The sequence below is a fragment of the Sciurus carolinensis genome, chromosome 1, assembly GCF_902686445.1.
Source record: "Sciurus carolinensis chromosome 1, mSciCar1.2, whole genome shotgun sequence".
Lineage (NCBI taxonomy): Eukaryota > Metazoa > Chordata > Mammalia > Rodentia > Sciuridae > Sciurus > Sciurus carolinensis.
The window spans coordinates 80,996,534-81,279,270 of record NC_062213.1 but is presented as its reverse complement, the minus strand read 5'-3'; the positions used below and the strand labels follow the sequence as shown (position 1 = coordinate 81,279,270).

Below are 282,737 nucleotides of genomic sequence, written 5' to 3'. Positions count from 1 at the left end.
GCGGGGGTTCGTGAAGCTGAGAAACCAGATCCGGAGACTCTGCAGGAAGGACCACAGAGGCTTAGATCCCTTGGCCTTCCTAAGGTTCCTCCCGGGAGTCATCAGTTTAAGGCTTCTACAGGTGAAATCTCCAAGATTGATCAGTAGCTCAAGGATGCAGATGGCTGGGATTTTTTAACCCATGAAATTCTTATCCAAAAGTTTTGCTGGTGCTAACAATTTTTTAAAATTGAGATTAAGCCTATTCGTTCTGAGCAAAGTGAGCATTTCGGATGGAACAGTGCTATGAAAACTATGTGGTTTTACTCATTTCATGTTATTTGCTTTATGTTAAAAATATTGAGAAATGTTGAAATTGCTTGTCAATCAATTTTTGATTACATTGTCAGATACAAAGTGGTAAATACATGAAATATAAAGGAATGTCCAAAGGTGCCGAGGTTCCACCATGCATCACAAAACATCAAATTTATTCCTTTCTTATTTATTTATATATTTATATATGATACTGGAGATTGAACCCATGGCACTTTGCTACTGAGTTATATCCCGGGTTCTATTTGTTTGTTTGTTTGTTTGTTTTTTAATTTTGACACGGGGACTAAGTTGCCGAGGCTGTCTGGGAAAGTACAATCCTCCTGCCTCAGTCTCCAGAGTTGCTGGGACTACAGTCGGACTGTGCCCTACTCAACCTTAAATTTCTTCAACTTCAAATTCTCTACAAAGACATCTTGTCTGTCACAAACTGAAAAATAAGCCTAACTCATTCAAATAGTTTATCTGCTTGGCATTCTCAGCATACTCAGGAAATTGGGTAAGCAAAGCAAGCTTTACAGGAGCCTTATAAAATCATGCCTTTTAATGAAACTACTTGGACATTGGAATAGAAGTAAAGATTTCCTCTTCCCATCATTTACTATTAAAGTAGCATAAGATTCTGGTATTTCCTAAGGGAACACAATGGCATATTTAAATGGCTTCCACTTAGGAAACGAGGAGGAGCTATAGATTTTTAAAAAATGAAATAAGTCTGAGGGTCCTCATTAGGTGGAATAAACTTTTCTCACAGCTCTATCCATGTGAAATAAGAAAACATTAGACGTTCACAGAATTGACAAAAACTCCAAACATTAGTTTTTTTTTTTTTTTGTTTGTTTCTTTGTTTTTTATTAGAAATATAAGCTGAGGACTGCTCTGAAAAAATGCTGCGTGAAATGCTGCTTAGAGAAGTGGTATGGAAAGGACAGTGAGAAATTGACTCCAAGTCAACTATCAGGGGAAAACAACCTGGCAGCTGGATTGTCTTCCAGACATTGAAAGCTAGAGAAAGTGAACTAGTGAACTTTTCAGAAATTGGCTGTTTGAGCTCTACTTTTTGCTCAGGTGTTAGCTATGGGAAACTGAACAAGATATGTAGCCTCAATTTTCTCTCTGGCAAAGTGAAGAGACTGAACTTCAGTGGTTCTCTGACTGTGTAGCATGTAACAGAAGGGACTATGGCAGGAATGGTGTGCAAAGAATGCAAATTCCAGAACTAAGTATACTGGCACGTGTCTAGTCCCAGCTACACCAGTAGCTGAGGCAGAAGGATACCCTTGAGCACAGAAGGTTCAAGGCCAACCACGACCTCCATGAAAAAACAAGTCACAAATTCCGCACTCCTAGGGATCCTGTTCTACAGGAGGTGCCCATGAATCAGTAATCCAGTAGTCTTGTCTTGTCTGTTCGTCCTTCCTTCCTTTCTTACTTTTTTCCTTCCTTCCTTCCTTCCTTTCTTTTTTGTACTAGGGATTGAACCCAGAAGTACTTTACCACTTAGTACATCCCCAGTCCTATTTATTTATTTATTTATTTATTTATTTATTTACTTATTTATTTATTTTAAGGCAGGGTCTCACTAAATTGATTAGGGCCTTGCTAAATTGTTGAGTCTGGCCTTGAACTTACTATCCTCATACCTCAGCCTCCTTAGCTGCTGGGATTACAAGCATGTGCCATCATGCCTGGCAAGACCCTGTCTTAAAAAGGAGTGGGGATGTAGCTCAGTGGTAGAGCATCCCTGAGTTCAATCCCCAGTAATTAAAAAAACTATTTGAAGGCAAATTATAAGCCAGGCACAGAGGAAAACTACAGAACTACAATATGGATAAAATAGACAAAATCCTTGCCTTTGTGAAGTATTGGCTTCAGAGATGTAGCTGTCCAAAACAATGATTTTTCTCATAAATAAATAGGTTGCCTATAGTTAAATTACTCTTTGCTTCTGATCTATGTTTTGTTCTTTGTCCTTATTGTCCCTGGTTCAGGCTACTTGCCTCAGCTCTTGCTTCCTAGTTCAGGGGAAACAAAGTGTTCATGTAGATATGGTCTCAGTAACTCTTGCTAGTTTATTATTTATTGTATAAACAAGGGATTGACTATATGGAAAATGGTACTTAATAACTAACATTTTAAATAATTCAATTTTTTATAAGTATACATGTTAAAATTTTTTTTAAGCCTTGAAACTCAAGATACTTCTTTTTAAAAATTTATTTATAAATTACATAATAAATTTAACAAATGACATGTCCCTACATATTTAGCTCTGGGTTCAGTATAAGTTTGCACCAAGAAGATTGGAATCATCCATAAATATGAGACCCATTCTGGTACCTCCCTCTGGAAAATGGTGAAGAAAATTGAAATTGGTCAGCACACCAAGTACATGTTCTCCTGCTGTGGCAAAACCAAGATGAAGAGATGAGTTGTGAGAGCCCCTGCATGAAAACTATAGCTGGTGGTGCCTGGACCTATGACAAACTTCTACATCAAGATCGGGTCTACCATCAGAAGACTGAAGGAATTCAAAGACCAATAAGAACTGTCGTTAAAACACCTCTAGCGTATATTAAATGGGTGAGTTTATGTAACAGCAAAATAATAATAATAATAATAATAATAATAATAATAATAATAATGCAATATGACCAACCTATGAAACATTTCAAGTTACAAACACAAATTTAATGTAGTTGATTGTTAGATTGGATCTGGAATGTCCCCCAAAGTCTCACATGCTGAAGTCTTGGTCCCCAGCTGGTGGCACTATTGGGAGGTGGTGGAAACTTTAGGAGGTGGGGCCTAGTTGGAGGAAGTAGGTCCCTGGTGGTGTGCCCTGGAAAGGTTTATCTTGTTTGCTTCTCTGCTCTTTCCTCCATCCCTCTCTTAACTTTTACTTCTCTCCCTCCTGGCCAACAGGAAGTGAGCCACTTTGTTCTGCCATGATGTTCTGCCTTAGCACAGGACCATAGTGATTGGGCCATGTGATCATAGACTGAAATCTCTGAAATCATGAGCCAAAACAGATCTTTCCTCTTTTAAAATTGTTTATCTCAGGCATTTTGTCAGGGCAACAGAAACTTTATGAACACATTAATTCTTTTCAAAATTTCAGAAAGCATACAGAATTTTAAAGGCACAATCATTTTAAAAAATTCATTGCTACATCTTCCCCAATTTAAAAAAAAAGTCTAGATTTTCATTTATATTTTACAGTGCTGAGGAAAAAATCAGGACTTCTTGTATGAGCATTTTACTACTGAGTTATAGTCCCCAGTCCCACCCCAAATTATTGATGATATTAACTTAATTTTTTAAACATCATTATATATGTTTATACATATTTTACACATTCTTGGATAACAAGGTTAGCTTTTTGAAAAGAAATAACTAGAAGTATTATTTCAGGTCAGTTTATATTACTAATTTGGGGCTATTGGTTAGAAATACTGTACCATGATTTGATTATGAATGTGGAAAACAGAACAATAATACAAAAACCTGGAAGACCTTCCAAGATTATTAAGCCATATTGTGGAGTTTATGGAACCAGGTCCCATCTTATGGTAATAAAAAACATGTTGTATCTCTCCTAGAACTTACTGTTACATTTGTTCTTCTTTTGTTGTGGTCATTAACTACCATCTCATAATGTGACTTTTATTTATTTTGGTACTGGGGATAGAATCCAGGGGCTCTTAACTAATGAACCACATCCTGCCATTTTTATTTTTTATTTTGAGGCAGGGACTTCCTAAATTGCTAAAGCTGGCCTTGAACTTGTGATCCTTCCTAAGCTGCTGGGATTACAGGCATGCATCACCACACCCAGTTTACACAACTTTTAAAATAATTTCTTTCACAGCTTTTTTACTGTCTGTATTCATAGAGTTCTGCACGTGCCCCCACACACAATGCAATTGTTACTTATTATTTTATGCTCTCATTTGCCCTAAACTTCATACTATAAACCAATAGAGTCAATTGAGCAATCTATGGCATTTCTGATAAAGAGATTTTGAAATCACATTTATTTGCCTTTATTGTATCACATAATTTCCTCTTTTTCAGTAACATTAAGAATTCATACTAATCTTCACAAAATTGTTTATTCCTTTTGTTGTTCAAACACAATTTGACTATCTAGAATCCTACAAGGGATCTCCTTTCTCTTTGGCAGTTCATAACATCAGTGAGGTAGGCTTCTCTCTGCACAGCATCAAAGATGTCCAGGCACATCGGCACAGAACTGGCCACTCTCCAAGAGATTTTAGTGGAGAAGAATATCAGATTTTTCAACAAGAAAAAACATGGAAGAATATCAAAGATCTAAGTTTTAAAAGTAACAAAGCCATATTGTTGTGTCCTGTTTAACTTCAACTTTATTAAGTCCTTTCTTAAAATTTTTTTCAAACATATTTCGAATTTTCTCTTTTTAAAATTTTCTATCAGATCCTCAGCTTTCATTATGTGTGTATATATACATATACATACATATGGTATATTACATTTATCTATTTAGAATAAAAAAGGAAAGGGGAGAATTAGAGTAAGATCATATGGAACCTAAATGAACATATTTATGAACTCATTTATTTACTATGTTGTTATAGCATGCAATTTTTACAGGTAACTTGAAACTTTGTGTTTAGTATGCTTGCTGAGTAATAATTATTCTGTATTTTTAAATCATCTCAGCAAAAGAGAAAACATCTATAGTACAGCATAAAAATGAAGAAAGTATGTTTAGGTCCAGGGAGATTAGTAGATTTTTTTCTCTCCATGCAATACTCCTTGTCCATATTTCCCTTTTCATCAAAGGAAGAAGAGATTTTATAGTATATTAATTCTACATGTGTCTCTTTAGGTGATTCCATGCTGATAATCTCTGCCAAAGGAGGCAACTCAGTGGACTTCACAGAAAAGTTGTTCTGGATATTGCTATGGTATGGAAAAGTATCCCCACCCTACCCCTCACCTCTGCCAAAATGTCCATATATAAAAGCTTGATCCCCAAAGTGGCAATATTAGGAGGTGTTGTGGGCTTTAAAGGGTGGGACCTAGTGTGAAGTCCTTAGGTCACTGCGGGTGTAACCTTGGAAGGGATTGTAGGACCCCACCATCCTCTGTCTCTACATTTATCTCTGTCTCTGCTTCCTGGCTCTAGATGTACTTGCTCCAACACGTGCTTCTGCCATGATGTGCCATTTTTGTCAGAGGCCCAAACTAGGGAACTATCTGATCTTGGACTTGATCTCCAGAACCATGAACTGAAATAAACCTCTATTGATCTCACAGGGAGCCCATCTCAGGTATGTCATTGTCGTAACATAAAGTTGACTAATGCCGTCACACACACACAAAGATGGTAGCACCATAAAAAGTGACTGCTCTGAATGCTTGGGAGGATTTAAAGATGCTATTAAATTATGTCAGAATTATAAAAAGCTCAATTTATAAACGTTTGGGCACTTCCTCTCTTACATGTTCAGACTCAGATGCCTTTACATCACTTCTGGTTCTGAATTGGCTAAGAGGCATACTTCAATGAAGTGGGAGGAAAAAGATAATATTTATAATTCTACAGCAAGTACATCACAGTGCATTCTGTTCATAGTTTTGAGCTGAGATATTCATATACAAAGTCTAAAAAGACACAAATAGCTTTAGTCTTAAATAAATGTTTGAATCATCACAAACTTTAAAGAGCTTTTGCTACACTGAGTACAACATAAACCTTGAAGTGATGGGAAATAATTTTTTAAAAAGTAAAAGATTGGAATTCTATTAAAAATATGACAAATTTCTATATGTAAAATGCTATTCATGACAAAATTAAATTATAAGATACCACCCTAATCAGGAAGGAAAGACAAGATACCATATGTTGAAAGTCCAAAAGGTGACACAATGACAATAAAAATTCAAAAGATAACAGAAAAGAAAATCAGGGGCCCATTTCAATAATTTATATGTTCAAGCGACAGAGATATTGAATAAGTACATTATTAAAGTAATAAATAATATCTATGCTTTTAACATGTGTGATTACCTTAAAATATATCATTGGCAATGCTCTTGAATGTTTTAACAATTACCGGACTGTGCTTAAAATAATAAGAATTGAACACAATATATGGCACCAGGCACTTACTAATGTTATATTGTTCAGCTGCTGTCAATCCAAGTTAGAATAAAAACACAGGAAGCAGAAGAATGTACAAGTTCAGAAAACAGGCCCTGAAATGAGTTTATTGGATTCAAACCCCACTGCCACTTACCAGCTGTGTGATCATAAGGGAGTCTTCAACTCTCTCCATGTCTCCATTTCCTCTATAGTAATCTACCATCTTTGGGTGACTTCCACATCTAGGTTAGAGTTCATTCTAAGCTCTTTTAAAATAAACCCGAAGGCAGAAGTTTCAGGGAAGCCAGAGACCAGCTGCTATTTGACTCTTATGCATTGTAGCTTGCAAAAATAACTCCTCAGGGTTGGCAGACCTCTGCTAGTGGTGGGAATACACATTTTCATTTTTTGAATAGATCTGGATCTTCTACTTTGAAATAGGTGACCAAGAAGGGTTGTTACCTGCAGAAATGTTTGCTTTCAAAGGGGAAGATGTTTTTATCACCTCCATAGCATCTCATACATCTCAGAAAAGTACAGTAGTTTAAAGTTGACATAAGTAATTCTCAAACCCATTTTGTTTTTTGTTTTTGTTTTAAAACCACCAGAGGTGGAGGTCAAAAGTTCTCTTAGCTACATTGGACCTGTGAACGTCCTTTTTAGACACATTCAAAGCTTGCCTTCTGGAAGTCTTCTTTCTGTATGGGCCATAGCCCCACTACCCTTTCAGTCGGTGACAAGTAAAATTAGTCCCACCAAATCTAGTTTGAAGTCAGTCTGGACAACGTAGAGTAACTAACTCAATCTTCAAATTTAAAAAATGGAAAATAGAAGGAGTGGGGATGTAGTTCAATTGCTAGTACCAGAAAAAAGAATTTCTCTTTGTAACCTCCAATGGCATTTAAACAGATTAGCAGGTAACTCCTTTATATATGCTATTGCCCAAACCGTATCTTAAGCTTCTCTCACCTGCAGACAGGGCACTTACTTAACTTTCATTCCTTCTTACTGTGTTGAACAGACCTCAGTAAATATTTGGGACAGGCTGAGTAAAAGACATCAACATCAATCATTCTTTCTAATATACAGCTGTCCCTCTTATCTATGGTTTTGCTTTTGCTGGTTTCCATTATTTACAGTCAAATGCAGTCTGAAAATATTAAAAGGAATAATTCCAGAAATAAACAATTTATGTTTTGGGCTTTTTTTTTTTTTTTTTTTGTACTCAGAATTGAACCCAGGGTGCGCTTAACCCTTGAGACACATCCCCAGCCCTTTTGTTTTTTATTTTGAGACAGGGTTTCACTAAGTTGTATAAGACCTCCCTAGGTCACTTAGTTTGTCCTCAAATTTGAAATCCTCCTGTCTTTGTCTCCTGAGCCACTGGGATTACAGGCATGCAGCTCCAAACCCTTCTAACAATTTGCAGTTTAAATTAAGTGCCATTCTGAACAGCATGATGAAACCTCAAGTCATCCTGCTCTGTCTTGCATAGGATTTAAGTTGTCCATTGGCCCAACATATCCACTCCATATGTGCAAGTGGTCTTAGTAGCCATCTCAATAATCAGACTGACAGTTGCAACATCTCAGTGCTTGTTTTCAAATAATCCTTTTATTTAACTTTATAAGATCTCAAAGTGCAAGAACAGTGATCCTGACAATTTGTGTATGGTAAAGAGAAGTCATAAAGTGCTTCCTAACATGAAAAGGTGAAAACTCTTAACTTAAAAAGTAAAGGGAAAAAATCATATACTAAGTTTGCTAAGATCTATAGTGAGAAGGAATCTTCTATCAATGAAATTGTGAAGAAGAAAGAAGAAATTCATGCTAGTTTTGCTGTCCTACTTCAAACTGCAAAAGTTACAGTCACTGTGTGTGAAAAATGCATAGTTAGGATGGAAATGCATTAAATTTGTAGGAGGAAGACATGAATATGTGTCCTAATTGAAGCATTGAGTCTTGCTTCATCTCATTGTTCAGGCATTGTGGCATCTCACATCACAGGAAGAAGGGTGAGTATAGTACAATAGGTATTTTTAGAGAGAGAGCACATTCACATAAATTTTGTTATGGTATATTGTTATAATTGTTCTATTGTATTATCATTATTATTCTTATTGTGCCTAATTTATAAGTTAAACTTTATCAAAGGTATGCATATATAGGAAAAAGTACAGTATATGTAGGATTCAGTTATGGTTTCAGGCTTCCACTGGGAGTTTTGGAATGTATCTCCACAGATAAGTTGGGATGTGTCTGCTATGAAATGTTTTCTCTTCCTGTGTGTGGCTGTATTAAATTGGTGAACTAATTCACCAATAGGTGGCAGCAGTGATTTAATTTCTGGACCAATTATTAGGATAGAAAAGTACTAAATTAAATGCCTTATTTCATTTGGCATTCCTGTAATATATTTTCTACCAACCTCCATATCCTTGCCAGTACCCCCAGTTGTGTCTGCCACTGTTCTATGTAACTGCTTTCTGAACAATCGTAGTAACTTCCTCGACAAGTCACCCCAGTCTTCTAAAGCACCCAGGTCTTTCTACCAAATCAGATTCATAACAGCTGATCTGATGTTGTTGTCAAACCTCTGCTCAACCTCAAGGGTGTTACATTGCTAAGTCCAAACAACCAAACTAGTTTTCAACAAGGTCATTATTTGGCAACTTTGTAATTTGTACTTTTTTTTTTTTTTTTTTTTTTGTGGTGCTGGGGATCAAACCCAGGGCCCTGTGCTTATGAGACAAGTACTTTACCAACTGAGCTATCTCCCCAGCCCGTGTACTCTTTATCATCTGACTACACCAGTTTTCTCAAAGTAGTTTTTCCAAACTAGAATATCCATTGCTGTGAGCCCCTATGTCCTTAGAATATATGTAATTTACATATATGCAAATATATGCCTATATATGTACAGTCAACACTACATATCTCTTTCTATATCCATATCTATGGATCAAACCAGGCTCAGATGGAAAATATTTGAAAAAATTATACCTGTTCTGAAAATATTTCAAATATTTTCCATCTGGTATCCAAGGGGGTTCTGTAATCAATCCTCTGAGGTTATTAAGAGGTTACTGTATATGTATATATCTATGGATATACATATATATGTACCTAGGATGGAGATATATATATATATATACACACACACACACACACACACACACACACACACATATATATATCTCCTTTCTATATGTGTACAGAATGGATATACATATATATATATATATATTTTTTTTTTTTGCCCATTCCCTTTAACCTACTTAATTGGAATTGAACTCTCCACTCCTTGTTCACAAAGCACTTTGTTCATTTAAGACTATCTCACACTAGTATTGTTTTCAAGATCAGATGAGAGGCTTGTGCTCTCTTTTAAAATACTGTGAACTTCTACAGAGAGGGGAACATATATGTGTTTATGGCAGAGACAGAATGTGTACAAATGATACATTGAAAAGTTTAACAAATTGTCATTTTGTCTTGATTATAAAATACTTGTCAATACCATCACAAAGAAACAATAGCAATTCAATGAGGGAAGGGCAGTCTTTTTTTTTTTTTTTTTTAATTGTAAACAAATGGGATACATGATGTTTCTCTGTTTGTACATGGCGTATAAAAAACGGGTGCTAAAGAAACTGGACACCATGTACAAAGAAAAAAAAACCATAGACCATACACCTTTCACAAATATTAAAATGGATCATGGTGCTGCAGAGCAAGGGTCTACACAGAGTGAGGTAGCTTTGGAGATCATCCATTACTGCTTCTTGAGATCACATCAGAAAGATTTCAGACATGTTGCCCAGAGTAGCAGGCAGGAGTTTATTAGAAGGAATAGGAAAAGGGGAAAAAGGGGACACTCTCAAGGGAGAAAGTGGTTCCTCTTAGAGAGGACAACCTCTCCTGCCCTCCAATTTAATTGGGGTCCCAGAGAGGTTTCCAAAGAGTCCTGCCCAGGTATACCTCTTGATTTTTAACTGACAACTGCATTGCATTAGATTTCCAAGTCCTCATAGCACATGGTTTTACCCTACGGAGGGAAGATTTGACTGACATGCTAAAGATCCAAAGCAACTCTGGATCATTTTAGCCACAATGACTGGTTCTAATGATCGTATCTCCCTGAATTCTGGAATCTAGTCTGTGTAAGGGAAAGTCCCTGCTTCAGAGTGATTTGTGCTCTTCCAAGGGCAGGGAGGAGCCTTTAGCATCTGCATTTCCCTGTTTTCTGAGGAAAATATTTGAAAAAATTATGCCTGTTGACTTAAACCAGGCAGGCTGCAGGTAAATTGCTTCTTAAAAGAAAACGTGAGGTCAGCACAATGGGCACAATTTATAGAATTAACCCCCTAAAAGCATGTTTCCACTGCTTGTATCTGTTTGTTACCCATCAATAGACCTAAATATAAAATATAAAACTGTATCTTTTAGACAAAAACATGACTCTGGGTTTAGTGATGAAATTTTAGATATGTTACCAGAGGTATAATCCATGAAAAAACAATGATAAATTGGACTTTATTAAAATGTAAAACTGTGGCTTTATGACAGTTATGAGAATGAAAAGAATGAAATATTGTTACACTAGGAGAAAACATTCATAAAGCATATATCTGAAAAATAACTGGTATACAAAATATAAAAATAACTCTTAAAACTCAACATAATAACTCAATTTAAATTAAAAATACACAAAAAATCCAAATGGATATCTCACCAAAGGAAATAATCAGATAGCAAATAAACATAAGAAAAGCTGCAAAACAACTGGGCATGGTGGCACAGGCCTGTAATCCCAGTGACTTGGGAGACTGAGGCAGGAGGATCATGAATTCAAGGCCAGCCTCAGCAACAAAGAGAAGCTCTAAGCAACTTAGTGAGTCCCTGTCTCAAAATAAAAAAGGTCAGAACTCTTGGGTTTAATTCCCAGTACCAGAAAAGCTTCAAAACATCATTTGTAATGAGAAAATCACAAATTAAAACCACAGTGAGAGACTAATGCAAACATGTTCGTTAAAATCCAAAAGGTTGACTTACCAATTGCTGGAGCAACAGGAATTCTCATTTATTGCTTGTTGAAATACAAAATGATCCAGCCACTTTGAAAGACAGTTTGGTAGTTTCTTACAAAGCTAAACATAGTCTTAACATGCAATCCAGCAATCACATACCTGATCATTTACCCAAAACTGATTTGAAAGTTTGTGCCCACACATTTGCATGTAAATGCTTACAGCAACTTTACTCATAATTGTCCCAAACTGAAAAAGTTAAGATGTCCTTCAATGGATGAACACATAATAAAATGTGGTCACCTAAACTATGGGATATTATTAAGTGATAAAAATAAAATGAGGTATAAGACACTCAAAGACTGGATGAAAATTAAATGCATGTTATGTACCTACTGTATGATTTCAATTATATGACAGTATGGAAAACTATAGTGATAGTAAAAATATCAAGGATTTCTAGTGGTTGGAGGTGTGTGGGAGTTGTCAAATAGGTGAAGCACATGGCATCTTTTAGGATAGTGTGTTCAAACTTTCAAAAAATCACTTCGAAAGCTGTGATTCCAGGATGGAATCCAGAATGTAACAAGACAATCTAATTGTCTCACAACATTGCTGAAGACGGGGTGGAGTAGGGTGGATGTGCTAACCCAGGTATCTCTAGAAATGACTGAAGTCCGTAAGAATGAAAGCAAAAGAAATTGTCCATAAACACTGTACTCTGGTTGAGAAGGTTGTTTCTCATGAGGTTACAGGTTAAGAATTTGACTTGACTTCTTCCAAGAAGTGTGGTAGGGAAATGGAGGGAAAGACTAAATTCACAGTGCAGAAATAGAACTAAAACGACCTCAGTCAGGTGATCAAGGTCAACATCAGTCATGATGTCATGTTGATAACATGTGCCCTTGATATGATGTGATGAAATTTAAATCTGTGGTCTTCCTCCCTAAAAGCTGTGATCTCACTCTAAACAGGGGCCGGCAGTTGAGGAAGCCAATTCCTGGAAAACTCAAGTTTGGTCTGAAATGCAGGCCAAGTAAAAAAATAATGCATGACATAGAGTGTGCTTAAGTGATCAAGAGAAAATCAAACATGGAGGAAGGTTTACACAGGGAACAACTAGTCATGGAAACCCACCTGTGTCTACCCTTCTCCCTCCAATCCAACTCCTTGCGGGACTGGCAGGGAAAGATGCATCTGGTCAGTAACTTGGAAGGGCAGCAGTGGGAGAGATTGTCTGGAGACTGAATCTGAGACCAGGAAATGTGAGGGTTTGAAGGTGATGTAGAGGACTAAGAATTGGGTCACCCACAACATGAGTGAACCCAGGGGAGATCTCTGGGTTACAGTCTTCCAGTGTGGACCAGAAAGTACTGGGCACTAGAAGTGCACTGATTTAAAATCTCCAGACCAATCAGTTTTCAACAGAGCCTGGAACCCACCTAAGCCTGAACCTTGCCTCCAGGAGTTCTGCCTATGGGATTATCCCTCTCACTCCAGCAATGCAGAGTGTGGAGCATAATGTTCCAGATGACCCCACCTAAAACTGCTGAGAAGAGAAACTGAGAAACTTTTGAATGCCAATGGAAAGAATTCTTTAAGTTTTCATCAAGATCTTTTTTATTTTTTAATGCTTTTTCTCTGTTTAATTGTGGCCTTAATGGTACATGGACATTTATACATATTCATATTTGTTTTTTTCTCGTTTCTAGTATTTTTTGTGTGTGGCAGGGCAGGTTACCAGGGATTGAACTCAGGGTCACTTGACCATTGAGTCACATCCCCAGCCCTATTTTGTATTTTATTTAGAGACAGGATCTCACTGACTTGCTTAGCACCTTGCTTTTGCTGAGGCTGGCTTTGAACTCGCAATCCTCCTGTCTCAGTCTCCCGAGCCTCTGGGATTATAGGCGTACACCACCATGCCCTGCCTCTTTTCTAGAATTTTTGAAGCCAGTTATTTTTCATGGATCAGTTTTTTGTGAACTAGGATGTGTGATTAGTATATTTCAGTCTTGTTTTGTATTCTTTTATTTTTATTTTTAATTCTTTAAATATTTGCTTATATATATTTTTTTCTTCTACCTGTTTCCCTTGATTCTCTCTTTTTGTCTGCTAACAACCAATCTCTATTGTTTCACTCCTCCTTTAATTTTTACTTCTTCTCTCCTCCTCCTTCATAATCATCACATCCTATATCACTTCCATTCTTTCCTTGTCCACCATCTGAAATTAAAAACCCTTATGCAAACTTGCTATTTTTATCATAGGCAATAACCAATAATATCATTTTTGTTTATTGTTATAATTAACATCCTAGACATCATAGTAGGAACTATTTGGTTTAATGCTGTATATTGTTTGCATTGGTTGTTTTTATTATTTGTCTCCCCCTAAACAGTGAGGTACAGGAAACCTTCAGGGACACTATAAGTCCACAGGGTAAAAACTCTACTGTCTCAGATTCATACTGATAGATGGGTAGACACAAAAACAACATGAAAAAGCAAAGGAACAAATTGCCCCAAACAAACCAAAATACTTCAATAACAGAGTCTACTGACACCACAGTAGAAGACATGGCAGAGAAGGCTTTTAGAATGTGCATGGTTAAACTGCTCTGCAAAGTAAAGGACAGTATAAGAAATGAAATCAGAGAGAAAATATAGGAAGTGAAAGATCACTTCAATAAAGAGGCAGAGATTCTGAAAAAAAAAAGTCAAACAGAAATCCTTGAAATGAAGGAAACAATAAATCACAATAAAAATTCAATAGAAAACATCACCAACAGACTAGACCACTTGGAAGACAGAACCTCAAGCAATCAAGACAAAATATATAATCTTGAAAATAGAGTTGACAAAGGAGAGGTAATATTAAGAAACCATGAACAGAACTTTCAAGAACTATGTGATAACATGAAAAGACCAAATTTAAGATTTATCAGGATAGATGAAGGTTTAGAGATATAAACCAAAGGAATGCACAATCTTTTCAATGAAATAATATTTCATTGAAAAGAATTAAATGGAACCTAAAGAATTAAATGGAAAATCAAATATAAGAGGCTTATAGGACCCCAAATATACAAAATGGCAACAGACTCACACCAAGGCACATTACAAAGAAAATGCCTAACATACGGAATAAGGATAGAATTTTAAAAAGCTGTGAAGGAAAAATATCAGATTATGTATAGGGGGAAACCAACTCAGATCTTAGCTGATTTCTCAACCCAGACTCTCAAAGCTAGGAGGCTCTGAAATAACATATCAAGCTCCAAAAGAAAATGGATGCCAACCAAGAATCCTATATCCAGCAAAATTAATCTTCATATTGAAGATGAAATAAAAACCTTCCATGATAAAAGTTAAAAGAATTTACAGCCAGAAAGCCTGTACTATAGAACATTCTCAACAAAATATTCCATAAAAAAAAAAAAGTGAAAACCCAGCAAAGGGAGGAACTACACTAAAGGAACAGTCAATCAAAGGAGAAACTAATTCAAAGTAAAAACTAGAAATAAACTCAAATGACTGGGAATACAAATCATATCTTAATAATAACCTTGAGCATTAATGGCTTAAACTCATCAATCAAAAGACATGGACTGACAGACTGGATTAAAAAACAAGACCCAACAATATGCTATCTCCAAGAGACTCACCTTGTAGGCAAAGACATCCACAGACTGAAGGTGAAAGAGTGGGAAAGAAACATATCACTCACAGGGATCTCATAAGCAAGCAGGGGTTTCTATCCTCTTATCAGATAAAGTGGACATCAAGTCAAAGTTAATCAGAAGGGACAAAGAAGGACATTTCATACTGCTTAAGGGAATTATGCATCAATGAGACATAACAATCATAAAAATTTTTGTCTCAAACAATGAAGCATCTATGTACACCAAACAAACTTTTCTCAATTTCAAGAATCAAAGACTACAACACAATAGTACTGGGTAACTTTAACATGCCTCTGTCACCACTGGATAGATCCTCCAAACAAAAACTAAAAGCTATAGAAGTAAAAAATACAATTGATAATTTAAACTTAAGAGACATATATGGAATATTTCATCCAATAATGACTAAATACACTTTCTTCTCAGCAGCACATGGATCTCTCTCTAATATAGAACATGTTTTAAGCTATCACATATGTTGGCATCCAATTGTAATATTACCTTAATATATTTTTAGCATATATATAGGGTTATTTTGATAGCTCCCTTTCCGTTGATATTAGTTTTTGTGTTCTTGCCTTTTTCTTGATTAGACTTGTTAGATTTTTATTAAATTTTAGCTGTATTATTTCTCTATTTCATATATTTCTGCTCCTACTCTTATTTTTTCCTTCCTGCTATATGACTTGAAAATAATTTGATTGCTATTCTAGCTTCTTTCTGATACAAGTGCTTTAAATTATAAATGTTCATCTGAGTACTGTTTCATCTCAGAGAGCCTGATATTTTAAGCTTTTACTATCACTTAGTTCAAAGTACTTTTTATTTACTTTTCTCATGCGTTCTTCTTTAACCTCTGAGATATTTACAAGTGTGTCATTTAATTCTGAAATAGTTGACAAGTGGGGGTGGGGTTCTTTATATCTTAAGGTGATTGATTTCTAATGTAATAAATCATGCAGGAAACAGTCTGCATGATTTCAAATTTTTAAAAAAGTAATGCAAATGCTTTTCATATTGAAAGTATTGGTTACATATATGTCAAAACTGATCAAATTGCATACTTTAAATATGTGCATTTTATTGTACTTCAATTTTACCTCAATAAAGCTATGGGGAAAAAAACTAAAAAGAAAAAGAGTCTGAAGCATTATTCTTGATTTTATAATCTTTGTTCCCCAAAACTACTGAACATAACTACTAATGTTGTCTGCCATAGCTTTTTTATTGGTTATTCTGTTATGTATGAACTAGAATACATTTTGATAAAATTATATAAACATTAAATATGTCTTATTTTAACTAGAACCCCATTCTTGTAGGTGGATACAATGGTGGGATTCACTTAGGCATTTTCATGTGTACATAGGAAAATGATGTTAGATTTATTCTACTGCCTTTCCTATTCCTATATACCCTTCCTTCCCTTCATTCCCCTTTGTCTAATCCACTGAACTTCTCTTCTTCCCCTTCCCTCCTTTTTGTGGTTTAGCTTCCACATATCAGTGAAAACATTTGACCTCTGGTTTTTGGGGATTGGCTTATTATGCATAGCATCATAGTCCCCAGATCCATCCATTTACTAGCAAATGTCATAAAGTCATTCCTCCTTATGGCTGAGCAATATGTCATTGTAATTTACAACAATTTCTTTATCCATTAATCTTTTGATGGGCATCTAGATGGGTTCCATAGTCAAGGTGTTGTGAATTGAGCTGCTTTAAACATTGTGGTAGCTGCATTAGTGTTGCATGCTGATTTTAAGTCCTTTGGGTATAAACCAAGGAGTGGGAGAACTGGGTCAAATGGTGGTTCCATTTCTATATTTTTGAGGAATTTCCAAACTGCTTTCCAGAGTGATTGCACCAATTTGCAGCCACTCCAACAATGCATGAGCATTCCCTTTCCCACATATCCTCACCAGTATTTGTTGTTACTAGTATTCTTTTTTTTAAAAAATGGTTCTTCTTAGTCATATATGACAGTAAAATCCATTTTTGTGGAGAGTGGTGACAGAGGATGGGAGAGCAGTGACTGAGATTGGGTGTCTCTGATGACCTCATGGCTGTGGCATGCCTGGTGCCTGGGGATGTTTCTGTGGCAATGCCCTGCATGAGGAGTCTCTGTGCAAGAGTCCTGTCCACGATGACCTTGATCTCAGGCACACAGCTCCTGGAAATAAAGGAATTCTTATGCTGGACAACCACAGTGATTCAACAGCTCCACTTCTCTGGTTCCTGCCCACTTTACAGTAACTTTGAACAATGGACTTTCTTAAGAGCTACACAAATCTCCTAACATTGCACTTTGCAACTGTGGATTGCAACTGCAGAAAGCTACATAGATGTCCTTGTTTCTGTAACTTTCCTGAATACAAAGAATAATGGTTGTATAGTCTTTAACATGATAATGAGACATATATAAATAAAGATTGCTGGCATAATTCTTTAGATCTGCACCTCCATCTGAGAGCAGAGCTCCACCTGATCCCAGCTTAATCTTCAAAACTGTTTGTGAATCTTTATTTTCCAATCCCCCTTTGCCCCTCGCTGGAACCAAGAGTTTGGCCATGCTGGTTGCAGCACATTTTGATTCTTGATAATTGCCATTCTGACTGGAGTGAGATGAAATCTCAGTGTAGTTTTAATTTGCATTTCTCTAAATGCTAGAGATGCTGAACATTTTTTAGTATATTTGTTGGCCATTCGTATTTCTTCTTTTGTGACCTGTCTGACTGGTTCCTTTGCCCATTTACTGATTGGATTATTCAGGTTTTTTGGTGTTAAGTTTTTGAGTTCTTTATATATCCTGGAGATTAATGCTCTATCTGCAGATGGCAAAGATTTTCTCCCATTCTGTAGGCTCTTTCTTCATGCTCTTGTTTTCATTGCTATGAAGAAGCTTTGAGTTTTATGCCATCCCATTTATTGGTTTTTGATTTTATTTCTGGTGCTTTAGGAGTCTTATTAAAGGAAGTCAGTTCCTGAGTCAATATGTTCAAGTGTCAGGCCTAAGTTCTAGTAGGTGCAGAGTTTCTGATCTAATTCCTAGGCCTTTGATTCACTTTGAGTGGAGTTTTGTGCAGGTGACAGATAGAGGTTAGATTTCATTTTGCTACATATGAATTTCCAGTTTTCCCAGCACCATTTGTTAAAGAGGCTACCTTTTCTCCAGTGCGTGTTTTTGATGCCTTGTTTAGTATGAGTTAACTGTATTTATATGGGTTTGCCTGTGTCTTCTATTCTGTTCCATTGGTATTCTTGTCTATTATGTTGTTTTTGTTGCTATTGTTCTGTAGTATAATTTAAGGCCTGGTATTGTGATGCCTTCTGCTTCACTTTTTCTTGCTAATTATTGCTTTAGCTACTCTGGGCTTCTAATTTTTCCAAATGTATTTCATGACATATTTTTCTATTTCTATGAAGAACATCATTGGAATTCTGATTGGAATTGTATTAAATCTAGATAGCACTTTTGGTAGTAAGGACAATTTGACAATATATATTTTTTTTATGTGGTGCTGAGGATCGAACCCAGTGCCTCACACATGCCAGGCAAGCGCTGTACCACTGAGCTACAACCCCAGCCCCAATTTGACAATATTGATTCTGCCTATCAGAGAACATGGGAAATCTTTCCATTTTCTAAGTTCTTTCTCAATTTCTTTCTTTAGTGTTCTGTAGTTTTCACTGTAGAGATCCTTCACCTTTTTTGTTAGATTGATATCTAAGTATATATTTTTTTGAGAATACTATGAATGGGGTGGTTTCCCTAATTTCTCTTTAAACTGATACATTGTTGGAGTATAGGAATGTGATTGATTTATGGGTGTTAATTTTGTATCCTGCCACTTTTCTGAGTTCATTTATGAGGTCTAGAAGTTTTCTGGTGGAGTTTTTTGGGTCTTCTAAATGTAGAATCATGTCAAACAGTTTTAGCTCTTCTTTTCCTATTCATATCCATATGATTTCTTTCTTTGCCTGATTGCTCTGGCTAGAGTTTCAAGGACCATGTTGAATAGGAGTGATGAAAGTGAGCAAATTTGTCTTGTTCCTGTTATTAGATGCAATGCTTTCAGTTTTTCTCCATTTAGAAATATGTTGGCCTTCAGTTTGTCATACATATCTTTTATGGTGTTGTTCCTTCTATCCCTAGTTTTCCCAGTGTTCTAAATATGAATGGATACTGTGTTTTGTTGAATGCTTTTTCTGTATCTATTGAGATAACCATGTGGTTCTTGTCTGTAAGTATATTTATGTGATATATTACATTTATTGATTTTTGTATGTTGAATCAAACTTGCATCCCTGGGGTGAAACCCATTTGATCATGATATACTATCTTTTTCATGTGTTTTTATATGCAATTTGCCAGTAGTATTTTGATCTACTTTCAATAGTTCTCAAATGAAGGTCATACTGTCTCCCAAGAAGGGTCACTAGAAATGTTTGAGAGTGAGTTGGATTACCATGTTGTGTGGGAATTATTACTGTTATTTAATTAATATAAATAGGAGTATTAGAAACTCTGCAAATCAAAAGTCAGTCTCTTGTCATAAATAACTTTCCTGCCCCGAAATACCAATAGACATTTCACTGAGAAACACTTGAGATGGGATTAAGTACTATTCTCGTTTTCCAGGTACATGAATAATCACACCATAGACTAAATTTTACTATTACAAAATTCTACCATCTTGGTTTGGTTCTGTTTTTTACATATTGAGATTAATATTATCATTTTCATCAATTAGTTTCTATGACTAAGCTTCAAGTCACCTCCATCTCCAGGTTACAAATTGGTAACTTAGAGAAGCACAGAAGTTTGTGTCACCCTATGATGAGTCAAAAGACAACCTGTTCAACAGGATAACAGGGAATGAAACATACTGGACAAGGTACTAGTCACTGGACAGGGGAGCATGCAAAACACCAAATTAGACACAAAATGTAAAAAATATGTATGTTAGGGGCTATTTCTGCCTCTGAATAAAGGATGATCAATAATTCCACTGTACCTCCAATCTTCTTTCAACAGCTGAATCTTGCTTCCCTGGCCTGAGCCTCACTCTCCATCTGACACTTATATTTCATGACCTTGACATTTTCCAAGAACACTGGCCAATTGTTTTATAGAATATCCCTCAGTTTGGGTTTTCTTAATTTTTCTTTGTGACCATATTTTGCTTATGAATTTTGGCAAGAACACCACAAAGGTGCAAGTGTGTCCATCTCAGAGCATCTTATAGGGAGGCATACCTTGTACTTCCTTACTGCTGTTATATTCTAGCTCTTGGTTAAAGTGATTTCTGCCAAGTACCTCTACAGTCAATTTATTGATTTTTCCTTTGTAATTCGTAGGTGTTCTGTGGGAAGAGACTTCTTGACCAAATATTTTGTTTCTCATTATACTTCAACCCACTAATTTAAGAATCCCTAAATGATCAATGATTATGGTATGCCTGCTAACTTGTGATTTTCCACTTTTACATTTATTATTAGTTGGAAATTTACTATAAGGCAGAATCACTCCTCCCTCTTTTTTTATTCACTTATTTATGTTTACTCAATTCCTTGTTTATATTTGAGAAGCTCTGTTCTATGTCTTTGACCTACGCCTTTTGAATTTCTATGACCAATTATTCTTTTCTCCAGTTCTGGGACAGGTGAGTAATAATATTCCTTGCTCTTGAGAGCATTCTAAACTGTTGTTCAGACTCAGGTGAATCTAATTAACAAAATTTATTTTCCTGAAGACTGTTTATCAGATTGAATTGATCATGAAACTACTGGTAGTGTTGACCAGGGTCCTCATAACAAATATACAAATCACTCAGGAAACTTGAGAAACATGCAGAGTCTCCAGATGCTGGCCTAGCAGAACCTAAGGGAGACTTGGGCAGCTGCATTTATTGCTATAGATCCTTAATGATTAAGAACCAAGCAGTTAAGAACCATACTTGAGAAACTCTACTCTGGATGTGGAAGCTCTGATGGAGACTGTTTTATTTTTATTTTTTGTGCTGGGGATTGAACCCAGGTGTCCTCAATCACTGAGCCACATCCCCAACCCTTTTTATTTTGAGATAGAGTCTTGCTCAGGTTGGCCTTAAACTTGCTTTCCCCTTGCCTTAGTCTCCCAGGTAGCTGGGATTGCAGATGTGCACCCCGGCACTCAGCTGACAAAGTTTATTTTGGCTTATGGTTTTGGAGGTTTGTCTCTGTTGGTTAGGCCTGTGGCAGCACAGTGTATCATGGTAGAAGTGTTTTAGGAGAGGCCTGTTCAGCTCCTGTTAACCATTTCAAGGGCACTTCCCCAGTCACTAGGTCACACCATCTCCCAAGAGTACCAAGCTGAGGACTAAGCCTTTAACACATGCGCCTTTGAGGGGAACACTCCAGATCCGGACCATAGTATGTAGTGTATACCTTTGACTTCATTCCTAAGAAAGAGCTGAAGCTCGGTGGAATCAGAAAAGGAGTCTATTTGAAGTTTTGGTAATCAGAGACCAGGATTTTGAAGCAACTTCTCTGGTAATTAGCATGTGGATTTGGGCACATCACTAAGAAGTTCTGTCTTAGCTTCCTTTTCAGCAAACCGGGTCATCCTAATACCTAGTATGCCAACCTCACAAGGAATAGATGAGGTTCAGTGAGATCACAACTCAGAAAGCATTTTTCGTTTCAACTAGAATAACTCATACAAATGTTTTTGTTATCATGAGGCTTGAATGAACTTGGTTGATTGCCATTCTTAGAAATAGAGAATTCCCTCTCATTGCTTAGGGTTCTCTGAAGAAAATAGTACATTCTACTTAGATTATAAAAATATTTAAATATGATTTGAATCACGGCAGAATCATCTTTTTCCACATCCATGGATTATCAATCAAACTGCTATTTCTTGTTTTTATTTTATCTGTTTATCAAAAAAAGAATGTTCATTTATAATAAGCTTTTAGAAACATAATTTGAGCTTTATAGATAGAAATATTATTTATTGCTTTAAATAAACCATTCATGTGATTGTTTATTTCTCATGAATGGACTCTGTGCCACAAGTTAAATTAATGAATTTTTTCTGAGTGAGATCAATGGTGCAGCTAAGAAAATTGTCTGGGGGAAAGTCTCCAGTCCTCCTGTTCTGCAGGGCATGTTAAGCCTACTATGAAGTTTGTTTAAATTTCTCTCTTCTGTCTTCTTAAACAGTTTTAAATATAAAACAAATTCACACCCTTTAAGGGAAAAAGGTACCTTATGTATCTGCTGAGCTCCTTGTAAATCTGTAGAGGGTGATTAATATGATTACTTAAACCCAACTGTCCAGAGGGGATTTTTGGCACTTTTATGAGGGAATTAGTTATTTTCTATTTTATGGCCAGTCTTTTTCCTCTCTGCTGTTGAGCACTGGTCCAGGGCTTCTCCCAGCTGTCCTCGGCAGACCCAAGTCAGGCCAGCCCTGTCAGTTTCCTCCAGATCTGCCACCCTTGTCTCAGCGTTGCCTCATCCACAGTGAAATTCCAAGGTCAAGTCAGCTCCCCTCAGGTGACTTTCTTCCACACTCCCCTCTTTCACCTTTGATTTCTCCTCAAGGTGATTAAAAGTATATATATTGATTACGAGAATGTATTCTGTCTCTTTAGCAAATTATTGCTAAATAGGCCTCCTCATTCATCACACTGAACAGGTGTTTCTGTACTACCGATTACCTGATAATACCTCGTTGTGAGAGCCAAGGTTTTAGTTTGAGACCTCTGTTTCTTTGATCTGCTTAGACATTACTTTTTTGGGGCAGGAAGCGGGGGTCCTGGGGATAGAACTCACGGGTACTCGACCACTGAGCCACATCCCCAGCCCTATTTTGTATTTTATTTAGAGACAGAGTCTCACTGAGTTGCTTATCACCTTACTTTTGCTGAGGCTGGCTTTGAACTGGCGATCCTTCTGCCTCAGCCTCTGGAGTCACTGGTGTGCACCACTGTGCTCAGCTAGACATTATTTTACTGTAAAGATTTATACTATTCTCAACTCTGGCTTTTCCCCCATTTCTACAGATTTGTTTGTTTTTTAATTTTTATTCCAACTCTGTGCCCTGTATTAATAGACTTCCTTTAAAAGAGTCAGGAAAGCTGGTTGCAGTGGTGCAAGCTTGTAATTCCAGCAACTGGGGAGACTGAAGCAGGAGGACTGCAAGTTTGAGGTCAGTCTAGGCAACTTAGTGAGTCACTGTCCCAAAGTACTGGAGATGTAGCTCAGTGGCAAAGCAGCCCTGTGTTCAATTCCCAGTAAAACAAAACAAAACAAAACAAAACAAAACAAAACAAAAACTCCCATGTAAGTACCTGTCATTTTATGTGTTGGATTCTCCCATCAATTTGCCTTCAATGGTTTACTTTTTAGTTCTCAGATACTTGATTTTGGAATTGTATCCAGAGTTTCAGTTGCAATTAGTGGGAGACCTAGGCAGCAAAGATTTATTCCCTCCTGGCTACCACCAGAAATCAGTTTGGAGTAGCCTTTAATTTATTAACTTGAAACACTTACAGATTTCACTGGGTGTTGAAAAGCAGTACAGAGAAATCCCACATACCATTCACCCCCTCTGTCCAATGGTTATATAGCTAGTCCTCACATACTTATATAGCTAAAGTATGCTATCAAAACTAACATGGGAATTAGGTATGTGTATATATAATTCTATGGCATTTTATTCATGTGTAGGATCATGTGAAACCACAGGATCAAGATGCAGAACTATCCCATCACTACAAAGGTCTTTGTGCTATTGCCATACCCAACCCTGTACCTTACCTTACCTTATGTCTACCCTGCTCTCTAGAAGTCATTCATGTGTTATCCATCATTAAATTTTTTTTTCAAAAATGTTACATAAATATGGTAATCAAAAGGAGTTAGTGGAGGAAAGGGATCAATGGGGTGGGAGATGAGGGAGAAGGGCAGAAGTGCTGGAGAGTGATATTTGCTAAATTATATTGATATATTGTGTCTATGTATGAAAATGTAACAGAAAATTCCATCAGTATGTACAACTATGATGTGCCAATAAAAAATATGGGGAAAATACTATATAAATGAAATCATACAGTATGTGATCTTCTGAGATTTTTTTTCCCAATCAGCGTAATATCCTTAGGATCCATCCAGATCATGTACAGCAATCGTTTGTTCTTTTTTATTGTTGAGTAGCAACCCATGTTATGGATGTACCAGTTTCTTTAACCATTATTCTAATGAAGAAATATGGTTGTTTCTAGTTGTAGGCTTGGATGTTTATAAAACTTTTTTTTCTTTAATTTTTCAGTACTGGAGACTGAAGCCACTGAGCTTCACTCCCAGTCCTTTTTATTTTTTGAGACAGTCTTGTGAAGTTGCCCAGGTTGGACAAGAACTTGCAATCGTCCTGCCTCAGCCTCTCAAGTCACTGTGATTACAGGTGTGCACCGCCATGCCGCACATACAAATAAAGCTTTTATGAATATTCGTGTACAGATTTTTGTTTGAATTTAAACTTCCATTTCTCTGGGATAAATGCCCAGGTGTGTGATTGCTGGGGCATACAGGTAAGTATGTTTTGCTTTATAAGAAACTGTCAAACTATTTTCAGAATGTCATTTTATGTATTTATAAGCAATGTGTAAGTGATCCAGTTTCTCTGTACTCTTGCCAGCATTTGGGTTTTGTCACTTTAAAAAAAAATTAACCATCTTGGTAGGTGTATAATGATATCACATCATAATCTTAATTCCATTTCCCCAATGACTAACAATATTGAACAGTTTTTCCATGTGTTTATTTGCCATCTGCATATCCTCTTTGATGAAATGTCTGTTTATGTTCTCAGTCCATTTTATAATTGGATTGTTTATTGGTTTATTGCTGAGATTTCAGAGTTCCTTATGTAGTCTAGATATGAAATTTTTGTTCAGTATATGATTGAATATATTTTTCTCTTAGTTTGCAGTTTATCTTTTCATCCTCCACAGTTTTTCACACAGAACATGTTTTTAATTTTGATAAATTCCCATTTGTCTTTTTTTTTAAATGGCTGATGCCTTTGATATTATTGAGAACACTTCATCAAGCATTAAGTCCCAAAGATTTTGTTTTCTTCTGACAGTCTTATATTTTTATATTTGCATTTTAATTTGTGTCCAAGTTTGCACAAAGTGTGAAGCTTAGGTGAAGATTCTCTTCCTCCTCTCCCTCCTCCTCCTCCTCTCCCTCCTCCTCTTCCTCTTCTTTTTGTTCCTTTTCTTCTATTTTTCAGCGTGTGGATATCCAGTTACTCCAGCACTGTTTAAAACACTGTACTTCCACCATGGAGTTACAATTACAATTTTGTAATTGTTAATGGCAATGCATTTTAACTGAATCAGTTGGTTATACTTGTGTGAGGTCCTTTCTGGAATTTGTTTCATTCCATGAATCTATGACTCTATCTTGCAGCCAATACATCACAGTCTTGATTAATATAGCTACCTAAGAAGTCTTAAAACTAGGTAGACTGATATCTACCACTTTTTTCTTTTTCAAAATTGCATAAACTATTCTAAGTTATTTACCTTTCTGTATAAATTCTAGAATGGAGTTTATCTATCTATATTTACAAAAATTTTATAGTTTTCAACTTTCAAGTTTTGTACCTGTCTTTTTTAAAGCTTTACCTCTAAAAATGTATTTTGTAATTATAAATGGCAATGTATTTTTAAAAAATTGGTTGCCAATGAACCTATTTATTTATTTATTTATTTATTTATTTATTTATTTATTTGTATTCAGTGCTAAGGATCGAACCCTGTGCCTCACACATGTCAGGCAAGTATCCTACCACTGAGCCACAACCCTTACCCAGGGCAATGAATTTTTAATTTTGCTTTCCAGATGTCAGTTGTTGATCTGCAAAAATATATGTAGATACAGTACATTATGACCTCACTAAACTCATTTATAAGTCCCATGAGTTCTTTTTCTTGATTCCTTGAGATTTTTGTATATAGACAGTTGTGTCATCTGTAGATGAAAATGGTTTTATTTTTTTCTTTTGACCTGTATGCCTCGTATGTCCTTTTCTTGTTGTAGTATGCTCCTTTTGGTGTTTATTTGATTGACATTTCTAGCACTGTGATAATTAAAGTAGTGAGACCAGATATCCTTGCTCAGTCCTAAACTTTGAGGTAAAACATTACAACTTTCACATTATTTGTACTATTAGTAGTGCTCTAGTTTCCTGAGAGTTTTATCATGAGTGGGTATTGAATTTTATCAAATGCCTTTTCTGAATTGATTGGAAAGATTATGTGATTCTTATTGTTCTTATTTAGCCTGTTGACATGATGAATTACTCTGATGGATTTTCAGATACTAACCAGCCTTGCATCCTGGAATAAACCTCACTTTGTTGTGGTACCAAGTTATTTCTATGCATTAGTGAATTCTATTTGCTAATAATTTATTATGAATTTTGGTGTCTCTATTTGTGGTGGATAAAGGTGTGTAGTTTTCCTTTCCATTCCTTTTTTTCTTTTTTTTCTTGTCTTTTGTACGCTCTTTGCCTGGTTGTGGATTCAAGGGAAGATTGACCTTATGAATAGGAAAGTGTTTCCTATTCTATTTCTGAAAGAAATTGCACGGAATTGATGTGACTTCTTCGTATCTTTTTTTTTTTTTTTTTCCCCCAGAGTTGGCTGGGAATCAAATCCAGGGTCTTGTGCCTTGTGCATGCGAAGCAGCACTCTACCCCTGAGCTGTAGCTCCAGCCAATGAGAATTATTTAAATAGTTTGTAGAATTTTGCAGTGAAACCACTTGGGCCTAGAGAGATTTCCTTTTTGGAAGTTTTTATATTGTGAACTCAATTGCTTTAATACTTTCAAGGAATATTAGGGATATTGTGGTAGTTTATGTTTTAAATGAATTGTTCTATTTTAAGTTAGTTGTTAAATATGTCTTATTCTTTTGATGCCTGCAGGATCAGTGATATTCCTGAATTTTTTAAATTGATATTAGAACTTCTCTCCCTGCTCCTTTTTTTTCTTTCATCCTCCTCCTTCCTCCTCCTCCTCCTCCTCCTCATCCTCCTCCTTCTTCTTTTTCTTGTGGTACTGGGATTATTGAACCCAGGGGTGCTCTATCACTGAACTACTCCCCAGCGTATTTCTTTTTTATTTTATTTTGAATCAGGTTCTCACTAAATTGCTGAGGATCTCACTAAGTTGCTGAGGTTGACCTTGAACTTGCAATCCTGCCTCAGCCACCCAAGCTGGGATTTTAGGCATATACCACCACACCCAGCATTAGTTTTTCTTTTTTCTAACAAAGCATTTAGTGCTGTAATTTTCTCTTTCAGCAATGCTTCAGCTGCACCAAACAGATATCAATTCATATTATTTTAATTCAGTTCAATAAATTTTTAAAGCAGTTTTCTTAAGACTTTCTATTGATTCCCTCTTAAGAAGTCTTTAAGAGTTATTCCAACACAGTCAAGGGAATTAAGATCAGAGAGCCATATGAAACTAAATAAATTATTATACTCTCAGATCATAGATAAAGGAGGCTTAGCACACCACGCAGGGGCCATCTGGGAAGGGCTGCCAGGGAGTGGACTCAACCAAGCAGATGGAAACCAAGAGGGAATGAGGAACCATGGACAGGTACCTTTCTGGAGAACAGGGTGGAGTACTAAACACAGTGCTTAATGGGATTTTACTGGTGTGTTTCAGTCAGAAGCTGCAATCAGGTGAGGGTAAGAACTCATAGCAGAGACCAATTGTATCACACAGGTGTACCTTGTGACCTGGTTAGGGTGTGCACAGCTTGTTTGTAGGAATGTCAAGGCATTGAGAAAATAGGAAGTCTAACATATTTGTAGTGCATATTCATGAGTTATTCAATAGTATTTTTTTTTTTTAGTTTCCTGATATTTGGAGATTTTCCTGTTCTATGTCTTTTATTCAATTCTAGTTTGATTCCATTATGGTCAGAGAACATAGTATATAGGATTTCAATTCTTTTAAATTTTGAAGTTTGTTTTATATAGTCTGTGCATATGCTTCATGTATACTTGAAAAGAATGCATATTCTATTATTGTCAGGTAGAATGTTCTACAAATGTCAATTAGATCTTGTTGTTTGGTGGGGTTATTAAATTATTCTAATCATTGCTGATTTTCCATTTAATTGTCCTCTCATTTGTTGAGGAAGAGTACAAAAATTTCCCACTATAATTTGGATGTCTAGGTCTCCTTCTATTCTATTAGTTTTTGCTTCACATATTTTGCAATGTTGTTATTTGGTGGCATAACATTGTAATGCTTTCTTGGAGGGTTGGCCCTTTTTTCAATATGTATTATAACTCTCCATGATGATGTTCTAAAATGTATTTGACTTACTATCAATACAGTCATTCTTCCTTTGATTAATGTTTGCATGGTATATATTTTCTATCCTTTGGCTTTTAATCTAATTACATAATTATACTTGAAGTGAATTTCTTATAAACAGCAAAGAATTGAGTCAGGATTTTTCCTATTCTGACAATCACAGTCTTTGAATTTTTTTATCATTTAAACTTAATATAATTACTGCTATGTAAGGGTTTAAGTATGCCATTTTTTGATTTTATGTTTGTTCCTTCTGTTCTTTGTTTCTTTGTTTCTTTTTGGTACTGGGCAATGAATCCAGGGGTGCTTAACCACTAAGCCATATCTCCAGCTCTTTTTTATATTTTACTTAGAGACAGGGTCCCACTGGTTACTTAGGGCCTCACTAAGTAGCTGAGGCTGACTTTGAACTCACAATCCTCCTACCTCAACCTCCTAAACTGCTGGGATTATAGGCATGCGCCCCACGTCTGCCTGTTCTTTGTTTCAGTTTTCTTTGCTAGACCTTGTTGTGTTTAATCTGTACCATTTTAAAGAATCCCATTTGGACTTACTCATATCTCTTCGTTTAGATTTATTTTAGTGGTGTGGTATTACATTATATAAACATAACTTATCAAAATCTATTGATGTTGACATTTTACCAGTTGATGTGAAGTATATAAACCTTACCTCCCTTTAAATTCTTTTACCCTTACCTGCTTATAATTGTTCTAAATATTTGCTCTTTGAGAAACACATCAGATGATGTAATTTTTGCTTCAATCACCAGACACAATTTTTAAATGCATATTATTCTCTTGCATAATTTTCCTTCACATTTGAAAAATTTTGTGCCACTCACTTCTAGCCTCAATGATTTCTGATAAGAATTCTCATGCAATTTAAGTCATGTTCTCCTTATAAATAAGATGACATTTATTTTACACAATTTTTATTTTTTTAGTTCTGGGGGATTGAAACCAGGGGCACTATATGATTGAGCTAAATCCCCAATCTTTTTATTTTTTATTTTGTGATAGAGTCTTACTAAGTTGCTGAATCTGGTATCTAACTTGAGATTCTCCTGCCTCAGCCTCCCAAAGCAGCTGGGATTGCAGGCATGCACCACTATGCCTGGATATTCTTTGTCTCTAGTTTTCATGAGTTTGGTTATAAGGTGTCTTGGCATGGATTCCTTTTTGCTATTGTTGTTTGTTTTAGAATTTACTTATCTTCATGCATCTGTTGGTTTATGTTCTTTCCAACTTTGGGATATTCAGTTATATTTCTTCCAACACTTTAAAAACCCCATAATTTTTCTGTTCTCTGCAGTAGTGTGAATGTTAGACATCTTGTTATCCTGCATGTCCCTGGGATGTGCTCATTTTTTTTTTAAGTCTATTTTCTTCCTAGGCATGGAGACACATGCCTGTAATCCCAGTGACTCTGGAGGTTGAAGCAGGAGGATCACAAGTTCAAGGCCAGCCTCAACAATTTAGTGAGACTGTTATGGTTTGGATGTGAGGTGTCCCCCAAAAGGTGAAATGATTGAGTTAGGAGAGCCTTAATCCAATCTGTGCATTAATCCCCTGGTGGGATTAACTGGGTGGTAACTGAAGGTAGGTAAGATGTGGTTAGAAGAGGTGGGTCATAGGGGGCATACCTTTGGAGTATATATTTGGTGAGCTGAGCTTAGTGTCTCTCTCTCTCTCTCTCTGCTCTTTGATCATGTGAGCAGCTTCCTTCTGCCATGCTCTTTAGCCATGATATTCTGCCTCACTCGAGCAACAAGGAATGGAGCCTTCTGTCTATGGACTGAGACCTCTGAAACCGTGAGCCCCCTAATAAACTCTTTCTCCTCTAAAATTATTCTGGTCCAGTCTTTTAGTCACAGCAGTGAAAAAACTGACTAAAATAGAGACCCTTGGTAATTAGGTAGACTCTCTCAAAATAAAAAAATAAAAAGGACTGGGGAAACTCAGTGGTAAAGCACCCCTGGGTTCAATTCCTAGTACCAAAAACAAAAAACAAAAAACAAAAAAACTATTTTCTTTCTATTGTTCAGATTCATTATTTTTTTAATGTTCTATTTTTAAATTTTCAAGTTCACTGATTTGCTTCTATTTTGTATCTATTCTGACATTGATCCCATCTAGAAAGCTTTCAATTTGATTATTGTATTCTTCATGACTTTAAATTTCTACTTTGCTCTTTTTGACACCTTCTGTTTCTTGGCTGAGACTATTTGCTCATTTGCTTCAAACATGATCACAATTACTTGTTAAACTTTTTCATGATGCATATTTAAAGTCTTAATAATAATTAAGATAATTCCAACATCTGCATCATTTTTGTGTTGGTGTCTGCTTTCTTTTGCTGTTCCAGTGGACATTTGCCTTGTGTTTTTTTAATGAGTTATTTTCAAATGTTTCCTGGGTTTTGGGGCTATTATGTTAGGATAATCTAAATTTTATTTAAAGTTTCTACTTTAACAGATCTTGTCTGATACCATCCTAGTGAAGAAAGGTGGGCATCACCTCAGCACTGTCAGTTGGGGGAAAAAGAAACATTTTCCTCTCAAACTCTGCTGACATCCTAAGGGATAGAGCACCTCACTTCTCCTGAGTGAAGGAGTTTTAGTCTCCCCATAGGTCCTCTGCGGAAAATACTCTGACTAGATGGGAGAGAGGTAGTTGATACTGTTATCCTGTGTCCTCGCTTCATACTGCTTGCTGGGTGCCTCTTCCTACTGTATGAGAATAGACATCCTGGCTCCCCACTCCATGTTCTCTGATGTTATACCAGTCCTGGGAAGGGATGCCTCATGATATGCAGGCAGGAGTGGGCATGCAGGCTAACCACTTCACTGTTGCTGCTGGGGGTCCAGTTTTTTCCACTGTGTTTGGGGAGTGTTAACTATTGTCTATCTTCTTAGGCTTCCCCTCTCTGATCCCCTCACTAAACAGAGCAAAATCTGAGCACCAAGCTGAGAAGTATGAGGCAAAGAGAAAACTCAGGGAACTCAAATGCGTTCTGTGGCACCTAACGGTCTGCTTCTCTCCACCTTGCACAGCCTTCTTATGTTTGCCTTATAATGTTCAGGCTTTGTAGCTGTGCTTCAGGTAGGAAAGAAAGGTGTCTACTCCATATTGTTGCAGAGTTGTAAGTACATGTAGTACAAATTTAATCATCCTCCTGTCCAAGTATTTTTTCAAAGGGTATCTCATCAAAAAAATGTAATTTCATAATTGAATATCAAACAAGATAAAACAAAACTTTTTTTCCAAAGTTCTGAAAAATGCTCTACTTTTGATGTTAACTATCACCAACAGTACACAGTCATTCACTGCATCATCTTCTCCTGATGTCATTCCCATAAGTTTCATTCAGAGCCCAGTCATCCTGGGAACTCATATTTTATCCAGGCATTTCTTAAATTTAATTAAAAAAGTGCTCAAAGATCAGTTTTTTTTTTTTTTTTTTTTTTTTTTTGGTACTGGGGACTGAACACAGGTATGCTTAACCACTGAGCCACATCCCCAGCTCTTTTTATATTTTATTTTGAGACAGAATCTCACTGAACTGCTTAAGGCCTAGCTAAATTGCTGAGGCTGGGTTTGAACTTTCAATTCTCTCATCTCGGCCTCCCAAGCTACAGGGATTACAGGTATGCATCACTGCTCCCAGCCAAAGATTGGTTTTTAAATTATCTGCTTCTAAAACACCTCACAAGTAATTTCTGGGTTTTGTTTTAATGATTTAATAATGACTAATATGCATTTTTTCTAATTTTCTTTAATCTAGGAATTTAAGTATGAGAAGTTAAATTATTTATTCAAAATAATGATGGAGCTCTAAAGCTTAAGAAAATTGCTGCCCATACAAAGAGCTCTTTCTATGGAAGATGAATCAGAATTGTCCTGTCTGCCTTTAAGAAGACCAGTGAGTTGGTGTTACAGGGAGAATATTTTAAGAATCAGAGAGTATGCAAAGATGAAATAAATTGTCCTGGGTGGTTTATTTTTATTATCTCTAGAGGAATTCAAACATAAATTAGATAAATCAAGATAAAATTTGTCTAGTTTAGGTTATTGATGATGATTTTTATGGTCTCTGATATTTTATGATTTTATGCAATGGTGCAAGTGATTTATATTAGATTTAAGTTTTAGAATACTTGGGCTGAAGTTGGGAGTAGTGGTGCACACCTGTAATCCCAGAGACTCAGGAGGGTGTGGCAGGAGGATCACAAATTCAAGGCCAGCCTGGGCAAATTAGTTAGATCCTGTCTCAAAAACGAAAAAGGGCTGGGGATGTAGCTCAGGGATAGAGCACCCCTGGGTTCAACCGCCACTACCAAACAAAACAGAACAAAACAAAGAAAGCAAAACAACAACAACAAAAAAATAGAATACTGGAACTGAGGCAAATGTTTGAATTCATACTTTGTGTAAGAGTCACAACTGAAAAGACCACATGCCATTCAATCATCTCTTAAACTTTATTTTTTCCTGATAAATTTTATATTAGGTAAGAGAATACATTTCAAGTTACTAGTTGCAAGAATCCATCAAATATTTATTGTATGAATAAATGTGGAAAAAAATCACATGTTCATATTAAAGTGTTTGCGTGGTGGGGGGGTGGTCATCAAACCAGGGCCTCGCACATGTGAGGCAAGTGCTCTACCTCTGGGCTACATCTCCAATCTCCTCAAATTAGATTTTCTTCCACTATTCCTCATATCAAAGGGAGAGTTGAGGTAGGTATGAGGCTTGCCAAACTCTGAATGTCAATATTAGCCAATTTCAAGGACACAAGGTTAATCTCATAGGCTCTTTTGGTACCCTAATTATTAAAGCAATTGTTGCTTTTATAACCAGTATTCATAGACATCAGATTGAAGAGAGAACATACAGTATCATAAACTTGATTACCAATAATTGAAACACACCACACTTACTTTAGCAAGATGATTATTGTTGTCTTCACTGGGACCATACTCTGACAATTGTGAGATGTTGCCTAGACTCACCTTCTGCTACTAGGAACACATCCAGGCATATTTGAGAGGAGCAGATGGGCAGTAATGGTGCATGTTTCCTAAGTGTATCACCCAAAATCTAAATGCCCTTTCACTTATATATTTCCTTATTATCCTATTACAGAAGCAGACAACTTAGATTTTGATTTCTATATAGATTCCCTACATTTGAGGCATCTCTTATCACAGGGCATTTCAGATGCTATAGCCTCAACCATTTTTATTGATACTGTGAGCACATTGGCATGGAGGCCTTTGTTAAGATCCTCTGCAAACACACTTTGGGATGTGTATTTAAGGTCTTTTTTGTAAATTGGTCCTCCAGACTTTCATGACAAATTAGAACGAAGGAAGCAATTATTTGTTTTCTTGATGATACTGGCGATTGAATCCAGGGGCACTCTACCACTGAGTTGCATTGGCAGCCCCCCCCCCCACACTTATTTATTTATTTATTTTGGTACTGGGAATTAAACATTGAACCCAGGAGTTCTTTACTACCAAGCTATATACCACATCCCTTTTTATTTTATTCTGAGACAGGGTCACATTAAGTTGCTCAGGCTGGCCTCGAACTTTTGATCCTCAAGCCTCAGCCTTTTCAGTAGCTGGGATTACAAGTGTGTACCATCATACCTAGATGAATGAAAACATCTTAGTAGAACTAAATGTTGTCTTATTGTATGAAAATAGCTTTCATGTGTGATTTATATCTTTAAAAATACATTTTGTCTGTACTATTTTAAGTATCACCTCTAAATCAAAAGAAAATTGTAATAAACTATGTGGGACTATGTCTAGCTTGAGAATCACTGGCTCATGACTTATGTTTTAGAGCATCTTAAGCATCATCAAGCATGTAATTTTAATAAGTAAATGGCTGCAGTTTAGATCATTCTTAATACAAACTGTTGTCAATATTAAGTTTAATGAGACAAAACTAAGAATATCTAGGCCTTTTTTGGTGCTGGGTATTGAACCCAGGGGCACTCTACCACGGAGCTCTACCCCACACCACCAGCCCTTTCTATATTTTATTTTGAGACAGAATCCTGCTAAAATTGCCCAGGCTGGTCTCAGACTTGTGATCCTTCTGTCTCAACCTTCAGATAGCTGGGATTATAGTTGTACACCACTGTGCCTGACTCTAAACCTAATTTTGATAGTGATTCTGAGTCATACTTTCTTATGTTCTTAAAATAACTTGATAGTCCCAGTAAAAAATAATTTAACAAATCATTCTGAGGATTGTCACCATTGCTATGGATGCGTGCAGAATAATTTTCCTGAACTATATCTTAATTTAATCCTTCTGATAGTATAAATGAATTTGGGGTAACATTCAATAATAAGAAAGTTGAAGACATGCTGAAATATGTGCCCTGTGCTTACATGAAGGAGGTACATGCAGGGCAACACCCTGGCAACAGCTCTCCAGTCAACATAGAGACCAGGCCAGCTTCATTCCAAACACTTTTTATGTGAACCACCTACATCCTCACAGGTACCCTCTGAGATGTGAATATTATTGTTGCCATTTTCACTCCACAGATGAAGAAACTGAATCAGGGAACAGGTTATTGGCTCAAGGTCAGAACTGGTAAATGTCCACAGAGTCAGGATTTTCTCCTGACAGTCTGATCTAGACTTCACATTCTTAACTCCTAACTGTTAACTTGTTGGCTTCCTTACTTTGCTTTGATTGACCCACCAAATAAACAAAATCTACTTCACCAGTTTTGCATGTCAGTTGGCTTTATTATTTACTTTTCTGACCTATTGTAGGAGAGTACTTGAGAGGTTTTTATTAATTTGGCTTTCCTTGTCCACAGACAGTACATTTGCATCTCTGCAAAATTAGCAATTAGTTCTTTGGCTTGGCTGCAAGCATTTACACATAACTGCTAAGATAATAAACAACTCCTACTTTTCAGCAAGCAGAGTTATCTTTTAGAAGGCAAAAGCCACAAAACGGCCAACATTTCAAATGGTCAGTGATCATCTAAGAAGCAGTGCTTTACAATACCACTCAACACATTCACATGGACACTCTGGGTCATTGTGGCCTGGTGTCCTGTACCAATCAGGGGGCACTCGAGTCCCTTTTACTCAGTCACATACTTGCCAGGTTGTTTGGCAATAATGAGCACACTAGATTCTAAATCGCTTAGTGGGTAGCTTCTGTTAGATTTGTACATACTGCCTTGACATGCACACAAGGTAACATTTAGTTATGAAATGATTTATTAATGTCAAGCAAGTAAGACTTTTGTGTCTTAAATATAGGCTAATTTTAAAATTGTCTACACTACATATGACACATATAAAGCAAACTTTTTTCTGATATTTTCATTATTTAGCACTTTTACATGTAGCCTTCTTTAGTGAAGTAGGAGGAACAGGCATTGGCTTTACTGGAATTTAATCTCAGGCCTCACTTGGGCTTCTGGGTCATGGCCAATGAGCACAACAAGCTGGATTGAGCAGTGATGGATAGCAGACCAACTTTGTTTTCTAGATCTTTTCTTCTGGGAAGTGGCAGTGAGTTTAGAATGTGAATTCAATATGGCAAGCTGGAAGGAGGGTTTAGGGCAAAAATTCCAAAGATAGAAAAAGAAGGCCACTGACTAGGCAAAGTCTCACTTATGCTTCTCAGTGGACTGCCTGACACAGGAAGGTAAATCACTTGAGTTGGGTTGAAAGGTCAGTAAGTGAGGTACTTGAAAGTTTTGAAGAACTTGGTGCTTGTTAAGAGGCAGTTCCCCAAACTCTTTAATGGCTATGACCTATCAATTCGTATAGCACAGACAAATTCAAGTTTGATGAGAGGGTCAAAATATTCTTGAATTTATTATGATGTCTAATTAAATTTTTTGTTATCCAAATGAAGGTTTGGAATGATGTGATTTTCCACAAGCAATAGCACATGATGCAACTGTGGTGTTTGTTTACTAGGAAACTCAAAAACATTATAAGGCTAGGCACAGTCATGCATGCCTGTAATTCCCAGTGACTTGGGAGGCTGAGGCAGGAGGATCCCAAGTTCAAGGCCAGTCTGGGCAACTTAATGAGACTCTGTCCCAAAATAAAAATAAAAAGAGCCAGGGCTGAAGCACTCCTGGGTTCAATCCCCACTATTGCAAAAACAAAAACAAAAAACAAAAACCCGCCACCAACAACAAAAACCCCAACCTGAACCCCCCAAAACACTGTAAGCATAAAGCAGCAATGCATAGATCACAGGGGCAAAGTAAGAAATTAAATAACAAAGGTGTAGGGCAAGTTCAAATCTGTATGTAGTAAACAATGATTATCTAAGGTTTCAAAGTCACAAGAAGAATCAAGATGAAACCTTGTGATGTTTCTTCTGAAGAAAAATTCAAATCCACCAAGATGTAGGTGGGATGAAATTATTAGAGTAAGTTTTAATAATTTAGAACATGGAGTAAGAAAATTTTGGTTTCAACTTTTGATACATTCTAATCTATTAAATAAAATAGATTTTGATTTGTTTGGAGGCTTTCTTGGCATCTTTTATTTTACATATTTAGGTACTGGGGATTGAACCCACAAGCACTTTATCACTGAGCTATATCCCCAGCCCTTTTCAATTTTTTTTTTTTTATTTAAATTTTGAGACAGAGTCTCATTAAGTTTCCCAGCCTGGCATCCAACTTGCAATCCTCCTGCCTCAGTCTTCTGGTCCCTGGCATTACGGGTAAATGCCACCACACCCCACTTCTTGACATCTTTTAGAATAATTTGACCTCCTTGTCTACTGATCTTGGTGATTTTCCTGTTAATTTGTATTTAACTGTATTAGTAGTAAACCTTTGTCATCTTTGTAGGTAATATTTTTGTGTGCTACTGTCCATTTCATCTTGGTTATTATATTTAGTGAAGAGTATCATTCAAGTGCATGTATACAAATCTACCTGTTTTTAATAGTTTAATTCTACGACTCTTCCTGTTTTTTTTTTTTTAATTTTTTTTATGATGTCTATAAATCTTATTTTTAGTTCATCCAGATGTTATTTTGGTATCTTTGTGGCACTCATGAAACAACACTTTAGGCAATCAACTCCAACCCTGGCATCCTCCCAGCCCTTGACTACAGGACCTACAGCAATTCTCTCTGCCCTGGGGCTAGAATCATGGTTTAAGACTGCCGCAATATCAAAGGGAGGAACCTGGGTCTGCTAAGTCCCTTTCACAAAGCACCAGAGGAAAGAGATCAATTTAGCCAAATCAACCCAGTTTATCAATTTAGGGAGACAACTGCACTGCTTCTTAAAAAAATAAAAAATAAAAAAACCTGTAAAATATTAATATGAACAGTGTCATGAGAGACCAAAGGGATGTATAAGCTTAAGATTTTAGGGGAAAGTATGGATAGAAATAAAGTCAGGGTCCTCAAGCATAGTCCCAAACCAGCAGCATCCACATCCCGAGGCAGCTTGTTAGCATGCCACATTCTCAGTCTCCTGACTCAGCGATCCAGGAGGAACCCGCAGCAATTTTATCCCCTCACCCACCTCACACTAGTATGGCATGTCCACTATCCAGAACCCCCAATCTTTCCATCCCTTTGCTGATGCAACTGAGGGTGATGACTTACTATTGGCAGGGACTGAGGATTACATTCACGTAAGAATCCAGCAAGGAAAGGCAGGAAGACACTGACAGTTCAGGGCATTACAGATGATTATAACAAAAAGAAACTTGTGAAAGCTTTCAAAAAGTAATTTGCCTGTAACGGTACTGTGATTGAACTTCTGAATACGGTGAGGTTATTCAACTTCAAGGTGACCAAAGAAAAAACATTTGTCAGTTTTTCTTGGGAGGCTGGCATTGTCAAGGAGGAGCAGCTTAAGGTTCATGGATTCTTAAATGAACCTAAATATGTGGAGAATTTCTTGAACGATTTTGTTCTCTAAACCCAATGTGGTTGCCTTGTGAAATGATTCTTTGCAGTAAATGGACTTTTCATGTATTTAATCATTCAAACTTCCATTCACATCTGCATGATTACAGAAAACATGGGGTATGTAGGCTAGTAACACACAAAAAAATCGTAGTAAGATGGTAACAAAGCCCCGTATTCATCTTAACATGTTTCCAATGGAAAATAGTTTGTTTTGAGTGTTTGTTAATTGTTCAGTTTATTTTCACTTGATTAAATTTTTTTTTGTAGTAAACCATGTATGTTCCAGCTTAACAATAAAAAATATCTAAAAAAATGAAAGAAAGTCAGACATTTATGGGGAAATGAACTATGTAAATGATATAAATGGGTCTCACTAAACTATAGACTTTTTTTTTTTTTTTTGGTACTGAGGATTGAACCTAGGGCTGCTTAACCCTAGAATTACATTCCTATCCCTTTTTAATTATTTTTTATTTTAAGACAGGGTCTCACTGAGTTGTTTAGGGCCTCACTAAATTGCTGTCTGGTTTTGGACCTGCAATCCTGTCTCAGGTTCCTGAGTCATTGGGTAGAAAGATTTTTTCAAAGTATATAACATTTTTTTTTTTCTTGTACTGGAGACTGAACCCAGGGATGCTTTACCACTGAGCTACATCATCCCCAGCTGCATTCCCTGCCACCTTTTTTTTTTTTTTTTTTTAATTTGGAGACAGGGACTTGCTAATTTGCTAAGGCTGGCCTTGAAATTGTGGTCCTCCTACCTCAACCTCCTGAGCTGCTGGAATGACAGGTGCCCAGTTAAAGTATATAACTTTTATATAAACAGAAATAAAAAGAAAACAGGATAAAAATTTACCAATATCAGGTGAGAGAATTAAGTCAAAATAACAAATTAAGTCAAATAACAAATAAGAGAATTAAGTCAAAATAACAAATTCTTCAAAAGTATACATCAGTGTATTTCTATAAGATACAGTTAAAACTCAGAGAAGATAAAAATGGAGGAATCAAAAAAGCAATGCCAGGCAAATACAAATCAAAAGAAAGCAAGTGTAGCAATTAAATATAAAATAATATATTTATACATTTAAAACAAAATATATTTTTAAAGCTGAAAACATCATACAAAACAAAGTAGAATGTTGAATAGAGATTAAAGGGCAAATACATCAAGAAGATATACAAATTATGAACACAGATCCATCTAATAATAAATCTATAAATACATAGAGCAATGTTAGGTAGAATCATGAGAAGAAATGTGTAAATCATTTTCATTAACTCCAGTGCATCTATTTTCTATATTAATCAAATTTTATTGTCATGTTTTAAGAATCTTTGCTTTTTCCAAGAAAAGAGATATCTATGTTTTCTTCCAAAAGTTTTATTTTGCCTTTCAATTTTAGTTCTATGGTTCATTTCATATACATTTGTGTTTCAAATAAATTTTGTGGATAGTATGCAGTCAAGGTCTGGGTTCATTTATTTTCCATCCAGTACCTTTTTATTAAAAAGAACATTAGAATATGTAGAAGAAAATGAGAGGGAGAGGGGTATGAAAAATGGTGGAATGAGACAGACATCATTGCCCTATATACATGTATGATTAAACAGATGGTATGAATCTGCATTGTGTACAACCATAGAAACAAAATTATGTACCCCATTTGTGTACAATGAATCAAAATGCAGTCTGTAAAAAATTAAAAGCTAAATAAAAATAATAAAAAAAATCTATGTACATGTATGATTACACTAGTGGTGTGACTCACCACCATGTACAGCCAGAGGAATGAGAATTTGTGTATGATGTGTCAAATGTATTCTACTGTCATGTATAACCAATTAGAACAAATAAATTTTTTAAAAAGAAAAAAAAAATCCTCTCCCTACTGAATTGCAGTTTCTTTTGCAGTAAATCAGGTGACTGTACATATATTGTTCTATTTCTAGACTGTTTTCCATTTTACCTTGTGAGCACAAACCAGGATTAGATTTGAAAGTCCAGAGATGGTAATTTCCTAAGATGCTATTTTTAGGTTGCCACAAGAATTGTTTTGTTCTAATAGAGTTCTTTTGATTCTTCCCCCTGACTTAACTTTCCATCCCTTTATTAGGACAAAGATGGCCATGAACTCGAGGACAGACACCAGCAGTGGCACGGGGAATGACTACTGATGGTTAGGGAGTTTCCTTTTTGTGTGACCAAAATGTTTGAGAATTTGCTGATGGTTGTGCACCACTGTGAACATACTAAGAGCCATTGTATGATATGCTCTAAATGGATGAATTGTGTGATATGCAATTTCAATAAAGCTGTTTAAAAATATTTAAAGTTATCATTTAATTAGGAAAGTACATTTTTAGCTCTTGCTTTGAAGAAAAACAGCTACAAGAAGAAATATTTACATACACTTTGTGCTGTTTTCTTGAAATGCATCCATTCTTCATAAACTACCAAACCAAAGTAATCTCATTTAAGGGCTGGGAATATAGCTCAGTTGGTAGAGTGCTTGCCTCACAAGCATAAGGCCCTGCGTTCAATCCCCAGCACTGCAAAAACAAAAAAACAAAACAAAACAAAATTTAAGTATTAAGTCACAGCCTCTCTGAAGCATCCAGTGGAACTATTACATCTAATTCAATTCTCTACAAATAGCAGGTCACTGAACATTTAATGCCTTCTGAAAATTTCCATCTCAGAATATACCTGGTTCTCAAAGACAAATATGTTAGGCACTGTGTGCAGCTACAAGAAGTAAACTTATGATTTGCTTTTCTCTTCTCCCAGGATTCACTCTTGTATTCTCAAAGTGTTAGGACCCCTTCTTAGATCTCATTTAACAAACATGATAAATGATAGCTGATAAAATGATAACTGTTTGATTCAGATGAGAAAGTTTCTTTTAAGAAAATGAAGTGTGAACATTGTTCAACAGAAGTCAATTTGGGCTAATTATCACTTTGGAAAATCTATGGATTGTTTATATTGACTATATATGCAAGGTAAAGACCAAAAAGTAACCATATTTTTCTCTGAGATCTTTCTGTGATAACTTGTTTTGAAGATAAGCCAAATAGAGCTAAGAGATACATATGTAAAAGGGGTAATATAACTGATCACTTTCCTAGGTCATTAATACTTGATGCATACAAACTGGCTTTATTATTTTTGGTACTGGGAATTAAACCCAGGGGCACTTCACTGAGCCATATCCCTAACCACCCTGCCTTTGTTTGTTTGTTTGTTTGTTTGAGATAGGGTCTTGCTAAGTTGCTGAGGCTGGCTTTGAACTTGGCGATTCTCCTGTAAGTCTTAAAAGGGCTCATTTAAATTCAGGATGATCAACTTCTCTCATTTGAAAAAGAAAAAAAAATGTTTGCACCCATACTTCTTTCCTTAGGTACTGTAAAATGAACCCAGGGGCTTTACTACTGAGCTACAGTTTTTTGAGACGGTCTGGTTAAGTTGCCTCAGACTCTTGAATTGCTGGGATTGTCATAGGAGATGAGATGTCTCCAAAGAAGGGTCCATGGAGTTCCTGAAGAGAAGCAAGAACCTGACTCAGGACCAGTGGGGTTCTTGCATACCTGACAGAGAAGAATTTCAGCAAGTGCCAAAGGCTACGAAGATTTATTTAGAAAAGCAAAAAATCATGGGAGAATGGGAGCAACCTTGCTTCCCTTTGGGAGAATGTGGTTTACCTCCAGAGGGAGAGACAGCAACCCATTAGCGTACAGTGTTAGTATTTATAGAGGTATGAACTAGAGGTGGATCAAGGGTGGAGCTACACAATTTTGTGCCCGTTCCCCCTGTGCTTGTGCACTGCCTTCCTATTATTAGGGCAGGGGTCAAAGGATGCAGGCCAAGGACCTGTCACTCAGGAGTTGCTATTGTTCATGGACATTACCTTTGAGACTCCAGTATTTTTCTCTTTATCCCAAATTCCTCTTAGGATTACAGACTTGTGCCACTGTGTCCAGCTTGCATCTATACTTTAATGCTGTGTGATATTAGTGCTTTAAAATCTTTGACTTCTATAATCTCCCCATATTTTATGTGCCATGTTTTCCTTGAAAATTACTTAGTCAAATTGTGAAAATAAAGTTCATAGTGAAAGGTTTAAATTTAAACAGATCAAAATATTAAGTATCTGCTAGAATTATTTTAAAATATTAAATAATTTTAAAGTGCGGGAATACCACCATTAATATTGGAATGGTAGCTGGTTGTAGTCGCACACACCTGCATTCCCAGTGACTATGGAGCTGAGGCAGGAGAATCCGAAGTTTGGGGCCAGCCTGGGCAAATTAGTGAGGCACTGTCTCAAAATAAAAAAATAAAAAGGGCTAGGGCTATAGCTCAGTGGTAGAGTGCCCCTGGGTGGGTTCAATCCCCTATACTGGGGGGAAAAAAAAAAGACTGGAAATTGAAATGTTTTATTTGTAAATACTTATTTTTGAAAGATGAACACAATCTTCATCCCAAGGAAAAACAGAGGGAAGAGAGTAGAGATACTTTTCAGTGCCTCTTTGTATCCTTAAATACATATCTGAGGGTGCTCTCATTCAAATTTTGTGGAGTTAGGTAATGAGATGGGGTAGGGTAGAGAGCTATACTGTTTCTGAGACTGTTTTTGAAACTGGATAACAATATTGATATAGAAGCCTAGGAAGAATACCCTGCAACTTCCAGTTAGTGTTTTGGAAGTATATAGATGTGTTTAGAAATCTTTCTAGAGATATGTAAACATCCACCTCACCTTTTTTTTTTTTTTTTTTTTTTTTTTTTAAATGCTGTGCTGGGGATCTAACCTAAGGCCTCATCAATATTAGAAGCACTTTACCACTTAGTTACTTCCCCAACTCCACTTTTTAATATGCAAATCATTTTTACTTACTTTCTCTCACTGTGATGTGCCAAGGATTATTTCTGGAAGAAAACAAAATCAGGCTAAAAAAGCTATATAGGTTAACCAGTCATTCCCTTTGGAGTTTATTTCAAACTACTTCTATAAACTAAATGTTCTGCCCTGTCAAAATGTGACATTGTATCGTATCTACAATTGTAGGTAGCAAGAACTGCATAAAACCTTGAAATTTTCCAGATAAGTTCTGAAGATACTTAAAAAGAGAATTCTTAAAAAAGTAACAATAGTTATGTTCAACTCAAGTATTCTTGAGGATTATTAAGGATATGGATGATGTGGGGCTACTGATAAACTTGGGCAGGATGCTGTATTGAAATTCTACCAAGAACAGAAAATAGTTTTCTGCAAGTGTGGGTCACAGGCAGCTCCCCTGCTGTCCTCAGAGTACACAGGCAACTGATTTTCTAAGTTTTAAGTATCAGCAATGGTGTGACTTGCTTCTAGGTTAAGTGCAGTTGGTTCACCTTTTTGCTCACTTGCAGAATATTACTTTAGATTGAAAGGTTTATTTCTTACAAGTATACAGACTAGATTCAGATACAATGACAAATATCATTGCTGCAAACTGTTTCTTGGGTATTATCTTTAAAAATGTGGACTGCTTTTCATAGAAGTGACCCAGGAAACAGAAAATGAGGTAGGATGTGAGTGCATGAGCAAGCAGAGAAGTGTCCCCACATCAGGTGGTATATTGCAGCTGAACCACTACCACCACCTAATTCTTGTTCCAATTGCCGGCTCTCTATGGCAACTTTTTGGTAATTCTTGATGTAACTTTCCAACAAGGAGAAAGAATTCACTTATTAGTATAACTCTTGGCAACTATATTATTTGTCACAGTGAATATCTCAGGGGTTTGTACCAGAATCACAACCTCTGTGATGTGGTCTACATTTATGGGAAACCATGGGAAAGTGACTACTACTAATTCATGAAACATATTTTAGAAAACAATTTGAAGATATTTAGAAACCATAGTAGCACTAATGTAAAAGGGAATGGAATAGTATTTCAAATAATGAAATTTACATGTGCTGTGAAAGTAGAGACATTTTTCCTTTTGGTGTGCCAATTACACTCACAAGCTCTATGCTTTCAAGTAGGAATTGTTAGTTCATGGTGTGAGATTTCAGGTACCTCAACTGAGAGTACTCTAATTACTTATAATACTAAATGGCCAGGTAGTCAATAAAATTCAAATTCTATTATTTGAAAAGCCTCTCCATAAGTTTTAAAGAGTGCACAAGTGCTCCTGGTTACCACCAATTAATGTGGAGATCCACTGAGAAATACCAGATTCCAAAGTTGTAAAGTGACTGCTGTCTGCTATACCCTCAACACAGGATTATCAAGACAGGAATGATACTCCTATAGAGTAGCCTTTTTTTTTTTTTGCCATATTGGGGACTGAACCCAGGGTTGCTCTACCGTAGAACTACATCTTCACTCCCTTGATAAATTCTGAAGTACAACTGATATGCCAATTTTAAAAAGTGGAAAAAAATATCAAAAAATTTGTCAGGGTCTTGTGAAGTTGCAGAAGCTATTAAACTTGTGATATTCCTGCATCAGTGTCCCAAGTAACTAGAATCAGAGGCATGTGCTACTATTCCCTGCTAGAGTATCATTTTTTACTGCTTTTATTAACAGAATGATATTATTTGTAAGGCATCTCATATTTTAAAATATGCAAAATTGCTATTAGTGTTGATTATTAGTAAGAGCTTTCTGGGAAGATTCTTTAACAATTGTCCAAGTTCAGAGTCAGTTGCTTGTCCAGGTTTCCTTAACTTCTTTGATTCTATAGGCTAAATTTGAAGAATATTTATTAAATGTGTTGCTTTTACAAAGGATCTAATTAAGTGGATGGTGGCATGAAGACAGAAAAATGAATGTATAGATTTCTGTTAGCAAATGAACAGCATGCTTTAAAGGTTGTATGACACCTCCAGGTGCCATATTTCTCAAACAGGTCGGGTGCAGACATAAGCTTCTAATATATGATGGCAGAAATTGCTGAGAGAAGGTAGACTTGGTTTATGCTTGTAAGACTACACATCTTGAGGAGTGAAGTTTATGAACCCCATTAAGAAACTAAGCATTCATGTTAGAAGCCTGGTTAAGGAAACACTGGCAGAACAGAATTCCAGAGAGATTACAAGTGACATCTACATTAACTTCTCACTGAATAATATTGCTACTATGAATGTTCAAGGAATTAAATGATGACATTTCTAAAGCAGTCTAAGAAAGGGGAATTACAACATCAATTTGGAATTACATTGTCAGAATTATCTTTTCACTAGGTTCCACAAACCTGGATAAATAATTCTGAAACAAAATTTAACATTTATAAAAACAGCTGAAAGTGTTGGGAATTCCTTAAACTGTAAACACTAAACATTAGTTTAATACAGTTGGAGGGATTCCTGTTTCTAACAGGCCTAGCACCCAGGTCTGAACGAAACAGTTGACATCTATTAAAATGGTTCGAGAGCCAGGCATGGTGGTACAAGTCTGTAATCCCAGTGGCTCGGGAGGCTGAGGCAGGAGGATTACAAGTTCAAAGTCAGTCTCAGTAACTTAGTGAGATCTGTCTCAAAATAAAAAATAAATCTCAAAATAAAAAAGAGGGCTAGGGCTGGGGATGTGGCTCCATGGTTAAGCAGCCCTGGGTTTAATCCCTGGTTTTAAAAAAAAAAAAAAAAAAAAGCTTAAAAGCCTAGTATTTCATAAATAGGCAGACCTAGGATGTATTCCTTTTTTAAAAATTAGAATACTGAGTTTCATTGTGGCATACTAGTACATGCAAATAACATACTTACATCATACTGAATTCCATTTTTATCCCTTATGTTCCTCTCCCTCTTCTCCAATAGTCTTCCTAGGGTGTATTCTTACACGTCTACTATTGCTTCAATTAAAAGAGTACATGGAACACTAGCATTTTATCTTGAGGGTTGTTAATTTTTCCATCTAACATTAGAACTGACATTGATTCTAAGCTTTATTTTAAGGTGGGAACGAAACAAACAGGTAGAGCTTAGTCTAAATGGTTTCCAAGTCTGAAATACCTAAGAAGTATGTAAACTAAATATCTTACAGCTGACCGTTCAGTCTCATTACCACTGTTAAGAACTGTTTGAAAGAATTTCCATCTTACCCATAAAGATGATAAATTATACAAAGTAGTTTTCTTTTTTAATTTTTGGCCAAGGACAACTTGTTTATGCCCCCAAAGTATGACCTAAGAGCTATCAATTAATGGACATTAGTAAGTTTTCACTGCTTCCCAGTAATCACTAGTAACTACTAAGATAAATTTATGAAAATTAGATTTTAAAGTAAGCATTACCAAGTTTGGTTGACATTAGGCATCCTTACACCAAATGCTTTTTTCTTTTAATCCCTGAGAACATCTATAAACCTGTATGTAAATCCTAAAGTGCATTAGCTATTTTAGACCTAGGTTAATAAATAAATGTGGTAGTTTCAAAAACTGCCACCGTACTCGCAGAATTTGAATCTGGCTTTTCTCTGTGACTTATTTTCACCAAAGCAATATAGAAGTGCCATAATTCCCAAGCCCCTGAGTTTTGCAGTCACATTTTAGAATAACCTTGCCATTACATAAGAGTTTTCTTTGTGGTACTGGAGATTGAACCCAGGGGTGTTTTACCACTGAGGCACATCACCTGTCTTTTTTCGAGACAAGGTCTAATTTGCAGAGGCTGGCCTTTGAACTTGAGATCCTTCTGACTGCCTACAAAGTGGCTGGGATCATAGGCATGTGCCACAGGGCCCAGCAAGAAACAATATTTTGATAGGGGCTATACAAGGCATTGCATCCCTACCTAGCCTTCGAGGGCATTATAATTTAAGAGATGGTGTTAGGATGGATCATCCAGCAGAGTCAACAGGTGACTAAAGCAACTGATACAAGGAATTGCTATCATCAGTGAAATTCTGTCATCAAAGCCAAAACATATTGTACTACCTGAAGATTGTTGGAATAGTAAATGAACAGTTAGTCGAGACTGAAAAAGTAAAGGAAAGATGGGGACTAAGTCTTTTAATAGAAAAAAAGAAATGGCCAAACTAACAACACTTGAGATGTTGGTCAAGGAAGTTTCCAGGAAATACTAAAAATGTGTCAATGGTGTATTTTAGTTTCATGTAATGAAACATGTGAAGAGAGAACTGGAATTGAGCTGTTCACTCTGTACAAACATTTAGCAAAAATAGTCAAGAACTGCTTGGTTCAGTCTCTCCAGCAAGCATATGGAATTAATGGGGTCCTAAAACAAAAACAACCTTGGGAAAGAACAAAGATGGAGGACTGTTGCTCCCAGATTTGACCATTATGAACAGATTTAAAAATAACTAAACTCTAGGCACTATGGTACTGTCTTCAGGTGGTATTGGAATCACTGAATATTTGCATACAAAAGAATAAATATGGACCTGTACCTCACACCATATTAAAAAGACTTTATTCAAAAAGGAACAAGCTGAATGTCTGTGTGTGTGTATGTGTGCATGCATGTTAATTGCAGCTACTTGGAGGGCAAGGGAGAAAGATCACAAGCTCAAGGCTAGATAACCCTAGTGAGAACCTGTCTCAAAACAAAAAGTATTGCAGAAACTCCCAGAAAGACTGAAATATCAAATAGAAAATAGGCAATAACATGAGAAATGAAATTTTAAAAGCTTGAACTTTTAAGAATTCAAGAACAAAGAAAACACGAAATAAAAATAAATTCCCATTATGCTATAACAGGATATGCATCCCTGGATGGAAAGGTTTCACTGATTGCCTAGTAGAAGGAATTAGGGTTGGGCACCACAATACATTGCTGTCATGCAATTTCCTAATATAAGGACTAAAAGAAAAACTCTTAAAACTTGCTGGGGAGGGTAGGAAACAGTATGGACAAGTGGATTTATCAATAACCTGGATGATAGAGGACAATGGAGTGAAAAAGGAGCAATACCTCCAAAACCACTATATCTAGCTAAATAATCAAGTAAGAGCCTATTGTAATTATAGAGATTCAGAAAATTTCTTTTACTGATTCTTATCCTGAGAGAGACCCCATGAAACAGTGTCTTCTAACAAAAAATTAAAGAAGGTCCTAAAATATGGGAAGCTACAAGGTGTTGGAAGTAAAACTAGTAATTCTAAAGTGAAGTTTTTGGAGAAAAATGTGACTCAATAAATGAGAAAGCATTTGAAAATATTAAAAGTTACAATAATTATGATAGCACAAGCAGCAGCAGAAAATCTTCAAATAAAATTCTTAGGCATTACAAGAAAGGAAATATAATCATAGTTTGGTATTTTGCAGGGAATATTCATCATAACGTGATTCTTGTGTATTGTATAAAGAAACCTGTATAATAGCCTATGTGTAGTGAGTGCTTAGTATATGCATGAAACTGTTCAAATTACTCACTGAATGTGAAAAATGAACCCATGAACTAGGTCCAACTATTACCTCCTTTTAAACATGAGACAAATGAGATTACAAAGTTTATGCAACTCAGATTACATTTGAGAGCCTGGTGTAGTGGCACATGCCTGTAATCCCAGTGACTTAAGAGGCTGAGGCAGGAAGATTCCAAGTTCAAGGCCAACATGGGTGACTTCATGAGATGAATAAATAAAATAAAATAAAATTACATTTGAAACTTGAAGACAGGCATTTCGATGTCAAAGCTCCAAGGATTGATTGCTTTTAATTACCCAAAACCAACTTAATTGATGAATTAGAATTCCTTTATCTCTTTTTTTTAACTAATAAAACCATTTCAGCTATTTTTTTAAAGGTATATATAAACATTGATGTTAGAAAAACAATTAAGCAACAACATCCAACATTAAATAATATTGTCTTTTTTTTGGTACTGGGGATTGAACTCAGAGGCACTTAACCACTGAGCCACATCCCCAGCCTTTTTTGATTCTTACTTAGAGACAGGGTCTCACTGAGTTGTTTAGGGCCTCGATAAGTTGCTGAAGTTGGCTTTGAAATCACTATCCTCCTGTCTCAGCCTCCTGAGCCACTGGGATTACAGGTGCACACCATGGTGCCCAGTAAGAATATTAATGACATGTTGTTATCGCATACTACAAATCCGCAGCACAATGGCATAAGTAAAAGTGGCCTACCTAGCAGATGCATTTAGATCCAACCACCTGCTTAACAAAAAACACTGTATACAATGTAAATTTATTGCTTTAACATTCTTTGCATAAAGGTGTCATGGAAGGACTGAATAGAAACATATGAAATCATTTGTTCATTTATTCATTAATATGTTGTCAAATTCAGTTTTCTATACACTATGATGTTTATTCCATTTTTGTACTATTAGATATACATATTTAAAAAAATATTTAACTTAGAAATTAAATATTTTCTGAAAAAGAATCATTTTGTTACTGTCTCTAGCAACAAACCTGAAACAACTTTCATTCAACTCAACTAACTCATTTAAATACCTTTGCTCAATGGCAACTTCTCTGAAGGTCTAGTTTACACAGTTCTATTCTACATAACACTGTTTTACCCTGTAACACAGTATATAGTTAAAGAACATTTTCATAATAAACATGTTTCTCTTTGATATGATACAGAACAATTTTTCACACTTCCCAACAATCACTCAAATATATTAAAAATGTATCCTTCTTTAAAAGGCACACACATTTACAGGTTCAAATCTTTATTGTTTTAAAATTGTACAAGTCTTTTACAATATGATATTTTGTTATTTAAATGACCTCTAAATGGTTAATGTACAATGAATATCTTTTTCTGAAACTCAACCATGAATTACGATTTCATCAATATGATTATTCTAAACAGTCAAAGACGTTGGGAAGGTTTGAGTGCTGCATTCAAAAATGTCAACGGCGCAGACCCCTCCCTTTAGAACCCAGATGATCTATCTGTTGAAAGTGCTTTTGAAGATTGCTGATTACTTATGGCTGATCTTAAAATCAGTCCAATTACAAAGTTCCTTTTTTGTTTTTGAAACATCAAAGGGCATTTAAAAAAATAAATGAAAATTTGCTTTAGTAATCTACTGAGGCAAACTCAAAATTATGATTATCTGCATGCAATAACACCCCTCTTTAAATAGTTTTTTTAGAATTTATACATTTTATAAAGAATGTGTTAAAGAGTGCAAGTATTCTGATACTGATTTCACAAAATGACAAATGCTGGTAATAATAACTAACATTTAACATCTAAGTTCAAGCTAATGTATATTTAACAGGCAATTAATATGGCTAATCATAAGCCACAATGCACAGGGTATGCCCTTTGAGAAAACGAAGAGTTTGGTCCGCATTTCTAGAGTTATCTGGGTAAAAAACAAAAAACAAAACCATTTTAATTCAGCCAAGAGTTTTGATGAATTTATTGTTCCTAAAATGTAGCCAGTTAAAAAGGAAATGATGCACACCAATGAAGTATATTGTCATGATGACTTTTGTATCAAAAGATGGCCTGCTGTTTTTGGAGTGATTAATGAGCACTGTAGGACAAATTAGAAAATGACACAGAATGAAGAAGTAATTTCTTCCATAAGCTATACTTTCTTATTCCATGACACTGCTTTCACTCTGTAAAACTTTGTCCCCAAAGGAACTTTAAATCTGTTTTGTGCCTAAGAGGAAAAGAAAAAAGAAAATCACTTGCATAATTAAACCAAATTACACAGGTACCCTTCTATCATACCATTCACTGCCACCATGCCTAGCCACCAAATACTTTACACTAGCTTTCTTTAACAGGGGTAGGGCATAAAAATAACTGAACATCAATTCTATGTACAAACAGAATTCATGGTTGTCACCAGTTACACGATGTAGAAGTTACACTAGTAATTTAATACATATAAGAACAAAAATGCTGTAGTAGTTTTCCTTCATAGGTTGATAAGATTGTTGGTGATCTACCTTTACCTAAAGACCAATAATATAAATACTTACAAAATTGTTGGCTTAAGCTAAGTCTAATTAAATTCAAGCTCTACATTAAGTGAGTTAAAAGGCCAAGGACAGCACCATTAGTAAATTTCTATATAAATATAATTCCTAGTTTTAAATCAGAGAATCTTAGTTTTTACCTTTTTGGCTTGACAGTATTCCTTTTCCATTACTTTTCCAAGTACCCAGGGTCTTCTAGATGCACCTGAAGCTAATGAATCAAATTGTTATTCTGTTTTTGAAAGTACAGTTATAATTATTCATGAAAACAGAACTGCCAGAATCAAAAGTCTAATGAATTTTGCACAACTAAAAGAATATGCAAGGTTTGAAAACTGATGAAATCACTAAATGGTTAATAGTTGATAAAACTGAATTCATGTTGCTTTTCAACCAGTATCATATAGCTTTTTAATCTCATTTACTAAATAAACATATATGGTACATCAAATCACGTAACTAACATAGTCTGGGAAACACTAGTAAATCTAAGTATGAATAACGAACAAATAAATCTAAGAACTCCAGGCTAACTCAACACTGCCACCTATCAAAAGAACAAAGATATCTTCTCAACTTTGATCTTTCTAAAATCAAAGCAAAGAATTGCTTTTGAGGGGCACTAATTTTAATAGCATTGGCAGAAAAGGCAGAAACTATACCTTTCTCACACCTACAGTCACAATGCCTGGCACAGCAGTGTGAATATAGCTTGTGCTCAATAAACAACTAATTATTGTTAAAAACCAAACTAAGTCTAGAAGGGTAGTTCTTGTATGAGGGGAGATTGAAAATGGAGACAGGATGAGAAGAGTGGACCTCATTCAGCAAAAACCTGAGAGGCTAAAAGGTAATACCTATTTCAAAAGTAGTTGTCAAAGTTGACTTTAAAGGTATTCAGACAATAAAATATTCTGTTTATGCTAAAGTCCTGTGATCCCCAACAGAGGACATAACTGTTACTTATTCCATGAAAATAATTTGGCAAGACATGCCTGAAAGATATCCTAAATAAATCATCAGAAATAAAACTATAAGGGTTCTGTCATATGACAAGAAGATAGTCTCTGGAGAGCAGAATATGGAAAATATTTTGAAGAGTAAAATAGCGCTTCACAGCTAATTCATAGTGTCTGAAAAGAATTATCTATAACTAAATCCTCTTGTGACAGAGGAGTAATTAGTGCCACTATCACAGGCACAAAAATACCCTGGCAATCCATGCTCCCCTTCCACTCTTCTATCAACCATACAGGGATAGTATGACCGCAACTAGCATTCTCTGTCATGTATTTCTCAAAGGAAAAAGGGGGTGGGAGGGCTCAGGTGACTTAATGTTGTTAAATTGCTTTTTGAAAGACTTGTGAGAGTCTTTACAATGGTAGTGTTCCCCAGATTTAAATACTGAAATGTTTAAAGGCAAAGGGCCATCATCTAACAACATATGGTTCTGGGAATGAAACAAATGCAAGTACACATTTTTGTGTATTTGCTTATTTGTATATTTAGAAATATGCACATATACAGATAATGCAAATGGAGCAAAAATGTTAATATGTAAAATCTGGACAAATGTATATATGTTTGACTATAATAAATTTTTATTTAGAAGTTTAAAATCATTTTCAAATATAAAGTTTAAACAGGGCTGGGGATGTAGCTCAGTTGGTAGAGTGCCTCACAGGCACAAGGCCCTGGGTTTGATCCCTGGCACCACAAAAAAAAAAAAAAAAAAAAAAAAAAAAAAAAAAAAAAAAAAAGTTTAAACAAACAACAATAACAAAAACAAAAACAAAAAACAACAAAAAAAAACCCCACACACAAAAAGAAAAATTAACAAATTCATTATTTTGAGGTTAAAAAGAAAATAGAAAAATTGTAAGGTTATCTTCTCATTTTTCATTGTACGTGACTACTATACGGACATTTTAAGAGTGGATACCATCAATAGCTATGATGGTAATGTTGATATTGGCTTAGTCCAGTGACTCAATTCACAGGTCACTCCAAAGAAAAATACCAATTTATATGAGCACATTTTTGTTTTCTTTTCTAAATAATTCTTCTTAGACTAAGTACACCAAGTTATCTATTTTCTTATTTTTGAGCTCTTTAAAGAACAAATAGATGATGGACACTGTTACTTACAATATTTTAACAAAGTTTACTGCCTACTGCCCCCACCCGCTTCAAAAGTATTAACTGGTATAATGAAAAACAAGGTAGAAAACAGAATCATAAATAGGATAAAAAAGACAATTTATAATTTAAGTAATTTTTTTTGTCAAAAATTGGCAATGTCTTTGTAAATAAATGAACATGCATCAACAATATAATTCTGCAATTACTAGGCTATGAAATGTGTGAATCCTCATATATTCTGATACCCCAACAAGTTATATTCAAATTTTGAATTGTCAATTTAAAAAAATCTGAATATTGCAATTTTATAAAAAACAATGAGGTAGAGTTCCTCTTAGTGACAATTTTTATGATTATACAACAGGGAAAAAAATCTTCTAAAACTTATTTCCTCCACAGTATGCTACTATTTCAGTCATGGATATGACACTTACCACCCTCACCTGGTTTGAGATCCAGGGCAGGCAAAGACTCTGAATGCAGAAAATATAAAGTAGGACTAACAGTAAATAATACATAATTGTCATGACGTTCATCTAGGATGATGAGTACCAAATCTCCCACCTGAAAACTAAATAAAGGAAAGTAATTTTATTGTCCCAGAGAGTTACCATCAAGCCTCCTATTTTGAATATTTGAGGGTTTTGCATGCACTGCAATTCAACCCACCATGGATAAAAAATATTATGGGAAAGAGCTGCATATATACTGAATATGTATGAACTTTTTTTCTTTGTCATTATTCCATGAACATCACAGTACATTTTTTAACAAAGTATTTACATGGTATTAAGTATTATAAGCAATCTATAGATGATTTAAAGTACCCGGGAAGATATGCACAGGTTATACATGTAAATAATGTCATTTGTATATAAGGGATTAATATTCAAGAACTTTAACATATATAGGGGTACTGAAGCCAATCCCAAGGACATATGACCTATAATGTCCAACTACATATTAATGCAGTATTATATCTGGCATTTACATATTCTTTTGCATTTTGTTTAGCTCCAAAAAGAAGTGCTGGTCATATATAGATGTTCAAACCATGATGCCAGCAATTAACAAAGATCAAAAGTTTCCTTAATAAAATTTCTGTGATATGTTTATAGAAAGGAAAAAAAATTGTCGGACAGGGATATACAAATACCAATTATAGTTTATCCAGTCACAGAATTTTCTCCATAATTATTTATTATACACTAAAAAACAAATTCAAAGACACATCTATCATAGTGTCAAAGAACCATCTAGTCTTGCTCCAATTTCCAAGTGTAGTAGTCTTCAATTTCAAAGAAAAAGAAACTAAGCCCAGGTACTGCTTACTTTAGTCAAAACAAGTCAAGGGATATTACTGGCTTGAGGTATAGTCTGAAGAAATGCAACAAGGTAACAATGAAGAAGTAAATACAATTGTCTATGTATTTATTACCTTTCTGTCCCTTTAAAGCTTTTTTAGAATTGCTGTTCAAAAACATCAATTTTTTTTTTTTTTAAGTTATTTTTGGTACCAGGGAATGAACTGAACCCAAGGGTGCTTAACCACTGACCCACACTGTCAGCTCTTTTTATTTTTTATAACTTAGGTCTCACTAAGTTGCCGAGGGCCTCCTTAAACTGTTAAGGCTGGCCTCAAACTTGCTATCCTACTGTCTCAGCTTCCCAAGCCACTAGTGTAACAGGTCTTTTGTAAAGCTCATTTCTCTCTAATCTTCAAAAGACCATAAATAAACAATCCATTGATTTGATAAATAGTGGGTAAAGTCAGATACCATCCTGCTTCTCGAATCAAATGAAGATAGAACTCAAAAGAGATGTGAAATGTCAGAAACACAGATATTTGACAATCGAAAATTTAGTAAACAAAACTATTTTAAGTAAAGGCTCTTTAGAGATATTTAATTCTGTAATTTCTGCATTTATCCCATCAGCTATAAAAGATAAGTCATTATTCATGAGTTCCTACCAATGCTTTTATCATTCCAGAGTCCCTTTCAAATAGCCCAAGTAAAAGAACAATTACTGATTTATCCAAGAAAACTGACTATTAAATTATTCAACTGAAATATTTTATAGTATATTATGAATCTGTAGCAAATCAATAAAAATAAAAAACAAGGAAAATCAAGACTTTCCAATCTAAAATTAAAAAGACATAGGAGATGAGATTTAAGAGGTGTAACCAGGTAAGCTGTTAACTACAGTCAAACGGTTTCAAGAATGTTTGTGTGAGGATGCTGTAATAGTAATAATTCAGTTTGCAATTCTAATGGTTCCAGGATAAAAATTTTAAAAAACCTCACTTTCCAATTATCTTTTACTACCACTGAGTACAAAGCATTTGGCTCAAATAGCATGGACTAGAGTGACCATTAGGACTAAAATAAAATAACTTTTTTCACAGGAAAAAAAAAAACCCAATGAAATAAAAATAAAATACTTACTCTCTAATGGCTATCTTTTCAGAGTGCCTTGAAGATACTGAAGACATGCTCTGTGACATCTAAAAAAATAACAGTTTATGAATCCTATACATTTACAGCATGTAATGCAATCACTGCAAAAATATTTTCAACTCTAAACATATTCAAGTCTGTGTCCAGCTTGAAAGAGTCCAAACTAATGCACTACTCATGATCAATAACACAATTACTTGATTAGTTTTATTAGGCATATTTATTTTAATTTTTAACTTATGTTTACAAATTTGGTTGAATTAAAAAACTGATACTAGAATCACATTATTTACATTACAGAGACACATTTTTTGAAGAGTTTGAAAATTCTATCATGTCATTTTTAAATCTTTCCTTTTAGAAAAATCAAATCCAAAAGTATCTTTAAAAATATCTTAAATATTTAAACACTACTCTGATTGAAATGGGGTGAGGCGAAGGCAAACAGAACATTTAAGAGCTAGGGATTTTCCTCTAGTCACATTTTCAAGTCCTGAAATGCCTCAGTTTCACAGATACCTTTTTTTTTTTTTTTTTTAACCCAGAGGTACTTTACCACTGAGTTACATACCCAGCCATTTTTTTTTTTTTTTTTTTTGATGGGGGGAGAGGGGAGGCGGGTGGGGAAGAGAAGAGGGTCTTGCAAAGTTGCTGAGGCTGGTCTTGAACTTGTGATGGCTCCTACCTCAGCCTTCTAGTCACTGGGATTACAGGCTAGTGCCTAGCTGGACTACTGTTATAATAATCAACAAACAATAAAACAAGTGGTAGCAACCCATTTCTTCTCCTGATGATGGAACAGAATGGTACTTCCTAACTGATTTGCAGTTTCCATTGCTCAGCTGGGACTGCTTGATTCTTCCAACATGCTTCAATTAATTTATTACATCATCTTGTGATACCTGGGGGGACTTGTATTCCAAGGTCTATGGGCCTAAAGGAGTTGCAAGAAGGCCTCTCTTTTCTAAGCAAAGTGGGCTCAAAGCATAACCATACAAAGGGCAGATATAAATTTGTTTATTAAATCTAATTTTGATGCTCTGAATGGTATAAGAAAGCAGATATTTCATTGTAAGATATTTAAGAAACTAAATTCTAGAAAGATCTCAAAACTTTTTAAAGTACTGAACATAAGCCTTAAACTGTTATTTCGTTACAGAAAACATAATTACTAGAATTTGAATAAATGAAGCAAGTTCTTTATTAATACATGTGACTGGTTATAAATGGGCAGTTGGAATAATAGGTTAAAAAAACAAAAATCACAGGTTAGAGAATAGCCAAAATAGGTCAAAAGACTATATGGGGAATTTTGTCTTTTAGACATCTGTATTTATAAGATTCATGAAAAGATATAATGTATTAAAAATATGCACATCTGGGAAAATGACATGTTAATCCTTCACCAGGCTTATGAAGCACAGCTATAATTTTTTTACTTGCTGACTGAAATAGAATCATTACAAAGATAACAAACACAAATATTTATGGAATCCTAAAAAATTAGTTTTCTTAAGAGTCAAATACTACTATTTTCTCAAGTTTTTCAAAGTATCTTAGGAAGGTAGTTTTCTTGGTCAGTTATAAGCTTATCATCAACACATATTTATCTTCAAGTCAAGAAAAAGTATGAATCTACAGTCAGAGATGACAACTCTGATTTTATTACTCTGAGAATCAACAGTATTCACTGACCAACATGGTTCATCAAATACTAATAGTAAATTAAAGCATACATCCTTCAAACAATATATCTTTGTAATGAAATATAAATAATTTTTAAATGTTAAGATCAAATCTTCTAGAAAAAAACTTACCAATCTTTGATTTAACCGCTTATTTTCTTCTTCCTTCAATTGCAGTGTCTATGGATAGAAAAAAAGAGACCCATGGTTTACACCCTTATACCTATTTAAATCTAAACAGAATGTCAAGAACCTCTTATACTCAAGCAAATGTATGGTCCTGGTACAAAAAGTTAAGGGGGATATTATTTTTCATGAACTCTTTCCAACTGTTTTAATTTTATTTAGTGCTTTAATGCAAATGAGAACAGTTTTAGATACATTTACCTAAGCCAAAAACTATTCAACTGTAATATGCATTAGGTGTGAAATCTGGAAATACGTAGTGAATATTTGAGCCCTATTCCCCAAAGATTTAGCTTAAGGAACTTGCATTTACAATATTTCTTTAATAACGAAAGCATAGAAGTTGTATTTGAACAAAGTTGTACAATTCTGACATTCAATTTTTACCAAACAAGCTTACAATGAGCAAAAGATATTGCTGAAGATCATAAAGGACTGGCCAAATGTATTCAACTTTCAACACAACTGGAAGGAAGTCCCCATTGCCATTTTTCTCCTGCTCATTTCAATTAATCTTTATTGAAAACATATTTCATTATCTTTCTTCATATTTTTGCAGATTTATAAAAATTACTTATTTTTCAAGTAAATGTATAAAATTCATATTTATGTTATTTTGCTGGATTCTGCACTGATGAGTTTTTACTCATTATTTCATATGTTTATTTTATAAAAACTACCTACCTTTTTCTCTTATACAGATAAAATTCTTTAGGAAACTATAAAAATGAAAGGCCTGAAATAATGACAATTTTTTAGCCAGTAGGATCACAAATCACAGAACTTCTCAAAAACAGAGGTAGTCTATTATATATTTTAAAATAAAATTTTTTAAATGCTTTCCCAAAGTGGACACATTAAACATGGTATTTCATGAAGAGAAATTCACTTACTCGTTCTAAGAGCATTATCCTCTGTTTTTCTTCAGACAGCATAGGGATATTTTCTCTGTAAGTGAAAGAATGATTATTATTAGTTATAGTCTTCTGAAATTCTGAACTCCACATTCTTCTATAAGGTTTTGGAAATGTAAATATAAATGCAGATCACATGTTTCAATATTGTATATTCAGTGTATTAGACCTAGATCTATAAAACTTCTGAAATTATAAGCAAAACTTGTCATAAGTTTTTATTTAGGAGCAATGTCTTCAAATTTCATATTTCTCCCAGATGTTAAAAATCACTCTTTCTCCTAGAAGAGTGAATTCATTTTTAAAATAAATGTACTTGAGGCTGTGTAGTTTTCTCACATCGCCACTTGACATATTTATGTTTTTGACACTTCTGTTTGGTAAGGAATAATGTAATACTAAAAAGAAATATCCATAAATAGCCATTAGGCATTCAAATTTCCAGATACATAGAATTTTACCTCATTGTTTTTTTTTTTTGTGAAAGAGGTATCCTAAACTATGAATTTTTAAAGTTCCCATTCTATTTTTAAAGTACTTTTTGGTTTGTAAAAATTGATCAAAGACATTTTTTTAAAAGCATCTACAACCTCACAACTAACCACTTTTTGATGAAACTTCTCATCTTTTAAAACTAAAATCTCCTCTTAGCTTTTTAAAGCCTTTGTTTTTAAATTGCTTAAAATTCTTTTCTCTATTACTTGTTTAGATCTTTTTCTATCATACTCCCCCTTTCTGTATCATTTTGCTTTAGCTGCCTCTCCTCCTAAACACAGAATGTGTTTCTTCCCCAAAGGTTTTTTTTTTTTTTTTTTGTAAATAGAATTAATTTCTGTCATTCATATTGTCTATTACAAGTTCTCTTGATGTGTTTACACCTTGCATTTTTAAAGTATATTTTCTATGGGCTGTGGACCAACAGCATAATTAAAAATGTTCCCTTTCCGAGTACTACAACATACAAAATGGCACTACAAACTTAAAAAGTCTTAAAATAACACAGTATAAGACAGACATACTTACTGGACAGACATCATGCTTGTCTCCATTGCTGAATCCACTCTTCCTTCATCTGTTGTTTCCATGGCTGACCTTTCTGTTTCACCTGGGAGTTCAGGGGCACAAGCTCCGTAAAGTTCTGGAGCTGTTGTTACATATGCTGAAGGAACAAAACTGCTACTACGCAACTTACTGACTTCTTCTTCAAGTTTTTTCTTTTCCTCAAGCAAACGAGCACGATCTTCCGAAAGTGACTCTATCAAATCTGAAAGACCCCCAAATTGGAAATAAGTATTAGATAATGAGAAAACACTGCATGAATTTTCATTTAAAAAATAATTCTACAAAACAGTACTAACCTTTATCGCGCTCTTGTTGCTGCATTGTAGTTTTTAACTTATCACTAAGATCATTTATTATGTTTTCTTTTCTCAATTTTTCTCTTGTTAAAACAGTATTAAAGTTGGTCTGAAATAATGGAATAATAGCTACTTAAATTATCTGCATACACTTAACAGCTAAAGCTAAGAAAATAAACTTGCAAATATTCTTTTCTATGACATCAGTGTATGGAGAAGATAGTATGATTCACAAATGTTTATTTTTAAATAAAAATACTATGTAATCTGCTAAAAATTATATTTTCTTGATCACAATTTAATAACTTGAAAGCAAACTGAATTTTCTCATTATAGTTCATGTATTTACTATCAGAGGAAAAGCATTAGTAAATGATTTTTATATTCTGGAGAAAGAAGTAAAATGATCTATTATTTAGAGTATTGTTACACAAAACTTCATTTTCCTTTAAGTAATTTTCTTGCCTCTGAATCTTCCCCCCCCCTTTTTTAGTTAACTCTTGATTACTATACTAACCTTTGAGAACTAACTTTATTCTGTTTCTCTCTCTTAGTTGGATATTTGCAGTGACCATTGGACCTCTTTCTTGGCTAGACTAATCACTACCCAACATTTTCGCGCTTTCTTACTACAACACATATATCTAACTGCTTTTGTGGATCACATTTGTGACAATTTAAACTGCAGAATTTCTTCTAAGAATTTCATTTACAAAATTCCCAATGTTCTTGAAACACAACAGAAATAGAGGACTGATGAAATGATCTAAAATGACTCTGTTCATCTGCCTAGAATTTCCAGTTGCAAAAACCTAAGACCTCTGTTTCCCCAGTCAACAAATGACGACAATAATGCTGGCAGCAATGAGGAAATTTAACAGGAAAATAATTTGGTATTTTTGGATGAAGACCTAATAAATTCATTAAATTAGTAAGCACATGAAGAGCTGTCAGAAAGGAATAATTATAATACAGCTTTGTATTAAGCCATTTATGTTTTTATTAACATATAGAAAAGTAATATACATTTGTAAAAGCAGTTTAGCAATTTTATTTTATGTGCTTTCAATAGGAAATCATTAAGTACCTTAGAAGTCATCTCTCAATGCCATTTCATAAATGTTTAGAGAAGTTTTAAAATAAGAAATCGATTAGATGGCTGTCAATTTTACACTTTTGGTTTTAATCAGTTTATTCACTTAATTCATATTAGAAATCTGAAATTGTGTATGTGCTCACAAAACTTGGAGATACAAGAGAAAGGCCAATTCAAAAACAAGAGTTGTCACTTCATTAATTAATAATTCTTACACAGAACTACTGGCTACTCACCTCCCTGAATACTTACTTTCCTTGGCTTGTCATGGGACATATTACTGTTTAAATTTTTTAAATACATGCCCTTATCGTAACATTTGTTCATTTATGTCTATATCTTTAGATCTCAAATAAATGTAATGGAGACAGAGGCACATACTTGTTGTTCAGCAATCAAAGATGTTCGAACATTTTGCATTTCCTCATTTTTTCTTTTTTCTTGCTCTTCAAGTTGTTCTAGAAACTTAGCTTTTTCAACCTGAAGCTTTTCTTGAAGTTCAGCAACTAAGCTTGAAGAATCTTCTCTGGTAGAATCAACAGCAGGACTTAAAAATTGAATATGGTATTAATTTTAAAATATTCATGCATTCACAAATATAACAAGTATCACATTTAGGCTACTGGATTTCCCATAAATGTAATATAGCAAGAAAGGTATTTGTGTGAACCTTCTGCCTTTATGACTAAACAGTAAGTAGAAACTATCAAGAGTTTACATCAAAATAAAGATGCTGCTGTGTTAATTCCCCAACTACTTTCATTACTAGTAACTCATTAGTTTTCAATATGCATTCACTTGATTTTAAATGGTATTTTTAGAACTGGTGCATCTTATGATCGATGTATTTAAAATGTTTGCTTTCCCCAAGGAATCTTCTTATCTAGTTACACAATAGAAATGTACAATCAGTAATGTTAACAATTGATAATCACATTGAAACTGGAGATTCTTTTCTTCATAGTTCCAAATTTTCTAATATAACTAACTTGAATCAACTTGATACTCAAATTTTGCTCCTAAGGGACAGATTTATTTAGGCCAAAGACAGAATATGTAATTTGAAACAAGATATGTAATCTCAAAGTCTAAGACTTCTTAATCACCAATAGGCTAGAAAAGGAACTCCCAATTCCATAACACAATTAATTAAAAGGACAAGGTAAAAGATTTGTTTGCAAAGATTTTTATTTGGGGTTATAGGAGAAAGAAATATCCAAACTGAAATCTATGGCAGGCTAGAAAACTGGGAGACTACATAAATGAAAGGGTTAATGAGAAGTCAGAATACAAAAAAGGACTAGTACTACTAACACTGAAGTCTTCCAGGTAAGAATAGGCTTAGAAAAATCCTGTTCAGCTAATGTCTTCCTTGAAGAATTATCCCCAGTTAGAAGGTAAACTGGAACACAGCAATAATCAAAGCGCAGCATTGTATGAAATGAGATTACAGAATCGAGAGGAAGACAGATCATAAACAGTAAAAGTTCAGAATTTTATTGTAAGTGCAATTAAAGGCACTAAATATTTTGGTCTAGAAAGATAAGGTGTGAATTTAAGTTTTTATTTTAGGGGGACTACCAGGGATTGAGCCCAGAGGTGCTTAACCATTGAGCCACATCCCCAGCCCCCACATTTTTCTATATTATATTTAGAGACAGGGCCTCAACAACTTGCTGAGGCTGGTTTTAAACTAGAGATTCATCAGGCTCCCAATCCGCTAAGACTATAGTCATGAGTCACTGAGCCTGGTGAATTAGGTTTTTGTGAAAACACTACTGTGAGAAAGGATATTGGTAAGAAATGAGAGCAAAGCAAACAAGACTGAAGGAGAGAAGGTCTGTATTAGGTTTATATTACAATGAAATGGCTTATTCAAATTGTGGGAATATATGAACGGGGAGGGAAAGCAAGGTGGGCATTGCCTGTAATTTCTAGGTGTCTTGCATCTTTGAACTGCCTAGTGCACTCTATTTCCATGGTCAATGCTGTGCTGAGATGACATGAGTAGAAGAAATGGCTCCACGCACAGAAGCATGTACAGAAACAATCTTCTTTGAAGACACCATATCACCCCCACCCCAAACAAGAATCAGCACATACTGAATGATTAGCATATGGTATGTTATATGATGACTGGTAAGACAGCAAACTTTTGATAGTAAAAATGCAAAGAAGGAGATCTTCACATGTGGAGAACAATCAGCAATTATCCCATGAGGGGGCCTGGAATTTCTTACTGGTTCTATCAAATCTGGCAAAAAAGTACATTCCATGGCACACTCTTTAAAGTTACCATTAGAAAATGTTCCAAATGACTGTCAGCTTTTTTTGTATTACCCTAGGGCCTGAAATGGTCCTGGCATCAGGAAGAATTAACTTCAGAAATCTAAGAAATTTATCTTAAAATTAGATGCCCTTACCCCCATCAATATTTACATAATTCTTTTTAAATATATATATGCCCTAAACAGACCTTGAAATTAAAATCAAGGAATTATATATTTGTTATCAGTTAGAAACTGTAATACCATTACACAGAACTTGATAGTGGGTTAGAGAGTTCCTCCCACCATCACTAATTAAGTTCTAGCAAAAACTTGTTATTTTATACCAATATTTATGGATGCCTGAACTTACATGGACTAATGACTATATTAAATTCAGGGCTAATAAATAACTATTATTTACTAGGTTTCTAAAAATATTTTTTTTGAGATTAAAAAGTAAAATTAAAACTATAAAATTAAAATGCTCCCACCCATACTCACTGAGATCTACATCATTATTTCCTGGAAGCAAGCTGATAAGCTGTGTCACAGGTGGCCTTAGAGACCCACCAAATCAATTTCACATGCACGCTGCACTCATTTCTTTTTCCACAGGTATGTGAAAGCCTTTTCCCTTATAGTCTTAAAAACAATGTAAACTATTGATATAATATTGCCTAATCTGATTCTAACTTTATATTTCCTCAATCCCAAGTAGACTGGACTGCTACTCCCATACTGATCATTTGATATTTCCTCTTAAGTCTACCTGTTCATGTCCTCTGGCCATTTTTCTCATCAACTATGTACCTTTTTCTTCTTGACTTGTAAAAGATTTTTGACATAATAGATAAAAAAAAAAAAACAAAAAAAAACCAAACTTTTATATCTTGCAAATGTTTCTCCCTGGAAGTTGGTTACTCTGTTGCTTCTGGCATATGTACAAACAATCAAGCAGTGGAAGGCTTGGGAGAGGTCCTAGAATGTATGTCTTTATATCAGCCTCATTTTACTTCAAAGGATAGATGTAAAAGTCATGAAAAAAACCCACTGACAGTTTCAAATTCCACAATGAAACTAATGTCTACAGGATTTTAATTCAGTAATAAAGAATACCCACTATTTTATGAAACAGCTATTTAAATATTTCTTTTTCCAATTACATACCACTACAAGGTTGAATTTTTTTCATATATTTCAATCAAAGCATACTGCAACAGAGGGGATGTGGAGGTAAATAGGAAATCTCATAAGTCAAACAACAGTGATTTGCAAATATGTCACTCTTCTAATTTTCATTTTAGAAAACAGTTCTCAGTAAAATATATATATTATCTGTTAATATGCTGTTATTCTAAACTACCTATCTTGTAATTTTTTAATTTTTTAATACAGAAAATACTGACAGATATAACCAATATAAATAAAATCACTTTTGAGTTCTCAATTCTGTGACAGTAAAAGGATTTTAAGACCAAAGTTAGAGAACAAATGCTCTTGGTTTTCACATATTAAGCTGAGACAGGATGACTGCCAAGTTCCAGGTCACCCAGGGAAACTTAGTATCAAACACAATATAAAAGGGAAAAGGGAATGGTACATATTTAAAAGAAAGCAACACAAAGAGAACATGACTGAAACTACGTATGTCCTGCAAATTGTAAAATACCATCGTGACCTAAGAGAACAAATTTTCCATCCCCTGATCTGGAAGTAGGCATCTAAAGGGTGGAATGGTGGAAAGGACGGATGCATCATGTGTATCCTTAGAGTCCAGAGGCTACTCCCTCACTAAGGTTTTGAGAAAAACAAGCAAAAATGGCTCTACAGAAGTGCTCTACAGGACAGGGTTAGGAGAGAGAGATGAGATATCTGACAGTCAAGGAATGTAATGGGAATGACAGGATTGTACCATGGCAGAGAACAATGGGTGGCACAAAACCATCATGATGAAGCTCCACCACTGCAGGCAGGAGAGCCAGAGCAGTAAGCAGAAAATTTGTCCCACACAAATCTTTCTAAGTTGTTTTGTCCCTTAGGCTGTAATAGAATGGGCTGCTTAAAGGCCCATTAAGACTGTTAAAAATAAAACTGACTCTGGTATTGAGAAAATGTTAATGTAAGAGAATCTCCTAGCTCACGCTCCAAGACCTGTGCCAATAATCGACTATCTGTGAAAGGGATCTGTGGCCTTCTCCAGATGGTCACGGGAATACTTCAGTTCATCCTAAAGCCACTGCAGAACACCAGGAGGACAATATTAACACTCAGGTATTAAAAAGCCTGGGCCCTGTGGGTTTCTATAGATAGATCATTAAGCCCAGAATCTGTAGTGGAATAAAAATAAAAGCAATCTGGCATAATCCCTACATTAGGAACACCAAGAAACCCTTTATTCAAGGAACCCTGAAGTAATGAGGACTATTACTAGTATAAAAGGTCAAGTAAAATCTCTAAATTTCACATGAGATAGGGGAGATTTCTATCACATTCTTATTTAACCTACACAGGTCATAGTCAGAAGACATTGGAGACTAGTAACAGATCATCATAAATTTAATAAGGGACTGACTCCAATTAGACTGTTGTTTCAAATATGATCTCTCTGTTTAATCCAACCAAGGCGACTACTACCTGAAACACCTAGCTATCGACTTGGTAACCCACACCGCTGCTGCGCTCAAAATCCTATCATTATATGAACAGGTGTCAAAATTTTGCTTTAATGGGGTAGGCAATAAAATATTAGCCTAATGTTCTCTACTACAAATACTCAAGACTTGACAAAGGCAATCATAGGCAGCAGATAAATCAATAGACATGGCTATAGTCTAATAAAACTGTACCACATCCCCCTCCCCTTTATCTGTGGGGAACTTCAAAACTTCCCAGTATATGCCTGAAACCCATACATACATATACATCCATGACAAAGTTTAATTTCTAAATTAGGCACAGTAAAGTAAGATAATTGCAAAAATAAAAGGGATGTTGAGTGGAGTCTCAAAATATCCTACTGTACTATATACTCACCCTTCTTGTGATGAGAGATGATAATGTATACATGATAAGATTAATTGAGATAAATGCAGTAGCCACTGTGACATAGTGCCAAGCTACTAGTGACTTTCTGATGAAGTATCAGAAGATGGATCACAGAGCCATAAAAATGCCAGGGACTATAGGTTAAGTGAAGTCGTGGATAAGAGGAGGGATGGGATTACATTTTCAAATTGTCTTTACATATTGAAGGATGGCCTTGTAAGGTAATTTACTTAGCAGTTTCGAGGTGGGTAAAAAAAAAAAAAAAAAAAGTCTAACTCACTGAACAATTTCAACACTTATACCCATTTATCTTGGAAGATCACTAAAATTAATGTGAGAAAGGTATTCTTATTTCTTAAAATATAATTCTTCAGGGGGAAAGCTGATCTTGTGATTCCTCAGGCCACCATACTGATCTAACACATTTGGTGGTAAGGTGCTGCTTAGAATTAGTAAAGAGGAACTAGTGATTACCTGAACTACAGGGATACATGCGTGCAGACTGGGCAATGAAGGTCATGAAAACTGAGAGTACAGAAGCACATTAAGATTTCTAAGTGTCCAGAGGTCCATAGCATGTGATGTCACTTCTAACATGAAGGGACAAGATGCTGCTGGATGACCCTCTCTGAATCTTAAGAGTCAGCATACAGCACATTGGCATGTACTATTCTGAGCCATTTACCAATAACTTATAAGGTTGCCTATCTTTGTAGGTCCAAGAGTGAAGAAGATCCCTCCTTGAAATAGGGCCAGATAAACATGCTAGTTTCTCTAATGTCACAATTCCTAATAGATGTTTAATGTGTTTGCAGCAGAAATGGATGCTATATGGACTCTTTTAACAGTTCCTATAGGATCAATCACAATTAAGATCCCTAGGATTTTGGAGCAGATAACTATTTTCCTTTCGCAAAATAGCTTACAGCTTGCTATTGGGTCCCTGAAGATGCTGGAAAACAATGAGATCATGTGATCTTAGCTGCCCAACACTAAGTATACTATAAGAGAATGCATAGCAGCATTCTCTTATCAAGTAGATGTGGTATATATAAGACCTAGGTCAAACTAGTCCTGAAGGCACAAGGAAGGTACAGGAGCTTTAGGGTCCTGCTACATTGCCTCTCTCATACATCTCTAACTACAGCTCTCACTCTGAAGCATAACATGTTGCTATTCTTCAAAAGTACAGGAGACGCATCAGAGCCACACTGACAGATAAGCCCTGAAGAACAGGACTAAAGTGAAATCTTCCCCGGAGCACAGTGATAATATATATCAAGCAGTGCATCTGAAGTTACCCATAAAGAGAAAGGGCCGGGGTACAGATCTAAAATGATTCATGAAGACTAGGAAAAAGGCTTACCTGGGTACTGAAGAAATGGAAAGAAACTAGACTAAAATTTAGTGAAGAAATTTGTGGAAAAGGAATATGGTTGCACCTCTTAAAATGGGAATAAAATGTGAAGATCTTTGAGTCCTCTGATAGCATTATACCTCATTGCAAGAAATCCATGTTACTAAGCACATGATCAGGATAAATGCGTCAGTGGCTACTATTAGTAAATTAACTTCTTCCTCTACTCTCATGTATCTCTTTTGCATAGACCAATGAGAAATGTCCACAGAAGCAAATCTGAATTTATGCATGGGCTCAGCAACATGGGATTGCCCACATCAAGTAACAAAACATACTATAGCTCCTCATATGCCAATGTTCCCTAGGGAGACCAGACAGCAGGCTGATTATACTGGACCACAGGCTGTTTTCAAAAGATCAGTTTTTGTCCATATGGAATGACATTCCGTGCTTCCAATATTATGCCAAAACTACAATTCCAAAACTTAATGATGTAGTCACTAGAACTGCTTCTGAAAATAAGTTAGTTTACCATAAAAGACACAGAGCTATGATTTCATGCTCACAGAAGTCACTGGTTTTGCCACACATGTCAATTTCTACAGCAATCTGGCCTGATAAAATTGGAGATCAATGTAGTACATGCTCTGAACCAGAGACTACTATGCAAAACCAATTTTCCCATAATCAAAAAAGAGAGGTCAAAGAAACACAAAGGAAAATTGTAACAACCCAATGACATATAAGTGAGAATTTACAATTTTGGGTCATGTTGACTTAGGAAGAAAATTTATTTCCTAAAAAAGAATTAACTAGGAGATAAAGCTGGGGTCCCAATGAACTGGTAGAAGCTTATACTATCACTTATCCACCTAGGGCTTCATGATATTGAATATGCAAAAAACAAAAACAAAAACAAAAACAAAACAGAACAAAAAGGCTGTCATTCTGATGACTGATCTTCATTATTCCTATACAGTGAAGGCAGAAAAGAATTATTAATGAAATTCTGGGGCATTTTCTGTGGGTGTTTCCTGGCACTACCATGGCACTGAAAAAAAAATAAATGGAAAAACTACAGCAACTGTACTACAGAAGTATCACTAATGGCAATCTCTTTTCAGAAACAAAGATCAGAATCATACTATCAGGTAAGGAAATAAGATCAGAGGAGGCAATAGCTAAGGTAATAAGTATTAAAGGAAGGAAATGACAAATACCTACTAAAGTTGCAAGGTTGTTTACAAAAATATAGCCTATACATATTAATCCAATTTTTATCTTTAACTCTTCTCCCATTTACTAATTTGTGAAATTGGTTTGATGCTGGTAGTTAAACCTGTATGTCAGCATTTAACCTACAGAATACCAGAGCTGTGACAGAGCACAAAAGGAAATAAACATTAAGTGTTCATCCTAAGAGAGCTAGAGTGACAGCAGTTGGAATCTTACCTTTCCAAGAGAAGGTAATGAGATGAGGTGACACAAGGACATAAGGTGCATCATGTCAAACAAACGAGTTAGTGAAGTGTCTTTATTTAGAAGTTCAATACTGGGCAAAAGAGATTTATGCCTAACTGTTCACTTTAAAATAGGGTGCACAGTGCTGGACTGTGGTGTCCCCTCAGCACTGCCGTTATCCCTTTTGTAATCTCATAACATACTACAATACAGACTGTACATTTCCCAGAATCCCCTGTACGGCTTCAAATCTGCCATGGGAAAGAACACCTGCAAGATCTGGAAGGTAGAAGAGAAGCCCAGACTCATTTTCCAGAGGTTGTTGCAGTCAGACACACTCTCACAGAAGGATACTGGCAAATAATTGAGAGCTGCCCAATTTATGCTGTAGATTGAACTGGACCACCTGTGCTTTGAAGAGATTCTTGAACATTGCATCAGCTTCTCAGTGAGGCAGAAAGAACCAACCATCAGCTTTGTTGAGTGCTTCAGTGTTTGTTTTCCTGGTATTTCACTTAGAGCTTGACAAAGACTGAGTAAACTTCAGTCAGGCTCTTCTAGCCCTCTAGGCTTCAACTTTGGTTGGCATCTGTTCTTGTCTGGTCTGTGTTGTCCAGTTATAACAAGAAGCTTGGCAAGTCAGTTTACAGAGAACTCCTCACTTTTAGTATCTATTTTTCCTTAACATTTAATAAAATTCCTCATTCCCTTAGCACCCTAGGCTGCCTTCAGCAAGAATCCTGTTAGGTTAGTTTGGCCAGAATCCCTGACTCCTGATGCATTTTTTTATGAAAATGTGGATGGAACAAGGAACCTTACGCATACAAAGCAAACACTCTATCACTGTACCACACCCCCAACTTTTTAAAATTTTATTTTAATATAGTGCCTCACTAAGTTGTTGACTTCAAACCTCAAATCCTCCTGCCTCAGTTTCCCAAGTATTGACTCCGTTGGCCTTTTCCCCTGGAGTTCTCTTAACATTCATGCAAGCCCTAATTTCTCTGTTAATCTTCTGATCTCCCTAGATTACATGAAGAGCTTTATTTTCAAACCAGAGGGGAGGTTTAATTGTACAACAATAAGTGAGTATTACACAGAAGTCAATAAAAGATTGTTTAAAAAATGCTAACGCAAGAAACAGAGGTTAAAATATAAAATATATATTTATCAATGTATTTACCTTGAGAATCAATGATGGAACTAATTGTTATGTTGATTATATTCTAGAAACTGTTTATTGGGTCACAAAATCCCATCACAAATTCTCAAAAGAAGTACCAAAAACCATCCTCTGTGATCGAAGGACAGTAACAGACAGTAACAATAATAAAAATATAAAAACAAAAAAACAACCCACAACGATGGTATCAAATCTGAAATTTCAAAACATTATCTTTCCAACCACAGAGAAAATAACATTGTAATATATCAAGAAAAAATAACAACAAAAACACTCTGCATATTCACAATCTATGATTTAGGCTTTGCTAGACAATGCTCAGAGGAAATGTAATACTCTAATACATTCATATTAAACATAAAGAGAACAAAAATAATTTAAGTGAAGAATTTAGTAAAAACCACACATAAAAATCAATTAAAATTATAAGGGAAAGAAGCTCCTCAAACATTTCAAATTTCCAAGAAAGCAACTCTGAAAAATCCAAAATACTAATTTATTTTTTAAAGCCACTAATGGCTTTATATAGTCCCTTATGTATAATCTTTGGATTTATATAGTCCATTATGTATAATCTTTGCAAGAAACCTATTTTTAAAGTATACATTTTTACTTCATGAAAATATCCCAATTGTTACATTTTACCTATGATAAACAGGTAAATCAAGGTACTATGATTACATGTACAACATCTGAATCACCAATATTTTAATTTTATAATTACAGACTAAACTTAATTCTTACCTTTGTGCTATTTGATTCTCAAGTTGTTTAACTTTCTCTAATAACTCTTTCTCAACAACTTCTCTCTCCAATTTAAATTCTTTTAGGGCAGCCTGAATAGCTTCTTCTTTCTCACAATTAAGCTTCTGAATTAACTGCTCTCTGTCTTGTTCATGGCTCATGACCAATCTCTCTTTGTCTTTCTCAAGGTTCTGGATAATAGCTTCATATTTCTCTTCTTGTTGGGTGATTTTTTCATCTTTTTGTTTTTCAAGAGCACTCAATTCTGAGTCCAATTTACTCTGTAGTTCAACTATTTGTTCTTTTAAGTTTTTTTCTATTTCGAATGCTTGATGATGCAAAGATGTTACTTTAGCTAATTCAGCTTTAAGAATATTAGATTCTTCTTCGTGTCTACTAATTAACTCTGAAATGCACTGATCTTTTTCAATTGTCATTAAAGTTCTTAGCTCAGCTAAGCCTACCTGATAATTTTCATTATTATCTTGGATCTTTTGGTTTAGTTTACTTATTTCTGTTCTCAAATTTTCTGTTTCTTGTTCAAGGAGAGATTTCAAGGTCTCCTTCTGCTGTGTTCTGCTTTCTTCCAGCATAATTTTTATCTCATCAGTTTCTGCTTCCTTCAAAGCAAGTTCAACCTCTAACTTGCATCTCATGTCTGACAAATCAGAAACCTTGAGTTTTAATTCCTGCAGTTGCTGTTCTTTTTCCTGGATAATCATGGCATGAGACTCTTGTATCTGAACAATTCTTTGTTGATTTTCTTCTTTCAATTTCTCCAAAGAAACCTGGTGGTCTGTTATAACTTTCTCAAACTCCTGTGTATGCCTGACATGCAGTGTGTCTTCTAATTCTTTCAGATGACTTTGCTCTAAGCACTGAAGTTCTTCCCTCAATAACTGTATCTTCTCATCATTTTCAACATGGAGCTTTTTTAAGTCTTCTAACACCACCTCTCGTGATTGCTTCAGCTCTCTGATTTCACAATTTTGAGTGTGCATTATATTTTCCATCTCCAACAACTTCTGATCCTTTTCATTCTGTAGGCAGATGACAGCTTCTTTTTCATGTTTAACCAAAGCAAATTCATTGTCTTTATTTTGTAAAACTTCCTCAAGGCATAAGAGGTCTCCTTTCAGTTTTTTGATTTTGTTTTCATTTTCTTCACTTTCCTTTATTAGTGCATCAAGCTTACCTTCATATTCACTTTTTAAAGACTGTAGTTCTTTTTGATGTTTTTCTTTTAGTGTTATTTCCAGGGAACATTTTACCTTTTCAATAATGTTTCTTATTTCCAATGCTGTACATTTTAAAGAATTTGAAAAGTCACACTGTTCTTTTTGTACAAATGTTCTGAAATGGCAAAGGTCTTCCTTGATAGTTTGTATACTGCAGTGAGAGTCTTGGGCAACAACTCTACATTTTTCCAGTTGAACATTCAGAGAAGCATGATCTCCAAAAACCTCCTTACCACATGTATTTGTACCCTGCATACGTCTACTATCTATTGCATTGATAACTGATGAATAAAGTGATTCCACCATCATCTCTGGACTTTGTGGATCACTTATAGGATTAGGAGAAGATAAATTTTCTTCTATCACAAACTCATTCACAGCAGACATAAAATCTGATTCCGGACTTTCTGCTAATGAATCCAAATCTAAAGAAACTTGGTGAATAGTTTGTTCTATGTTTGGATGGGGGATAGTTTCAAAATCAAATGTATGTGCATCAATGCTATCTGGAGATAATTCTTCCAAGGGACATACTGCAGGACATAAGGGGTCCTGAACAGTTAGTGGAGGAGGAGTTCTTGATGAGGTAGTAGTTGCAATTCCTGTTGCACTTTCTATCCGTGGGGAAGAAGCAGACTGTGGGGATGCCTGACTCACAGATGCCTGGAAGACAAAGAGAAAGGCTTAAAGAGCTGCAGCAACACAAACATTTACACTAAGAGAAATATTCGAAAGAACTTCTTTTGCCTTTTGTTCATTCAGTAGATCTGTAATGGTCTGTGACATTTCATCCAAACTTTGTGCTGCCTTTACCAAATTATGTAGGGCAAGTACATGCTGGTGTAGAGGTTCAAAGTCACAAAGTAAAGGGACCCTGAAACAGAATGCAAGCAAATTAGATTTCTGATTTCTTAACCAAAAGATGGATGACTGCAAACAATTATTTCACTGTCAAAAATAACTAAAACATGATCATTCCTTTTTAATCAATACCAGGAAAACTGGAAGAACCCTGAGTTATTATTAGTAAAATGGCAAGTTATAAATCTCCCAACATTATTACAAGTCAGAGTAACAACTAGAAAAAATAAATTGCATGTAAGAGGTAAAACTTTCATCTATTTTATCTTAATTTTCTGAATATTTATATTTTCTCCCAGAAATTTCCAAAAGCAGTCACGGGAGAACCCGTCTATCATAAAACATCTATTCTGGCACCTTCTTAAGAATACTGGTGCTATTTTCAACATCTCTAAATCAATTAAAACATTTTAAGGTTATAATTGAATTTAAAAATAGTAATGACATTTACCTGAGGAATGGCTGAACTTCTGAGGGACAAAATGATTGAAGAAACTGTAAATCTTTTAATGAAATATCTGGAAGTTCACAGTCAAACTTTCGGGGCTTCTGAGTCTGCATAAAAATATATTTTTTTTTAACCAAAAATGTGAAGGACTAATTCATATATGGTTTCTTACAATAACTGAATTCAATAACAAACTGACAAAAAAATGTGCATTCATATCCACAATTAAGAGGATAAAATAAAAATGAAAAATCAAAGAAGACATGGCATACTACTTTTAGAAAAACTTTAATAGACCTGGCATAACATATTAGTGATCAAATGATATGCCTATTCTCCCTGTTTTGTCTTAAACGTCATTTTACAAGAATTCTAATACTCCAATCAATAGTAAATAAAATCACTCATGGCTCTAGTAATACACTATTCTCAATGTTTTCCTATACCTACAGCATGATCATGAAAGACCAATCTAGCCCTCGATCTATTCTTATTTCCTATTATCATGTCTTGCTTCTATAATATAGTTTAAACATATTCTATGTAATACTGCCTTGCTCTTCCCTTGACTTTTCTACTGAATTTTCTAAAATGTGTACTCTTGGGTCAATTTCAACTTAAAAACAAAACAAAACAAAAACTGGAAAACTTATTGTTTTCTTTATAATATTGGCAAGAAAGGAGCATTTTAAAATAACTGTAATTGGTTTTTTAATTGTTTTCAAGCAGATTTATTAATGTCAAGATGTTCTTCATAAAAAAGTATTTTGGGATAAATGAGTACAGAAATGCCTTCCTATTATTTCATCAATTTGTATCTATTTAAAAAAAAAAAAAAACATATATATATATATATATATATATATATATATATATATATATATATATATTTTAAGCTGAGTGGGTTGGTGCATGCCTATAATCCCATCTACTTGGGATACTGACCCAGAAGTATCTCAAGTTCAAAGCTAACCCTGGCAACACAGCAAGATCCTGTCTCAAAATAAAAGGGGCTGAGGATGTAAAGTATCCTTGGGCTCATTCCCCAGCACAAGAAAGTTTTTAAAGTCCTAGGTATATGCACTATAGAAACATGCTTAAAGCTAAAGGGTTAATATGGGAGTGGTAGGACCTAGTATCTCACAAATTATATTGTTTCTACAAATGTTTTTTTTTTTCCCCTCATTCAAAAAAAAAGAGAGAGAGAGAGAGAGACTTATGGAACATAGGCTTAGTAATATGCCAAACTAATTTATCGTGGTTTATTTTTCAGGAATTACTGAGGAGTCCCTGTGCCCCATTCTGATTTGTCAAAGTAAGAGGGAGGAATTGAGGGGGAGAGAAGAGGAAGAGGTAAGTATAACGAAAAGCAAAAAAGAAGAAAAAAAAATGAAAAAGGGGAGGGGAATGTAATGGCAGAAGGAAGAAAGAAGACAAAGAGAGGGAAGGGAAGGGAAGGAGGGAAAAGTTAACAATAATAAATAAGATATTCTATTCCTACTAATCCTAATAATGTAATATGAAGTATCCTCCTGGGTGATGAAGACTCTTGATCAAAATTATGAATATATCCTAAAGCTTTATGCCATCTGACTTTCAAAGCCAAACACATTTTTACATTGATTATAAAAAAGTATAACAATTTCTGTTTCTGATAAATGTTGCTACTTCTAGGACAAAAGTTTTTAGAATGTACAACTGTACTCATAGTTAGAAAATAAATACATACACAAAAGGAAGGGGGCCAGGAGTCCAGTCCCCGAAACAGACGGTTTCTTAAAAAAGACTTCCCTGTAGAAAGGAATTATATAAATGGTTATTTTGGAACATTAGTTTAAGGTTAAAAAAAAATCTGATTTGAAGTGCTAAATTAAAACTAGGTAATGCTTCATATTTAAAACTTAACAATGGATTCAATTCTACAAATAAAGACTATTTCCCTAGATTTCAATAATATCACCTACATACAGTTCAATGCTATAGATAATTTATATGTATGAAACAAAAACTTCCTTTTTTCCTTTAAAAAAGTAAATAAAGTTGTGAATGAAGAAAACTTACTAAATAATTTCCCAAAGGATTCCCTTTTAGACTTTTCAGCTTCATACAATCTCTTTCCATCTTTGACTAAAGCACCAGCCCACTGGAAGAGGGAAGCTAATGTCAGTAACATATCGATTCACTAATGTTTAAACACAATTAAAAGGAAATCAACTGCATACCTCCCTGTAGTGTTTAATGAACATTTTTCTCCTTACAACTTCAACAACAGCTAAGCAGTACATCTGAGGAACTGTACTAAGAGCTTCAACAATTTTGACCCTTTCCAACAGCTCTATTACAAGGCGGAGCAAAGCTTGCAATTTCTCTCCATCTTGATCAGCATGTAGCATCACAAAGCAACACCATCTATAGAATAAAATCCATTATTGTGAACAGCCACAAAAGTTTGCGAAAAATAATTTATTTTTGTGTGGTCTAAGGAAATCATGATATTAATGTGCAATAAAAATAGACTAACCCCAAGGTTAACCAATATTCAAATACAGTGGTAGGGCAAAACAACTTATATCACTGCAGAGAAATACATATCAAGTCTAAAGATCCTAAATTAGTTATGACAGAATCACTTACTTTAGTCTGACATGTAGATTATTTGCTAGCTCTTGTTTGGCAGTGGTACACTTCTGTTTAATATCCAACAATTTTCTATGATTTTGCAACATAATCATCAACTGATTTGCATGACTCAGGCACAAATCAGGTAATACAGATGCATCCTTCAAGTTTTCAGCTCTCATCTGATTAGCTAAAAATCCCTTAGAGAAAAGACATTTTAAAGGACATTTAGTTGTGTTTCAAGAATGGCATGAACATTCAGTTAAGAGAAAAATCTCCAATAAACATAAATCATGCTGGGCGTGGTGGCGCATGCCTGAAATCCCAGCAGCTCAGAAGGCTGAGGCATGAGTTCAAAGTCAGCCTCAGTAATGCGAGGCACTAAGCAACTCTGTGAGACCCTAACTCTAAATAAAATACAAAATAGGGTTAAGGATGTGGCTCAGTGGTCAAGTGCCCCTGAGTTCAATTCCTGGTACCCATCCCTTTCTCCCGAAAAAAAAAAAAAAAAAACAAAAAAAAACATGAATTGTTCTATCTTCAAACAGGGTATTTGTTTTAGTGGTGCTAGGAACTGAACTTAAAGCCTTAGCAAATGCTAGCAAATGCTTTACCACTAGGCTATAACTCCAGTCCTCAAACAAGATTTTTAAAGTCCAGGAGTTTTCTGATATAATAAATGCATTCATGACAATACTTAGAATTAAGGAACCCTTGCCTGACTAAGTTTGCTGTATTTTTCAAATTAGAAAAACAAGGAGATCCAGAAGATGTCACTTATCCATGACATTCTTAACAGCTGAAATATAACCTGTACAACAGATATGCTAAAATTCATTTTTTTCCTATTTTTTAAACTGAGGACTGAACCCAAGGGCATATCACTAAGCCCCTTTTTAACTCCTATTTTAAGAAAAGATCTAGCTGGGCACAGTGGTACATGCCTGTAATCCCAGCAGCTTGGGAGGCTGAGGTAGGAGGATCATGAGTTCAAACCAATCTCAGCTTACTTAACGAAGCCCTAAGCAACTCAGTGACACCCTGTCCCTAAATAAAATATAAAAAAAGGGCTGAGGATGTGGCTCAGTGGTTAAGCACTCCAGGGTTCAATCCCTGAAAGAAAGAAAAAAAGAAAGAAAGGATCTCACTAAGATGCCCAGGTTGGTCTTGAACTTGCAAGACTCCTGAGTTGCTGGGATTATAGCTAGGTGTGCACCACCATGCCTGGCTCAGTTATGATAAATTCTTATAAAATCATTAACATAAAGCAAATTTGGCACATAGCAATTCAGAGGAAAAACACTGATAAGGGAAAATTACTTTTGTTATACACTGGAAATACTGATTTTGGTTTTGCCTCTTTGCAAGGCATTATACATCATGAATATTTAAAATGCACAAACACCTTAATCTAGTTATTTTGAGACTGTGCCTGAAAAAAAAATTAGAATATGGACATAAAAATAGATGTTGGGATATTTAAACAATATTTGTAGTAAGAAAAAATTTTTATAGCCTAAATGATCAAAGGAAGACTGGTTAAATAATCATGACTGATTCTATGCAGGATTAAAAAAGAATGATCCAGGAGAAAGAGTAAAAGATCAGGAATGTAAAGTTTTTTGTTCAGTAACAGTAACCTGTAGCTTTAGGTATAAAAGATCTAGGAGAACAAAAGATCATAATATTCTTTAGTTCTTCTTTAAAAAATAATCAAGGACACGAAAAGGCAAGATCCCAGGAATCAAAACTAAGGAAACAATAAAAATATAAACAGCCTCAGGCACAGGTAATGAAGCTAACAGATACAAAATTTTTAAATATTGTATGCTAAAATATGATTACAGAGATGATGGATAAGACAATATTTTGAAAGAAAATTTGAAACTATATAGATCTGTAGAATTGGAAAATGAACAACAAATATAAAACATTAACAAATGGCTAACTACAGCTAGTCCTCATTCCAACTAAAACTTGTAACTGGAATCCCTGAAGGAAAAGGCAAACTGAGGCAAAAAGCAAGAGAAACTGACTAGAAAATTTCCTAAATGACATAAATCATTAAGCTACAGATTCAAGAAGCACAGTAGGCCTAATGTAGGATCAATAAGAAAAAAGTTACACCTATCACATCATTGCAAAACTGCTAAAAATCAAATCAAACACAGACAAAGTCCATATAACAAAGAGTTAACATTCTAGAATTTCCACACCAAGTTGTGCAACTATCCTCCAGAAATTAAGGTGACTTAGTCATATGTGGTGGTACATCCCTATAATCCCAGCTGCACAGGAAGCTAAGACAGGATCCCAAGTTCCAGGCTGGCCTTGGCAACTTAGTGAGATTCTGTCTCAAAAACAACAAACAAATAAGTAAACAAACGGGAGATATAGCTCTGAGGCAGTACACTCTGGTTTCAATTCCAAATAATCCCACACCCCCTGCCCTGGCCTACCAACAAAGGTAATTTAAAGAGATTTGAAAAGGACAAAATTAAATATGCAGCTAAAAACTACTAAAGGACATTCTAATTTCTATTACACTCTACTACATTATATCAAGGATGCAAGTTTTACTCTGAAAAAAAGAAAAAAGCTAACATGGGGGATATGATTATTTATATCTTTTAATCAAACAGAATATCCAGAAAAAACTGGCAGAGGAAAGTTAAGGTAGAAAAACAGGCATTAAAATTTGATATGAAATGCAACCATTTGGCTTGGTGCTATGCATGCCATAGTACTTGTCATGTTGGAGGACAGGTGGCCAAAAATCAAAGTATTAACCAATTCAAGATTTCGTATTTTTCTTCTGTCCTTTTAAGAATTTCATTTCTTACCCTTGTCATTAATCTGTGGCTTAATGACTTATGTCATTTAGGAAATTTTCTAGTCAGTTTCCAGGAGAGTTGGAGATATTCAAATATTTACTAGTACAATGACTACTTTTATCATATTAAAAAATGTTGAACTTCTCCCTTTTCTCTAGCTGTGAGAAGCACTTTCATGGTTTATATTTCAACTTTCAACTAGAGCACTGAGCTCACTTTATTTAATCAAAGATAACCGTTAGGAATGTGCCTTATTGTCTATTACATTGAAACAATAATAATATATTACCAACACCCAAGAAGAAAGTGAAAACATGGTGCTCACCAAATTGATTCTGCACATAAACTAATGTATATAGACAAACTATAAAATCTTTTTTCTATGAGAAATCAGGTACCTGAGCGAGCTCTTTCTGTTCATTCACCAGTCGGCCACAGCTAGCAATCATCTGATCCAGGGCATAGAGCCGATCTTCAAGCCCTTTAATGGCTTTCATATTCTGATTATCAAGTTTGGCAATTGTTTGATGGCATTCAACTATAAATGGGCGAATAATCTTTGGGTCAAGCTAAATGACAAGGAAACACATGAATAAAAATTTTCAGCAAAGAGTTTTATACATATTTCACACTATTTTGATATATAACCTCTGAGAAATAAAAATGACACCGAAAGATTAAAAAAAAAAAAAAAAAAAGCACTGGAAATCTAAGTTATATATTCACAGAAATTCAACAGAATGCATATAATCCAAAATTGATAATGAATGTACTATAATACTTAACTAAGAAAATATAGTTCTAAAAGTCACATATTTTAATTCAATGCCACAGTTCAATCAGTTTTCAATATCCAACAGAAAATTTATCATGAAGGTCTTAGAAATATGGCAGGGTTCATGTCTCAAAACTCATTGCTTGGTCAATAATAACTCATTCCAACTTCTCTCCAATATATATTAATTTCTTTGGTCAATGTTACCTCATCTTGGAAACAAAGTAAAACTTTATTCTTTTTTACCTCCTCAAGAATTTGGTTTGATACTCTACTTTTTTAATATCTCCTGTTTTCTGGCTTAATTCTATAAATCTGATAGAATTCATGTAACCTAAAAAATCTTCACTGTTCCCTTTGCCTTGAAAGATTTTCCATTAAAACTGCTTGGTCAAAGATCACCAAAAGACTCATTTGAGGCTCTTATACATTTAACATAGCAGACAAACTTTTTCAAACTCTGCAAGTTTGGAACATTACCTCTGCTGGTTCCTTAAGAGCACCTTTCCTTAACAGATACTTTTCCTCTGTCTAATCATCATATATAGGATACTGTCTTTACTCATTCTAACCCTTCTCTGTATGATTTCAACAATGAGTACAACCACTAATGGAGGTAACTCCCACAGATAGTTTAATTCCAACCAGATTCATAAATTCTTAGACTACTTCTGAATGCCTGTTAATATCTACATGTGGATATCAACAATGTTACTCTTCCATTATTGACTTACCATAGTTTTCTTCCAATATAAACTACAAATAGCCTTTTTATGCCCACAAATAACATGAATAAATGTAGAATATAGTTAATGCTACAGTGATCTGATAGTAGTAAATCTTCCTAGGTCTGTCATTTCAAACTAAATTGCCTATCACTTCAAGACAAAGCCTGTGCTTTTGTACCTCTGATCTTTCTTAGTATCACTTATATTAGCTCACTGTTTTATACTATCTCTTTCTCTGTAGAAAGATCCTAGTCAAATACCACCATCTCCTTCATGCTGTCCTCTGAGTTCTGCAGTCAAAAAGACTATGACTTTATGTTATGTACAGCACGCCCTATATACAAAGATCATACAAAAGTAGTTAAAACTGAATAATTGTTTCATTATTATTATCAAAAGTTCAGCATAGTTAATAAGGGACTACCCTGAGGTTCCCTTAACAATGGTGGTACTAGAGATTGAACCCATGGGCAATCTACCACTGAGCCCCAGGCCTTTTTATTTTATTTTTTTTGTTTTGAGGCAAGTTGCCAAGGCTAGTCTGAAGTTTGTAATACATCTGTTCTAGTCCTAGTCTCCCAAAATCACCAAGATTACCTGTGTTTGCCACTGTGGACAGCAAAGAGATACATTTCTAATAATACCAAAAAGTTAATAGTCATCTGTTAGATAGTAGTGTACACTCACTTCACAGAATACTAGTGTTTGTCCATGTTTTCTCAAACTTGTGATAATAACTTGAGTCAAATGTACATACATTTCCATTCTGTAGTATTGTGAAGACCAAAGACCAGCTATATTTTATTAGGGAGAGAAAAGGACTGAAAAAGATTAAAATTGGTTCAAATTTTCAATTTGGACCAAATTACAGCTATAGATAAATTTATAATAGTGAAAACTTCAGGAAGATAAACCAAGGTTCCTCGTGTTTCTGTATTTCATAATTCACTTGAAAGTACATTATAACTACAACTAGAAATATGAAAGAGATTTAGTTTATATAAAAATGATTTTATTCCACTTATCCATAGGTAATGATAATGAAAACAATCTTTGGTGTACATTTAAACCACAAAATCATATTAATAATTACCTAGCAAACAATATTCAACACTTACTGCTACACTACACTGATTTTTACTCTTGGACTCTTTCTCAACATCTACATCACAGACACTCAACATCATTACCTTAGAGAAGAAATTGTAAAAATAAAAGTTACTCCACCCTCCAGACCCTCCCCTGTACCAGGCATTGAACATAGGATCTATCAATGTTAGGAAAGTGTTCTACCACTGAACTACGCCCCAGTGTCCCCACTTTTTAAATTGTATTTGTTCTTTTGAGTTACACATGACAGTAGAATGTATTTTGGCAAATTATACATACATAGAGTGTAACTTATTATAATTAGGATCTTATGGTTTTTACATGAAGGGAAGTTACCATGATCCTGTATTCAAACACAAGGCTATGAAAGTTATATCTGATTAAGTCTACTATCATTCCTATTTCCCTCCCCCTCCCTTCTCTTTGTTCCCCTTTGTCTAATCCAATGGACTTCTATTTTTCCCTTCCCCACCCTGCCTGTTGTGGTTGAGCATCCACATAGCAGAACATTTGGTCTTTGGTTTTTTGGGATTGGTTTATTTCACTCAGCATGATATTCTCCAGTTCCACTTACTGGCAAATTTATTTTATTGTATTATTTTATTTTGAAAGAAGGTCTCCCTAATTTGGCAGGGCAAGCCTTGAATTTGTGGTCAGATCTTCCTGCCTCAGGTTCAAGTAACTGGAATTACAGTTGCTTACCACTGTACCTAGCCAAATAAGAAAGTTTCCTACCAGGTCTTATTTTAATTTTTAACAGACTGCATTTTGATTCACTATACACAAATGGGGTACAATTTTTCATTTCCTACTAGCTCATTTACTAACTATTCTGCCTTTAAACCTGCCCCTTCCATGAGGGCAAACAAAATATTCCTTAAGAGCTGGGCATGGTGGTGAAAGCCTGTAATCCCAGCAGGTCATGAGGCTCAGGCTGAGGCAGGAGAATCCCAAGTTCAAAGTCAGCCTCAGCAATTTCATGAGACGCTGTCTCAAAATTAAAAAAAGTGGAGGCAGGGCCTGGGGATGTGGCTCAGTGGTTAAGTGCCCTTGGGTTCAACCCCTTGTTTAAAAAAAAAAACAAAACATAAGATCATGGTCATAAGTTTGCTAAAAGAAAAGACATTAACGTGGGCAGTTTAGAAATGAGTTAAGTGCACATACTTTCAGTGATTAAATCATAAGAAGAAATCACTCTTCCTTCTATTATGAAATAAAACATATAACATTCATTCTAGTGACAACACAGTGAAATCTAAGAAAACATGGATCTATAAAATAAAGGAACAATTATAAAATATTACTGATAGATGAAAATTGTGGGACAAATTAATAATTCACCAAATTTGCATCCATCAATACACACAAATGTAAAACTGGAAAGTCAAATTGTTAAGTGATTTAAAATGGACAACAGGAGTAATAAATGAATGCCAGAGCTGGGATGTGAGCCTCTGGGAATTCAAATTCGAAATTCCAAAATATCTATGTGGCTACTAATTTTCTGGGAAAGGTATATAAATTTGGCAACTGAAAGTATACACTGCAAATACAGTTACAAAGACTGCTGCAAATAGGATTGGTCTGTGAAACTGAAGGCAGAATTTGCTTTTAGAGGAAGAACTTTTTTTTCTAAAATCACTTCAGTGGCACAGCACTAGTGCTACCATATAATAATATCAAGTTAGTTAGTTGTTTTGAACAATTACTTTGAAAATGTGTATAAAATGAAAATCTCCAGTGAAATGAAATTTCATGTTCAGATCAATCTTACAGAGAAAGACCATTGATGATATCATGAAATTACTAGGAAAAGAAAAATATTAGGAAAACAAAAACATCATGGCAAAGTACCTTTTTTAATGCAATACAGAGCAGCACATACTGTATAAAAACACAATAGACTATCATATGAAATTTTACAAAATGGGATTTCACTGCTTAAGAACAAATTTATTTTTGTATTAAAATGCATATTCAATTGATGAATGCTGCATTATAGTAAAGTCATATTAAATAATTTTATAGAAAACAATTGTAACCAAATAAAAGTTTACTTTTGCTTTCACAATGTAAGGAGCATGTAAAATGTCACCAAGACTTTGGGTTATAAGCAAGCATTAACCTGAGAAGCCAATAATGTAGTCACTTGTTAATAACAGTATAACTAACTTCCCTTTTTCTGTAGATATTAGCAGATGTGATATTAAGAATATCATTCCTCTTCTCATATAAAGTAAACAAAACCTACGACTGCTAGATTTTGCATTGAAACATGGAAACTCAAAAGTCATTTTCAGGTTTTTCTCAAAGTCTATAGCACTGTTTTGACTTCTGGTACAATTTTAATTATTTAAACAACAACAAAAAAAGGACACTTCAATTACCCTGATCACAATCATAGGTTAAGCACTGGGGACATGGCTCAGTGGTAGAGTGCTTGCTCAGCATCCCAGCAACAAAAAAACAACCAACCAAACAAAATCACAAGACAAACAATCAAAGGTTTATTACCCATAATCATAAATAGAATTTTTAGCTTGCTAAAATGTTAATCGTTTAAGCAGGAACATTAAATTAACCTGTTTTTGTTCATTTTGGGCAGTAATCAATGCCAAATATATTACAAAATTGGTTGAATCAGCTAACATCTTAAGTGAATGAAATACCTACCCTACTGGATGTCATCAAGGAAAGAGATACTGAAAAGAATTGAGAAACCTAGATGTTTAAGTTTTCCATTTTATATGTCTTATCATTTCAATAAGAACTGCATATGCTATCTTCTAGGTAACCTAGTCAATGTTTCCATTCTCTAAATAGAGAATAAAAGGATCAAGTCACTTTTCCAAATGAGTTGCTCACAAGAAAAGTTTAACTATTCTAACCACTATATTTTGAAAGCAGAAACAATCAAGACATTTAATATTTTCCATCACTAAAACATGTTCCCCTTCAACTTACTCTATGGCTTCAAATGTTCTGTATCAACCTATGGATCAGATATGGAGAGAGAATTTAATCCCCAGGTATCATAATAAAATATAACTAAACCCACAATGTCTTAATATTGAATTTTAAAGAAGACACAGTGTTTAAAATTTCTTCTTTAAAAAGTCAAAAGGAGATTCCCTTTGCACATAGCGATTGGGAAAGGGCACAAAGAGATTTTCAGGGGAATGGAAATACTTAATTATCTTCTTTTAGGTGGTACTGATTTATCCCTAACTAACCAAAATCTATTTAGTTTATTGCATGAAAATCATTCTCACTACACAAAAATTTTATCTACATAATCTCAAATAATCTTCACAGATTTACAATCAATTCATAAATGAGATTACATTGGGCACAGTAGTGCTTGGGAAGCTAAGGAAAGAGGATTGCAAGTTCAGAGCCAGCCTCAACAACTTAGTGACACCCTCAGTAATTTAGCGAGACTCTGTCTTAAAATAAAAAATAATAAGGGCTGGGGGTATAGCTTAGCGATTAATCTACCCTGGTTCAATCTCTGGTACCGAAAGAAAGGAACAAATAGAATAAAATTACAAGTGAAATAATAATTTCTGATTCAACCTAGGAAATTCCAATCTAAGGCACAATGTTTCCACTACAACATAATACCCATTCTTCCATTACATAATAAGTAATATAAAGTTAATTGATATAGGAAGTGTCAAGTTAACATTACTTACCCTGCTCATAGAATCAAAGCACTTCCTGACCAAAGATTCCACATCGTTAGGTCTATCTTGAACATTTATCCAGTCTAACAAAGAAACATTAAAAAAAGGCAGATCACCGTCTTTAGTATCTACTGAAGTTTCATCTTGCTGGACAGTACTTTGACAAGATTCCCTAATTTCTTTGCCACTTTCATCATCTGTAGTATCTGGGGCTACATGTTCCACTGACTTGTGAAATGAGGTTAACAAGGATGTGTTAGTTGTTCTAGGCATATCAGGAGAAAGCACCAGTTCAGTGGATCGTTTCATCTCAGCCTTTTCTGAGCCTTCATTTTCATTTAAAGAATCCAGTCTTCCCAAACATTCCCTGTAACTATGTCTGGTTAGGCACTCCAACAGTGGAATCTTGGCCATTACTGAAACAGCAGTTCCTAAACTTAAAATACAAAAGATCTGTCAGTAAAACAATGAGACTGCTCTGATTAGCAAATTTGAATAAAATCACATTTATTATCACACACAAATCTCACCAACTATCATATTATACATAAGCTAGTTATAAGCAATCTGTTCACAATAAGAAGTCTAGCAGAAAGAAGTTATCATTAACATTAATATTCCAATCTAAAGTAAAACTAGATTTGAGTATACTACAAAGTAGGCATTTGTCTTTTATCAAACCTGAGACATAAAAATTCAAATTTACCAAGATTTACCATAGCAGTCCCTTGGAGTAAAATACTTTGTCTTTAAGTTAATCAGAAATATTTACGATAATTTAGGATACTGAAAGCACAACAAAAATTAACAAACTTAATCTCAGAATAAAAACTCTTATATCACACTTCCAAAAAACAGGCAGATTAATGCTATTGAAAGGACAGGGAAAATGAAATCTTGATAATTTCATGAAACCATATGTAAAATAGTGCTGGTCCCTATGCTAAATTAACATAGTTAAAATAACTCTCCAAAAAAATATTTACTTGAAAAGGTTGCTATATAAGCTTTTAAAAAGAACCTTCTAGTCTTAATTTACTCATTCTCTTTCAACAATTTCTTTCATTTCAATTTAAGGCTGAAACCTTTTGTCATTCATATGTCAAAACAGAGATACCAGAGAGGAGGTAAGGCAAGCAGTAGAAAGCAAGTAAGAAGAATATACATGCTACTTGCCTCTAATTCAAGGTCAAGGCGATAAAAAACTACCAGATGAACAATAAAAATCTGAACACAAGGCTAGGGATATAGCTCAGTTGGTAGCAAGCACAAGGCCCTGGGTTCAATCCCCAGCAACGCAAAGAAAAAAATCTGAACACAAAATCCTGAAAATGTACTTATATGTCCTTGAACACAAGTGTTGTTTTCATGTTTCATTACTGCTCTAGTTTTACATTAATTGTAGCCCTTTCTTTAAAACAAGAAGATCATATTACATGTGCTTCTATGCAAAGATGAGGTTATCTATATGAGCCAAAACAAAATGGCTTCTTTCAGTCTTAAACTTATACTGAGATGTCAGTATTTAAAACAGAACTTAAATTTTTCCTGGTCTGTTCATTTTCTAATAACTTTTGCATTTCTATTAGATGTATTACATCTTGACTTTGCTTTATAAGAAAAGAAGAAATGAGCAAAGACTCTCAGTCTTCTAAATTATTTCAAGAGTATTTTAAGCCTTTTTATAATTAAAATAACTCAAAAAAAGGGAGACTATATAGAGTAAAAGAAACCATAAATTTTAAATTATAAATATATAAATCTGTAAATCTATAAAAACTACAATGTATAAAGCATATCCAAAGACTCAAAAAAGGTCGGTGCAGTGGCACATGCCTGTAATTGCAACAGTTCAGAAGGCTGAGGCCTTAAGCAATTTAGTGAGACTCTGTCACTAAATAAAACCTAAAAAGTGTTGGGGATATGGCTCAATGGTTAAGTCCCCCAGGGTTCAATCCCTGGTACAAAAAAGACTCAAAAAAATGAACTTCAAGTAAGTGTATGGCATACAAAAAACAGAGTAATTAAATCTACTGATAAATTCTCAAAGCATTTTACATGTTATTATCCATTTAATGGTAAACATACTGAGTAAGTTTTAACTTGATGTCTTCTATGGATTGCAGATAATTTGAATAAATACTTTCAAACTTGAAAAGTAGCTTTTGGTATGAATTTGAACAGTCCTCCAGATTGGCCATGATTGCAGCCCAGCCTTGGTGTTGAAGATGTTCATCATGGACAAGACCTTCGCAAAAAGAACAAAGTTTCTTGGCAACTTCATACATTTCCTATAATGAACAAGAAAAAGAACACAATAAAAAAGGCAATGGTTTACATGTACATATTTGCATATGTCTATGAACATATTTTCATGAATTCATAAGCACATTTTAAAGAAACTGTCTTAAAAAAAACTGTTTATCTTATTGCTCATTTCTATAATAACCTAAAAATAACTCAGATGTGTTTCTGAGCAGGTATTCTAAAAAACATTCCAGAAGATGTTGCTTCTGGAAAATAAAACACTGGGGTTCCCTATAATTTGGCTGATGACTAATATGTACTGTCTCAAACATTACTGTCCTCTGAAAAGTTATCTTTAAAGGCAAACACTTCTTAAAAACAATTTTTGCAAAAGGCAAAAACTAAGGACAGAAATACATTATCAACTTATAGATTAATGTAATACACTGCATAATTTAATGGGGATTCCTAAAACTATTTTATGTAAATAGAACAATTATCTTTAGATGTTTGAAGTTCAATTCAAAAAATTAAAGAATCAAAGTATTTTCAAGTAGAAACTGCAATGTAGGATATATATGAATAAAAGAAGTCCTCTGTTACAGAAGATTTTTAGCTTACTAGGAAAATGTGATTATTCTAACTGGTGACTTTTACAAGAAGATACAGAAAAGTCAAAAGAGACACAGAAAAATGAAGACATTCTGAAAGAGAGAGCATTTCACTTAAGAATTGAGGTATTAAGAGAATATGAACAAAGTCAAGGAAAGAAGAATTTCACTAGACTGGAAGAAAATACAGTAGCTACATTAAGAAAATTTGTTCCTGGACAGGAACAAATAGCGTGGAGGAAAAGAACAAGGAGAGGGCCAAAAGATCAAACACTTAGAAAATACTAAGGGAAGAACAGACTTGGAGAAAATAGTGACCTTCTGAAGAGTTCTTCAACAAGGAAGAGCATCATTAAATATGCCTTTAATACAACTATAATACCAATCATTCAGGAGGCTGAGGCAGGAGGATTGCAAATTCAAGTCTAGCCTGGAGGCACTAAGGAACTTCATGAGACCCTGTCTCCAAAAAGAGAGAGAGAGAGAGAGAGAGAGAGAGAGAGAGAGAGAGAGAGAGAGAGAGAGAAAAAAGGAAAAGGGCTGGGAATGTTGCTGAGTTGTAAAGGATCCCTGGGTTGAATTCCCAGTACCCTACCCCCAAAAAGACTGATAACTTGGAAAAAGTTAATAAAGTAGAATGGGAAAGATAAAGAAAGGATATAAAACCATAAGTTCAAATTGTCACAGGCAAATTGCTATAAATGTACCAACAGTTTACTTCTATCAAAATAAATAAAATAAACAAATTAAAATAAATAAAATAATCTCTAAGCATTTAGGATGTCAATAAGATGCTTGTGTTTCATGTCAGATGCCCCATAGTTTATATAAATGCAAATAAATGTGCATTGAACAAGCTTATTTGCAGCAACCTTAGACACGAAAGTCCCAAATTCAAAACAATCTCACTACTGACCAGTAGTTAAATAAATTGTGGTGTGTCATTATTTGTACAATGGAACACTAGACAGCAATAAATATGTATGTAGTAGTATGAATAAATCTCAGGAATATTATTTGTATAATGGAATATTAGACAGCAATAAGTATGTATGTAGGAGTCCTGAAAGAATCTCAGGAACATAATGTTGAATAACAGACACCAGACATAAAAGAATGCAAATTTATAGGATTTCTGCCAGGTGCAGAGGTGCACACCTCAGCTACCTGAGAAGGTGCAGCAAGAGGACCACAAGTTTAAGGCCAGCCTGGGCTACTAAGAGAGACCTAATCTAAAAAACTAAAAAGGGCTAAGGATATAACTCAGTTGCAGAGCACCCAGGGTTATATTTGCAGTATTGCATACCTCCCCGAAACAAATGATTCCATTTATATAAATTCCAATAAGAGGCAATGTATAGTAATATATGGAGAGATGTTAAATATTTTATATTTCATGTTTAATATTTAATTTATTTTTTCTATTATTTTACTTTTTTATTTTGGTAGATTAATGAAATTGTTATTCCAAGTTCTTCTATTCTTCTTGTACACCCCTTAAGAGTATTAGGTCTTCAAATGTGTTTACTTTCTACCACTATGATCCCTTATTATTCTTTCTACTTCTCCCTTAATTCATGCCCAGAGGAAATCCCTTTCTTTGGGGGGGGGGGGTGGAGGGAGATACTGGGGATTGAGCCCAGGGGGGTTTAACCACTGACCTATATCCTCAGGCTTTTTAATTTTTACTTTGAAGCAGGGTCTTGCTAAGTTGCTGCGGACTTCAATAAATTGCTGTATCCAGCTTTGAACTTGCAATCCTCCTGCCTCAGGCTCCCAAGTTACTGGGATTATGAACCACTTGTGCCCAGGCCAGATGAAATCTTTAGAATGCTTCTTTACATGTAAGCCTGCATCAATAAATGTTGTCAGAATAGTTTGTCTACGTTTTTTACTGCCTTCTACTTCAAGAATTCTTTTTATGATTTTCTTGCTATTCCCATTATGTGTGTCTTGTGGAAAGGCTTTCATTAGACACTATGCTTGTTTTCTGGTACAAGATATCTCAGGTTTACCTTGTATTTTCCCTGCCCCAGATGTACAATCAACTTCTTGAAGGAGTGATCTATTCTAATTATGAAATGATATTTAGAATATGTGGCACACTTTTGCCACTTGAACCTCAGATTGATAATAAAGTATTTCAATAGCAATGTCCCTCTCATTTTTTCTGTGATTTTTCAATCTTTTTAATATCATGAATTGAGAAATCATGTCAGCTCATATTTAATGACTTCTGGATACATGAATATACTTTTGCCCTTTTATCTTTTCTTTGTACAATACTTTGTCACTATTTCTTTCATGCCTTTATTGATGTAAGTTTTATTTGCTTTTTTCTCTAATCATTTGGTGATTATATATCCACCCATATTTCACATTTCATATTTTCTAACAATATAGTATCCATATCTTCAACCAAATAAGTCTCTCAAGTATTCTATTATAAAATTCAGTTTAGAGAATTTTCTTTTTAAAAAACTTATACTCTCAAAAGCATTTTTGGACTCTTTATTTGAATGTACCAAGGCAAGATGAGGTTATTTCCTTTTTTATTGTACTCTGTGTGAAAATAAGGTCATTTCACAAATGCGTATACTACATTAAAACAAGTTCCTATCAGTTTCACTAACTAAAGCATACATCTAGTAAATGTTACCAGTTTATTCTTACAAAAGGTAGTACTGTTACTTCATTGGTTTTAAGACATTTTTTCATATCTGAAAGCAAAATATGACTTACTAATCACTTGTAATACATAATGTCACTGAAGGTAAACAGCGAATTAAAAAAGGAAATCAATGACTGGTAAATACTCTCCAGAAACTTGCAAGTATCAGTATAAGAGGTATATGATGGAAAGAATATTGTTTCTCTGGGAACTAAAACACAGATAGTGAAAAAAGAATTATAATTTTATCAGGCCATGATGACACATGCCTGTAATCCAGCAATGTGGAGGCTGAGACAAAAGGATCACAAGTTCAAGGCCAGCCTCAGCAACTGAGTGAGACCCTATCTCAAAATAAAATATAAAGGGCTGGGGGAATAGCTCAGTAGTAACACATTCCTGGGTTTAATCCCCAGCATACCCACCACTGACCAAAAAAAGTGCAGTAATTTTTGCACTTTCAGAGGTATTTGATGAGTTCTATCTCTGTCTATTCTAACACAGGTACTTTACAATTAAAGAATGTTCAAAAGAGGAGCTAGGAATGTGGCTCAGTGGTAAAGTGTTTGCCTAACATGTACAAGGCCCTAGGTTCAATCCTCAGTACTCAGTATCATTAAAAACAAAACAAACAAAATAAAAACAAACAATATTCAACAATAATTATTTGTATATATTATTATTATCCAAGAGAGAAGCTGACCAAATCAATTTCCGAGAGCTCATACACTCTGTACTTGTCAGGTAGATTGAGTAGTGATGTTACGGTCCTGAAAATTAACAGATTAACCACAAAACACATTTTCATAAAACTCTGATATTTTGCAATGCTTGCTATATAATTCAGACACTCTGCTATTTAAATTTGAAGGCTTTTAGGAACAATCAGTTAATCTGTTAAAAAATCTTTGTACTGGTTTATATCTTACCACTGCAAGTTGTGTCCTTGAAGCAACAGTATGAAAAACTGCAGGCATCATAAGAGACTCTTCAACTTTTATTTCCATGTCATTTTCTGTTGAAAAGGTCGTTTTAGGAATAGCAGGTGCACGGTCACATAAGATCATTTCTTTGTTAAAAAGAAAAATTGGATTTGTGTCCTATGTTTAAAAAAATGCATAAAATGTTATATACATAGAACATGCACACCGCCCTCAATAAATTAAGCAGAAAAACACTGCTTTTGAACAATGAGTCCCAGTTCCCTTTCTGATGTGAAGGTGGACTATCCCTGTACAAAAGGGCCTTGGATACCTACCGTCCCAGCACTGTAGGTACACACTCTTCTATCTGCAGCCATGCATTCTCCTCCATTGACCACAAGTACCTGATGCTGAATAGCAATCTTGTATTTGCTTTGAATGGCATGTTTAAGGTCTGCCACACTTCCAAGAAAAAAAAAATTACATTTACTGACTGATTTTAGTCATTGAAGTATCACTTCATAAAAAATATATACTAGATTAATGAATCTCATTTAAAATCTTTTCCCAAAAAAATAGTAATTAAAATACGTAAGTTTCCTAATTCCTTGAATTGGACTCTATAATCAATTGCCTGATCTTAGGTGAATATATCAACCATTTTGTCTTAACAAAAAGAAAGTCTAAGAACTATAAGCAGTAGACACCTTGTCTTCCATAACAGAAAGATGTATAAATAAAGGAATATGCTCAAATTGGTATCAGTCCTATTAAATTCCTCTGAACCCAAGATTTGTGTTAAAATCTTCACATCACATTATAGAAACTAAATGAAGCCTGAACCATAAGAAAATTCCTTTCTTTTCCTATCTTTCAAATAACTATTTCCTTAGAGGTAAAGCCACCATTTAATAAAAAGTCTTTTTTGAAAATAACATAATCCCTAGTGTCATTTTTAAATCAAAGATTATTATAGAGCAAACAACTTATAATAATTTCGGTATCAGTCATGCATGGTGGGGCAGCTTGTAGTCACAGCAACTTGGTAGGCTGGGACTAGAAGATTGTATATGCCCAGGAGTTCAAGGCCAGCTTGGACAACACAGAGACCCCGGCTCAAAAGAAAGAAAGAAAGAAATACAAGTAATTTCAGTACCAGATTCATTTATTCTTCATTCCTATCAAACCATTGCTATTATGGTCCTTAACTACTTCCGTTTCCTTCCTGATTTGGCATCAGAATATATTCTACCTGCTGCAAAAACTCTCCCCACTTTTTTGTAAGCATAAGAGGGTATTCAGTCAAATATGTGAAACTGCTGCAAAGTTGGAGAATGATTACACAGGAACCATAATAATCTGACTACAAATTTTAAAAACTTACTTTATTCTCTCATAAAACAAAACAAACCTATCACCTTTATTCACACAATGACCCTTTTGTTCATTAGATACTGACACAATGTCCTTTACAAAGCTAACAATAATTCTCTTAACAATGTCCTCTGAAACTTAAAACAACTGGCTAAAAGTACTTATAAAGATAGCACCAGTTTGAAATCAGGTTGTTTGTGGTCAAGTTTGTTTATTTTGAGTAATATATTCATGCAAACTGAACAAAACATGATTTTAAAAAATTTATTTTTAGCATTTTAGAAAATGATGACAATTTGTGTGTGTGTGTGTGTGTGTGTGTGTGTGTGTGTGTGTTCAGGTGAAAGATTTTTTAAGACTTGTTATAAAAAGTAGATTTCTATGCTGGGGTTGGTGGCACATGCCTGTTATCCCAGCAGCTTGGGAGGCTGAGACAGGAGGATCACGAGTTCAAAGCCAGCCTGAACAACAGTGAGGGGCTGAGCAACTCAGTGAGACTCTGTCTCTAAATAAAATACAAAACAGGGCTGGGGATATGGCTTGTGGTAGAGTGCCCCTGAGTTTAATCCCTGGTACCCCCCCCACAAAAGTGGATTTCTCAAAATCAAATGTTTTTAACTATTTGCATACATACCAAAATGCAAAACTCAAAAGACTAAATGAAATATAACTCACGTTTGTACTGTAAGTTCAGTGTCAAATGTTAGAGTAGTTCCAGTATTAACTAGAAACACATATAACTTCATGATGATTTCTTTGAATTCTGTGAGCTTGCACCTCACCTCTGATATGGTTCCTAAAAGGAATCAAGAACAGTGATCAATTTTACAAACAGAAGTACAAATACCTTAATCATTAAGACACAGCACAGTCTTTCTTACTATTAAAACAAAAATCAAAATAGGTTTTCATGTCTAAGATGATGACCTGGACAATTTGGTAAATTTTGTGCTTAAAAATAAACAGTGAGATTAGTGAAAAGGAAAGCATAACTGGTCTACCTTGAAAAAATTTGTTTTGGGGAAGAAATAGGGCAAAAGTTAGAAAAAAGTTGATGTTTATATTTTCACTGTTTTCTACATTAAGAATAAGATATCCACCCAAGCAGGATGGTCCACACTCATGGCCAGAGTAGCTCAAATTATAGGCCAGCCTGGGCAACTTAAGTCAGACCCTGTATCAAAACAAAAATAGATAAGGCTGGGGATATAGCTCAATGTTAGAAGACCTGCCTATCATGTATGAGGATCTGGGTTCAATTCCCAGGAAGCAAAGGAGAAAAGGGAGGAGAGGGGAGAAGAGGAAGACAATATCTAGTCAAACATCGTATCCCTGTAAGTGCTTCCCCCACTTCTCCCTTAAAACAACTAAAATTGAGACTAGACTTTAGGTTAAAGTTAATAATAAATAGGAATAGCCATTACTAGCAGGTTAGGAGAAATAAATTCCTATTCTGTCTACCAGCTGCCTCTTAATGTGTATTCCACCTCCACACCGAGCTAAAAATGCTCCAAGAAATTCTGGACCCCAAAAACTAAAAATGAAAAACCAAAACCAAACCAAACAAAAAATACTATGGCCTTGATAGTTATATCACTTTATGCAACAGTACAAAGAGCACAGGTCTAGAAATACTTTAAACCACTCTGCCATTAACTTGTCCAAATTAAAACCTCATTTATAAAATAAAGCATCCATCTATAAAAGGAACAGATTTCAAGATAATCAAATGGGAGAGAATAATACTATAAGATAATGAAGATGGTTAAAGACTACTACAAATAAATTTTCAGAAATATGTAGGCACCCTACCCCCACAACTAGGCTCTTTCCACACGAAACTTTTAGAGTAACATTATCAGTAGAAAAAAGCAAATAAGGCTTTAAAATTAAGGTTTTGAAAATCACTGTTTTAAATATATTAGATAAAGAATTGAGTTATGAAAGTAGGAACAGTGACTTACCAACAGGCACTGGGAAAAGTACTACCACTCTTCTTAAGCAGATTAAAACTGGCTTATGTTTCCCTTGCTTGATATTGGCAACTGAATGGCATTACTGGTTAAACTCAGAGAACTAGAAAAGAAAAATTTGAGTTAATATAGAGAAACGAGTCAGTATGTAACAACATAACTGTCCTTTTCTCTTTTTCCCTTTAAAAAATTACTTTCTGTTAAAAGTAGTCTTTATTTAGTCCCTTTTCCTACCTGCATATTCATTGAAACCACAACCACGATCATGATGTACATCATTCCATTCAAAGACAAACAAGTCAGCAATGAATTCCCCCAAATTGTTTCCACAGGCATTTCTCAGTCACAAAATTATAATGGTACAGAGTCCAGGCTGTGGAGTCAGACAGCTTGAGTTTGGACCTGGACTTGCAACTATATATCTTGGTCAAGTTACTTAACTGTTTCAGTTTCCTCTTTGGTAAAAAGTAATTGAAATAATAGGCAACCTCCAAGACAGCACCAATTATCTGTGCCATACTTGCTGGTATCCACTAGAGTAAAATTTCCTTCTGACCAACCCAGGTTGCACCTCTAATCTAGTTCTAATCAATAAAACATAGCAAAAGTGATGGGATGTCGTGTCTGTGACTGGTACTTAAGATTATGACTTCCATTTTGCCAGTTGGCTCTCTCCTTGCCAGTTTTGTTAAGTACGGCCATACGGAGAGTTACAATTGGCAAAGTGACACTCAAGGTGACCTCTGCCCAACAGTCAGCAAGAAGCTAAGAACCTCAATCTGACAATCCTCAAGGAACTGATCTCGACAAAACTACAAGAGCCTGTAAGCAGATTCTTTCCAGGTTGAACCTCACAAAACAGCAGCCCTGGATAGAACTTTTTTTTTTTTTTTGACAGTGATAAATATTTTTAAAAACAATTTTTTTCACACATGTATATAGGGTAATAATGTCTGTCTCATTCTACTGTTCTTACCATCCCCACCACTTCACCCTTCTCCTCACACCCCTCTGTACAGTTCAAAGTTCCTTCACTCTTCCAGATAGAACCTTGATAACAGTTTTGTGAGACCTTGAAGCAGAGGATCCAACCAAGACTTGCCCAGAATCTGTACAACACATTCATGTTGTTTAAAAAAGACAGGTTATGATAATTTCTTAACAACAGATAATTAATACAGCTCACATCACTAGAGGGCTGTTACAAGGGTATGAAAGAAAATTATTAATAGAAGAGAACGGTGCTTGGCCAACGCCAACTCACTGATGTTTGAATGGGATCTCAGACCTCTTAACCTTTGTAAAATAGAGCTATACCTATAGCTATAGTTACTACTATGGTTGACTACTAACTCCCAAACCCAGCCCACTTCTTCCAGAATTATCCATTTAACCACTCTAAACTCAACAAATCCAAATTAGTTTCCTATATACATCTCTTCAACATTGTTGTTTCTAAAACTGCACTCCTTATGTTCTCTGCTCCCTATACCTCCTGGCTTTTCAATTCTCTGTGCTGATGGAATCCACATTTATCCAATCTATCATATGTCACCCTAACTCTGACACAGAAACATTAGTAAATCTGTCTTGGCAAATCTAATATTTTCCAATAGCTTCTCAACCTGCTCCACCTCCTCAATCCCTAGTCTACCCTCTCTCACATGGCCTTCAAAGAGATCATTTTAAATGCTAGGCAAATCAAATTTTCCTGCTGCTTAAATCTCAAAATTATTTTGATTTTTATGATACCAGGTACCATTCTGTTAGGGTTTACTACTGCCTAGGGAACTACATCATTTCTTAGATTAAATGTTTTCATTTGATACACACACACACACACACACACACACACACACACACAATCCTGTAATGTAGATAAATATCATCATTTTATGCTAAGTAAACTAAGAATTAAAGGAGTTAGTGTCATTGGTTATAACTCTGGTTACTATTCAAATCTGGGCAAACAACAATTCTTGCCTTTAACCATCACGATAACATCCAAGCCAACAAAAAACTTCCCATCAACTTCCTTCCATCACTCCCAAACTTTTTCAATCCCAAATATCACATGGCTTAAAATCCCATAATTAAACAAGTTGCTAAAAGTCTTGAGTCTTCATTAGGATACTACTTCCTGCTTAGAATTCTCCCTCCCTATTATTATGATCATCCCTCCTTTCTATCCTACCCTCACACACATTTCTTTCACAATCACATGGAACTAATCACTTCATTAGCTGTGCTATGTGTTACGTATGTCTGTGCTTGCATAAATTGTGATGAGTCTCTGTATTTCTCACCTCTATTAAGTAAGCTCTTTCAAAGCAAAAACTATGCATTCCTTGTTACTGGCTCAAATATTTTATAATATAATAAATGAATAATACAACACCAGCTATGAATTATTCTATATCCTTGTGAAAACTCCTAGAAATCATATTTGACATCTACCCCAGGATTTCTTCAACTTGTTCTTTAAGGAAAGTCTTTAGATTTTCCAATATCATCATGTCTATGACAATGGTAAGGCTACAGTTCATCCATCACCATCACATATTCCCTGCCATTATAATTTAGGGGTAATGCAGAGAGACTCTACAAATTTAACCCTGATCGTTTGAACAAACATAAACACAGAATAAAGTTCTACCTACCTAAGAGAGACTAAAATTTATTTTCTATTATACTATAGGTCCATACTAAATCTTTTAATAAAGGAAAGAATGTAACTAGGAAGCCAAGAGATTAAATTGACAAGTAGCTGATAGGGCTTTCAAGTACAGAGCTGGGTTCCCAAGTTTAAGATGAGCACGGTTCCCTAGTAATTCCTATAGACCATTACACGTGTGTGAAAGAAAAAACATTTTAAATTGCTAAAACTCCAGGCACAGTGGCACACTCCTGTAATCCTAGTTACTTGGGAGGTGAAGAAGGAGGATTACCAGTCAGTCTAAGCAATTTAGCAAGACTTTGTCTCAAAGTAAAAAAATAAAACAGGGCTGGGAGTTAGCTCAAGGGTTTTCTTGGCATGTGCAAGGATCCTGGGTTTGATCTCTGTACAACTGCAACAAAAATTTTTAAAAAATTTCAGGACTTAACACCACAGTATTATTGTGTCTATCCTGACTCATGTAATTACTTTTTCTTCATTTAATCATTTTTTGCATTATTACAAATGCTTCATAATCATCAACATTAATAATGACTGAAAAAGCATTCCAACTTGTGAATTCACCAGTTTAATTTATCACTTGCTCCCTGGTTTTAGCTTGAATGCATACAAAAATCATTCAAATATTTCAAGGCTACTAGAGTATGCTACAAAATTGCTTCTTTAAATTTGTCAATGCTCACCCAATATATCCACTAAACAAGAAACAAGTAATAGTAGTAGTAGTAGTAGTAGTAGTACCAGTGATTGAGCCTAGGATTGCTTAAACACTGAGCCACTTCCCCAGTCCTTTTTAATTTTGATTTTGAGACGGGATCTTGCTAAGTTGCTAAGGCTGGCCTTAAATTTGTGATCCTTCTGCATCAGCCTACCACACATGCAGCCACCATGCCCATCCCAGTGCTGTATTTTTAAATGCTTGCCAAGAATACTTCACAATTTTATAATTGCATGGTATCTTTGGTTAGTAATGAATCTGTTTTTCATTTATAGATCACTATGTGCCAGGCACAAGTTGTGAACAAGAAAAACACAGTCCCCAAACTACTACAAACCTCCATCACTATAAAAAATAACCCATGTTACAGGGCTAGCTTAAAGATAAGGCACACATGCACAAACACATGTAAAACACATAATGCCCAAGACAAACTTGACTAATGTACTCAGGTTTTATACACGCAAGCGCCAGGCATTTGTCCTTCAGCTCATTTCTTACAGATCCTAAGAGATTTTAATAGCAGTATCACTGAAAAGCAACTCCTGACCTATCCTAACATGACATCCCATGTATTTATCCATTGTTTACAGCCTGTAAGATTTGGCAGCTTTAATCAGAAGCTCCCTTCTGAATTTTCACTTTCTACATCTTCATTAACTGTCAGCTACTATCAAAGACCTACCCAAGAATAACACACACAAAAAATGGAAGTACATAGTAAGATCAGGCACCATTTCTCCAAGGGTCTACCTGCAATGGAAGTCTGTGAATCATATCAAATTCATGGTTCCACACAGACAAATGCTCTTATTACATATATCAAAGTACATGGCATATAAAATTAATAATAATTGTTAACATCTGAATTATTCATTATATACCAGTCACTACATTGAGCAGTTTTATATGCTTTACCTCACATATACAAGACATTATTAGTGTTTCCATTTGCAGATGAGGAAAAAGATTCAGAAGTTATTCAACTCCCCTAAGGGCAGAAACTTAGTGAATAAAAAATCTAGGGGCTTGAACCCAGTTGGCTATATTCATTCAATAAAAACAATACCTGAGAACCTAGTATGCAGTAGGCATTTTTTAGTTTTGGAAATAAGAATATTACTAGAAGTCTAATAGTTAGACTAATAAAGTCTAACAGAAACATAAACAGTTTTCAGAAAATAAACAGTTTTCTACTTTCAGAAAATGCTATTTAAAAGCATTTGCTTTTAAGTACAAAAAAATTAAAGTCCAAAATATGTACCTTCCACTTTACTCATTGACATAATGAGATTATTGGTATAGCAATAGCTACCGCAAATTAGAACATGAAGAAAAGACTATATCAAGTACATGGCTACTTCACAATTGTTGCTGTGAGAACAATTAGTCTTATTTATTATTCAAAAGATGAAATTGCAGCTCAAAGAAATTCAGTTATTTCCCCAAAGTCACATAGTAAGAACTATGGGCTAAAAATCCATTGGCTTGAAGAAAAAAACATGAATGTACTATATTATAATCCCTTACACATGATGAATTACATTCTATGCCTTGGCAATTTTTCTGTTTCTTTAGAAATTCTTTTTGTCCCCAACCAATTTTATCCCCTAATCATTTTTAAATACCCATTTATCTAAATGTGAGATTAAAAAACCTTCCAACATTAAGTAGGAGTGGGATGACACAACACTTGGAAATACAACAAGGTACAATTTAGCTGTAAGTCATCATCAAGAAATAAAGTGGACCTTAGTTCTGAAAAAATAAGATCTCCATAAATTAAGAAGTGATTGTTGGTATGAGGGACTAAAATTATTATTGATTGCCCTGAAAATGTGAAATTCTGAGAGATTCTCTAGGAATGTGTGTAATGAAACATCACTATCAAAAGAAATAACAGAGGGAGTGGGATATAGCTCAACGATAGAGTGCTTACCTAGCATGTATGAAGCCCTGGGTTTGATGCCCAGTATTGCTCACACACACAAAAAAGAAATACACAAGGACTGGGATGTGACTCAGAGGTAGAACGCTTGCCTAGCATGCATGGACACCTTAGGTTCAATTCCCAGCACTGCAAAAATGATGATGATAACAATAAAAAATAACCCTAAAGAATAGGGTTAAGGGTGAACTGACTAAGGTCTCCCTTCTGCATCCCACTCCTAGTGCTACTATCTCCTGCTCTCCAGGGCATACACTGAGGCCACCTACACATAAGTGACTCCATTGCTATTATCAGCACTTCAGGGTAGCCAAGACTAGAATTTGAGCCCTTGAGTGGGAGACCCAACAGGTCATCTGGACTCACACCAGGCTTCTAAGAAGAAGAGAAGGATGATTCAGTATCTGGGAGCCTCTGGGCGAAAAGTAGAACACTAGTCCATTTTCTGTTACTATAATGAAATACTCGAGGCTGGGTACTTTATAAAGAAGAGGGCATGGCACTAGCATCAGCTTGGCCCTGCTAAAGGCCTCATTGTGGATAGTATACAATGTGACAGGAGAGATTATACAGAAAGACAGGAAGCCAGAGCAAGGGAGGGGCCATGTGTATTATACCAAGAGAATAACAAGAACAACCTTAATCTTTCCCAAGGGTAACACCCCTGATTGCCTACCACTAGAGTCCACAATTTAAAGGTACACCCCCTTAAACACATCACACTGAGGACCAAGTTTCCAACACTCAAGCTTTTGGGAGACACATTCAAAATCATATCCAAACTACAGGATCCTTGAATCACAGATTGCCAGGTCCATCCTCCTCAGGGAAAAGTCTCCAAAAATGGCAACTGGGCACAAAGCATGCCCACTGCCCTGGATGGACCATCCCAAACAAATGGGACAAAGAAGTTTTTTGTTTTGTTTTTTCCCTGATTCTTCAGTTTCAGTTTTGCCTGTAGGAGAGCAAAGCCTAAAATATTTATCTGGTCCTTTACAGAGAAAGTAGGCAACTCCTGCTTCCAAAACTTGAGCACCAGCAGCCATTCACAAGAGCTGCAGTTACTATCAGGCATCTCACAGTCAAGAACTGAAGGTCCCCATAAACCCAACACATCTGCAACAGTAACACTAAATGCAAGTGACAACAACAACAGCACAGGACCAATTTCCCAGTTTTCTTTTCAACAGACGGTAGCTCCAACAGGGCTGGAGTGTAACTCATGGTAGAGAGCTCACCTAGCACATGTGAGGCACTAGGTTCGATCCTCGTACTGCATAAAAATAAATAAATAAAATAAATAGGGATCACAGAAATAACTGGTTTTGACATGTGTGGGAAGGGGAAAGGAAAGAGAACAATAAAGGGAAGTTGTTTCTATTAACTCCTATCTCCTCCAAACTGGTAACTGAGATATGACAATGTTATTAAAAATGACTAAACACTATAAGCATCCCCCATTTTTGGTACAGTGAATTGAACAGGGATGGTCAACCACTGAGCTACATACTCAGTCTGTATTTTTTATTTTGAAACCGGGTCTTCCAAAGTTGCTTACAGCCTCGCTAAATTGCTGAGGCTGGCCCTGAACTTGCAATCCTTCTGCCTCAGCCTCCTGAGCTGCTGGGATTATAGGTTTGCACCATCACACCCAGAAAAAATTTTAAGTAGAGTATTTTCTTGAATTCTGTGAGTTGTTTCACGTAACTGCAATTCTCCAACCTGAGGTTGCTCATAGATGGTCTGAAAAGAGGATAGTACCAAGTATCATCAAACTTGCAACTGCTATCTGAAGTGAGGACAGTCTTATGGAGACTATTCTTAATAACTGTACCTAAATCACTACATACCCATATTGTGGTTTCTAAAAGGAACCTTTGATACAATTACAAGTAACTGAATAGCATTCTAACTTCCTATGCATAAAAATTCATGTATTCACAATGGGACTAAAAAAAAAAAAAAAAAAAAAAATAGCCTCAGTGAGCTAGGTTTAAGATCTATTATAAAACCTATGAAAAGGCAAGAAATTAAGCACTTCTCTACCTTATACAAAATGTACTTCAGGATAACCAAGTTGTTGAGGAAAAGTACATTTACATTTGAAAAATTTCAGCTAACGGTTTAGATAAAATATTAAAAGATTTAGGAGATATTTAACAGATATGTTTATAACAGATTAATTCGGCTAATATGTACACAAAGTGATCATTTTTGTCTCACTCAAATCATCTCCTTAAGAGATTCAACTGGAAACAGTCTGTAAAGTTTTTCTGCACTCCTCCCCCACATTTATTCAAATCTATAAATTTATCCAAAGTTTCCGGTTTACAGAAAATTTAGAGTACAAAGGAAAACTTATCAATATTATTAGAAAACAATTAATTCTACATGTGGTGGCAGACGCCTGTAATTCCAGCAACTCCAGAGGCTGAGGCAGAAGAATCACCAAATTCAAGGTCACCCTCAGCTACTTTAGCTAGTCTCTCGGCAACTTAGTAAGACCCTGTCTCAAAATGGGCTGGGAATGTAGCTCAGTGGATAAGTACTCCTGGGTTCAATCCCTGGTACCAAAAAAAAAAAAAAAAAATTTAGCAAAATAGAGAATTATGAGCAATGCACAGGACAATGACCTGGTTTATTAAGCAAATACATGTCTTCAACGCTACTACAATAGACACTGAGATAAATGTGATTATCCAAATATAAACTAAATATTAGTAAATAATTACTTTTGTTTGGATCTAATATATAAAATGCTGCCTGATACTTGTTTTAAATTAGCCCAATAAAAACAAGTAAAAAAGGAATATTATATAATCAGCAAGATCCATGAGGCTGAGGCAGGAGGATTGCAAGTTTGAGGCCATCCTCAAGTTTAAGATAGTGAGAACCTATCTCAAAATAAGAAATTAAAAGCACTGGGGATGTAGTTCAGTGATAGAGAGCCCCTGGATTTGACCCGTGAAATGGAGGGGGGCAGGGGTCTGCAAAATGTTGGACTATACTCCCCAAAAAGCAGAGATGGATTTATTAGTTCGTTATAATATTCTATTTTATGTCTATAAATTTCCATAACAGAAAAGCACAAAAATCATCACATTATTTTAATAATATTCAACATTCTTATTATAGTTAGGAATGTGCTATAAATAAGACCTTTTGAGAAAGTGAACAGTGTTCCTGGTGGTAGGTAAGCAAAGATTTTACAAATTCACATCTCCAATAATCAAAGACCTATACCATAAAACCCCATCCTAAGGAAATAATTTTGAAACATAGTACATATACATATTGGAGGGGATACTGGGGATTTATTCCAGGGCACTTACCCACTGAACTATATATTCCCAGCCCCAACCCCTTTTGTTTTACTGAGACAAGTTCTCACCAAGTTGCTTAGGGCCTCCCGAAGTTGCTGAGGCTGGTCTCAAACTTGTGATGAGTGTCAATGACATTACAGGCATGGGCCATCGAGCCCAATTTATTAATTAATTTTTGACTATTCATTCTTTTATTCATATTGTAAAACAGGATTTTAAACATTATGGAACCATTTTTGGTAAGGACTACAATGCTAAGTAAGAATAATACATACACTATGATGACAATGTGTAAAAAGAATGAGGAGGAAAATGGTTAGAGGAAAAAATATGCAAAAATGTTCATAAGTATCTCCAGGTACTGAGTTAATTTAGTAAAACATTGAGCTGCTGCCAGAACACATCATTTCCCTGGGTTATAATCTAACTTAAACAGAAGAAAAAACAACTGACTTTAAATTAAGCTTAACATTTCTGGTTTACTCTGAATTCCTAGGCAGCTTAGCCAGTGTTCTTAGCCTGGGTATTTGACCATGCCCTTGCCTGCGAAAAAGTAACATGAGGGTGATTTCTAAGCACAGGGAAAACTGTGCAGAACTTCACCATGACTCCATCTCTACTCCATCCCCCAGCAACTGTCTATAAATATTAACACTACACACCAAGGTATGGTTCTCTTTCCCTCTGGGGAAAGCTCATATTTTCCCTTGATGTATGTTCCTTGCTTTACTCCCTCATTCAAGATAGCAGGCACTCTCCCCTGAATGTGTGTTTCTTACTTTGCCCCAACAGACATCTCTCCCTTGAGATAGCCCACAATCTCTCTAGAAAGTATTCTCCCCTTGAATGCTTTACAAAATAAATCTGTCACTGGGAAGGGAAAAAAAAAAGACCTGGTTGAAGTTTTTATTCTGCCTCTTAGCAGCTGGTGATTTGAGAAAAGAAACATTTTTAAATTCAACTTTCTTATCTCAAAAGTAGAAGTAACATTTTCTTTGCAAAGCTATTGTAGGGGTACCTATTCTCAAAATTTACAGAACCAGTCAGGCAAAGCAGTACATGCCTGTAATCCCAGTGACTCAGGGGGCTAAGAGAGGAAGACTGCAAATTCAAGGCCAGTCTCAGCAACTGAGCTAGACCCTGTCTCAAAAATAAATAAATAAATAAATAGGAATGGGACCAGGTGTGGTGTTGCAAGACTGTAATCCCACCAACTCATGAGGATGAGGCAAGAGAATCATAAGTTTGAGTCCAGCCTCAGCAATTTAGTGAGATCCTAAGCCATTTAAGGAGATCCTGCCCTCCAATATAAAAGGGCTGGAGATGTAGCTCAATGATAGAGTGCTTGCCTAGAATGGGCAAGGCACTTCTTTTAATCCCCATTACCACCCACCACCAACAAAACATTATAGCTGGGCTGGTTGATATAGCTCATTTGGTGAGTGTTTGCCTAGCACACACAAGGTGCTGGGTTTAATCCCCAGCATCACCAAAAAACATTATAGAGCCAAAGTAATTAAAGAAAGGGAGGTAGCTGGAAGTACAGTTAAAAGAAGGTTTTGTCTGGCATGCTATATACCTGTTATTCCAGCTACTTGGGAAGCTGAGACAGGAGAATCTTGATTAAGGACAACATGGGCAACTTAGTAAGAACTGTCTTAAATAAAAAATAAAAAGGATGGGGATGTAGTAATGATTGAGTGCTCCTGAGTTCAACCTCCATTAAAGCAAAATAAATGAATGAAGGAGTGAGTTAACAAATAAGTAAGATTGCCATGAGATAACTACTGAAACAAAATCATAGGTCAATATGACTCATTTTTCTCTCCAAGTTTTAGTTTCTATAAAAAGAAATAAGTATAAAAATATAAAACAAAACAACAATTCCAGAAGTTCCCACACCTAGAGAACAAAGTCATATCAAAGTCTGATCAATAAACTGGCTTTTCTGATTGCTTGACAATGCCAAAGAAGCTATTTTACAAAAGAAAATCCATTTTATAAAAGACTGCTATGAAGCACTGTATCTACTGATACCTACCTACTAGCACCATACCTAGACAAGAGCAAAACAAACATAAATAATGTGTAGCCCCCTTCCCTTATTTATACTGGACAAAAAACTAATATTTTCCCCATACCTCCTGATTATCCTTTCTCATGTTAATGAACAGAATACTCTAAAAGTAGTCCCTCACTTCTGCCAATACTGGGTTACAAAATTCTTTGCCATAATATCTCAAAGACAATCTGAACATGCACTAAGCATATCATATCATTTCTCACCATATTATTTGCAGTCAAATCATGAATGAGAATATGCAAAAAGTGTCCAATATTGCATAATGTATATGACCACCCTGTATTCACTGCAAGGTGTAAACACTAAATATACTTTACTAAATATAGATGAATAAATGAACATCAATAATTGAAGATATAGTACGGCAAGGTGGCACACATTTATAATCCCTTAGGAGGCTGAGGCAGGAGAATCATAAATTTGAGGTCAACCTTAGCAACTTATTGAGACCCTCATCAAATTAGTGAGATCTTATCTGAAAATAAATAAATAAATAAATAAACAAATAGGGCTAAGTAAGGAGATTGATGGTAAAGTATCACTGGGTTCAATCTCCAGTACCAAAAAAGGAAAAAAAGAAGAAAGAAAACTACTGAAAATATAATTAAAAAAAAAAAAAAAACAGCTTTCTATAAGTAAGAATATATGTATTCAGAAATATATAGATCACAATTTCCACTGTGCTCCAATACCTAACCAATAAAGAGGATAAAGTATATTCAAGGTTCTTATCTTCAAACTAACCACTCAACCTTATTGTTCAATAAAAACCATAAAATTAGTGACAAAAAAAAAAAAGAAAAAAAAACAAACATTTACCTGAATTTCCTTGGACTTATCTTTAAAGATAGCTGACCGACATGATACCCAATGTGACTACATACTTAAAATTCTATAAAGTAACTATATATATGGCACTCAAGTCACATATTTATAGAAACATACAAATCTTGTTCTCTGTCTTAAAGGTCTGTACTTTTTTTTTAAACAGTACTAGAGATTGAACCCACTAAAGTATATACTTAGTTCCCTGTACAATCTTACTTATATAATAAATGTAGTAAAGGTCAGATCTGTTATATTAATAGTAACTGAAAAAGAATTTTATTCTTCTGCATCAACACCCTCCTACCCAACCAAAGATATTGCCCTACCTTCTAGTCCCACAGACACCACTTTTCCATCACCTCAATCTCTTCATTAAGTTGCCTAACAGCAAGTTCTCCCTTTACCTTAGCTCTCAGACTCCTACAGTCTTCTTTACAAAAACTATTTCTGGGTTGGGATGCAGTTCAGTGGTAGAGAGCTTGGTTATCATGTGCAAGGTCTTAGGTTTAACCCCCAACACCAAAAAACACAAAACAAAAACTATATTGACCTGCTGCTTTACTCCAGAAAACTAATTTTTAGGTGGTCACATCAGAGCTTCAAAGCAAGGTTTCATATTTCACAGATTAGGCACAATAAAGGAATGGAAATATAAATTTTTGTGTATGTAAAATAAAAACTTGCAGATTTCACTGAATACATTTATTCATGCTGATTTAAATTCTCCTACTAAAAGAGATGTTGGGTTGGGGATGTAGCCCAGTAGCAGAGTGCTTGCCTAGCATGAGCAAGTCCTTGGGTTCCATCCTTAAAACCACACACAAAAAATGTAAGAACTACATAAAGGACAATTCTGTATAATCTAAATCAAAGCCATAAAATTTATTGAACTGCAGCTTCCTCAGCTAGTCCATAGCTTGCTTGGATTTATTATTTGGAGAAAGGGGACGATGACCTCCCTCATCAGTACACACTGATTTAAAGTTCCATTCCTCAATCTACAAATAGAAATGTTATACTATCTTGTAAGTAATGTAGAAAACAAGTAAAGTACTCCATGTAATACAGATTATTTGGCACAATCCAACTTCCCATAAATATTCCAAAAATGTTATCTAGGGACAGGAAGTAATTCTGTCACAAAACACCAAGTGCTCAAAACCGTCTGCTGAATGAAGAGGCAACTGTACTCTTAGCATAGTACTAGTAGTCTCTATGTAAAGGGAAAAACTGAAAATATTTTTTTACTTAAAAAAAAAAAAAAAGATAAGTACCACTTATCTGCCTATAGTGTGGGAGGCCATGGGTTCAATGCCAAGTATGGCAAAAAAATAACTTGAGAAAGATCCATTTAATTAGCTGGTTTCTGGCAGTTTCTTTATTAGACAATGCATTTCTGGGATCTTATTTTTTTTTTTTTTTTTTAAAAAGAGAACTGACTTGGCTTACTATCACATGTGAATAAATACTGCTTGGTCACCACCACTAATAATCCTGAAGTTTGTGTACCCTCTATTACACTTTCTTACCATGAAGTTATCAAATCATTGCTTAGTACTGCACATCTGGGGATTCTGACAATTACCTGAGATGCTTCTACTTGCAGACCCCATCAGAAATTCATCCTAGAGGACACCACGAACAAAACAAACTTAGGTCCTATTAGGATGCCCCTTTACTTCTCCCCAAACTAAAACTGTTTCATAACATCTATTCATACATTCTTTAGACTGACATTCAACCATTACTTTTCTACAGCTCACAACATGGGAGCGTCACACCATTTAAAATGAGCTCTTGATATGAGATGAATAAACCCTGAATTTTCATGCTTTTACTCATGTCATTCCACAGCTTTCACAGTCTATTAGTCCTCACCAATCTACTGGCTGTGACTGGTCTGTTCTTTAAGCATTTAAAGCCCAGTTTTGAATTCTAACAGTGTTTGTATTCAGAACATGAGGGTCTGTTACACTTTTTGTGCTACTTGCCTAATACCTTACAAAGCTCAAGCTGACTGTAAAGGGTTGGGGGAAACATGGTTATACCTTACACCTTTCTTCAAACACCAAAGTATGTAACATAATACCCAGAAATACTGGAAAGTCAATAAGTGGTTGAGGCAAACACCGTGGGTAAGGACTAAAACAAGAACCAAAACTATGAAAGTAGAAAGTCAGTGGATCAAAGAAGAATCCAGAGTAGCTATTAGAATAGATGATCCAACAAAACTGAATTTTCTCCTTTATAGAAAACTGTTAATGGCTAAGCAAAAAGGGATATAAGTAACTAAGCACATATTTGGTTAGCCTCAAATAAAAGATAATCAGGCAGAAGTAAGAGATCTGGGCTTGGGTCCTGGCTTCAGAGCTTTACTCCTGTGACCCTGACAGCAAATTATTTCTCCATATCTGTTTCTTCATTTCTCCATATCTGTTTCTTCATCCAAACAAGGAAAGGGGTACACTAGATGATTCCTTCAATGTTCCAAAAATGCCATACAGTAAGATTATATACTAAACCAGTTCAAATGTATGGTCATTGAAAAAATACTAAATTAAAAATTGTCTTACAGTGACCAGAGATAAAAAGTACATGCTCTCTGTAGAACTTCCAAAACCTCATTGCAGAAAATGAACTCCATAACATAATGTAATATATTAAATACTATGAATGGTGGTATGCAAAGGGAAGAAACAGCCAAGAATTTAAATAAAGAAGATATCATTCTAAAAAACAAAGGAATATGTAAAATCAAAATCCAATCAGAAATACAATTTTCCCTCACTGATCAACATACATCACTGAAACTCTACAGGATAAGTTTAAAACACTGGCTTCTTTTAAGAAAACACTCATTAAAAAGTTAATCCTCTTATGAACTTGTAACTTTGAGATTGCGCGTTATGCACATTTTCCCTTCATTTAAGTAAAATCTATTGAATTCCATAAGTGGGTTAAATCTACATGACCTAGAAGTAAATTTATTGTACACAATTACCAGGTATTAGCATAAAATCAAGTGCAGATGAAGGAATGAAAAATTAAAACTCTTTGACTTTATATATAAGCCCAGTAGTTAAGTATTATAAATACAGTCATCCCATATTCTACAAGGGGCTAGTCTCAGGATACTCCAGATACCAAAATCTGCAGAAAGTACCTTACAAAATAAAGGGTGTAATATTTGCTTGTAATGTACAAACAAGCATCTTCCTATAAACTTTAAGACACCTCTAGATTATTATAATACGTAACACAATGTAAATGATATAAATAGTTGTTATACTGAATTGTTTCACAGTGATGGCTAGAAAAGTTTGTACATTTAGTACAAACAATTTTTTTGAGTGTTTTTAATCTGAGGTTAGTTAAATTTGTAGACCCATGGGTATGGAGGGTCAACTATATTACTTTTCACCAACATTTCCCAAAATCTGAAATGATACTCATTTTATATAAAAATTTTTCCTAATTAAATCATGTAACTATTTGGCCTTCTGCCCACTGTCCTTAGTGTCTGTTCATTGAGAAAAAACTATATTGTCTACTATATAAATTGTACTGAGACATCACAAGAGAGAATATCTATCATATTTTTAAACTCACAGCAGTTAATGCTCTGAGATTGTAAAACATTAATGAACAGACAACATACCAAACAGAACAGATCCAGTCATATATTTAGATACACAGAGATATACAATAAAGGTACAACTTTCAAAAGGGTGGAAAAGAGTAAATTTTTTCAAGCAATAGTATTATGACAAATGGCAATCCATTACACGAAGAAAACTAAAACTGTCTGAATGCATATGCTCACTTAAAAGTGAGAACTAATGTATACACAGGATATCATTTTTTTATCCTTTGTAATATCACTAATGATTAAAATGCTACCAAGTGTTGACAAGATAGATAATAGTCTGCACACCTCTGACAAGAATATAAATTGGTATAATTTTTAAAAAGATTTAATCAGCAATGTGTATCAAAAATGTAAAAACTGGAAATTCTACCTCTGAATACAATGGAAAAGTAAATAAGACAAGTGTACAAAGGTCTATAAACCCATTAATTTTGTTACACCTTTATCATTAACAATAAAAAATTAGGAAACTGACTACCACATTAAGGTGTTGGTTACATAAATATAACTCATATCACATGATTTCAGGTTGTGAATACTACGTTTATTTTATAACTAATGCAAGGGGGGGAACATATATGTGTGTACACAAGCATTAAAAAAGTCTTCAGGGCTGGGGAGATAGCTCAGCTGGTAGAGTGCTTGCCTTGAAAGCACAAGGTCCTGAGTTCGATCCCCAGTACCACAAAAAAAAAAAAAAAAAAAGTCTTCAACTACTTGCCAGGTATGGTGGCACACACCTGTAATCCCTGTAGCTCAGGAGGCTGAAGTAGGAGGATTCCAAGCTCAAAGCCAGCCTCACCAACTTAGTGAGGCCATGTGTCAAAATAAAAAATAAAAAGGGCCAGGGAGCTGGGCACAGAGACACACGTTTGTAATCCCAGCTACTTAGGAGGCTGAGGCAGGAGGAGCCTGAGTTCAAAGCCAGCCTCAGACAGGCCCTAAGCAACTCAGTGAAACCCTGTCTCTAAAGTACAAAAAAGGTCTCAGAATGTGGCCTAGTGTTGAGTGCCCCTGGGTTCACTCATGGGTACCAAAAAAAAAAAAGGTGTGTGTGGGAGGGCGGCTGGGGATGTGGTTCAGTGTTTAAGTGCCCTGTACCCTGGGTTCAAAAAATCTAGAACTATTTAACACCAACCTTTTCAACACTGGTTATATCTCTAGGTGTCAGACTTTCACATTCTCTGACTTCCTTTAAAAAAAAAAAAAAATCACAAATAATCAAGAGGGGGAAAACAAACACACTTGTTTCCACTTTTAGAAAGAAAACTAAGGGAAAACTCTATTACTCATTACACAGTAACCTTCATTTTTTGCCCTAAACCAAGAGTGCAAGACAAAGTTCCCTACCAGTTTTCCTCATTTAGGCCTTCTATGTGAGATCCCAGTGGAGTTCTGCCTCACCCCATCCTAAATACCTGCTCATTTCTCCAACTGTTATCTTGATGTACACTCAAGGAGACTAGAATTATGAAAAGAATTAAGATGTGGAATCAAAAGACCTACACTGAAGTAATATTCCTACTAATTATGTAATCTTGATTGAATCCATCTAACAAGTTTTAATTTAATTATAAAAAGGAAAGAAATGACTTTTCTCAGAGGGCACAAATCTATAATCCTCAGGACCAGGGATGCTGAGGCAGGAGGATCAAGTTCAGGGCCAGCAACTTAGTGAGAACCTGAGCAACTTAGAAAGACTGTCCCAAAAAGGGCTGGAGATGTGGCTCAATGGTGAAGGGGTCCTAGGTTCAATCCCTGAGAACCAACCCTTGCAAAGAAAATTAAAAAAGAATTACCTATCTCATAGGATGATTTTTGAGGCGCTAAAGAATAATGTACACATATATGGAAGAGTTGTGCAAACTATAATGTACAATACAAGCATTAGCTAAAGTCATTAAGGAATCCAGATTCTTGTCATGAGGTCAGGACTAGTGCTACCTGATATGAAATATTTCCAATTGTAAATCCCAGTTACCCTTAATAAAGTATCTAAATTCCTCCCCCAACACTTTGATGCTGGTTAGAACACACAGCATGCTGAGAAGAAGCTACACCCCCAACTCAACAAACCCAGATTTCAATTAAGTGCTTTTTGTTTAAAACTATTCCCTAACTTCACTGTACACAAAACTATCGTTCTGCTACCCCTAATGTTTTCTGTCTAAATCCTATCCATATTTTCCTTTATAACTAAACCCTCATTTCCCCATGTCATACCCTTATTAAAGTAAAAAAGCCTGCAAATTCTCTCTGCCTTTAAAATCCCTGTCCTTGGGGGCTGGGGATGTAACTCAGTGCTAAGAGCACCTCTGGATTCAATTCCCAATGCTGGGGGTGTGAGTGTGGGGAGAGATATACTAATGTTGGAAGTGAAACTGGATTCTTTATATATTCTGGAAATTAGTGCTCTATCTGAAGTATAAGTGGCAAAGATTTTCTCCCACTCTGTAGGTTCTCTCTTCACATTGCTGATAGTTTCCTTTGCTGAGAGAAAGCTTTTTAGTTTGAATCTATCCCACTTATTGATTCTTGCTTTTATTTCTTGTGCTATGGAGTCCTGTTAAGAAGTCTGATACTAAGCTGACATGTTGAAGATTTGGACCTACTTTTTCTTCTATAAGATGCAGGCTCTTTGGTCTGATTCCAAGGTCCTTGATCCATTTTGAGTTTTGTGCAGGGTGAGAGATAGGGGTTTAGTTTCATTCTGCTGCATATGGATTTCCAGTTTTCCTAGCACCATTTGTTGAACAGGCTATCTTCATTGCATATTTTTGGCACCTTTGTCTAGTGTGAGAAAATTGCATTTATTTGGGTTTGTGTCCGTGTCCTCTATTCTGTACCACTGATCTGTCTATTTTAGTACTAATACCATGCCGTTTTTGTTACTATTGCTTTGTAGTAGAGTTGAATGTCTGGTATTGTGATACCCCTGCTTCACTCTTCCTGCTAAGGATTGCTTTAGCTATTCTGGGTTTCTTATTCTTCCAGATGAATTTCATGATTGCTTGTTCTATTTCTGTAAGGTACATCATTGGGATTTTAATTGGAATTGCATTGAATCTCTATAGCACTTTTGGTAGTATGGTCATTTTGACAATATTAATTCTTCCTATCCAAGAACATGGGAGATCTTTCCATCTTCTAAGGTTTTCTTTAATTTCTTTCTTTAGTGTTCTGTAGTTCTCATTGTAGAGATCTTTCACCTCTTTTGTGAGATTGATTCCCAAGTATTTTTTTTTTTTCGAGGCTATTGTGAATGGGGTAGTTTCCTAACTCCTCTTTCTGAAGATTCATCACTTATGTATAAAAATGCATTAGATTTATGAGCATTGATCTTATATCCTGCTACTTTACTGAATTCACTATGAGTTCTAAAAGTTTTGTGGTAGAATTTCCTGGTTCCTCTAAATATATAATCATGTCATCAGTAAATAGGGATAGTTTGAGTTCATCTTTTCCTATTCGTATCCCTTTAATTTCTTTGGTTTGTCTAATTGCTTTGGCTAGAGTTTCAAGGACAATGCTGAATAGAAGTGGTGAAAGAGGGCATCCCTGCCTTGTTCCAGTTTTTAGGGGGAATGTTTTCAGTTTTTCACCATTTAGAATGATACTGGCCATGGGCTTAGCATAGATGGTCTTTACAATGTTAAGGAACGTTCCCTATTTTTTCTAGTGTTTTGAGCATGAAGGGATGCTGTATTTTATCAAATGCTTTTTCTGCATCTATTGAAATAATCATGTCACTCTTGACTTTATAAGTCTGCTGACATGGTGAATTACATTTATTGATTTCCGAATGTTGAACCAACCTTGCATCCCTGGGATAAAACCCACTTGATCGTGGTGCACTATCTTTTAAGATATTTTTGTATGCGATTTGCTAAAATTTTGCTGAGAATTTTTACGTTGACATTCATTAAGAATATTGGTCTGAAATTTTCTTTCCTCAATGTGTCTCTCTCTGGTTTAGGTATCAGGGTGATATTGGCTTCATAGAATGAGTTTGAAAGGATTCCCTCTTCTTCTATTTCATGGAATAAAAAACTCTACACCAAGAATATAAATAACCCAATCAACAAATGAACTAAGGAAATGAAGACACTTCACAGAAGAAGCTCTACAAGCAATCAACAGATATATGAAAAAAATGTTCAACATCTCTAGTCATAAGAGAAATGCAGGGCTGGGGAGGTAGCTCAGTTGATAGAGTGCTTGCCTTGCAAGCACAAAGCCCTGGGTTCAATCCCCAGCACCACAAAAATTAAAAAAAAAAGAAAAGAAAAAAGAAATGCAAATAAAAACTACCCTAGGATTCCATCTCACCCCAATTAGAATGGCGATTATCAAGAATACAAGCAACAACAGGTGCTGGAGGGGATGCGGGGGAAAAAGGTACACTCATACATTGCTGGTGGGGTTGCAAATTAGTGCAAACACTCTGGAAAGCAGTGTGGAGATTCCTTAGAAAACTTGGAATGGAACCACCATTTGACCCAGCTAACCCACTCCTCGGCCTATACCCAAAGGACTTAAAATCAGCATACTACAGTGATGCAGTCACATCAATGTCCATAGCTGCTCAATTTACAATAGCCAGATTGTGGAACCAACCTAGATGTCCTTCAATTGATGAATGGATAAAGAAACTGTGGTGTATATATAAACAATGGAATATTACTCATCCATAAAGAATAATAAAATTATGGCATTTGCAGGCAAATGGATGAAATTAGAGAATATCATGCTAAGTGAGATAAGCCAATCTTAAAAAACCAAAGGACGAATGATCTCACTGATAAGCGGATGATGACACATAATGGGGGGTTGGAGGAGGGCAAGAATGGAGGAAAGAGGGACTGTATAGAGGGAAAAGAGGGTAGAAGGGGTGGGGGGAAGGAAAAAAATAACAGAATGAAACAAACACCATTACCCTATGTAAATGTATGATTACAAAAATGGTATGCCTCTACTTCATGTACAGAGAAACAAGATGTATCCCATTTGTTTACAATAAATAATAAATAAAAAAATAAAAAAAAGAGAAAGTTAAACTGGAATCAAGCCAGGGACATACCTGTGATCCCAGTGTCTTGGGAGATGTCTCCGGGGGCCCAGGCATTATGATTGCAAGTTCAAGTCCAACCTGGGCAACTTAAGACTTTGTTTCAAAATTAAAAATAAAAACGGCTAGGGACATAGCTCAGCAGTAGAGCACCACTGGGGTTAAATCCCCAGTACTGCAATGGATCAATTAATCAATCCATTACAGACAGGCTGCTTCCCTCCTCAACTATCTTCCCTAGAGAGCCTTCCAACTGCCTATAGAAAGGTACAAATGGCCCAAAATGCTGCAGTTTCTTTGAAGGTACCTTTCCTACAACCTCTGGCTCAGTATCCAGATGATTTCACTTAATTTCATCATCTGCCAACCCCTCTGAGTATGTGAAAATGCCAACTCTGATATAGGCTGAATAACATAAAAATGGTAGTAGTCCTTGGAATAAGATTTACCTACATTTAAATCCTATCTATCCCAATGAGGTTCAGATAACCTCTACACATCATTATGATCTATAAGCTGAAAGCACACCTTTTACAGAATAGGTGAGATAGCAATAATGTACTTCAGAATTCAGTGCCAGGAAAATACTAAAAATTTCAAAAATGGTGCCAATTACGGGTCTAGTTAAACTTCAGTATTCAATGACTTCATAATTACCATCTTTCTACTACAAGTAGTCCGTACATGAAACCTATTTTCACTCTATGTATTCCTGCCAGATAAAATTCCCATCTCTGTTTCTCTAAATTTTAAAGTCCTATTATCATTTCTGTGAAGTGTTGCCTGTCACAGGTGAGCTACGGTGTTCATTTTTCCCTTCTCTCAATTTACAGAGCTCCTAACTAGGTATATTTATAACATAGTATGAATTATGTGGGTTCAAAAAAAAAATCACATTATGAAAGGACAATTTGTTCTTCCTAAATCCTTCTCTTGGCTTTAAGTGAGAGGAAGAAGGGAAGGTATATTTTAACAATGATGGACACCATTACATTTATTTCCAGTTGTATAAAAGTAACAACTGGACTTACATACCCATACATAAAAGAAGCAGAAGGTATCTCATGAAACACAGTCAATCCAATTTAGCAACTGGAGATTAATATTGAGAGATTACAAACATGATGACTAGTCAATCATTCCAGCCTACTGCAAACTATTCTAATGTAGTCAAGGCTTAGAATTAGCACCTTCATATTAAGAGATGAAAAGGGGAAAACTCTGAAGATAAATTCTGACCTTCAAAACTAAACATTCATTCATTATTCACCCAATATTTTGGGTGTTTCTAAGGATGTCAGACATTGTACTAGGGGCTAGGACTACAAATACCTTAAAGTTGCTTTCAAGTTAGGTAAAACACATGAGATGTGGATGTTACCAGAGAAGGCAAACTGAATGCTTTCTAAAGAAAAGACAAATCAGAATAATTTTGCCAGTGTTCTAACTCAGCCAACTTCAATTCTTAGCAATTCTGTGTAACTGAAGGCATGGCTACAGCATCAACAAAAATAATATCAGCCACAAATGGAGTGATTAGGTTGCCCAAGGACTGAAAACTGGGTGCTAGCCTCTCCAAAAAAGATGTATTCCCATCTGACACTATCTTTTCTCTGCCAACAGGAAAAGAGGAGGAAAAATAAGAATAAATCACACATCTTCCTCACATTCTCCAAAAGAAAACCATCTTCAAAAAGTTCTAGGTTCTCCTAAATATATGTCTGCAACTAGACAAGCAGTCCCCTGTAAGGACAGCACCAAAAAAATGGCAGTAGCGTTCCGAAGTTTGTGCCCAAAGGCAGCAAACAGGAAGGCAAAAATAGCAGCCCAGAAATAAATTTTACAACGAAAATGAAAAAGTTTAGAGTTTACCCCTCAGATTTATTCCCTAAGTATACAGGAGACATAGGCACACAGATTTATTTGGTTTCATAATAGTGAGATGACATTATACATATGTCTATGAACCTTGTTTGAACTGCATAATCACATACAAATCTATGTGCATTGGTACAAATAAACATATACTATCCATTTGTGTCCTTTCCTAAAAAAATAAAATGTATGACTTTAGTGAAAATAAACTGGTTGCATGTTTTATAATATATATTGGAAGTAAAAAAATTTTAAATTACCTAATGACAAATATTAAAATTAGTTTGTATTAAACCATGACTACCTGTAAATAGCAATATTAAAAAGCATGTGCTGCCAGGCACAATAGTGCACACCTATAATCCCAGCAACACAAGAGGCTGGGACAGGAGAATTCCAAGTTAGAGATCAGCCTCAACAATTTAGCAAGACCCTAAGGAACTTAGTGATATCCATCTCAAAATAAATAAAAAGGGCTGGAGATGTGGCTAAAGGGGTGAGCACCCCTGGGTTAAATCCCCAGAACTCCCCCTGCCTTCCAAAAAGAAGCATGTACAAATCTGTCATCTTCAGTAAACAGTTACCAAAGGCAGTGGAAATAAACAGTATGGTACTGAATTAAGATTTCAACCAATGTGCTGGGCAGTTACTATCAATGATTAGGTATAGAATATGAAGAGAAAGACGTGGATAATCAAGTCAGTAACAAAGTAAGTGAATCAATTATTTCAATATTCTAGCATAATTACAAACCAATAAAGCATAAAACCTTGAAAAAGCAAAATCCATGAATGGAGGAAAAATTGTTATTCCACAATCCTCACTGAATAGCTGTGAGAGCAAAACTAACCAACAGAAGAAAGGATGCTATTAGCACCCAAGTACTGCATGTACTTGCAAAAATTGATTTATAAGAACCTTAACTGTACAGAGGGATGGAAAGAAAGGTCATTCTCTCATGGACAATGGAGGTCCAAGTCAGGCTTCCTAAGTTCAATATGAAGAATCAAGAAAATGCAATAATGTTTACATTCTTTTATCTGACAGTGAATACAAACTCTTTAACCTAGAATTCCACAATCTGCTATTGTAGTCTTCTATCCATCCTACCACCTCAAAGCAATCTACATATGTCATTTTACATCTTTAAATTTTCCAATGATTTGCTATTGCCTATAAATACACATGTACATTCACAACTAGTCCCTCAAGTTGTGTGCTACAGGAATTCCAGGAAGGAAGGAATTTGATTTCACTGCTTTCCCAGTCTTGCTGGGTTTACTGGAACTCACCTCTGAGCCTTTACACATGCAGCATTAGAGTATATTATAGTTTCCTTACTATGACTTGATTATCTATACAATTCCATTTTTCTACTCTTCCCCCTCACTCATGCCAGTTCACCTTCAGTAACCTCTTCATTTTTCCTTGTATATGCCTTGAATGTCCCAAGCCTTCACACTTACTGTTCCTTCTGTCAAAATGTTCCTTTGCCCAGACAGACAAGCATCTAGCCCCCTTAATTCTCTTGGGTCTTTAATCAAAAGTCAATTAGCCAGGACTTTGAGGCCACCGTATCTACAGTTTCAAATCCATTCTCCATTCCTGCCTTTTCTCCTTAGCAATTATTGTACTGCTCATTTTATTTTTAATGAAGACAGGCATTTGAGTTTGTTCACTGCTGCATCCCAGCTTCTAGAGCAGAACCTAGTAAGTACATAATAAGTACATGTCAAAACTCTGAAATGGCTAGGACATTTTTAAAGAGAGAAGAGACTTATCCATGTTACCTTATGCTTTTCTTTCCAAAATATCCTTCTAAACCCTACAGAAGTTATACCAATTTCCAATAATGCCCCTAGTTGTTTTTATACATGACTCCAGTTTTTTCGAAAGGAAATTCTTAAAAATTCTTCTTGTTTCAGTGCTATTGTTTCAGAGCCCATTAAAAATTCTAATATTCCAGAGTTAATAATTCAGTCATCTCACTGTGGTAAGTAAATAACAAAAGGATCATGAATGTTTGTGAAGATCATGAATACTGGTGTAAAGGAATTGCTAGATTTTCACTTGAAGATCCTGAATACTGGTGCAAAGAAATTGCCAGTGTTTCTGACAAAGAAAAGTGTAAATGGAGTGAAAGAATATAATTACCCAAATAAAAAAAATTTACTAGCCCTTCTTTAAAAAAATAAAATAATCCCAGCCACTCAGAAGGCTGACACAGGAGGATCACAAATAAGATCAGCCTCTGCAATTTAGCAAAGCCTTAAATAACTTGTCGTGTCCCTACCTCAATATATTTAATAAAAAAAAAAAAAAAAGAGGTATTAAAGGAGGTGGGGCACTGTGGATGTGGCTCAATGGTACTGGGTTCAACCCCCAATACTAAAATAATAACAAAATAAATGATATACATGTACAAGGTAAAGCATAGAGTCCTCAAACACACGCTAAATGTGAATCTCTAAATTAGAGGCCAAATTAAAAAAAAAAAACTTTCAAACTTACATATAATTTAAGTTCAACATTGTGGCATTCAAAAGAGATCTTGGGGCTTGGATGTGGCTCCATGGTAAAGCGCTTGCCTAGCATGTGAGAGGCCCTGGGTTGGATCCCCTGTACTCAAAAAAAAAAAAAAAAAAAAAGGCAAAACAAAACAGAGGTCTGTGTCTGTGTCCTCTGCATTTATGGCCTTCATGAATTTAATTTGTAAAATCAATCTGCTATACATTCTGACCTGTTGTTTATGAGCAAGGGTCAGAAAAACTTTTAAAACCAAGAGTACTGTTTAATTGTCTTTACTGACATCCAGTAACAGAAAGGATCAGGCCCAAAAATACTATTCAATTTGATTAACATTAAAGATTTAAAACAGACTAAATGATTTTAAAATGAAGCCAAAAGTCAGGTGTAGTGCCACAAGCCTGCAATTCCAGGAACTCCACAGGCTGAGGCAGGAGAATAGCAAGTTCAAGACCAGTGTCAGCAACCTAGTGAGGTCCTAAGCAACTCGGTGAGACCCTGTCTCAAAAGAAAAAAGAAAAAGGGCTTGGGATGTAGCTCAGTGGTAAAACATACTTGGATTTAACTTCCAGTATCTAAATAAATGAAGAAACACACAGCATGAAAAAAATAAAACATGGCCTAAGTCCATATCAAATTTCCAAAAGCATACATTAAATAAAACTATCTAGGTTTTGGTACCCAATGATAGATGGTAAAAGAGACAGGCATTATTACTGAGAAAAAATGTTCATTCAGATCATGCTGTTAACACTAAATACAGAAAGTAGTTTCACACCCCTAGCAATGGTCCCCTTATACATCCAATAACCCAAATAATAAAATCAGTCACTTTCTTCAGAGGTCCCTTCACTTCTCACCATTTTTAACCAGAAGTGCAAGGACTCTTTTTTTTTAAATCATTTATCAAAGTACATTAAAATTTTTTTTTATAAAAAAAATTTTAGCTGTAGATGGACACAATACCTTTATTTTATTTATTTATTTTTATGTGGTGCTGAGGATCAAGCCCAGTGCCTCACATGTGCTAGGGAAGCGCTCTACCACTGACCTACAACTCCAGCCCAATAACATTTTTGATTAAACACACATTTAAGCCTTTTTAAAAGTCTTAAGATTTCTAACTTTTCAAACCTTCACATAAATGACACTAGCCCTATCAATACAAAAACTTCTAAACTACACTAAAAAAAGGTTAGCAAAACGGGCACTCTTTAATGTTTACAGCAGACTCGAGAACATTAATATGTCTTGTAGTGACTTTATTAATGGTGAGCACATTAGTGTTCCTTGGCACCCAGGCCTACCTATACCACTTCATGGTATGACCACACTTGGGAGTCAGAACGGAAAAGCCTAGATTACGAAACCATAAACAGAAAACACAGCACATCCACTGGCCGGCGGAAGAAACTATTGCTACTTCACTCAGAAGCGGCCACTTCTGTAAGTAAATGTATTTTTGTATTTACCAAAGAAGTTGTGAAACCCGCACGCACACCCCATCCCAAATCTATCAGTGAGGCGGGTGGAGGCTGAGTCATTCCTAGGAGTAACTTTACACCGATCCTTGCACTCCGGGGGGTCGGGACAAAGACCTCATCTCTAGGTTCCTCCCATACTGCGCTTCGTTTGGCCTCGACCCAACCCCACTCTCTGGTTTCTTTAGCCCAACACACCTCTAGGGCAGAGCACTGGCAACGGTGACCTGGGTGAGGCTGCATCCCGGTGGGTTCGGGCTTCTCTTGCCCTCGGCCACTCCCGCAATTCCACCAGGTATTGAACAGCAGCGCTCTCGGGAAGTGGCCCTGGGGACCTCAGCTGAGGAAGCCACAGGCAGACCCATATACTCCGCAGCCCGGTGGGGCATCGACTTGAACCGCTTTTGTCTCCACGAGAGCTGACGTGCGGGGAGGGCGGCCGCTGTGCAACACCTGCCGGGTCCGGACGTCGGCCCCGGGGTGAACACATCCGCACGCGGACCGGCCAGGATCCAAGTGCCACTGGCCCATAGTGCCAGAGACCGCCGCGCGGCCGTGGTGTCCAGATGGGGGAAGGGGACGCGGGCGGCGGCGACACTTACCTGGCAGCGCCTTCTCCTCCGCCGGCGGCAACAGCACAGCCGGCGGCCCCCGGCACCATCTTCCGCCGCCGCCTCGTCCTTGGCGGCGGCTACCAACCGCCCATTCGGCACTGCCAACCGACACAACCGCCGGTGTCCCGGGCGCCCGCCCGCCGCGGCCCCGAACTACGGGTAGAAGGGAGGGGTCAGGGCGGAGAAGGACGCAGTCAGGCCCCTCGGCTCTGGTTAGAGGGCCGGGAATCAAGGGGCCGCGGCCAGTCAGAGCCGAGGGGCCCGGGCGACTGGAGGACCCCGAAGCAGCGCCGAGGGCTTGGCAGGGCCGCGGACACGGCCGCGGCTGGGTTTGTTATTGTCGACTCCGACTCTTCCTCCGCGGAGCATGCCGGGAAACGGCCAGCTGCGGGGGAGGGGCGCACCCGGCGGCGCAGATTAACTTTTGCGCAGGACCGGAAGTCTGTAGGCTGCCGGGAAAGGGGCGGCTCGGTCTCTGGTTGCGTTGGACTTGGGTGTCCTGCCCTGACCTGGGAAGATTTTGCTGGGGTGTGCTAGTCGCCGTCCCGGCGCGGACTTCCCCAAGGTGAGTTTGACCTTCCTTGGTACAGCGAGGAGGCCCGGGCTAGGGAGACCCTGTCAAAATTTGGATCTACCCCAGCGAAAATAAGTTCTTTTCCTCAACCTATGGAGGGCAGGGAGCGAGACCACCCAGGATTTGTGGTTCCGGATAGCCCTAGGATGGGATCAAGGCGACAGGATGAGGTTATCTGGAGGTCTGAGCCCTTGTCTGGCAATTCTGCCCCCAGGACTCCCAACCGCTGGAACTGCAGGCAGCTTGGCAAGTGCCCCTAGTGCTTTCTCAAGGGTGGTGTGGCATAGTTCTGTTCAGACCAGGTAAAGCAAAGAAAACATTCCAGAGAGAATTAACGTTAGGTCTATCGGAATAAAATTTTAAACGCCACCACCACCGGTTTTCAGCTTTATAAATACTTGAGTTCTCCAGTAGGTTAGTGTGAACACTCATGTATGGGAGACAGTTTCAGGGGAATTCATGCCTCTGTGAAGTTCATCAGCCTCAAGCAATGACTTGAAGCCACAGAGCTCGAGTTTTAAAATCTGAAGAACGAATGTTGTACGTAGAATAATTTTATAATACTTTTTAAAATTCCTGTAATATCTGGTTGAAATAAAAGTTCAGAGGTGAGACCTTTAAGTCACTAGATCTTTAGAGTTGTCTTTGCAAAAATGAGCAGCAAAAGAACACCAAACTAAGCAAGATTTGCTGTCCTTCACATGTATGGTGGATACTGAGAACCACTGACTGGTATGCATTAGTGATTCTCAGTTTCCATCACACTGACCGGTTTTCTGAAAGTTGATTAAGCCAGGCAGTGTTTACCATTGTTTTTAAATTTGCGTTGCCTACATAGAAAATATTGTCTGCAGAGGTATCTCTTTATAATCTTTGGCGTGTCATATTGCTGGTTAAGTTTTTTTAAGCTAGAATTGTATCTTACCACTCCAGCAAAATAGAGCAGCAATGAAGATTAAGCACTAAATTGTTATTATGCCTTAGGGAAAGGTGTAAACTGACAAGTCTGAAGAAATCAGGCACAGCATAGTAATCAGCATACAGAAAATATACGGTAAGGAGGATTTTGACCAGATATCTACCATGGGAAACAACAATATAAAACCTCTAAAGAACATATTGGTACTTGTTTTTCCTCTTAGGTTATCAGTGACATTCATCATTGTAAATACAGTCCAACTTAGTATGTGAAAGTATTATACCTATGACAGTCTGTTAAATAATAAAATGTTTTACTGGTCTGTCTGATTTCTTTGAAAAAAAAAAATAATCATTCTTTTTTGAGGGGGAGGGGAAGGAGTACCGGGGATTGAACTCAGGGGCACTCAACCACTGAGCCACATCCCCAGCCCTTTTTTGTATTTTATTCAGAGACAGGGTCTCAGTGATTTGCTTAGTGCCTCACTGTTGCTGAGGCTGACTTTGAACTCCTGATCCTCCTGCCTAAGCCTACTGAGCTGCTGGAATTACAAATGTGTACCACCCCACCTGGCAGTTAGTCTTAATTTTCTCTTAGCCATACGATTGGTAAGAAATTACCAGAAATGATTGATTAATACCTTATTTTACACCTCCATTATAAATTATAAATGTTTACATTGTATGTGTCTGACATTGTTTCCTAGGGATAAGTGAAAATGTGTTAAATGTGTTAACATTAATTCTATTATAGATGTGTGAATATCTAGGGGAAATATGTTACTAATAGTGTGTGTGGGGCTGGGATTGTAGCTCAGTGGTAGAGCACTTGCCTTGCATGTGTGTGGCCCTGGGTTCGATCCTCAGCACCACATAAAAATAAAGGTATTGTGTCCATCTACAACTAAAAATATTTGAAAAAATAGTGCATGTGTCCAAAGTATAAGTCACCTGTCCACGTTTAATTTCCTTCATACTAAGCCCATTGAATGCCCTCTGCCCTTTCCCATCCTTAACAAGGAAGGCAGCCTCACATAACTGAATGAAGAGTGCTGAAACTTTTTGTGAACTAAGTTATTTGCCATTGTTTCAGTCTGTATATCTCCCCCTTCCCTTAGGAGCTGTATCTCCTTTTGTTCTATATCTGTCCTGGGTGCTCCTATATCCTTGTCCATTTATTTGGTTCTCTTCCAAGTTTTTAGGTAATTGTAACACACTGAATAATGCAAAGATAGGGTACTGGGTAAGATGAGAAGAAAGACACTAGGCATCTTTGTATAAATATTTTTCTAATTAGTCATTATTAGATGTTTTGGTATAATTTTAGGGAGGGCAAAATAAGCAGTTCCTTTAGAAGGATTATGGAGGGATTATTTAGGGTCCACTGATAAACACCCTAAGTACTTCAAATCAGTTCAGAGTTTTAAAATTTTATTTTTCCTTTAGGTCTTAATTTCAGTGTTGGAAGTGTCTTTCCCTGACATGCTGCAATTCCTAAGAAACTCACATTTAATCTTTTGAATACCTAAACCTTGCTGATTATAAGCTCTTTTTAAAAGTTTCCCTAATACTTGGGTTTACAGTGTTGTACATTCTGTTAATAAGCATTTGTTGGCAGTGACACATCTTATTCAAGTTCTCAATTCATACCTGTACTGACCCACTACTAGTCTCCATTATTTATTTCATCCAAGACCAATGTAATCCTGCCTCTCCTTCCTAACAATCTTCACTTGGTTTTGTATACTAGATGCAATTTAAACATCTGAACATGGCACACAAAACTTGCCATGATTAGATCCCAGTCCATCTCTCCAATTGTATCTCCTGGCATCTTTTTCTTTTATGCATGCCTTATGTAAATTTGCCTATCCAGGAATGTTCTTGCCCACTTACTCACTTTCTGAATCATCCTTCAAAACAGCTTGGGCATTAGCAACTTCTGACCTCTAGAGAGTGTGGTAATCACCAATCCTACTGTTGCATATCACACATCTGCAAATTTTTTATCTCCTTTTAATTTATGAAAATTTAAATTCCCCCACATCCAACATTGGTGATGGAACTCAGGGCCTCCTATATGCATGGCAAGCGTACACCACTGAACTACATCACCAACCCTTTTTATTTTGATTTTAAGACAAGGTAAGGTCTTGCTAACTTGCCTAGGTGGCCTTGAACTTGTGATCCTCCTATCTCAGCCTCCCCAAGTAACTAGGATTACAGGCATGTGCCACCACACCTGATGGGACTTATGCATTATTATTTTAAATTCCTAGTGGTCTGGGGTTGTGGCTCAGGGATAGCACACTTGCTGAGCATGTGTGAGGCACTGGGTTCAGTCCTTAGCACCGCATATTAATATATAAAATAAATAAAGGTCTGTCAACAACTAAAAAAAAAAAAAAAATTCCTAGAACATTTTGGAGAGCTTGCTGTAGGTGACAAAAATATTTATTGAGCCCAGTGTGGTGACCACATCTATAATCCCAGCAGCTTGAGAGACTGAGGCAAGAGGATCCACAGGTTCAAAGCCAGCCTCAGCAACATAGGAGGCTCTAAGCAACTTGGTGAGACCTTCTCAAAAAAAAAAAAAAAAAAAAAGAAAAGAAAAAGGGCAGGGGAAATGTATCAGTGGTTAAGCACCCTGGGTTCAATCTCTGGTTACCCCACAAAATTGTAGAATGTAATAAGTTCTACAGATATTTATATTGAAGGCCACTAAGTAAGTTACTATGGCAAATTCCTGCCTTCAAATACCTCAAAGGCTAATTCAGGGGACTGTTAACAAAATTTGCAGAGGCAAGTTTATGTGGCACTAATCCTTTATAAAAGTACATTCAGATTAGGAAGATCACAATATACATAATAATTTTGCCAACTCTCTCTGATTTGTGATTTCATTTGGCATATGCATTAGATATTTATCTTAGAATGTGGTGTCGTTACATTCATTTTCTTTCAGGTTATGTTCAAAGCAGCAGTCACAAGTCATAATTTCGCTTTATTCAAAGTATGAATCATAATTGTCCATTTTTAAAGGGGTTAACAAGATATACTGTTTCAGACTTTGTTTTTAAAATCAGAACTAATTTGGTGTACGTGATCTTGTGCTATTAAGAGGCTGTGAACACTATGATTATTAAGTTAATATTTTCAGTACTATTTACAGTACCTTAAAGCTGCCCTACGCAGTTGGTCTGTTGGTACTCACACATATTAATGATAATGATGATAGTTAACTTATGCATGACTCTCTTCAAAGCTAGTGATGAAGTTGAAAAGCTAGTGAGCAACACTGTTTCTAATGCTGCAAAAACACTACAAGAAGTGTTTCAAAAAAAGCAATAGGTTGAGACAAAACATTTACAAACATTTTACACATTGAAAGAGATATCTCCTTAGCATCATATTTTATTCGGTTCCTGTTTTTCTTTAAGCGTTTAGCAAAGTGTCCCACAGTCAGCTGGACATGATGTTGAATGCCTATAATCCCAGCAACTCAATAAGCTAAGGCAGGAGAATCACAAACTCCAAGGCCAGCCTCAGCAACTTAGCAAGACTCTCAGTAACTTAGAGCTTGTCTCAAAAATAAAAAAGGACTGGAGAGATATAACTCAGTAGGAGAGCATCCCTTGATTCAATCCCCAGTCCCTCCACCCCACCTGCAGTTGTTTTTTTTTTTTTTCCCCACCAAAGTAGAGCTGACACTATTTCTGGAATGCCTTAAGGAGAAATAAACCAATCAATAGATACAGATGTCAAACCGACATCCAGGTGCTTTCTAGACTACAAACTTCTTTGAAATCTACATTACAGAATACTTTCAGCATATAACCAAGTACACACAGATAGGCCTCTATAGTAATGAAATGTTTCAGAAGAAAAATACTTGCTGCTTGTGACTGATATTTTCCATTCTTTTCCCCCCATGTCCCCCCATACTAGTCTTGACCCACTGTTCATTTTACCACCACCTAATAGTTCAAAATATATTTGATTTAATGACACGGCCCCAGATCTCAAGATTCTTTGCTTTTTTTTTATTTTTTCTGTCCTTAATTGTACCTTGCTATTTTGATTGCATCTCAATAGTGGGAGGTGTGGTTATTTTAAAAAAAAGAAAAGAAACTTTACTGAAGCTTATAAAACACTTTCCAATGTGTCTTACATGCCAAATGTGCGTTTTAGATTTATAAACCTGTTTTGTTATCCTAACAGCCCTACCCAGATTCTGTAAGTTATTTCCAGTTTTACAGGTGAAGAACTGAGGCATGGAGAGGTTATTACTAATTCACTGTATTTCCTTCAAGTTAATTTTTTTTTTTTTTTTTTTAGTGTCAGGGATTGATTGAATCCATGGATGTTGAACCACTGAGCCACACCCTAACACTTTTTATTTTATTTTTATTTTGAGACAGGGTCTCACTAAGTTGCTTAGTGCCTAACCGAATTACTGAGGTTGGCCTCTAACTTGAGATCCTCCTGCCTCGGCCTCCCAAGTCACTGAGATTACAAGGATGCACCACTGTACTCAGCTGTGACCTTAGTTCTTTATGATTTCTTTAAGGAAATGCTTGTTGATCATTCTTTGAATGTATTTTAATGTTTGTACAAAAGCAATATGATAAAAATGTATGTAATGAAGCCTACCAAAACTTTTTAAATACATACAAAATAAAAATTAAGTGATTTTTTTCCCTTTGTGTGTATACTTTCTGCATTTTTACAACTACATCTTTGAAAAATGTATCATCTTTTGTAACTTAAAATGGCTTCTTTTGTTTATCATACACAATTAGAGATTTTTACCCAAGTTGCTTATTTGTTTATTTTGGTAACATCAGTTTTTATTATGTTTTTTTCAGATGATCCCTTTTGTTTTAGTCAGTCCTACCTGATGTCCAATGCATGCAATATTCTTTTCCCAGTTGTCATTTTGTTTTTTTCTTCCAGTACTGGCAATTGGATCCAGGGCCCTGTACATGCTAGACCAGTACTCTACCACTGGGCCACCCTCCAACTTGTGACAGTTCTTTTTCAGCTTCCCAAGTAGCTGGGATTAAAGATGTACATCTCTGCCTGTCATTCATTATTAATATGGTTTATTTAAAGTGACACAGGGCTTGGTGGCTTATACTTGTAATGCCAGTGACCCAGAGATTCAGGAACCTGAAGCAGGAACATTGCAAGTTCAAGGCTAACCTCTGCAACTTAGGAAGATCCTGTGTCAAAATTTTAAAAAGGACTGGGAGGTAGCTCAATATTAGAACATGCCTGGGTCTAATTCCCACTACTGCAAAAACTGTAAAAAAACACAGAATTGAATGTCTGGAAACCTGGATTCTAATCGTACATCACCATTGTATGTTATGTTTCCTTAGTAGCCCATTCTTTCATCCTCTTCTCCATCAAATTGTACTATTCTTGAATCCCTAATTGCTACTACTTCCCAGTTCTCTCCTTGGTAAATAGTCTCACTTCCTATATCACTGAGAAAATAGAATTTATGAGTAAAGAACTCCCTTACTCTTCTGCCATGCAATCTGTAACTGTTTATACCTATACCTATTCTCCACCAGCCCCTATTCTGTCCCTGTACTTAAGGTATCCATGGGCTTTTGACACAATCCCATTTTACCATCTCATTTTGTCATTCTCTGGAACAATTTGGTAAGTGTAAAATTTAGTTCACATGTATGAAATTATTACAAAATGTAAATATCTTTAAAATTGAAAGCTGGCACATGCCCCATATCTGATCTATTGGGAGGTTGGTGCTGCAGAGTCCCAACAGACCAGAGTTGGCCACCTGCTACCTCAAGAGACCAGAGGAATGAGTGGTGGTAAAGTAGGAAAGAAATTATTTGAGTGTGGCCATTCCAAGAAGAACTGGGTATTGTAGATTCTCTCATATGTGTCAGCTTTTAAAAAAAAAAAAAAAAAAAAAAAAAAAAAAAGTAGACCTGAGCCAAGTGCAGTAGCAAAGACCTGTAATCTTAGTAATTTAGCAGGACTTTGTCTGAAAACAAAAAGTAAAAAGAAGGGATGTAGCTTAGTGTCCTAAATCCTGTCGTTGAATGTACTGATAAGAGCTCCATGTTCATACAGAGGAAAGACAAAAGCAGTACTGGGCAGTAAGGAGAGGGATAAGAAGTATGCAAAGTCAAGCAATCTTGATCAAACTGTAGTCTAGTTAACCATTACCCTAGGTCAGTTCTGGGGTTTTGCTGCCTAGGAAATTGTAACTGCTGGAAGGGACAGTTGGGTTCCCATCATGAGATGATCTGCCTGAAAAGCTCAAGTCAGTGTTCCTGGAACCTGAGATAAACTGGAGAAATAACCCAGAATAAGGCAAGGGTAAAAATAGCATCAGTCCTGGATCCTCCTCTAAATCTCCCATTTTAAAGAGTTCCTGTTACAACAGGACGGCCAAAAACAGGAAATAAGCAAAAATTGACAAATGGGATTAGAGTCGATAAAAAGCTATGCAGCAAAGAATGCAATCAGTGAAAAAACAACCTACAGAATGGGAGGAAATATTTGCCAACTACCTAAGACACTGAGTTAATATTCAGAATATATGAAGACCTCAAAAAATGCAAGTAATCCGAGAAAAGTTCTTCCTTCTCTTTGTCCCCTTCGCCTGGGATCGAAAGGGTTGAACATTGGGGACCGGAAGTGTGCGCAGCAGCAGCGGGTCCCCTGCAAATCACCGGAAGTAGCACTTGCTATAAGAGGATTCCGACGGCTTCGTTAAGGCTGCCATTCCCCAGACTCCAGGCAGCCGCCCAACATTTACTTGGAGACCAGCATGGGAATCACTGTGCTGGAGCTATACTGGAAGCATGCTCCCAAGACCTGATAGAACTTTGCTGAACTGTCTCGTCGAGGTTACTACAATGGCACCAAATTCCATAGAATCATCAAAGATTTCATGATCCAGGGTGGTGACCCAACAGGGACAGGTCAAGGTGGTGCATCTATCTATGGCAAACAGTTTGAAGATGAACTTATCCAGACCTGAAGTTCACTGGGGCCGGAATTCTTGCAATGGCCAATACAGGGCCAGACACCAATGGCAGCCAGTTCTTTGTGACCCTTGCTCCCACCCAGTGGCTCGATGGCAAACACACCATTTTTGGCCGAGTGTGCCAGGGCGTAGGAATGGTGAATCGAGTGGGAATGGTGGAAACAAACTTCCAGGACCGCCCTGTGGACGATGTGAGGATCATTAAGGTATACCCTTCCGGGTAGACTTGCTGCCCTCGTGGGCATACCCAAGTCTTCTGCAGGGGCCTCAGCAAACCAGCTTCCAGATGACTAAGAGTGACATGTAACTCAACTTCATTTTGGCCTTGAATCTGTTGGCTCTAAGGAAGCTTGGGGTCTTGGGTGAGTTAGAGATGGAATATACTTTAACAGGATGCTTCTTTTTTCTTTGCCTAATGCCTAGGCTGACAGGGCATTCGCAGAAATGCCTGTATATGTTTATTTACAGGTTACTGCCCACTGTGGACGACCCATATTTCTCCTTGATGTGCATGTCTGCTCTGATACACTTGGAACAAAGTGAAGCAAACTGTGTCATCTTACAGAGCCTAAAAAACTTGTTCCTGGAGAGATTCTGGCCTACACTGCAGTCTCTGGTAGCTGACAGCCACAGAATTCAAAACCAAGTAGTGTCTATCAGCCTCATTAACTCTGCACACCCCATCTTAGACTCCTAAGTCTCCCTGTTCTTCCAGGGAACATGTATGTCTCTATATTTTCCCTCTCAAAACCAGAGCATCAACACTGTTTCTGATGCTTAAACATCCCACGCAAAGCCATATTGAATTTTTGCCAAATGAAAAATGCATCCAACAATCAAGTTTCTAAAAGGGTGCCAAGTGAGGGATGATAATGTTTAATAATTGAGAAAGGATTTTTTTAGAAGGAAGCAGAGGCATTGACCATTTTTTCCCCAGAAGTCTGTAGTGAGCACAAGGATAGACTGCATTCTCCTTCAGAGCTGTGCTCTCAAGGAAAAGTACCATCTAAGTTTTTTAACTTAAGATGTTAGAGAAATCAGATGAGAGATTTTTGTACATTAAAAAAAATTCTTTCTGGGTTTTAGGGGAGGAATAGGGATGAGAGGAAGTTAATACCTATGTAATACACAGCAACTTCCCAAATAAAATGCTGTTGATGGTTAAAAAGAAAAAAAATGCAAGTAATCCCATTTTAAAAATGAGCAAATGATCTGAATAGGCACTTCTTAAAAGGTGAAATACAAATGGCCAACATTTTGGAAAAATGCTAAATATCATTGCTATCAGGGAAGTGCAAATTGACTAGTGAGATCCAATCTTGCCCCATTTACAATGGCTATTATAAAATCTAAATGTTAGGATGTAGAGAAAAAGAACTCTTAAACATTCTTGGTGAAATGTAAAAGTCATTATGGAAAATAGTATGGAAGTTTTTCAAAAAACTTAACAATTGATCTGCCATATGATCCAGATTTCCCACTTCTGGGAATATACCAAAGGAAATGACATGGGTAAACCAGAGATACCCGCACACCGACGTTTATTTTGTCTTTATTCACAATAGCTATAAGGGAGTTAGTCTACCTGCCCATAAGCAAATAAATGGATAAATAAAATGTGGTATGTATAAATAGTGGAGTATTGGTCATGAAAAAGAATGATATCTTGTCATTTGCAGCAAAATAAATAGAATTGGAGGTCATGCTTAGTAAAATAAACCATGTACTCTCATACGTGGCAGCTAAAAAAAAAAAATGGACTTGAGCCTAATGTGCAGTACCCAAGGCCTGAAATCCCAGTGCAAGGCCAGCCTCAGCAATTTATTAAGCCCCTCAGCAAATTAACAGAACCCTGACTCAAAACCAATAAACAAAAAGAACTAGGGATATAGCTCAGTGGTAAAAAAACCCCTGGATTTAATCACTAGTACACCACTTCCAAAAGTGCACCCAAATAGAATAGTGATTAATAGTGATCACGAAAGGTGTGGGAATGTAGAGAGGGTAATTAAAGGGATGTTGGATTTGATCAGTAAGCAGTTTTTGTATGTGTGGAAACATTACATTGAACCCCATTAGTATGTATAATTAACATGTTAATCAAAAATAATTTTTAAGAAATGTTTTACCCCTATCTAAAAGAAAAATCTGTACCAGGTGTCTAAAATGCTAGAACATCACTGATTCAGGGAAAGAAGATAAAATACACAAGATGGAAAAGAGATACAGGAGTTGGCATGATAAAAGCTCAGGAATTTAAGATGAGATATGGAAATTAGATAGTGGGGCCAGAAGGAAAAACTGCCAATCTCTGAAACAAGATTAATTAGTTATATTTGTCATATTCTGCTTTTATTTTCTTGGTGTGTATTTGGCAGTAGGCTAAGATTTGTAATTTGTTATCTGTTCTTACCACACATTTGAAAGAAGTTGCCAAGTAGTGACTATTTATTTATTTATTGATACTAGGGATTGAACCCCAGGACACTTTACCATTGAACTTACATCCTCAGTCCTTTTTATTCTTTATTATGAGACAGGCTCTCACTAAGTTACTGAGGTTGCCCTTAAACTTGTGATCTTCCTACCTGAATCTCTAGTCACTGTGATTAGGGACATGAGCTACCAAACAGGAATTTTTAATTCTTCAAATGCTCCATAGCTTAAGCTGTGCCTTGTTCTGATCCCCCTTAGACACAGAGCAAAGTATTCTCCATTGCCTTCTATACCTTATTTACCTATCAGCAAACTGCAATTTTATGTGAGAAAACTGAAACTCAGTCTTGGTTTTGTTTGAAATATGGTCTTGCTATGTTTCCAAGGCTGATTTTGAACTTGTGGATTTGAATGATCCTCTTGTCTCAGTCTCTCCAGTAGCTGGTTCTTTTCTTTTTTTAAATCTCAACTTTTAAAATTCTCAATAGCACAAGGAAATAAAAAGGTAAAGAAACTCCCACATCAAAGTAAAATTCTCAGCATGGATAATTTTTACTACTCAAAAACCAAACAAGATCCCAGTGTGGTGGCATGTACCTGTAATGCCTGTAATCCCAGAAGAGGCTTGGGAGGCTGAGGCAATAGGATCTTAAGTTCAAGGCAGCCTCAAATTTAGCAAGAACTTCAACTTAGCAAGATCCTGTCTCAAAATAAAAAATAAAGGGTCTGGGGAGGTAGCTCAGTGGTAGAGCACCCCACCCATCGTCCCCCACCCCACTCCTCCTTAAATCCCCAGTGGACAGTGGGGTACTTTTAAATGAAACTGCATCTTTTTATACTATATGAACTTGAAACTGAGGTTTAAATTATTGGTATTTTAACAAAGCAACCTGGCCAAATTTATTCTTCACTCAGTGTAAATATGGACAGGGTATGGTGTCCTTTAACTAGCTGGAGCTTCTCTGCAATTGAAAAGGTGACTGAGGAGGTGCTGTTTACATTTCTAAGTAGAAACATCAGGCTTGATGTATGCTGTTTCTTTGACTAACTAGTGATTGAGGCTCTAAATTATGAAAAAGTAACCAGAATTTAAAAGCAATGAAAGACTATTCTTTCCAATAATTCCATTTACCTCTCAGTTCTTGAAATGACAACCAAGATTGGGGTTTTCCTTGTACAGCAACTCTTTTCCCCAAGACACTGCAGTTAGTAGTAAGCATATTAACTACAGTCCACACCCAGATATTTGGCATGCCTTGCAGTTTCCAACTCATTGATTTGCTAGTTTATTCACTCAACAAACATCTGTCATGAACCAGGCACTCTGACAAGGTGCTTTATCTATTCTCCCATATTGTGATCATAACTAATTGTATTATATACATGTAGTATCTTTCTCCTCACAGCCCATAATCCCTTTATGCTTATCTCAAACATGTTGTAACTTGTGACTAGAGAATATACCTAGTTCATCTCTGCATACCAGGGCCGAGCTTGAGCTTTTAAAACACAGTATTGCTGGGCACAGTGGCATACAAATGTAATCTGAGTGGCTCTGGAGACTGAGGCAGGAGGATTTTAAGTTCAAGGCCAGCCTGGGCAATGTAGGGAGACCCTGAGCTAAGATATAGCTCAGTGGTAACATGGCCCAGGTTTCAGTTCCCAGTGGACATCCTCCACCCCAAAAAAGTGTTAGTGTCAAAGATAAGCCTAATTGTCCATCAGTAAGTATGTGGATAAGTAAATGATAGAATATTTATACACTCCAATGGCATGCAGTAATTTTTTTAAGGAATCTATGAACTAGAGCCACATGTGTTAACAGATACTTAAAACAGCATAATATTTAAGTAAAAAGTCTAAACATTTAATGATATGCAGAATTAGAGTGTAAGAAAACCCATGTATGTGTGTGTGTGTGTGTGTGTATTATTATTTATTTTTGGTACTGAGAATTGAAACCAGGGGCACTCTTCCACTGAGATACATCCCCCCTTCTTGTTTTTTATTTTTTGACAGGGTCTCCCTAAATTGCCCAGTCTGCCCTCGATCTTGTGAGTCTCGAAGTCAGCCTCCTGGGTAGCTGGAATTATAGGCATGCACCACTACACTGGGCGCATGCTCTTTATTCTGACTGAGCCATGTGCTCCTTTACCACTGCAGGGTTTATCTAAGGGTCCCAGGCTACCTACATGGTGGTGATCTACTTTAGAGTTATATACAACCTGACAGTTCCTCAGGCATGGTCTCACTACACAGCAAGTTGATGGCAAAGCCTGATTAGAGAAGAAATTCTAGTTCAAAATGCTACCCCATCCACCTGATTCTTAACACATTGGTAAGGAAATAGACAAAAAAAAATAAAAACTGTGGGACTGCAGCTTTGTGGTAGAGCACCCCTTGGGTTCAATTTCCAATCCAAAAAGGGATGAATTAGCATGCTGTATGTTTTTCAGAATAACACCAGGGGTCACTGTAAGCTAGACTCCTTCAAACATTTTTAAATGTTGACTTAATGTTAGTCACAAGATTTATTTAAATATTTAGTGGTAAGATTATTTTTAAAAACCATACTTTTCTAATATCATATACTGCCTTTAATCATGTTTAAATTGTCCAATTTTAATTCAACTAAAAAGAAATACAGTTCTTCATTTAGCATTTTAAGCACTGCCTCAATTAGATGAAGTTGTATACTTTCAGGTATCTTTGGAAATTCCTGTTTCCAGCAAAAATTAGACCATTTTTCATATTTCAGTAGATAATACTAGACTTGAAATCTTGAAATCCTGGAAGTTGAATTCTTGAATTTGCTGCATGTGTAATATGATCTTTCTGCCTAATTTTTAGCTGTTAGGAAAAGACTAGATTAGGATTTCTAAGATCCTATTCAGCTTATAGGTTTGTGATCACACAATTAAACAAACTTGAACCATTTCATTTTTAAACATTCTAATCCTACACAGGAGTCTTTTCCTCAACTTCTAGAGGGCCATTTTTTGTTTAGAGGTGGGCCTTGGAATAAGCCTGGACTAGATCTAGGATTATTAGAGATATAAATCCACTTCCTTAGTGGAGTCTTGGGTTTCAAGATCACAGAGGATGAACCTAAGCTCTTCCCTTGAAAAAAGCCAAATCTGACAGCCTTGTCTAATGCATCCCTTAAGACATACTTTGCACTGGTTCCTTAATCTTGACTTATTTCTATACTACGTAACTCCTTTTTCACCCACAGTGAGATCCTGCTTTCCTCTCCCAACACTCCCTCAGACACACCCAAAGACAAACAACTGAACTCAATGAACCGTTTCTCTTCTTTCATCCTTGCAACCTTAAGTATTTGCCGAAGCCAATCCTACTCCCCAGGATGCTCACCTTCTATACCTCACTAAATTACTTTCATTTCTTTTCATGTTAAAGAGTTGCCTCCTCAGGAAGCAGTGGTTCATCCCTCAACATCCTATTCCCAAGGCATTTCCATGTCCTGTAAAGACTCATAGTACTATAGTACCACATATGTCAGTGGGGCTTATCTTCTTGCTCATTCCCTTGAATGTAGCAGTAATATGCAAGATTATCTCTATCCATCCAGGAATTTTTTTTTTTTTGGTACCATGGAGCAAACCCAGGGGTGCTCAACCACTGATTGACATCCCCATCCCTTTTAAATATTTTATTTAGAGACAGGTATTGCTAAGTTACTTAGTAAGGCCTCCCAAAGTTGCTGAGGCTGGCTTTGAACTCCTGATTCTCTTGCCGCAACCTCCTGAGCCCACCTGTTCTTGGCAGCAAATCACATACCCCAGCGTAGTCCTCCATTCAGCACACTAGCTGGAACTTTCAGTGGATCAGGAACTGAACATTCTGACTTGATTTCATAGGATTCCTCTATAACCTTGTAGATGGGTCACTGAATATATCCATGTCAGCACTTCCTATATTTTTTCACCACATCTGTTGACCTCAATGCAACTTATTTAAGCTATATGCTTCTTTGGTGTTATTTCCATAAATCCAACAGTTCCCAATTTTACAGATGTATAATAACTTTATTAAGTAAACAAAAAGTCTGCCTTGCAATACACTGGACTTTGTGTTCATCATAGAGAATCACTGTCATTCTTACAATAAAGATTTCTTCTTAGTCTTAAAAAAGGTAGTGGGGGCCCAGCACAATGATTCATGCCTGTAATCCCAACAGCTCAGGAGGCTGAGGAAGGAGGATCACAAGTTTACAGTCTTTACAATTTAGCAAGTCCGTGCCTCAAAATGAAAAAATAATTAAAAAGAAAAAAGGACTGGAAATGTAATTCAGTGGTGAAAAGCCCTCTAATTGGGAATTTATAATATGAAAGGTATAAAGAAACTACTGTTTAACTGTTTAATGTTAAGTATTTATGCTGAGATAAAATCAGTTTCTCTTGGAGGAAATTTTCCTGAAGTCTTGTAGTCTATCAGCAAATTAGCTTGGAGACCACATTTATAATCAAGTCAGTATAGGAGGTTATATATACATGCTCACAAATAGAAAAAATAAATAAAATAAAAACAAGTGTCTTTTTCTGAATCTATGTTAATCTTCAAGCTTCACTGACTCTCATTGTGACTTTGATAGGGAAAGCCATTTGTAGACCTTTTGCTCACTTTTCAATTTATATAGAGTAATTGTGATAGAATATTGTTAAAAATTTTAAAATCGGGTGTAGTGACACACTGCTGTTAAGTCCGGCAACAAGAGAATCTGAGGCAGAAGAATCAAGGCCAGTTTGAGCAAAATGAAAAAAAAGGTAGAATGCATGCTTATGTGAGGGATTAATTCCCAGCACAGCAAAATAAATAAACAAAATAAAAAGAGGGAAAGAGAGGATATTATTATGCAAAAATTACATGAGGACATTGTTTTGGACTAAGTTTCTGCATTGGGCCCCAACAGACCCAACTAAAAACCAAAATAGAGTCACTCACACTAAAGTTCCATGTCAAAGAGAGACTAAATGAGTATCGGACCCTTTAAGAAATCAGGAGAGAGAAATAATAGTCACATTTCCCAATCAAGAGTTTCAATTGGCATGATAATTTCCTCTCCTTTAATCCTTCAACAAAGTAACCTAATGTTATGCAACCAATTATTTTTCAATTCTGTTATCCTGTTCCCACCTTTCAAGGAAAGTAAATTAGAAAGAGCCAATCCACTTTTTCTTATTTGTTTCTGCTTTCTTCAGCCCTTCTGTAGATAAATTGAACCTCCTTTGCTCAGCTCATCAGAACATTTAGTCTATTTTATGGAATGAGGTATCACCTGATCCCAGAATCGTCCAAAAAAAGTCAATTAAGGTTTTAGGATTTTGGGGTTTTTTTGTTTTTTTGTTTTTTTTTCGGTCATGCTGAGCATTGAACTCAGGGTCACTCTACCACTCATTATACCCCTAACCCTTTTTATTTTATTTTGAGGTAGATTCTCACTAACTTGCTCAACTGGACTTCAGTTTGAAATTTTCTTGCCTTAATCTCATGAATAGCTGGGATTATGGGTGTGCATCACCACATTCCACTTCAATTGAGAGCTTTAAATTTCTGTAATTGTGTCTTTTGATGGGATAAAAAAAAATTCAAGCTGAGCATGGTGGCATACACCTATAATCCTGCTCCCCAGGAGGTAGAAGGAGAATCACAAATTGGAAGCCTGCTGGAGCTATTTAGCAAGACCCAGGAAGACAGGCAAAAGAGGGGTAAAGGGGAAAGGGGAGGAGGTGGGAGAGGTAGAAGAGGAGAAATTAAAAAGGACTGGCAACATAGCACTTGACCTACAATGACAGACATTAGGTTCAATCTCCAGTATCATACACACAAATTCATTGCCAACCTAGATTGATATACACTTAAAAGAGATAAGTGGCAGGCAAGGTGTGGCACATTTCTAATCCCAGCTAGTTAGGAGATTGAAACAAGAGGATGACAAATTGGAAGGCAATCTGGTTAATTTGTGAAACCTGTCTCAAAATTGAAAAAGGCCCATGGATGGGGAACAGATCTAGAAGCACTCAGAATGGTCCAGCTTTTGACAATACAGCATCTAACAAAACTAGGCTATCCTGAACCCCTGGTAATAGAATCATCTACCTTTATGCAAAAAAGTTTGGGAAGCACCAAAATCTACATGTGGTGTGTACCCAGGAAGAATTTGAGGGGTTCTGTGCTGTGAGACCTTAAGTCATTATGAGATTGTCTAAAATGAAAAACATGTCAGCAGGACCTGTGGTGGTTCCATGTGTACTTAACATGTCCATGATAGGATCAAGTGTGCTTTCCTTATTGAGGAACAGAAAATCATTGTGCAAGTGTGGAAGGTACAGTCAGAAAGCTAAATAAAAAAAAAGAAAGAAAGAAAAAGAAAAAAAAAAGGATTAGGGATTTACTTCAGTGGTAGAAGGCTTGCCTAGCATGTGTAAAGCTCAGCTCAATTTATTTACTGGTACTGGGGATTGAACCTAGGGGTGCTTAACTACTGAATCACATCCCCAGCCCTTTGTATTTTAAATTTGGAGACAGGTCTTATTAAACTGCTGAGGCTGGCCTCAAACTTGCAATCCTTCTGCCTCAGCCTCCCCAGTTCCTGGGATTACGAGTGTTCACTACCATGGGTGGCTCCTTATCATTGAATTGAAACATGCTAAATCTTAGCTAAATAACTGGGAGATTATGCAAAGAAAAATAGATAAACACTACCTACTACTGGCCAGTCTCTACAATAGCTTATCAAAAATTCTCATCATAAACCAGGCACAGTGACGTATGCCTGTTACCCTAGCCACACAGGTTCAACCTCCAATATCAAAAAAAAAAAAAAAATTCTCATGACACTATGATAATCCTTATTTGTCAAAAGGAACTCAAATAGGAAAGTGTGCCTAAGATTACCAGCTAGAACATGGCAGAAATAGAATTTCCAGCTAAAGTTTGACTCTGATCCATTTTTCCACACAGTTACCTGCATTTGGTTTTGTCATTATTTTTTATTTTAATCATTCTTGTAGGTATGCACTGATACTTGATTTTAACTTAATTTGCTTTTCCCTAATGACTATGTAATTGAACATTTTCTTAGGTGGCATATTTTCTGTCATCTGTATATGCTGTCATGTTCTTTGCTTTTTTCTAATTGGATTTTGTTTGTTTAATGTTGGTTGAGTTGAGAATTTTTTCTTTTATTTATCTATTTATTTATTGCAATATAGAGTAAAGAACCCAGGGGTGCTTTATCAGTGAGCTACATTCCTACATCCCTAGTCCTTCTATTTTTTATCTTGTGAAATTGTTGAGGCTGGCCTTGAATTTTCAGTCTTCCCACTTCAGCCTCCCAGGTTGCTGGGATTATATGTGGTGTGCACCACCACACCCAGTTTGAGAGTTCTGTATATACTCCAGATAGTAGTCTTTTTGTTGAATATATGACCCACAAATATTTTCTGAATACTTTTTTTTGACCTTTTTTTTTTTTTTTAACAGTACTAGGGGTTGAACCCAGGAGCACTCTGCCAATAACTACATCATCAGTCCTTTATTTTTAAATTTTTATTATTTATTTATTTGTGTAGTACTGGGAATTAAACCCAGGGGTACTCTATTGAGCTACATCCACATCTCTTTTTATCTTTTATTTAGAGACAGGTCTTGCTAAGTTGCCCAGGCTGGTCTCAAACTTGCCATCCTCTTGCCCGATATTCCCAAGCAAGTACAATTAGAGGAGTGCACTACTGTGACTGCTTTTTACATTTTCAGTATATTTCACCAAATGTAGTATGCCTCTGTAGTGCCAGCTACTAGGGAGGCTAAAGCAGGAGAATCCTTGAGTTCAGGAGTTAGAGGGCAGGCAGACTGGGCAACATAGATCCCCATAAAAAAAAAAAATATATATATATATATATATATATATATACTTCATATGCTCATAAAGGTTAGAGAAAAACATGGGCATTATGATAAGAGAATTAGAAAATGTAAAAAAAATCCAAATCAAACCTCTAGAGATAAAAAATGCAATGTCTTAGATGAAAAATACATAAGATGACACAAATAGACAAGGCACTGCAGAGTACAGACTTGTGCAGTTGAAGACAAAGCAATGGAAACTCCAAAATGAAACTTAGGAAAGATTTGGAAATTTTATAGAGCAACCTAAAGTAGCCTAAATAACATATAAGTAGAGTCTCAGAAAGGAGGAAGTAAGGATTCAGACAAAAATATTTAATGAAATAATTACTATTTATGAAATATTAAAACTATAAACCATTTGACCAAAGAAACAACAAATTCCAAATAAAACAATCACAGCCTAGCATACCATACCTAGAAGTAGATGACAAATTAGTATTGTTTTGGGGCGCAACTTAAGAACACACCAGTCACCACTGAGAAGTCCAAATTTGAGTCTTTCTTAGCTGGCCGACTGACTATCTCTCACAATGCCCAAAATGGCTATTGGGAGAACAACCCTGAGCATAGGGTTACAGGAGCTTTTATACCATAAGTGGGTACATTAATCATAAGTGGCTGTTGCTATGATTCAAAACTACAAACTAACATGAGATCTAAAATCATAAGCAGAAGGGAAAATGGGTCAAAACAACCTTAGTTGGGTACAAGTTAAAGAATGGTTACTAACATCTAGACAATTGTTTTCTGACAGGGTACATTGTCCAAAAAAAATAGGAACCAAAGAACAATTTTACATTATGTAAAAATTGCCATTTTGTGTTGCCAGACACGCTATGCTAAGCAACTGTTGATGGGTACAGAGGAGAGGTGTTCCCAGGGGAGAAGCATTTCCTACGTGACATGGAGTTTCAGGGTAAAATGGAGTCTGTTTGGTCATTGCCCATATAGCCTGGCCCATAACAGTATATTAAAAGATGTTCATGATCATTTAGCAGGGGAATGTAAATTCAAATAACATAGAAACCATTTCATAGTCACTAAGTACTAAACACTTCTAATACCAATGTTGGCAAAGATACAAAGCAACTATAATTCTCATATGTGCCTGGTATGAAATTCAATATTGTACAGCCACTTTGGAAAAACTGTAACAGTCTTTAAAGAAGTTAAATTCTTATCATGCACTTCAGCAGTTCTACTCTTCTATTTTGTCACTAGAGAAATAAATTCATATCCACACAGACAAGTATGGAAGGTCTCTAAAGCAACTTTACTCACAACTGAACTCCAGCAACAACCCAATGCCCATTAATAACACAGGTGAGTAAATACATGCCGGCATAGCCATGGATTTGGCATTATCAAAGTACCAGACTGGGGCTGGGGAGATAGCTCAGACAGTAGAGTGCTTACCTTGTAAGCACAAGGCGCTGGGTTCGATCCCCAGCACCCCCCCCCCCAAAAAAAAAGTACCAGACTATAGATTCAGACAAAATCGCATGCATTCAAGGTAGTATGGCAATAGACCCGAACTACAGATTCAGGTAAAGTGCAGAAAAATCCCAAAAAGCATTTTGTTGAGTGAGAGAAATCACATATAAGTGTTTTCCTCACCCTACTCCCACCCCTGCATAAAAAATTACATACTGAGCATGGTGTGGTGGCATATGTCTGTAATCCCAGCAGCTCAAGAGGCTGAGACAGGAGGATTGCAAGTTCAAAGTCAGCCTCAACAATTTAGTGAGACCCTAGGTAACTTAGCAAGACTCTGTCTCAAAAAAATAAAAAGGGCTGGGGATGTGTATCATTGTTTGAGCAGCCCTGGGTTCAGTCCAGGGTACCACAATAAATAAGTAAATAAATATATAAATATAAAGGGCCAGTGATGTGATTCATTGGTTAAACACCCCTAGGTTCAATCCCTAGTACCAAAAAAAAAAAAAAAAGAAAAGAAAAGAAAAAGAAAAAATATTTACATTCCACTTATATAGAATTCTAGAAAAACAAAGACCATAGTGATGGAAAGCAGGTAAGTGTGTTCTAGGGATTGGGGAAAGATACTAACTTCAAAGGAGCATAATGGAACTTTTTGGATTAATGGTAAATGTCTTTATTTATTTATTATTGGCACTTTACCACTAAGCTACTTCCTTGGGCCTTTTTTTTTTTTTTTTTTTTTTTTGGAGACAGGGTCTTGCTATGTTACTGAGGGCCTCACTAAATTGCTGAGGCTGGCCTCAAACATTCAGGCCTCCTGCCTCAGCCTCCTGAATCCCTGGGATTATAGATATGGGCCATACCCAGTTTAAAATTTTGTGTCTTATAAATTGTGGCTGACCCAGAGAGAATGAAAGAGGATATTCTGGAAACTACAAACCAAGCTGTAATACAGAGAAACCCAGCCGAGGAGCCTGAGATCTATAAGGACTACTCATTAGAGATGAACAGGAATGAGATAATGAGGAAGGGATTGTTGAGTTTGAGATTGTGAGTTGCTTTCAAGGGTGGAACAGCGTTTGTTAATTCCTACCCCAGATTAGCGAAGTTCCTTAATTTACCAAGAAATAAAGAAAAGAGATCCTATAACTGTTAGAACTCAAGTAGATGGTGACAGTAAGCTAATTTTTATTTATTTATTTATTTATTTATTTGGTACTGAGGATTGGACTCAGGGGAACTTGACCCCTGAGCCACATCCCCAGCCCTATTTTGTATTTTATTTAGAGGCAGTGTCTCACTGAGTTGTTGAAAGCCTCAGTTTTGCTGAGGCAGGCTTTGAACTTGTGATCTTCCTGCCTCAGTCTCCTGAGCTGCTGGGATTACAGGCGTGCACCACAGAGCCCAGCAACAATAAAGCTAATTTTTAGAAAGAAGAAAAGGCAAATACCGAAAGCTGAAATGCTACATTGTGAAGTAGTACATACTTGGACTCTAGGTTTTGGCACATTTTCTCCGACCACATGCCTATGAGTATTCACAATCATTTGAACCAAAATATTCAGATTAAAATTTGAAAATAATGTTTGAATAAACATACCACCTTACTTAAGACAGTAGGGAGTCAGTGATTTCAGGGTTTATTTAATATGTTATTTATAGAAGATTAGGATTTCTTTTGCAAACAGTGAATAACTAAGAATTCTAAGGATAACTGCTTTTGGCAAATTGGAAATGTAACACTAGGAATAACTCCCTTTCATACAATTCTCCTAAGTGCCGATTTTTGCAAACATCTTTCCTAATCAGATAATGATGGTTTCTACCCAGACACACTAAGACTAGGAAATCAAACTGCCCTGTACAATGAAAGCAACTTGAGAAAACTTCAAGTATTAAAACTATGAACTCCAATCACAGAAATTTTTTTTTTTTAGCTGTCAGAAATTTTCATTTCTTGACTGGGGATGTACGGAGCTCCATAATACAGTGTCTGCCTAGCATGGGTAAGACACAGGGTTCTATCCCCAGCACTGCAAAAAACAAAAAACAAAAGAAAAAACTGTTCCCCTTATATAAGAAATTTTAATTTTGCTCTACTTCCAGTGTTTCTACCTTTGTGTGTGTGTGTGTGTGTGTGTTACTAGGGATTGAACCCAGGGGCATTTACCTCTGAACTACATCCCCAGGACTTTTTATTTTCAGACAGGTTCCAAGTTGCCCAGGCAGTACTCAAAATTTTGATTGTCCTGCCTCAGGCTCCCCAGCAGATGGAATTACAGTGTGCAACTCTGCACCTGGTTTCTTCCAGGTTTGTTCCAGTTAACTTTAGTTTTAAAGCACTCTTAGTTCTACTATGCTTTGATCAAAGGCTTAGTGGAAGGCGAAGAAGGTTTAGCTTTCACATTTAACAAGTTTCTTTGAAGGTGGCCTTAATAAAAAGAAAGTTCAACCAGAATTAACTCACGACATCAACAGCTTATTATTGTTTCAAATTCCCCTCAAATTGGACCCTCACATTTATTCTGCATGTTAATTAGGTTGTTGTTTCAAAAGTAAAGATTTGATCTGGTGACCAAAAAAAGTTTTATTTGAAAATTATCTAATTCTTGCCAGCAGGGAGATGCATGCCTATAATGCCAGCTCTTCAGAAGGCTGAGGCAGGACTATCTCAAGTTTGAGGTCAATCTCAGCAATATAGCAATTTAGCAATTTAGACTTTGTCTCAAAATAAAAAACAAAAAGGGATGAGGATGTAGTTCAATGATAGAGCGCTTCTGGGTTCGATTCCCAAGAACCTTCCCCGACCCCTCGCAAAAAAAGGAAAAAAGAAAATCTTCAAGGCAAAATAATCTACAAGGCAAAATGTTTCAAAAGATATTTTAAAAATTCATTTGATCTCATAGTAAATCTAAATGCTCTAACAATAACCAAACCATTTTTACTATTTTATGCTGGCAAGAAATAAATTTAATACTTTCCATTTAGTATATGAAATATGTGGCAATTAGTGAAAATGTCTGGTTGCATTGTAAAAGTATAATTCTTACTCACCATTTTCCAGTTAAGATGTTAAGAGGCAGAGGAAAGCCACAGGCTGTATTAGTTCTAAATTCAAAGAACTTACTTTGAGTCCTCTTTTGGCTATTTACATATATACCCCACCTCTTGTCATCTCATTTAAATTGAAAAGACAAAAGATCCTTTCCAGGCTCTACTCCTTCAGGTGGGAATTATTCTGCCCCTGAGGAAATGGGATACAGATTTAACCCAGGAGTTTACATTACCAGGTGACACTTGTGTAAGGGTTTAGTTAAGCTGTATGCTGGGGTAAATCAAGATATATTAAATGATTTAGCAAATAGTTGTTGAGTCCCTCCTGTGCTCCAGGCAATATTAGACACTAGGTAATGTTAAAGAAAAAATCCAATCAGACTGTCACAGGAGAAGACATATCTCTGAAGAAGGTTCCAAGGAATGCCCAGAGGGAAGGGAGAACTTAACTTAGGACCAGGGGCGTTCTTGCATACATGATGAAAAGAATCATAGCATGTGCCTGTCAAAGGCATAGAGAGAGGTTTATTTAGGAAAGTAGATAGAATATTCAAGGGAAAATGGGGGTACTCTCAAGAGAGATGCCTTTGGGGTAAAGCAAAGGAATATACATTCAAGAGAGAAGGGAGGCTGTTTCCAGAGGGAGAGACAACAACCCCTCAGGTGAGGGGTGTTACTGCTAAAGGCTGGGTGGAGGTGAAGCTACTCAATTTTGCCCGTTTTTCCTTTGCTTGAGCATTGCCATCATGTTGCAAGAGCATGTGTTAAGGGCGAGGGCTCAGTAGTTGTAATTTTAATGGGTGCTTTCTGCATTTCATTGGTTCATGGGTGTTTCCTGAATTTCAATGATTTCTGGGCAATTCCTTTGAGACTCAGTTTCTCTCTTTATATTTCCAAATTCCTGTCTCCAGACCAGGTCTTTTCTTCTGAGAATTTGCAATCTGGTGGAGGAGAATATGATAAGCGAGGGGCCAACTGCAGTGATTACAAATCAGTGTAAACACAGTAAGTAGCCCTGGGTAGCTGTGTGATCATCTGTTCTTTGAGGTCAAAAAGGAAAAAAAAAAAAAAAGGATAGGGAGGTGCAAAGTGGTTACGGGGTTTGGGAATGTGTGGAGCAGGAGTCCTGTAAATAAACTGAAAGATAAGTCAGAATCTGACTTAGATAGAAGAAATGCCCTTTCTCCTTTCCCCTTTCCTCACCCTTTCCCAAGGGCCAGTGTTTACAAAAGCCCAAGGCCAGCAAGTAACAGATTGTTATCATTGGAATGGAGAATTTTGAACCTAGAGGGTATGATATTGTGACAATCCTGGTTCCTAATACTAATTTCTAATTTTAATAATTGATAAATAATTCTGTAAAAGAGGATTATTTACTATCTTAAGACGAATCGAGATTTTCACTGGGGAGCTGGGGTGTAACTCATTGGTAAAGCAGAGTACTTCTATACAGAAGTACCATTCTATGGAATGGGTTCCATTCTCAGCAACAACAAAGAGATTTTCACTGGTTTTATGTGTGAACTGATTTACCCCAAGGGGTGCTCTTACCACTGAATTACATCCTCAGACCTTATTATTTTATTTTATTTATTTTTTTGGAAGTGGGGGGTTTAACCCAGGGGTGCATCACCTCTGAGCTATATCCCAGTCCTTTTGAATTTATTATTTTGAGACAGTCTTGCTAAATTCTTTAGGGTCTCACTAAATTGCTGAGGTTGACCTCAAAGTTGCTGAGGCTGGGCTTGGACTTGATATACTCTTACCTTCTTTTTCCTTTTTCTCAAAACCATGTCCTCATTATTGGATTGGCACTGGGGGACAAGGACTGAGCTTTTGGTAATAGGATTACAGGTAAGTGCCATCACACCTGCCTTATTTTCTTTTTTGAAAACCAGCTGGGCATAGTAGCTTGTGCCTGTAAATCCCAGTGGCTCAGGAGGCTGAAGCAGGAGGATCCAAGTTCAAAGCCAGCCTCAGCAATTTAGTGAGGCCCTAAGCAATTTAGGAGACCCTATCTCAAAATAAAATATAAAAACCGGGCACAGTGGTACATGCCTGTAATCCCAGTGGTTTGGGAGCCTGAGGCAGGAGGACCACAAATTCAAAGCCAGCCTCAGCAACTTAGTAAGGTCCTAAGCAACTCAGGGAGACCCTGTTTGTACATAAAATATTTTTAAAAACAAGAGTTGGGGGTGTGGCTCAGTGGTTAAGGGCCTCTGGGTTCAATCTCTGGTACCAAAAAAAAAAAAAAAAAAAAAATCCACTGGAAATCATAGAAAATCTACTCTTCATGACTAGAGATCTCACTCAGTGGAGCTTGCCATAAAGAAATAAAGAAATGATCTGACTGACATTTTCATAAGATTCCCATCATTTCAGAGGGGTTCTGCCCTATACATATACTTATACCTCTATTGCACAGAGAGGTCAAGGAAGACCCAGATAGTCCTTATTTTAATTCCCCACTCAGTCTACATTCCAATGATGTTATATCCAATCACATTCCCACAGAGTTGTCTGTGCTTCAGTTAGTCATGTCTAAGCAGTCTCTCAGTCCCAGAAGGGTTTGGTGCAGTAGCACACACCTGTAATGCCAGCAACTTGAGAGCTGAGGAAGGAGGATCCCAAGTTCAAAACCAGGCTCAGTTACTTAGGGAATCTAAGCAAGTTGGTAAGACCCTATCTCAAAATAAAAAGAGCTGGGGATTTGGCTTGGTGGTTAAATGTTTCTGGGTTCAATCCCTGGTACCAAAAACAAATAAATAATGATAATAAAAATAAAACCCAAAAGGTCAGAGTTTGGAGAGCTTCCAGACATTTTGAACATGGGTAGCATGCCCAAAGTGGGCATGGTTACTCATACCCCCTTTTCACAGACCTATGCATCTCTTTATCTGTTTCCTTTGTAATATCCTTTCAATAAACCATTAACATAAGTGTTTCTCTGGGTTCTGTGAGCTTCTGTGCAATCTAATTGAAACTGAGTGGGTTGTGAAAACCCTGACTTACACCTGGTCGGTTGGAAGGACAGGTAAAACAACCTGGGGTTTGTGATAGGCATTTAAAGGGAGACTCAGTTTTGGGAACTGAGCCCTCCACCTGTGAAATCTGATGCTGTTTCCAGATAGATAGTGTTAGAAGTTGGTTGGATTAGAGGATACCCAGCTGGTATCCATTGCTGCAGTGTTGCTTGCTTGATAAGTGGGAGAAAAACCCACTCAAGAGGGTCAGAAGCCTGCCAAGGTAATAGAAGCTTAATTTTGAGTTTGCATCCCCACCCCATATCTACACAATATGCTTCAAAGTCGGTTTATTCCTTTTCCTTTTCTTCTTTCTTTCTTTTTTTCTTGGTTGGGGGGACAAGTACTAAGGATTGAACCCAGGGATACTCTACCACTGAGGCACATCCCTAGCCCGTGTTAATTCTTTGAGACAGAGCCTCACTAAGTTGTTTAGGACCTCTTAAGTTGCTGAGGCTGGCCTCCAACTTGCCATCCTCCTGCCTAAGACTCCTGAGCCACTGGGATTATAGGCATGTGCCACATGCCTAGCTGGGAAGGAAACCCTTTGGAGGAAAGACCAAGAACAGCTTTTTCAGCCATCTGCATACCTTATGGCTGGTTTCCCATTCTGTAGATAGGATAGCATGTGGGGACTGAGAGATTATTGAAGAACATGGTTGGCAGTGGGACTTATTCTTTTACTATCTCAGTAAGCAAAGTGAGTCATTGACTGGCCTAGGCAACGTGGGTCTTAGCTGCAACTCCAGAGCAACAGCAGCATACATGCCTGTTAAAATAACTTTATAGTGACTGCTTGTTCTGAGTCTGTGTTGCCGAAGCCTCCACATAGCACAATAGGAGGAATGTGCTTAGATGCGAGCCTTAGCCTGTATTTTCAGTTGAAAAATAAATGTGCATGAAGCTGAGTTGCTGCATCAAATCCTAAGACAAGGTGATACATGCATGATTCATATCAACATTTTATTTTCATTATATGTGCCTAAATTGATGGAAAAGAGACAAAAATTATGGCTAATTTTTGCTCCATTCTCCCTTGTCAGTGCCAAGTAATTACACAGAAACCACAGTACAAATAAACACAAGTACTCCTACACATAGATATAATCATTTTCCTGTTTAACTTTATTTACACCGTATACATGGTGGTTTAAAAGTATTTTCTCCAACATTCACAAAGCTGAAATTTTGTCTTCCAAAGAATTAACAGAGTATTCCGCAGCAAGTAGATAAGAAAAGTCAAATAGCCTCCAGTCTGCTGTGTGCTTTGTGACTGAGCCCTGGACAGACACGGAGTTAAGATTGTTGGGATGCAGAGGCCTGTGCTTCCTGAGCTGTACAGTGAGAAGTTGACAAGGTTTCAGTGTCGGCATAATTTGACCAATGAGAAAATACTTTCCTCTTTTTTGTTGCTGGGTAAGAACCCAGAGGTGCTTTACTATATACATCCCCAGCCCTTTTTATTTTTTTATTTAGGATCTTGCTGAGTAATTTAGAGCCTCACTAAATTGCTCAGGCTGTCTGAAACTTGTGATCCTCCTGCTTCAGTATCTTTCTTTCCTTCCTTTCTTTTTTCTTTATACTGGGGATTAAAACCCATGAGCCCCATCCACAGTCCTTTTATTTTTTATTCTGAGACAGGGTCTCACTAAATTGTTTAGGGCCTTGCTAAACTGCTGAGACTGGTCTCGAATTTGCAATCATCTTGTCTCAGTCTCCCGAGTTACTGGGATTATAGACATGCACCCACAGTACCAGGCTATCTTAACCTCTTAATTCATTGTCTGTACCAGTTATGTGTATAAATTGACCCAGTCAGAAAACAAAATTTTCCACATAGGTGATTAATTTTTAAAAGCCACTTTTATACCTGGACACAGTGGCTCACACTGTAATCCCAGTGAGTCTGGAGGCTGAGGCAGGGAGACAACAAGTTTGAGGCCAGTCTCTGCAATTTAGTGAGATCCTGTCTCCAAAAAAGGGGCTGGGTATCTGGGAATATAGCTCAGTGGTAAAGCACCCCTGAGTTTAATCCCCAGTACGGCAAACAAACAAACAATAAATACCACTTTTATTAACACATGTAAAAATCAAATAGGTCGAGGAAAGTAGCACGGTAGTAGAGCACTTCTAGCACATGCAAGGCCCTGGGTTCCATTCCCAGAATGGCAAAAAAAAAAAAAAAAAGTTTGAAAGTAACTTTTGCTACTAAAAAGCTTAGTCTCAAATTCTTCAGTTTTTTTCCTTAGTGATCTTTTTTCTTTTTCTTTGCAGTACAGGGGATGGAACCCAAGGCCTCAAGCATGCTAGGGAAGAGCTATACTACTGATCTATATCCCCAGACTTTTAAATTTGTTTTGGAACAGGATCTCACTAAGCTGCCCAGACTGACTGAATTTTGGAATCATCCTGCCTCAGATCTTCAATAACTGGGATTACAGGCATGCACCAACACACCTGGCTCCTTCCTTCCTTGTTTATTGTTTTATTTTGTTTGTTTTGGTACTGGGGAATGTTATAGTCTAGGGGTGTTGGGTTCCTTGTCTCCATTCAGCAAAGAATTGAAGAACAGGCACAGAGATAGCAAGCAAGCAGCAGGTTTACTGCAAAAGTGACAGACTTCTCCAAAGAGGAGGGGTCCTGGAGCTAGGAGTTTGATGGGGAAGTTTTGGTTTGTTTTTTCTATGGTCTCTATACTTTCTTCCTTTCCTTATCTCCTCCCCTGTCCATGCTTTCCTCACTATCATTCATTGGTACCTGCTATATCCAAGGGTCTATTTTAGTTTTTTTATTGGATCCCCCACTTTGGGGCACAAGTATGGAAATGTCTATCTGATTGGGTTCCCCCACTTGTATCCAGTAGCCCTTTCCTCAAGCAGGGAGTTGACCTCATCAGAAGACCTTCTCCATGCTCCTTTGTTCTGGCCCTACCCTTGACTTCCTCAATGGCCATCTTTCCCTGACTGCCTACACCCTTCTATATCTCCCTCAGGGATTGAACCCAGGGATATTTAACCACTGAGTGACATTATTAGCCCCCCCCGCCCCCCTTTTTTTTTTTTGAGACAGGGTCTTGCTCTGTTGCTGAGTACCTCACTAAATTGCTGAGTGCTGGCATCAAACTTATGATCCTCCTGCCTCAGCCTCCCAACTTGCTGGAATTACAGAGGTGTGCCACTGTGCCCAGCTTCTTGTTTGTTTGTTTGTACCAGAGATTGAACCCAGGGGTGCCTAATCACTAAGTCACATCCCAAGCCCATTTTGTTTTTTATTTCAAGATAGTCTCTTGCTAAAGTTGCTCAGAGCCTTGCTAAATTGCCAAGGTTGATCTTGAATTTAAGATCCTCCTGCCTCAGGCTCCTGAACTGCTGGGATTTCATCCCGTGCTACTGCACCAGGTTTCTTTCCTTGGTTTTGATGACCTTGACAGTTTATGAGGAATCCTGGTAAAGTATTTTGAAGGATGTTACTCTTTTTTTTTTTCCCCCTAGAATGTCTCTAAATTGGAATTTGGTGTTTTCCTGGTTTTTTTCTTTCTTTCTTTCTTTTGTTCTTTTTTTTTTTTTTTTTTTTTTTTTTAGTACTGGGGATTGAACTCAGGGGCTTTCTACCACTGACCTACATCCCTGAGGCTAGCCTCAAACTTGTAATCCTCCTGCCTCAGTCTCCCAAACTGCTTGGATTACAGGTATGCACCACCATGCCCAGCTGTTATTTTTCTTTTGATTAGACTGGAATTATATGTTTTGGGGAGAAAGACCACAAAGGAACACTGTTATTTTTAATCATACAATTTTGTAACATGGATTGTGGAGTCCAGTGGGTTGTCTTATGAATTCAAAGAATGAAATTCACAGCAGAGGGTATAAAATATATTTTATATTTTTTATTTATGTTTTTTATATATTTATAATGCAAAGTATAAGATTTTATTAAAGCAGACAAGACATCACTCAGAAAGTAGGAGAAACCAAGCTTTATTTTACACTGGCAGGCCCAGAAGAAATTAGTACTCCAAAATTTGGGCTCTGATCCACAGTTTCTCACAATATTTACAGGTTATTTGACATCATCTTAGACCCATCCTATCATTGGGGCTTTTCTCTTTAAAAAAAAAAAAAAAAAAAAAAAAAATTCCTAATCTGTGTGACTGAAGGCCTGTGCAGCGTCTCTAACACAAAGCATGCTCACAGAACAGATAAGAAGAAACAGCTCTTTTCACAGACATCTATTACATTTCAGGAGGGATTAGTCAGACTCTTAGGGTAGTTATTGACAATGCAAAAGTTAGGGATCCAAGGTTAATTAGTCTTCCTGGAGAAAGGCTGAGAGAGGGGAGGGGAACTGACCCCTTCTCCAGGCATTGGACTCTTACTATAATGTTTTTGTAATTTCATTTCACAACCAGGTCTGGTTTTGCCATCATATTTTCCCCCTTTTGATGCCCTTTTAAGCCCTTTTAAGGGCATCACCTCTGTCCATGTCCTACAAGTTAATCCACTGATAACTCCGGAAGACCATTTGGAATTTCATGGCCTCTAAGCAAGAGGAGACAAACCAGGTCGGTATGTTGAGGATGCAGGGACCAAACAGAAGTGCCAGGAGGAGCATGACAGTAAAATAGACCAAGGCAGAAAATAAGAGTAGTCCATTTATCCCAGATAGCAGTTAGTTCCTCAAGTTTCTGCCATGTGAAGATTAGTCAGCTTCTAGTATGACTAAAGCAGAGCTGTTGTCCTTGGGTGCTCTCAGGGTGTAGCTTGTTTATTTTGGATGGTCAACTTGTCAGGTGCAGTTGGATCAAGAATGCATTCCCAATCATCAGAGGCTACTTTACCCTGCTGTGATGAATCCAAGGGACCACCTTGTCTATCTTTACCATATTAGAGCTGAATAAAAAGACAGTGAAAGGAACCCTCCAAAGAAGTTTTAGGAATTTGATTTGACCTTAGTATTATTTTTAAAAAAACAATTAGCATCTCTTGGTTTAAAGGGATGGGCATGATGGTTTTTAATTTTAGATCTTTTATATACCTCTTATAATGAGAGGAGGGTGCCCACAGAGAATCTCATATGGGGAGAATCCTGTCTGCCTAATAGGGCTTGACCTAATTGTTATCAGAGCAACTGGCAACACCTGATCCAGTGTAGGTGGGTTTCCTGATCCAGTTAGTTGTAACTTCCTGGTGATCTCTAATGCCTTTGCTGTCAATTGTGCCATCTTAGCTATGGATGTTGACCCTTGAGCAACTGTGCTTTGTAACTCTCCTGCCAGATGTTAAGACAAACTTGGTCAAAATTGACCTTGTCCCTATCCACTGTTAAGAATCAGCTGAAATTCGTCAGGGGATCACTCTTGGGAACTTGTGAGAAGCCTCAGCTTCTCCAGTACCATCTGCTAGAACAGGTCAAGGTCTTGCTGATCACATACGGCTTCTCTTGGAAGCATTAGGGCATCGTTTCCCTTTTTAGTGACCTTCCTCTTTGCAGAATGTTGACTGGTTGACTTCCTATTATCTAGGGTCCCACTGATCTCTCTAATAGGGAGGTCATGTGGCCCAGAGTTATAAAGTTCTTAGAGAAGTCCCCAATGTTCCCTGGGTTTGAGCTGATCTCAGAGGGCAAGAGCCAAATATTGGCTATTTTCCTTGGCCCTTTTTATCTTTAGTCTCTAAGTTTTGGTTTTACTCATCCAGCAGTCCAGTTTTACCAGTCTTAAAGTAGGAGTATTGGATTTTAACTTTAATTTCTATAATTTTATAGTTATTTTCCCCTTTTATTTAATTGGGGTCAGTATTATACTGGAAGTCAGTCTTATATTTTATCAGTGTATAGCTGATGGTTCATTATCTCAAATTAACTCTGGTTATTATATTAGAAGCTGTGCTTCTGTAAAGCACTAACAGACAACAGTTAAAAAGTTTAAAAGGAAATATAAAATGAAATTAACAAGAGTAAAAGCATATTTAGTTTATATCTATGAATCAAAAAAACATAATCTTATAATCCTAAACTTTTAATTAGGTATATATTATATATTTTTTATTTTAAGATCAAAGTAATCCATATAACAAAAAGTTATCTTTTGAACTTAACTTTAAATGAAATTGAATGGTTATCCTAATATGGAATAAGGTGAGAGGCAGAGTTTTAACTCAGGTGTGATAACCTTTTGACAAAACTTAGGTAAGGTGTTTTGTTTTTGAAACTGATCTTTACTTTTTTAAAAAACATTTTATAAAGTTTGTATTACCTTTAAACAGGTTAGGCTCTCCTTATTATTTTTAAAATGCATTTAAATTTTAATTTCAGTGCAAAGAGTAACACAAAAGTGTACATATAACTTATTGACAATGGGTTACTTTATCCAAGCTATAAAACTTCAAATGACATGAATAAATACCAACCAAAATTGTTATTTTTATACAAATCTGAGACTTTTGCTACAGATAATTTTAGTTTGGAGAACACCAACTTGTCAAAGTGCTCTCCTAGGTTTTACATTTAACTGAGTTTAGCTTTTAAAATATAATTTAGAATCTAGAGTACATGGTAACAATAATCATAGTTCTGCATGGGTTAACAAAAAATCAAAGGATAGCCTTAAATCTCTTAAACATTTAGGAAACAGTGTTAATGATTAGAAACTGACTTAGTCAAACTAAATAAACAGATATAAGACAGATCATTAAATGACAGTGTGGCCCTTCTATGGCCATATACAAAAGAGAGCACCTGTTGGTTATCTTGCCCATAAATGTATATAAACTTTTATTTTAAATGTTTTAGATGTTGATGGACCATTATTTTATTTATTTATTTATTTATTTGTTTGTTTGTTTGTTTATTTATTTATATGTGGTGCTGAGAATCAAACCCAGTGTCTCATACAGGCTAAGCAACCACTGAGCCACCATCCCAGCACCTCATTTTATAAACTTTTACATAACACTGAGACAAGGCCTAGACTGATACAGTTTTTAAATGTATACGTATACCTAGTCACATATTTTGGGTGTCAACTATATTGTTATAACCTAAACAACCGCTGTTTGTTTAGCCAGTTACAAAGTAATCATTTAAGACTTTAAAATAGGTACAAACCCTAATTCCTTTAAGACTTAGTTTCCCTAAGTAATAAAACCTAACAAATACAAGAAAATTATCTTGATAGATAAGAGCAAACCAATGTTTTAGACTGTTTTATATCAGGGTATTAAAATTTAAATGTCTATGTTAATTAAAGCCAATTTAATCACAAACATAAATTTTTTGAGATTTACCTTCTGTAGACCTTCTGTGACTTACTTAGACATTTGTAACTTGCTTACATCCTTAATTCTGTCCTCTCTTCATGGTCTTTAGCACAAGAATATTATTTTGCCAGACAAAATATTTTTTTTTTTATTTAGGAACATATCTTTTACCTTTTAATATGTTTTTATACCTGTAACTTTTTTTAAAATCTTTTTTTAGTTTCAGTCCCATTTTAAAATTTATATTTCAAAACACACCTTATGAATGTTATCTATATATTTAATTTACATAACAAATTTTATCCCAAGAGAGGGATCAGAAAGTCTAATACATACAAAAACTCTTTTCTTAATTTTTTTCTCCCAGGTTGCAGTCAAAGTGTTGGAGTACAGGATATTTTTGAGCCTGATCTGTCTCCCTTATCTTTATCATAATGTCATCAATTTTATGTGAGTTTTCCACAGTCAATTGTACCCAGAGGCTCCTTTTGGGACTTTTTTAATAATAGGCATATTAATATGCAATAAAGGAGGCCCTTTCCATCCTTTCTTAAGACTTCCTTGAAGATCCCTTTGTAGCTGCCTACAAAACACACGTTTGGCCTTAGTTCCTGCCTTTTTCTTTTTTGGGTACAGTTACTTATTCTGCCAGTTTCCCCAGGCATTTAGTTTGATGGGATACTATTATAGCAAGAACTGCTTTGCCATAGTGATGGATATCCCCTGGCCAAATGGGGTGTCCTGTCAGATCTTAAAAAGGAAAGATTATTCCTGTCCCCAGTTCATAAACTAATAGTGCTGAAACCTACTGTCATATCTTTTGTGGTCAGCAGCTTCCATTCCCCAGGGAAAGAAGGACTGGAAGGCAGGAGAGAGGCCAGGTTCTCTGGCCATTTGTTTTACAGCCCAGGCTTTTTTTTTTTTTTTTTTTTTTTAGTTTAGGGCTGGTGTCCTTGACCACAGAGAGATGATCTGTGGCTGCCTGGGTCAGGCTGAGAAATGATACTGGGGGTGCCAGCACTTGTTTAAAAGATTTAAATCCGTTTTTTTTTTGTTTTTTTTTTTAATGTCCTGTTATCCTTGGACACCAGAGGCGGTACCTTTTGGCACCTTTAACTTAGTGCCTGACTGTTTAGACTGTATCATGCAACTGAATATATGCCTGTACATATAGAATCTCTTTTATATATTTTACCCCTGACAGACCAACTTTAACTGTAAGATTGTATAATTATCCAGAAAACCATTTAAAGGCTAGATAATGACAGTGATACATGTTTCTCTTAAATAGACCCATACCTATAGGTCACCTGTTCAGCTAAGATTTGTTAAGAGACTACTGGTAAGATCAGTATAATATGGCCCATATCCTAAAGGTCTAGTAACTAATATGAAAAACAGATAAACAAGAAAGAATCCTGAAAACCATGCTTTGTACATATAATTTTTTTCTTAGCTTGGACAGTGAAGGACACAGGACAGGTGGAGGAGTGGGAGCCTCTGCAGCTGGCTCAGAATTTTTTTTTTCCTTATTGCTGGCATCATTCCCAGAGTCAGAAGTTTAGGCATGTTGGCATTCAGGGGGCTAAAAGTTTGAGTCAGAATACTGAAGGATTCTTGGGACCAAATAAAATAATAGTATTTTATCATCCATTGAGGGGTTTTTTTAATCTCCCTTTTAAAAGAACTCTCGTGTTAGAACATACGCGAAGGTAGAATTTTAACCCTCAATCATCTTTCTTTTAGTGAAGATCAGAAATGAATCAATATTAAACTTTTTATTGACCAATAATTTAAAAAAAGCATATTTATAATATTTATCCCATTTATGTTTAATCTGATTTACCCATGTTTTAACTTAGGTTACCCATGAAAACCTAATTTAGTTAACATCTTAAGTCATCCTTTTTAAAGGAAAATCCTAGAATCAGTGGACATTAATTATACTTTAAACAATTTATACAAAAGAACCCCCTTCATAGTCTGATCATCTGGGGGGGCGGGAAACATGTGGGTTAGTGATTTTAGAGACATCTTTATTTTTATCTCTAATCATTTTAAGGCACATGAACTTAATTTTTTTAGTGTATTTGAGAGTTCACCCTTGAACAATTGGCCTCTGAATAAAGACAGCAGAAGGCAATAAATTTCAGTTAGACAAAACAAGACTAATTGGTTCAGGAGAAAAGATGAATTCATCATGAAAAAAAAAAAAAACATTTGGGCTTAGAAAAAGACAAAGATTAAAAAAATGACACTACAGTAATTACATATGGAACAACTTTTACAAGTATTTTTACACTCACACACACACTCAGGAATTTTAAAACACTGTGTCCCCCCTTTCGGAGTTCCCCATACTGATGACTCCCCTACTGGAGTCCCTGATACCCGTGGCCCCCACTGCAGGTGGCCACAGGAGGTTTTAAACACTGTCTCACATCCATTCACACCAACACAGGCACTTAAGAGTTAAAGCATTTCCTCCCCCACTCTTTTTCCTTTGGGGTTCCCTATACTGTTAGCTACCCACGGGAGTTTATCAGGCTCCCCTTCTGCCCTTAAAGACAAGTTTGTCTACAGTCCTGTGTCCTGGGACCTTACCTTTTCCAATAGACTACACAGAGGTTTTGTCCTACCCTCTAGTGAATCAGGGGTGCCAGAAGCCACTCTGGAGGTGCAGGCGAAGGAGATCCTGGAATTCCTTGGTGGTGCCATCCCATTCTGTGGCCCAAATCCAGCACATTTGTCGCTTTCTGGCCCATGCACCAAAATGTTGTGGAAATGACAAGATGGCACTCAGAAAGTACAATGGCAGGCCTAGAAGAAATTAGCACTCCAAAATTTTGAGCCCTGATCCAGTTTCTCACAATATTTACAGGTTATTTGACATCATCTTAGACCCATCCTATCATTAGGGCTTTTCTCTTTTTAAAAAAAAAAAAAATCCTAATCTGTGCGACTGAAGGCCTGTGCAGGGTCTCTAACATAAACCATGCTCAGAACAGATAAGAAGAAACAGCTCTTTTCACAGACATCTATTACATTTCAGGAGGGATTAGTCAGACTCTTAGGGCAGTTATTGACAATGCAAAAGTTAGGGATCCAAGGTTAATTAGGCTTTCTGGAGAAAGGCCGAGAGAGGGGAGGGGAACTGACACCTTCCCCAGGCGTTGAACTCTTACTATAACATTTTTTGTAATTTCATTTCACAACCAGATCTGGTTTTGCCATCACACTCTGACATGTGGGAGGGGAATCCCAGAGGGTCACCAGTAGGTGGCTATTGTCTAGAGGTTTGTATGGATCTATTGAAAGCACCCAGAAACCACTCAAGATGAGGGAACTCATACAAGAGATTTTATTAAGCAGATAGGCAGAGTGTCTGCCCTCAGGGTGAGAGAGAGAGAGAGAGAGAGAATGAGAGAGAAGGAGAGAGAGAGAGAGAGAGAGAGAAAGTGAGAGAGTGAGAGAGTGAGCGAGAGTGCGTGCAAGAGCAAAAGCCAGGGAGAGAGAGAAAATGGCGGGGGAGCTATTCTTAAGTAGTGGAATTTTGTTGGCTAATAACGGACCAATGACTGACTTGGAAGTTTGAGGGCTAACAATCTGGGTTGTAAAGTGGTGTGGGGGAGGCAGAATAATGGCAACAAAATAGCAGATCTGATGCCAATATCCGTAGCTTTAAGGAAGTTAGTCCAGGCCTTATCCTGGGTAGGATACTCAATGTCCAGGAGGAATTCGTGCAACTTTTAGTCCATTCAATATATTGATTTGGCATTTTTTTCTTCTTTGTTGAAGCTGTGAACTTCAGGTCATGTGTGTTCTAATTTTCCATGGAAAATTCTAAGTCACATATGTCCTGATTTAAGAATAACCTTTTTGCAAGTTTCTCAGCAAAAGCCTGCAGTTGCTGTTTGTGCTCTGCTGCTCAGTTAGTACATAGAGGCTTATTTCCCTATCTGCTTAACCTTATCTCTGTTGTGGTGGTGTAACAGGGGTTCACTTGATGCTTTGGTTATATCCCTTGTTGCTTTGAAACTTACATGGTTTTTCTTTTTCCCAACATTTTCCCTGATCCTCTTTTCCCTAAACTTCTCCCTGAGCTCTCCTCTCTAATTTCATTTTCTCTGAATCTCCTCTGTAAAAGCCCCCTGTTCCTGCTAATGGGCAGAATCACAGTCTTTGGGACAGGAGTCCCTTGTGTTTCTCCTTTGCTAGCAAAGCAATAAATCTTCTTTTTCCTTTTTCTCAAAACCCTGTCCTCATTGTTGGATTGGTATTCGGGACAAGGACTGAGCTTTCTGCAAAAAGTAGTAGTAGAAACTAAGATCTGGGTGCTAGATGTACTTATTGCTACTGGGGTGTTGCTGCTTCTAGGTTCTTTAAGGTGACAGAGCAAGGAGACATATGTATAGATATTAACCTATGTACATACATATGTATAAGTATTTCCATACGCAATCATCTCTATATTAAACTATCAATGAGTTCATACTATGCCTTCAACAGGGGTCATATTAGCTTCCTTTCCTTGTTTATCTGTAACGCCCCGTCCACTAGTGAGAACCAGTCTCCCACTGTTAGAAATACTGACATGCCCCAAGAAATCAAACACGTGTTTGAAAGTCAGTGAGCAAGTAAATCTTTTACTTCTGCCAGAAGGGCATGCTAATAGAACCTGATAGCAAGCATGCTGGGTGAGTAGACCACCAGTTTATATACCTAATGAATGCAGCGCTGCTCTTCACCCTGACTGGAGGACTAGGGTATAATCTATGCAACTGACTAATTTTAAAATTACGGTGGGCAAAGGGAAGGGCTATAATTAAAATGGGTACAATCATATGCAATTAAGGCTGAATACTATATTCTGAAAATGGACTATCATACTTTCTATTCCTCTTACCACCATCTATCCATTTAATTAACTGCGTAATTCTTGTCTAAATGTATAGCAGTTTCAGAAATGTTCATCTGTATCTTAAAATCACAGGTTTTAGAAAGAAAACCATTCCCTTTAGTGATTCCACAGTTGCAGGTTTTGTACCTGACCCCCTCTGGAATCAGAAAAGACAACACCTCTTGGTGTCTCCCTCTGAAGATGGTACATATTCTTCCTTGAATGTTTCACCCCCAAAGCTTCTCACTCTCAGAATGACTGCATTCTCCCTCAAACTTGTACTTCTTGTTTTCCCCCTCAAAAAAAATATCTTTCCTGAGATAGCCTGCATTCTTACTTGAATGTGTATGTTATCCTAAATAAATCTGTGTGTGTGGGTCGGGGGGAAAGGAAGGAAGGAAGGACAATCATCCAGTCACCCCTGGATACTGGGATGGGGAAGATCACAACAAATGAGAGGAGGGGAAAGCATCACAAAAGTATTTGGCAGAAACCCACAGCAACAGATAGGACTGACCTCTGCAGACAAGTATTATTCAGCTGCAGGGTTAGGAGGGGTGGACCGTGATGCCCTGGGGACCATAAAGCACTTCACCAAGCAAGGTAAACAGGACTCACAGGCAAAACTAAATTGCTTGAGGTGCATTTCATTTGATGAATTTGAAACAGAGAAGGCCAGATGCAAGGGAAAATGAGGGATACATTAGCATACTCAGCACTGCAAGGTGAGGCATACCTGTAATTCCAGTAACTCAGGAGGCAGAGGCAGGGGCATTGCAAATTCAAAGCCAGCCTCAGTAATTTAGTGAGGCCCTAAGCAATTCAGTGAACCCTGTTTCTAAATAAAATATAAAAAATTGACTGGGAATGTAGCTCAGTGCTTAAGTGCCCAGGGGTTCAATCCCTGCTATCAAAACAAAACAAAAAACCATATTCAGAAAAGGGTGCCTCCAGGATTGAAGACCATGTACCCTGAGGCCAGAACGGTGACAGGATCCTGTGACTTGGCCATTTCTTCTGAGAGGGTCAGCTATGGTGACTTGCACCTGTAACCCTAGGGCAAGGAGACTGAAGCAGGAGAGTTGCAAATTCTGACTAGCCTCAGAAACTTTGGCAAGACCCTCTCTCAAAATAAATATAATAATGTTTTTAAAAGGATTTGGAATGTAGCTAAGTGGTAAAGTGCCCCTGGATTCAATCCCTAGTGCCACATACAAAAAGTAATAATATTATTCTTTCCATTTTACAGATGAAACAAATCTAGAGAGGACAATTCAACCAGGCCAATGTCCCATAACAAATAGGTGGCAGAGGCTGGATTTGAAATTCACATGCTTAACTATGATTAGATGCTTTCAATTTCTTTGCTTTTTTTTTTTTTTTTTTCTTTTTTTTCTTTTGGATTTTTACCAAAAGCTCAGTCCTTGTCCCCAGTGCCAACAGGCATTGAGGGCATGGTTTTAAGAAAATGAAAAAAGAAGTTTTATTGCTTTGCTAGCCCAGAGGACTTCTGTCCCAGAGGCTGTGTTTCTGCCCATCAGGGGGAACAGGGGGCTTTTAAAGAGGTGATTTCAAAGGTTACATTCCATCTGTAACAAGTGTAATTCATTGTTAATTTGGGAGACAATTTCTGAGATCTTCTGGTGCCATCCTCAAGTCTAAATTACTTCATTCCTGTGGTGGGTGTGTGCTCAAGGACAGATAACTGTTGCATAGGATGGGGAAGAAAGGTAATCCTGTTTCCCTGAGAGTGGGAGTGGGAGGATTAGGGAGGGGGAAGGAGAGAGGAAGAGAAACATGTCCTTTTAAAAATAAATCACACTGGAAAATAAACTACTGTTACAGTACCAGGAATTGAACTCAAGGGTGTTTAACCACTGAACCACATCCTAAGCCCTTTTTATTTTTTATTTTGAGGCAGAGACTTACTAGGTTTCTTACAGCCTACTTAAATTGCTGAGATTGGCTTTGAAACTACAATCCTCCTGCCTCGGCCTCCTGAGCCACTGGGATTACAGAAACATACTATCTTGCCGGGCTCTTTTTTTGGCTCTTTTTCTTTTTTTCAAAGTAATCTAAAAACATTCACATTGTGAAAAACTGAGGATGTCCTAAATTACAACATAGTGCCTGCTATCTGCAAAATAAATGAATGTTGAAAAAAGTAAGCAATTGAATAAATGGGTGACTAAATGCAAGAGGTTCCCATGACAAAGGAAAATCTTGGCACTAAAACTCTGGGAAAATGCTGGAAAGAAAAAGGAGAGAGAGGTTTTGTATTTTCACATTCTTTGGGAGTTGTGTTACTGAAGGCTCAGTTCTTGTTCCTAATGCCAATACAATAATGAAGATAAGATTTTGAGAAAAAAGGGAAAATAACTTTCATTTCTTTAATAGCAAAGGGGAAGCACAGTATACTTCTGTTCCAGAAGCTATGAATCTCCCATTAGGGAGAACAGAGGGCTTTTATTTTTATTTTTGGTATTGGGTATTGAACCCAGAGGTGCATAACCAATGAACTATATCCACAGTCCTTTTTATTTATTTATTTATTTATTTTAAGGGAGGGATTTCCAGATCATATGGTAATTCTGTACTTAACTATTTGAGGAACCATCAAATTTTTCATAGTGGCTATATGAGGATGCTGATTTCTCCACATCCTCTTCAACATGTGTTATTAATTCCTTGCTTTTTCATTCTAGTTATCCTATTGAGTGTTAAGTGGTATGTAGCTTTGATTTGCATTTCTGAGATGGTTGCTTTTTTTCTTAATCTTTTTTTTTATTAAAATATTTTTTATTTTTACAGACACATTTTGATTCATTGTACACAAATGGGGTACAACTTTTCATTTCTATGGTTGTACACAATGTAGATTCACACCATTCATGTAATCATATAATACTGTCTGTTTCATTTTACTGTTTTTCTGTCCCCACCCCCTCCCACCCCTTTTTCCTCTACACCATCCAAATTTCCTTCATTCTTCTCTTCCCCCTGACACCCCCCATCCAGCATCTATTGAAATAATCATGTGATTCTTAACTTTAAGTCTATTGACATGATGGATTACGTTTGCATCTATATTTATCAATGATATTGGTCTAAGATTTTTTTTCCTTGATGTGTCTTTGCCTGGTTTGGGTATGAGTGTGATATTAGCTTCATAGAATGAGTTTAGTAGGGTTCCTTCCTTTTCTATTTCCTGGAATACTTTGAGAAGTATTAAAATGAGTTCTTTGAAGGTCTTGTAGAACTAAGCTGAGAATCCACCTGGTCCTGGGTTTTTCTTAGATGGTAGGCTTTTGATGGCTTCTTCTACTTCATTGCTTCATATTGATCTGTTTAAATTGTGTATGTCCTCCTGGTTCAGTTTAGGAGGAGCATATGTCTCTAGAAATTTGTCGATGTCTTCAGTATTTTCTATTTTGTTGGAATATATATTTTCAAAGTAACTTCTCATTATATTATGTATTTCAGTGGTGTCTGTTGTGATATTTCCTTTTTCATCACAAATTCTAGTAATTTGAGTTTATTCTCTCCTCTTTGTTAATGTGGCTAAGTATTTGTCTATTTTGTTTAATTTTTCAAAGAACCAACTTTTTGTTTTGTCAATTTTTTGAATTGTTTCTTTTGTTTCAATTTCATTGATTTCAGCTCTGATTTTAATTATTTCCTGTCTTCTACTACTTTTGGTATTGGTCTGCTCTTCTTTTTCTAGGGCTTTGAGCTATAATGTTAGGTCATTTAGTTGTTGACTTTTTATTCATTTCTTGAATGCACTCCATGCAATGAATTTTCCTCTCAGTACTGCTTTTATAGTGTCTCAGAGATTTTGATATGTTGTATCATCATTCTCATTTACCTCTAAGAATTTTTTTTATCTCCTCCCTGATGTTTTCTGTTATCCATGCTTCATTCAATAGCATATTATTTAGTCTCCAGGTGTTGGAGTAATTTCTGTTTTTTATTTTGTCATTGATTTCTAATTTCATTCCATTATGACCTGATAGAACACAAGGCAGTATCTCTATTTTTTTGCATTTCCTAAGGGCTGCTTTGTGGCATAACATATGGTCTATTTTCAAGAGGGTTCCATGTGCTGCTGAGAAGAAAGTGAATTTGCTCATTGATGGATGGATTATTCTATAAATGTCTGTTAAGTTTAGGTTATTGATTGTGTTATTGAGTTCCATGATTTCTTTGTTTAGGTTTTGTTTGGAAGATCTATCTAGTCGTGACAGCGGTGTGTTAAAGTCACCCAGAATTATTGTGTTGTGGTCTATTTGATTCCTGGAATTGAGAAGGATTTGTTTGATGTACATGGATGCACTGTTTGTTTGGGGCATGAATGTTTACGATCGTTATATCTTCCTCATTTATGGTTCCCTTAAGCAGTATGAAAGTTCCTTTTTATCCCTTCTGACTAACTTTGGATTGAAGTCCACTTTATCTGAAATAAGGATGGAAACCCCCGCTTTTTTACTGAGTCCGTATGCATGGTAGATTTTTTCCCATTTTTCACCTTTAGTCTGTGGATGTCTTTTTCTATGAGATGAGTCTCTTAAAGGCAGCATATTTTTGGGTCTTTCTTTTTACTCCATTCTCCCAATCTATGTCTTTTGATTGATGAGTTTAGGCCGTTAATGTTCAGGGTTATTATTGAGATATGATTTCTATTTCCAGTCATTTGGGCTTATTTTTGGTTTTTTAACTTGGCTTGGTTTCTTCTATAAATGGATTTTCCTTTAGGGTAGTTCCTCTCTTGCTGACTTGTATTGTTTTTCACTTCCTCTTCACAAAATATTTTGCTGAGAATGTTCTGTAGCACAGGCTTTCTATTTGTAAATATTTTAGGGGGGTTAATTTATTTTTATTTTAAACAAATGGGATACATCTTTCTCTGTACATGAAGTAGAGTCCTACCATTTGTGTAATCATATATTTACATAGGGTAATAGTTTTTGATTCATTCTGGTTTTTTTGCTTCCCCCACCCCTCCCACCCCTCTTTTCCCTCTATACAGTTCCTCCTTCTACCATTCTTGCCCCCCTCTCACCCCCCCCATCCACTTATCAGCATGATCATTCATCCTTTGGTTTTTGAGATTGACTTATCTCACTTAGCATGATATTCTCCAATTTCATCCATTTGCCTGCAAATGCCATGATTTTATTATTCTTTATAGCTGAGTAATATTCCATTGTATATATATACCACAGTTTCTTTATCCATTCATCAATTAAAGGATATCTAGGTTGGTTCAACAATCTGGCTATTGTAAATTGAGCAACTATGAACATTGATGTGGCTGTATCTCTGTAGTATGCTGATTTTAAGTCCTTTGGGTATAGGCTGAGGACTGGGATAGCCGGGTCAAAAGGTGGTTCCATTCCAAGTTTTCTAAAGAATCTCCACACTGCTTTCCAGAGTGGCTGCACTAATTTGCAGCCCCACCAGCAATGTATGAGTGTACCTTTTTCCCCACATCCTCTCCAACACCTATTGTTGCTTGTATTCTTGATAATCACCATTCTAATTGGAGTGAGATGGAATCTTAGTGTAGTTTTGATTTGCATTTCTCTTATTACTAAAGATGGTGAACATTTTTTCATATGTTTGTTGATTGCTTGTAGATCTTCTTCTGTGAAGTGTCTGTTCATATCCTTAGACCATTTGTTGATTGGGTTATTTGTATTCTTGGTGTAGAGTTTTTTGAGTTCTTTATACATTCTGGAAATTAGTGCTCTTTCTGAAGTATGAGTGGCAAAGATATTCCCCTGCTCTGTAGGCTCTTTCTTCCCATTGCTGATAGTTTCCTTTGCTGAGAGAAAGCTTTTTAGTTTGAATCTATCCCACTTATTGATTCTTGCTTTTATTTGTTGTGTATGGGAGTCCTGTTAAGGAAGTCTAATCCTAAGCTGACATGTTGAAGATTTGGACTTTTTCTTCTATAAGATGCAGGGTCTCTGGTCTGATTCTGAGGTCCTTAATTCGTTTTGAGTTGAGTTTTGTTCAGGGTGAGAGATAGGGGTTTAGTTTCATTCTGTTGCATATGAATTTCCAGTTTTCCCAGCACCATTTGTTGAAGAGGCTATCTTTTCTCCATTGCATATTTTTGGCACCTTTGTCTAATATGAGAAAAATTTATTTATTTGGATATGTGTCCGTGTCCTCTATTCTGTACCATTGATCTACCTGTCTATTTTGGTACCAATACATGTCGTTTTTGTTACTATTGCTTTGTAGTATAGTTGAAGTTCTGGTATTGTGATACCCGCTGCTTCACTCTTACTGCTAAGGATTGCTTTAGCTATTCTGGGTTTCTTGTTCTTCCAGATGAATTTCATGATCGCTTGCTCTATTTCTGTAAGGTACATCATTGGGATTTTAATTGGAATTGCATTGAATCTGTATAGCACTTTTGGTAGTATGGCCATTTTGACAATATTAATTCTGCCTATCCAAGAACATGGGAGATCTTTCATCTTCTAATGTTTTCTTCAATTTCTTTCTTTAGTGTTCTGTAGTTCTCATTGTAGAGATCTTTCACCTCTTTTGTTAGATTGCTTCCCAAGTATTTTATTTTTTTTGAGGCTATTGTGAATGGGGTAGTTTTCCTAACTCCTCTTTCTGAAGATTCATCACTTATGTATAAAAATGCATTAGATTTATGAGCATTGATCTTATATCCTGCTACTTTACTGAATTCACTTATGAGTTCTAAAAGTTTTCTGGTGGAATTTCTAGGTTCCTCTAAATATATATTCATGTCATCAGCAAATAGGGATAGTTTGAGTTCTTCTTTTCCAATTCGTATCCCTATAATTTCCTTGGTCTGTCTAATTGCTTTGGCTAGAGTTTCAAGGACGATGTTGAATAGAAGTGGTGAAAGAGGGCATCCCTGCCTTGTTCCAGTTTTTAGGGGGAATGCTTTCAGTTTTTCACCATTCAGAATGATATTGGCCATGGGCTTAGCATAGATAGCCTTTACAATGTTAAGGAATGTTCCCACTATCCTTATTTTTTCTAGTGTTTTGAGCATGAAGGAATGCTGTATTTTATCAAATGCTTTTTCTGCATGTATTGAAAGAATCATGTGATTCTTGACTTTAAGTCTGTTGATATGGTGAATGACATTTATTGATTTCCTGATGTTGAACCAACCTTGCATCCCTGGGATGAAACCCACTTGATCATGGTGCACTATCTTTTTAATATGTTTTTGTATGCGATTTGCTACAAGTTTTTGAGAATTTTTGCATCGATATTCATTAAGGATATTGGTCTGAAATTTTCTTTCCTCAATGTGTCTCTGTCTGGTTTAGGTATCAGGGTGATATCGGCTTCATAGAATGAGTTTGGGAGGGTTCCCTCCTCTTCTATTTCATGGAATACTTTGAGGAGTATTGGAATGAGCTGTTCTTTGAAGGTTTTGTAGAACTCGACTGAGAACCCATCTGGTTCCGGACTTTTCTTTGTTGGTAGGCTCTTGATGACTTCTTCTATTTCATTACTTGAAATTGATCTATTTAAATTATGTATGTCCTCCTCATTCAGTTTAGGTAATTCATAGGTCTCTGTTGCTCCCTGTCAGGCAATAATGTCCGATGTACCTCCTCAGGGCCCACCTGACGAGAATACGGGGCCGAGCAGGATGATGAGTGTCGGCGGCAAAGCAAACACACCAGAGCTGGGAGGTCTGTCAGCGCACAAGGCACAGCAGGTATCTCATTTATTGAGGAAATCCCCCAACTTTTATGTAGGATGGGGGCTAGGCGGGAACCAATTAGCTTAAAGGTTAGCAAGGCAAGGGGGGGTTCATGCAGGTGAGAGTCCCATAGGACTATATGGCAAGCATAAGCTGATCACGTTCGTGAAACTGTTGTTAACCATCCCTGATGGTGGTCCGATTTATCGTCATTAACTATTGAAACCGCCTTTGAGGCCTTGATCTTGCTCACTCGCCAGGGAGTAAGGAGTCAGCCTGAGTTAGTTAAAGTGTCATGAGTCCCAACATATCCCCCTTTTTTGTTTTATATTAATGGTGTGTCTGTCTTAGTTTGCCCCTGGGAGGATCTTACCCATCATGGAACATCACCCTAGCAGTTTGGGTGTCCGCCTTACTCGAAGGTGTGCCTGTGTTAGGTTGTCCTCCTCTGAGGATCTTACTCATCATTGACTACCACCTTAGCACTTCAGGTGGGCCCCTCAGGAGGAGCAGGGCTTAACGGAGAGACACTTAGGCCCCAGTGTCTGATATGAGTGATTCATGATCCTGTAGGGCTCCAAATCATCATTATGAAGGGCGGTATAATGCTGTTGGACCACTATGAGCTGCACAGACTTAGCCTAGTTTTTAAGGAAATGGAAAAGCTTATCGATTATGCAAGGCCCAAATGTGAACACAAGGATAATGGTGATTAGTGGGCCCACAAGTGGGAGGAGGTAGGGGAGCCACCCGTGTTCCCAGTCCAGAAGAAATTAGAGTGGAGCTCGCTCCTACGATGTTCCAGATCTTCTTGTAGGCTTTTGATTTTATCTTGTACAATGCCAGAGCGGTTGGCATAGAAACAGCACTCTTCACCAAGGAACAGGCAAAGCCCTCTTTCCTTCGCTGTTGCAGGACAACAGTGACCAAGGAATCAAGTTGAACCTGTAGATCTAAGACGGTAGAGCTGCAAAGTGCAATGTTAGGAGCTTTGTGTAGCTCTCAAGGAAGTCCACTGTCCAAAGTCATGAGGTCAGAGACCCTAAACTTAATCACTGTTGTCCCATTTTTGCTACTGCACATTACATTCTTTCTTAAATGTCATTTTAAGCAGTTTTCATATATTGACTCCTGAGTCTATATGAACATTAGTTAAAACAATTTAACATTATATCTAAAACATGAATTAAAGAAAGGCTGAGAGAGCTTTTAGGTTTCCTTTTGTGTGGCAAAGTGGTAAAATGCTTTCATGCTTAACCTTTAAACAAATCAGGCTCTCAATAACTTTTAGAAATACATTTAACAAATTTTACATATACCCTATGATGACAGATCCTATATAGAGTATTAAATGATAGGTTTACCATTACAGGCAAGTTTAATTTGGAGAGTAGCAGCTTGATAAATTTTCTGCTTTAAAGGCTTGTATACCTAGAAAATAAGAACACATTTAATATGCAAAGAATATGTTTTTAAGTATGTTACTCCATGGAATAACTTTGTAAATTAATCAGATGTCTCTAACAAACACGTTTGAGTAATCCCATACATGTCAACTCTAATTCACTCATTGTAAAAAAACCAAGATGTCAGACAAGTGTAAACAGTATCTCCCATCTCTTTCCTGTTGAAGAAAAGTCCTAGAAAAATTGATGTTAGACATTTTATAAACATCAATGTTTTATTAGTTTGACCACCTAGAGACTTGTGAGTTAATTTTAAAGACATTTTACTTCTATTAGTTTACCCAATTTAAATTGAACCTTTTTAAATCATGTGAATTAAAAATATTTGGTTCCATTTTTAAATTTTAATTTTAGGAGCGCTTGATTTTGATACAGACAAAACATGACATCAGACAGCACGACATACAAATAACACAAAATCAAAGGCCTTGTAACTTTATAGGTGAATCTCCATCGCAATGTAACAGATGTTCAAAAACTCTAGTTGAATAAAAAAATAGAACTGATCAAAAAAGTCATGAGCTCAAAAAAATGTAGAATTCAATAAAAACAAGCATCTTGGAAAAATGATACGGCTGTTAATTACTTTAGTAAAGCACCATAAAATTTACTTTTGTTGGAGTTTAGATAAGACTCTAAGACTCTTTTTGCTCTTTTTTTTCCTTGGGTTCGAGACCTGTCTCCTACTAAGCATTCTGGCTTCCTCCATTTACATTTCAATGTAAGCCTTGACAGAGATCTGGAAGAAGCTGACAGGTTTTAGCAGAAGCTTTGTGCCTTGAGCATTTTAACCCTTTTTCCTGGTTTAATTCAGGTTTGGAAGCAGAAAATTGTGAAACAATTATCTCCCACTATTTGTGGGGAATGGGGCTACTATTTCATACTCCTTACTAGTGATACCGCCGTTTACCGGTGACGAGTTCTGCCTCTTCTAATGTTGAAGATTGAACACTAGAGAAGCACGCCAAGGCAAGCATATTAAGCAGGTTTTATTTAAAGGTAATAATACAGACTTCTCCCGGCAGGAAGAAGGGGGCCATGGCTGATGTTCTAAAGTCCCAAGAAGTGAGCGCACCCTACATCTTTTTTTTTTTTTTTTTGGCGGTGCTGGGGATCGAACCCAGGGCCTTGTGCTTGTAAGACAAGCACTCTACCAACTGAGCTATCTCCCCAGCCCCCACCCTATATCTTTTATAGGTTAAAGTCTCTTTTGTTCTCCAGTTCTCTCCCCCCTTATCTCTCCTTCCTGCCTAAGTGACTAGGCCTGGTTTTGCATTAAGTGAGAAACCATGGGCAGGGGGAGGGCCAGGATGACTCAGGCAGGTAAGGGCCCAGGGGGCATTAATTAGCAGCTCCTTGCTTGCAGTCCTTGATAAAGGCAGGTAAATTTGGTAATCAATGGGCTCCAGAGATTCTTGACATTCCATTCTTCCAGGGGCAGTCTTCAACTTCCAAAGGCAGATGGCTTCATGGCTTCGTTTCCTCGAATTGACCCGATTTCCTATTTCTACACTAACTACCTGTCCTTAATTCTGGCTTCATTAGGACATTCCACTGATGGTTGGGCTGGTTACTCCCTCCACACCTGCGTATGTGGGACCTTGTGGCAGGAGGACTAGGTGGGCTGGGCTGGGGAATGGAAGCAGAAACAGCCAAGTCTAAGTTGGAGGAGGAGGAGGGATTAAGAGGGGAAGAAGAAGGAGGTGTTCAATTTACAGGAAGAGCAAAGAAGCGCAAGAAAGAAGAGACTTGAAGATAAGGAATCCTTTTCCATCTGCCCACTTGCTTGCGGAAGTTGTGTGTCAATATCTTTGGTAGCCACAATCCACCTTCCCGTAGAGTCATCTTTCATCCCTGCACAGGCCAATTTGTGATCAGTAGTCATTCCTTCCCAAACATTTTAGCATTTACCGAGAAGGCCATACAGGGAGGGGGGAGGTTAGAGTCAGTGAGTTCTTGCCCAGTATCATAAAATGGCCGCTGGGAAGATTTCCCGCCATCCGGAGGCAGCAACTCTTTGGGGGGAAACTTGGAGCCCCCTTTGGGGGGTCCTGGAGAGAAGCAGGCCTTAAGGGCGGATAATGTAGGGCAGACTCCCAATGGGGGACCCTCCCCTAAACTGATTTCCCTCTTCCTAACAAGTCGTTCTACACGATCCCATGAGGAAGAATCAAACAAGTTTGCTTCAGGCAGCCTAGGGGCTGCCTTAGTGAGGCCCTTCCAGGTCTGAAACGTCTGGCTATCTGAGAGTTCCAATCCTCTACTTAAAGGAGAATCCTAAGGGAGTCAAGGGAGGGGTCAGACTTGGAATTGAACTGTCCCATATTTTATGGGAGTACACTCACCCGGAGTCTGATTAGCCTGTTGGTGGTTTTGTCTTCCTCACACAGGGCACCAGTTGTTGCTCCCTGTCGGGCAACAAGGTCCAATGTACCTCCTCAGGGCCCACCTGACGAGAATACGGGGCCGAGCAGGATGATGAGTGTTGGCAGCAAAGGAAACACACCAGAGCTGGGAGGTCTGTCAGTGCATGATGCACAGCAGGAATCCCATTTATTGAGGAAATCACACAACTTTTATGTAGGATGGGGGCTAGGTGGGAACCAATTAGCTTAAAGGTCAGCAAGCCATGGAGGGGAGGGTTCACACAGGTGAGAGTCCCATAGGACTATATGGCAAGCACAAGCTGATCACGTTCGTGAAACTGTTGTTAACCAATCCCTGATGGTGGTTCAATTTATCATCATTAACTATTGAAACCGCCTTTGAGGCCTTGATCTTGCTCACTCGCCAGGGAGTAAGGAGTCAGCCTGAGTTAGTTAACGTGTCATTAGTCCCAACATGTCTCTAGAAATCTATTGATGTCTTCAAGATTTTCTATTTTCTTGGAGTATAGATTTTCAAAATAGCTTCTAATTATGTTTTGTGTTTCACTCGTGGCTGTTGTGATATTTCCTTGTTCATTCTGAATTTTAGTAATTTGAGTTTTCTCTCTTCTTCTCTTTGTTAGTGTGGCTAAGGGTTTATCAGTTTTGTTTATATATTCAAAGAACCAAATATTTATTTTGTCAATTTTTTTGACTATTTCTTTTGTTTTAATTTCATTGATTTCAACTCTGATTTTAACTATTTCCTGTCTTCTACTACTTTTGGTGTTGCTCTGTTCTTTTTCTAGGGCTTTAAGCTGTAGTGTTAGGTCATTTATTTGTTGGCTTTTTGCTTTTTTTATTGAATGCACTCCATGAAATAACTTTTCCTCTAAGTACTGCTTTCATAGTGAAACAGATTTTGATCTGATGTATCTTTGTTCTCATTTACCTCTACGAATTTTTTTATTTCCCTCCGAATGTCTTCTGTTATCCATTCATCATACAATACCATATTATTTAATCTCCAGGCATTGGAGTAGATTCAGTTTTTCATTCTTTCATTTATTTCTAATTTCAGTCCATTATGATCTGATAGAATACAAGGTAGTATCTCTCTTGTATTTGCTAACATTTGCTTTGTGGCATAGAGTATCGTCTATTTTAGAAAAGAATCCATGTGCTGCTGAGAAGAAAGTGTATTCGCTCTTTGTTGCATGGTATATTCTATATACGTCCGTTAAGTCTAAATTATTGATTTGTTATTGAGATCTATGGTTTCTTTGTTCAATTTTTGTTTGGAAGATCTATCCAGTGGTGAGAGAGGTATGTTAAAAATCACCTAGTATTATTGCATTGTGCTCTATTTGATTTCTGGAATTGAGAAGGATTTGTTTGATGTACATGGATGAGCACTGCTTGGGGCATAGATATTTATGATTGTTATGTCTTGCTGATTTATGCTTCCCTTAAGCAGTATGAAATGTCCTTCTTTATCCCTTCTGACTAACTTTGGCTTGAAGTCCACATTATCTGATATGAGGATGGATACTCCGGCTTTTTTGCTGAGTCCATGTGCATGGTATGTTTTTTCCCATCCTTTCACCTTTAGTCTATGGGTATCTCTTTCTATGAGATGAGTCTCTTGCAGGCAGAATATTGTTGGATTTTTCTTTTTAATCCAATCTCTCAGTCTATGTCTTTTGATTGATGAGTTCAGGCCCTTAACATTCAGGGTTATTATTGCGATATGATTTGTATTCCTGGTCATTTGACTTATTTTTGTTTTTTGATATGATTTGGTTTCTCCTTTATTTGGCTATTCCATTAGGGTTGTTCCTCCCTTTGCTGATTTACATCATTGTATTTCATCTCTTCCTTATGGAATATTTTGCTGAGAATGTTCTGTAGTGCCAACTTTCTTTTGTAAATTCTTTTAACTTTTGTTTATCATGGAAGGAGTTTATTTTGTTGTCAAATCTGAAGGTAAGTTTTGCTGGGTATAAGATTCTTGGTTGGAATACATTTTCTTTCAAAGTTTGGAAAATGTTGTTCCAGGCCCTTCTAGCTTTTAGGGTCTGGGTTGAAAAATCTGGTGATATCCGTATTGGTTTCCCCCGAATGTAATTTGATTCTTTTCTCTCGCAGCCTTTAAAATTCTGTCTTTATTTTGTATGTTAGGTATTTTCATTATAATGTGCCTTGGTGTGAGTCTATTGTAAGTTTGTATATTTGGAGTCCCATAAGCCTCTCATACTTGATTTTCCATTTCATTCTTCAGATGTGGGAAATTTTCTAAACTTATTTCATTGAATAGATTTTCATTCCTTTGGTTTGTTTCTCTGTGCCTTCCTCTATCCCAATAATTCTTAGATTTCACCTTTTCATGATATCCCATAATTCTTGTAGATTCTGTTCATGATTTCTTACCATCATCTATGTTTGGTCAACTTTGTTTTCAAGATTGAATATTTTTTCTTCAATGTCTCAGGTTCTGTCTTCCAGGTGTTCTTTCCTATTGATTATGCTTTGTATGGAGTTTTTAATTTGGTTTATTGTTTCCTTCATTTCAAGGATTTCTGTCTGTTTTTTTTTTCTGTATCTCTAACTCTTTATTGAAATGATCTTTTGTTTCCCGCATTTGCTCTTTTAACTGTTGAGTGGCGTGATCATTCAAAGCCTGCATTTGCTCTTTCATCTCATCGTATGCTTCTCTGATCATTTTAATTATGTACATTCTGAATTCCCTTTCTGACATTTCTACTGTCATTCTGTCATTGGATTTTATTGATGTAGCATCTAGGTTTGTTTGGGACATTTTCTTCCCTTGTTTTCTCATATTGGTCAGGTATCTACCCCTCTAGTAGTGAAACTCTATTGGCTTATAGTGTCCCTGTAGATTTCCAATAACTGGCCTCCTAGCCTTCAGTAGCCTGAAGTCTTGGAGCAACTTGATAATGCAGTGATACACAAGGAAGCTGCCCCTCTAGAGATGGTGGACTTCAAGTGGGATGTATTTCCTAGTGGTGGGAAGAGGCACCTCCATTTGTTGGCCGATGGTCAGTCAAAAGGGGGACTAGACTACAGGCTGGGGTGTGGCTGATCTGGGCCTGTGTCTCTGGTTCTACCACCCTGGTGGGAAAGCCTCACCCAGCGGGGAAGACTCACCCAGTGGACATCTTGCTGGGCATCTCTCCTCCAAGAAGTTCTCTTCAGTTCAGAACTACCACCTGGACTGGGCAGCCCTCCTCTGCAACATTCCCTGGGGCCCAGAAGTATCACCTGGTCTGGGGGGCCTGGCTCTGTGAAGGACTCTCTCTCAAAGTGGCCCTCCTCTACAACGTTCCCTGGGGACTGGACCTAATGCCCAGTCCTGGGACCCTCACTCTGTGCTGAAGCCTCTTGCTGGGTAGTTCTCCTCTACAATGCTCCCGGTTATATGGGTTCACGGCTCCAGCAGTTCCAGCAGAGTAGTCTCACTGGGTAACTCTACTCCATGAAGTTCCCCACAATCCTGGACTACTGACCCATCTGAGAGCCTTGCCCAGTGGGAGAGACTCACCCAGCTGCTCTGAGTTGGTCCCTTGTCTCTAAACACCTCCTCTTACTGAATCCTGAGTCCTGTCAAAGGGCCTGCAGTCTCCTGTAGGTGTCTCAGGAAGGTAGCTGCCCTTCTGATGATAATGGCCACACCCTCAGGAATAATTCAAAATGCCTGCACCAGTTTCCAAAGAAGCTGGGGAGCCCCAGCGAGGGTGCACTGAGTCAGCACAGAGGCAAGTTCAGTGTCCCTCAGCAGTAGGGGGGCAGGCTCAGCAATGGCATCCGACCTCTGCTTGGGGTCAGGGAGGCTGGCTAGCACTGCCCGATGGCGTCCGACCTCGTCTTGGGTGTCAGGTGGGCCAGGTATTTGTAAATTCTTTTAACTTTTGTTTATCACGGAAGTATTTTATTTCATCTTCAAATCTGAAGGTTAGTTTTTCAGGTATAGGATTCTTGGTCGGCAACCATGTTCTTTCAGAGCTTGAAATATGTTGTTCCAGGTCCTTCTAGCTTTTAGAGTCTGGGTTGAGAAATCTGCAGATATCCATATTGGTTTCCCCCTATATGTTATCTGATGCTTTTCTCTCACAGCTTTCAAAATCTTATCTTTAATTTGTATGTTAGGCATTTTCATTATAATGTGCCTTGGTGTGAATCTGTTGTGATTTTGTGCACCTGGTGTTCTGTAAGCCTCTTGTATTTGATTTTCCATTTCATTCTTCAAGTTTGGGAAATTTTCTGATATTATTTCATTGAATAGGTTGTTTATTCCTTTGGTTTGTATCTCTGTGCCTTCCTCAATCCCAATAATTCTTACATTTGGTCTTTTCATGATGTCCCATAGTTCTTGGAGATTCTGTTCATATTTTCTTACCATATTTTCTTAAATATTAAATATTTTGTCTTCATTGTCTGAGGTTCTATCTTCCAAGTGGTCGAGTCTCTTGGTGATGCTTTCCATTGAGTTTTTAAATTTGGTTTATTGTTTCCTTTATTTCAAGGATTCCCCCCCCCTTTTTTTTGAGAATCTCTATCTCTTTGTTGAAATGATCTTTTGCTTCCTGCAGTTGCTCTTTCTACTGCTTATTGGTATGATCACTCATTGCCTGCATTTGCTCTCTTATCTCATCCTTTGCTTCACAAATCATCTTAACCATGTATAATCTGAAGTTCTTTTCCGACATTTCTTCTACCATACTGTCACTGGATTCTATTAATATAGAATCTAGATTTTTTTGGATTATTTTCTTCCCTTGTTTTTTCATGTTGTTCGTGTATCTTCCCCTCCTGCAGTGCAGATCTGGGGTATTGCAGTTTCCCCCCTATAGACTTATAGTGACCCTATAGGTTTCCACAACCTTTTCTTTAAGGGGGAAATCAATATTAGCAGTGCCCAGTTCAGACAGTATGCAATGCAAAACCAAATAGCCCCTATGAGGATTAACAATATTGTCAAATAAACAGAATGAGTTCAATTATTATCTTCAGTATAACAAATAGATTTGCAGTAAGGTCTGCAGTTTCTAATGGAGGACAAAGAGGATGCAGAGGGGTGTAGGATGTAGCTGCTAATGGGATAAGAAAAGAATATATAGAAGTTCTAGATAATAAAAAGTGTGAGAGTGTAATCAAAAGAAGTTGGTTGTTAGCATGTGAAAAGGGAGAAAGAGATTCTGAGGGAACAGGTAAACAAAAGGAAAAGAGAGCGAGAAAAGTAAAGAAATAAAACCCTAAAGTTTTTCAATAAGGAGAAAAAGAAAATCTACACTATAACAGTCATATAGTATTCAAACCTCCCAGTCTTCAGTAGCCTGATGTATGAAAGGTACCTGACAATGAGCTTCAAGTCTCCAGCAGGAGTCTCAGGATGACTTTTGCCCCACCTAAAGATGGGAGATACAGCTTCCAGGATAATCCAAGATGGCCTCTCTGGCATCCAAATGTGTTGGCAAATGGGGAGTTGCAGCTCAGGGTGTGGGCATGGTCGGCTGGAGGTCCTGGAGGTGGGGTGTTGTCAGTCTGGTTGTGGGATCATGGAGGCAGGGTGCAATCAGTCATTCTGGGGGTCCTGGTGATAGGACACAGTCAGTCGTTCTGGGGGTCCTGGTGGCAGGGAGCAGTCAGTCTGTGTGAGGGCCCCAGAGGCAGGGAATGATCATGGCCTGAAGGATCCTGGAGACAGAGCTCAGTCAATCAGGCCAGAGATCCTACCGGGACTGGCTGTTGTCTCAAAATGGCAGCAGCCACGTGTACCCAAACCTGCAAGTACTGTGACTGTGAACTTCCAGGCAACAGCAGGCAGCTGGTGCTCCACTGGCGGACTGCAGTCAGTTTGCTGACTGTTGTTGGACAATTGGAGGTAAAACTCGGGTGGTGGGTGATGGGTAGGTGAAAGGCAGGCAATGGAAAGGCAAGAGGCAGGCAAATGGCAGATGATAGGCGCCTGACAGTGAGCAATCTGCACTCAAAAAGGTGTGGATATGCTGGCAGCCTGCAGGTGATCACAGTAGACAAATGGGGTAAACAACAGGGGATCGATAAGCAGCAAAAACTGCCTCACCAAGAAATAGATATCCTCTGCTTGAAATCCGAGTTACAGAGTGACGAGGAATACAGCCTTCCTCTAGTCTGCCATCTTGGATCCTCCCCTTTTTGAGGCATGGTCTCCCTAAGTTGCTTAAGGCTTCACTAAATTGCTGAGGTTGTCTTTTAATGTTTGATCCTCCTGTCTCAGTCTTCCTTACAGTTTTCTTTTAGTAAACCTATAAACCTATTTTTATGGGGGCACAACTTAAAAACAGACCGATCACCAATGAGAAGTCCAAATTTTAGAGTCTTTATTAAGCCAGCCAGCTGACTGTCTCACACAATGCCCCAAAAAAATGGCTATTGGGAGAACAGCCCTGACCATAGGGCTGTAGGGGTTCTTTTTTTTTTTTTTTTTTGTGGTGCTGGGGATCAAACCCAGGGTCTTGTGCTTGCAAGGCAAGCACTCTACCAACTGAGATATCTCCCCAGCCCTTGTAGGGGTTCTTATACCAAAAATCATATCAATCATAAGTGTCTGTTGCTATGATTCGAAATTACAGACTAACATCATGAGATCATCAACAGAGGGGGAAATGGGTGAAAATGACCCTTACCTAGGTACAAACTAAAGAATGGTTACTAACATCCACACAATCACCGTTCACATGGTATATTATTTAGGAGCAATAGGAATCAAAAGAGAGCAATTTTTCATTACATAAGAATTGTCATTTTATATTGCTAAACATGTCATGCTAAGTAACTGATAATGGGGACAGAGGCGGGGTGTTCCCATGGGAGAAACTAAGCAATTGTTGATTGGTACAGAGGTGGGGTGTTCCCATGGGAGAAGTTTATTTCCTACATAACATGGAGTCTCAGAGCAAAATGGAGTCTGTCTGGCCTATAACATTCTCATGGAACCAGCTCTGTCAGCCCATCACACTATTAAGTTCAGCATAGGGTTACATTAATGACACTTTCTAAAACTCTGTGTCTTATGAGTTTTTCAAATTTTAATTTGAAACAGGGTCTCCAAATTGTTAAGACTGGCCTTGAACTTGCAATCCTATAGCCTCAGACTCCTGAGTAGCTAGGATTACAGGCATGCACCTTATGGTATTTTACCATCTTAAAATTTTGACTGGCCCAGGTAGAGACCAGGCTTGCCAATTGTTGGAGATAGCACAGAGCCCAGCACAGAGTGTTTCTGTCACATCTGTCATGTGTAAACCAGCCAATCCCCAAACCGCATAAAACCACTTGCTTTATGAAACTCACATACCAAACTAATGTTTTCCCTAAGGCAATTCAGGGTCAGGGACCAGGCGTTTAAACCAGCCCTATACTGTATAGCCCAGGGACTGCCAGAATTATACAGATTCACCAATCTTAAATGACTATTTCCCCCCCCCCCTGCCCTCCTCCTCCTCCTCCTCCTCCATCTCCTCCTTCTTTTTCTTCTTTGTTAATAGGGATTGAATCGAGGGGCACTTTACCACTGAGTTATCAGTCCTTTTTATATTTTATTTTGAGACAAGTTCTTCCTAAGTTGCTAGGGCCTCAGTAAATTGATAAGTCCAGCCTTAAAATTGTGATCCTTGTGCCTCAGCTTCTGTAGTCACTGGGATTATAGGCATGTGCCACCATGTCTAGCTTCAGTCCTAAACTTCTTACCTTGCTTTTCCTTTCTTACAGAAACTCTAAGAAAGGCTCTAACCTTGACTTCTCCTTTGCTCTTTTTGTTTGCCTCCTACCCAGACCTAATGCTTCTGAGGGGCTTGTGGCACATGCTTGTAATCATAGCAACTCAGGAGGCTGAGGCAGGGGGATTTCAAGTTCAATGCCAACCTGGGCAATTCAGTGAGACCCTGTCTCAAAATTAAAGGTAAAAAGGGGCTGGGGCCCCTGGGTTCAATCTTCAGTACTGCAAATATATAAAGAAAAGCAGTAAAAACCTGGTGCTTCCCTTGTAGCCCTGCAAAGTGTGAAGGGTCCCCTTTTCTTAAGAAATGTACATAATAAATTCTTAAGTAAGCAGGGTGGGTGGTGCATGCCAGGGACTTGGGAGGCTGAGACAGAAAGACAACTAGTTCAAAGCCAGTCTCAGAATCTTAGCAAGTCCCTAAGCAACTCAATGAGACCCTTTCTCAAAATAAAAAAGGGCTGGGGATGTGGTGAAATGCTCCTGGGCTAAATCCCCAATACCAAAAATAAATAAATTTTTTTTTTTTCTGGTACTGGGGATTGAACCCAGGGGTGCTTAATCACTAAGACACATTCCCTTCCCTTTTAAAAAATATTTTTTTATTTAGAGACAGTGTCTCCTTGAATTGCTAAGGCTGGTTTGAACTCAAGATCCTCTTGCTTCAGCCTCCCAAACTTCTGGGATAAATAAATTAAGTTCTTATTTCAAAGGAAATGGACTTATCTATGCTGTCACTCATTACCTTCATAAATTAAAATCCTATGTATGCAAATGAGACATTTGTGTGTTTTGGAAAGCTGTAATATGCTGGCATATAGCTCTTAGTAGTTCTATCTGTCTGTCTATCTGTCTATTTATCTGGACTGGGTTAGGGAGAGATAGTGAGAAAGAGAGATGGGAATAGAAAATATGAGTATAAAGTTATGAAGTGGAATTTAGCCTTATTTTAAAATTTGGGAGTTTAGCTATATTATCAAAGAAAGAAAAAGTGCAAAACAAAACATTTTGGTATATAAAATCAGCATTTTTGACTAACCCAATAGGAAAAAAGAGATTATTAAAACATTTGCACAGACCTTTATTGTTTTCCAAGCTATGGCTTAAAAGGCAAAAGAAACTCAATGTTATTAGTAAAGGTTAAATCTAGAATAGAAAGTATAAAGAAAGAAAATGTGTTTATGTGTATATGCATAGGCATTTTATTTTAGAAAGGCTTATTTTCAAAGAACTGCAAATGAATCATAACTACACTTTAAAAAAAATAAAACAATAACAGGGATTAAACCCAGGGGTGCTCTTTCACTGAGCTATATTCTTAGCACTTTTTATTTTTTATTTTGAGACAGGGTCTCACTAAGTTGCTGAGGCTAGCTAGCTTCAAACTTCCATCCTCCTGCCTCAGTCTCTGGAGTTGCTGGGATTACAGGTGTGTTCCACCATCCAGGCTATTAACTACACCTTTGATCTGGTAGTATTATAGTACCTGACTACTGGAGTTTAGTTTGCAGTTGAAAATTTTACAATTATCTACTATGATTATTTGTCATGAAATGTGTTTAAATTTGATTAACATTCTTTTTTTTTTTTTTTTTTTTTTTCTTTTTTTGTGGTACTGGGGATCCAACTCGGGGCCTTGTACTTTCGAGGCAAGCACTCTACCAGCTGAGCTATCTCCCCAGCCCTGATTAACATTCTTTCTTTTCTTTTCTTTCTTTCTCTCTCTCTTTCTTCCCTCTCTCCCTCTCTCTCTCTCCCTCTCTCCCTCTCCCTCTCTCTTTCTCTCTCTCTCTCTCTCTCCCTCTCTCTTTCTCTCTCTCTCTCTCTCTCTCTCTCTCTCTCTTTTTTTTAAAACTGGGCTTTAAACCCAGAGGCACTTTACCACTGAGCTACATTTCCTAATACCCTAATCCTTTGTATTTTTTATTTTGAGACATAATCTTGCCAAGTTTCTGAGGCTGGCCTGGAACTTGTGGTCCTCCTGCCTCAGCCTTCCAAGTTGCTGTACTTCTAGGTTTGTGCCACCGTGCCCAGCTGACTGGGCATGACTTTAAGACATTAGTCTTAAAGCCATGTTTGTTCACAAAAAGTTTATACACATTTTAAAATTGATCAGCCATATTATCTCAACTCAGGCTGATCATGTACCCTTGCCTAATTATTAATATCACATCCTTTCACTCTCAGAAGTGTGCCAATTTGGACATAAAATTATGACATATTGCACATTCACCTCACTTCTCCTAGGACAGAATTGTTTTTATTATTGTTATGTTTTTGGTATCAGAGATTGAACCCAGGAACAATTAACCACTGAGTGCCATGACCTGCATGGCAGTTAATTCAGAAACTGGGCAAGGGTTGATGGGGGATTAGAAAAGACAAACAGACACACATAGAAAACGGAGATAGGTGAGACATTACACCCTGATGGAGATGTAATGATTCAGAGTAGCTCAGCACATTTATTCTATAGGTTTTAACATAAAAAGTGTTTTCTGTGAGAAAGTTTCTTCAAAACACTCAGGACCAAGATCGAAGTTCTTGGAAGCCAAATTTTTATTATCTTTTTTTGTGCTCATAATTTTCTACCAAAGCAGCTGGTATCTGAAGACTGATAGTCCAATGGCAAGCATGGAACCTCCTCTGAACAGGGTGTCACCATAGCAACTGGGCAGTCTCAACTGTGCCTTTGTACCAGGAGTTCCCAGCTAAGCTGTGCTCCTGTCACTGGAGTATTCAAAGACTGTCTTTCAAATCACCACTCCTGACAACTAAGCCACATCTCCAGCCCTTTTTTTATGTTTTATTTTGAGGCAGGGTCTTGATAAATCCTTAGGACCTCACTAAGTTGCTGATGAGTTGCTGGGATTACAGATGCACATCACCGTGCCCAGAGAGAATTGTTTTAGTGCATGAGTAATGAACACAAAAAGAAAGAATATTGATGTAGAATGTTTAGCCTGAAAGATTTGTGTAAATCCTCTGTTTTAGTCATCCTTTTTGCTGTTGTAACAAAAGACCTGACAAGAACAATTTTAGAAGAAGAAAAGTTTATTTGGGGACTCATGGTTTCAGAGGTCTCAGTGCATAGATGGCAACTCCATTGCTCTGTGCCACGGTGAGACAGAACATTATGGTGGAAGAGTGTTGTGGAAGAAAGTAGCTCAGGACATGGAACAGGAAGCAGAAAGAGAAAGAGAGAGAGAACTCACTTTGACAAGGACAAAATATGTACCCCAAAGGCAAACTTTAATGCTTAAGATGAACAGTTTTTAAAAAGTTATCAACAAATGCATTTATATATGACCAGTGATTATTAAATGTTATTACCACATTCAAGTTTGTTTTCTTGGTTTATTTGTAAGTTGACTTCATTGCCTTTGGGCAGCAATCAAAAGTACCTGAAAGTTATCTGTGAAGTTGGACACAGAGGTGCAACTGCAGGAGGATCACAAATTTGAAGCCAGCCTGCACAGGTTAGTGAGAGGGTGTCTCAAAATAAATAAATAAAAAGGACTGGGATGTAGCTCAGTGGCAGAGCACCCCTGTGTTCAATCTACCCAACTGCAAGTGAACAAACAGAAAAAAAGAGACCATGTCTCAAAAATAAAACAAAACACATGGTATCGGTGAACCTATCCACAGCTTTTCTACTCAGAAGTGTACTGAGAATAAAACAAGTCAGATGAGACCTTTCATAATACATTGTGCTCCCAGTGCCTCATATATACTGAAAATAGCTGATTTTGACGTTCTTCAGAATATATCTGATCTTTAGTCTCATAGTAATCCAGAATATCCTCCTAGTTCAACTTAAAATTCTATCAATTATTAGGTAGCAGTTTGCAATGAGCTGTGGAATATGAACCGAAAACATGGCAGGGTCACAGGTTTTCTTTAAGTTACTTTTGAAGTTTTCAAATTACTTTCAAGGCAAATGGACAATCAAAGAACTTACAAAAAAAAAAAAAAAAACAGGTATGCAAACCTTGAGAATAAACAGGTAGAATGAAAGGGAACCAGTTAAGAACTACATCAAGAAAGATTAAGGGGCTATAATGTTAAAGTGTGAAGTATATATGCAACTGCTGGATTTCACAGACTGGACCTGATGGACAATAAAAACACTCCCTTTATACAAGATAGTATTTATTTTAGTAATAATACGAAAGCAAGAGCAAACACAAAAGTGATAAGAAAGAGAGAAAGAAATTATATCACCAGATTGGGGGAAACACCAACACCTGAAATCATGTAGCTGGGGAGTCCTGGGCCAGTTTTTCAGGGTTTGGACTGGAAAGTCCTGCTCAGAGTGTCCTCTCCATAGGTGAGACTCCAAAATCTTATTCCTAGTGGGACTCCTTAAATACAAGTTAGGACAAGTAAAGCTTTGTTCTAACAACCTTCATGACCTAGTGATCCCCTCAAGAATACTTCGTCCCCCCAAGGACTGTCCAGATCCCCAAAGGGAGGGAGTGATAGCCTTGAGACTGAGTTTTTTTTGGGGGGGTACCAGATTGAACCCAGGGGCATTTAACCACTGAGCCACATCCCCAGCCCTTTTTTGTGTTTTATTTAGAGACAGGGTCTCACTGGGTCTCACTAAGTTGCTGAGGCTAGCTTTGAACTCAGGATCCTCATGCCTCAGCCTCCCAAGTTGCTGGGATTACAGGCATGTGCCACCATGCCCAGCAATGATTGAGTTCTTATGAGTGAGCCAAACCCATGGAGAAGTCAGTGTTCTTTAGCTGTTCAATCAAGAATATGCCAAGGTCACAGCAGGCACATGGACAGGGAAGATCTTTAATATTTTCCTTAACCCTTTTAGGGGACTATCACTTGATAATTTATTGGGGTCATTTGTAAAGCTAGGATTTATGGCCATAGGTTTCTCAATTTATCTCAGAAGAGAGATTTCTTTCATAGTACAATGTGCACCAAGGTGAGTTCTGTTCAGTGACCCCATTACCCACATTAAGGTAGAATTGACTTGTAGGTGAAGACCCCTGAAGAGGATGGCCACTATGACAGTTCTGGAGAGGACCAACTAGGGTCAAAAACTCTACTGCTCAATGTTAAGGAGGAGTTGAACACCTTTGGCAGGGGGTAAGCCCTGGGAGAATGAAATGTCAATGTCTCCAGAGCCCTTTGATCACCAAGTTTACCTGCCTCCTCCCAAAAGGTTGCAGGCAGGGAATTGCTAATCAGTGCCTCCTGGGCCCCTGCCTGCCTGAATCACTCCATTTGGCCCTTCCCTCTGCCCATCTGCTTCTCACCTTTTTGTCATCTCACTAGCATCTCCAGAGCCTAGTCACATAGACAGGAAGGAGAGAGATAAGTGGGGAGAAAGTGGGAGAACAAAGGAAACTTTAGTCTGTAAGAGGGGCAGGGTGCTCTTGGGATTTCAGAACACCAGCCTTGTCCCCCTTCTCCCTTCTGGGAGAAGTCTGTGTTACTACTTTAAATAAAACCTGCTCTATATTTGCTTGCCTCAGTGTGCTTCTCTGGTGTTATGCTTCAACATTTGAGGAAGCAAAACTCATCACAAATAACTGGCGGTATCAATATCAAACAGCAATAAATTTGTAGATAGCACTGTTTCCTTTGTCATTCTCTGCTTGAAGATGACAGACTCTCTTGAGCTCTCTCCCTGCTTGAACCTCACTTTGCTTTTACTTTGCTTTCACTTAACTTTCACTTATAAATAAGTTCTCTCTTGCATGGCTTTTGGTGTCTGACTTTAAATTTTCTTTTGTTCGAAAATTAACCAAGGTTTGGATCTTTAGTTCCCCACTCCCTTGTAACAAGCTCATGACACTTTCCTGCAGTGGGTTGCTTGGGGCTATATAAGAAACCCAAAAGCCCCTTCAGAATTCTCAGTCTCTTCTCCTGCTTCTCTGTTTCAGGTTCTCATTGACCCTGGCACACTTTACGCCAAGTAGATGCTGGACATGGGAATGGGAAGTTTTGTTCTTTATGGTTTTTCACTCTTAATTAACATCTCTGAAGCTCTAAAGTTAACCATAAGAATGTTTAATTGGATGAAGACTGACCAGACAGGGTAGAGGGGAACTTTAGTAGATGGGAATGTTCTATATTTGATTGTAGTACATGACCAAGCTGTTCATTCATCAAAATATATCAAATTTTAACAGTGGTTCACTTCATGTTTTGAATACAGCCCTTACTGCTCTGCCACCTCAATTGATTTTTAAAATGGACATGTTTCTTTCTCTTACTCTCTCCCTGCTTCTCCCTAATCTCTCCCCCTCCCAAATGTCAAGGGAAGCCTTCCTCATTTTTGACAGTTATCTTTCCTTGAATCCACACCCACCATAAGAATGAAGTAATCCAGACTTTGGGGATGGTACCAGAAGATCTCAGAAATATCTATCTTTAAAATTAACAAGTGAATTACAACTCCGATGGAGAACAGGTGGCATATAGCCTTTGAGTTCCCTCTTTAAAATCCTCCTGTTCCTGCTGATGGGCAGAATCACAGCCTTTCAGACAGGAATCCCCTATGTTTCTCCATTGCTAGCAAAGTAATAAACCTTTTTCCTTTTTCTCAAAACCGTGTCCTCCATTGGACTGGCATTGTGGACAAGGACAGAGCTTTCAGCAACAAAATGATAATTTTCTTTCATGTAAGTTTTACCTCTTGAAAAAAAAAGTAAAAATTGCAATGTTTTGCTGGGACTGGAAATGTATATATTTATGACTAAGCATAGTGGCCCATGCCTGTAATCTCAGCTACTCAGGAACCTGAGGCAGGACGATTACAATCCAAGGCAGCCTGAGCAATTTAGCAAGGCATTGTTCCTAAGTTAAAATTTTAAAAAGGTTTGGGGATGTAGCTTAGCATTTTAGTGCCCCTGTGTTCAACCCCTATTATGGAAGGTGGGGGCAGAGGGAGAGAGAATGGGAATTCAATGGAATTCATTGTGAAAATGTCATTTGAATAAAAAGTCTCATTCAGTTCAGCTCAGAGTGTGGGTCCTGGGCAGAGATGTCAGCATCACCTAGAAACTTGATTGAAATGCACATTCTCAGGCCTTACCCCACACCTACTGGGAGTGATGCCCAGGAATCTGCCTTAACAAAATCTTCAGGTGATTCTTAAACTCATTAAAGTTTGAAAAGCACTTGTTGACTGAAAGCCCAGAATCATCTAAGTGTGTCGTTGTTTTGTATTTATTGGTCATCTACACAGTAACTCTCAGGTGAGACAGAAGCAACTATTTTTTTAGTTTATTGTGGCATTACATTATTGGTTCTGATGATGGGAGGGAAAATGAGAGTCAAATATATATATATATATATATATATATAAATTTTTTTTTTTTTTTTGAACCTGGAGTGCTTTACCAGTGAGCCACATCCTAGCCCTTTTTATTTTTTATGTTGAGACAGGGTCTTGCTAAATTGCTGAGGCTGGCCTAAAACTTGAAATCCTCCTGAGTCACTGGAATTACATGCATACTCCACCAAGAAATGTACCTTTTTCTTCTCTCTCTCTCTCAGTCCTTTTTTAGATGCTAAGTTACTTAGGGCCTTGCTAAGTTTTTGATGCTGGCTTTTTTTTTTTTTTTCAGTGGTGCTGGGGATTGAACCCAGGTCCTTGTGCATGTGAGGCAAGCACTCTATCAGTTAAGCTATATCCCCAGCCTTGAGGCTGACTTTTGAACTTGTGATCCTCCTGCCTCTGTCTCCCTAGCCATTGTGATTACAGACATGTGCCACCATGCCCTGCAAAATGTTCCTTTTTTCAAAGCTTGACCTGAATACAGCCATCTTGAGTTGAAAGTGCCGTGATTGCCCCTGAATAACCATGATCTGTTTTCCCTACATAGTTTCCCAGCAAACTATAAATAAACACAACCGTAAGAGTGGTGTGTGCACCTTTACAATTGCCTGAGGACTTGATATTAGCTTGAGCTAAACTATTTACATTCCAGCTGGGATGAAGTCACTTTTTTTTCCTGACTACTATATATGCCCCTCCTTCTAACCCAAATTTCAGGGAATTCACTCGTCTTGCTGCTACCAAGGATCATGTATCCATCAGTAAGTTCACCAATAAACTACACTCAATATTTCCGTCTTTTTTTTTTTTTTTTTGGTACCAGAGATTGAACCTAGGGGCACTTAACCACTGAGTCGCATCCCCAGACCTTTTGAAAATATCTTAGACAACAGGGTCTCACTGAGTTTCTTAGGGCTTTGCTAAATTGCTGAGGCTGGATTTGAATTTGCAATCCTCTGCCTCAGCCTCCTGAGCCGATGGGATTACAGGCACACACCACCACGCCTAACTTTTTAAAAATATATCTATGTACACATACACACACACACACACACACACACACACACACACATATATTTAGTTGTTGATGGACTTTTATTTATTTATTTACATATGGTATTGAGGATCAAACCCAGTGGTCTACCATTGAGCACATGCCAGGCAAGTGCTCTACCACTGAGCCACAACTCCAGCCCTGTTTCTGTCTCTTTCTTTCATCTCACAGCACCTGGGAACTTATTTTCATACACTGGAACCAGACTGTTCTGGAGCACCACTGTATGGAACATTGCTGAAGTGAACCAAACAACTCCCATTTTGCTTTCTGACCCCATTTTGTGAAACTTATGAAAAACATGTTGTTTGCTGTGATAGATTAAAACAAAATGTGTGTGTAGCGTTAAGATAAGTAAAGTCACGAGCAGTGACGCACATGGTGACTATGCAGTCACTGAGAAAAACATTTGGCAGTTTGTTTACACCAAATTTACATTAGTTTTAATGGTAAAACTGGTAAAAATATTTACTAGATGAATTTGCAGAATTCAGGACTTGAAAAACAAATGAGGTAATGTGTGAACTTGTTTTGATGTGACTATATAAACTGCAGACTGATCAGGAGCGAGCGGGCACTACTCCACCGACAGAGTCTGTCACTATGTCCCGCTGACAAGTGACAAGATAGTGCTCCCCAGCTCGAGGCCCCTGGTCGCTGCATGCTGTTACTCCGATGACTGATTGCCGTTTGCTGTGAACCAAGCATCAATAAAACCCCATCTGAGGACCAACGACCGGCTACGTGAGTGTTATCTTATTCTTACCCGGTTCCCGATCCAGTACAGGCCGCAAGTGTTACGACGTGCTCGTGACAACCACCAACATAGTAAGAAGGCAAGATGAAAGAACCAGTCTTCTGACTTCAAGCTCCATGTTCCTTTCCCTACATCTTAATTCTTACAGTAAATTCCTATATTCAAGCTGTACTCTTATTCACAAAGTTGATAGATTCTGGCAATAAGATGGAGAAAGGAAAGTGTGTGCTGTGTGTGAATTCCAGTAGGTAAATAGTGGGAATATGACAGGGAAAAAAAATTTTTTTTTTTGGTACTGGAATCGAATCCAGGGACACTTTGTTAAGGTGAGATTGCAATAAATCACCAAGTCAATCTTGAAGCAGGAGATGGAATTTTATTCGCAAGCTGGTGGGCTGAAAGGCAGGCTGCAAGTTTGCACCCTTTGACCCACTCCAGTAGTTAGAGCACATCTTTTATAGTTCCAAACCACAAGTAAAAGATGTCAGCATATTAATCATAAGTGACTGTTGCTACGATTCAAAATCATAAACAAAAATCATTAAAATCATAAGCAGAAGGGGAAATGGGTCAAAATGACCCTAGATGAGTACAATTTAAAGAATGGTTACTAATGTCTAGACAAATGTTCTTTGACATTCTATGAGATTAGGGTACATTGCACAAGTAAAGTGTATAAGGACAGAAGGAACAATTTTGCCATTTTGTGTTGCCAAATGCAAATGCTGTGCTAAGCAACTGTTAATGGGTATGATCGCCCACCGCCTGTGGGGATAATCACAACACGTACGCTCTTGATCACAGGAACCAAAAAGCTGTTTATTCCACAAGTCTCAGACTTATATTGAGAACATCAGCCTATCAGAGAGTAGACTACCAGGAAAGTCAGCCTATCAAGGAACAGTCTCCAGGCAGATACCAGGATCGCCTCACGTACAACAGCCAATCAGAGTTACTTCCTAAAACTTGTTTACTAGTGCAGCTATGTCTGGCAAGCTGCCAGGCGCCATCTTAGAGATCAGGCCACGGTGCGGCTCTGGGGCCCTCAGAGCCCGCCCCTGACAAATGGGTACAGAGGAGGGGTTTTCCCATGGGAGAAGCATTTCTTACATGATGTGGAGTCTTGGGGTAAAATGGAATCTGTTTGGTCATTGCCCATATAGCTTGGCCCATAACAACTTAACTATTTAGCCCTATCTCCAGCCCTTTTTATTTTTTTTTATTTTCAGGCAGGATCTCCCTAGGTTGTTAAGTCCACACTAAATAGCTGAGGCTAGATTTGAACTTGCTATCCTTCTGCCTCATACTTTTGAGCTGATGGGATTACAGGCATGTGCCACTGCATCCAGCAGGGAAACAATTTCTAAGGTTAAAAGTGAACATTATCACCAGGTACACTGGTGCACACTTATAATCTCAGTGACTCAGAAGGCTAGGCATGGGTATTACACATTAGAGGCCAGCCTCAGTAACTTAGACCCTCAGCAATTCAACAAGCCTCTGTCTCAAAATAAAAAATAGAAAGGACTGAGGCTGTAGCTCTGTGGTTAATTACCCCTGGGTTCCATACCCAGTATAAAAACAAACAAAACAAAACAAAAAAAACGAAAATAAGAGATGGCCTGAGATCACAACTGTTGAAAACCAATATTTTAAGGTTGAAGTTGAAAGAAAGAAGAATCAAAGATTCTCTTGAGAACTGACTTGAAAAATATTCTGGTTACTGTCACCTGGTTGGAGGCTCCTGGGCCATCAATAATGGTGTTGGCACTGCTGGCAAACTCTTAATTCTCATTCAGAAATGTCTTCAAAAGACCAGAGGGAGGTAGAAATTTGGAATCTTTTGAAATTTGCTAGTTATTAATAAGATAATAGTTTAACATTATAGAATTATAGAAAATATTATTACTGAATTTAAAAGATTATAGTAGGAATTTAATCTTCTTTTTTGTGATTCTACTGTCACCTACTCTCCTGAGTCATTATCCATAACTATATCTATTCATCTAAGAATCCTTGATGTCCTCTGGCAGTTGGCATTCAGACTATTTTGTTCCTTTGAATGATAGCCTTAGTGGGCTGACAGACACCCAGACTTCTATATAAGTCCTGCTGTGTCTTGTAAGATGATTGAGTAAATGTATTCCTGTAAAACATTATTTCTCCAAATGACCATGGCAATAATATTCGTATTGTCTAAATGAGTCACTTTAAGGCAAACTTTCTCCTAATCCCTACACTTTTTCTTTCTAAAATGAGACTTAACATAACTGAAATCAGTGGGGATTAATTGGAAAGGATTTAATGAAATCAGAAGACCTGAATTTCTCTCGTTTTACCTCTAATTGTGATACCAGAAGCAAACCATATAATAGTCTCATTAGAAGACCCTGTTGAGAAAAGCAGGAACTAGGAGCCATCTGGTATATAAAGTGCCTGCTGGTTGAAAAAATTATGGGGCTAAAAATAATCTCATAGGATGACTGTTGAAATTAGGCACCAGGGCAAATAAGCTGGCTATTGACCAACCCACAAGGCTGTCCATTTTCTAATCCCTTTCTAGGGACCAGACATAAATAGTGTTGGAAAAACCACAGCCCTGGTTTTGTTGTGAGGGTGAGAGTTGAGAAGTACATAGTTTCAAAAAGACCATAAAAATAGAGGCATCATCAAAAATTATCATGATACCTCTCCACAGGTTTGAATATAGTATATATTCAATACATTCAATATAGCACATGGTATAATGTAAAATATGTAAGCCTAAAGAGGTATGACTGACTAGACGCATGATGGCAATAATACCAAAAATGGTCAAGAATGTGGACATAGATTTGATGTAGACATTTCCAGATAAATGCATGTTGCCAGGTGTGGTGATACACACCTGTAATCTCAGCAACTCAGGAGAATCACAAGTTTGAGGCCAGCCTTGTCAATTTAATGGGTCCCTCAGCAACTTGCAAGACTTAATCTTAAAATAAAAAATAAAAAAACCTGGGGTGTGGCTCAGTGTTTGCACACCTGGGTTTAATTTCTGGTACCCCCAAAATGCTAATAATGTTAATAATATAGTGCTATATTATTTCTAAACTTAAAGTATATAAGACTCAGGAAATTGAGGAAGGAGAATGGCAAATTCAAGGTCAGCCTGAGCAACTAACTCATCAAGATCTTGTCTCAAAATAAAAGGAGCTGGTGATGTAGCTCAGTAATAGATTGTCCCTCAATTTAATCCCCAGTACCCAAAGGGAGTAAGAACAAGCATATAAAAATCATTCATGTTCACTTTTTCCATGTTTATTATGAAAAATTTTGAACATGAAATTGAAAGAGTTTTACCTGTATGCTCATGACCTAGATTTCACCATTACATTTGTCATAGTTACCTTATTGAATATCTTGTCATCTTGTCACTCTACCCATCCCCTATCAATCATCCCCTTCTTGTTTGTTTATTTATTTATTTTTGCATCCCTGGGGATTGAACCCAGGGGCACTCTACTATTGAGTTCCCTACCCCTTTTTATTTTATTTTGAGACAGGGTCTCTCTGAATTGCCCAGTTTAGCCTCAAACTTGTGTTCCTCTTGCCATGCTTTTCAAAGTAAGCTAAAGACATTAGTATATCTGAGCCTTAATTTGTGTGTGTGTGTGTGTGTGTGTGTGTGGTGGTGCTGGGGATTGAAACCAGGTTCTTATGCATTCCAGGTAGACACTCTACCATTGAGCCATATCCCCAGCCCCCTGTCCTTAAACTTATTATTATTTATTCTTTTCAAAAAAAATTTTTTATACTGGGGATAGAACTTAGGCCTCAAGCATGCTAGGCAAGTTTTCTACCCCTCAGCTACATTCCTAGTCCTACAGTTTTTACTTTTAATATAACATTTACAATCAAATTGATGCATCTAAAGTCTACTATTCCATGAGGTTTTGTATGTATGTGTTTGCGTGTGTGTGGTACTGGGTGCTTTACAACTGAAATACGTCTCTAGTCCTCTTAATTTTTTTCACTTTAAGATAGGTTCTCACTAAATTGACAATCTTGCACTTGTGGTCCTTCTGCCTCAGGCTTCCCAGTAGGTGGAATTACAAGTATGTACCACAATGCCCAGTTATTTCCATGAGTTTTAACAAATGCATACTCCTGTGTTTCCTAAACCTCTATCAAGATTTAAAACATAAAGGTATCACATAAAGATCTCTTACGTCCCTTTGCAGACAGAGGAGTCTCGATTTCTACCTCAAGCGAGTTTTTCCTGTTTCAGAACTTCATAGAAGTAGTCATACAATGTGTACATTTTTGTGTGTTATACTCTTACTCAGCATAATGCTTTTTATTTTTTATTTTTGCTAGTACTAGGGATTAAATCCAGAGTTTCATGCATGCTAAAACAAACTTTGCCCCTGAGCTGTACCCCCAGCCCAGCGTGATGTTTTTAGATTGCCCCCAATTTGTTGTGTGTATTAGCAATTTTGTTATGAATTTTTGACCCTAAGTCTTTAGGATCTTTTTCCCCTTTTGGAATGAACAATTAATAAGACTGAACACCAACTAAGCAATGAAGACTTTGATTTTTGTCCAAGAATAGAGGAAGTGGGAGATAAATTAGAAAACCAATTTGTTGCCCTTTGAAGATCAGGAGGTATAGATATAGGATAAAAGAAATAAGAGGATGGGATAGGCTAATGAATGGGGGAAATCGTCAAGTACTTTATTATAATGAAGTCAGAGGTTGTCTACTGTCACTCTGGTGGTCATCTTAGATGGAACCGGTTTGTGTGTGTGTGTCTGTGTGTGTGTGTGTGTCTGTGTGTGTCTGTGTGCCAGGGATTGAACCCAGGGGTGCTTAATCACTGAGTCACATTCCCAGTCCTTTTTCATATTTTATTTAGAGATAGGGTATTGCTAAGTTGCTTAGGGTCTTGCTAAATTGCTGAGGCTGGCTTTGAACCTGCCATCCTCTTGCCTCAGCCTCCCAGGTTACTGGGCTTATAGGCATGCACAGCTGCTGGGTTGGAACAGGTTTTGGCTAGCTCACCTGAGGAAGAATTTTTGGTCTTCAGACATTCTGTCCTCAAAGACAAATAAGATTGGGGTGGGGCAAAATCCAGTTGGGCCATCCAGGCAATATGGACCAGGGAAGGGTAATGATTTCTTCATTTTTATATGTGTATACATATATGTATTTTGTGTAGAACTGAGAATTGGATCCAGGGACTCTCTACCACTGAGCTACATCTAGCCCTTTAAAAAAATTTTTTTTTAATTTTTTGAGTTAGATCTCCATAAATTGTCCAGGCTGTTCTCAAACTTGAGATCTTATTTCAGCCTCCTAAACCACTCGGATATTTATTTGTTTTTTAAAGGTTTTTTTCCTTTATTCTTAAAAAAAAAAAAAAAAAAAACTTAATTTTTAATTGTTGGTTAGTGCTCTATTTCATGAATATACTACAACTTGTTTATCCATTTTGTTGATGGATAATTTTTTCCAGGTTGTTCCTCATGAATAAAGTTGTTATGAACTTTTTAAATTTATTTTTTCATATTTTTAATTGGGGCATTAAAATAATATTTTAATGCATAATATTGGGATTGGTTGTTACATACTTGTTCATGCAAACAACCAATATATATATAATTTGGTTTTATATATATATATATATAACCAAATTATATATATATATATATACATTTGGCCAATATCATTCTCCAGTATTTCTCCTTTTCTTCCCCTCCTCCCCAGACCCCTTTCCACTAATATTATTGTTATGGGCTGCAACTTAAGAACAGATGATCACCACTGAGAAGTTCACATTTGAGAGTCTTTATTAAGCTGGCCAGCTGACTGTCTCACACAATGCCCCAAAAATGGCTATTGGGAAAACAACCCTGACCATAGGGTTGCAGGGGTTTTTTATACCATAAATCAGTACATCACTCATAAGTATCTGTTGCTATGATTCAAAATTACAAACTAATATCATGAGATTTGAAATCATTAGCAGAGGGGCAAGTGGGTCAAAATGACCTTACTTAGATACAAATTAAAGAATGGTTACTAACATCTAGACAATTGCTGTTGACATCACTGTTTACATGGTACAGTGCTTAAGAAAATAGGAAGCAAAAAGAACAATTTTTCATTACACAAGAATTACCATTTCATCATTTTGTATTGCCAACCATGTCATGCTGTGTTGCGCTCCCTGCCCGCAGAGAGACGAGACGCAAACCTGGTTCTTTTGAGCTCTTTATTTTGCGCGCTTACTCACTTCCTGCTTCTCCTTCCGCAGCTCAATATATACAATCCTTTAACCAATCAGATACAAGTGCATGCGGGGAGAGTGTGAACCGGTACAGAGAGGCAATCAGGGCATACGCTAGACATACAGTGTTTACAAGGGAGCCTAACCAATCCAAACAACTTCCTCAAAGTGACGCTAGTTGTTGTCTCACAAGTCAGCTGGATGCAACCGCACTGGCAGGCTGCCAGGCACCATCTTGGATACGCATCTAAATAAGCCAAGCCAGCTATGCCACACCCAGGCAGCCAAGCCACACCCAGGCAGCCAAGCCACACCTAGGGCCAGGGGTCTGCGGCGCCCCGACAATGCCGAGCAACTATTGATGGGTACAGAGGTGGGGCATTCCCATGGGAGAAGCATTTCCTATATAACATGGAGTCTCAGAGCATAATGGAGTCTGTTTAATCATTGCCTATATATCCTGGCCTATAACTTCTCGATGAAGTCAAATCTGTCAGTTCCGTCACATTATGAACATTCTTTTTTTTTAATTTAGCTTTTAATTTTTTACAAACTGCATTTTGATTCATTGTACACAAATGGGGTACATCATTTCATTTCTGTGGTTGTACACAATGTAGAGTCATACCATTTGTGTAATCATACATGTACATAGGGTAATGATGTCTGTCTCATTTCACCATTTTTCATACCCCCTCCCTCTCATTTCCTTCTACATATTCTAAAGTTCCCCCATTCTTCTGTCATTACCCACCCCCCCCACACTCCTATTATATATCATTCTCCACTTATCAGGGAAAACATTCGGCCTTTGGATTTTTGGGATTGGCTTATTTCACTTAGCATGATATTCTCCAATTCCATCCATTTATTTGCAAATGCCATAATATTATTATTCTTCATGGCTGAATAGTATTCCATTGTGTATATGTACCACTGTTTCTTTATCCATTCATCTGTTGAAGGGCATCCAGGTTAGTTCCACAATCTAGCTATTGTGAACTGAGCTGCTATAAACATTGATGTGACTGTGTTACTGTAGTTCGCTGATTTTAGGTTCTTTGGGTATAAACCGAGGAGTGGGATAATTGGGTCAAAAGGTGGGTCCATTTCAAGTTTTCTTAGGATTCTCCATACTGCTTTCCAGAGTGGCTGCACCAATTTGCAACTCCACGAACAATGTAAAAGTGTGCCTTTTCCCCCACATCCACGCCAACATCTATTATTGTTTGTGTTCTTGATAATAGCCATTCTAATTGTAGTAATATAAAATCTTAGAGTTGTTTTAATTTGCATTTCTTTAATTACTAGAGATGTTGAACACTTTTTCATATATTTATTAATTGCCTGTGTGTCTTTTTCTGTAAAGTGACTGTCTAGTTCCTTGGCCCATTTATTGATTGGGTTCTTTGTGTTTTTGTTGTAAAGTTTTGTAAGTCCTTTATAAATTTTGGAGATTAGTGCTCTATCTGAAGTGTGTGTGGAAAAGATTTTCTCCCACTCTGTAGGCTCTCTGTTCACATTCTTGATTGTATCCTTTGCTGAGAAAAAGCTTTTTTGTTTGAATCTCTCTCATTTATTGATTCTTGCTTTGATTTCTTGTGTTTCGGGAGTCTTGTTGAGGAAGTATGTTACTAAGTCAACATGAACATTCTTTTTTAGTTATTTTTGTTTGTTTGTTTTGTTTTGCAGTGCTGAGGATTGAACCCAAGACTTCACACATGCCAGGCAAATGCTCTACTGTAACAGTGGTCCACTTTACTCTTTGAATACAGCCCTTGCTGCTCTGTCATAGCAACTGGTTTTTAAAATGGACATGTTTCTTTTTTATCCTGTCTCCCTTCTCCTCCCTAATCTCTCCCTCATCTCAGGGGAAACAGGATTACCTTTCCTCCCCATCCTAGGAGATTTATTTCTCCTTGAACACTCACCCACCATAGGAGAGGTAGTCCAGACTTTGGGGATGGTTACCAGAAGATCTCAGAAATGACTATTTCCCAAATTAACAAGTGAATTACATCTCCAACAGAGAACAGGAGGAATGTAGCCTTTGAATCACTTTTAAAAAGTTCCCTGTTCCTGCTAATGGGCAGAATCACAGCCTTTGGGACAGGAGTCCCGTGTTTGTCCTATGCTAGTAAAGCAGTAAACCTTCTTTTTCCTTTTTCTCAAAGCAGTGTCCTCATTATTGGATTGGCATCGCAGACAAGGACCAGCTTTTGGTAACACTACCACTGGGTCACCTCCTTATCCCATTATGGACATTCTTATAGAAGTATTTGAAGACATGCATTTTCATTGGGGAATATGTGGAAGTAGAAGTGCCCGGGTAGGTGTGTTAACTTTAAAAGAAACAGTGAAGTCATTTTACAAAGTGTTTGTTCCATTTTACACTCCTACTGATAATGTATGAGAGTTCTAGTTCAGGGACTAGGAATGTGATACTTGCCTAGCATGCATGAAGTCCTGAGTTCAATCCGCAGTCCCACACGAAGATACACACAACACAAGGACACATTTCCAGTTCACATTTTTACCAAAACTTGGTGTTGTCAAAGTGTGATAAGTCTTCTAAATGTGAGGGTGAGGTGACATCTTATGTGGTTTGAATTTGTATATCCCTAGTGACTGATCATGCTGAGCATTTAAAAATTTTTTTTATTTTTATTTTTATTTTTGGTATTGGGGGTTGAATAGGAGTGGGGAGGAGGGCTTAATCACTCAGCCCCAACCCCAGTTCTTTTTATTTATTTATTTTTTTTGAGGCAGGGTCTCCCTAAACTGCTTAGGGTCTCACTAAATTGCTAAGACTGAGTTTGAACTTGCAATCCTCCCGCCTCAGCCTCCCAAACCACAGAAATTACAAGCATGCACCATCTTGCTTTGTGGAAGAGGTGTTTATATATCTTGAACCAATGTCTTTGTTCTCTGAATGATCCATGCTTCTCTCAGTTGTGTCTTGCTTAGTCTTTTTCTATGTACGTAGGTATGTATGTATTTGGTACTGGGGATTGAACCCCAGGGATGCTCTGCCACTGAGCTACATCCCCACCCTTTTAAACTTACTTTATTTATTTTTATTTTTTGGTATCAGTGATTGAACTCAAGTACATTTAATCAGTGAGCCACATCCCCAGCCCTTTTTATTTTTTATTTTGAGACAAGTTCTCACTAAGTTGCTAAGATGGGCTTCAAAACTGTGATCCTCCTGCCTCAGCCTCCCCAGCTGCTGGGATTACAGGAGTAGCCACTACACCTGGCCCTTATTTTATTTTGACACTGGGTGTTGTTAAGTTGCCCAGGCAAACCTCGATCTTGCAATCCTCCTTCTTCAACTTGCCAGCTAACCCGGATTATAGCATGCATCATAGTGTCCCGACCCGCGGGACATCAACGCAGGACGGCAAACCTAAGAGAGAAGGAATGAAGGGACAAGAGACACAGGGAGTGACAGCAAGACAGGAATTCTGATCAAGCTGCAAATTTTTATTGTTCTCAAGGGTATTTATGCTGAGGGAATGAGGGGTATGATGAGACACAGGCTGGTTGGCTGTGTTTTTCTTTTGGGCTCCTGATAAGGTGCAAGTTCACGCCGGCGGGCCATGGCAGAACTATCAGCCGGGAGTGGGGAGAGGGCGTGCTCCGGGAATCCGTCAGCCTTCAGCTGCAGGGTGTTTGTGCAGGGGAGGCAACCGCAAAATGCTCCCTGGGCTGCTGCTTATCATAAAGGTTAGAACGTCCTCAGAATGAGAACTTCTTCTTGGTCCCTGACACCATAGTGCCCTGCATTATTCATTTTTTTGAAGGTTTCTTTTACTAAGAAATTTAAAATTATGGTTAAGTTCAATTTATCACTTCTCTTTGTATTTTTTCCTTTTTAAAGATTTTTTATTCTGGGCTGGGGTTGTGGCTCAGTGGTATAGCACTAACCTAGCATGTGTGAGGCACTGGGTTTGAATCTCAGCACCACATATAAATAAATGAATAAAATAAAGGTCTATCAACATCTAAAAAATTTTTAAAAAAAGATTTTTTATTCTATATTTTTTAGTTTTGTTTTTGGTGGCACTGGGAATTAAACCGAGGGCTTTCTACATGGTAGGTAAGTGTCCTACCGACTGAGCTACATTTCCATCCCTCTGTTTTCTATATTTTCTACAAGAAACTTTTACCTATCCCTCCCTGCAATAACAAAAAATATTCTCCTTTCCTTCCTCCTGAAAGTTTTACAGTTTTAACTTTAGCTGTATGATTCACCTCAAACTATTTTTTTGTGCATGCTTTATTGTTTTCCCCCCAATGGATTTTTCAGTTGTCCCACAATGAAGATTTTTTTCCCCCAATTTGATTGCTTTGGGTCCTTTAAAGAAAACCAAATTTTTCTTTGTATTTGTTAATATTTATGCCAGTAACATATTTTTTTGTAGTTGGAGAGCATGCCTTTATTTATTTATTTCTATGCTGTACTAAGGAGAGAACCCAGTGTCTCACACATGCTATGCAAGCACTCTGCCACTGAGCTCCAGCTCCAGTCCCTTATTGTTTTGTTTTGTTTTGTTTTGGTATCTGCATTGAACTCAGGGTCACTTAAGCCACATCCCTAGCCCTTTTTTGTATTTTATTTAGAGACAGGTGTAACAGTAGTTCACTTTATGCTCTGCCACTGCAACTGATTTTTAAAAAGGACATGTTTCTTTCTCTTCCTCTCTCCCTGCTCCTCCTAATCCCTCCCCCTCCCTAATCTCAGAGGAAACAAGATTACCTTTCTTCCTCATTTTAGACAGTTACCTGTCTCTGAGTACACACACATCATAGGAACAAAGTAATCCAGACTTTGGGGATGGTACCAGAAGATCTCAGAAATGACTATCTCCCAAATTAACAAGTGAATTACATCTTCAATAGAGAACACATGGAATGTAGCCTTTGAATTGCCTCTATAAAAGCCCTCTGTTCCTGCTGATGGGCAGGATCACAGACTTTGGGACAGGAATTCCCTGTGTTTCTCCTTTGCCAGCAAAGCAATAAAACCTTTTTCCTTTTTCTCAAAAATCGTGTCCTCATTATTGGATTGGCATTGGGGACAAAGACCAAGCTTTCAGTAACACAGAGTCTCACTGAGTTGAGTGCCTCGCTGAATTACTGAGGTTGGCTTTGAACTCATGATCCTCCTGCCTCAGCCTCCTGAGCTGCTGGGATTACAGGTGTGGGTCACCATTCCTGGCCCCTTATTGTTTTGATTACTGTGAATTTAGAGCGTATTTCTGCTCACTTTCACATGTGTGTGTGTGTGGTGGTCTGGGGATTGAAACTAGGGCTTCTCACATGCTATATAAGTGCTCTACCACTGAGTTACATCCTAAGACCCATTTTTTGTTTTGTATTGTTTTTGAATCAAGGTCTTGGTCTCTATCCTGTGATCCTCATGATTTAATTTCTGGAGTAGTTGGAATTACAGGTGTGTGTCACCATGTCCTGAAAGACTGTATCTTTAAAAATATTTTTTTTTGGTACTGGGGATCTAACCCAGGGGCACCTTAAAAATCAGTTGCAGTGACAGAGCAGCCACTGCACTAAGATACAGCCCAGCCTTTTTAATTTAAACACAGGGTCATAAGTTTATGAGGGTCTCACTAAATTTCTGAGGACCTTGAACTTTTGATCCTCCCCTTCAGCCTCCCAAGTTGCTGGGTTTACAGGTGTGCATCACTGCTCCTGGCTAGTTCAAATATATCTTGAAACCAAGCAGTATGATTTCTTCAACTTTAGCCTTCTTCAAGATTCATTTGAATAATCTTGGTGCTTTGTTTTTCTTTTAAGCTTAAGAATCAGCTGATGGATTCCTATAAAAAAAAAAGAGTGCTGGGATTATAATTGAATTTGCAATGAATCTCATTTATTTTTGAATACAGGAAATGGTACTTATGTTTTTTTGAGAACATGCTTTTAAGAGAAACAAAACAAAACAAAATGAACAATATAAAATAAAAGAGTATCAAAACGACTAAATGGCTTCGAACTAGGAGAAAGTGCAAGGTGGTAAGAATGCTTGGTTTTTTCTAAATGAGGCATTTCCCGCCCTAACTTTGCCTAGTATTTTATTTATTTCTTGGTGAGTCCTATGTGTATTATATAAGGCATAAAACCACATAGTTCAGTCTGACTTTGGTCTTAAATCATTTACCAATTCCACTGTGGTTCTTACACTAGGAATGATAATAGAATGTATACCTACCTGACATAAATATAAGGAGAAAATTCTGCACCCAGTTGAAGTTTAACTTCAAGATTTTTATCCTAGTGCTGGATGCTGTGGCACACACCTATAATCCCGCTACCCAGGATATTGATGCAGGAGTATTGCAAATTTGAGGCAGTCTCTGCAGTTTAGTGAGACTCTCTCTCAAAGTGAAAAATAAAAAGGGCTAGCCCCTTATTGATGTAACTCAGTGGTAGAGCACCCTTGGACTCAATGCCCAGTACTACAAAATTAAGTAAAGCAACAACAACAACAAAACAAAACAAAATCCTAACCCATCCTGATTGTCAGCTTCCCTGAGTAAATGTGAGAAATTTCTTCTATTGGCATGTGTCTTTCTTTCCCGTTTTTGTTTTTACCCCTCAGTTCAGGAATGTAGGACATTGTCTCCATGATTCAATTTTAGAATGCAAATAGAAGGATATGATAAGCTAGGGAGGGGAACCAATTTACTTCTTTAATTCCATTTCAATTCAGCATTTATAAAATAAGATACTTCTTTTTTTTTTTTTTTTTTTTTTTTTTTGGGTGCTGGGGATTGAACCCAGGGCCTTGTGCTTACAAGGCAAGTACTCTACCGACTGAGCTATCTCCCCAGCCCCAATAAGATACTTCTAAATCAGGCAGTATTTGTATTCAAATTATGAAACTATAGGGATATGTACAAGACAGGAATTGATTTGCTCTAGACTAGCAGACCAGTTGACTACAGTTCAATTTATTTATTTATTTTGTCGTATTAGGGATTAAACTCAGAGCCTCGTGCATGTTAGGCAAGATCTCCATCCCTGAGCTAAATCTCAGCCTGACTACAGAAAACTAATTTGTTTTACTGCAAACATTCCCTTAGTTTGTCCAAATGAACTACTACTTGGAAGGCGGTGTATGTATTAAGCATTTTGTGAAAGACAAGTGATTTAAAGTTGGACACCTTTATTTGTTTGCCTTGTTCATTGGGGACAAAATTCTGTGTCACCAATATTCCCTTAAGAGAGATCATCAATGGGTTTTCTCTGCTTAGGGGCAGAATAAGGAACCAGGCAGAGACAACTTGGACAAGACTTAGTAAATGGAAACAGTTTACTGTCAGATATTTAGAACCTTCTTCCCTTTGTGTACACTCATCTATGTTGTCTCACTCCCTATCTTGGTGTCTGGAATATCATATGTTCATTATTAAATAATTGTTAAATTGCCACACATCTCTAGGTTCTTTCCTGTTTGGGCTGAAATATAAGGAAATTAGTTGATGACCATTCCAGTTCTTGTTTAGCTCACTATTCTGATTTTAACATTCATTTCAATTTTATAATAGTCAATCTTTTTCTCCCCCCCACCTTTTTTTTTGAAACCAGAGATTGAACCCAGGGCTTACCATTTGAAAGGCAAATTCTTTACCAGTGAGCTACATGCCAACCCAATCGCTGATCTTTTAAAACATTTAGAATGTTTTCATGAGCCTGCCTGCCTGGGGGGTTCTCTTCCTCTGTGCAATTCACACATCTGGGCTAAAGTGCTCTGTGCATATGGAATTGACTACTACTGCTTCAGGGCTGGGTCCATTATTTGAACAAACTGCTACATAAACAGCACTTCAGGAGTTCTAGGATTGGATCCACTCTGCCTCCCCCAGAACTGCTTAAAGTTGATGTTTCTGTTGACTTTCTGGTTTTTCTTTTTCTTTTTTTAAAAATCCTGGCACTCTTTAATAATATTTTAAAACTGAGGAAATTTTAGTATAGTCTGAGCCAGTCATGAATCCCATTAAAGGGAAGGAATGGAGGTAAAAAGGTGTCAGAAGGGAGAAGGAAGTTGGACTAATCTGAGCATTTGTTAGGTGCCAGAAATTTTCATATAGTCAACATTCCATATATTAAATATTGATTTAATGCTCATAATGTACCAGGGATTTTTTTTTGGGGGGGGGAGGTGTTTACTGGGATGGAACCCAGGAGTGCTCCACCACTGAGCTACATTTCCAGTCCTTTTTGTGAAAAAATGATTATTATTTTTTATTTTGAGACTTGCTCTCTCTGAGTTACTGTGCCTGGCCCCAAGCTTGTGATCCTCCCAAGTCTCTGGGATTACAAGTTTGCATCACTGCAACTGGCTCAGGGATTTTCATATATTTGCTTCATTTGATCTCCAGAGCAAAATGGTGCTCTGGATGGTCATGCTATCCATTTTCCATACAAACAGGAAACTGAGGTTCAAAGAAATGAAATGATCTACCCTTGGAATTTTAATCTGAACCTGTTCGACTTCAAAGCCCTACCAGTTTCCATCCTGTTACCCAATCCAAAGGGTTTCTCTTCACAAAGGGTCCTTATTTCACAATAATATAGGGAGCATTCTTAGTCTGGTTTCTTCCAGGTTTCTAGATCTCCGGATTTATTTTCAGTGCCCAAAGCAAGACCAACTTCTTTCAGACATTTCAAGAGAGTTAAATGATAATTTCTCCTGCTTATCATGGCAGCATCCTTTTCCTTCTTAAACTGCCTGCTACCTCCTTTGGGTATAGGAGAGGTGGGTTAGTGACAATGGATGAAAAATGAAAAAGGATGTCAGACAATGGCAACCTTCAGGGTAGTAGGAATGCCTTTTTTAAAAGGCAGTCAGGAGGGTAAATTGGCAGTGCAATTTCTGCCTCCTGCCCAGAGGCGCCCATTGTCTTCATGCTGGTCCTTGGCACCCTAGAGCATCCCTCATCCCTGTACTGTGGTGTCCCAATTAGGCTTACTCAGTGTGGCTGGCACCCATCAACCAAAATTATTCCTCTCTGTTCAGCTACAGAATTGTCATTTCTATTTCCAACTGGCAACAGCTTGTCATCCATCTGAGATATATTTGCATCTAAACAAAGCTCTATGCCAGCCCTTTGCATAAAAATGTTCAATGTTTTCCCATTATAGCCAGAATAAAACCCAAACTCCTTGCCATGGCCTCTGAGACCTTCTGTGGTTAGGCCTAATCTCCCGTGTCATGCCCTATTACTTCCCTTTTTACTCAAGGGACCCATTTATACTCCTTCCTCTTTCACAAACACTCCAAAATCATTTTTATTTTCTTTTACTATGATCTGGTTCCTTCTGCCTGCGCAGGGCTCACCTCATTTGAAAACTCAGAGGAGCTTTGCTTACCCTTCAACCTTCTACAACTTCTTCCTCACTCACCTGACTTTGCTTTATTTATCTATTTATTTATTTATTCATTTTTATACTGGGGGGTCAAAATCTCTGGCCTTGCACATGCTAGGCAATAGCTCTACCACTGAGTTACATCCCCAGCCTGACCTGATTTTAATCACATCACCCTTTCTATTTTTTGTTTTTTTTTTTTTTTTTTTTTTTTTGGATACTGGGGAATGAAATCAGGGGCACTTAACCACTGAATCACAACCCCAGCCTTTTTTTGTATTTTATTTAGAAACAGGGTCTCATTGAGTTGCTTAGGGCCTCACTAAGTTGCTGAGGCTGGCTTTCAACTTGAGATCCTCCTGCTCTGCCTCCTGAGCTGCTAGGTTTACAGATGCATGCCATTGTGCCCAGCTCTATTTTTTTATTTTTTAAAGTTTCATCAGGCTAACCATGGTGGTGCAAATCTGTAATTCCAGCTACCAGGGAGACTGAGGCAGGAGGATTACAAGTTTGAGGTCAATCTCAACTTAGTGAGACCCTCACCAACTTAGTGAAACCTTGTCTCAAAATAAAAAAATAAAAAGGACTGGGGATGTAACTCAGTGGTAAATTACCCCTGGGTTCAATACCCTGTACTCCACCCTACTCTACACACCCCCCTCTCCAAAAAAAAAGAAAGAAAAAAGAATGTTGTTTTATTGTCACAGTCATGTTTTAGATTTATATGTTAATTTTATTTTATGGCTTCATTGATAAACCTAAGGTCTGCTTTCAAGGGCCATCTCTATCTGTTTCATGTATAGAACTGTACATACTTGATAAATGTTGATCAAATGAGAGCAATATATTAGTATTGATGGATGGCTGATCATCATTGGAACTCCAGCTACTGTGGTAATCAGAAAAAAAGAAAAATTTTGCATAGAAACTGGTGGTGGGGACAGGTGCTGGTGGTGAAGAGGTAGAGGGTGGGAGGATGAGTAGGAGGTGGGAATCAAGTCCTACTGTATCCCTAAGATTCCTCATAATTATTAGCACACATGTCATAAACACACGTAAGTCATTGCTTTACATTGTTCCAGTATACATTTATTTCAGTTACCATAGTGTAGTTTTAATAAGCAAGTCTTCTGACAACAAGTTAATTTTTCCATTACTATGCTGCATAAACTGTAATTGAATAAAGTACAAACAGTACTACTAGTTCTAGTCCACCAATGCCAAGGGGAATAACAGAAGCACATCTAGATCACTGACCAATTCTTTCAAAGTCTGTCAGTGATGGGTCTGTGCACATCAGTTCATACACAGTCAGTAAAATGTGAACTTGTATTGCCTCCTTGTTCCTCAGTGATGAATTTTTTTTTTTTTTAATTATGGGGATTGAACCCAGGGGCTCTTAATTACTGAACCACATCCCTGCCCCTTTTTATTTTATATTTTGATACAGGCTTTCACCAAGTTGCTAGACTGGCTTTGAACTTGAGATCCTCTTGCCTCAGCCTCCAGAGCCACTGGGATTACAGAAGCTTGCCACTGTGCCTGACTCAGTGATGAACTCTTTTAATATTTTGAGAAAATAGGTACTTGAAAGAGATTTGATCGACAGAGATAAAAGTGAAACAAAGAACCAGGTGTAGTGGTGTGTGCCTCTAATCCCAGTCATTTAGAAGGCTAAAGCAGAAGGATCAACAGTTCAAGGCCAGCCTGGGTAATTTAGAGAGGTCCTATCTCAAAATAAAAAACAAAAAGGACCGGGGATATAGAGCAGGGTTAGAGCACTCCTGGGTTTAAACCTCAGTACTGAAAAAAAAAAAAAAAAAATTGGAATCAAATTTAAATGGAATTATAGAAGAACTACTTAACCTGTAGTTCAGATTTAGGGATACATTTAAAAAAAATCTTTTTCTCTTTTTTGCAATGCTTTGGAACCCAGGGCCTCACATTCTAGGCAAGCACTCTACCACTAAGCCAGGCCCCTGGCCCTAGGAAAACATTTTTAAACAATTTATATTCCAACAAAATTGCTGTGCCATCCATCATTTACCATAATTATAATTTATAGTTTATCTTGCAAACTTCCTTTAATTTTTTTTTTTTTTTGGCTTTGAGATGAGTCGCTTCTCTCTATGTTGCCCAGGCTGGTCTGGAATTCCTGGGCTCAAATGATCCTCCTGCTTCAGACTCCCAAGTGCTGGGACTACAGACACGCATCACCATGCTTGGCACAAGCTCACTTTTTGACCATTTCACTAACATGAGAATCAGCACAACCAGAGCCCACGCCTTTCATTTACCTGCCTCAGGTCCTTAAACCTTGCTTGCTCAAGTTTTCTTTTTCTTCCAATCTTAAAAGAACTTGCTCTCCAAGGAAATGAATACCTGGCTTCTTTGATATTTACTTGAGATCTCAGCAACACAAATTTCCCAAGCACTGTCTTTTCGAAGAAGTTTTGTGTCAGAATATGAACACACCTTTGCCACTAACCCCAGCTGCAGGCTCCAAACTGGCAGGAGTTCTGCTTCCAGGCTTCTCACTGGTAGGGGCTGTTCCAGTGGCTTATGCAGAGTATTCATTTAAAAGTGTCAAGTCCACACTCATAGCGCAGGAAGGAACTCCCTGCTGTGACAGTGATGAACACCTAATGTGAGCACCAGGAGGCCACATCTATGGGTCTCTAACTGGTCCCCCCACTGCAGGTTCCCCTGCCTGGACAACTGGAGGGCATCATTACCAATTCCTGGCAGAGATGCTTAATGAGCCTTGGTTAACACCCTGATTGATGCCCTGTGAGCCTTGGTTAACATCCCAAATGTGAACTCTGCCATGCTATTTCTTCTCATGTATGCTGCTAGATTCCCTTCCCGATAAATCCTAAAACCTTATGTAGTGGAATGACTGCCCCATTGTAAACAAATGCCCCTGTATCCACTGTTTTCAGAGTATTTCCTCCTGACCGCTTTGCCATGGCTGCAGCTACCCCATGATTGAAGCTTCTCACCTATTTCCTATTCTGTTTATGATGGAGTCTGAACCCCTATGAGTTCCTGGTCTGGTGAATTGCCTTTAATCCTTATAAGTTATTTTACAAAATGCTAGGAATGTTTTAAAAACCATAGGCACAGTGGTGGTTTATTTTTGCTGATAAATATTTTCTGAAAACTAATGAGAATTCAAAAGCCAACATGTTCTTTCTTCAGATTTTTATGACATTAGAGTGATGATCTCCATTTTTGTTAAATATTGTTTCCTTGATCCTATTTTATGCAGAAAGTAAATGTGTAGAAACCATGCCTCTGTGTTTTATTATTTTTTTCTGGAAGGCAAAATACCTTCATCTAACCCTTGCCTTTCACCTGTAATGAGTTTTGTGTTTCATTTTGATTTGATTTTCTTTCAGTTATGCTACATCAATAGACAAAGCTTGAAATATTATATTTCCGATCCCTTTTGCTGGAAGAGCAAACTAAACATTTCATTTAGTGCTATAGCCACTGGAGGCCCCACGAGGACAATGTCACTATTTTCATGCTTGGAACAGTTGGGAGCAATCATTTCTTGTTATTACTAAATCTTCTGAATTAACTGGTTCTGGGGAAGAAGAATGAATCGTAAATATTTGAGTATTCCCTGCATGTAGCAATCCAATGTGTCACATCCGTCCATGACCTATACGAGTTAGTACATTTGCGCAAGGAATAAGTGTCCCAGGAATAAAGCTATTGGTAGGGTCAGGCTTGAATATAAGAATGATATTCTGAGCTTAAAAAATATATATAAGAATGAAGTTCACTCACATAACCTCAAAGATTGCTCTGAATGAAAATAGTGTTATTATGCTGGCATATCATTATGGAGATTTAGAACTGGGAGTTCTGTTTTTATTCCCTCATTTTATGCATGAAGAAATGGAGGCTGAGCAGGACCAAGAGACTGTTAAAGTTCAGGCAGCTTGTGGCAAAAGAAATGCAGAAATATGGACTATGATATCTGTGGTCTAGCTTTCTCCAAACTAAGGATGCTGATGCTTTTTTATGATTGTTGATTATTCAGTTTAGGGATTATTAAGGGTTACTGCTTTTCATTCTTAGATTGCTCCTGCCTCCATTTTAAAACATTTTCTGATTATACTTTATAGGACTGGGATATTAGCCAGCCAATTTTGTATTCTATAGAAGATTTGGCAAAGATTTAATGGGAATGAATATTTTTAAAAGATAAAAATAAGGGGTTGGGTAGTCAGTGGTAGGACATGTGTTAAGGGCTTGGGTTTGATTCCCAGCACCACATACACACACACACACAAAGGTAAACATGAACTTTTTATAAGTTTTTCTTATTTTCATCTAGGGCTCCATAGTTTTCTGTCAAGCTACTTAAACATATTTGAATGCATATGTATGTGTATCCCTTCTTTATTATGAACAAAGATTCATATCAGTATATTATAAAAAAATGTTATTCCAGATAATATATCTATTAATGTGCTTCATCCCAAGGCATAAGAAAGAAATAGAAAGTAGTTTGCAATCTGATTTGGTAGTCATACTTGGATAACAGTAAATAAGGCACATTAGTTATTGGAGTAAATACCACATTATTTGTAATGAAATCAGAAGAAAGTTGAAGCTATTGATGGGTTAGAGATCACTGTGGATTATGGCAGAGGTTAGACTAATGCAGGAGAAAAGTTATTTTATCATATGTTGTACAGTAGAGGCAACAAGAGCTTTTGTGTGTGTGTGTGTGTGTGTGTGTGTGTGTATGTGTGTGTGTGGTGCTAGGGATTGAACCCAGGGCCTGTGCATACAAGGCAAGCACTCTACCAACTGAGTCACATCCCCAGTCCCAGAACTTTTTCCAGTTTTTCATAGACGTCTTTTATTTTTATTTTTTGTGATGCTGGGGATGGATCCCAGGGGTGCTTTACCACTGAACTACATCCCCAACCCTTTTTGTTTTTTGAGACAGGGTCTTACTCAATTGTCCAGGATGACTTCAATCTTGGGATCCTCCTGCATTAACCTCCAGAGTCCCTGAGATTACAGAAGTGCACCACCACACGTGGCCCAAAATTATTTATTTATTTATTAATTATTGGGGGTTAAACCCAGAAGTGCTCTGCCTCTGCATTACACTCCAAGCCTTTTTATTTAAAAATATTTCATTTAAAAAAAATTTATTAATTTGTTCTAATTAGTTATAAATGACAGTAGAATGTACTTTGATACATCATACATAGATTCTTCTAGTTGTACATGATGTGGAATCCCACTAAAAATATTTCATTTTGAGATAGGGTATTACTGAGTTGCCCAGGCTGGCTTCAAACTTGCCATCCTCCTGACAGCCTCCTTGAGTCACTGGGCTTATCCTGCCTCAGCCTCCCCAGTCACTGGGATTACAGGTGTGCACCACCACATCCAGTTCAATGTGTATTTTCAAGTTTTTTTTTTCTCCTACAAAATGTTAGCACAAATTTTGGTATCACTATTCACAGTTAAATATCTGTAGTCTGTAGAAATGGGTATTTCAACCAAGATTGCTTTGGGCTAAACAAAGTATGTTTCATTTCCTTACATGAATCATTGTAAAGGTAATTTTTAGAAAATTAATTGCTTTTGATGTTTAATATTAGTGAGAAAAATAAACATCATTAATGCTAGATTTTTTCCTCCCTTTACTGCTAAGATTTGATGGCAGCTTTGAACCTTAAAATAAAATTAGTTTTCTGCATGATAGACATACCAGTTGATATTCTAATCAGCAGTTAGTAATGCATTAACATTTATTCTATTTCTCATACTGATCTTACCTCAATTTTAAAAAACAAACTTGACTGTGAATAATAAAGGTTTGGGGGAGTATAGTGCTATTATAGTGCTGTAGTAGTGCTCCAAAACAACACGCTCAAATTTTAAAATAATTTGTTTCATTTATATTTTTATATACTTTTGATAAAATTCTCCTGATACCTCAAACATAAATAAAAAATAAAAAGGGTTGGGGATAATAAGCATAAAGCTGAAGGCATATTTCCTCTGAACAGCATCTTTTCTTGTGTTCCTTATCTCAACTAAGGGCATAGTTATAGAACTAGCAGCCAGTGATCAGCTCAAGGTGCTCTTCCTCTCTTTCCATCCTGTGGACACTTGGTCCAGAAGAACAATTGATGTTTACCATGCAAATATCTCTGAGATACATTCCTATTACTTTAGATTAATTCCAGTTGTTATTTCCTATGAAAACTAGTTTGAAGACAAACTGGTCATTGACCCTCTAGCTTTGATCCCTTTCAATCTATTCCATACCTTGTGATCTGCGTGTTTTGGGCTAGTCGAATGCCCAGTTGTTATATACTCTAGTCAAGTTCCTTAATAAAGTTTGGATTATCTGATGTCCCATTCTATTAGATGTGGAGTCAAAAGAAAAGACCTTGTCCAGTGCAGAGAAATTACCTGGGCCACTTTGCAGGGTCACTGCATGGTTAGCGTAAAGGCAATTGGCTCTGAAGGACAAGCTACCTTGGGAATAGGTTGGGTCAGGTGGAGGGTGGGACCGTACAAAGCCAGAACAGGATGAATGAAAAAAATCAGGGACAGTGCTAAAAAGAAGGCAAGAAGAGAGATTCCTGATGGACCTGGCTCCTTTATACGTTTCCTTTTTGGTTCAGACATGGTGAGGCACACCTGTAATCCCAGCATCTAGGGAGGCTAAGGCAGGAGGATCTCAGGGGGCTCAGTGGTAAAGCACCTCTGGGCCACTCCCCAGTATCCAGTTTTCTTTTTTTTTTTTTTTTCTTTTTTTCCTTTTTAGGACATATAATACAAGCAATAATAAGTGTTGGCGAGGATGTGGGGAAAAAGGTACACTCATACGTGGTTGGTGGGACTGCAGATTGGTGCAATCCCACCATGGAAAGCAGTGTGGAGATTTCTAAGAAAACTTGGAACGGAACCACCATAACCCAGTTATTCCACTCTTTGGTTATACCCAAAGGACTTAAAATCAACATGCTACAGTGATGCAGTCACATCAATGTTTATAGCAGCTCAATTGACAATAGCAAAACTATGAAACCAACCTAGATGTCCTTCAGCAGATGAATGAATAAAGAAAATGTGGTACATATACACAATGGAATATTACTTAGCTTTAAAGATGAATGAAATTATGGCATTTGCAGGTAAATGGATGGAACTGGAGACTATCATGCTAAGAGAAATAAGCCAATCCCCAAAAACAAAAGGCCAAATGTTTTTTCTGATAAGCAAATGCTGACCCATAGTGGGGGGTGGATAGGGAAGAATGAAGGAACTTTGGATTGTACAGAGGGGAGTGATGGGAGGGGTGGGATGGGTGGGAATGGAAAGGATAGTAGATTGAGACAGACATTATTACCATCCATACATGTATGAAAAAATTAAAAAAAAACTTAAGACTGTTAAAAAAAGGATAATGAAAAAATAAAAGTAAAAAATTTTTTTCTTCATCTTTAGTTATTCACTTTGATTATTATGTATCATAATATGAATTTCTTTGGGTTTATTCTGTTTGGGGTTTGATGAACTCTTGAATCTGTAAGCTTATTCTTTTCACCATATTTGAGAAGTTTTCATCTATTATTTCTTCAGATACTTTTTTCTGTGCCAAACTCTTTTTTCATTTCCTTCTGAGGTTCTGGTGACAAAATTGTCAGATGTTTATTCTTGCTTCACAGGTTCCTGAATCTCTGTTCATCTTTCTTTCATTTTTAGTCTTTTTGTTGTTCAGATTAGATAATTTCTATTGAATCTACCTTTTAATTCACTGACTCCTCTTTCTCTTTTTATTATTGAGCCCAGATTGTTGTTTCTGTTGTTATTGTACTTTTAAGTTCTAAAATCACCATCCATTTCTTTTTTATATCTTGTGTGTCTTTTAGAGAGACCTTATCTATTTTTATTTATTTCAAGAGTATTTATCTTTTTTCCTCCTCCTCCTCTTTTTTTCTTCTCCTCTCCCTTCCCCTTCTCTTTCTTCTTGGTACTGAAGATTAAACCCAGGGGTGCTTTGCCGCTGAGACATTCCCCAGTCCTCTTTATTTTTAATTTTGAGATAGAATCTTGCTAAGTTGCTTAGGGTCTCACTAAGTTGCTCAGGCTGGCTTTGAATTTGGAATCCTCCTGCCTCTATCTCCTGAGTCTCTGAGATTACAGGTGTGTGCCACCATGCCCAGCTTATCCTTACTTCTTGAAGCATTTTTATAATAGTTGCTTTAATGTCTTTGTCATATAATGATTACATGTGTGATAGCTCAGTGTTGGTACCTATAGAATGTTTTTTTCCATGTAAATTGAGATTTTATTGATTTTTCATGTGTCAAGGACATTTTGTATATTATGTTACAAAGCTTTTTTTATTTTTTTGTTTAAACCTATGAACTATTAATTTTTTTTTTTTTATGGTGCTGAGAATTGAACCCAGGGTCTTGTGCATGCGAAGCAAGCACTCTACCTACTGAGCTATATCCCCAGCCCAATGATTTTGCAGTGCTATTTATATCTGTCCTTTGTATACATCACCCAGCAGTCAATCTGGGAGCTAAGTGGTAGTCCATCCAGTAGGTCAATTCTCAAAGTCCTTGGTATGCCATTTCACATTTGATCTACATATGTACACTTTGGGCACACAAGTAGAAGAAGTTCATAAACAATTTGATGGAGTTTCTAACCCATGATCTTCTTTCTCTAAAATTTCCGTAGAACTTTCCAGTTCTTCCATATCCTTTTTAGGTCATCCTGCTGGAAAACTGTTCCTCTCTTTACCTTCCTTTGCTACAAATTTCCAGCTACCATGCCTGTGTTCAGGGTCTGGTAATAAGAGGATAAAGAAAAAAAAGTAAAGGGCTTTGCTCCAATACCTTAGGGCTTCCTCTTTCTGAAGTTGCCTGTCCTTCAGAATTTCAGGCATTGGGGAGTCCCTGCTCTTGACACAGTCACTACCACCATCATTGTGGGATTGCCTGTGGCCTGGGACATGAGGTGTTTTCTCTTACTCTTCCGAGTATTAGAATTTTTCTATCTCCTTGAACCAGAACTTGAGGGCTGCTTTTGGAGTTCTCTCTGTCTCCAGCCAGTGTCCTTTCCTTGTTTTGGCCTGTCTTGAGTCTAGGTCAGGGTACGCCAGAGGAAAAACAGGAAACTCATCATTGGTTTACAGTGGGAGAGAAAGGGTGGAGTAGATGGAGTGGATCTGTTCCATCTTACCCAGAGGTAGGTCCTCCTTCCTTCCTTGTGATTATTTATCATGGCTTGCTTAAAAAAATGCATGATTAAAAAAGTTTTCAAGAAAGCATTTATAAAGTAGAAAAATATTTAAAAACTTAAATTATATAGGTGATAATAATTCTCCCTTATAATAATTAATGAATGTACATAAAACTATAACTTTCTTTTAATCAAACTTTCCCATTTCGGTCTCCTTTTTCCATTTTGTTATGGACTATTTATGTCTTCCTCCCTTCCTCAAATTCATATGTTGTAATCCTACTCCACCCCACCACCCCATGTGGATAGCATCAGGAGGTATGGCTTTTGGGATATCACTAGGAGAATGGAATTCTCATATATTGCATTGCCCTTCTTAAAAGAACCACGGAGAGCTTTCTTGCCTTTTATCTGCCTTGCCAGTGTACATTAAGAATTGAGCAGTTTGCAACCTGAAAGAGGGCCCGCACCAGAACCTGACTATGCTAGAACACTGATCTAGGATTTTTCAACCTCCAAACTGTAAGAAAATAAATTTCTACTGTTTATAAGCCCCCAATCATAGTGCAGTGATATAGCAGCCCAAGTGGGCAAAGACTGTCACAGAAATTACTATTCTAAACAGTTCTTCCCCTGTCTCAGTAATATATTTTAAAGCTTAGCCATATCAATCCATATGGATGTACCATACCTTTAACTTATTCACTTTATATTATGGTTTTGATTTACCTCAGCTTATTAGGCTATTTCCCTGTTTAGATATTTAGGTGTATAAAATGAAAATCATATTTTCTCAGAATGAATATTAACATTTGTATTTTAATTGTCTTTGACCCTGCAGTTTCAAATAATTTGGACTTTTAATGGTATTTGTTGAGATTCTTAATTTGGTTGCTACAACCTCACATGCTATGTTTTTGAGGGTAAAACCACAATCAAATTCTGGTAAGCCAAGTGTCAAATCTCTTTGCTCAAAAGCAATATGCGAAATAAAATGCTCATGGAAATTACTTTTAATTGAATTCCAATAACTTTCCCAAGAGTATAATTAAAATAATTGGCTTGGTACACACACACACACACACACACACACACACAGTCTCAAATAATTCAGTATTTCCTACAGCATCAATTTCTATATAAAGGCTGTTTGCCATACTGTAAATCTTCACTTAAGATATTTTCCCATACAATTTTTGTACTTCTTAGATTATCAAGAATGCACTTTACTGGGTTATAATGTTGGTATTCTCTAGAATCTCATACATGGAATACTTAATAGGTAGATAAGAGAGATAAGCCAAAGATGTTTGGAAGAGCAAATAAAGGAATAGCAACTACTTGGCTCCTGAAAGCCATGAAGGAAGAGTATATAGATGGGGGCTGGGAGACAGAACCCCCCCAAAAATCTGAGTGCCATGGTGAACACCTGTAATCACTGTGACTCAGGAGGCTGAGGCAGAAAGAAGATTGCAAATTTGAGGGAGCCTCAGCAATTTAGCACGAACCCACCTCAAAACAAAAAAGGGCTGAGGTTGTCAAAATAAAAATAATAGGTAAAATTAAGAAGGGGAGGGATGTAGCTTAATAGTAAAGCAGTCTTGGGACAAATCTTCAGTGCGACGCAAAAAATAAAGAACCCCAGAAAATTTTGGGAGATAATAGTTAGAGGGCAGGTAGGACTGAAACTCTTTTAAGCGAGCCTAACTCCCACCCCTTCTTCCTTAGATCTTCTTCCTAAACTCACACGGACAGAAGTCCTCTACCCCGTTTAGAATACTATGGAATCCCTCCCTGGAAATACTGAACAGGAGACTTAGGATCAGCCTGGGGTGAGGTGGTGCACTAAGAAGTGGAAAAGCTAAAACTTAATGCTGTAGAAGAATCCTTTAGCTGCTTCCTCTACTCTTTCCCTGAAATCTATTGCCTGGGTTATACGCTCTGTGTGTGAGATTCCCAACTGCTTTTTGGAGGAAGTGATCCCCTAAAAATCATCACTGATTATGGCAACATTGATCTCCCAATGGAATGAAAAGGTCACCTCCTAGTCACTCTAAATAACACTCAATATCAATATGTGTGTCCAAGCACTTAGAAGCTCCAAACATCTTTTTAGTGCCTTGTTCTTTTTTTGTTGTTGTTGTTGTTCGTTCTTTTTAAAATTATTTTCGGTACTGGGACTCGAACTCAGGGACTGTCTACCACTGAGTTACATCCCCAGCCCTTTATTATTCTATTATTTTGAGACAGGGTTTTGCTAAATTGGCCAGGCTGGTCTCAAACGTGTGATCCTCCTGCTTTAGCCTCCAGAGTAGCTAGGATTACAGGTGTATGCTATAGTGCCCAGCCAGTTCATTGTTCTTAAGTATGAGCAAAGGGTAAAAAAATCCCAATACATTTGAGGAAAATGAACGAAAGCAGAGAACTACCAAAACAGACATCAAGAAAGAACAACATCAGCAATGTAGGAACAGGAAGAAAATAACTTAAAAACAATTATAGTGACCTCAGGGAGATTATAGACATTGCCTATTGTGTGAAACAAGAACAAGGATTATAAAAAGGAGCTGGCACAATGGCACACAGCTGTAATCCCAGCAATTTGGGAGGCTGAGGCAAGAGAATTCCAAACTCCAGGTCAACCTCAGCAACTTAGCGAAAACTTGTCTCAAAATTAAAAAAAATAAAAATAAAAAGAGTTGAGGATATAGTTCTGGGTTCAATTCCCAGTATGAAAAAAAGAAAAAGAAAAAAATGAGAAGGCATTCTCAGAATGATTCAATCTGATGTTAGAGATGAAAAAAAATCAATATGTATTGGAACAAAGTCAAAGAATTCTCATAAGATACTGAAGGAGTTTAAAAAAATGGAGAAAAATAACAATACCTCTGTAAGGTTTACTCATAAAATCGAGGAGAGAGAGTTGTTGGTCATGCAGTGAGCAGGGTCTAAACCATTCTCTCTTGCTTTTAAAAAAATCACTAAGACCAGGCAAAGAGAATATTCAGTTTCTGTTGCAAAATGCCTGACTTTGTTCATGCAGAGATAGTTTCACAAATGAAAGATGATTAAAGTTCTAATGGGAGCTTATCAACTCTATCTAACCTTTAAATTAGCTTACCTACTTTTTGGCAGGAATATCTTGATCTAGGGATCAGAAAGAACCTTAGATGTAGTTACCTAGCAACGTGTTTTAAATTATAATGAGGTTAAGTAAGTTAGCCCAGAATCCAAACTATATCAAGAATAGACACCTGGCCTGGATTAACCAAGATTCATTAACTTAAAAAATCCCACAAGTCGAGGTTGCCTTCTTAGGTGTAAATAAATAAAATGCTTCAGAGAAGATAAATACTGCTGATGTTATGAGCCTTTACTGTATTTGAAGCCCTCTCCATGGCTGCGTTTGCTATTTTCTCATTATATTTGATCCACCTGTTGTTCACATACGCCTGCTAGATTGCTAAGTCTACTCGGAAACATCTCTGGCTTGCTGGTCTGTTTGCCTTTGTCTTCCTTTGACTCGTGCTATCACTGATTCTCATTTACCATGTTGTTCTCCACATCTTTAATATGTCTGGGAGTTTAATTTCAAAAATCAGTCCACAGCCTGTCTCAACCTCCCCAGTTACTTGGAATTACAGGTGTACATGACTGAGCCTGGCTAACATCCTGTTTTCAATGCAAAAATTCCAGCTGAACTAGTTAAATAAGAATTAGTATTTTAATAAGCTTCCCAGATGACTCATGCACATTCAACTTTAAGAAGCACTGCTCTGAGAACATAAGATCTCATTTTATTCATTCATTACAAAATATCTGAATACCTGCCATTTGGGAGCCTAGGGCAGAAGGAATTTGTTTTCTTATTTTTATTTTCTAGTCTTGGATTGTACATATTTGATTATTTTCTTGTACTAGGGCTTTAACCCAGGAGTACTTTACCACAGAGATATATCTCTAGTCCTTTTTATTTTTCTATTCTGAGACAGGGTCTCACAAAGTTGCCAAGGGTCTCACTAAGTTACTGAGCTGGGTTTTGAACTTGTGATCCTCCTGCTTAAGCCTCTCTAGTTGCTGGGATTACAGATGTGCACCACTGTGCCTGTATTTGAGTTTTGAACACCCTTTACACCTTTTCTTTTAATTTTAAAAAAAATTTTTGATACTGGTGATTGAAACCAGGGGTGCTTAAACACTGAGTCATAACTCTAGCCTTTTTTTTTTTTTTTTAAACCTGTTTTTTTTTGACAGAGTATTGCTAAATTTTTAGGGCCTCTGGCTTTGAATTTGCCATCCTCCTGCCTCAACCTCCTGAGTCATTGACATTATAAGTGTGCACTATGCTGCCTGGCTACACTTCTGTTTTAAATTCTAAATGGAAATCCTCAATCTCAAAGACTCTAATTCAACTGGTCTAGTTGTGGTTACCAATGTCAACACTTTCTAAAGACTCCCCATGAGATCTCAGTGTGCAATGAGGGCCATTACATTACTACTATTTTGACACATGTGGAAATCATAGGACTAACTGTGTAAACATGCAACAGTTTTAGGAATTAAATATTTAAATATTTCCAATACCCAATACTCTGGTCTTTTTCTTTTCTCCTTTTTTTTTTTTTTTTTTTTTTTTGGTGTGTGTACTGGGGGATGAACCCAGGGACCCTTAACCATTGAGCACATTCCCAGTAATTTTTATATTTTATTTTGAGACAGGATCGCTCTAAGTTGCTTAAGGTCTTGCTAAATTACTGAGGCTGGCTTTGAACTCATTATCCTTCTGCCTTAGGCTCCTCAGCTCCTGGGATTATAGGCCAGTGCCACCATGTCCAGCGTGGGGACCTCTATATGGGCTGTATGCACTGTGATAGATCAGAGGCATAGATGAGTGAATTGGGGAAAAGGAAGACTTTTAAAAGTGAGGAGAAATGCACATAAACTTTTTTGAACAAATTGGCTTCAGGGGCATTGTTAGTGGAGATGCCATGCTAGGTAAGTATCCTTGAACAGTATGGTTATCTGGCATGAAGAATTTCCTTTGATAAGTCCTGTTACAGGTGCATGTGCAGGATGTGTGGGATTTTCTTGCTATGATGCCTCTTATAGGCAATTGATGCATAATGGTTCCTTCTTCATGTTCTCTGACTCCATTTGTTAGGGCTTGACATCAGTGAGTTCAGTTTAGTACCAGCAACTTCCACATTGCTGTTTTATTTCCATTCCCATGCCCTTGTTGTTAAGAAATACAACCTTTTCAAATCCCAAATTGAAATATTCACTTTCTGACCATCAGCTCCTGTCTTCAGGATGCTTTGTGGTATGTGAACACCAACAGTCTTGGGACCTCACTGGAAACTCATCTTTTAGTTCTACCATATTTTAATTTTCCCCAAACTCTTTCATTGTCTGCTTACTCAATTTATATTTCATGGTTTAACATCATAATTCTTCCCTTGCAGATACCCCTTATTCCTTCCCCACTTGCTTACTTCCCACCACTTGCTTAGCAAATCCCAAACCTGGTTAAATGTCCACACTCTCTTTGCTCACACTGAACCCATGAATATAAAATGAAGAAAGAAGGAAGGAATAAAGGAAGGAAGGAAATAGACATTCCAGATCATGTTGGTCCATTGGTCTCACCTTTATGATTGCCCACCGCCCGCGGGGACAATCACAATGCGTACGCTATTCTTGATCACAGGAACCAAAAGAAGAAGCTTTATTCCACAAGTCTCAGACTTATATTGAGAACATCAGCCTATCAGAGAGTAGACTACCAGGAAAGTCAGCCTATCAAGGAACAGTCTCCAGGCAGATACCAGGATCACCTCACGTACAACAGTCAACCAGAGTTACTTCCTGAAACTTGTTTACGAGTGCAGCTATGTCTGGCAAGCTGCCAGGCGCCATCTTAGCGATCAGGCCACGGTGCGGCTCTGGGGTCCTCAGAGCCCGCCCCTGACATCTCCCCCTTATTCTTTAAATAAAGAAAAGATGACTTGGGACCATGCCTGTCTTAGGTTGTCCATGGCAAATTATATCCTTACCCGTCATTGGAATTCTGACCTCCAGGCGTCAGAACCCTGTCTTAGGTTGGTATGCATTTCCACGGATCTTACCCGTCTTTGACTGCTGGTCCAGGATGCTTAGCCATTCTTGGGGGGATGTGCCTGTCTCAATGGCTGTCAAAGTCTGTACTATAGCCCGTTGATGACATCGGGCATCTTGGCGAGCTCTGATTTGGCTGCGTATAACACAGGCTATCCCTAAGCAGATAATAATCAGAACAGCTACTGTTCCAGCCCACTGTTTTGTCAATCCCAGGGCTTTAGATAACAAAGAGAACATCTCGGATACCGATGCAACTTGAACCCTGGTGGCATTGACTCTGAGTATTTCAGCTCGTAGCTGACTGGTTAAATTATCAAACGTAGATGACCAATTGCCAGTAAGGTAGACAGAGAGATTTTTAGATAACATAACCACAGAGCTAAGGTTATTATAAGCAATAGGGGTGACACACACTGCTCTTAAAGGATAAACACATCCCAGTCCCAAAAGTTTTTGCAAGATATCCACTTGTTCTTGTAGTAAGTCCACTCTTTGATTTACAAGGAGTATGCCTGCTGTTAGATGTTGGTTTAGGGTCTCTTTAGTCTGTAAGGCTGTAGCTGTATTTTCGGCCAAGTGATTGTTGTTGCTGTTTGTATGGTTGTGTCAATGCTGCTGCTGCAGAGGCTGCAATTGCAGTGATCACAGCTGCTGTGATGCCAAGATCTCTTCTGTTTCTTGATAATAGCACTGGCAGTTCTGTATCTGTAACAGAGACTGGGACTGGTAGGAAGGTAGGAATACACATTAAGACTGCCCGTGAAAACCTGGAAGCATTCCAACATTGAGAGAGATAGCACGAAACTACAGTACAGTTGAGAGAAGCGGTTGTTTCATTAGTTCAGAAACATAAAAGGGGGAAACACACAAACTGGGGTAGGTGGAAAGGTACATAATTGAACTGTTCCTCCTAAGAGACTAAAAAGAGGTTGTAAGTTAGTTCAAGGGGGGCTACGAGCATCATGGTCATCAGAAGTATATTGGTCTGAGTTACTTGTTGGTAACATTGGCACTGGTCGAGTTAGTTGCTCAGGAACCCAGATAGGCGATGTTTTATCCTGTGGAAACACACAAACCGAGCCGCGGCTCCAGTAAAGCACCGGGTCCGGGCCGTTCCATTGTCCTGTAAGAACATCCTTCCATTTTACCGTCACTCTATCATGTTGTTTATGATTGCCATGTCTCTCAGCGGCAGAGCGACCCTCATTATCCAGAGTTAAAAAATTTAAAATAAAGAGGCAAAGAGAAAGTTTATCTTTAGGGGACCTGAAGGTCTCCCCTATTCCCCCTTTTTGTTTATAAAGAGTCCTTGTGGGTTATAAGGTATACCTGTGGTTAGAGTTATTTCAAATTTAGTGAGAAATTGGTTCTTACCAAATTTAGTTTTTAAAGAAAAATTTAGACTCTATAACATAGTACAATACTCTAACAGTTGCTTAACCATAATTGTATAAACCCCTATTTTTAAGACTAATTGTTCTAAAGAATAAAACTTAATAGACACAAAGTTAAGAGTAAATTAGTGTTTCTAAGAAATCCTTGTTATTTTACCATGTCATTTTACCATATAGATTAAACTTTGGTTTATATTAGAACATTAGTATTTCTTAGTATTTCACCTTAGGAAAAACCTTAAATAGCTTTAAATGTTTCACATACATACAACCAACTTAGTTACATGCAAACTTGTTGAAACTTACCCTTTACTTACATAGACTTTCTTAGCACTTACTTAGACCCTCATTTATTTCATCACACAAGCACTTTCTTACCCAGAAACATTTCCTTTTCCCTTTTATTAAATTTATTTCCATACCCAGAACCTTTTATTTTCTCTTTCCTATTTGTTGACCCCTTTTTGTTCACATTCTGAAACAACTCTTATGAAATTTCTGAATTTAGATAAATTACTCTATTTTAACAAGATTAAATATTTTGTTATTTATAGTACTCTAATTGAAACAGTTGAAACTTTTAGAATCCTTTGTGTATAGAACTGTACCTGTTAGGACATAACTCTTAATAACCTTGTTTTTAGTTTAGTGATGACACAAAACAATTTTCTGTACAAACACATTTGAGTAATCCCATGCATGTCAATTCTAATTCACTTATTTTCTTAAAAACAACCAAGATATTAGACAAGTGTCCTGAACAGTATTTGCCAGCTTTTTCTTGTTGGAGGAAAGTCCTAGAAAAATTGATGTTAGACATTTTATAAACATCAACATTATATTAGTTTGACCACCTAGAGACTTGCAAGTTATTTTCAAGATATTTTACTTCTATTAGTTTACCCAATTTAAATCAAACCTTTTTAAATCATGTGAATTAAAAGTATTTGGATCCATTTTTAAATTTTAATTTTAGGAGCGCTCAGTTTTGATACAGACAAAACATGACATCAGACAGCACAACATACACATAACACAAAATCAAAGGCCTTGAAACTTTATAGGTGAATCTCCATTGCAATGTAAGAGATGTTCAAAAACTCTAGTTGAATAAAAAAAAATAGAACTGATCAAATAAGTCATGAGCTCAAAAAAAAAATGTAGAATTCAAAAAAACAAGAGTCCTGGAAAAATGATACGGCCGTTAATTACTTTTAGTAAAGCACCATAAAATTTACTTTTGCTGGAGTTCAGGTAAGACTTTTTGCTCTTTTTTTGGGGGGGGTTTGAGACCTGTCTCCTACTGAGCCTTCAGGCTATCTCTATTTACATTTCAATGTAAGCCTTGACTGAGATTTGGATCTGAAAGAGGAGGAGCCGGTGGTTCTTTAGGCGACGGCTCTTTGGGGAGAAACTTGGAGCCCCCTTTGGGAGGTCCTGGAGAGAAGCAGGCCTTAAGGGCGGATAACGTAGGGCAGACTCCTAATGGGGGACCCTCCCCTAAACTGATTTCCCTCTTCCTAACAAGTTGTTCCTCACACCCAGTTTCATTTTCCTTGTCTGTCTCTGATCTTATTGACGCCCTTTCTGATGCTTTAGACCTTTCCTCTTTTATTTCCTCCAAAATCTCTTCCCCTTGTTTTATGGCCTCTTTGCATTTGGTTCGGGCTGTTTTAGTTTTTAATGGCGTCCCATTCGCCTTTAGCATTGCCCGCATGGGTTGCTCCATACGGAGTCTAGACATTTCTGATCCCATAGTTTTCTAAATGATAACTGAAGTCGCGGTCCGCGCACTGCTTTCACTTTAATACCTTAACTTTAATAAAGACCGCTTTCCGCTTAGTCCAGGGTGTAGCTGCCTTTCGCGTGCTACTTTCACTTTAATACCTTCAATGTGGACCACTTTTTGCTTAGTCCACTGTTTTACTTTCCTTTTTGGACCGCTTTTCGCTTAGTCCGGATAGTTGCGTACCGCGAACGTTAAGGCTGCCTTTCACTTGTTTATTTTTGACCTTTTTATAACCAGTTTAACTTGTTAAAATTTTAGAATATCTTACCTTGTTTTCTTACTTATCCTTGTAAAGTTTTCATTCCCGGGTTTCGGCACCACTTATGATCGCCCACCGCCAGCAGGGACAATCACAACGCGTACGCTATTCTTGATCACAGGAACCAAAAGAAGGAGCTTTATTCCACAAGTCTCAGACTTATATTGAGAACATTAGCCTATCAGAGAGTAGACTACCAGGAAAGTCAGCCTATCAAGGAACAGTCTCCAGGCAGATACCAGGATCGCCTCATATACAGCAGCCAAAGGGGGAATAGGGGAGACCTTCAGGTCCCCTAATTAATACTTTACCCCCTAGGCTGAGTGATTATTTCACATTTCATTTGTTCTCAAATTTACATTTCCTCCTTCTTGTCCCCACTTTCAGTGATAGCTCTTTCCTATTTCTCCAGGAAAAAAGACAAACAGGTTGAAATATAAATGGGATTGAATTCAGTGGTGCTCTACAACTGACTGAACTACATTATCAACATTTATTTATTTATGGAATCTCACTAAGAGAACCGATATTTTTCAGTGGTAACAATTCAGCAGGGTACAGGAAAAACAATATGGAGTGTGTTTAGCATGCCCTCCTAATATTGACTTTATAGCTGACATATGCTTAATCTCTCAGTAACACAAATGGAACTCCCCCATGGTGGTTTGTAGGCATTTACCCCACAAGATACTAACACCTATTATATATTCAGGAATCAAGGCTGTGAATACCAGGTAGGGATTGGCTGGCAGATGTCCAAGCCACAGAGTCAACATTATGGCTCAGACCCTCACTGTTTTTGCCCCATATCCATCAAGAGCAGTTAACCTGCCTGAGAACTTGTCAGGATTACCACTTATCAATGTACATTCAGCACCCATGTCCACCAATGCTGTTACTCTCTGAATGTTCATTGTGACCAGTGTGTTGCCAATTCTATATATTGCCTATGGTCCTGAGACATGGCACATACTCTGACCCCTGAGCCTTGACCTTTTCCCTAGTCATCCCACACCCAAGGGCTCAAAGATTGCTTAGGGGGAGCCGTGGGCTCTACTCTTATTACATCTCCTAATAGGAGAGGCTTGTCTCTGTCTTTTTGGAGTATGAGTCCATTCTAACCTTTTGATCACCTCCCCCTTTCATTTCCTTATTGAGAGGTAATGGCTGAAACCTTTAGGCCATTCTCAATTGCTTCCATAACTGTACCAGGGTGGGTGGCGTTAGGTTGTTTATCTATTTTCCTTTCATCTACTCCTGCTGCTCTTATGTCTGCCCACTTCTGTCTGTGGGAGACTTGGAGAGGTCCTTCCAGTTTTGCCTGGGTTTTATGGACTCTGTTCTCTGCTGCAATCTTTCTGTCTCCCCGAGATCTGTGGTCAGTTATGCTGCTCGCTGGGAGGGCTGCCTTACTAATGGGATAACATTGATACCAGGGCACCATAAATGGACAGGAGTGCTGCATGTAACACCGCATCCCTCATCCTGACAGTCAAAGTCATATTGTTTGGTCCTGGGAGAGGCTGCACATAAATAGCATGCTTCATTCCCAGTTTTTGAAAAGAGCTCTATAGATCTTCCACAGAGGCCTAGGTGCCTCTGGGCATATTCCTGAATTTAGCCACATATTGCGAGTGGCAAGAAGTAGTCAAGCTAGTAATGACCTCACACTGTCATCAGGGGCAGTGGCATAAAGCCATTGATGTAAAACAGGGTGGAGCCACTTCAGACAATTATAAACCATTCAACATTATTCCATCTGCTCCAATGTCCCACAAGGGGAGCAGCCATGCAGGTATACTTCCTTTCATTTTCTGACTGAACTTGGAGTTCTACCAGCTCCTTGGAGGTATAGGGTTTAGTGGGGGTATGTAAACATCTCTGTTGAGCCAGGAGCAGATTTGGATCTGAACCTTCAGGCCACTCCTGCTTTTGAACCATTACAGATCTAGCTTCTGCTATAGTTTTGTCCTCCACCTCAGCTTCTGAATCACTGGGAATAGTGGATGCACTGAATGAGTCCCACAGTCCCAGGTTTCACTAGTCACCAACACCAATATGGGCTCTGAAGTGCAGTTTCCCCTCAGTTTAGTATAATTGCAGGCAGTGACCTGCAGATGTTTATCTGTGAGTTCTAAGCGCTATGACAGCGCATCCTTGCTGTTAATAAGAGTAGCGCTGAGCAAGAGCACATAGCAGTGCAGCTCTGTGCTGAATGAAGCTCTTGTTCTAGTTCTAACTCTCCCTGTCCTCTGAGGAGCTGAGCCTGCGTGGCTTTCAGTCTGTGGCTAATTTCAATGCGTACAGCAGGGGCCTTGCTATCACTGCAGCAGCACTGTTTGTTTCCTTTTACTCTTCTGTGATGACTTTGGACTCCTTGCACTTTCCCATGATTCCTTTGGGTGCTGCTTGCAACACTTGCAGTACCCCTCTGAGTTTTCAGGATTTCTTCCTACCCTTAAGGTAGTCCCCACCCCTCCATTAGGGGAGCCACCTCAAACCATATCCAGGCTTATGGTGGGCCTAGAATTTCCTCTGTGGACTCTATACCCTTCCCCGACTCCAGAGTCCACTCAACAAGTTTCCCTCTGGGAATTTGCCAGCTATACCACCTGTTCAACCCTAGGGCTACAAACACTCCAAGCATGCTTTACAGATCCCAACTGAAGAATTTGGAGGACTCAACAGAGAGGTTTTGGACATTTTATTACTCATCCCTTGGTGGCAGCAGTCCAGGGTACTATGGAGGGCTGCCCTGCACCTGCTGGCAGGGGAATAGATGGGATAGATTGCATGCCTACGGCACAGGTGGATTTCCTCAGATGCCTTATGAATACATTCCTTTATTTTACAACCAAGGTCACTGTTTAGATCCTCTCCTAAAGATTGGTAAATGACCAGTTCTCCCTCTTCATTTCCCTCCTTGCCACATTCTTTTAGAGACCTTCTTATCTCACTGCATGCTTTTCCAGGCACTGATTAGTGTTTAACCCAACAAATGGGTAACACTTTGTAGTTGGCCCTTTAGCTACAGGTTCCCCCATTAGTGGAAACAAACAACCAAAGATGGGAAAAAAATAATGTATTTGTACCAAACATGTATAGATTCTTTTGTTCTTGTTACTATTACATAAATAATGTAGGATAACAATTCTTTATATGGCATTTATATTGTTTGTGATATTATAAGTAAAATAGAGATGACTTAAAGTAGACAGGAGGTCATAAGCAAATATTATACCATTTTATATAAGGGACCTGAGTGACTATGGATTTTAGTATTCCAGGGACCTAGAATCAATTCTTTGTAGATACCAAGATAAGAATATGCTTACATTTTTACTGGTTTAATACAAAGAACACAATATAGGACCAGCCAGATGGAAGAGACACACAGGGTAAAGATTGGGGTGGTGGTGCAGGGAGCTTTTATGCTCTCTCTGAGAGTACCAGCCTCCCAGCCCCTCCATGTTCTCACCAATCCAGAAACTCTCCCAGTCTACTTCAAAACTTTTTATAGGTTTCTATCACCAATTCCCACTTCCCTTCTCTAAGTTCACTGGATGGGGCTTTCACTGATCACTAGATGTTTCTGGTGACCAGCCCTATCCTGAGTTTTTTTAGGACTCCTACCTTAAGAAACTTAAGAAACTGTATCATCCTTACAGAAAAGGGGAGCTGTAAATGCATATCCTTAAATGTCCCCTTTATATTCCCCAAAACCTAGCCAAGTTAAGGGAACAAGAAGAGCAAGATGGGATGGAAATATCTACATATATATTATCTTGGGGAACATTGGTCTTTTCTCTTTCTCTCTTTTGTACTAGATATTGAACCAGGGAGTTCAACTGATCAGCTTTTTAAATTTTTACTTTTTTGAGACAGGGTCTCACTAAGTTGTTGAGGATCTCACTTAGTTACTAAGGCTGGCCTTGAACTTACTATTCTCCCTCCTCAGCCTAGCCTTGAACTTACTATTTTCCCTCCTCAGCCTTCCAAGCACTAGGATTACATTGGTGTGCTGCTGTATACAATGACTGGCTTTCTTTTATGCACACTGGGACTCAGATAAGTTAGTGTTTAGAAACCTACTTTATTTTCTTTTATTTTGTGTTGTACTGATGATGGAATATTGGGATACTCTACCATGGAACTACATCTCCAGTTTTTATTTTTATTTTTATTTTTATTTTAAGACATGGTCTCACTAAGTTGCTGAGTCTGGCCTTGAAATTGCAGTCCTCCTGCTTTGGGATCCTGTGTGGCTGGGATTACAGGTGAGCAACACTGCACCCAGCTAGAAAACTACTTTCTTGTATCATACCAGGATAACTGATCTTTGGGATCCTGGTCATACAAGCAAACTAAGGAAGCTAATGATGATGTTGTAAGAGTGGTCCACTTTATGCTTTAAATATAACCCTTGTTTCTCTGCCGCTGCAACTTATTTTTAAAATGGACATGTTTCTTTCTCTTTCTCTGTCTCTTCTTCCTAATCTCAGAGGAAATAGGATTACCTTTCTTCCCCATTTTTGGCAGATTTCTCTGTCCTTGAGTACACACCCAACATAGGAATGAAGTAATGCAGACTTTGAGGATGGTACCAGAAGATCTCAGAAATGACTGTCTCCCAAATTAACAAGTGAATTAGAACTCCAGTAGAGAATACATGGAATGTAGCCTCTGAATCACCTTTACAAAAGTCTCCCGTTACTGCTAATGGGTAGAATCATAGCCTTTGGGACAGGAATCCCCTGTGTTTCTCTCCTTTGGTAGCGAAACAATAAACCTTCTTTTTCCTTCTCAAAAATCATGTCTTCGTTATTGGAATGGCATTGCAGACAAGGACCAAAATTTCAGCAACGATGTCTCTGCTTCTGCAACCTAACATACAAAACCACTTCCAGTAGTGACTGGAAAGGAACTGGGGGCACCGTAGAAAGGATGTTGTCCTGCCAGCTGCCACTGGATAAAATGTTGTGAAGTACTTTCTTTGTTTTTTGAGCAACCTACCCCACTGCTCTGTCACAAATGGGCTGTGGACTGTGACAGTCACTTTATTAGCAAAAAGTCAAGAGTGAAAGGGACTCATCACTCAGGAGGTTCCAAATGTTTAGGATTTCTATGTCAGGAATTGGGAATTTAAAAAATAGATTTTTGTATTGTACCATATTGGACTTTCTTTCCTTTGAATTGCATAAAAGAATGTCCTTTGAATGTTGTTACTTAGTTGTCTTTAATACAAATAGGGGTTATTTATATAAATTCTGATATTAATAACTTTCAATACTAGACATATGTTTTTCTGGACTTTAGTTTCTGGTTAGATTTTTCCATCCCAACTCTATTTTTAATTACCTACCTTCCAAATTGGTTCCTGTTAGTTCTCTCATTCTCAGTGTCAAATTATGTTATGTGCATGTATGAATATGTCACAATGAATCACATTATAATATGTATTATAATGCACCAATGAAACATGGAATAGTTTCATGAAACTGTTTCCTTCTTGCTTTTAAACCCCAGAGATTATTACTTTTAATAAATCATATATAATATATGTATATTTATTTTATTATTTAATATAATATATTATTAAAAGAAATATATTATGTATATATATATATTATATATATATATATATTTTTTTTTTTTCTTTTCATTTTAGTGCCAAAAGTCATACCTGGCACCTTGTTTGTGCACAAATGCACAATTTTTTTTTTATTGTAAACAAATGGGATACATGTTGTTTCTCTGTTTGTACATGGAGTAAAGGTATACCATTTGTGTAATCATAAATTTACATAGGGTAATGTTGTTTGAATCATTCTGTTATTTTTTTTCCTTCCCCCCATCCCTTCCACCCCTCTTTTCCCTCTATACAGTTCTTCCTTCTTCCATTCTTGCCCCCCTCCTTAACCCTAACCCTAAACCTAACCCTAACCCTAACGCTAACCCCTCCAACCCCCATTATATGTCATCATCCGCTTATCAGCGAGATCATTCGTCCTTTGGTTTTTTGAGATTGGCTTATCTAACTTAGCATGATATTCTCCAATTTCATCCATTTGCCTGCAAATGCCATAATTTTATCATTCTTTATGACTGAGTAATATTCCATTGTATATACATGCCACAGTTTCTTTATCCATTCATCTATTGAAGGACATCTAGGTTGGTTCCACAATCTGGCTATGGTGAATTGAGCAGCAATGAACATTGATGTGGCTGTATCTCTGTAGTATGCTGATTTTAAGTCCTCTGGGTATAGGCCAAGGAGTGGGATAGCTGGGTCAAATGGTGGTTCCATTCCAAGCTTTCTGAGGAATCTCCATACTGCTTTCCAGAGTGGCTGCACTAATTTGCAACCCTACCAGCAATGTATCAGTGTACCTTTTTCCCCATATCCTTGCCAACACCTATTGTTGCTTGTGTTCTTGATAATCGCCATTCTAATTGGGGTGAGATGGAATCGTAGGGTAGTTTTGATTTGCATTTCTCTTATTACTAGAGATGTTGAACATTTTTTCATATATCTGTTGATTGCTTGTACATCTTCTTCTGTGAAGTGTCTGTTCATTTCCTTAGCCCATTTGTTGATTGGATTATTTGTATTCTTCGTGTAGAGTTTTTTGAGTTCTTTATAGATTCTGGAAATTAGCGCTCTATCTGAGGTATGGTTGGCAAAAATATTCTGCCACTCTGTAGGCTCTCTCTTCACATTTCTGATAGTTTCCTTTGCTGAGAGAAAGTTTTTAAGTTTGAATCTATCCCAGTTGTTGATTCTTGCTTTTATTTCTTGTGCTATGGGAGTCCTGTTAAGGAAGTCTGATCCTAAGCCAACAAGTTGAAGATTTGGACCTACTTTTTCTTCTATAATCTGCAGGGTCTCTGGTCTGATTCTGAGGTCCTTGATCCATTTTAAGTTGAGTTTTGTGCAGGGTGAGAGATAGTGGTTTAATTTCATTTTGTTGCATATGGTTTTCCAGTTTTCCCAGCACCATTTGTTGAAGAGGCTATCTTTTCTCCATTGCATATTTTTGACCCCTTTGTCTAGTATGAGAAAATTGTATTTATTTGGGTTTGTGTCCATGTCCTCTATTCTGTACCATTGATCTACCTGTCTATTTTGGTACCAATACCATGCCGTTTTTGTTACTATTGCTTTGTAGTAGAGTTGAAGATCTGGTATTGTGATACCCCCTGCTTCGCTCTTTCTACTGAGGATTGCTTTAGCTATTCTGGGTCTCTTATTCTTCCAGATGAATTTCATAATTGCTTGCTCTATTTCTGTAAGGTACATCATTGGGATTTTAATTGGAATTGCATTGAATCTCTATAGCACTTTTGGTAGTATGGCCATTTTGACAATATTAATTCTTCCTATCCAAGAACATGGGAGATCTTTCCATCTTCTAAGGTTTTCTTTACTTTCTTCTTTAGTGGTCTGTAGTTCTCATTGTAGAGGTCTTTCACCTCTTTTGTGAGATTGATTCCCAAGTATTTTATTTTTTTTGATGCTATTGTGAATGGCGTAGTTTTCCTAACTTCTCTTTCTGAAGATTCATCACTTATGTATAAAAATGCATTGGATTTATGAGCATACTGCTACTTTACTGAATTCACTTATGAGTTCTAAAAGTTTTCTGGTGGATTTTCCAGGTTCCTCTAAATATGTAATCATGTCATCAGCAAACAGGAATAGTTTGAGTTCTTCTTTTCCAATTCGTATCCCTTTAATTTCTTTGGTTTGTCTAATTGCTCTGGCTAGAGTTTCAAGGACGATGTTGAATAGAAGTGGTGAAAGAGGGCATCCCTGCCTTGTTCCAGGTTTTAGGGGAAATGCTTTCAGTTTTTCACCATTTAGAATGATATTCGCCATAAGCTTAGTGTAGATGGCTTTTACAATGTTAAGGAATGTTCCCACTATCCCAATTTTTTCTAGTGCTTTTAGCATGAAGGGATGCTGTATTTTATCAAATGCTTTTTCTGCATCTATCAAAATAATCGTGTGATTCTTAACTTTAAGTCTGTTGATATGATGAATGACATTTATTGATTTCCTGATGTTGAACCAACCTTGCATCCCTGGGATAAAACCCACTTGATTGTGGTGCACTATCTTTTTAATATATTTTTGAATGTGTTTTGCTAAAATTTTGTTGAGAATTTTTGCGTCGATGTTCATTAAGGATATTGATCTGAAATTTTCTTTCCTCGATGTGTCTCTCTCGGGTTTAGGTATAAGGGTGATATTGGCTTCATAGAATGAGTTTGGGAGGGTTCCCTCCTCTTCTATTTCATGGAATAGTTTGAGGAGTATTGGAATGAGCTCTTCTTTAAAGGTTTTGTAGAACTCGGCTGAGAACCCATCTGGTCCCGGACTTTTCTTTGTTGGTAGGCTTTTGATGACCTCTTCTATTTCATTGTGTTGGGACTAATGACACTTTAACTAACTCAGGCTGACTCCTTACTTCCTGGTGAGTAAGCAGGATCAAGTCCTCAAAGGCGGTTTCAATAGCTAATGACGATAAACCGAACCACTGTCAGGGATTGGTTAACAACAAACAGTTCTGCGAACGTGATCAGCTTGTGCTTGCCATATAGTCCAATGGGACTCTTGCCTGCATGAACCCCCCTGCCTTGCTGACCTTTAAACTGATTGGTTCCCACCTAGCCCCCACCCTACATAAAAGCTGTGTGACTTCCTCAATAAACGAGTTCCTGTTGTGACGGGTCTCCCTGACGCATCTGATTGTCCTCCGCCTGGAGGGCTGGGAGCGGGCAGTCAGTCGACCTTACCTATCCCGGTCTGACCTTGTTGGGGAGTGTCCCCTTCCCTTGTCGCTGGTCGAGAAGAGCAAGGGGGCTTAAGACCCCGACATCATTGCTTGAAATTCATTTATTTAAGTTGTGTATATCCTCCTCGTTCAGTTTAGGTAATTCATATGTCTCTAGAAACTTGTTGATGTCTTCGAGTTTTTCTGTTTTGTTGGAATATAGATTTTCAAAATAGCTTCTAATTATGTTTTGTATTTCACTTATGTCTGTTGTGATATTTCCTTGTTCATTCCGAATTTTAGTAATATGAGTTTTCTCCCTCTTTCTCTTTGTTAGTGTGGCTAAGGGTTTATCAATTTTGTTTATTTTTTCAAAGAACCAACTATTTATTTTGTTAATTTTTCCGATTGTTTCTTTTTTTTTTTTTTTGCGGTACTGGGGATCGAACTCAGGGCCTTGTGCTTGTGAGGCAAGCACTCTACCAGCTGAGCTATCTCCCCATCCCCCGATTGTTTCTTTTGTTTCAATTTTGTTGATTTCGGCTCTGATTTTAACTATTTCCTGTCTTCTACTACTTTTGGTGTTGGTCTGCTCTTCTTTTTCTAGGGCTTTGAGCTGTAGTGTTAAGTCATTTATTTGTTCATTTCTACTTCTTTTGTTGAATGTGCCCCATGAAATAAATCTTCCTCTAAGTACTGCTTTCATAGTGTCCCAGAGATTTTTATATGATGTTTCTTTGTTCTCATTTACTTCTAAGAATTTTTTTATTTCCCTCCTGATGTCTTCTGTTATCTATTCATCATATAATAGTGCATTATTTAATCTCCAGGTATTGGAGAAGTTTCTGTTTTTTATTCTGTCATTTATTTCTAATTTCAATCCATTATGATCTGATAGAATACAAGGTAGTATCTCTATCTTCTTGTATTTGCTAACAGTAGCTTTGTGGCATAAAATATGGTCTATTTTAGAGAAGGATCCATGTGCTGCTGAGAAGAAAATGTATTCCTTCTTCTTTGGATGGTATATTCTATATATGTCAGTTAAGTCTAAATTGTTGATTGTGTTATTGAGATCTGTGGTTTCTTTATTCAATTTTTGTTTGAAAGATCTATCCAGTGGTGAGAGAGGTGTGTTAAAATCACCTAGTATTATTGTGTTGTGGTCTATTTGATTTCTGGAATTGAGAAGGATTTGTTTGATGTATATGGATGAGCCAATGTTTGGGGCATAATGTTTATGATTGTTATGTCTTGCTGATTTATGCTTCCCTTAAGCAGTATGTAATGTCCTTCTTTATCCCTTCTGACTAGTTTTGGCTTGAAGTCCACATTATCTGAAATGAGGATGGATACTCCAGTTTTTTTGCTGTGTCCATGTGCATGGTATGTTTTTTCCCATCCTTTCACCTTTAGTCTATGGGTATCTCTTTCTATGAGATGAGTCTCTTGCAGGCAGCATATTGTTGGATTTTTCTTTTTAATCCAATCTGCCAGTCTATGTCTTTTAATTGATGAGTTCAGACCATTAACATTCAGGGTTATTATTGTGAAATGATTTGTATTCCCAGTCATTTGACTCATTTTTTTTTTTTTGACATGATTTGGTTTCTCCTTTATTTGGCTATTCCTTAAGGCTAGTTCCTCCCGTTGCTGATTTGCATAGCTGTTTTTCATCTCTTCCTCATGGAATATTTTGCTGAGAATGTTCTGTAATGCTGGCTTTCTTTTTGTAAATTTCTTTAGCTTTTGTTTATCATGGAAGGATCTTATTTCATTGTCAAATCTGAAAGTAAGTTTTGCTGGGTATAAGATTCTTGGTTGGCATCCGTTTTCTTTCAGGGCTTGGTAAATGTTGTTCCAGACACTTCTAGCTTTTAGGGTCTGGATTGAAAAATCTACTGATATTCTTATTGGTTTCCCTCTGAATGTAATTTGATTCTTTTCTCATGCAGCCTTTAAAATTCTGTCTTTATTTTGTATGTTAGGTATTTTCATAATAATGTGCCTTGGTGTGGGTTTGTTGTAATTTTGTATATTTGGAGTCCTATAAGCCTGTTGTACTTGGTTTTCCATTTCATTCTTCAGATTTGGGAAATTTTCTGATATTATTTCATTGAATAGATTGTTCATTCCTTTGGTTTGTTTCTCTAAGCCTTCCTCAATCCCAATAATTCTCAAATTTGGCCTTTTCATGATATCCCATAATTCTTGTAGATTCTGTTCATGATTTCTTACCATCTTCTCTGTTTGTTCAACTTTGTTTTCAAGGTTAAATATTTTTTCTTCAATGTCTGAGGTTCTTTCTTCCAGGTGTTCTATTCCATTGGTTATGCTTTCTATGGTGTTTTTAACTTGGTTTATTGTTTCCTTCATTTCAAGGATTTCTGTTTGTTATTTTTTCTGTATCTCTAACTCTTTATTAAAATGATCTCTTGCTTCCCGTATTTGCTCTTTTAACTGTTGATTGGTGCGATCATTTAATGCCTGCATTTGCTCTTTCATCTCCTCCTTCAATGCCTGCATTTGCTCTTTCATCTCCTCATTTGCTTCCCTGATTGTTTTAATTATGTACATTCTGGACTTCCTTTCTGACATTTCTTCTGCTGTGCTGTCATTAGGTTTTATTGATATAGTATCTAGGTTTGTTTGGGACATTTTCTTCCCTTGTTTTCTCATATTGGTCAGATATCAGTGGAACTCTGAGATATTGCAGATTTCCTCTATTGGCTTATAGTGTCCCTGTAGATTTCCAATATATCACCTCCCAGCCTTCAGTAGCCTGAAATCTTGGAGGAACTTGAAAATGCAGTGCTTCCGAAGAAAGCTGCCCCTAGCCCGCTACCGGTTCCAGGGCTTGGAGCTGGCTCTGTGCGGAAAGGCTCTCACTGGGCTTTTTGCTCTGAGAAGCTGGCCGTGGATGGAGCCCACCGCCAGAGGGAGCAGGGCTACCTGGGGAAGACGCTAGCTGTCCTGCCCTGCTCTGAGAAGCTGCCCCTGTCTGGGCCTGCCGTCTGGGCCGAGCTTCACCTGGTGGGGGGAGACTCACCCCGTGGCTCTATGTTAGTCCGAGTCTCTCAATGCCTCCCCTTCTTGAATCCTGGGTTCTGGAGCGACAGGAAATGCAGTCACCCTCTAGTCAGCCATCTTCGATCGCCTATATATATATATATATTTTTTTTTTTTTAGTGCGGGAGTTTGAACCCTGGACCTCATGCATGCTGGGCATGTACTCCATCAGTGACCTACAGCTCTACTCCCATAGCAAACCTTTTTATTTATCAGGCAGTGATTCTGTCTGCAGTTTGTATATTCTGTATATTCTGTCGTCGTCTTCTTCTTCTTCTTCTTCTTCTTCTTCTTCTTCCTCATTCTTCTTTTTCCCTACAGTACTGAGGACTGAATCCAGTGCCTCATGCATGCTAGGCAAGTGCTTTACCTCTGAGTTATATCACCAACCATTTTTCTTTTCTTTTCTTTCTTTTTAATTTTGAGACAGGGTTTCATTAAGGTGTTGAGACTGTTGTCAAAGTTGCAATCTTTCTGCCTCAGCTTCCCAAGTAGCTGCAATTACAGGTGTGCACTACCATGCCTGGTCATATATTCCAATTGTCCTTGTGTCAGGTAATTTGAATGTGACCCTGGAATGTTAACTGTGAGTAGCATGGTTACTTAATTTTTGTCTCTATTAATGCTTCATTCTCAGAAACCCTGATTTTTTTCCTTTTTCTTTTTTTGGTACAGGGGTGCTTAATCACTGAGCAACTTCCCTGGCCATTTTAGTTTTCCTTTTGAGGTAGAGTCTCACTATGTTGCTGAGACTGGCTTTGAACTTGTGATCCTTCTGCCTCAGTTTCCTGAGTTGCTGGGATTATAGGCATGTGCCACCAAGCCTGGAATGGATTGTTTAAAAAAAATTTTAAAATTTGTTTTAATTAGTTATATAAGACAGTAGAATGCATTTTGACACATCAAACATAAATGGAGTTTATGTTGTACATGATGTTGTACATGTTCTGGTTGTACATGATGTAGAATTTCACTGGTTGTGTAATCATATATGCACATGGAGTAATAATGTCCAATTCGTTCTACTATCCTTCCTACTCCCTTACCCCTCCCTTCCCTTCACTCCCCTCTGTCTAATCCAAAGTACCTCTATTCTTCCCTAGCATCCTCCTTACTGTGAATTAGCATCTGCATATAGAGAAAACATTCAGCATTTTGTTCTTTGGGACTGACTTATTTTGCTTAGTTTAATAATCTCCTGCTCTACCTATGAACTTACAAATGCAATAATTTTATTCTTCTTTATGGCTGAGTAATATTCCATTGTGTATATATACCACAGTTTATTTATCCATTCATCTGTTGAAGGGAATCTAGTTTGGTTCCACTATCTAGGTACTGTGAATTGAACTGCTATAAACATTGATGTGGCTGCATCACTGTAGTATGCTGATTTTAAGTCCTTTGGGTATAAACCAAAGAATGGGATAACTAGGTCAAATGGTGGTTCCATTCCAAGTTTTCTGAGGAATCTCCATACTGCTTTTCGTGGTGGTTGCACCACTTTGCAGCCCCATCAGCAATGTATGAGTGCACCTTTTCCCCCACATACTTACCAACATTTATTACTGCTTGTATTCTTGATAATTGCTGTTCTGACTGGAGTGAGATGAAATCTCAATGTAGTTTTGTTTGCATTTCTCTAATTTCTAGAGCTGTTGAACATATTTTGATGTATTTGTTGATTGATTGTATTTCTTTGGTGAAGTGTCTGTTCAGATCCCTAGCCCATTTATTTATTGGGTTATTTGTTTCTTTGGTGTTAAGTTTTTTTTTTTTTATGTTAACTAGGTTTAATTTTCACAGTAAAATTCAGAATCCACAAATATTTACAGGCCTGCAGAGTTTAGCAGTACTAGCAAAAATCAAGATATAGAATTGTTCTCTATACATTTAGAGAACGGTATTAAAAATCAGAATTAGACTTAGTCAAAGCAGACAGATATATCCGTTTTTTAAATGGCAGTGTTGCCCTTTCATGCCAGATGCAATGTATAAAAGATAGCACTTGTTGGTTAAATCTATATGAACTTTCATTTTATAAACTTTTGCAGAACATTTAGATAAATCTCAGACAAACATATTTAGTTTCACATGTACACATATCTTTTGTCCTGTATATTTAGGTTATTCATGAAATCAAGCCAGGTCAAGATCTTAAGTCATCTGTTTCTCTGACAAAGAAAAATCCTAAAAGTAATGGGCATCACACTTTAATACTTTAAAGCTCTCAAGTCTTGCACAAATTGGCACTCATCAGTGTGAGGTTTTTTAACAGGCAGAAGAGGCAGAGTAGGATATCTGGCAAAGCTGACTCATTTTACAATTTAAATAACTGTCCAGAAGAAAATGAATGCCCCTTTCTTAGGAGGTTATTCCCCCCACTCTGGGGTAAGTTATTTCCTCTTAAAACAATCTTGGTTAAGGTAACATTGATCACTTTCCTCAGGGTCCCTTTGGCCTAAATGGCCTTACTCACTTCTAGTAGACCTCCAGCTGAACAGGCTCTGTTTTCTTTTCCTGGGAGGTACTTGCAAATGAAGTTATTACTTTTTGGGTGAGCATGTTATCTGTACATTTAATTTATACAACAAATTTTATCCCAGGAGAGGGATCAGATAGTCTGGCATACTTAATAAAACTGTGCCTTGAATCTTTTTTTCTTCCAGTTGGCACTCAAGTTGGAACACAGTTATTGTTTGACCAGTGTACCTTATCATCATCATAATGCCATCAACTTTAAATGAGTTCCCTACTGTCAATTGTACCCAGAGATTGTCTCTTTATATACCTATGTATCTAGGTCACATTGACCATACAGAGATTGTTAGGGACCTCTCTCCAGAAATCAGCAGGGCCAAGACACAGGTGCTTGAATTCATGAGGATTCAGGGAGTCCTTTATATTTTAACTCTGTGTACAACCAGAAGTGTCCCCTGGCCATATAGGACAGATCTTAAAAAGGGGAGACTATTTTGTCCCCAGGTTATAATTTAATAATGCTGCCCCATTCCTTGTGATTGGCAGCTTTCAACTTCCATCCCCATTAAAATAGGCTAGTTAATCATCAGACAATGAGTGTAATGGGACCCTGATAAGGTTTATTTATTTATTTATTTATTTATTTTAATGTAAAGGTAATCCTGTGAGGTGAAGCATTCTAGTCTACTCCTTTGTCCCAGAGTGGCGAGAAAATGGAAATGGGAGTGGAACCAAATGGAGGTTACAAAAATTCAGATTTAAGGAATAAAGGCACACAGTCAAATAGAAAGTCATGAGCCAGTCCAATAGTCTTTGTACCATTGTACCTGTATCTGTACCACATAGATTCCAACAATTAGTCTTAATGCTTTTAATGTCTGTTCAGCATGGACTCTGATCGATGCCTTTATCTAGAAGCCTAAGTCCCTGAACTAGTATACTCAAGGGGAAAATCTTTCTGCTAGTTTCCCCCTCCAATTGCAGGGAGTTCCATCTTTTTTCCTCTCATTCAAAACTAATTTTATTTCTTTTATTTTTGTTCTCTGCCACTGTCCATGGATTTCATTCTTTGAACCCATTAAACAAGAACCCAGAAAGAAAATGACTGAGGCCTAAAGCTCACATAGATTTCATTTATCTGAAGAAGCTGCAAACTGAGCCCTGTTCTCAAGCTCCGGTTTTACTCCCATGGTCAAAGAGTGACCGGAAAGCAGGGTAGAGGCCAGGTCCTCTTTGCCTATTTCTCTGTAGACTAGGCAGCTTTCCTGGGATATCTTTTTTCTCCTTTATCTCAGGACTGGTGTCCCTGACTCATAGCAGGATGATTTGCAGATGCCTGGGGCCAGGTTGAGAAGTAGTACTCAGACCGTTAGCACTGGGTTGAAAAGAAAAAAAAAATTTTTTTAAATCCTCCTTTGTTGTTCTGCTATACTCACACATAAGAGGAAGCACCTTTTTGCATCCAACTTAGTTTTTGCCTATTAAGACTCCTTATTATGTAATTGCATACATGCCTGTACATACAGAATCTTTCACTTATTTTATCTCTGACAGACCAACTCCCAACTGCAAGATTGTACAATAATTCAGAAAACCATTCAAAGACTGAATTGTTACAGTAAAATATCATCTTTTTCTTAGTCACATTTACATCTATAGGTGGCCCATCCAGCCAAGTTCTTTCCCAAGAAACAATCTGTAGGATCAACACAGTATTGCCCATTCTTAAGGGACCAGAAACAAATGCAAACAAAAAGCATAGAGACAGACAAACAGAGAGGATCCCCAAACCATGGCCCACAGATGGGAACCTTTAAAACAGACACACCAGATAGGGGGAAATTCCCCCAAGTTCCCCACTCCCAATTAACCATGACTTCTACACCAGCAGGACCACAGATGCCCCCACAAAAAGGGACCAGACATTCCCACAAAGGGGAACTGGTTGTGTAGAATCAAGGGTCTCAGTGTGCACACTAGGGAGTTTACCAAATGACCAAGGTGTCATGAGTTTACTGCATTCACTTTCCTTTTTCTCAAAGTGACCAAGATGGAGCAGTCCTTACAGTGCAGGGAAGGGAGGCAAGAGTTCCCTAAAGCAAAGTGGGCTTTAGCATCTGCTGGGAGTCCCTCAGTCCCTCCCTTTACTTACAGGAATAACTCCACTGGTTTGACCAGAGGCATACTCTCCTGTCTCCTAACTTTCCAGTAGTCAGCTCTCAAAAATTTTGACTTATATCTTCAGCATGGAAGTGCAGTCGCTTGGAGGGCCAGGCCTGCCCAAGAAACCTGAAGTGGAAACTGCTCTCGGGTCCCACCTGGGGTACCAAATTTGTAACCAAAAGCTAGGTCCTTGTCCCCCATGCCAATTCAATAATGAGGACACAGTTTTGAGCAAAAGGAAAAAGAAGTTTTATTGCTTTGCTAGCAAAAGAAAAACACAAGAGACTCCTGTCCCAGAGGCTTTGATTCTCTGATGTTAAGTTTTTTGAGTTCTTTATATATCCTGGAGATTATTGCTCTATTTGAGGTGCATGTGGTAAAGATTTTCTCCCATTTTGTAGGTTCTCTCTTTACATTATTGATTGTTTCCTTTGCTGTGAAGAAGCTTTTTAATTTGATTCCATCCCATTTATTAATTTTTGATTTTACTTCTTGTGCTTTAGGAATCTTGTTAAGAAAGTCAATTCCTAAGCTGACATAGTGAAGATTTGGACCTACTTTTTCTTCTGTTAGGCACAGGGTCTCTGTTCTGGTGTCTAAATCCTTGATGCACTTTGAGTTGAGTTTTGTGCAGGGTGAGAGATAGGGGTTTAATTTCATTTTTTCACATATGAATATCCAGTTTTCCCAGCACCATTTGTTGAAGAGGCTATCTTTTCTCCAATGTATGTTTTTGGTGACTTTGTCTTATATGATATAACTGTATTTATGTAGGTTCATCTCTGTGTATTCTATTTTGTACTATTGGTCTGTGTGTCTCTTTTGGTGCTAATACCATGCTGTTTTTGTTACTATGGCTCTGTAGTATAATTTAAGGTGTGGTATTGTGATGCTTCCTGCTTCACTTTTCTTGCTAAGGATTGCTTTGGCTATTCTGGCTCTCTTATTTTTTCCCAATGAATTTCATGATTGTGTTTTCTATTTCTATGAAGAATGTCATTGGGGTTTTAATAGAAATTGCATTAAATCTGTATAACACTTGTGATAGTATGGCCATTTTGATAATGTTAATTCTGCCTGTCCATGAGCATGGGGGATGTTTCCATCTTCTAAGGTCTTCTTCTATTTCTTTCTATAGTGTTCTGTTGTTTTCATTATAGAGGTCGTTCACCTCTTTTATTAGATTGATTCCCAAATGTTTTATTTTTTTGAGGGTATTGTGAATGGGGTAGTTTTCCTAATTTCTCTTGCAGTGGTTTCATCACTGATGTATAGGAACACATTTGATTTATGGGTGTTAATTTTATATCCTGCTACTTTGCTGAATTGATTTATTAGTTCTAGAAGTTTTCTGGTGGAATTTTTTGGATCTTCTAAATTTAGAATCATGTTGTCAGCAAATAGTGATAGTTTGAGTTCTTCTTTTCTTATTTGTATCCCTTTAATTTCTTTCTTCTAATTGTTTTGGCTAGAATTTCAAGGATGATATTGGATAAAAGTGGTGAAGGAGGCATCCTGTCTTGTTCAGTTATTAGAAGGAATGCTTTCAATTTTTCTCCAGTTAGAATGATGTTGGCCTTGGTTTAGCATATGTAACTTTTATAATGTTGAGGTATGTTCCTACTATTCCTAGTTTTTCTAGTGTTTTGAGCATGAATACTATATTTTGTTTAAAACCATTTTACCTAACTAAATTAGAAAAAAAGACCATGTTAAGTAATACCCTCTGTTGCCAAGATAAAGGTAAACTTATTCTCAAACTTCCTTGGTGATTTCACAAATTCACACAAATTTCTGGGTGTGAAGTTCAGTGGTAGAGTGCCCTTGGGTTTTCTTCAGAAACTGTTATGACTGTATGTTGCTAGCATGGGGAAAGATAAAAATTCAAAATTTGAAGTGCAGTTTCTACTGAATACATATGTTTTTTGCACCACTGTAAACCTGAAAAATGACAAGTTGAATAATAAGTCATTGTGTGTAGCAATTAATTCTCCCATAAGTAAATTGTTATTCTTTTTTTGTTTGTTTTGTTTTAGAGACAGGATCTCATTATGTTGCCCAGGTTAACAAAAAACTCAGGATCTTCCTGCTTTGGCTCTTTGAATAAATGGAATTTCAGGCATTTACTGTCACACACAGAGCCACAAGTAAGTTATTACAATCACCCCTCTCAGATGTGTACCACCATGTCCAGCTGTTAGGTGATTTTCTAGAGAAAAAAGTAAATGGCAGCTGGGAAAAAAGTAAATGGCATACATCTGTAATCCCAGTGACTCAGGAGCCTGAGACAGAAGGATCCCGAGTTCAAAGCCAGCCTCAGCAATTTAGCAAGTCTCTAAACAACTTAGCAAGATCCTGTATCTAAATAAAATATTAAAAAGGGCTGAGGATGTGGCTCAGGGGTTGAGCACCCCTGGGTAAAAAGAAAAATAAAAAAGTACATGATAGTGTTTATTTTTTTCCTTCAAAGTTTTTATTTGTTCTTTTTAGACATACATGACAGTAGTGTATTTTGACATATTATGCATAGATGGAGAATAATTTATTCTAATTAGGATCCCATTCTTATGGTTGTACATGATGTGGAGTTATACTGGTCATGTACTCATATATGAACATAGGAAAATTATGTCTGATTCATTCTACCGTCTTCCCTATTCTCATCCCCGCCTTCATTCCCCTTTGTCTAATACAATGAACTTCTATTCTCTCTGCCCTCCCCCACCTTGTTGTGTGCTAGCATTCACATATCAGAGAGAACATTTGACCTTTGGTTTTTGGGTATTGACTTATTTCACTTAGCATGATAGTCTCCAGTTCCATCCATTTACCAGAAAAAGTCATAAAGTCATTTTTTATGACTGATAGTATTCCATTGTGTATATATGCATCACATTTTCTTTATCCACTCATCTGTTGAATGGCACCTAGCTTGGTTCCATAGCTCAGCTATTGTGAATTGAGCTGCTATAAACATTGATGTGGTTGTGTCACTGTAGAATGCTGATTTTTAAGTCCTTTTGCTATATATAAGAAGTGGAATAACTGGGCCAAATGGTGGTCCCATTCCAGTTTTCCTCAAGTATGGGAATCTCCATACAGCTTTCCATAGTAGTTGCACCAATTGCAGTTCCACCAGAAATGTATGAGTGTACCTTTCCCCCACATCCTCACATAGCAGTGTTTATAAATCCTTATTGGCAAGTACGTATTGTATAAAAAAGTAATTGTCATTATTTCAGTTCAAATTTCTCATAGAGATGACCCCTTTGAAAGTTTACTTGGAATGCTCTAACCCAATTGTTAACATGATTCAATCAAATAGGTATGACATTTGCACAATTAGTGATATTTGAGGATTTTAAATAACCATCAAAACATAAACATGAAGCATGAGTATGGTGTTTTATACCATTGGAAACAGGATAAGCAAACACACATCTATGCTTACTCCTTGACTCTGCCAAACCTGATGAAGACATTTGGTGTCATTCTGTGCTGTTATGTGGATAAGTCAGTGTCATAGTCCAGCACATGATGGGTGACTGGGCTTTGGAGGTTTTGAGACAATCGCTGTATGAGTTTTTTCTCAGAGGACATCACAAGATAAGACAGCTGCTGCCCTGAGCTGCATTACTAAATCTCAGAAATACGTTGTTTCAAGTTTAGACAGACAGGGCCCAAGTGCTTTAGTCCTTGTTAAATCCTCATCAGAAATGAAAGACTTTCCTACCTCTTTCTTCAGGCAGCAAAGGAAAGGCATGAGCATTTATTCAAAGTGCCAGATTTTATGCCAGCAGCACTTTGCACACATTTTATTATATCATCTTTAGAATAACCCAGGGAAATTACTTTAACTGTCCCCATTGTGTATGTTGGAAATGGGTTTAGAGAAGTTAACGCGAGCAAGATCATAGCTGATAAAGGGCAGAGACTACATTCAATGTCTTTGACTCAGCTTAGTCCTTTGAAATCTATCATGCAGCCTCTCAGGGAGCCCTCCACTCCATACCCTCTCAGCCTCAGAAATGTTGCTTATGTATTAATCAGGGAAACTATTCAGTCCATTATTTGTAAGGGGTGCTAACGTTCAAATGTATAGAATTTATTATTTTAGATCAAACACTTTTAGATAATAATATCACAGGAATCTTCCTGACTTTGCTATTTAATTTAAACAATAAGTGTGGACATGAATTGCTCCAAGGGTCATATATTTTCAGCATGTGAACACTTTCTGGAGGAAATAATATATTTATGGCAAAATCTGTCATGTCCCTAATGATGAAATAGACTTACTTGGTAAGGATTTTAATATCCAATATAAATGTGATCAGTATAAAACAATACTCTTATGTAAATCATGTATTACATTTATTCCATTTTTGTTAATAAAATAAACATAGCAATAAGGAAAAATATGTAAAAACATTTTTTTAACTAAATTGAACAAAGTTTTGTGTATTAGAAAGGGTATTATTCATGCACTGACTAATTTCGAATAAGTGTAACATAGATTGTTTTCAGAGTGGGTTACAGGGGCTGCATGTGTGCACATGTGATCTTGTATGTGTGTATCTAACAGAGGTCCACTTCATGCTTTGAGTATAACCCTTGCTGCTCTGCCACTGCAGCTTATTTTACAACTGACTCCCTCCCTCCCCACCCTTCTTCTTCTCTTCTAACCACAGGAAAGCAAGATTAACCTTCTTTCCATCCTAGGTTGAGTTACCTGTCATTTGGCTCATGGACTACAGGAATGAAGGAATCCAGACTTCAGGGCTGGCACCAGCAGGTCTAGGAAATAGCTGTCTCTCAAAGCTACAAATGAATTATGACTCCTTACAGGGAGTGGAGACTATATCCCTTTTTAAAAGCCTACTGTTCCCTCTGACATAATCACAGCCTCTGGGACAGAAGTCCGCTGTGTTTCTCCTTTGCTACAAAGCAATAAAACTTATCTTTCCTTTCTCTCAAAACCTTGTCTTCATTATTGGATCAGCACTGGGGACAAGGATCGAGCTTTTGGTTTCATGTATGTGGATACAACTGTTCATGTGTATGTGAGTGTGCGCATGTATGTGTTTGTACTCAACATCTTCCCTGATTGGTTCCTCTTACCATATATCATATTTGGATAATTTTTTTTTCCCCATGGAAAAACTAGAGATTGAGCTTAGGGTCTTGTACCTGCTAGGCAAGTATATACCACTGAGTTATATCCTTAGCTCCTCTTTACTTTGAGATAGGATCTATCTAAGTTGTCCAGCTGGCTTTGCACTGGGGATCCTCCTGCCTCAGTCCTTGAATATTTGGGATATTTGGGTATGTGGCAACATGCCTGACTTGAATGATTCTTAATACATCACAATAGCAAAGTGCTGTTATACTGATATTAAATATGACCATTTTCATCTGTGTTACTGATCTGTTTGTCACTATGACCAAAATTCCTGACAGGAATAACTTAGAGGAGGAAATGTGTATGGCTATATATATATATATATATATTTTTTTTGACTGGGTACAGTGAACTTTATTGATGGTATATGACAGTAGGGCTCCCTAAGTCCCTCCCCTTCTTCAGGAGGTCTGGGATGGAAATTGGGAGGAGAGAGATTCTCAATGTGTTGAGGGACTGAGTTAGGGGCAGGAATTCCTCAGCTGAGGGCCTCTCTCTTCATTTGTGTTCTTGCTGGGGCAGATGGTCCAGGGGCTCTTATTCCTTGGAGGCCATGTGGACCATAAGGTCTACCACCCATTTGCTGTAGCCTTGCCATACCAGAAAATGAACTTGACAAAGTGGTCATTGAAGGCAATGCCGGCCCCAGCATCAAAAGTAGAAGAGTGGGTATCACTGTTGAAGTTGCAGGAGGTGGCCTGGTCGTCCATGTAGCCCAGGATGCCTTTGAGGGGGCCTTCCGATGCCTGCTTCACCACCTTCTTGATGTCATCGTATTTGGCAGCTTTCTCCAGGTGACAGATCAGATCCATAACTGACAAGGGACATGGAAAGCCATGCCAGTGAGCTTCCCATTCAGTTCAGGGATGACCTTGCCCACAGCCTTGGCAGCTCCAGTGGATGCAGGGATGATATTCTGGGCAGCCCCACGGCCATCACGCCACAGTTTCCCAGAGGGGCCATCTGTAGTCTTCTGAGTAGCAGTGATGGCATGGACTGTGGTCATGAGTCCTTCCACAATGCCAAAGTTGTCATGGATGACCTTGGCCAGGGGAGCTAAGCAGTTGGTGGTACAGGGGGCATTGCTGACCATCTTGAGAGAGTTGTCATATTTCTCATGGTTCACGCCCATCACAAACATGGGAGTATCAGTAGAAAGGGCAGAGATGATGACCCTTTTGGCACCGTCCTTCAAATGAGCCCCGACTTTCTCCATGGTAGTGAAGACACCAGTGGACTCCACAACATACTCAGCACCAGCATCACCCCATTTGAGGTTGGCAGGATCCCACTCCTGGAAGATGGAGATGGACTTTCCATTGATGACAAGCTTCCCATTCTCAGCCTTGACTGTGCCATTGAATTTACCATAGGTAGAATCATACTAGGACAAGTAAACCATGTAGTTGAGGTCAATGAAGGGGTCATTGATGGCAACAATATCCACTTTGCCAGAGTTGAAAGCAGCCCTGGTGATCAGGCGCCCAGTATGGCCAAATCCATTCACTCCAACTTTCAACATCGTGTCTCAGATATGCGGGTGGCACTGCACGAGTTGAGAAGAAGTGACTGTCTGTTGAATGGGGAGGAGCAGAGAGCCGGAAATGTATATTTTGGCTTATAGTTTCAGAGGTCTTAGTCCACAGTCGACTGACTTCATTGCTCTGGTCCCACAGTGGTGGTAGAACATGGCAGAAGGGCATGGCAGAGGAAAGCTGCCCAACTTGATGGCTAGAAAGCAGAGAGAGGGGGAGGAAATAAAAGGACAGGATATAATTCCCAAGGACACACCCTCAGTAACCTACTTCCTCCACCCCATCCCACCTACTTACAGTTACTACCCAGTTAGTTCATTAATCCATCAAATGAACTATTAATCCATCAAATTATTAATCCATCAAATGAACTAATCCACTAATTATCTTACAGTTCTCATAATCTAATCATTCTACCTCTTGTACTGATACTGATACAGGAACTTTTGGGGAACACCTCATATCCAAATCATACATCCATTCTTATGAAATGAAAAAGATTTTTAAAAAAAATTTGGACTAACTTGCCTTGATTTGTACTTAGATTTCAAACAAGTAGGTCAAATAATATGACTCTAACTAGTTACTGAAATCTTTTCTCACAATGTGTTGCCAATGGAAACCTTTCTTTCTGTGCTATGTCTCAGGGTTATGATGCCCTACCTTTCTATTACTCTGCTGTTTTCTCTTTCATTTCTTTACCTCCACATCCACCTCCAGTTCTGTATCTTAAACCATTGCTCATTCAGTGGATAAATTATCATCTCATAATCAAAGATATGGTCTTTGATTGTAACTTTGTCAGGTTTTCTAGGTCACCACTTCCATCTAGTATGTATGTCTTTGAATCATAAACTTGATTAAGACCATATGCAGCCTCCCGCAGAACCGATGGCACTGACAGTCATGTCCATTGAATGACAGAGATAAAATTTCAGCAAACACAGTGCTGGCATGTATAGGTTAGCCACTGAAGTCCTTTAGATCTTTCTGATTTTTTTCTTCAGTTGAAATTTTTGGTTTTTATTCATCCTTACTTTTTTGCATTCATTTTGATTTTTAAAATATTGCACCAAAGCATTATTTATCTTTTTTTTTTTTAATACCAGGAATTGAACTCAGGTATGCTTAACCACTTAACCATGTCTCCAGTCTTTTTATTTTTTATTTTGAGACAGGTCTCATTAAGTTGCTTAGGGCCTCACTAAATTGCTGAGGATGGTTTTGAATTCATAATCCTTTTCCTCAGCCTCCTGAGTAGCCGGGATTACAGGCATGAGTTACTGTGCCCGGCAAAATATTATTTATCTTGGTGACTGATATTTTTTTTAATAACCTCCCTCTCCTAAGTTTTATGCCTCAGGTTAATGCCTTCCTCACCACAGTCTGGTCCAAACCCTGTCTGGAATTTTTCTAGGGCTAAGCCACTATCATACTAGTCTCATATTTTCTGGCTCTGTGACCCTCCCTTGTTGTGCCACTCAGTGGAAAGTCTCAACTCATCTACTCCTTGTTGATTTTACTTCACTTTGGACTTCCTGCTTTCATTGTCCTGAATTTTACTTTGACATACCACTAGTGCCTTGCGTGTTTTTGCTGTGACCACAGGAAAGGGGCATCCATGACCACTCTCATCTTAGTCCCTGTAGTATCAGTTGGGGTTCAAACAGAAAGATGAAACCAGTAAGAGATAAATGTATTAAAAAATTTCTTGTGGTGATTTGGCTCACATGACTGTGGAGCTTATTAGGCAAATCCAAATTCCTAGGGCAGGCCATAAGGAAGGCAGCTGGCCAGGTGCGGTGGTACAAGCCTGTTATCCCAGATACTCAGGAGGTTGAAGCAAGAGGATTGCAACTTTGAGGCCAGAATAGGCAATTTAGTGAAGCCCTGTTTCAAAGAGAAAATAAGAAAAAGGCTGGGGATGTAGTTCAGTGGTAGTACCCCTGCCCCAGGTTCAACTCCCAGTCACCTCCCCACCCCAACACACAGAAGAAGGGCAGCTGGACCCCTGGTTGTGGAGTGATGGAGTGCAGAATTCCTTTTTCCTCAGAGAATCCTCAGTCCTGAACTTCCAGTGGTTTGAAATAGTCCCTCTTAGGTGATTTAGGACAATCTTCCTCACCTATATTCAATTGATATTAACCTGAGTTGTCACATCTGCAGAACAGCTTCAGAGCAACACCTAGATGTGGGTTGGTAGAGTTGAAGATTATAACTTAGCCAGGTTGACTAAGGTAACTGTACTAGTCCTCATGGGTTTCTGGTTAGACCATGTTTTGTGTGGGTTTCTCTGGAAAAGCAGTCACTCATAAAGTTCAATACAAATTACCGAAAAATAAAGTTTTCAAAGTAGGGGATATACTGTGAACATGCTTTAAATCTCATGGAAGAACTTTACGTATATATGTATTTTTTCTTGACAGTGCAAGGCATAAAAATATTATGTCCTGACACTTTGAATTAATTCTTGAAATTCGGAACATCTTTTCACGTGGAATAAAAAAATAGAAAGTAAAGGTAAGTTTCAAAATCCATTTTATAGACAATACCACTGAGTTCTTCCTGGGCTAGGGAACAAGATGAAGAAAAGATGAAGGTCAGTGTGTAAGTAAATCTTTTGTCACTGTAATCAAAATACCTGACAAAAACAATTTAGAGGAGAAGTCTATTTTGTTTCACAATTTCAGAGGTCTTAATCCATGAATGGTAGACTCCACCGCTCTGGGCTCAAGCTGAAGCAGAACAGCATAGTGGATGTGTGGAAGGCAGCTGCTCAGCTCATGGAAGCCAGGGATCAGAGAGGCAGGGGCAAGGGACAGAGGTAGCCAAGGCCTCACCCCAGTGGTCTACTGCTTCCAGTTTTGCCCCACCTGCCTATAATTACCACCCAGTAGTCCATTCAGCAATCAGTGAATTAATCCAGCCATTGAATTAATTCAGAAAATGGGTTAATCTGCTGAGGAGAGCCCTAATCAAAAGTCCCACTTCTGAAATTTGCTGCACTGAGAATCATGCTTTCAATACACAAGTTTACAGAGGACATTTCCAAACCATAACGGAAAGTTCTGTTCCCCCTCTTTGAGTAGGACTCTTACAAGCCAAATTTTAAAACATGTTCCAGGTAGATTTCTACGCCCTTTCTGCACCTGTTACTACTGTCTTGCAACTCATTCCCAGATAACCTGACCTACTGCAGTGTCAGGTCTCCCCTTGTCATCACTGGTCCCTATGCTGCCACTAGGGGACAGACTTCAGCCCTGTGCATGCCCTGCCCCAAACTCACCTTTAGCTGGGGGCACCTGGGGCAGGGCTTCTAAGTGCGCCTGGTATTCTCACATTTCCCCATTCCACATTCTCCTTCCTTCCTCCTGATATCTGCTGGGTACCCCACATTGCCTCCTCTCTGGCACAAAGACTCGAAGTTCCAATTTTCTTCCAACTCTGTGTTCTCCCTGGTAATTGGCTATTTTGGGTGAATCTTACCTACATGACCTGCCTGGGAGGATCACTGTCACCCCAGACCTCTGACCTTGTACCAGAAGGAGAAGACATGGCCTACTGAATTTTCATTGAGAACTGGAATTATTGCAGCAAGACTGCTGGTACTAGAGTCCAGGTAAATTTGGAGAAGTGCCCTGCCCGTACCCTTCTTTGGGTCTTTTCTTTATGGGTGCTGACACCAGGGTCAGTGCAGGCAATGTATATCATCCAGTGCCTCTGTGGGCCTGAGGGACAGTGAGTGACACGTCAGGAGATGGGGGACTGCAAATACATACCAAACTACTGGATTTTATTCAGTATTCTATATAATCATTATAGATTTAATTCTGAAATAGTAATTTGTGCTGGCCAAGCATTTTATAGTTGTTTTTCATAATTATATATGGCATCATCTAGGAATAGGTAAAAATAGAATCCAATTTCTTGAAATCTCAATTGGTCATCTTTTCTTTAAAAATAATTTTTTTAAAAAAGTTTTTTCAGTGTCAGGGATCAAACCCAAGACCTCATGTGTGCTAAGCAAGCACTCAGTCACTGAGCTGCAACCCAGTCCTATCATCTCTTTTTTAAATTGAGGAGTACACTGTATTTGAACAGCTTTGTGCACATTCTCTCCTTAGCAAGCATAGAGCCCACCCTCATGTGATCTAAGCAGTGCACCTGGATGCACTAGTGGGCAGGTGCCCTGAGCTGTCATCACCTGGAAGGCAAGGGCCAGAGGAAGGTTGAGCAAGAGTAACCCTGAGAATAAGAGACCAGAACCCAAGTCCATCACCCCAAAGAACACATGTAGGGTAAGGAGACAGCTTTGGAATCACACAGAACTAGGTCCTGATTCTCAACTCTGCCATGGAGGCAGAGTGTGACTGCTATAAACTGGCTAAGAGGGTTTCTGTTGGGGGTGTAGGGGTGATTTTTGATCTGTAAGATGAGGATAACACTATCTACCTCATAGAATTGTTGTAAGTATTAAGAAAGATAGCACAGTTGAAACATCTACATTAGGAGGGCATTCCATAAATAATAACTATCATTGTTATCAATACAGATATGGGGTTACAAGTCCTCAGAGTATGCAAAGTTCTTGATGATATTCAGTAAATGATGGAGATTGCTTTTATTGGTAGAATTACTAGCACTACTACTGAAATTCAAGGATACAATATGCCACTCATGTTTATATGTCATGCTGGAGAAGCAAGCAACTGATTTGGTTGGAAATGCACTTTCACTAGTCTAAGACATGGCTATTGAGGTGATTGTGGACTCTAGCACTGAGCCAGGAATGCTGGGACTCCATCAAGGACACAGGTGAGCTGAGGTCTGTTGTCTGAGTTCTCAGCCACACTTCAAGGTCCAGTGAAGGCCTCTGTTGCAGAGTTCCTTAAAATTCTTTTTTGTGGTATTGGGAATTGAACCCAGGACCTCACACATGCTAGGCAAGTACTCTACTACTGAGCTACATCATAAGCCCTTTTTATTTTTTACTTTGAGACAGGGTCTTGCCCAGTTGCTCAGGCTGGTCTTAAATTTGTAATCCTCCTGCTTCAGCCTCCCATTGAGTAACTAAAATTGCAGGCATGTGCCACGGCACCTGGTAAGTCCCTTAAAATTCTTACAAACTATTTTTGTTTCACCAATTGGTTTACAAAACCAACTATAAAACCAACAGCACAACAACTGTTGTAGTAATTGAGCTCTGTAGAGACAGCTCTTCAGAAAATAAGAACTGGATGGGCACTAGGTGACCGCCTTGCTGAGGAAAAATAATTGAACATGGGCAAAGGAGACCCTAAAAAGTCAAGAAGAAAAACATTATCGTATCAATTCTTCGTACAAACTTGTCAGGAGGAATACATAAAGAAGCAGCTGGATACTTGAGTCAGCTTCTCAAAGTTTTCTAAGAAATGCTCAGAGAGGTGAAAGATCATGTCTACTAAAGATAAAGGAAAATTCTAGGATATGGCAAAGTCAGACAAGACCCATTATGAAAGAAAAATCAAAATCTATATTCCTTCGCATGGAGAAACAAAAAAGAAGTCCAAGGATCCCAATGTACCCACGAGGCCTCCACTGACTTTGTTCTTGTTCTATTCTGAATATTGCCCCAAAATTAAAGGAGAACATCCAGCCTATCCATTGGTGATGTTGCAAAGGAACTGGGAGAGGTGTGGAATAACACTGCTGCAGATGACAAGCAGCCCTATGAAAGAAAGCTGTGGAGCTGAAGAGAAAACACAAAAGGGATATGGCTTTCTGCTAAGCTATAGAAAAATCTGATGTAATACAAAAGGGAGTCATCAAGGGTGAAAAAAACAGAAAAAATTAGGAAGAGAAGGATGACAAAGAAGATGAAGAAGGAAACGAGGAGGAGGAAGATGAAGAAGATGATGATAAATAAGTTGGTTCTAGTGCAGTTTTTTTTCTTGTCTGTAAAGCACTTAACCTCCTGTACTCAACTCACTCCTTTTATTTATTTTTTATTTTTTGGTACTGGGGATTGAACCCTGGGGCCTTAACCACGGAGCCACATCCCCAACCTTTATCTCTCTCTCTCTCTCTCTCTCTCTCTATATATATATATATATATATATATATATATATACACACACACACACACATACATATATATATATATACACACACACACACACACACACACATACATATATATATATATATATGTATATATTATTTAGAGACAGGGTCTCACTGAGCTGCTTAGGACCTTGCTAAGTAGTTGAAGCTGGCTTTGAACTTGCTATCCTCCTGCATCATTCTCCAAGATGCTAGGATTACACGTGTGTGCCACTGTGCCCAGCAATAATTGTTTTTCTATTAACTGAATACCGCTCTGTAATTTTGAAGAAAAAAAGAAAAATATGTTGCAGCTGTTTTGTTAACATTCTGAATGCTTTTCATTAAATATGATTTTTTTTTATTACTTGAAAAAAGGAAAAAGAAAAAGAAAAAACACCCTAACAGTTTCAGAATTTGGGGTAAAGCTACAACAAAGGCAACTGGGCTGTCAGAATATCTGAGAAGGGCCTGTTAGAGAAGGGATTCATTTGCATAGGATTTGTTGTAGCAAAACAAAAATGCAAGATTTTGAAAATACCCCAAACGGGGTGCTGAAATTGATGGCATATGTAAATGGATTAAATTTGATGTGACCTCAGGCAGAACTTGCTCTTCACAGTAGCTTCCTGGCTGTATGTGTCTGTGGTTGCAGGGGGTGGTGGGTGAATGGGCAGAGTTGAGGGAAATTAGTTCCACTTATAAATGAATGTTCATGTACCATCTGGAACATGATAAGGACACACGGATATGCCAAGATCTCTCATGTAGGGGGCAATGTGGTCTAATCATGATCACCTGATCCTGAAATGCTATATAATTGCTGAGAGAAAGCATCTTTTAGTGCTATGAATTCCTTTTGCTGGATAGGCCTGTTGCTACTGAGTCCATTTACATAAACACATTTGTACACAGGCCACACCTATGTATCTTGATCCCCAAAGCAACACCCCATCACTTCCCATGTGCTGCCCACCATTTCCCTTCCCTCTACCTTCATTTCCTCCTAATCCTTATGGTGATATCTATTGCTAAGGACCCCACATGGTCTGTGGACATCAAGGCAATATCATTCTGGATTAAAAGGAAGAATTGGGAGGCTCCTTTGGGGTTATCAAGAATCACCAGATGCCCATGAGCTGCTCCTACATGTAGCACAATTTTTCATCTGTAAAGCCTCGTACATGTACAACTTTGTTTTCACTTTGCAGATGCAAGTAGCCCATGAATTTTTTTTTTCTTTTACTTTTTCTTTTTCCCCAGAAATCATCTTTTTTGGCTTCTTTATAGCATTTGGATATTTCCTACTGAATATCTATTTATTAGGTTTTGCACGTGCCTTAAATCTATCCTCCACATCTCTTGTACCCTTCCTTCTCTCTGCTCTTCACAGTCAGGTGTGAGGCCCACAAGGTCCTGTTCTTACCTACAGTGCTTCATGTCAACACCCTGCTCCCCCACCCCACCTTGGGAAAAGTCACTCCTTCTTACACCAGTAACTAACCCCTCCCAGAGCTGATATCATACTTTCCCAATCTCCTTTTCATTCAAAGGCATTCTCTTACTTGTAGATGCTCATGTCTGAAACAGAACATGTGATTTCCTTCCCTAATCAACTTTGGGGCTCTTTCTGAATTCTCTATTTGGACAGCCAGAATCATCAGCATTAAAAATCCCCAAACTTAAACTTCAAAACCTCTCATCTGCTACTTGCCGGTAGCCCTGAATCTACTCAGGCATTGTAAGAAATTGGCCTTTTCTCAATCACACTCTCCCTTTCCATTCCCACTTGTTTCCATAATGGCAGCTCATGCTCGAGTGTCCTGTCAAGTGCCCTGTCTCTAGACTCTCTCTCTTCCACACAAACATGGAATGTGTGGATCATACATACTGCGGAAGCCCTACCTTATGCCATGCTTCCTGCTGCACTCAGCAGCACAATGCCTTTTGAAACACAGGCACTCAACAAATGTTTGTGTAATGAATGGGCAAAAAAGAGGTGTACTGGGCGGTTGCCACTTCTGAAGCACAAGTGGCAACTGAGATAGGAAAAGATTGCAATTGAAATTTACGAATGCTCTTCTGATGAAAAAGAAAAAGAAACTTAAGCTATAAATATTCTTCCTGGATAATTAAACAGAATAAAAGGTAATAATAGTTAGCATAAAATGCAATCACATTTTAATAGATTCTGAAAATTAAGCGGGCTTTCTGACAATAAATCTTAACACATTTCCATTACCCATATTAGAGAATCATAATTTCTGGTGACTCAGAGATGGCCCAGACCTTTGAATTACATTGAAGTTATTACTGTGGAGCCCCAAAATTGTATTATTGGTATTGAAGAATCAAACATAGTCACTCTAAAATAGCAGATGTTGTTGGATCTGGGGTTTGATTTGATCCAACTTGCTAAGCTTGTAAGTTATTCTGTTAGTGTACAATAAGTCTTGGCAGAAAACACAGATTCTTAAGTCTGGGCAAAGAATTTAATTACGCAGAGTAGGTGGCATGGTTGTAACTAGTTTTCTTGTTCTTTCAGACCAATAGGGAGGACCAGCACAGATGGATGCCTGCATGTGAGGTGAATTGAGTTACAGGAGAGGGGCACTCCTCTAAAGAGTCTGCTCTATGATCCAGTGGAAGGCAGTATCCATCCTTCAAGATTGTCCACTGCAAACACAACCCAGAAAAATGAGTTGGGTAAAGAATGTCAGAGACTTTTATTCTTGATAGACCCAGAAAGAGCCTGCAGGGATGCTGACAGCCCTGGTGAATTGTCTCTGCCAAAATATCAGAGGATAATTTATATTCAAAGTAACATGAATATCATTCTTAGCTTTCTGATTTAGGGTATAGACAATTAGGATTAGTTGATGAATGACTTTCATGCAAAAAAAACTTGGTAGTTATAAAAATTAATAATTAATACTTAGTAACTAATTAGTAATTAGTATGCATATAAATATATAGTGTGAGAAAAGATATAAAAGTTATAAATTGATGTTTTACCTCAAGAAGTAGAAGTGAAATTCTCTTACTTTAGCACAAGACTTGAAACTTTTTGGGGAAAAAAATCACACTGTATTAGTCAGCTTTCTATCACTGTGACAAAATACCTGAACTAATTAATTTATAAGGAAGAAAGATTTATTTTGGCTCCCAGTTTCAGAGGTTTCAGTTCATGTTCACTTGACGCTGTTGCATTGGATTTGTAGCAGAACAGTACATGAGGTGAAGGAGGCCTGGTCACTTCACGGTATCTGGGAAACAAGGCAACATGAAGGGTCCAGGGTTTAAATATCCCCATCAAGAGCATGGCCTCACTGACATAACTTTCTTAGTGGACCCTACCCCCTAAAAATTTCACTACCTCCCAATAGCTCCATGAGCTGGGGACGAAGTCTTCAACATATGAACTTTTGGGAGATGTTCAGGATCCAGTGTAACACTTGCTGTGTATGATTATTCTTTAAAGCTCATGACTATTATACCATAGCAGAATCTGATATGATCTTGATTATTTTCCTAATGGCTTTTGTTTATTGAGCACTTTACTACAGGGGCACATCATATTAGTGATGCACATTCAAAAAAAGTAGAATAGTGCTTCTCCTCCAAAGACAGAAAACTGAGTTTGTTATAAGCCACAGGTCTTACCTTCTATTCTGGTACCTTTGAGCACATAGGAATATTTTCAAGCATATTCATAGTTTATGAAATCTCTGATGGCCCCCAAACCAGGCAGAGATGCAGCATCTCCAGAAAATATGCAGGGCAGTCTGGCAGAAGTCACACTGCAGCCATGGTTCATGACTTGTCACTACAGTCTCAGGACCAGACCCTGGACCCCCAGAAAGCAGTATGCCTGGGCCGACATTCCTGATGGAAGATTCTTCCCATTGTAACTACTTCCTCCTTCATTTGCTCATAGTGCTTCTAGGTTGCACACTGTGCAGCAGGATTGTGGAAGTTGGATCTCGTATAGAACCTAGCAACAAAGGACTCAGGGGCACTGATGTTTAGCTTTATAATCTGTGTGATTAGGGAACATGGTAGTTGGAATAGGTGAACCAGTCTCTGCCATCATCAGTATATACAAGGTACACACAAGTAGTAAATAGTAGGTGGTTATTAAACAATTGTTAAAGAAAGGACTGCAGTAATGTGTACTGATTTATACTTAATATGAGTGTAGTTGTCAGCACTATCCTGTGGAAACATGATGTAAACCACAAATGTGAGCTGCATATGTGATTTTTACATTTTATAGTAATCATATTGAAAAAGTAAAGAGGTGGACGTGAGGTGCATACACATAATCTGGAGGATTGCAAGTTTGAGGCCAACCTGAGCAACTTAGTGTGAACCTCAGCAACTTAACAAGACTCTATCTCAAAATAAAAATAAAAAGGACTGGGGATTTAGCTTAGTGTAGAGCACTGGATTCCATTGCCAACATGAAAGTAAAAAGAAACAGGTTATATTTCTTTTATTAATATAATGTGTTTTATTCAGTATTTTCACTGTTGTGACCAAGAACAATTTGAGGAGGAAAAGTTTATTTTGGGGGCTTATGGTTTCAGAGGTCCATTGATGGCTGACTTCATTCCTCAGGGTCTGAGATAGGGTACAACTTCTTGGTGGAAGGGTGTAGCAGAGGAAAGCAGCTGGGAATATGGCAACTGGGGGGTGGGGGGGGAGAGAGAGAGAGAGAGAGAGAAACTCTTCACACCAAGGACAAAATATATGCCCTAAAGGCATGCCCCAATGACCTACTCCTTCAGTCATACCCTACCAGCCTACAGTTACAACCCAGTTAATCCCTATCATGGGATTACTGTACTGATTAGGTTAAATTCTCATAACTCAATCATTTGCCTCTAAGCTTTTCTTGTATGCTTTCCCTCATGAGTTTTGGGGACACCTCACATCCAAACCATAACATAATATATTTAACCCAGTATATCCAAAAGTTAACATAACATTGAAGTCAGTAACATGAAGTCAATAAAAAAATTAATAAGATATTTTACATTTCCTTTTTTCATTCTAAATTTACTGTCTGGTGTGTATTTTCTCCTTACGGCAACTCTCAGTTCACATTAGCACATGTAAAGCACCCCACAGCCTCATGGGTCTGGTGGCCACCATGAGGACAGTCAGCTGTATATAAAGAGAGCTGAAGAAATCCAGAGAGGAACAAGTGAGCTCCAAGGTAGGTGAGCAGAGCTTCCAGGAAGAGTGGGATTTGAACTATGTTTGAAATAATAATACAACTTAGAGAAGTTTGAATGTGGAAAACAATATGGCAAATACATTTGGGTATCTCCAGATGTCCCCAAAGGCTTCACATACCAGTTACCCTTGCTGGATTTGTCATGGTTTAAATCTAACTTAGAAACCTAATTATGTCAATACAATGAATTTTTCTCATGGAAGTAAACACCTAGTTGTTAGCCAACCTCAGGACATGGATACATGAAATCTGAGGGCCAATTTTAAAATTAAACCTTTTATTTTGAGATAATTATGGATTGAAAAGTTACAGAGTGATCTATGTACATTTTGCACAATTTCACCCAATGGTAACATCTTGCAAAACTGCAGAAAACACAACCAGGCTATTGACACCTAGGTAGTCAAGGTACAAAAAATTGTTCCATCCCTACAGGAACCCCCTATAACCCTTTTAGAGTCACACCCACTTCCCTCCTACTTCTTCCTCCCGCTTTGTAAAATGCCTGGCAACCCTAATAGGTTTTCATTTCTATAGTTTTGTCATTTCACATATGTTGTATAAATGAAATCTTACAGTATGCAAGTTTTGTGATTGACTTTTTACAGTCAGTATACTTCTGTGGAGACTCATCTAAGTTCTTGCATCTATCAATAGTGTGTCCCATTTTTGCTGACTGGTATTTCCATTCTGGGCTGTTTCTAGGTTTTGGCAATTGCAAATAAAGCTCCTACAAACATTTATGAACAGACATTTGCATAAACATAAGTTTCCATTTCTCTGGGATAAATACCTAGGAACACAAATCTCGTTGTGACATGTTTATCTTTTAAAGAAACTACCAAACTGTTTTCCAAAATGGCTGTACTATTTTACATTTCCACCAGCAATGTATGAACAGCCTGGATTCTCCACATCCTTGTCAACATTTGGTGTTGTCATTATTATTTATTTTAGCCATTCTCTATGGTGTGCAGTGATATCTCATTGCGATTTTAATTTGCATTTCCCTAATGGCTAAAGATGTTGAACACAATTTCATGTGATTATTTGCCATCTGCATATTATCTTCAGCGAAATGTCTCTTCATGTCTTTCAACCACTTTCTAATTAGAGTGTTTGTTTATTTTACTGTTGAGAGTTGAAAGTTCTTTACATATTCCAGATACTTGTCCTTTTCTTTTTCTTTTTCTTTTTTTCTTTTTGGTAGCAGGGATTGAACCCAGGGGTGCTTAACCACTGAACCACATCCCAAGCCTTTTATTTTGAGATAGGGTCTTGCTAAATTGCTTAGGGCCTCACTAAGTTGCTGAGGCTGACTTTGAACTTTCAATTCTTCTGCCTCAGCCTCTGGGATTACAGGTGTGTACTGCCACACTGGGCTTGTCCTTTGTTTTGATACATAGTATGTAAATACTTGACTTTTCATCATCTTTCACAGAGCACACTTTGTAATTTTGATAAAGTCAATTTATTAATTTTTCTTTTTATGGCTCAATCATGCTTCGGGTGTTCAAGAAATCTTTTTTCTAATACGAGATCCCAAGACATTTTCCTTTATTTTTTTCTCCCTAGAAGTTGAATTATACTTTATACTTAAATCGGTGACCTGTTTTGAATTCATTTTTGTATAAAGTGTGAAGTTTGGGTAAAAATTCATGGTCTTTTGCTTGTGGCTGGCTGCCCAATTGTTCCCACACCATGTGCTGAAAAGTCTGTCTTTATGTGCTGCCATTTACTCCTTTGAATTGCTTTTGAACCTTTTTCAAAACTTTGAGCACATCTATATTGGTCTGCTTCTGAGATCTCTGTTCTACTGATTCATGTATATATCACTCTGCTGATACCTCACAGTTTTGATTGCAATAGCTGGATATTATGTCTTGAAATTAGGTGAATTGATTCCCCCTACTTTATTCTTTTTTCAAAATTGTTTTAATTATCTTACTTTCTTATATTTTGATACATATTTAGTTATTCAATCAATAATTAATTTTTTTGCATGATGCTAGGGATCCTAGCCCATGCTAGGAAGGTGCCGCATCACTGAGCAACACTCTCAGCTCTCATTCAACCTTTGTGTTAGTTTGGGGAGAACTGAATTCTTTATTATGCTTATCTTTACAATCCATGAGTATGGCGGGTCTCTCCATTTATTTAGATCTTCTTTTATTATTATAATAATTATTATTTTGTTGTACTAGAGACTGAACCTATGAATGTCTACCCTGAGCTACATCCCCACCCCTTTACAAAATCTTATTTAGTAACAGGGTGTCACTAAGTTGACCAGGCAGACCATGAACTCCTGATCTTCCTGCCTCACCTCCTGTGTTGCTGGGATTTCAGGTATGTGCCACTGTACCTGGAAGTATTGTGTACTTTTAAATGTACAAGTCTTGTATCTGCTTTGTTAGCTTCACATCTAAGTATTTTCTATTTTTGAGCAATCATAAATGGCTTTATATTTTAAATTGTGGTGTTCTTTATGTTTATAATGAGTGTATGTAAGTACAACTGCTTTTTTTGGTTTTTGTCTGTGTCCTGTGACTTTGTAAAACTCTTTTAGTTTTGGAGGGTTTTTTTTTTTCTTTCATAGATTCTTGGAATCTTTTACATAGACAATTATGTAATCTATGAATAGGGGCAATATTCCTTCTTCCATGTGATCAATATTCCTTCTGTTTCCTTTTTTTGCTTTGTTGAACTTGATACAACTCCTTGCACTGTTGAGTGGGATGGTGAGAGCAGGCATCCTTCCCTTGACCTTGTTCTCAGGCAAAAAGCTTTTAATCTTGTAGGATTTTTCTAGAAATAGGTCTTTTGTAGGTGCTTTTGGTCAAGTTGAGGAAGTTTCTTTCTATTCTTATTTTTATGAGAATTTTTGTTGTGAAGGATGCTGAATTCTGTCAAATGTTATTTCCGCATCCACTAATAGATCATGGTTATTTTCTTCTTTAGCCTTTTAATATATAGTGCTTATATGCATCAGCTTCCAATTACTGAGCAAGTCTTGTATCCTGGTGATAAAGACCAATGAGTTATGATGTATGTAAAGTTGTAAAAATCATAACAAAATTTGCCATCTCAATAATTTTTTATTTTTATTTATCTAGTTAGTTATTTTTTTGGTAGGGGGATTGAACCCGGGGGTGATTTACCACTGAGCTACATCCTCAATTATTTTTCATTTTTCATTTTGAGACAGGGTCTTGCTAAGATGCTGAGGTTGGCCTCAAACTTGAGATCCTCTTCCTTCAGCCTCCTCAGTTACTGGGATTGCAGGGATGCACCACTGCACCTAGTCAATCTTAGTCATTTTTAAATGTATATTCCAGTGGTGCAAAGTATATTGATGCTGTTGACAATCAGTTATCCAAAATTTCTCCATCTTATGAATTTGAAACTCTATATTCATTAAACAACTCCCTTTTCACCCATCCCCCAAGACCTTGGTAACCATCATTCTTTCTGTTTTACGAACTTGATTACTTTAAATACATCGTATAAATGGAATCATACAGTATTTTCTTGTCACAATTGCCTGATTTCATTTAGCAGACTGTTCTCAAAGTTAACTGTGTTGCAACATGTGACAGTATGTCCTTCCTATTTTCCTCCAGCTCTATAGAGATAAACTTGACAAATAAAATTTGTGTATGTTTAAGGTGTATGATTTGATATTTTGATATATGTATACATTGTGAATTAATCACCACAATCAAGTTAATTATTATATCCATTAACTCACATAGTTACTATTTTCTTTCTTTTCTTGTTGGCGAAAATACTGAAGATGTCCCCTCTTTGCTTTTTTTCTGACTGGCACCAGGCAAGACACCAAAGAGAATTTCGCAGAGCTGAAGATATAGCACCTAAGAAAGAAATTTGCCCAAAAGATGCTGCATGAAGGAAGGATGAAGCTTAGAAAAATGTCTATTAAAGTTCTTTGCTCATTTTGAATTGGGTTAATTGATTTTTTTGTTGTTGAATTGCAGTAATATGTTCTAGATATTAACCACCCACTAGATACATAATCTGTAAATATTTTCTATTTTGCCTTTTCATTCTGTAGTTTGTGAACTTTGATGAGCAAAACTTTTTAGTTTTGATTTTGTCTATTTCTGTTTTTATTGCCTGTACTTTTGCTATTGTGTCTAGGAAATCATTACCAAGTACAATGTCATGTGGTTTCTCCTTGTTTTCTTCTAGGTGTTTTATGTCTTATGGGTAGGTCTTTAATCTATTTTCAGGTAACTTTTGTATGCAACAGAAGGGGCCCAATTTTATTCTTTTGAATGTGACTATAATTCTTATATATTGTTGGATTTTCTTTGCTAACAACTATTAAGGATTTTTTTTTTTTTTTTTTTTTTTTTTGCAGTGCTGGGGATTGAACCCAGGGCCTTGTGCTTGCAAGGCAAGCACTTTACCAACTGAGCTATATCCCCAGCCCTAAGGATTTTTTTATGTCTACATTTTTAAAGAGTATTGGTCTATAGTTTTCTCTTTTTTATTATATGTGGATTGTACTAATTGCAAAAATTTAATTGAGAGGTGTTGGTTTTTATTTTTTATTGAGTTCCCAAAGCCATGTATTGATTAATGTTAATTCTTCTTTACATTTTAGTGGAATTCTCCAGTGAAACCATCTGGGTTACTGAGCCCAACCTCTGAGTTTTTAATTTCAATTACTGTGTTTTTCATTGCTAAAATTTCTGTTTGGTTCTTCTTTATTTCTTTGATGAGACTTTCTAAGTTTTTTTTTTTTTTTTTTCATTTGTTTCAAGCTCCTTGAAGCACTTTTAATCATGGCTGCTTTAAAATCATGGCTGAAGATATAGCTCAATGGTAGTGTTGTCTAGCATGTCCAAGACCTCGGGTTCAATCTCCAGAACCATGATGAGTGAATGAATAGATGAATAAATACGCACATAAATAAATCAAATACTTGTCAGTTAATTCTAACCTTTGTTATCTCAGGGTTGACATCGACTGATGGCTCCTCTACATTCAGGTGTGATCTGTTGTGTTTCTTGGTATGATTGACATTTTAATTGAAACCTAGACATTTTGTTTAGTATGCTATGAGGTTCTGGATTTTATTGAAACCTATGCTTAAGCTGCTTCCTCTGGCACTGTATTTCTCATCAAGGGGTGTATCATTCCTAAAGCAAAGGGGAATGGTAAAACACTGTGTCCATTGTTGGGACTAATGACAGGTTAAGTAACTCAGGCTGACTCCTTACTCCCTGGTGAGTGAGCAAGATCAAGGCTCAAAGGCGGTTTCAAAGGTACAAGACGATAAATTGGACCACCATCAGGGATTGGTTAACAACAGTTCCGCAAATGTGATCAGCTTGTGCTTGCCATATAGTCCAATGGGACTCTCGCCTGCATGAATCCTCCATGCCTTGCTGACCTTTAAGCTGATTGGTTCCCACCTAGCCCCCACCCTACATAAAAGCTGTGTGATTTCCTCAATAAACCAGTTCCTGCTGTCCTCCGCCTGGAGGGCTGGGAGCCAGCGGTCAGTCGGCCCTACCTATCCCAGTCTGACCTTGTTGGGGAGTGTCCCCTTCCCTTGTTGCTGGTTGAGAAGAGCAAGGGGGCTTAAGACCGACAGTCCATGAATGCCCCCTCTCTGTTCCCCTAAACCTAACCAAGTTAAAAAAGTAAAGAGAACAGGCCTGGGCTAGAATTTCCAGATACATATTCTCTTAAAGGACACTTTTTCTCTTATGCATACTGGACTAGGGCAAGTTAGTGTCATCTTTAAAAAGCTACTTCCTTGCATGCACACCAGGACCCTTGCTCCTTGGGATGCTGGTGAAACAAGTAAACTAAGCAAGCTGATGCTGATGATGTCACTGCTTCTGCAGTCTAATATACAAACCCCTCTCTAAGTGGGGACTAGTGCAGAACTGAGGGCACTGTGGAAAGGATGTGTCACTCATCCAGCCAGTTGCCACTGGACAAAACACCATGAGGAAGAGGAGGCACTACTTGGCAAAGCACCATTCAGATGGAGGTGCTGTCAGCCTGTCACCATTGAACTCTTCATGGAGCAGTCTCTGTTCTCTTGTAAGCTTTCCCCAATAAATCACTCATCTTTCATGCCATGTCTGGGCACTTTCCTTGGTCTTTTAGCAACCTACCCCACTGCCCTGGCACAACTGGGCTGTGAATGAAACAAGGGGGCACTACTTTGTAGCAGCACATGGGAAGAGACATGCAGACTTCTTTCTCTGCCTTGATGTTGACAGCCGAGGTGGGGTTCATTGTACCTGCTAGGCACAGATGGGAGTTCTGACTCTCCACAGAGCTTTCACAGATGTCCCCCTGGGTGGGGAGGGCAGTAATACCTTTTTGCTGCTTTCCACATGACCTCTCCTGGCTCCACTGTGAGGTGTGTGGCCTCATTACCACTGAGTGGTGGTAAATGTCTTGAGCTTCCACCAGGCCTTTTCTGACACCATCCCAGGAAACGGGCAGGTGCTTCATGAGATGAAAGTGCTGGCTCTCTACGCTGAGTTCTGATTCCACCCTTGCAGGGATGGGGGGCACATTGTTGCCATCTGGTAAGGGCGAGGTCCAAGATACTTTCTGGTGGGTGAATGAACTGCCATTTTTCCTTTAATGCTTGACTGTGGCAGAGTGGTTTTTAAAGTATTCTGGTCCTTTGTTGGTCTCATCAGTAGCATATTCTTGTAATCCTGGTGACTTGGGAGGCTGAGGCAGGAGGATCACAAGTTCAAGGTTAGCAAGACCCTGTATCAAAATAAAATAAAAAGGGTTGGGGATGTAGCTTAGTGTTAGAGCATCCTGTGTTCAGTCCTCAGTTTTGAAGACAGAGTGAGAGCGAGAGAGAAAGAGAAGCTTTTCTTGAAGTTTCCTTCCTGTGCCCATTGGTATTTTTGGGTTGCCAGCTTCTCTGTTGTTCAGTCTGAGATGGATGAGGAAAAAAAATGCAGGGGACTCACTATCATATTGTTCCTCAAGTCCAAATATATCTCATCAGCCTGCTTTCTTCCATCTTTCAGGGTCTATGTTTATTTTACATGATGTCCAAAGTTTTCAGTTGCGTTTGATAGGAGGAATAGGGATAAGTGAGCTCCTTTTATCTTCCAGAATAAAAGGTCAATTAAATAAAATTCTGACAAAAATGTAATTGACATAGAGACCAGAAGTCTATTTTGCAACATCATTGATAGTGTAGTCTTTTCCTGTAGTTTGTCTTATGTGGGGAAGACAGATTACAATTAGGAGGTTGTTGGGTGAGTTTGAAATCAGGACATAGTTGTTAGATTAACAGCTAAAGTTTAAAGGCACCAGAAAAATGCAGTCTGACACAACCAACTCTTCAACAGAGACTGTGTTGCTAGCTTCACATCATTCCTCTGCACACATTAAGAGACAATAACATGGGGAATGAAAGTGTGAACTGGGGCCACGCTGGCCAGCTTTGAGTCCTCTTTATTCCCTTGATACTCTCTGTTTCAGTTTGAATATGAGATGTCTGCCTAAAACTCCTATGTTAATGCAGGAATGTTCACAGGTGAAATGATTGGATTATGAGAACTGTAACCTAATTGGTTCATCCTAGTTTCAGTGAACTGGGTGGTAACTGCAGGCAGGGAGGGCATGACTTGATGAGGAGGCTGTTCACTGGGAGTATGCCCTGGAAGGGTTCATCTTCCCTCTCTCTGCTTCCTGGTCACCGTGTCCTGAGTAGCTTCCCTTCACCACATTCTCTGTCATGATGTACTGCCTCACCTGGGTCCAGAGCAATGGAGTTAACTGACCATGGACTAAATCTCTGAAACCATGAGCCAAAATAGAATTTTCCTCCTCCAATAATACCCATCCATTCTTGTCAGATACTTTCATCACAGCAATACAAAACTGATTAACACACACTCTATGGTCTGGGAAGATCATTTAGCTTCTGTCTCCTCATCTATAAAATAAATACAATGATCTAAGTACCTGCTTCATGGGGTTGCTCTACAAGTAAAATAGTTAAGCTGGGAGTAGTGGTACACACCTATAGTCCCAGTGACTCAGGAGGCTGAGGCAGGAGGATCACAAATTCAACTTCATCCTGGATAACTCAGGAGACCTGTCTGAAGACAAAAAAATAACAAGACTGGGGACATATTTCAATGATAGATCACCCCTGGTTTCAATCACTAGTACCACACACACGAAAAAAAAAAATCAATGTAGTTAAAACCTGTAAATCATTCAGGGAAGTCTCCAGTATGTGTAAAATATTTAGGAAATGTCTTATTAATGCTTACCAAGCTTCCTGAAAGACCTGATTGTTTATTTAATATGTTAAAAGAGTCACATGACGGTCAAGCCTCATAGCACTTTAGGATGTCTTTGCCCCTTTCTTCTGTTTCATTTATGTTAATTTCATGGTTCAGTGCCCAGAAAGCTGTCCATCTGCCCTCACTGACATGTCTTTACATTATGGTGGTCAGGAGGTTCCTATGCACTAACAATAGTTCTTGGAGAATAGCTGAGGGCTTCTTGTGTGATATAGCTATAGCTGAGGGCATTTCCTGGGAGGGTGACCGGAAGAGGTTGAAGTGGGGTGTGAGCTGGCTGTGACAGGTGGTACATGCAGACTTGAAGGTCACCATTCATTATTCACAGCAGAATAGATACTTTGCTGTGAATAATGAAAAAGTGTGAGATAGGAAGGACCAGATTATCACAAATCTTAAAATTTAGGCTAAGAAATTTGGGTTTTGCTTTTGTAACAATTGGGAAAATTGGGTAAATTGGTCTAGAGCAGAACTTAATATTTTTGTAGGTCATTATGCCATTTTCTAACTTTTCTAATAAAGTTCATAGACTCCTTCTTAGAATAATGTCTTAAATGCATAAAATGAAATACATAGAAATATAAAGGAAGTGAATCATAGTGAAAAAAGTTTTAAATATTAAAATATAAACATGCGGTAAAGTAATATATGTGCTTCTTTATGGCAACAGTAATAAACAAGATCTATTACTACTATATTTTCATTAAGTATTACATTCAATTAACTTTTATAATTTCCTTCCTTCCTTCCTTCCTTCCTTCCTTCTTCCTTCCATTCTTACTTTTTTTCCTTCCTTTCTTTCTTCTGCATGAGGAATTGAACTCAGGGCACTCTACCACTGAACTACATCTCCAGTTCTTTTTTTTTTTTTTCTTTTTTTGAGATAGGATCTCACTAAATTGCCCAAGCTAGGCTTGACCTTGTGAGTCTCCTGTCTAAGCTTCCTGAGTATCTGGGATTACAGGTATGCCTCGCCATGTCCAGCTAATTATACTTTCAATATGCTGAGATATATAAACAATATTAGAGATATTCACAACAATTAAATGTGTCATTAAAATACTAGTGATTTCTGCAGGTGACAGAGCTTAAGTGCTGATAATACTTCTGTGATTTCTTGCCTACATTTGCTACTGAATGAAATGCTCAACCTGTTTTAGGTTACTGAAGATGGAGTTTTCTTTATTTCCTCCCCTCATCTACATTAATGACTGTGGATCCTATCATGGAGTTCTTGCATCTCTGTGTGCCTCAGGTTAAAGACTCTGGCCTGTAGGCAACTTGCTTTGACATGTTATGGTTCATTAATCCAGAGAAACAGCAAAGATCTATCTGCCACATTGTCATCCCCAGCGCTATCCCATTGTCTTGCAAGTAGAAGAGCCAAGAAACATAAAAAGTAAAGACAGCAGAATGACATCTCTGATTTGGATGTAAGCAGGCTGTGAGTCATAACTAAGTCGCAAGTTCCACAGGCGATATTTTTCGATAATTTTATTAGGCATTCACTTCTTTAATTTTTTTAAGCATGTCAAATTTAAAGGACAAAAGGATAAAGCTACATGATTCAGAAAGCAGCACTAAAGCATGCGATCTATTTATACTAGAACTAAAATGCACTCATCAATAATATCTGTTAACTCTAAGCTTGTCACTCGGAGAGGAGGGGGAAAAAGGTATATTCTGAAACACAGATTGAGTGAATACATTATTGAATGATTCACAGTAAGTTGAGATTCCAAGCTGTTGCCTGGACACAGGATTCTAAATTGATGTTGACCATCCCCTGGTGACTCAAATAACTTAAATAAAAACAGAATCCAGCAAATTCAGCCAAATTGAGGCTACATTTTCTCCTAAAAGTTCAGTGACTTGTTTATTTAAGACATCAATTCTCTGACTTTATCTCCCACATGCATGAAGCTAAATTCCTAGTTGAAGCAGCAAGAGCTAAGTATAGTTAGAAGAGTAAAACAGTCTAATACAGCTGGTTAAAGTGACACACTTTTGTAATCCCAGCAACTCAGGAGGTTGAGGCAGGAGGATTACAAGCTCAAGGCCAGGATGGGCAACTTAGTGACATCCTATCTCAAAATAAAAACCAAAAAGGGATGGAGGTATAACTCAGTGAGAAAGCACCCCTAGGTTCAATTCCTAGTTCCAAAAACATTGTTTAATACAGTGGTGTATGCATATATGTATGCATTATTTATGTAGCTTACAGGTTCCATCATGAATATTGATATTGTTGAGGGACTTTTCTGTAGGGAATAGTTCATGTGTATGTTCAGAAGTAAGTATAAGTTTTCTCTGTGGCATATTGGTTTCTAAATATTAAGTTGGATTCCCACTGTTAGCCAGTGTTTGTCAAATACTTAATACACTCCAGTCACTGTTTTAGATACTTCACAGAAAACTGACTTATTTGACTCTCTCAATAACATTAATATTATCATTCTATTTAGGAGAAAATTTAGGAAGCAAATGGGTTTAGTAACCTGCTTCACACAGCTGGTAAGAGGTAGGGCTGTGTTTAAAACCCAGATTCCAGAGTTTGTGTATCCATATAACCACCTCTCTCTTATTCTCTCTCTCCCTGGCTCCCAGTCTCACTGTATCACCCAGACTGCTCTTGAACTTCTTGGCTAAGTGATCCTCCCGCCTTAGGCTCTTGAGTGCTGGGATTACAGATAATTGCCACTGTACCCAACTGTACAGAGCTCTCTTGTGTTTTAGGAAGAATTTGAAACCATACATAGACTAGTTCCTATGATTTTCTGTAATATATTAACTTGTGAAGTTGGAAATAGTACTTAGATACAAGTGGATAAGGACACTGATAAATATTTAAATATTTTTCCTAGAAAATTAACTTCCAAAAGGAACTAAGATGGGAGTTATAGATTACAGAAACAGAAATACAAAAGGTGGTACATGTGTAAACTACAAGTTTTGAATATTTTGTATTGTTTTATTCTCAGCTAAAACATTTACTACCCACTGTCACAACTATGGAGTCAGAGGTTAATGAAGAACACGAATTAGCTAAAGTCTAGATAAATATAAAGGCCTTGGCTTATCTGAGAATCCTGCTAAAATATTCGAATTCTCTCAGACCAAGCATTTTATTTAGCAGCAATGATCAGCATTTGAGAACTTCAACTTCTTGCTTTTGTGTTTATTGCTTTGTAATTTTGTGGAACAGAGTTGAGTTAATAATACCCAGTTCATGGGACAGTATTATCATCCACTTGTGCAGTTTGTTTTGATGCTGTTTCATAGATTTCTTGCTTTTATGTCTTGCATACTCCCTCAGCCTCTCCTATGGGCACAGACGCCAATGTGTTTAATGTTGGTCGACTTGTATGTCTACCTCAAACATAAACACTCTTGTCTGATGTATAGGTTGTGATTTGTATGTAAAATATGGCACTCATATAAGTCTCTTTTTACTGCTGTAAGAAAATATCACAGACTGGGTAATTGATAAAGAACAGAAATTCATTTCTTACAGTTCTGGAGGCCAGGGAGTCCAATATCAAGACCTGACATTGCTGTCTGGGAGGCTGCTCTGTGCTTCCAAGAAAGCACCTTATTACTTCATCTTTTTACACATCTTTTTTTCCCTCTTTTTGCATTTATTATACTTTTTATAAAAGCCTTAATCCTGTTCACACAATGGCTCCATCCTCATGACTTAATCACCTCCAAAAGGTCCCACCTTTTAATGCTATCACACTGGCAATTATTTCAACATATGAATTTTAGAAGGGAAGTGAACATTCAAACCATGACAGTACTGTGTATCTCTGTTACAAGTTTTCACTTAACAATATTTCACACAACTTAACTATTGTTAAGATCTATACATGTTGTCAAATGAACATGTAGAGTATTGTTTTGGACAGTAGCATTCCATACAACTATGTGTATAATGTTAATACCCATCTGGATAATTAGGTTGCCCCATCTCCTTATTCCCCCAAACATTACTGCAATGAATATCCTTATACATGTTCACTTATCAGGTAATTTCTCTTGGTTACATACTCACGGGAGGGATATCTGGGATGCAAGATGTACTGTGCTTACTTTCACTGAAGACTGCCAAAATGCCTTTAAGAATGACTCAGTTTACACTTCCATCACTGGGACATGTGAGTTTAATTTCTTCTCATTATTATCAACACTTGGTTTCAGTTTATGTTAGTCAGTTTTCCAATGCTGTGACAAAATATCTGAGAAAGTCAACTTAAAAAGAGAAATGATTTATTTTGGAACATGGTTTCAGATGTTTCAGTCCATGGTCAGTTTACTCTGTTGTAGTCGGGCATGTGGTGAGGAACATGTGGAAGCATGTGGGGAAGCATGTGGAAGAGCAAAACTGTCACCTGATGGCAGCAAGGAAGTGGAGAGGAAAGAGATGGGGTCCCAATTTTCCCTTCAAAGGCATATCCACTAACCTCTTCCTACTTAAAAGTTCCAACACCTTCCAATAGCACCACAGGCTGGAAACCAAACCTTTAACACATGGACCTTTGGGGACACTTCTGAATCATTATTAAATTTCTAATTTTTAATAATTTGCTAGGCAAAATCACATTGTTTTAATTTTTCTATGATTAGCAGCAAAGTGGAGGTTATCCACAGTTCCCTTCCTTGAATTAACTTTTGTCCTTTGTTGATATTTATATTGTTTTAAAATATTTTTCTCTTTGATTTGCAGAAAGGCATTTAACTTATGTATTTATTTATTTTTCAGATTTCAAAATATTGGTGGTATTTTAAAGTTTGATTTCGGTGACACATTTTGCTGTTTTCCATTAACACACATTTTTTGAAATACAGCTTTTATTAATGAAACACCAATGAATAAACATTTTCAATTTCTTCTAACACAAACCTCTTTCCAGATGTATTACATAAGTTGAATAAAAAAAGAACAGGTTTAGTAAGATAAAATTTGCACACTATACAAAATATATACTAGAAAATATCTTAATGACTTGGCTACTCAACAATACCGGTAAATGTGTACTGTTCAATTTGAGCAAACATAAGTCCCTTGAGGCTTCTTTAACTTGGAACATAAGACTTGGAACATAACACAAAAGAATTTTTTGATATGCAGAATTTTAAAATAGCTTAATGGTTAAACTACCAATTGTTTGCTTTATACTTTCTCCCTTTGAAAGAAGTGCTCTCTCTCCAGTTCCATAAAATAGTCTTTTATATTTTCTTCTAATTTCTTTATGACTTTGATGTTTATATTTACTCTCTAATTTATTTTTTAAAAGCCATTCACAAAATATTTATTGAAGTTATAATAAGCAATAGTATTATTTAGACATTTCAGGTTTAAATCTTGGTTATACATATAAATACAACTAAATTGGGTATAGACTCTTTCTTTCTTTCTTTCTTTCTTTTTTTTTTTTTTTTTGTGGTACTGGGGATCGAACTCAGGGCCTTGTACTTGTGAGGCAAGCACTTTTACCAGCTGAGCTGTCTCCCCAACCCAGGTATAGACTCTTGATCACAAATTTTTTTTAGTATTCTTTCAACTGAAATACATTTTCTTCTTGGATTTAGCATTGATGAGAAAGAAGGGTGCAATCAACCTGATTATTGCATCTGCTTTATCTGCCTGGATTCAGATTTTTTTACATCTTTGAAGTGACAATAAAAGACAGAAGACAAGCAAGTCTCTCATTGATTTTGCTTTGTGCATGATGAGAACTTTTGGTCTGCAAACACAGATATTTTAACTTTGGTAACTGCTTTGCTAATCACTCTTAAATTGTGTGACAGATGCGGTGAGGTAAGGACTGAGCTTTTTTGAGGGAATTATTTAAGGAGGACAAAAATAACATGTAGTAAACACTATTCATATTTTCAAGTTATCAAGTGATAAAAAAGGCATAAAAACATATAAAAGTATGTCTCTTTATCAATGATAAGTGTAAGTAAACATCTGTGATGAGTAAAAATGTGATTTTTATGACTGTCAATTTATCTTTAATAAATACTTCTTCAGCCACAGGTACATTTCTCATCAAGATCTTTGTCTTCCATTTCTGCTTTGACTCGTACTTTTATTTAGGTGTTCTCTGACTCCCTCTGTGCCAGTTTAGTAATCAGAGCAAATTTCTTCTGCTAAATTGTTGGCAATTGTTGCTTAATTACTGCTTTATAAACTAACTTAAAAAACATGAATTGAGTTCCTACTATATGTTTTTAGTAGAGTTTGGTACTTGACTCTCAATACACAGCTTGATAAGAAAGTCAGATATGTAAACAAGTCACTTTATATATGGTGGTACTGTCCAGAAATCAGAGAAGAATGATGGGAAAGGGATCATTTTCTGTCAGAACAAAACATCTTTGGCCTTACAAACTTATGTGTTGTACTACCTCATTCATTCAGTCACTTGATTATTCATTTATGCACTGCATGGTTTTCAGGAAAAGTCACTGGAAGTTTACACTTCTAAGAACAATGGGAATTTTCCTCATTCCACACCATAGGCCCAAAAGAGTCAAGTGACCATGGACTGAAACATCTCAAACTGTAAGCCTAAATAAACCTTAACTCCTTATAAGTTGTTTATTTCAGGTATTTTATCACAGCAACAGAGAGTTGACTAACACAATCTTATTTATATCTGAAGGCAGATTTCCAATGATCCAAAAACCTCCCACTAGCCTCCATCTCTTCAAGGTACCATAGCACTTTTCCATATCACCATCATGGGCACTAAGTTTCCAACACACAGACTCTTGGAGAGCAAACTATATCAAAAGCACAGCCCTACTTTCAATTGCATTGGTGTTTTTCTCTTTGATTTAGGAAAAGTAGAGAATTAACACAATGATTTAGGTACATTATATATATATATATATATATATATATATATATAATATTTCAATCTAGAATTTGTAGAATTTTCTTGTGAATGCAATTTCAGAGCAAGAAGAAATTAGAAGAGAAAAAGAGGGAGGAAAATCTAAGACATTGTTCTATTAATTTTCTCAACTGTATTCAAGTGGCTCACTTCATGAGGCTCCTAAAATTCCTAGAGCATAAAAGTGACAAAGAAACTTTGTCACTTCCTCCCTTCAGACCCCAGACCTTGTCCCTCTGGAACCCTGCAGACTGACCTCCCTGGGCTGCACCCACAACCTGGATGTCTATGAATCAGAAAGCAGGACCTCCACCAACACAGAATTTGCTGGTGCCTTGACCTTGAACTTCCCAGCTGTGAGAAATGACCATTTGTTGTTTATATGCCAACTGATCTATGGTGTTCTTTGATTGCAGCTCAAATGGGCTAAGACAATGGCTAAAAGTAGAATGGATTCAGTATGAGATGATTCTGAGATATCTGACAGTATGACATAGAAAAGGACTGGAAAGTCAGTGTCATTTGGCCCAAAGTATCCCTTTCTAGGTAAGTAGTACAGCCTGGCATTAGGCTGAGCAAATTCACATTTCTCACCTGGAGTTCAAAGTCTGGTAGTAAAATGATTGGTAGTACAGGGAGGGGAAACACTAGGCATTACTTGTCAAAACTGAGTTCAACATTTTATTTATTTTGGGGGGCAGGGGGAGCCGCTAGGGATTGAATCCTGTACTTGACTCATTTCAGGCAAGTGTGCTACCAAAAAGTCAAATCCCCAGCCTGAGCTCAACAACTTAAAATCAATATTTGTTTCCTTTACAATGATTATTATGTGATGTTTAATTTGAAAATTTGAAGTATGAAATTCTATTTGATGAAACACATCACCTTTCCAATTAAGACCCAATTTGGGATGTCTAATCAACAAAAGGAGAAATTTATAATAATTTATTTGGATTATTATTCATCCATATGAAGAAACTTCACACTAATTTTTATTTTGATGGTCCCAAAACAATTTCCAAAATTACTCTTTTACTTATGCAATTTTGCATAACATAACTTTCTTTTCAATGTAAGGATAGTATAGTGTTTAGTAAAATTCAAGACTAGTTTCAGATTAGATGGTCACAATTTTCATCTTTTTTTGGTTCCTAATTTTCCTTTCTATCTCTTTCTCTCTTTCTTTCTGTACTCAGGATGAATCCAGGGCATCACATTTGCTAGGCAACTGCTCTACCACTGACCTATCTCCCCAACCCTTTAAAGAGACTTTTTAATTTTGAGACAGGGTTCTGCTAAGTTTCCCAGATTGGCCTTGAACTTGTGATCCTTCCGCTTCAGTCTCCTGAGTTGCTGGGATTACAGGCCTGAGCCAGTACACCCAGCTGGGAATTTTGTGTTTTCTTTCCTCTGATTTATTAGAGCTATTTCTGTCTTAGTAGTGACCATACAAAGAATTAAAATAGTGCATTGTGGAGACTGCACATGGATGGACACATCAAGCAGCAGGAACAAGAAAAAAGAGGGTGACAAAAGAGGAAAACTGAAAAAACATTTTAGAGATCATCTCCCGCTGGGCACAATTTTAGAGAACAGAAATAATCCTGAAAATGTAGGCTTAAGAAATTGCATTGTCACCATCAGCCATGGAGATATGGGGGAAGAGAAAAAAAATTCAGTACGAAAAATCAGCAGTTTGGTTTGGTGTTTTGCATTGTAAGTGACATAGAGCATTCAAATAAAATTAAAATACTGCGTTGTGGAGACTGCACATGAATGGAGACTTCAAGCTACAGGAACAAGAGAGAAAACAGAGTTCTCTCTTGCTAAAAAATAGAAATGCCTAAAAAACCAGGAATACACAAGTAAATGGGTATCAAAACAATCTTGCACAGAATTTTCTAAAACAGGTACCAACATCTGATAGATGGGGAGAAAAAATTAAAATGAATTTTTATTTTGTTTTGTTTTTGAAAAACAGGCCAGTGAAATATTTCAGGGAAGCTAGTCAATGTTGTACACTGATTAATATCACAAATCAAAAATATTGATAGTTTGACTCTACCTATGAAAAGAGTGTAGCTGTTCTCCGGCAACTTAATTTATAAAGTCAAGAAAATATTTGATAATTCCAGGAATTAAAATGTTTGGTGAAAGTGCATAAATAAAAACCCAGTGGTTTATAATTCTTTTGAGTATATTCTTTTTTAGTGAGTGCTAAAAGAAAATGGGTCACGACTACAAAGTTTATATGAATCATAAGTTATATTTTTGTTTCGGTAGGAAGGAGTATAAATTAATTGATAGGGGCTAGTGTTGTAGCTCAGTGGTACAGAGCTTGTCTAGCACGTGTGAGGTACTGGGTTCGAACCCCAGCACCACATATCAATCAATCAATCAATCAATAAATAAATGTATTGTGTCCATCTACAACAAAAAAAATTTTTAAAGTGCTTTTTTAAAAAAATTAATTGATAAACTAAGTGATTAATCCAGAAGAAACCACAGACTCTGCTGGTAGTTGAAGATACAGAGTTGCCAAAACAAGATCTGTTCCTTGTCATCAGGGAGCTCCCACCTCTAATGCGATTGGATGCACTAGCAATGTCAATTGTTTCAGAATAGAAACAAGAACATATTCCAAATACATTATTATTATTATTATTGTGTGGTTATTTGGGAATGAACCCAGGCCCTTGTACTATAAGCACTCTACCATTGAGTGCTATATTCAAGCCCTTTTTACTTTATTTTGAAAAAGGGTCTCACCAAGTTTCCCAGGCTGGCTTCAAACTTGAGATCTTCCTGCCTCAGCCTCCCATGTAACTGAGATTACCAGCATATGTCAATGTGCCTGGCTTCCAGATATTTTTTTTTTTGTCCACACAAATTTTCTTTTTGTTATATTCCCCAAATCATTTGTTTCTTTATAAAGGCTGCTCACTGTATGTATGGGTTTAGCATTCACAGATTCAATGAGATTGGAATCAAAATTTTTCTGAAAAGAAGTTATACCTGTCTTGACTGTGTATAGACTTTTGTTTCCTTGTCATTATTTCACAAACAATACAGCATGACAACTATTTACATAGCATTGATATTGTTTTAGGTAATCTAAGATGATTTGAAGTACATGAGAGGATTTTGGTGCATGTCGATAATCCCAGCTATTTGGAATAGGCAGGTATATCATAAGTTCAAGACCAGCCTCCACAATTTAGTGAGATTCTGACTGAAAAAAAGGAAAAAAGACTGATAATGTAGGGCAAAAGTAGAGCATAGCACTCTCCTGGGTCCAATTTCCAGTACTGCAAAGAAAAAAAAAGTATATGCAAGAATTTGTATAGGGCTATAAAATGCTGTACTATTCCATATAAGGGACTTGAACATCAGGGGATTTTGGTATCCCTGATGGATCTTGGGAAAGAGAAAAGAGGGATGATTATATTTTCATTTCTGCCATAAAGTTCATCACAGAAGTCTACATTTCATATATTTCCCTCCTAATCCTTCCTTAGGTGCAACTGGTATCATCCCCATCTTTTCTCATGAACTTAAAGGTCTCCCCCTTACCTTCCGCCTTTAATCCATATATCTCACTTTTTTTTTTTTTTTTTTTTGGTATCAGGGTTTAAACCCAGGGGCACTGTACCACATCCCCAGTCCTTTTTATATTTTATTTTGAGGTAGGGTCTTGCTAAGTTGCCTAGGGCCTTATTAAATTGCTGATAGCGGCCTTAAATTCATGACCCTCCTGCCTCAGCTTCCAAAGTTGCTGGGATTACAGGGGTGCAGCCATGCCCAGCTTAATCTGTATATCTCAACAGAGCATTCAACATTGTAGCCATCTAAACTTGTCCATTCATATGCCATGTACAATGGGCTACTGACCCATATCCCCAAATGTCCTTATTCATACTCCCTCTTTCCTTGTTGATTGTGCAATCTATGTGCATGTTGAATACATCCTCCCTACAAACGTATTAATTTACTAACCTCTTATCTCCAAGCACACTTCTCTCCAGGTGCCCAGAGGATGTTTCTTGAAGTAATCCCTCTTTGGAACATAGGGATACCTTGCTTCTCTGATTGTTCTCTGCCATTTTTAAGGGGACATGTACACAGTTCTTATCTTCTCTCATGAATTATAAGGTTGAAGAGCATATCTAGTCATTCATGTATTCATGCACACAGAAACACAAACATGCCATGGACTCTTCTCCCAGGAGCAAACTCATGGGAAAGAGATACATACACAGCAGTGGGGTGGACAGTTTGGTAGGTCAGAATTCTCTTCAAGGAGAAGTCTAACAATGAGTAACATTTACCTGCAGGTGAGAAAGTGGAATTTCCATGAGTCTAGTAACCTCTGTGTAGACATTTAGTTCACCAACAAGTCTTCAGTCATGCATAGAGCAGACAGATAATAAATACTACATGAATGAATGAGGGGGCAAGCAGCATGGCTTGCAGAGAGAACTGTGAGCCTTTTGGTGATGTTGAAGCCTGAAGTGGGAGAGCAGGAGCACTAAAATAACAGGAGTGTTAAGGAGGTGTTAACTGCCAAGTTAAGCCCCTTGACATAGTCTCTGAGGGTGCACGAGGAAAGGGTGGATGGAGGACAGTGGCGAGGGCAGAATTGGGAATTGAGTCAACTAAGTCAAGATGACACTGGTATTCTGTAGAGCCTACAATTGAGCAGGACAGGTCTAATGGCAGGAAGAAATATAATTAAGCTATCATAGGAGATCAGATCTAAAACTGGGCAAAGGCTTGTAAAGAAGGAAAGGAACTCAGGAAAATTAGCACATTGATTAGATGTGGATAGGGAGAGGAGAAAAAAGTAAGTAATGAAGGTCTCATTAAATTCTGAATATAGAAAGAAGAGCACATTTATGGGACACATGATAAACTCACCTGTTGGGTTACATAGGGGGAGAAGCACAGACACTGGTGATACAGGTTGGAGTGAGGTACATTTGAGACCTGTGTTAGTTAGCTTTCTATTACTGTAACAAAATACCTGAGATAATTGACTTATGAAAAAAACCTTGTTTTGGCTCATAATTTTGGAGGTCCCATTTGTTAGGGGACCCAACCTGTTTGCCTACGACACAGCATGCCAATCACTGAAACATTGAGTTTGGCAGAAGAGAAAGAATTTACTCTTCAGATGACCATGTGTGTGAAGGGAAAGCGAGTCTCAAATCTAACTTACAGAAAATAGAGTTTAGAGGTATTAATGAAATAAGGAAGCAGAGTGTCTGAGTAGTAAGGAAAGGCGATTTAAAGTAATCAGTGATCTGCATGTATGTAATCAATCTTCGTAACTATTCACTGAACTCATATCTAGAAAGTAGCACCTTTTGGGTGATGTGAGGGTGGAATTTTTAGCCCTCTGATGCCAGAAGGTCACCATTGGACACCTGCTTAAGCTGAAGTGAAGAGTCAGTGGCTTCTTTCTTTTCTTTTTAAAAATATTTTTTAGATGTCAACGGATCTTTTATTTTATTTATTTATTTATTCGATCCTGCTGAGGATCGAATCCAGGACCTCACACATGCCAGGAAAGCGCTCTACCACTGAGCCACAGCTCTAGCCCCCAAGAGTCAGTGGTTTCAACAAAAACATCCTTCAAGTCCCTAAAAAGTTGCTGAGGCAACCGTTTTCACCATAATCCACATGTCAGAGGTGTTAACTATAGCAAAGTCAGTGGAAGACTAACAATCTATTGCTTAACTCTGATTTCCAAAATTACTGATTTTTAAAATCAGCTAAAAGCAAGTAAGTAAAAGCAAGTGAAGCTAGAGGGTTTTCCTTGGTTATACAGTCCATGATGTAATGGCCCCACTGCTTTTGGGTTTTGGTAGGGGTGCTGCATATAAAGGTGGGAGTGGGTAGTAGAGCAAAGCCACCCACCTCATGAACCGGGAGCAAAGAGAAAGAGAGAGAGGAAGGGGCCGGGGTCCCACAATCCGTTGAGGGCACACTTCCAATGACGTAAGAAACTCTAATCAAACAACATTCAAAAGGTCCACGGCACCTTCCAATAGTGCCACCCTGGGGACCAAGCCTATAACACACAGGCCTTTCCAACATTTAAACAATATCAGGACTTAGCACACGGACAAAAGTTGAAACCATGAGTGTAAGAGTGTTCAGGGTAGGCATGAATGGTGAGAAGTGGGCTGATGTTAAAACAGCTAAGAAGCTGCAGAAACAGACACCTGGGGCAGAGGCTAGAATGTAATGAGTGCTCAATAAATGTTTATGACTTGAATTAAATTACAAAGTGAGAAGTCCAGTTTTTCTTTTCTTTCTTTCTTTCTTTTTTTTTTTTTTTTATGGCATCAATGTTGCACTCAAATATATTAAGGGCTAAGGATGTTTAGGCCAAAATGTGACCATTAAAAGTAAGCACTTACAGCAAGATTTGATCAAATTAATGGCAAGATGTTCTAGCTAACACTTTTAAAGTAAATGTCAAGATACATTCATAAATGTAGCTGCTTAACAGATCAGAGATGAAAATACTGCTTGATATATTGTCCCTTGATTGCTTCAAAACTATTCAGAAGGTCAACAGACAACCAGTCCAAAGCCTGTCTGAAGAGGAAAGCACATTACCTTTAATTGTCCTTGCATAGGGCAGGTAGATTGTCATGAAACTGACAAATAGTCTCAATTTCCCTTACCAGGCTCAGCAGATGAACTCATTAACTTTATTTTTAAGAACTTTTTTTCCTTTGTAACCTTCAGAGAAATGCCAGCAATTATAGAAAAGGCAAACCCACAGGTCAAGCAAATTGAGGACCATTAACCATTGCACTCTCGACAGCCTTTAGTAGCATAAAATGTATCACAAAGTTAATATAAGAATTTAAGTATATTTTAATGTAATCATATCCTATGAATTTTACTAATGACTTCCAAACTCACAATGTCAATTTCAGCTGCCTTCCTGTGAAAGTCAAATTTTTTTTTTTTTTTTTTTTTTTTTTTTTTGCGGTGCTAGGGATTGAACCCAGGGCCTTGTGCTTGCAAGGCAAGCACTCTACCAATTGAGCTATATCCCCAGCCCGAAAGTCAAATTTTAAAACATGAAATCACTTGCCAAATCTAAAACTATTCAACCATAACTGAATATATAGATCACTTTGACAAATCATGCACTAAATGCTAAACTGCTCTTTTGGCATTTATGAAATAAAGTACCGTTTAACCAGTGAGACCATTAGAAATTTATTCAGTTTTACAAATGTGATTTGAATTACTTACTTGCATTACTTCTTGGGAAAGCACATGTAAGAAAAAGTATTTAGGTGAAATATTTTATATGCTCACATGTTTCATCATTAAAATTAACCTTCACACTAATAATTTCATGTCCTGTCTCCCTCCCTCCCTCCCTCCCTCCCTCCCTCCCTCCCTCCCTCCCTCCCTCCCTCCCTCCCTCCCTCCCTTCCTTCCTTCCTTCCTTCCTTCCTTCCTTCCTTCCTTCCTTCCTTCTCTTTCTTTCCTCCCTTGTTTTGGTACTGGGGGTTGAATCCAGGGAAATTTTATCACTGAGCTAACACCAGCCCTTTTTATTTTGAGACAGGGTCTCACTAAGTTGTGGATGCTGCCCTTGAACTCATGATCTTCCTGCCTCACCCTCCCTGGTTTCTGGGATTAGAGATGTGCACCACTGTGCCAGTTTTTTCGACATTCAAAATAAACATGATATAAAAGTAATAACAGTAGAACATTGAATAACCAAGAAAATTCTAATTTAAATAATGATTTGCTATTGAAATATAATTTTATGTTTTGCAATAATATTTAGAGACTGAAAAATTTGATCTCACAGAAATAGAATGTAGAATCATGGTTAAGAGTCTGGGGAGAGGAGAGGGGAAGGAGAGGAAGGAAGAGATTAGACAGTGAGTTCAGAGTTACATGTAATAGAAATAAGTTTTAGTGTTGTATGGCACAGTAGGGTCAATGTTGTTAACAATAATATATCATGTATTTGAAAATAGCCAGAAGAGAGGATTTTGAGTGTTCTCACCAAAAAGAAATTATAATGATGGATATGATGAATATATTAATTACTCAGATTTGATTATTAGATATTAAATCCATGAAAGGAAACATCACATTTTATCCCATAACTATGTATAATTATTTTGTGTCAGTTAAAGAATAATAGCATTTTTAACTATAAAAAGATATTAATGCCAGATATATTTGGTGAGTTGTCTGATATTCTCTTCTAACTTTATGAGAAATTTAAAAACTTGATCAAATTCATACAACTGGTTAGTTGTAAACCAAGAATCAAAAGTCAAACACTTATCCTCTGAATTCTTTATTTTTGCACAGTGGATTTTTTCTCAGTATGATCTCTGCAACTCATTCTCAAACACACATGCAAAGGGTTACTTCTTTAAAAACTGTAAATGCCTTGCTTTGACCTAATGACCACTTGACTGCCTTATAGATGCAGTCAAACCATAGCTTTCAGCGGGTGACTCATCCTCTGGCCTTCCTCTGCTTGTCTGGTTTAATCTCTTCTCTCTCTCACTGGTATCACTGCTCTCTAGTCATACCAAATTCTTTCCAATACCTAGCACATCCATACTCTCTCTTGCCTTGACACATTTTGTTCTCTATGCAAATAATGCCTTTTCTCCTTTCTTTAGAGGGTCCTTGTCCTTTGAGGCTCAGTTCCACCTGCAACTCCAAGTAACTCTTTCCAACCCTCTAGTTATAATCCCTGAGCTCTTCCAGGCTTTGGCAGTAGTTGTTCAATAAACAAATAAACAAGTGCTATGATCTGGAATTGTCCCCCAAAGGCCCATGTGTTAAATGCTTGGTCCCCAGCATGTGGTATTATTGGGAAGTGGTTGAACCTTTAAGAGCTGAGCCCCTAGAAGAAGGTCTCCCAGTTATGGAGAGCATGTCCTTGAAGGGGATATTGGAACCCCAGCCTCTTTCTCTTCCTCTCTTTCATTTTTAAGAGATGTCTTCTTCCACCACACATTCCCACCATGATTACTGCCTTACCACAATCACCAAAAGTAATGGGCCAATAGACCATGCACTGAGACCTCAAAAACTGTTAAGTCAAAATAAACCTTTTCCTCTTTTTAAGTTTATTATCTCAGGTATTTATTATAGTAATAAAAACTGACAAACACAATGAGCTCCAACACATTCCTTCATTTCTTCCTATTTATTAATCCTGTGTATGTGA

At 37.4% G+C, this 282,737-nt stretch overlaps 1 protein-coding gene and 3 pseudogenes across 2 annotated transcripts; 2 read left to right on the top strand and 2 right to left on the bottom strand.

Annotated features, from left to right (window-relative positions):
* Positions 1-38,137: 38,137 nt before the first annotated feature.
* Positions 38,138-38,523, top strand: LOC124984497 (eukaryotic translation initiation factor 1b-like; annotated as a pseudogene).
* Positions 38,524-49,658: 11,135 nt separating this feature from the next.
* Positions 49,659-122,608, bottom strand: Rb1cc1 (RB1 inducible coiled-coil 1). Of its 2 annotated transcripts, none has more exons than XM_047564419.1 (24): positions 122,229-122,608; positions 95,442-95,553; positions 94,153-94,273; positions 92,439-92,565; positions 92,110-92,280; positions 87,740-87,942; positions 85,661-86,087; positions 79,751-79,921; positions 76,534-76,718; positions 76,122-76,308; positions 75,961-76,042; positions 75,629-75,690; positions 73,903-74,006; positions 73,338-73,464; positions 71,353-73,253; positions 61,671-61,836; positions 60,194-60,302; positions 59,859-60,099; positions 58,815-58,869; positions 57,868-57,915; positions 56,039-56,097; positions 54,023-54,159; positions 51,587-51,657; positions 49,659-51,124 (listed from the first exon to the last, which is right to left on the bottom strand). In XM_047564419.1, the coding sequence occupies exons 3-24, from the start codon at positions 94,221-94,223 to the stop codon at positions 51,047-51,049; spliced, it is 4,782 nt and encodes a 1,593-aa protein (XP_047420375.1). In that variant the 5' UTR covers positions 94,224-94,273; positions 95,442-95,553; positions 122,229-122,608; the 3' UTR covers positions 49,659-51,046. The 2 variants fall into 2 exon arrangements, with proteins under 2 accessions (XP_047420375.1, XP_047420383.1); XM_047564427.1 differs by having other exon boundaries at positions 54,032-54,159.
* A 6,397-nt stretch (positions 122,609-129,005) lies between these two features.
* On the top strand, positions 129,006-188,843 carry LOC124984442 (peptidyl-prolyl cis-trans isomerase-like 1; annotated as a pseudogene).
* A 57,094-nt stretch (positions 188,844-245,937) lies between these two features.
* On the bottom strand, positions 245,938-246,922 carry LOC124992983 (glyceraldehyde-3-phosphate dehydrogenase-like; annotated as a pseudogene).
* Between the last annotated feature and the right edge of the window lie 35,815 nt (positions 246,923-282,737).

Coding starts and splice junctions, on each gene's coding strand:
- Rb1cc1 (XM_047564419.1), bottom strand. CDS start 94,223: ATGAAGTTATATGTGTTTCTAGTTAATACTGGAACTACTCTAACATTT. Junction 73,254..73,337: donor ATCTACTGAATGAACAAAAG/GCAAAAGAAGTT, acceptor TTTGTCTTCCAG/GCATCTGTGAGTCAGGCATC. Junction 60,303..61,670: donor CTTTGATTGCTGAACAACAA/GTATGTGCCTCT, acceptor CCATTATTTCAG/ACCAACTTTAATACTGTTTT.